Raw genomic sequence first — 275,943 nt, 5'->3', positions numbered from 1 at the left:
GTGCTCCGGGATGAGCGTGGCTTTTGGAAGAAGCCATGTGCAGGCCGGTGCTGATGGGCCCTGCTTAGGCCTGGCCCCCACCTCAGCCCTAGCCAGGGCCTCTTCCCCTTAAAGGCCCTCCCCACATGAAGACATTCACTGGGGAGACTTCACTGTGCCCTGGCTGCGAGGAACCTGTCTATTTTGGTAAGTAACAATGGAAAGCTTGGGGAGGAGGGAAGAGGATGGGCATCAAAGTGTAGGGAGGTGGTGCAAAGCAGGTAGGTCTCATTGCCCTGCCCTAGAATTACCAGTTCTCTCCACCACCAGCTGAGAAGGTGATGTCTTTGGGTAGAAACTGGCACCGACCCTGTCTGAGGTGCCAGCGCTGCCGGAAGACCCTGACTGCTGGGAGTCATGCTGAGGTGAACGGGGCAGGGATGGGTACTTATGTCGGGAGGAGGTAGGCTGGAGATGGGAAGAGAGCCAAGCTGAGATGGCTCTCTTTTCTCTCTATGTCCCAGCATGACGGCGTCCCCTACTGCCACATCCCCTGCTACGGCTACCTGTTTGGCCCCAAAGGTGGGCAGCCCCACCCCAGACAGCAGGCCTAAAGTATGGCATATGGGGATGTGTGGACAACTTCCCCTGTAGTCAAACACACCCAGGCCCCTCCCAATCCCCTTCATCCCTCAGCCCAACAACCCCACCCCCAAGGCCCTTGGTGACGGGGCTCTCTCCCTCAGGTGTGAACATTGGTGATGTGGGCTGCTACATCTATGACCCCGTGGAGATAAAATCCAAATGAGACGCTCACAGGAGAGGTCACTCTAACTCGGGCCACATACCATCCCCTCCATGGTTGAGTGGGAGCTACAGAATTCTTCAGTCCCACGGTGGGGAATATGGTCTTCCAGTGGCCTGGGCCTAGGCTCCATGGTAGACCAGGGAGCCTAGACCTAGCTGATTCCTCACTTCCCGTTCCCATCTGGCCAGGTGGACATAGACCACCACATTTTAAAGGGTGTCCTCCCGGCCTTCCCAGTCCCTTTCCCTAGCAAATTCTGTAATTTCAAGGTACTTAAGAAACGTGTTTATTCTGGCTTCTCCAATAAAACGTTGGCTCCCATGCCTTCAACTCTTCTTTGGGCATGAGGCTTAAACAATGGGGTGGAAGATGGGAGGTGTGGGGTGGGGGATGCATCACCCTGCAAAGTGCCTGGGAGGTATAGGGCCAATCATGGGAACAAAGAGCTCTGTTCTCCTGGTTACCCTCGACCCGGGAAGCTCCCAGTACCACACAGTGGACAGCATGCCCACAAGCCTATTGGTGCCAGAAATCATAGGGCAGTCCCTTCTTCATCACCATCTCTAGAGGAAGCACGTTATTCGGCATCTCATTTGAGCCTGACAAAAGATAGATCCTGTGGTGAGGTCTACTAAGAGCCTTCATTATCCATTCAAGAGATGAACAGACTGAAGCCTTGAGAGGGAAAGCCACATGCCGAAGGTCACACAGCAAATCAGTGGCAAAGTTGGGATCAGATCGCAGGGGCAGACTGACTTCCCATCCAGGGCTCGTCCGTGCTGCCCCAAACCCTTGGGGCACCTTCGTTTCTAGAACTCCCCCCAGCCATGACAAGGGTACCAGAATTATTCAGCCACCGACTGCATTCTAGGAAGTCACCCAGCTGCTGGAGGCCCAATAGTTGAGGCTGAATGAGCACAGAGAGGGGGCACTGTTGGCCACCCCAGCCCTGGGGATGGGGCTTGATGGCCCCAGCCCCAGCCACAGGGCCTGCCCTTCTGGTCTTCCAGCCCCTGCTGCAGAACTTCTGTGGAGAGCCTGCCCCGATACCACTCAGTCCTGGACCTGCTTCATGGGCATCTCTTCCTCCTGAAGGCTGGATGGGGCACTGTGGAGGAAGGAGTCATGAGCAGTGGTGGGGTTTAGGCCCTGGGCCTCCCACCCGAGCCTGCCCCATCAGGGCTGGCCTACACCTCCCCCCATCTGCTAGTATAAAAACATGGGTACTCCCTCGGGTGACTCCCACACATGCTTGCACACTTCCCTGATAGACGGGCATACCTGAGTGTGCACACATCCACCTCTTCCTGGACAATCTTGGATATCCATGTACACACACATATGGACTCATGTACTTTTACATACCTCAAGTCATATGCCCATGCACACTTGCATAGAAGCACCAGATACACAACATGCAGACACGTCCTCTCTGCATCCTACCTAAGGCGTCAGGTACTTGAGCACTCATTCCCACATGCATGTGCTCACACAAACAGTCATTCTGTGCACACCTCCTCTCCACGTCCTGGATGGTCTCTGGCAGCTGTGCTTGCCTCGTCTCTGGTAGCAGGAGGGCAGTGCAGGCAGCCAGCAGGGCGATCCCCCCATAAGCGAGCTTGGGCAGTGGCAGCCATACTCCATCCAGCAAAGCTGCCAGTGGGGCCAGAGAGCCCCCCAGCCGGCCCACCAGTGAAGTCAGCCCCATCCCTGTCTGTCTGTTTGGAGAGAGGATGGGGGAACAGGTGGGTGTTCACATCTACTTAGGGTCATGCCTCAGAGGGCTCCCATCCTGGGCTGGCATGTCCTGAGCCCCCTTTTCCCTAGATGGCTAAGAAAGCTGAGGCTTCTTCCAGGTGGTCTTCCCATCTGTCCCCAGGCCAGGGACCCCAAGCCAGTATTCACCAGAGGATGGGACCCCCATTCTGACAGAATCAATCAGGTACTGCTGAAGTAAAAGAAAAGTCATCAGAAAGGGGGTAGGGAAAGTGTAGTGTGGAAAGAAGAAGGTCCCAGCTCCTAGAGACCCTGCCATGTTGGTAGAGGAGGAACAAGGCTTTCTAAATTTACCCAGTCCCTACCTGCCAATAGCTAGTTGAAAGAATACCAGGGAGTGCCTGGATGGCTAAATTGGTTGGGCATGGCCACTCTGGATTTTGGTTCAGGTCATGATCTGGGGGTCGAGGGATAAAGCCCCGCCTCAGCTCGGTGGGAGTCTGCTTGAGATTCTCTCCCTTTCCCTCTCCCTGTTTGCCCCTCTCCCCACTTCATGTTCTCTCTCTCTCTCCAATGAATACAGTCTTTAAAAAGGTAAAAAAAAAAAAAAAAGGGGGGGGGGGGTGGGCAGGTCTTAAGTCTGGAGACAACCCCTAGGCAGCACTGCGTGGGGCTGTAGTGAATGGGAAGGGAAGGACTGATAGTGCTTTTTGTGACTTTTCTTTTAAAGAGGCCTAGAGAAGTGTGACCTCGCTCAGGGTCACTTAGTAACAATAAAATGCTCTACCTTCTACCAGATTTAAGCAAGCACAGACAGCTCTGATTAGCTCTTGTATTCTGGGTTCGGTTTAAGGAACGGGTAGGAGGAACTGGGCTGCAGTGTGTGTGGTGTTGGTAAAAAGATGTGACAACAAGCCCTCTGGGTGGCAGTGTGAGTGTGTGTGTTGGGGGCGGGGGTTGCTGGTAAAAAGATGTGACTACAAGCCCTCCCCCAGGTGGGTTGCCTGGAACCCAGGCTCCCCTCACCTGAGCACAGTAGGGTACAACTCCGACGTGAACAGGTAGGCAGTGGTGAAGGCACCTTCAGAAAAACCTTTCCCTATCACAGCCACGGCGATGCTCCATGCGCCCATCTCTGGAGGAAAAGGAGTTCGGGTAGTGAGCGGGCCTTGCGGGAGACCCAGAGTTCCCGCGATGGGAGGTTCCCCGAGTGCTGGACTTTGAGCAGACGCTTCCGGGAAAGGGCGGGCCTTCTTGGGCAGGAGGCGGGGCCTCCGGGCAGTGGGTGGGGCTCACCAGAGGGCACCAGCAGACTGATACCCAAAGCAAGGGCTGTGCCCAGGAGCATTCCTGCTTGCGTTAGACGGCGTCCCACGTGGCGCACCAACAGGTAGACCAGCAGCTTGGAGGGCACCTCAACAGCCCCGAACAGCAGCTGCGTTTGGTACACGTTCAGCCCCAGCCCCGACAGGTCCAGGCTCAGGCCATAATAGGAGAAATTCACTCCAAACCTGAAAGGGGTCAGGATGCCCCTCAGGGTGCCACCCTCCTTTTCACGCCCGACTCCTTGTCTTCTCTTTTTAGGAAACCTTGGCTTTTTAGAAGGACCATCTCCCCCACCTCCAGAGCCCACTGCCCACCACCTTCCCTGTCCCCATAACCCCCTGGGAGTGTGCAACATGTGCCAATGGCCAAAGCGTCTTTACCTAATCTTCACAGCAAGCCTTGAGGTAGGAACTAACAGTGTCCTGTTTTGCAGAAGGGGCTCTGAGGCCCGGTGTTGTGACCTGTCCAAGGTCTCACAGCAAGGAAGTGGCAGAGCCTGCATCTGAGCCCCGCTTCTGATGGCTGCTCCATCTTGTGACTTTCCAGAACCCCATGCCCGCAGGGGCTGGTGGTCCTGCTCCGCACAGTCACAGTTCACTTGTCCATCTTCCTCTCACACTCAGCACCATCCCGGAGTCTGCCGTCCCTCTGTCCACCTATGCCCACCCTGCCAGGCCCAGGCCAGGCCCCCTCCTTACCACATCACCATGCAGCACAGTGAGATGTATCGGAGCCGTCGGGTCCGGAACAGGTCTAAGTAGGAGGGTCTTTGAACCACTCGCTCCCGAGTGGCCACTTTGTTCAGGGCCTGGTGGGAGAGAAGGAGAGTTTGTGACATCAGAGTTGGCTTAGGCGCATGGCTTAGCTAGGCACATTGATCTTCCTGGGTCTCTACTCTTCCTTCTTCAGCAGCGGGCATGGGGATGCACTTGTAAGCTGAGTAGGGTGGGCCCTGAGTCAAGGATGTGGCCCACTAGAGCCAGGCAGGACATTTTGAAGAGTTTGGAACTCTCCATCGGAGGCCAGAAACTTTTCCTGCACACACACACTGGGCCCCAGGAAGGGGGCGCTCGACATAGGCCTCACACACACACACACATGCACGTCCCTCTCATGCACGCGCGTGCACTCACACACACACATTCTCCCTCACCTCCCGGCTCAGGCCGTCTTCACCCACGAGCTGCCCATTGAGCCTGGCACAGCGGAGCAAGTACCTGTGGGCCTCCTCCACACGGCCCTGGGTCAGAAGCCAGCGTGCAGACTCGGGCACCCACCTGGGGGACAGACAGCAGGAGGCCCTTCAGGCAAAGTCAGCACCCACAGCCACATCTCCCTCCTGCACATACCACAGCCTGTCAACCTCCAGACTCTTGCCCATGCAGTCTCTCAACATGGCCCAGACCCTCCTCCCCTGACGGACTTTAATTCATCCTTTAAGGCCCAACTTAAAAGCCACCTTCTCCCACACTTCCTTGCCCAGGCCTGGATCCGCCACAGCCTAGGATTCCCTTCTCTCCAGCTGGATTGGTTTGATTCCTGAGACCACAACCCCCAGCATCAGCCGCCCACTTCTCCCACAGGTGATAGGGTGAAGGAGAGAGAGACACACAGAAATCCCCAAGGGGCATCAAAAGCCAGTTCATTTTGGGGAGGCAATGAAATGGCCACCCTACCTGGCTTCCTACCCTCCTACTTGGACTCCCTATCCCTGTGCTGGCCCTATCTCTCTGTCCCTGTCTCTCTTGTCGCTCCTCCGACCATCTCTATCTGTCCCTCTGAATCTGCCTTTCCGGTCTGGCCTCTGACACTTTCTCTCACTGATTCTGTTTCTGTCCCTCCACCATCTCTCTATATGTTGTCCTGTGTTTCTCTGCTTCTCATGTCCAGTGCCATCTTCTTTGTACTGGTCGGTTTCTCTTTCCTCCTTTCCATTTCTCGGTCACTGACTTTCTCTTCATCTCTCAGTCATTCTATATTCGAATCTCAGCCTCTGATTAGTTCTATCTCGGGGGGCGCCTGGGTGGCTCAGTCGGTTAAGCAACTGCCTTAGGCTCAGGTCATGATCCCGGCGTCCTGGGATCGAGTCCCACATCAGGCTCCCAGCTCCATGGGGAGTCTGCTTCTCCGTCTAACCTCCCCTCTCATGCTCGCTCACTCTGTCTCTCTCTCTCTCAAATAAATAAATAAAATCTTTAAAAAATAATAATAGTAATTCTATCTCAGACTTCCTCTATCTCCCACTCCCAAGCTGCCCACAGTCCTCACCAGAGGCTGAGGATGCCTGGGGCACAAGGCAGAGTGACAGCCAGCAGAAGCCATCGCCAGTCCCGTATCAGGTACCCGACCAGCGCCAAGAGCATCACGCCCACTGTCCAGAAGGTGCCACTCAGGACACCTGCCACGGTGCGGTGCCCCACGTCCAGCCATTCCATTTCTGGGCCCAGGGCAGGGGCCAGAGACAGGAAGAAAATTAGCAAGGACCAGATGGGTTTAGTCTCACCCTTGACAACTGCCTCCCTCCAATCTCCTAGGCCCTGCCCGTCCTTTGCCTGCCTTACCCAGTGGCATCACGATGATGGTGAAGCCAGCCAGAGCTGCGCCAGTGAGGGTGCGGGTGATGACGAACATGATGTAGCTGACCGAGGCTGCAGACGCCAGGCCTAGCACCAGGGAACTCACATAGGCCACCAGCAGCAGACGGCGTCGCCCGAACCTGCACAGGGGTCACGCGGCCTCAGCTCCCCCTGAAGAGGGGAGGTCTCACGACAGAGGTAGAACAGGCCCATAACCCCAGCTTGTGGGAGAGGGTTCCCCACCCGCTCCCCTGCCCACCCCCCACTCCACCCCACCTGTCAGACAGGTATCCGAAGGCCACAGCCCCCACCAGCACACCAGCAAAAAAGAAAGTGGAAGTGGCTTTGTTCAGGCCTTTCTGCTCGCACACGAGGTCCCACTGCAGGGACAAACAGGGAGGGGCCTCCCATGGGTACAGACCCTCTCCAGCTAGCACCGACCCTTCCTCTCTAGACTCTGGGGCCTTCCAAGGTCAACAGTCCCATCCTGGCACCTCCATGTCAGATAAGAAACCCTCAACTCTTCACCCCAACTTGAGGGGTAAGAGACTTTGCACCCCCCAATCCTGCAGCGTCAGTTTCTTTCCATGGAGGGCATTCTCTTTGACAACAGGTCTGCTCCTCTCCAGACAGAATGCCCCCGTCTGCGTTCGCCTCTAGATGGATTATATAAATCCCAGACCTGGGACCAAAAAGAAGAAGAGAAAGAAGGAGGCCTGTATTGTTTCTTCACCTCCTACTGTAGAAACGCCTTTCCCAACTCTCTCTCCCAGCTCCCTGGAGCCGTCTTAGCCCTTCCCTGCCTTAATCACCTCCCAGCTGACACTAGCAGCTCCCCATAAGGGCTACTTACTACAGGCCAGGAACGAAGCTCACTGCTTTAAATTCATAGATCCCATCTACAGATAGGTAAACTGAGACTCTAAAAAGTAAGGTAATGTGTCTCCTGCCCACGCAGTAATCACCCAAGGCAGTGGCAGGCCCATCCCACTCTCGTGTCCCCCAGTCTCACACACGGGTACCTCGGTTGCAATGGTGGAGGAGAACTCGGAGCGGTCGTAGTCCCAGCCCTGAGGGCAGGGTGCTGTGGAGGGCTCACCCTCCAGCTGCCCAGGGCTCTGATCCGCTCCCCAAAACGTGGTGTTGGGGAGGGCCTGGGAGTGGGTGAAGTAGAGGCAGGAGCTGAGGGTGCCGTCAGGCTCCCGGGGCAGGTGGGCCTCCAGCCACGCGTCCTGGTGGCTGAAGTTGGCGGGGGCACCAGGCAGCGCACAGCGGTGGGCAGGTACGGCTGCCAGGAAGACGGGCAGGAGGAAGTGCATGGGCAGCAGCACTCGTGGAAGGGCCAGCAGGGCCACATTGCACAGCTGGAAGGGCCCAAAGCCGCCCACCTGCTCTAGCAGCTCCTCGAATCTCATGGCGCCCACCCACCAACGGGTATCAGTGCCACCTTCCTCTGTAGTACTCAGGACAGCCTGGCCCACCCACCACTTGGACCCTTGGACTCTGGAGGCGGGACCAGTTAGTCTGAAGAGCAGAGAGCCTACAGTTGGAATCCAGCCCAGGGGCTGGGCCAGCACTGGGCCCTCCCTGGTCATCAGGTCTTCAGGGATCATGGCTGGTTTGGCCCAGAGCCTGGGGGAGGGGCTGCCATCCATTGGGAGGCCACTGACTCTGTGGCTCTGGGACTTACAGATCGTTGCTCAGGGACCAAGTGGGCTAGCCTCAGGTTGCCATGATGGGGTAGCTGGGATGTGTAGGAATTGAGCCCCTGACCCCTTGATCCACAGAGCTCCAAGAGTCCCTAAGAGGAGGAGTCCTCCAGGGCATGGTGACAACTCTCCTGGGATGCCCTTTGTTCCATGGGAGATTTAGGTCAGCCTTACCTAATGAAGCGACAGCTCTGCTGGGCCCCCAAGATTCAAGACTGAGGGCCAGGGGCTACCTGTGTGGTTCAGCTGGTAAAGCATCCAACAGGTGATTTCGGCTCAGGTCATGATCTCATCGGTTGTTCAGCAGGGAGTCTGCTTCTCTCCCTCTGCCACTCCCCTTGCTCACTCCCTCTCTATATATATCTCAAATAAATAAATAAATCTTTTTTAAAAGGAGGGAGGGAGGCTGCCTTCGGCTTGGGTCATGATCCAGGACCCTGGGATTGGGCTCTGACTTGGACTCCCAGCTCAGTGGGGAGCCCGCTTGCTTCTTCCTCTCCCTCTGCCTGCTGCCCCCCTGCTTGTGCTCTCTCTCAAATAAATTTTAAAAAGGAAGGAAGAAGGGAAGGAGAAAAGAAAGAAAGAAATTTTAAAAAAAGACTGAAGGCCGGTCCGTAACCAGGTGAAGAGTTCTTTTTGCTGAGCCACAAACCCTCTGTAAACCCTTAGACCCCCACCTGGAACTGACTGGGCAGTCTGGCCACTCTGGGGACCCCAGACCCATCACTCTCCCACTTGCCATACACGCAGTGCCTCCTGCCTGCCCCCTACACCTATTTTCAGAGCTTCCCCTCGGGGGATTGGCTAGGTAGGGAAAGAGAGGGCTTGCCAAGGTCCTGCCATGCCCATCAGCAATGCCTAAGACTCAGGATCTGTCTAGCCTCCCACATTCAGTTCTCATTCACGACCTCTGCAGCAAAAGCACAGCACAGACCAGCACTACCGGCTTCACTCTGATCTGCTTCTCCAAACTCTGGGTTGGCAGAGGTGGGAGGTCATCAGATTTTTTCCAAAAGCTCCAGGTTTTTTTCTTTTTTAAGATTTTTATTTATTTCTTTGTCAGAGAGAGAGCACAAGCAGGGGGAGGGGCAGAGGCAGAGGAAGAAGCAGACTCCCCACTGAGCAAGGAGCCTGCTGCGGGGAATCCATCCCAGGACCCTGAGGTCATGACCTGAATCAAAAGCAGACACCCAATCGACCAGGCCACCCACGGGTCCTAAGGACTCCAGATTTCTAAGCAAACTGACTTGTAAACCTAAAAAAAAAAGTTTAAAAACCACTAGTCTAATCTAACCCTCACTTTGAATAGCTAAGGAAATGGGGCGGAGGGGGTGTGCTGGCTAGGGCCACTCTGGGACTCAGCAGCATAACTGGAGAGAGGACCAGGACCCCTGCCTCTGGCCCCGGCCTTTGACCTAAGCTGCTGGGTTCCCTGAGATGGCTCTGGAAGGGAACTTAGTCAGTGACATGGTGTGTGGTACAGGTGGTGCTAATAACTTGGGGGCAAGGGCAGTGACAAGTGATAATAGAAAGATGACACAAGCGTTCTGCAGAGTGCCCAGATGGCTCAGACACAGCTCCCGCCCTCGGTGAGCACGCCGTCTAGCAGGAGGATCAGGACCAGGTGAACACACCTCCTAGCCTCCGGTCTCACTCCTGTCAGCCCATTCGCCACACACCTGCCACAGAGGACTTTTTTTTTTTTTTTAAGATTTATTTATTTATTTGACAAGAGCGAGGGATCACAAGTAGGCAGAGAGGCAGGCAGGGGCGGGGGAAGCAGGCGCCCTGCTGAGCAGAGAGGCCAATGTGGGGCTCCATCCCAGGACCCTGAGATCATGACCTGAGCCCAAAGCAGAGGCTTTAACCCACTGAGCCACCCAGGTGCCCACAGAGGACATTTTTAAAACACAAAGCTGACATGGCAGTGACTCAGGGCAAAGCCTTCCCACTGCTGGAGGGTGAAAGTCCAGCTCCTTCCCTCAGCCCACATGATTCCCCCCAAGCTTGGCGCCTCTCTCTAATTCCTCCTGGCCCTTCCCTGACATCCCCTGTCCCTCCATGTCCCCAAATACACCAGCCCTGCCGACTCCTCCCACCCTGGTACAGTCCCCCAGTCAGCACTGGCCTCTCCCTCTTGTTTACCTGAAGGACACCCAAGCTGCCCCTCTTGCTCTCACCGACATGTGACCTCTACACTGGGTTCTTCCCTCATTTAATACTATATAATCATATTATTTATGTAGGAATATAAAATACCAGGGCACCTGGTTGGCTCCATTGGTAGAACATGCAACTCTTGATCTTAGGGTCTGGAGTTCAAGCCCCATGCTAGGCATGGAGCCTACTTAAAAAACTAATAAATAAATAAGTATGAACAAGCAAACAAATAAAATACCACAACCCTTCGCATCTTGGAGAACTAACTTTTGCTGACATCTTACCTCTGTGGTCCATCCAGTAGCTCACTCTGAAGTTTTCACAGCCAGGGGAAACCGCCAATGAGGCCAAGTCTGGGCATTGGCTGTGGTGCCTTCCTCCTGCCACCAGCACATGTCTCTCCCACCTTAACATGAGAAAGAGCTGACAGGGGCGCCTGGGTGGCTCAGTCGGTTAAAGCCACTGCCTTCAGCTCAGGTCATGATCTTAGGGCCCTGGGATCGAGCCCCGCATGGCATCGGGCTCTCTGCTCAGTAGGGAGCCTACTTCCTCCTCTCTCTCTCTCTCTGCCTGCTGCTCTGCCTGCTTGTGATCTCTGTCTGTCAAATAAATAAATAAAATCTTTAATTTAAAAAAAAAAGAAAGAAAGAGCTGATAGTCAGATGGTGGTTACCTCTCCCCTTATGCATTGACTCCTAAGAAACTCAGATCTGAATCTTAGCCCCTTTCTGCAGAGAATGATTTGGTATTAACTGTACTCCTGGCTATAGGTATAGGTCCCCAGCCTATATGGCCTCTCTCTTCTCTCATGTCATCAAGGAGTAGGGATGACAGTGGCCATGATGTCTGGAGACAGATGATAGAACTAGGCAGACAAGGTTTGAAACCTAGGGTCTAACCAGAGGGAAGATCAGCTCTAAATCACCAGTTAAGAGCTGATTTTGATTAAATATTTAACCATCCTCATTCCTCTCCAACCTGGGAATCCAAACCTGAGCATCCAAACCTGAGCTCAGAGGCCAAGCTGGGGGAAGCATTCATTTATACCCGACTACAGGAGAAGGAGAGACTTGTGCACTGGAAAAAAATAGCAACTCCTTAGTTGAAATTATTGCTGAAACTGTTGGAGGGTTTGGGGAAGAATAAGTTCTTAGGATAAACATTTCCCTATATGGGATTGCTTCCAATATGGAAGGAATCACTTACACTTCAGGACTTCTTACCCTTTTGTCCCTCTCTACATTGAGTGACCTCAAATGACCTCCCCATCTTAGCTGGGACTTCACTGACCATTAACTATTGCTACAACCCATGTACTTATTTCCTGCAATGATGATGGTGGCAATGATGGTGGAATTAATTCCAACTGATGATTTCGGTTGTAGTGAAAAGTATGGTGATGAGATGATGTAATTGTGATCAAATGAGAATACTGATGATAAACGGATGGTAATGGGAGTGATTGGAGTAGGGATAAGGGGTATGGGTCTAGGATAGTGGTAATAGTGATCTGGTTCTAAGGCAGTGGTGGTGACAAGGATCATGTGGTAGATGATAATGACGGTGGTGGTGCTCGTAGACCACCATGTTCTACCAGTGGACGAAGATGTGTAAGTTCCTTGAGAGCAAGAATCTTCTCTCTCTTGTTAAACATTATGTTATCAGAGGCTAGTAGTGTTGATGGTGGTGGTGGTGGTGGTAATGGAGCCTAGTTTGGGAGAAGAGGACCTGTGATTTGAGTAATGATGGTGCCAGTAATAGAGTTAGAGTTGGGTAATGGACATAGAGGTAGCGAATGTTGATGGTGGCCGTATATCATGCCACTTTGGGTTTAAGGGTACATGGATGAGAAGAAATGCAGAAGATGCCACCTGGAGTTGGTGAAAAGGGGCTTGTATCATGTGTCCCTCTGACCTATGGCCACTTTCCCATGACCATGCGGCCTCCCCTCCCCCATCACCTCATCACCATGATCTGCTAGGGACTTAGAAGATCATCCTGACCATTCTTCTATCTTGGGTTAGTCTCAGCTCTTGTTCTGGCCTCGACTCCTGATTAGCCAGTGGGAAAATCTCAGCAGGCCCCCGTGTCTGAAGATTAGAGGCACGTTCTCCACACTTCCACCCTGTCTCTCTTCTCCAGGGTAATCCCCAAGGGTCTCTCTCTACTAACAAAGCCCCCTCCAATGTCCTTGATCTTGTGGCTCCTCTCTGGCCCCTGACTCAGAAACCTTGATGAAGTCACTTATTTCTCTGGGTCCCTGTCCTTAGAGCTCTCTGGGCCATAGGACAGAAAAGAGAACTCTCTTTCTCGGGAAGTAGAGAGAAGGTTGGCCAGGACCTGGGCAGGTCCTCACCCATGGAGCATCAGGGAGGCTCATATATTTTATGAAATCCATTTCACATAATATATGAAATGTCCAAAAAAGCAAATCTGTACAGAAACAGAAAGTAGATTAGTGGCTGCCTAGGGTTAGGGTTGACTGCTGATGGATAAGGAGTTTCTTTTGGGCGTTCTAAAATTGATTGCGGTGACGGTTGCACAACTCTATGAATATACCACAAACTGTATTTTAGGACATATTGTTGGGCATCAAAATTATGTTTCGGAATAGCAAGTGTAACATGCTCTTCTATTTATGGGGAGGACAGGGCAAGAGGGAGGGAGAGAGCTATGATTATTTTTTCAAGATTGTATTATTTATTTGATAGAGAGAGAGAGAGAGAGCATGCACAAGCAGGGGCAGTGGCAGGCAGAGGGAAAGGGAAAAGCAGGTTACCTGCTGAGCAGGAAGTCCAATGTGGAGCTCAATTCCAGGACCCCGAGATCATGACCAGAGCTGAAGGCAGACGCTTAACTGACTGAGCCACCCAGGCACCCTGGGAGAGAGGTATTATAAACATAAGAAAGAAGTCATTGAGGCGTCTGGCTGGCTCAGCTGGTAGAGCATGTGACGCGATCTTGGGATTATGAGTCGGAGCCCCACGTTGGGTATAGAGATTACTTAAAAAATAAAATCTTTCAGGGGCGTGTGGGTGACTCAGTCACTTGGACATCCGACGCTCGGTTTCCATCCCAGTCATGATCTCTTTGTTGGTGGGATCAACTGAGCCCCATGTTGAGTTCCCTATTCCCCACCCCAGCTCCATAATCAGCAGGGCACCCACTTGAGGATTCTCTCCCTCTGTCCCTCCCTCCACTTGCACACACGCTCGAGAGCACTTTCTGTCTCTCTCTCAAATAAATAAACAATTCTCAAAATAAAACAAAATAAAATCTTAAAAAAAGAGAAAGAAGAAGAAGCCATTCATAGGAGTTACCTCTAGATGATCAGATTCATGGATGGGGGGACTTTACTATTTTATTTTATATGCTGTTTACATTTGCCTTTATACTCTAAATAGGATCTGTTTTTTACTTTCTTCTTTTTTTTTTTTTAAGATTTTATTCATTCACTTGACAGAGAGCACAGGCAAGGGGAGCAGCAGGCAGATGGAGAGGGAGAAGCAGGCTCCCACCAAGCAGGGAGCCTGAGGCAGGGCTCAATTCCAGGACCCTGGGATCAAAACCTGAGCTGAAGGCAGACGCTTAACAATGACTGAGCCACCCAGGCGCCCCTTGACTATATTTTTTAAAGATTTATTTATTTGCTTGAGAGAGAGAGAAAGCCCATGCACATGTGTAGGGGGATAAAAGGGGTAGAGGGAGAGAGAGTCTTAAGCAGACCCCCCCCCGCGAGCACAGAGTCTGACTTGGAGCTTGATCCCAAAACCCTGAGATCAAGGCCCTGAGCTCACCAGCTGCATGGAAACCAAGAGTCAACCACTTAATTGACTGAGCCACCCAGGGGCCTCTGCTTTTGACATTTTTTTTTAAAAGATTTTTATTTATTTGACAGACAGACCACAAGTAGGCAGAGAGGCAGGCAGAGAGAGAGGAGGAGGAGGCAGGCTCCCCGCTGAGCAGAGAGCCCCACGAGCCCGACGTGAGGCTCGATCCCGGGACCTTGGGATCATGATCTGAGCCGAAGGCAGAGGCTTTAACCACTGAGCCACCCAGGCGCCCCTGCTTTTGACATTTTTAAACAAGAAGGAAGCTGAAAGCATGTGGCGATCTCTCTGAAGTCTGGCAAGTTAGGACCTAGAGCCCCCAGCACGTGTGTCAGAAGCAATGGAACCCCAGGGGCAAGGGCAAGAACAGGAGACAGTCACACATGTTCTGTAACGTCAGAGCTAGAGCTACATGTGCGTGGTTTTCTTGGAGGGAAAGCAGAACTTCCGAGCTAGGCCCCTTTCCCTCGGACCCCAGGCACAGCCAGGAGTGTGTCCTGGGATGGAAACTATCTGTGTATGGCCTTGGTGAAAATTTCACACCCACTGAAATAGGGTCCAAAAGGCAAAAGGTACAGCAAGTACCCTGCAGGAAAGCCTCCCATCCCCCGCCCCAGCCCCTCTCCCTAAAGCGAACCAGACTCCTCTCACTCGTGCAAATAGCTGCACAGCATACACTCCTCTCTCCCGTGTACTCTCATTCTCCGAGGCCAGTCCTTAGGTGTGTACAAAGCACATACATCCCCTTCACCGTGGAGCCTCACAGTACCACAGTACTGGAGGCCACACTGTACGGATCAGCCCCAATCAGGGGACGTTTAGACTGCTTCTGAACGTTTTTAAAAGAAGGCTTCACGCCCAGCATAGGGCCTGATCCCACGACACCAAGATCAAGATAGCAGATGAGTCTGTGCCATTTTAACGAGAAAGTTCCCATTTGCAGACATTTTGAGTATGAGATCACGGCTGAGGCTCTGTGGAGTTCCGTGCAGTATACTGCAGTGAGTAACTTTGCACACATGGAATTTGGAAAGTCTACCCACCCTCTACAGGACGTGTGTCTAGAAATGGAGATGCTAGGTCACAAGCTACATTCATTTATAATTTCTACGGATGTTGCTAGAATAATGGCCATGGTTTCTCTTTGCCTGGGAGCTGCTTAGCTTTGTGGTTTTCTTTTCTTTTTTTTTAAAGATTTTATTTATTGGGACGCCTGGGTGGCGCAGTTGGTTGGACGACTGCCTCCGGCTCAGGGCGTGATCCTGGAGTCCCGGGATCGAGTCCCACATCAGGCTCCCAGCTCCATGGGGAGTCTGCTTCGCTCTCTGACCTTCTCCTCGCTCATTCTCTCTCTCACTGTCTCTCTCTCTCAAATAAATAAAAAATAAAATAAAAAAAAAATAAATAAAAAGATTTTATTTATTTATTTGACAGACAGAGATCACAAGTAGGCAGAGAGGCAGGCAGAGATAGAGGAGGAAGCAGGCTCCCTGCTGAGCAGGGAGCCCGATGCGGGACTCGATCCCAGGACCCTGAGATCATGACCTGAGCCGAAGGCAGCGGCTTAACCCACTGAGCCACCCACGCGCCCAGGCGCCCCAGCTTTGTGGTTTTCCAAACACTCCCTTGTGTCTGTTAACTTCGGGGCAATGAAAATTCCTCCTCCCTCCCTCTCAGCTGGCTGGCACAAAGCTGGACTCAGTCTCCCGCCCTTGGAGAGAGAGCCAGGGGAGCTGAGCATGGCAGGCTCTGCAGTCAGAGACAGAGGGCGGCCCAGTGTGACCCTGTATCTGTCCTGTCCTCAGCTTCTGTTTCCAGCTCTATAGAGACAATCTGCTTCCCACGATGGTTCCTCCCTACTTGTCCACCAATCTGCACTCTTCCCCACTGCCCACCCCTAGCCCCAGGACCTGGGCTTTGCCCTCCTCCCCAAAGAAAGAAGAGTCCAGGCCAACAAAACGAAAGGTCCACAGGCTTTTTAATGGTGTGATGGCTACTTCCCTTCCAAGACCCGATCTAATCATGACAGCGGCTTCCAGGGTGTCGGGGTGGGGGTGGGGGTGGGCTGGTGCAGGGCGGGCAGAGGCCATGCAGTGACTGGGAAGAGATGGGGAAGGGTGTTACATTCTGTTTGGCGTGTAAACATTCTTCAGTGGCTTCCCTGGGGGAGGGGGAGGGCATCTCCCTGCCCCCTCAACTCCATGCCCGCCAGGGCTGATCCCCAGAGCTGAGAAGACTGAGCCAGGCCCCAGTAAGGGGCTGGGAAAGGGGGAGCCCATGTGCCTGGGGCACGGCCCTTCTCCTGCACCTGCTTCATACACAGTGTGGCTTGGGAGGGGAGGCATGTTCTGGGGTGAGGAGACCTGCATCTGAGCCAATGACACAGGTTGTGGCAATGGGGAAGTGCTGGAGGGGTGAGGTGATGGTGGGGGTGGGGTGTGACACTCTTTTACCAGGAAGGGGTTCAGGACCAGGACAGCTCGGTGGAGGGGATGGGTGCTCGGTGGAGGGGATGGGTGCTCGAGGGGAAAGAGGCTGCTGCTGGGGGTGGGGACACGGGGAGGTGTGGTTTCCTCTGCCCTGGATCCTTCCTGGGGAGAGGAGCAGAGACAGTCCCCTGGTCCCCTCCACATCGCCCCTTCCCCTCCTTCCCTCAGTGACATTCAATGACGCGGAGGCCCGAGGATAGATGGGAGCCCTAGGGAGATCTGGAATCCCAAGAGCAGACAGGGTTTTGCGTCTCTGCCCAGCTCCAGTGCTGGGTGAAGCTGGGGGTGAGATGGGTCTGGGGCTCTCTCAGGCCGCCCCCTTTTCCTCCCAACACCAAACCAGGGTGTTGTTGGTCCTGGGGCAGGGTTGAAGCTGGGGGCCCTACATTCACGGTTCGGTTGGTGGCAAGGAGCAGGCCCAGGACCTGGGCACTGGGGGTCATGCCCTGGTCCCCACCTGGCACGAGCTGATTGTCATTCAGAGAAGCTCTAGGTGGGAGGGAGTGGCCCCTCTTCCACCCCCTCTGCTGGACCCAGAGGGCAGTGAGGCCTTGGGAGGGTCTCGGGTTGACAAAGAGGGCTCTGTCCGGAGAGGTTTCCTGAGTGTTCTGGGAGCTTCTGCGTCAGCATGAGATGGACCTTGTCCAACCTGGAGTCCTCCCCTGGGCTCGTTTGCAGAGAAGCCACCACCTTGGTGTGGGAAGAGCTGCCCGAGCCTGCTGACTCTCCAAGAGAGGCTTCAGCAGCCACCACACTGCTTCCAGAGCCAACTTCCTCAAGGGCGTCCTTCTAAGTGATGGTGGCTGGATGCTGCCAGACAGCTGGGGCATGTCAGGGTCTTTCTTCCTCTTCCCCTGGTTGCCTTGCCTTGCTTCTGGGACCCAGAGAAGAACAGAGGGGCCAGGCCAGGGGACAAAGGCTGAGGGTGTTGAGGACTGAGGAGGCCGGCAGGGGACCTAACCCAGATAGACAGTTTGGCTGTCCCTTCTATAGCCAGGGTGCTGCTTGGCCCGACGGAGGCAGTTGAGGCTCATGATGAGGTGGGATGAGCTATGCAGGAGCCAGACCCAGAAGGAAGCCCCATATCCATTCATGGAGCACCACAGCCCTCACCCTCTGCAGGGACAGCTCAGCTGCATGGGCTGGGGTTAGTACAAGAAGGGACAGTCTGAAGGGTTAGCTGGGGGCGAAAGGGACTTGGGCCGGACCCATCACACAAACACACAATCTGGAAGTTAGAAAGGCCTTTCCACCTTGAGTCCAGGGGCCAGCTGTCTACCTGCCTGTTTCTGCTTTCTCTGCCCACTGGGGAAGATGATGGTCTGATCCAGCCCCCTCCCCATCCCCAGGAGGACAGAAAGTGTGACCCGGCCAGAACTGAGTCCCTGAATCTCTAAATAGCCAGTGCAGAGAAGATGAAAACCAGCCTCCACCTCCACTGAACTCAAGAGAGAGGGAGGTTGGCTGAAACTGCAGCAGGCAGGGTTGAGGTTAGATGGCAAGAAGGAATTCCTGATGGTGAGGGGTCCTGAGCACTAGATCAGGAGGCCAAGGGAGAGGGTGAAACCTTTTTTAAAGCCCCCCCCCTCCAACTTCCCATTGGGAAACATGTGACCAGGAAGGCAGCCCCCACACACACTCTATGGTTCCCACTGAGGACCCACCCAAATTTATGGGGAGGAGAACTTTGCACCCTGGGGGTGCAGGAGAGCAGCCCCCCAATCACCTGCCCACTACCTCCCACAGGGGTGTCCAGAATGGAGCTGAATTTGGGCTGGTCAGACCTGCCCTCTCACACCTGAGTAGACCAGTGGTCCCTAGGTCCCAGCTCCCCAACCCCAGGCTGGTAGCTAAGGGGACCACCACAGCTCCCAGGAGATTGTGGGGTTGGCTGGAACTTCCACTTCCGGAATTTGAGGCTGCCTTTCCGTGCAGGTGGGCTTGGGCTGGAAGAAGGCCGGGAAGAGGGGAAGGCGCCGCAGGAGGTGTTAGCAGAGGTCCCTGGAGGAGCACGGAGAGCAGCAGAGGCCTGGCGGGTGGGCGAAGGGGTGGGGGAGGGCGTCCCCATTACTGGAGTCCTCGGTGAAAAAGTGGCTGAGCCTTCCCCGGGGCCAAGGGTGAGCCTGCCCCACCCGAAGGGCGGCAGGGGGAGGGCAGGGGTCACGGAGATGGGACAGAGGACGGGGGGGGGCGGGCCCTTCCCCCGCGGCGCGGCACCCCGCTCCGGCCCGGCCGGGGGGCGGGCGCGGCGAGTGCTGGCGCGCGTCCTCGCGGGTGCAGGCGGGAAGCTGGGGCCGCGGGTGGCGCGCGTCAGGCGCGTAAGGCTGTGCTGGGAGCTGTTTCAGTGTGGCCGGCTGCGGGTGGGGGGCCGGGGTGAGGGTGGGGGGCCGCGGAGAGCCGCGCGCGTCATTATCTGGCCCCGGCCCGGCCCTCCGCGACCCCCGCCCGGCCTTTGGTTGCTGCGCGCTGAGTCTGGAGTTTCCCCCTGGGTCCTTTCTTGGGCCCGCCCGGGGAGGGGGTGCCATCAGGCTGGGCCCGGGCCTGCGGGGCGCCCCGAGGCGGGGGCCCAGTGGGCCGGGCCTGGTGCGAGGGGGAGGAGCTCTCCTTGCGGGACAGGGACTGGCTCCGGGGGGACGCGCTGGGGTGGCGCGGCGCGGCAGAGGCAGAGGGGCCTGGACTGCGCGGGGCAGGGGGCCTGGTGCCGGCTGGGGTTCTCCCGGGCCCCGGGCCCCGGCCGGGGGGCTGTTTGGGACGGAGATCAGCAGCGACGGCCGACCCTGGAGGCTTCTGCAACTGGAGCCTGCGGGACGAGGGGAGGGGGCAGAAGGCAAGAGAAAAGAGAAGGGCAAAGAAACAAAAAGGGAGAGACATTTTCAGAATGGCTGAACACTCAGCGGGGAGCCTGCTTCTCCCTCTCCCTCTGATTGCTGCTCTGCCTACTTGTGCTCTGTCTCTGTCAAAATAAAGAAATAAAATCTTTTTTTTTTTTTTTTAAGTCGCTGAGCACTGAGCCCTGGAGGCCTGCGGCTTCAGACCTGGGTGAGGCTGTGGAGACCAGGCACAGGTAGATAAACTAGGGCTGGTGCTCCGTCCTCCTGGGCAGGCTCTCTAGGGGCCACAGGCTCCTGGGACTGCTACCCGGCCTCTGTTTCATCTTTAAAATTCTCATGGATTTTACATTCTACTCTACCACCTACCCGTGTTTACATCGGTATGAATAATGTTTTCTCCCAACTACTTCTGGTCTTTAACCTTTGGCTTCAAATGCCTCATGGCACACCAGAAGATGTGTGTGAGCCCCACTGGCCCCCATTCACCTTCCTCAAGCTTGGCGTCCCTGACGACCCCTCTAGACATGTTCACTGTAGCCACTCCCTTGAGCCCAGTGACAGGGCTGGAACCTGAGAGGGAGGAGACACTTAGTTGGGGAGGAGACACTTAGTTGGGGAGAACAGGAAGCATCCTTCTCTGCATCCTTGCTAGGCCCTGACCTTGGCTCTGGGGAAGCTCCTGAGGTTGGAGGCCTTCTGCAGTCACCACCTGGCCACCGTAGGGCCAGCTGTGGTTTCTCACCTGCTGGTGATGGCTGTGTCGGAGGCGGGGCCAGAGCCATGAGGTCTGCTGGCAGCAGAAGGCTGCTGGGCTGCAGCAGGCGTGGGCATGCGGATGCTGATGGGGCGGGGAATCCGGCTCCGGGTGGCGGCTACCCGCCCAGCCTTCCTGGGGGCAGCAGGCTCCGAGGCAGGCGTGTCCTCCTCCGAGCCAGTGCCGGAGAGCGTCTCTGAAGCCCGGCGCTGCTCCTCACTGGAGGAGGACGAGGCCCCGGAGGCCAGCCGCAAGAGCAGGCGGCCCTGCCTCTTTTCCATCACCAGCCGCGCCAGGTCCTGCTGTGGCCGGACCCTCTTGCCCCACCGCTCTTTGGCCGACAGGGAGCCTGAGGGCTCCGAACCTGTGTCCTCCTCAGACAGCAGGACGGGGATCCGGCTCCTGGGGCGAGCGCCTGCCATGGCATGGCGGCTGGGGGAAATGGTGGCCAGTTTCTCGGGGCCTGGCTCCAGCTGGGACACTGGAGTCGGCCCGTTGGCAAGGGCTGGGCCATTGGGCAGTGAGTCTGTGGCCACCTCCGGGGGGTTGTCCCCGGGAGGGCCAGCCAGAGCACCGCTCTCCAGCCCTGACTGGGCAATGCCATTCTCTAGGGGCAGGGAGGCCCCCTCCTCCACAGCCCTCCCATCAGAGGGCGCCTCCAGGCCTAGTTCACCCCCAGCGCCCAGCTCCTCAGGCCGGGACACTTGTCCGCCGGAAGACATGACGTTGAGGTGGGTTTTCTCCGCAATGTGCACAAAGGTCCTCTCAACTTTGGTGAAGGGTGAAGAGGTGACGGCCACCCCTCCCGCCCCTGTGGTCACTGCCCCAGCCCCCGGCCCCGTCCCAGGTCCAGGGGGCTTGGGCTCAGACTTGAGGACAGAGGACAGGGTGCCCGGCTCAGACACGTCCAGCTGGCTGCCGGTGGGCTGGGGCCGCTCTTGCTGAGGAGTGAGGGCAGCCAGAGTGCCCAGGTCAGGGTCAGGGGCCAGGTCGGCAGTGACGGGCGACTTCTTCATGTCACCAGGGGAGACGAGCACCAGCGTTTTGGAGCCCTCCTCGGGCTCCAGGTCCCCGTCAGCCATGGAGGCCCGGCCCCTGGACTCTTTCTGGTCGTCAGCCAGCAGCGTGGATGGGGCACCCTCCTGACTCCGGTCCGTGCTCCTTTCACTCCCCTCACTGCTAGAGCCACTTTGAGGCCCCAACACCTCCCCTAGAGCCACTGCTTCCTCCTCCTCCTCCTCCTCTTCCTCCTCCTCCTCGTCTTCCTCCTCCTCCTCCTCGTCTTCCTCCTCCTCTTCTTCCTCCTCCTCTTCCTCCTCTTCCTCCTCTTCTTCCTCCTCCTCTTCCTCTTCGTTCTTCCCATTAGCTTGAGGCTGAACAGGAGCCAGTGGTACCTGGGGGGTGGTGAGCAGCATGTGGGAGAAGCCCACCCGCCGGACCCTGTTGAGCAACCGAGCCCGTTCTCGGTAATCAGAGAGATCTTTCTTGAAGTCCTGGTAGGGCAGGCTCAGAGGCACAGCTCGAGGGAGACCATTGACCTCAAACGGGGGTGCCACGGAGAACACCTGCAAGGGGCACACACAGGGATTCGCTGATGTCACCTGCCCTGCAGGGCCCGATGACACCAGCACTGCACCCACAAGCTGGGAGGCCCACATGCCCAGGTGCATGCGCCAGAAAGTGTGCTCCCTGAGGCTGAGCACTGGGCCTGTCTTGTTCATTGCTCTATCCCCCAAGGCCTAGAAGGGTCCCTGGCACCTAGTGAGGGCTCAGAAAGTCTCTGAGGAAGAATTGTGTACACTCTCCAGCTCCTCCTGAGGCCCCTGGCCCCGAAGCTGGCAGTTCCTCTGTCTCCCATCTCCCACCTCCTTCACTCTCCTCCCTGCCTCTGAAACCCAGAGCCAGCTTTAGTTCAATCAATAGAAGACAATGACAGCGGCAAGGCATCAGAGGCACGGTGTGGATCTCCCTTTGACAGAGGACGAAACCAGGTCCGGAGAGGAGTGGCAAGCGTCTGGGTCAGCCCTTGCTGCCTCCTTACAGGACAGGGTTTCTCTGCAGCCAAGGAACTGGCGACCAGGGCCATCAGAGCCTGTGCAGGAGCAGGGCAAAGTTCAGCTGTCCTCCACACCCCAAAATGCAGGTTGGGTGCCCTTGGAGCTCCAGTGCCCTCTTTCCTCCTGCCCTTTCCTGGCCTGTTGCTCAGGAATTCTCCAGCCCTCCCCAGCTGTGTGTTGAGTCCACAGTTCCTCCGGGAATTTGCAGCTAGCTTACAAAAGGCAGTTTCTTTCCACTTGATTTAGTTTTCCCTTTTGAAGCTTTGGGCAGAGCCCTTGGCAATGTGATGGCCTATGTTCTTGGTTTTCTGGACTTCTGCCACATCTCCCCTTAGTCTTCCAGACTAAGGATCTTTTCAGACTAGAAAGGCCTGATCACCCTGTCAGGACCTCAGCCCTTGCATCTTCTCCAGCTCTGACCAAGTCAACACACGCACATGCACACGCACACTCAAGCACGCATTTCCGGCACCCCTAGTGCACCAGGCCCCACCCGGGGCTGACATAGCTTCGTTTCAGGTGGGGATGGGGCTGACAGCGTCCAGTGCTTTGTCAGCCTTTTTGAACATGCTGTGCCCTGTCTTCGTAAACACAGCCCCTCCAGATCAGAAGCTCCAGAGATCGGACACCTCCAACACCTCCAGGTGCCATCCAGACTTGCAGGGAGTCCTGCTAAATATTCTTCAACCTCTGCGCCTGCTGTCTCAGCTGTAGCCCTATCAGGCCAGGGGGTGGGGGGGGGCGGGGGGATGGATTCCCCAATCACTGGCTTGTTCTCTCCTGCCCACCTAACCATTCTCCCTACAGCTGCTAGAGGGATCTTCCTGAAACTGAAATCTGACCCTATCTCTCTGCTTCCAACTTGCAGAAACCTACAATAGCCCCCACAGTCCTCAGGGGACAGTTCCAATTCTAGGCTGGGCACTTGGCCACGCTGCCCCGCCCCCATGACCTGGCTCCTCCCCTTCTGCTCTGAGCTCACCCTGAGCTGCGCCCTGGGATCCTTGCCCTGTGCCCTTGCCTGCTGATGCAGCCAGCAGTTCCCTAAGGGCTAGTCGCTTCTCACACAGCTGTCTTTCCCTCTGGTGGTCCCGCTGCCTGGGGATCCTGTCATTCCCTCTACTCACATGACAAATACCTGTCCTTCCTCCAGGACTGAACTCAACCAATCTTTAAGAAAACCTTCCTGTCCACCCACCAAGCAGGCATCATCACCCCCGTTTCTACTTGTTTTCTCACACCCCGATAGAGACACTTCGCTGCGCCCCTTGAGGGCCTGACCTGGCCTTTCTTTCTAGAAGTCCTGGAATGTCTATTGTCCTGGCCAAGATGGTAGAGGCCGTGAATCCGTGGATCACATACTGAACGAGACAGATGTGGCCCTTGTTTTCACAGAGTGCACCGTCTCTCTATTAGGAAATAATATGGGTTTGCAATGAGGTGGATGGAACTTGAGGGTGTTAGGCTAAGTGAAATTAGTCAATTAGAGAAAGACAACTATCACATGATCTCACTGCTATGTGGAATTTAAGAAACAAAACAGAGGATCATAGGAGAAGGGAGAGAAAGATAAAATAAGACGAAATCAGAGAGGGAGACAAATCAACCATAAGAGACTCAATCATGGGAAACAAACTGAGGGTTGCTGGAAGGAAGGGGGGTGGAGGATGGGGTAACTGGGTGATGGGCATTAAGGAGGGCATGGGATGGAATAAGCACTGGGTGTTCCTTAAGACTGATGAATCACTAACCTCTACCTCTGAAACCAAAAATAAACTATATGTTAATTAATTTAATTTAAATTTTTTTTAAAAACTACATTTGACCAAAAAAGGGGGGGGGATGAAATTGGGATTATGCACCCTCCACAGAGACTGTGATCATAAATGAGGTGAGATAAGCAATGGGTCTGGCATGTAGCTCAATACTCAGATACTCAATAAATGTCCGCTCCCTCCCAGCCTGCCTCCTGCCCTCTGCCCTGCTCCCTGGTCTGGAGATCACTGTCTCCCTCTCCAACCCCAGCAATGCCCCGATGCCACACCCATGGGAGAGAGAGTGGTGAGAAAAGGAGGGGCTCTCCCAGCTGAGGCCAACTAGCAAGCAGCCAGAAGGCAGGTGGAGGGCAAGGGGAGAATCCCCCAAGCTGAGGCTCTACCCAAGGCTGTGACTTCTCCCTTCCTCAACTGCCATAATCTTTCTCATGGTCAGACCATCTATGAGGACTGATTATGGTGGGGAGAGGGGTGCAAGATGGGGTAGCATCAGACCCCAGGCAGGACACTTGCCCACCCTGTCTGAGCCAGGCAGGGGACTTCCTTAGAGCTTAGTCTTCTTCACATCCAGGCTGAAAGTCCCTGGTAATTGTTTTCTTTTTCTACACCATTCCCATTATTCATTCATACATTCATTCATTCATTCAACAAACATTAAGCCCTGTTTCTGTGCTAGGCCATGTGCTGCAGCCCTCTGCCATGCTCAGTTACCAACAGTGAGGCTAAAGATGACTGGGCAGAGGTGGAGGGGTGCTGTGAGATCCTGGGTGTGTCGTGACTGTGGTGTAGGTGCCAAGGACCTATAGAGAGACACAGCTCTGATCATGTCTCCCCCCTGTCCAGCTCAGAACTCACCCACCCAACACCAGATGCGTCCCACCCAACGTCTCTGCCTGTTTTCTCTGTCCCGTCTCTGACACTTTGAGCAACCTTCTGGCCAGGCCCTGGATCTCTTTAGAAAATCCCATCTGTAGGACAGACCCTCCACTCACAGTGTCTGTGTTAGATCATCATAGCTCGAACCTTCTCCCTTCCATCTCAAAGCCCTCCCCTTCCACTTCACGGGAAGGAGGGGCAATAAGAACTGAAATCAGGCTTCAGTGACAAGGGCAGAATAGGACACAGGCCTAGAAAGAGCCACTGGCACACCCACTTCACAAAGCACATCAACCGAGGTGGCTCAGAACCCCAAACTCTTTCCATTGCCTCTCTGGCCTCCCACCCTCCCATGCAGGGAAACCTGGTATCCTGTGCCCTTTATCAGGAAGAGCCATGAATCTCAGAGTGGGGACAGCTTTGCCCTAAGGATCACTGACAAGCCCACCGGCCAGCTGGCATCTGGACCTGCTGTGTTTCCCAATTCAGGCTCCCTCCACACCTCCCCATGTGGCTCCTTGTTGGGGAGGACAGACCTGGGCTCAATTCCGCCCTCCTCAGAGAGGGGGAAGTCCTCCTTCACCCCCCCACAGCCTCTCCTGAATGCCCATGCCCAGTGACTATTCATGCATTTGCCCATGCTATCCTGTGCTCATTCATTCAGCCTCGATCCTTAGCCAGCCTCTGTGTGCTTGGTCCAGAAGTCTGGCAGATACCATGGGAGGGGGATACCAGTGACACTCTCCCATTCCAGTTCAGGGGCCAGCAAGCCTACTGCATTTCAGCAAGGGAAAATCAGGGCCTAGGGGAACTCATGTCTTCCTACTCCCTCTCCAGAGCAGCGATCCTTTATGATTCCAATTATATTTGTGGTTCTCCAGCTTGGCTTGGTACACCACTATCTAGGGGAGCTTTTTAAACCTACAGAGCCCTGAGTCCCACTCCCCTTGCCCCCAGATTCAAGTCCAAGATGAGGCCCAGAAATCTTTTAAAGCTTCCTGGTGGTTCTGAGGGAATGGCGGATGCGGTAAGGGTGAGTCATGGAGGAGGGGAGGCAGGCTGCTGAAGCTGAGACCCTCAGAGAGAATGAAAGCCCTAGCCCTCCCCTTGCCTCCATGGAGTCCAGACCCAAAGACTTCGGCTTCACCAACTTCAGAACCCAGCCAAGTCCATGTTTAACTCCAGTCAGCAGGAAAAGTGGAAGGAGGTGGATGGACCCGCCTCTGATCTTTTCCTGCCACCAAAACTGGTCTCTCCTCAGCCTTGAATTGCCTGACACTAGCGACACCCCCAGGGGTGGGTTTGTCCACATACCCCCATTCCAGACAGAGTACAGAGAGCGGCTCTCCTGTTTGGACCCTGGCCAAGACCAGACACAGCACACTGCACTTCAGCCCACAGTCCCAAGGTCAAAGAAGGGGGACTGTTGAGTGACCAAAGCCGGAGGATGGACCATGACCCTTTCCTCCTCCCCAGCAAGCCTCTCACGGCAGTGCTCCCCTTCCTTCTCCCTCAGCAGCCACTCCCGGCATCCTTCCCATCTCTCCTCCCCAGAGGAGCCCCCAATTGCCATAATTTCCCCACCTGAAAACCAGAGACATTGGCAGTGCGGTTCCCTTTGCCCACCACCAGCTTCCCCAGATTTCTCACCTGTCTGTCTGGGTCTGCGGACTCAAACCACATCTGCCAAGCCAGGAGCCCTCCAGCCCTCCCTCTGCTCTTCCACCCACACCCAGGGGTGCCACCCACACTGGCACACTGGCCATTGACAGTCATCTGGGTGGAAGGGCTAAGATGACCCGAGCTGACAGCGTGGGAACATTCTGGCTCAAGAAATGCAGCCGTAGCTTGCCCTTCTTCTGCCCCCATACTTGCTTTAGGCCCCAAGGAGTAAAGTGTGGCCTGGTGAGAGCACCCCACCCCCAGGCTCTGCACAATCCACTCTCTCACTGACTCCCCTGGACAGATCATTCTCCCCCACGCCAGAGCTGTCTCAGTTCCCCCATCAGAGCAGAGGGGCAGGGAAAGACTCCCAGGGTCCCTTCACAGGGCTCTCTGGCTTCCTCCTTACACACACACACACACACACACACACACACACACACACACGGCTTCAGTAGATTGATCCACAGAGAACAGATCTAGGTACCCACCCCTCTACTTCCCATCCATCCTCCAGCAAGTTAGCAATTAGGAGTCCAACCCCAGAGACCAGGGTCCATCCCTAACACCTTCCTGCGGATGAAAGGAGACTGCCAGCAGGGCAAGGGCTCCTGGAGTCCACCCCCTGGAAGACCTCTCAGGATTCCCCCTTCCCTTCCCCATCCTTGTCTTGGGGGCTGTGGGGCTGGATCCATTTATCTGGAATTTGCCGCCCCCCCGACCGGATCCCAGAATCAGCAAGACTAGCCCCTGCCCTCTGCCCGTTGGGTGGTGGGTTAGGAAGGAGAAGGATGAAAAGAAAGAAGGCGAGTCGCAGGTTCCTGGAAGGCGTCTTTAATCAGGATTTGGTAGTACACAAGCTCTCCGGATTGTCTGCATTAACATACAGGGACTAAAAAAGGCACAAGATCCCTCGCACAACGACGCGAGACGGCGGGGCGACCCCCACCCCCGCCCGTGCGCGGCCGTGTGCGCATGGGTGCGTGTCCGTGTCCCACCCCCCGTGGCGGCGCCGCGCGTGTGCATGTCGGTTTCAAGTGTTGGATTTGTACAGTACTCGCAGTCTAGGGGTGGGGGCTCAGTGCATGCTTTTCCACCCGGGCCCAGGCTCCCCCACCCCCGACGCCGCTATGTACACTGAGGACGCACCCCGGAGAGAAAGAAGAAGAAAAAAAAAAAAAGCGTCCCGTGTGTGTGTGTGTGTGTGTGTGTGTGTGTGTGTGTGTTTGAGTTTTTCGTGCATGCTTACGCTGGCCGGGTTGGGGAATAGTGCAAGCTTATAATACAGTATTATTGCAATACAAAAAGGGGTGGGGGGTATGATGGGAGGGGGAGACTTAGGAATAAACTGGCTGGAATTCGGGACTTCCGGAAGGGTCCTCTCCCCAACCCCTTCCCATCCCTCGCTCCCCTCCCCACCACGATTAGGAAGCGTCTCCCCATGCTGGAAGGGAATCCTGGGGTCCCTGGAAGAGGCTCAGCTGGGCCCGGGGCTGAGCTTCCCTCCTTCTCACCAGTCCTACCTCTCAGGGGGCAGGGGCCAGCCCTCTCCTTGCGAAATACTGTCAGACCTTAGGGCCCCCAACCCCGCCTGCTCCCCCACGGAAGCCCCTCCAGTGGGGGGGGGGTCGACGGAGCAAGTGCAAAGGAAGCGGATGTTGGTCCCTGAGTTTTATTTTCGGGGGTGGGGAGGGAGAAGAGCTGGAAGTGGGGGCGTGTTTGGGGACCCCCAGGGCCCTCAGTCGTGGAGTGGGGTCGGGCAGGAGAGACAGACGAAGAGGCGTGGGCAAAAAGGGAGTGTTGGGTGGCTCTGAGAAAACTAGGCTCAAAGCTTGGCTCCCCCTCAACTCTGGGCTCTTTGGCATCCAATTGCAAGGCCAATTATGGGAGCAGGGGGAGGCTGTGGTCGGCGAGGTAACAGGGATAGGGGTGGGGTGACGGGGGCCCTTCGAGCCCGGAGAACTGGCCAGCTCCCCCGCCCAGCCCCTCGTCTGCACCCCGGCCCTGAAAGCACTGAGGGGCGAGCCCGCGCCCCGGGGTCGGGGAGCCCAGCGGCCGCGAACCCGGGGAGGGGGAAAGCAAACACAAAGTTGGCGCGAGGGCGGGGCGGCAAGGGGGCTCACCCGGGAACTGGGGACTTTAGCAGCAGGCAGCTCGGCTGGGGCGCGCGCAGGGGCGGGGCGGGGCGGGGGCGGGGCTCGGAGGCCGGCCGGTACCCTGGTCGCGCGCGTAGCAGCTAGTTAAGACGACCGACCGTACATTCGTGGCGCGCGGGCCGCGGGGGCAGGAGTGTGGGGGCGGGTCCCGGGGGCGGGAAGTGGTGGTTGGGGTCCTGTTACAGTAGAGTTAGAAACCTGCGAGAGGTGCCCGGAAACGCGGCCTTTGTGCTCTCCCAGCCAGGGGCTGCTAATTTGCTGTCCGGAGAGTGGATGAAATGTGCGCGCAGCTATGGAGTGTGCGTGTGCGTGTGTATGTGTGAGGGCCAGTTAGTCGTGGCAAGGTGAACCCCACCCCCCTGCACCCGCAAAGACTGTGCAGGTAGAAGGGAGGATAAAGTGGTGGGACTGACGGCGGAGCCAAATGGAAGGAGGGTCTAGAAAAGTTCCCACAGGCCTTTGGGCTTCATTGCTCCTCCTCCCCCACTGCTTCTCAACTCTTTACTTGGGGGAAGGGGCCCACTCAGGCTCCGGGACGCCCTGAGCTTGGGAGCCCACTGGCTGCTATGGGGGAACCATCGGGGATATTTGAGGGATGTGGTCCTCAGGCTGGGAGCCTCTCCCTTAGGGAGAAGGATGCTTTAAATTTTTCAGAGACTGACCCACTAGTCCTAGGGGGCACCTCTGGCCCTAATGGGAATAATGCAAGCTTTGGGGACATGCCCCCCAACTTAAGGAGAGTGATTTGCCACACTCCTTGTTATCAAGGACTGCCTCTGGGGTGGGCTGATTCCTGCCCTTTGGGTTGGAATCTCAGTGGGGTTTGGGGTAGGGTGGGGTGACATTCAGGCCTTCCTTAGGGGTCATGCTTCCTTCCTCAGGTACCAAAGCAACCCAAAGACAGCAGAGAATATTCCATCCTCCCACAGCCAGAGGTCCCCACACACTCCTAAGCATGGTCTCCCCGGCCACTCAGTACAGACACATTTGCCATAGCTCCCCGGCCGTCCAGTGGTCCAAGCTCCCCCCACCACTGCCTGGGCAGACAGCACCACCCCTCCCCAGAAAAAGGAACCTAGGCAGGGCAGAGGAGAGAAAAGGAGGGTCCTGGGACCCTCTTCAGAGAGGACCCCTACTTCCCTGGGATTGAAGGGGTCTGTCCACCCCTCTTGGCTGGGGAAGCAAGGATGAATATGCCAGCATGGCTCAAAGGTGCCATCATTCCCCCATGTGCTGGGCAAGGCTGTGCCCATTTTCCCTAAAACTGGAAATGCAGAGGGAGATTGATGGGTTCAGGATGCTAGTCGTTGGGATGAGTGTTGAGTGGTTATTGCTGTGACCCAAGCTGCCTTGAGTGCGTAGGGATGTCTATTCATTACTGAGAATTCATTAGAGCATTTTTCACTGACCCAGGGTCCTGTGCCATCAGAGAAAATACTGGTCCTACCATGAGGACCCCATTTACCACAAACAAGTCCACTGGGTCCACTGGCCCACACGCATTCAGGCACACAAACCACGAGGTCACTGACATATGCACACAGCATACACCAACACCACACATCTCCACTGGCTGTGAGCTGCCTCCTCAAAGAAGCCCACCTGACTTGAGGTCCCAGGAAGAACATCATCCTCCTTGAAGTGCCGCAGTCTTGGACAGAAAGGAGTGGGGAGTCCTCAGGCTCACAGAGATTGCAAACTGAGTTCAGAGTCTCTGCCCTTAAACCAGTTTTGTTTGGCTCACAGTGATTTTTCTTTAAAAAGTTGTGTTTTTAAAAAATTTGATGCCAATAATTAAAAATCAGGAGATTTCACATAAAAATTGGAAGATAGTGGCAACAGTTGGCTGAGCTCACACCAGGGGGGGTGCATCTCCCACTTACCACAGTCCCCAAACCTGCCACTGTTTGACACGGCTTAGCCCCTGTTGAGGTGTGAGTTGGTGACCCTTGGCTCACCAATGCCAGTACCTGCCCTATCTGTGAGCCTGAAGCCCAGGACCCCCCACCCCAGTACCTCAAGGTCATGGTTCTGAGCACTGCCTTCTCACTGTGAATCTCCAGAGCTGCTTGGGGTGTGGGATGGAGAGGGCGGGGTCTCTGGAGAGATAGGGTGGGTCTTTTCAACCCACCCTCGTACTCTGGAGTGACCCCCTCTGCCCTACACCGTCCCACACCCCCCACACCCCCGGAGACACCATCAGGTGGAAATGGAGAAGGAAGGAGAGTCTGGCTTGGAGACAACCCCTTCCTTTTAGATAGAGTGAGGAGGGGCCAAGCAGGAAGGACAGTAAATAGATCACTACACAGAAAAACACTCTAAAACTTCTATCCAACAAGACCTCAATTATCCGGCATTGGCGGGTGTTTTTATGTTTTTGTAAGTTAAATAATCTGATTAATCCATTAAATGCAAATAATACTGGGATCAACCTCATAAAGTATTATGAGGATTAAATGAGTTAATTTTGTAAAGTGCTTAGATCACTGCCTGGCACGTAATAAGCACTGCTGCCAGTGACTGTTTAATAAAATAAAAAATTAATAATTGGAAGCCACCACTATACACAGAGTGTGACTATAAAGTACAAAAACACCATTTCCAAGTACAGCAAAGAGTGCTACCTCTTTTCACAACTGACTCTGAGAAGGCCGTGCATTTTTCCCCAGCAGGGAGTCATTTCTTGAAACATTCTGACCTCTTCCTTGGGAAACCCTTCTGGAGAAAAAGAGCCTGACAACACTGCAGACTCACAACTTCCCTACCCAGCCTGGGCCCTAGAACAAGGAACTCAAGTCCAAACCATGCATGGCTCTGCCGAGCTGCACATGAACTTGACCCAATTCATGTGGCTTCACATGGCCTGCGCGAATTCCAGAAATCGGAGCCACCCTCAAAGGATAATCATATTATCAAGATGCTCTCTTGTTGGCTTAGAGCTTTATGGCCAACAAGATGCTCTCCCACTACCAACGAAGGTATGCAAAAGGATGTCCCTCAAAGGACAAAATATTTGAATCATGATCTTACTTTAAAGGACACATCCTCTCCCACAGGTATCAGTTTTGGGATGTGTGTCTGTGTCTATGTCTGTGTCTGTGTGAAAATTCAGCCGCCTTTGGAATGCTTAACAGGATTCCCTACCTCCAATGGCTTTGGAAACAGAAATATGTACTAAATGCTAAAATGAGGCTGAAGCTAGTGCCATCATCTTTGATAAGTCACAAGGCACTTTGGGATCTTAGAGTACCTCAGGGTTCTGGTCACTGAGTGGGAGCCGTGCTCAGGTAGTGGAACCCTCTGGAAGGGAATGCCGGATAACTGAGTGCTTGGTCTCATCTAACCTCAGATAGCATGGGCCCTGCCCCCCACCCCATGGCTGCTGACTTTTGGAGCTGCTGGTGGACAGACTCCCCTTCACTTCACCCCCTGCCACTCTCTGGGGTGGATGGAAAGAGGGCCAATGAGGAAGGGAGTAGCCAAGGGGGCAGTGGTGGAATGTGGAAGGCGGGAGTGGGGTTACTGTTCATCCCACCCCCTAACCTTTGTGCTTTGTGTTTTCTGTCCTTTCTTTTTAAAGGGTCTACTCTGACCTCTCCTCTACCCTCTGCCAGAGCCGGAGTCTGGCAGAGCCACCCAAGACAGCACCACCCAAGACAGACTGGAGAGCAACAGAGGCTTGACCTTGGGGACATTCAGAAGCAAGCAGTTAGGATAAGGTGGGGGTGGGGCACCAGTACTAGGGCACGAATCTGGCTTTCATTCCTAGATGAGGACGGTGCTCTTGGCCTAGACATCCTCCAAAAGAACAGATTTTGAAGAAAAGAATGTAGTGAGTGTGGGCATAGCTAATGTGAGTGAGCTATACACAGCGCCAACCAGCCATGAGGACATTTTAGCCAAACAGCACTGCCCACCTTCCTCTGATATCCCCAAGCTGGGGCAAGGATCCTGAGGCCTCTACTCCAACCAGAGATAGCTGGGGAGTTGAAGGGAGTTGAGTTGGGAAGGAAGAGTCAAAGGGAGAAGGCAGGAGAGAGAGGAGCCAAGATGAGAGTAGGTACATAGGAAACTACCAAGGACTGCACAAATATTTTTCTGACTCCCTGACGCACACAACTACACCTTCACACACACCCATATACATAGGACTGCGGCACTGCAAATTCAGTGGTGTCATTCACACTGTAGTCAAATGTAAACGGTACTCCCTGGAATTGTGCAGTGCACAGCCTGAGCATCTATCCATGGCAGGCCTGCCTCATGCACATATGCTCATGTATAAGAACACTCATACTCACAAGTATTCATGCATGCACACAAGCATATACACAGATACGGTCTCACTGTAATAAATATTTTGCAAACCTTCAGGTCTCAACTTTTCCTTCCCTTTCTGTGTAGGCACTATCCTTCCTGGCACCCCTCTTCACCACTACTCCATTGCCTAGGGAAACAGAGGTGCTGGCTGACAGGGGCAGGAATGAGGAAAAGGAACCTTAGAGGTCCCTGCAGTGACAGGTTGGGGGCTGAGAAATGATCAGAAAGGGCATAGTAATCTGGCATCCTGACCCGCCCCACCCCCTGCATCTGCATATCCCCGGCAGATCTGCCTACCCTATTCTCTGTCTTCACCAAGGCCCCTGGGGACTGGCTCGGCTGAGCACCTACAGGAAGGAGTCACTCATTGAGAGGGACAATGGTGGGGCTGCTGCTGCCTGGGATTTGTCCTGAACTCACAGGGGCTACCTCATCCTTAATAACCTAGCTTCTCTGCCAATGCTTCTAGGATGGGTGCCCTCACCCCAAGGCTCCAGCTTCCTCTGAAAGGCAGATGCCAAGCCCCCAGTCATCCATCCTCAGATCCTAAGGGGCTGGGCTAAACCACCAAATTCATCAGGGGCTGATGGCATATATCCCTTGGGTAAAGGGCAGCCTAGAGTGGACTGAGCTCCAGGCCTCCTGGGTCAGATGAGGGAGGCAGGAGCTCTGTCCTCTGTGACAGTGGCATGTGGTAGGCCCATTGGGCCACAGGGCTGCCCCCCACATCCTGACTGTGGAGGCCCTTCCTACCAAACCCCAAATCTGGCTGACTAGGCCCACGTCTCATATACAGGGCACATGCCTTGCCCCATGCAGACAGACAGACACACCCCAGGTGTGTGTCCGTCTTCTGCCACCCCCTTTGGGGGCAAACCAGACCCTAATGCCAGGAAATCACAGATTAAACAGAATCACCTCCACGCCAGACTGACTCTGACCCAGCATGCCTTGTCTCCCTGATACCTTGCTTTCCACCGGACTCTGGACCCCACTGGTGGCTCCAGCCCAGTGTCTCTGTCCTGTTCCTGAAGCTGCACCGACAGCCCCACCTCCCCCTGCACCATTTGGCTGGCACCAAGCAAAGGGAGACGTGGGGGAGGGGGGTTGGTCACTACAGTACCTTGGGCCAACATTACAGGGGGCTGTATTGCATGATGGGGTGGGATGGGGTGTGTGAGTGTGTGATTATTGCGTCCTGGGAAGGAACCATGGTCTCTGCCTGCTCCCCACCCCCCCCACCTGCCCCCTCCAGGAGGGGGGGGAGCCCAGCCTAGGTCTTGTGGGTGAAGCGGGCCCACACCTGCTGCAGCTGGGACCGCGAGATGCGGAGCACCGAGGGCACGAGTCTGTGGTTGCCGGCGGCGAGGGGCGCGTGGCGCCGGTGGGGCGCCCGCACGGGGCTGCTCTCCGCCGAGCGGCTGCGCTGAATGAGGGAACCGGAGGAGCCGCCGCCGCCAGGGTGAGGGTAATGCTCGGTCTCCAGCGTGGAGGAGGAGAACACGGAGGACGCCAGTCGTCGCAGAGGGCTGTACCGCGGGAGGGAGTGCCCCGAGAGTCTGTCCTCCTCCAACTGAAAGAGACCAAGAGAGTGGAGGGAAAAGAGGTGTCAGGCACAGACTCGACAGCTCCGTCTCGGGGGCCGCCCACCGCTCACAGCCCCTGCGGCGCTGGCGTCCCGGGCAGGGGGAGGGTTGGGCAGGCGGAGGGCGTGCACGCCGCCCCATTCTGCCCGAGCACCTAAACTCTGGCCGCCAAATCCCTTCCCAGTCTTCCTCCTCTTTGGCACTCCTCACACCGTGGTCTCCTTGCAGAGACCTTGGTCACTTGCCTACCCCCCCCCCCTCCGGGCAGCCTTCCTGCCTTAGCCCTTCCTAGTTCAGAGTTCCCTCTGGGCTGAGGAATCCTCCCCCACAGGAAGACCCTTCTGCAACTGCTACCTGCCATCTCTCTCCTCAGCTGTTTTCCTGACTCCTTAGGAGGCCGGAAGAACATTCCTTGCACGCCCTCTGCCCCTATCACGGCGTGGGGGTGGGGGATGGCAAAGACTCCACAGGAAAATGTAGCGGACGGGTAGGACTCTAGAGTCCAGCTACTCATGTTTGCACGCCAGCTCCACTGCTTACTACCTCATGAACACAAGCAAGTCACTTCTCATGCCTCAGCTTCCTCATCTGTAAAATGGGGCTGATCATGTTTCCCAGCCTATAGGCTTAGGATTGCCCTGGCGTAAATGCTGTGTCGTGTGAGTTGTCTGATTACCCTTTACGTCACTCTTAAGAATGAAGAGAGGAATAGAGAGGGTGAGAGGGAGGAGCAGACTGAAACCATATCTCCAAAGTGGCTTTTCCCTGTCCTCTCCCAGCCCAGCCACAAGGCAGCTGCTGGGAGGGCCTTGGCCACAACACAGACATCAGGAAGAATCCTGTCTGTGTTCTCCTGCCCTCGTACCCTCAGAGGGAAAAGGGAAAGCGGACCTGTGTGTTCCAGGCCTGTGGAGATGGAAATGGTGGCTTGGGTGTTGCCAGAACTGTCCCACCCTGACCCCTAGCTCTTCCTGTGACTGAAGCCAGTATAAATAGCTTTTTGGGGGGGACTGAGGATGGCTTGGGCCAGCTGCCAGAGAGCTGAAGAGGAGGGGGCCCAGGACACTCAGTGTTCCCTTGTGGATGTCAAATGGGGGCAGAGGGACCCAATGTGAGACCTCCAAGTGGAGAGGAGGAGAGAGAAGATCGTGATAGGACTGTCACTGCCCTCACCCTGCTTTCCCTTGGCCTTCTTTTTAGCCAAGCATAGGATCCTGGTCCCAGCTGCGCTGAGGGTTAGGGGCCTAAGGCCCTCTGTCCAAAAGAAAGGCTCGTTACGAGTGTCCTCCCACAGCTCCTCCCACAGCACATGTGCGTGGCTTGAGCATAACACCCCAGTCAGAGTTTGGTCAGCTTGGGGTGGGGGGGACTCAATCCTAGCATGCTCCTGCCCTTTCACTCACCCCCCACGCCCAGCTGAAGTACCGCCTTCAAGAGACCACCCTGCTTCCTAGGCAGGCTCCCTATTCTAGCAAAGAAGCATTCTCTGTTATCTACCTTATGGCCCTTGCCGATAAACCTTCACGTCCACACCTTGGCATCCTCACCCCACCTCTCTAGACCATGAACTCCAAAAAGGCAGGACTGTGGAGCCTTGTTCATCTGTGTCCCCCTGCCCCCAGCACACCGCCTGGCACGTGGCAGAGAAATGCTCTCGTGGCTGCCAGGCGGAAGTCCACCTGCTCAGAGAACGCTGACCTGTGGTGTTATCAGCCAGAGACAGCCGGCAAAGGACGGCAAACATCCCTCCCCCAAATCACACCCTCTGTCCGCTGCCTTCCCCTCTGCCTAGCTCTCTAGCCCCTTCTGATCTGCACCTTCAGTTTCCTGGGAGAGAAGGTGAGGTGCATGTAAAGAAAAAGTTGAAGAAGGCATCATGGTTTCACACCAAAGACCAACAGATGCCTGGTTCCACATTATCTTGGTCGGGGGTGCGGCGTGGAGGGGGTGGGGTGGAGACAACAGCAGTGCAAGGTCTCTTATCTTTAAGGATCACTGTTATGAGGAAGTTCACACATCAGACACTGGGCAGAAAGAGCAAGATCTAGGAGGGGGCCCCTGCAGAAAAGTGGCAGGGTGGGGAGTCTGCAAAGGGTGATTCTAAGGCCGGCCAAGCTTGGGAGCCCCTATGTAGCCTGAGATCTGAGATCAGGACTCCCTCCAGACCAAAGAAAGAAGGAACAAATGCGCCAGTCCCCGCCCCACCCCCACCCCCCATCCTCCTCTGCCCTTGACAAGGAAGGTCTCTGCTTCACCAGTACTGGGCTGTACCGAAATGCTCAGTAAACCATGTCACCCGCCCCTCAATGTGCTCACACATACACACACACAGGCTGCCTTGCACACTGCTGTGCCTAAGGCACACCTGCTGACAAGGGCCCCCCACCCCCACCCCGCACTCTGGCTCTCTCTGGCCTGTGTTTGCTCCTCTCCTAAACACACAAGCCTCAGACAGCACTCATGCAGCTCTACCTCTGCCCACAGCAACCCCCACACCCACCACCCGGTGACCCAGCATCCTGCCAGCCTCGGTTTCCTTATCTTTTAAAGGGCGGGTGTGCCTTATCACGTCACTTTTGGAAGGAAGACACAAGTGCCCTAGGGAGGCACTGAGAGAGTGCAGCTCTGGTTACCGTCAGTGGAATTACTGCTCTGATGGTTCCCAGCCCTTCAAGCTTTGCCATCCCCAGCCTGGCCTCCGGGGTTCTCTGCGCTCCTGCAGACCCGGGGCAAGCTGCACAGACACACCGCTGTGTGCGCAGACCCACAGCCATGTGCCCTCCTGAGCTACACGAACACGGAAGCGCATGCGATCACAGCGGCAGAAGGCTAACCAACTTCACTGCAGTGCGCTGCAGGGAAACCGAGGCCCACAAACACCGAACACACCCTCCAGACACATACAGCTCATGGCGGGCCCACAGCACCAGCAGGACCTGAACCCAACACTGAGACTGTACAAGAGGCCCGTGCCCACGTCCCCAACTCTCTCCCCTTACCTGCTTGGCTGCTTTTCCCCCCTGCAAGGATTGTTCCCCACACCCAGGAGGAAATGGAAGGTGAAGAAAACCTCCCAGATAGCTTACCTCCCTCTCTGAGAGCCACCTGGCCTGCAATCACCAGGAGGGGACAAACAGAGGGCCCAGGTCCAGAGCCTCGGCGTCCTGACTTTGATTCTGGACTGTCTCTCTACCCTACACCACCCCTGTCAGTCTCCCCTCCTTGACTCTGAACTTCCTGTGCGTGCGTTTGACCTCTGATGCCTCTGGTGCCCAGCATAGGCGAGGTACTCAGGAAGACTATCGCTGCTGAATGGATGAATGAACACAGGAGAAAATAAGAGGGGAGCCAGACAGATCTTGCTCTCTCTCCAGTTCTGGTCTTGGTGGGAACAAGGTCCCCAACCCAGTCATGCTGGCCCACACCCTGCCCTGCCTGAGCCTCCAACTCAGGTAGGCTAGGAGCACTCTGGGTAGGGGCCCAGAGTTTCCACTTTCTGAGCCCCAGATTCCCAGAGTCCAAGGCACGGTGAGGATGCACACCCCCCGAAGATCTCAGCTCAGAGGCCCTCTTTTCTAGACAAGGGGGTGGGCCCTGAACGCAGTCCTGCCTGGGGCTGCCCTTCTCCCAGGCTCCCACATGTTCCCAGGCCAGGCCTCCCAATCGGCGCATGCAATGGATTGATCTGACTCTGGCCCTGAACCCTGGCACTTTCCAGAGCCACCTGGTGCAGGGCCCTGACATGGGGTGATTGACTGGAACATAGAACAGCCCTGGAGCCCTCCAGTATCACCTCCTTGGCTCTCCCTAGACCCTCTGAGGAGTCATGCTCCCTTCAAAACCACTCAGTGATGGCACTACTGTCCACACAGAACTCTGGGCACCAGCCAAGAACCTCCTCCCTCCCCCAGTTCACAGCCCCTCAGTTCTTTCCCCAACACCTCTTGGTTCCATCCACCCTGCCCCACATCCAGAGCCCTGGTCCTGGTCCAAGTCACCAGGCTGCTCTCCTGCTGGCGCCTGCCGTGGGGCCTTCCTGCTTGTAGTTCTGGGCCCTTTCATCTGTTTCACCCAGCAACCAGAAGGCTCATTCAAGAGCACTAAGGGGATCATGGCACACTTCTGTTTAAAAGCCTTGGGTGGCTCACCGAGCCTTCAGAACCAAACCCTAACCCTTTAGCTTCACCCTGAGGCCCTCGGGGCCAGGACTGGGGGACCTACATCGCAGCCTCACCTGTTCTGCCACAAGCCATCAAGGCAGCGCTTTCTGACTGCCACCCCCGGGCCTTTGCACACACGGTCCCCTTGACCTCAGAGGCCTTTCTCCTGCTTTGTCACCTGGCTGAGGCTGCTCATCACGCAAGACTCAACTCAGAACATGGAGGGCACTTTCTCTGGGAAGCTCTGACCGTCCCCCAAGCATGGTTTTGGACCCTTAAACCTATGTACCTTCATCACAGCCTGCAACTGGTGGATGCTAGTCAGCAGTCCCCAAGGAGCCCATGGGGAGCCCACAGGGAACACTCCAGGCAAAAACCGTGGGCATTCAGGGGCAGGGAGTGGGGTGCAAGCCCAACCTTACCTGTCTCTGCGGGCCCGTGGGATCCGACTCTCTCCGTCGAGGGCGGGGTCCCGAGTGCAGTGGCGAGTGGGAAGGGCTGCCGGGCGTGGGAGGCTGCGACGTCTCTGACCGGCCTTCCGCCTGGCTCAGCTGGGGTGGTGGGGGCTGGAATGGAGTCTGCCGAGGGTCCTCCTCAGCCAGGGTGTGCACACCTCGGCCCCGGGGCCTGACGGTTGGCTCTGTCCCTGGCCGCCGCCGCTCCTCGCCCTCCTCAGGCAGTGGCCGCAGCTCCTCAGGCTCCTCGTCCGTGGTACCCGATGTGCTGGGCTCGGCCCCCGGGGGGAAGTCCTTGAGCTCCGTCTCCTTGTCAATGATGACCCACTCCTTGCTGTCAAAGTCCTCCTCCTCGGCCAGTGGCACAGAGCGGAAGGCGTTGCTGAGGGCCTCCTGTTCCACAGAGGCCGACACGTCCATGCGGCCGCTGGCCTGCCGGTCGGGGTGGCCCGTGTCCACTGACAGCATCTGGGCCGGCTGCGAGGAGCAGGCCTGGCGCGAGGGGGAGCCAGGCAGATCCATCCGTGACCTGCAAAGCCACCCTGAGTGAGGCTCAGTGCCCAGCCTCTCCATCTCTCCAAGGGACTCGAGAAGGTGGCCTGGTGGACCGTGCCTCCTGGAACCCACTGGCCAGAGCAGCTCTGTCACCCGGGGCCAGGCCTGGTCACCACCTGGCTTACCAACCCCCTCCCACCTTACTCCCCATAGAGATCCCATTCATTCATTCATTCATTCACTCAACACATGGATTTGGATGCTTACTGCCTTCCAGGAATACAAACAAGCAGAAAATGAAACCTCGCTCCCGTGCCCAAGGAACGCTGTCTTCTGGACCACCCAGGAAACCTAATCTCCCGAAAGCCAACCCTATGTTCCCCGTCTGGTGCTCATACCCTGTTGGAGGTTCCCTCCCACTGCCGTCAAGGCAAACGCACCCACCTGGCCCTCGAGGGGGCAGATGATTTTTCTAGCTTCTTCTACCACCACCCTCCAGGCCTGCCTGGCTGGTGTCACCACCCCCAACAAACTCCAGTGGCTCCCAGCCTGGAGAACAAAGTCCATATTACTTAGTTGGGCACTCAGGTGGCCAGGCCAAGGCCCAGGTTCACCATTCTCTGAGGCAGACCCATCTATGTCACTGGCTTTTCCCCGAACTGTCCACGTGCTCTTACTTGGGTGCCATTGCGCCTGTCACTTTCTGCACGCCCTTTGCTGTCCCACCTGCACGGATGTCACCTCCTTGGGGACACTTTCCATCCTGCTCTGCTGGGGGCGGGCAAGTTTGCCTTCCAGCGCTGTGTTCCCCTCTCACCACAGAATGGAGCACGTGTGTTTACATATCGGTCTTCCCCAGAGGCTGTGAGCTCCCCTGGCAGGGCCTGGGCCCCACCTGACTTTTCATGCTGGGCCAGTGACCCTGCCGGAGAACATCTCTTCCACTGTACTGGGAACCTCGCATTACCTCCAGAGGCTCCCAGCCTGGGAGGGGGCTGGGTACCAGCCCTGAGGTGAAGGTGTTGCTGGTTATAGGAAGAGCGCCCCCTCACTGAGAACCGGGGAGGCTTAGCTGCCTCAGGCTGTGTACACCCTCCCACTCGGGCTGTGGGCAGGGGGCTAACTTTCATTCTCCCCCAGCCTCGAGCCTGTGACAGAAACGGGTGCAGCTCGGAGCCACTGTGGGGCTTTCTCAACGTCCTTCCACCCTGGTCTGTAGGACTTACCTCCTTCCTCTCCATGAGATTGTTACTGATTTAATAAGGCTTAAAATACACACATCCCTGAGAGAGGAGATTCAGGGCCTGCCATGAAAATGGCTGATGTGGCTTCCTTTCTTGAGTGCATGGTTTGTTTTGATGGACATAAAGGAGAGAGGGCGCCCAAGGAAGAGAGGGGCTGAAGGTGGGGGAAAGGGAGGTGAAGGAAAGGGGGAAGGTGGGCATCCAATCCCAGCGGCTTCATACTTTTTCCTGCTCCCAAGAGCCCCAGAAGCCACCCAAAACCTTGGCCCTGCCCTACAAGATCCTGAACCTTCCCTTCCAGAAAGTCTCTCTTCAGCCGTCTCCTCTTCCCATTAGCCCTGAAACAAGAGTTCACACTGGGTCAAGCCAGTCTGCTCTTCAGGACTGTCTGTTTGGGGCCTTCCCACCTCTCTTCTCCACTGACACCCCGTCCACACTGCTGTTCCTTGGCTCTCCTTGTTTCCTCGACCCTCTGGGCTGGGCTACCATGGATGCAGACGTGGTCTTCAGTCCCAGGGAGGCCAACCCATGTGAGTGTGACTGTGAGTGTGAGGGCTGGTGGCAACCTGGGCACTGGGCCCTTGTCCCCCTGTCCTGGGGTTGCCGCAGGGACTGACACAGGCCTCTTCTGTCTTGAGCACTGCCGTACTGCAAAGGGCACTGTGTCCCACCCCAAAGTCAGAGTGCAGTTTGGAGCAGAATCCAGAGGAGGGGCCGTGGGTGGGGAAGAGGAGGCACGTGGCATGGATGGGAAGAAGCAACCCAGCCTCCTGAGCTGGGCCTTGGGAAAAGGCTCCTTTTCTGGTGCAGAGAAGACAGCAGCCCTGCTGTGGGGTGAAGGCCCACTCAGAGCCACACGAGGGTGGGGGCATCTCTCAGAGGCCTCAGGGAGGTTCTGACTCTGGTCTCTGATGGCCATGGGCCACCCTCACATTTTGGCTCTAAATTCTCTGTCCCACCAACCAGATAACCCCGTGACATTCAGATCCCTGCACCCTGACCCCCAAAACTTGATCCACCCCCTCTTGGAGCGGAGCATTTCCTGGTCTCTCCTCCCAGGCCCCTCCCCCAAAGCTGAAGAGAGCCTAGTCAGCTGCTCCAAGGCATCTGTAATTAGTCTCTAAGGAGAGGTTCTAGAAGAACACCCACCTACCAGCTCACCCCTTGCCTCCTCCTGGGCTCAGGGACTCAGCCTACCCCTCCAAAAACCCACCTACCTACCCCCCGGGGGCACCCCCGGTACCCCCTACCCCCTCTCCAGGCCTTGTCACTGACTAACCAAGGTCGACCCCAGGCCCAAGGACAACCCCCTCAACACTCCCAGGGTCCCTGCCCACCTCCACGCTGCATCTGCTCTTTCCTTCAGAGCAGCCATGTGAAGGCTGAAGTGACCAGGGGACCCCTGGCCATGCACCCAGCCCCAAACCTACCTTCTCTCATGCAGTTCCACCCGCCCGTCGGCTGTGGAAAGCCTCTCAGACTCAGGGCTGTTGACCCTCCGGTAGCGAAGAGAACGGACTGGGGTTGTCGGTGAGTCTGGAGGGGCACGCACCGGGGAGCTAGGGACCCCCACACCTCGGCTCTGCTCCTCTTCCACCACACAAGGGGTCTGCAGGAGAGGGGAGTCCCATGAACGGGGGCCGACAGGGTGGCTGTGGGCCAAGTGCTTTTCCCAGGGTGAAGGAGACAGAGGGAGGTCGACGCTGGTGATCCAGACATGGGGCGAGGCCACGGAGGCAGGGCCCGAGGGCGGATGGCTGGGGAGAGGGCACACAGGAGGAAGGGGAAGGGGGCCGTGGGCTGGGAACCAGGGTGGGAGCGGGGGAAGGCCACCCACGTCCTTCTCTCTGGCTGCAGTTACTTTGCCGATGTTGATCCGGAGTTTGTTCCGGTTGACATCCGTCTCCTCCCAGACTTCAGCCTCAGGACCCCCAGGGTGGGGGGCCAGGTGGGGGCTGGGACCTAGCCCCTCAGAGGGCCGGCCAGGCAAGATTGGAGGTGCGTTCTCTTGATCGCTCAGGTGCTCGCCCTGCAGCACGTCCTCAGTGTTCTCCCGGAGCAGGTCCCCAGGCACTGGTGTCACGTTGACCACCCTGGAGAGGCCGGAAGGGGCCGGGGCTGGCAGGGGTGCTCTCTCCTCCCAGTTCAGGCCCCGCAGGTCACTGCCACCCCAGGGAGCAGGCACAGGAAAGGCCTCGGCAGGAGTGGGGGCGTCCGTGAGCCCCTCACCATCCCCAGTTCACCAAGCCTGCCCCGGGGCCATCCTCAAGCTGGCACAGGGCCACAGGGAGATGTGGCTGCCCAACATGGCCGCCATGTCACCCTATCGCTTTAGGAGACTGTTACTTTCCCGGCCCCACCAGATTTCCAGTGCAATTTGCTGGCTGGCCTCGTTTAGAACAAGAAGGGGGTCTAAAGAAAAGAATCACTTGGGAACTCCTTGAGCGGTATCTTTGCAGAACGAGGCACCATGATGTGCCATCAGTCCCTTCAGAGTCTCTTTCCCGGAGCCCCTGCCCTGTCTCCCTGGGTCCTCCCCGGGGTAGGGTGAGGGTCCCTGCCTCACACTGGCCCCTCCCCAGGTGCCTCTGTCTTTGTGCTGGTCACCCGGCGCGGATATCACAGAACGGTCCATGACAAATACCCCAGACCCATGACAAATACCCCAGACCCAAGAGCACTCTGAGGGCAGGGCTTCAAGCCTTTTCTCTGAGCCCCACCAGCCCTGGACACAGGCTCAGGACATGCTGCCTAAAGGAATGTGTGTGAACAACAGAAACAAAGTGTGGGGCTCAGGCAATTTCCCTCAGGGCTTTCCACTCCCCAGTTAGGTCAAAAACTCCAAAGGAGAACACCCGCTGTGTCCCCCCATTGAAGGCAGAGAGGTGGCAGAACTGCCTGGAGCTCGAGAACCCCACGGTTGAGCACCAAGAATAGGAAAGACAGGTGTGTCCCCGTAGGAAGAGGAGGAGAGGGCTGACTTTCTGGGTGACAGTCCTGGCCCCCCACTGGCCCATCATCCCTCCCGAGACTCACCCAAACATGGCTGCCGTCTGCCGGGTGTTCTGCTGGGGTGGAGTGGAGGTGCTCGTGGACAGGAGGGCATCGGTGCCCGCCTTCTCCCAGTCAAAGGCCTCATTCTCAGCGATGCCCCGTTCCTTCATGCTATTCTCAAACACCGACATGATCAGCTGCAGGGGTGGGGGTGGTGGGAGGACAGAGAGGTGACCCTGGGGCTAGCCAGGAGAATGGGGCAGTTGCTGGGATTGCAGGGGGAAGAGAGGGACCTTCCAGGACAGGGATGGGCTGAGAGGGGGCACTGGAAGGAGAAGGGCACATTGATTTTAAATGAAAACATGCACATGATATGCAAATAAGCATGCAAATCACCATCTTGGTTTGAGCCCCACTGGCTGGACACCAAACCCTCTGGGATCCGTCCCCTGCTTACCATCCCCACCCAGCCTGTTCTGCCATTCCCACCATCTCAGCAGCCCCGGAGCTCCGGTAGTTTCCCAAAGCCACCACCTGGGGTCACGCTCTGCATAGACTGCTGCCTCTAGCGGCGCTGCCTAACCCACCAGTCCTCTCCTCTGCGAAGCCTTCCCTGATTCCCCCGCCCACATACTCCCTGATCCGCCACTCTCTGTTTCTAGCATAGCACACTGTATGCTCACTTGCTTGCAGTTCTCTGGTCTGGAGAGCCCCAGGAGGAGAACTGGGGGGAAGAGCCTTCTATCACTCAAGTGAGGCATCTGTGGCAACCACAGGGCTCCAGGCTCAGGATGTGGTGGACACCCGTAGCCCATCAGAGGCCCGCAGACCATTCCAGCTCTGACTTAGCTCTCTTCAGAATGCAGGGCAGGGTCTCTCTGTTGGCAGGACCCACTTCACTGAGGGCCCCCTGTGTGCCTGTCGCTGTGCTCTGGGGTGTGGAGACTTGTGCCTGGCACATTGTGGGTCCGGGGCAGCACACTGCTAATGCATCCCCCCTCTCCTGTCAGGATTTAAGTGAGTCCCCTAGGGGTGTGATGGTGGCACCTTGGAAAAAGCTCTGGATTTGGGAGTCAGGAGATGTGCCTGGGCCCAGCCCTGCACCCTGCCATGCTATCCAGTCTTAGTTTTCGTCATCTGTGAAATGGGGGCAACACAGAATTCTGGTGTGAAATATTTGAAAGCATTTGGCTTCATTAATTGTTGAGTGTTAGAATAATCACATAAGGAACACACATTATCACCAAAGGCTTGTTTTGAAGTTTAAATGAGTTAATGCACGAAAAGTACCGAGAAGAGGGTCAGCTGTTGATAACTCATAGCTATAAATACCGTTTACAAGAGCACAGTACAGTGTCATGCAGTTGGAAGACCGGGGAAGATGCCCAGGGCTCAGCCAGCAGGGGAGTGGGGTCCCGGCAGTGTGGGTGCCACCGGGGATGGTCGTCCCCATGGAGACGTCCAGGGATGCGGGGGCCAGGTGGCAGGCTCCCACCTGGTAATCAGGCTTGGTGAAGTAGTCGAGGCTGGCGATGTGGTCCAGGAAGAGGTGGAACTCGGAGGGCATGTGCTTCAGCAGCATTCGGTGCTCATACTTCTCCTTGATCATCCCTACCTGCTCCTGGAGGCAAGAGGGCACAGGGTGACGGAGCCCCTGTGCCCCCACGCCCCCTCCACCTCCTCAGACCCAGCCCCACAGGGCTTACCTTGTCCTTGATCTTCCTCCAGGGCAACTGGCCCACTGCAAACTCCACCAGCATGTAGAAAAGTGACCACAGGTCATCATGGCGGCCCATCTCCTGGGGGGGTAGGGGGGCAGTGAGGGGAGTCACCCACAGCTCTCGGGTCTTTCCCTGGGACTGACCCTTCCTGAGAGGGTCTGGCCTCAGGGAGGTTGGACACCCAAATTCCCGTGAGCAGAGCTGAGGTCTCCCTGAAACCATGGTTTTCTCCCTGACCTTCAAAGACACACAGAATCCTAACATCAAAACTTCCATCCATGCTTCTTCCCCCTACGTGGATGGTGTGAGCAGAGAAGGGAATCTCCAAAAACAAGGATGAAGGTGAAGTCACGGGGAGATGGCAGCGGAGCCTTCTTCCAGCCGTGGTCTCTGGTGTGGCAGCTCCCAGCCCCTGCCCCATACTGCTGTCCCCACCGCAATGGCTGCCCGTCCATTCCTCTTCCTGAGCTGCACACTCTGCCCCTGACCTGGGCCGCACTACCCCCACCTCCTCAGGCCCGGCTCTGCCACTCACCCGGTTCTTGTGGGCATTGACTGAGGCATAACGAACAGTCCCTCGAAACCCGGCCACATTCCGGGGCTGCAAAAGGGAGAACACACAGCAGGGCCCTCACCCGCCGCCCCTGACTTTGGCCGCATCTCCATCCTGCTTACTGAGCCTAACTCTGCCTACTTTAACCGGGACTGCCTCCCTCCACCCCCAAGACTGACACACCAACCCCAGTGCTACCCCCACCTCCTGACCCTGCTCACTGCCCCTGTGTCTGTCCCCGACCCAGGTGGGCAGCCAGATCACAGGTGAGGCTAATGCAACTACAAGAGCTCCAGGAGTGGTGGGGGGGACGGGCCGAGTGTAGACCGAGCGATGTGCTGCTCCTACTGAATCCCAGGCCGGGCCCGCTTAGGCAGCTGCAGGAAGAATTGGCGAAGGGTGCCCGGGTCAGGGAGCCAGGCGGGGCGGCCAGGGGTCCCCGCGAGCGGCGGTACTCACGGGCCGGACGTCCCCCGTGGTGTTGGTGTACTGCCGCGCCAGCCCGAAGTCCAACATGTAGCACTTTCTGTAGGTGGAGGGCAGCCTGCCCATGGCAAAGTTTGACTGGGGAAGACAGTAGCTGTGACCACAGGGCTCCAACCCCACCCGGCTCGCCTCAAGGGGCGCCAAGAACCATGGTTAAGTGTAAACACCACCTTGGACCGCAGGTCATCACATCCCATCTGAGAGACAGGTGGGATCCCCCTTATCTGAGAGCTGAGCATTCCCAAGGTCAAAGAGATTATGGGGCTTCTCCAGGATCACACAGCCGTGATGACCCAGCTGGGGGTTGAACCGAGGTATGCATCCAGTCCCCAATCCTTGGGACGCCCCAGCAGGGCTGAGTGGCTTAGTGACCCTGTCCTGTTCTGAGGCAGGAGTAGTCCTGCATTGTTCTTACTGTGTGACCTTGGGCCATTCAGCCAATCTTTCTGGACCTCAGTTGTCAGTCCTTATTTGAATTGGAGATTCTTCCAACACCGGATCCAAGACACAATCAGCTTCTGGGAATTCCTTACCAAGCCCAGCCCCTTGATCCCTTTCGTCCTAGATTCCTCTGTGCTTCCCCAGCCCCAGCACCTTTCAAAGTTCAAGAACTACTCAGGGCAGGGGTAAGGGAGAAGGGAAGAATAGAGGAGAGAAGTGGGCCAGGGGAAGGCAGGGGTGTGTGCTCTTGGCAGGCAGGGGAGAGGAGGAGGAGGGCTTGGGGCAGAGAGCAGGAGGAAGGGGCAGGTAGAAGAAGCTATTCCTGCCCCAACCACAGCTCTGGAGGAGAAACCAGGGGACCTGGAGAAGGAGAAGTGGTGGGGGTGCTCTTTGGAGGAGGGGCCAGGGAGGGCAACCCTCACCGGCTTGATGTCCCGATGCAGGAAGCCCACGGAGTGGATGGCCTCGATGGACTCCAAGATCTGCTTGCCCAGCCGCAGCGTGGTGCTCAGTGTGAAGGTGCCTCGAGGCTGGCTTCGGCGCAGGTCGGCCAGGTTCCGGCCCTGGGGATGGCGGCGGGGGCTGGCTAGGCTCGGCTGCCCTGCCCCCTTCCCCGTGGCACCACTTAACATTCCACCCAGCCTCATCCCCAAAGGTTTGTGCCCACTCCCCACACCCATGGTCACATCCCAAGCTTTTGTGGGAGAAGAGGGAGGACCCCAAGGGGACTCACCTGGAGCTGCATCACTACGTAATTAAACTTCTCATTCCGGCCACAGCCAATGAACCTGCACACGTGGCTTTTCCCTGGGGGGGCACAGACAGGGGTCTCCCAACTCCCACCCCTTCTTCCTCCCTTCCAGTCCTCAGGGGTCTCCAGTGAGTTCTTGATTCCTGGACCCATGACTTCTCCCACTCCCTCCATCTGCCCCTCTCCCCACCACTGCCCTTAGACTCCGCCCTGTCTCAGCATCCCCCATCAGCTCTCCCTTAGCCCCAGACCCCAGATCCCAACCTTCACCTCTCTGCCCATCCTCCTGCCCTTGACCCGCACCTTGGAGCTTTTTGAGCACAGCCACCTCCATCTTGAGAACCTGCTTGGGCTGCTGGGCTGACTCCACCTTGAGGGCCACATTCTCCCTGGTCAGCAGGTCCATGGCCTCGTAGATCTCACCAAAGCCCCCGCCTCCGATCTTTTTCAGCTACATAGATGGAAGAAGAGGATAGGAAACATAGGGATCAGGCTCAGCGGCTCTGCGTCCCATCCATTCCTAGCCCTTCCTTGGTGGGGGTATGGCTACCCTTGAAGAGGAGGACCCTGTGTCTGTCTTCCTTGCCCCACCCGCCAGGGCCCCTACCTCCTTTCCTAGTGCCAGAGACAGCTCAGCCCATGGGCGTGCATGCACGTATGCGCACGCACAAACACACACACACACGCACGCACACGCACACACACACACACAGAGCGCTAGATGTCAGAGCGGGAAGTAGGAAAGGGTATGAGACCTCTGACTCCATACAGATATGGAGACGAGCCTTGTAGGGTTCTAAAGAGATCATGGGCCATCGTGAAATTTTTCTTCTCTGGAAGGACAACAAATATCACCGTTCCCCTACTCCTCAACTAGATTAAACCACCACCATCCAGAAGGAAAACGAATTTCCAGAACCTCCCAGCTTCAAAGTGGATCTTCCAGAGAAGCAGGCCCTTCCTCAGGTGGGCAGTCTCCTGACAGGTGTTATTAAAGGGAGAGAGTGATGGGGGGAGGGGGTATTTGGGGAGGACTCTCACCAAAGGATATTCACTGCCCATGCCTGCTGCTGAAGCTCACGGCACTTCCTAGACCCCTAGTCAGATGCCCCAAACCAGGGTGAGCCTCCTCTGGGGGCCAGGGGCGGGTGCGGGGACCCTGGTGGGAATGCAGGTTTGAAGAGTCCATCTATTCCCCCCCCAGGGAGTGAGGCAGTACAGACCTGACCCTCTAGGCCCTCCTCCTCCAGCGTCCCAGGGCAGGCAGTGAGAAAAGGCAGAGGGGAGAACTGAGTTGGAGAAAGAGCCAGCCAGGGGAGATGAGCAAAGCTGAGTGATGGGGAGGGATTAAAATCATTTCAAGTCAGAGGCGTCGGGGTTCCTGGAGAGTGAGTGTGCTGCTGGCAATGATGAGGGACAAGGAAAAGATGCTGAGTTCTAAGCCGGGACTCAGTTGGTTAAAAAAGATGTACGGCTCACCTCACAGGTGGCCTGCCCTCGCTGAACAGCTTCCAGAAGGCTCACTGGCCTCCCGTTGGCTTGTTAACTCACCAGCACAGCTGGGCGGGCTGGCGATTGGGCGGAGGCTGCTCTGATCAGCCAGCCTGTAAAGGGACTCTGAGCCCCATGCATCTCTAAGCCCGCCCCTTAGCACTTCTTCAGCACTCAGGTCCCATTAAATGTTTAATGGTGGCTGAAGCATGGGGATGGACGGGGGGGGGGGGGGGGGGGGGGGGGGGGGGGGGGGGCAGGCCAGAGCCCAGGGTTGGGAGCTCCCAGCGGGTGACAGCTGACACCACTCCAGGAAGAGACAGGATGAAAGGAAGATTTAGACAGAAGAGCACCTCTGGCTGCGTCCTGAAGGCTCTTGTGCCCAGGAAGGAGACAGGGAAAGAGAAAGGAGGAAAAACAGTGTGAAACCAGAGTCTCTCTGTACTTCAGACAAAAGTTAAGTCAGACTCCTAGAAGAATTTCATTAAAAAAAAACTTTTTAAAGACTTATTTATTTATTTATTTGACAGAGAAAGAAGGAGAGAGCACAAGCTGGGGGAGCTGGAGAGCTAGAAGCAGGCCCCCCGCTGAGCAAGGAGCCTGATTTGGGGGGGTGGGCATGATGCCAGGGCCCTGGGATCATGACCTAAGCCAAAGGCAGACACTTAACCAACAGAACCACCCAGGTGCCCCTCCTAGAAGAATTTCAGAATCCGGAGGGGATAGACGCAAACTCAAGGGAAGAAGCAGCATGTCCCCCTCTGGGGAAGTTTAAACTCAGGGGAGAGTCTAGTATCTTCTAGAATCCTTTATGGTTTGTTGTGTGCCAGCAAAAAAGAAAGGGGGCCAGGGAGAGAACAAAAGCCCCATCTCGGGTTCTGTGCTCCAGACACACAGACATCATCTCAGCTCTTCCCCTAAGGTTCCTGACAACACAGGTGCGGAAGGTCGTAAGAGTCACCATTTTGCACAGAAGGAAAACTAAGGGGCAGGGAATTAAGTACTATGCCCCAGGTCACACTTGCTAGTAAGCAGCAATGCCAAGTTTCCCTTAAACCGAGGCACTCTGATTCAGAGCCCACACTCTTAACCATGATCTCACAGCAACTGGTGACAGCACAGGGCTTAAAGGTGTGAGTGCTGAGATTCAAGCCAGAATCTGCCAAGCTCCGAAACCCTCCTAACAAATGGCAAGGGGGGCTCAGGGCACCAAGATATTTCCAATACCTGCTCCCCAATTTCCGAGGGTGGCCAATGGTATTTCTCTGCCATCTTCACTTCCAAACAGAAGCTGTTTCTCCTTCCCTAACCCCCTCCATACCCTGCCACACCCACTACCAAACCTCCCTGAGGCAGCAAGCTGGGGGGTCTGCATGCACCCACTCACCTAACACCCCTCCTCCCCAGGCCCTACAGACACCACTCACCCATCGGGGATAGCAGACACAGTGGCCCATAATACTTTTAGGGGGCCATAAAAATGTTTCAATATTTTTAAATCACAAGGAAAACAAATGACCTCTTGGGTCAAAACATTTTAGTATGTAATGTTAATTCGTTCCTCTTTATACCAATGTAGTCATAAAATATAGCTTTTAGTACTTTATTAGAGAGAAAGGGTTCCATGAAGGCAAAAGCGCCCAGGGCCCATGAAAGTCATAATGCAGCCCTGTCCAAGCCAGGTAACCAGCATATTCTCTCAACCTCTTTTTGTCAGACCCTATTCCTTCCCTCCTAATTTTTTTCAGGATCCCCTCCCCTGTCAAAGGTGGGCTACTGAAGGGCAAATATGATACAATAAGACCATCTTTCACTTAGGAAAAGGGAAAACTGGTTTCTTGGCTCAGCTCTGGGTCACCTGGAGTGAGTTTCTTAAGTTTTTTCCTCCACGTTTCCTCCTCTGTAAAATGAAAAAGTTATTCTAGAATTGGTCACAAAGACTCCTTCATCTCTGTGCTCTTGATTCTTGGGTGGGCTAATGCTTGGGAAGCAGTACTGCTTAATGGCCGGTGACCCGGCCATCAGATAGACCTTGTTCCACCCAGGCGTCCTGAGAACGTGGGAGGTGAGTCAGTCGCTGTACCTGTTTCCACACCTGTGAAAAGGGGGTAATAATATCTATTCCATTGTTTGGTGAAATAATGCAGGTAAGGCATTTTGCACAGTGTCTGGAAACAATAAGTGCTCAAAACAAATGCTGTTTTTATTAGTGGTGGTGGTGTTTGCTATTCTGATTCTGAGAAGCACCCCTCAAGAAGGGTCAAATGTTCTTATCTGTAAATACTCCACCTAGTGCCACCACCCCTCCCTTCATCCTGGTCGGCTCATTTTCTCTTCCATTCCTGAGCTCTGCCTCCTGTCTCTGCCTGAGCTCTGCCTCCTGTCTCTGTCCCCCACCCCTCACAGGGAGATGGCTGAGGGGAGGCATCTGGTACTATTTCTCCAGGAGCCAGGGAGGGAGTGATGGTTAAGAGATGTCAGCCTGGCAGAGATTAAACACTTTTCCCTTCCCCAACAACCCCTCCCCCACCGCCATTTCTCTCCCTACTCATCTTCCACCCGCTCCATCAAAAAGCAGTGAAAAGTTCTAATCCAAATCCAGTATGGTGTGAACACCATCTCTTTCTCACCTCTTCAGGGCAAATGTCCTTCTGCCTCCAATCTGTCAGAAACTAAGCTCTCGTGTCAGGGGACCCAGAGTGTTTTTGAAGGAACAATCCTCATTTTGCCAGACCCTCATTCCCTTGATCACTGCCCTGGCTCCTCCTCCCCAATTTCTGTCCTGTCACTCTCCCTCTCAGGAAGTCCTCTCTGGGACTTAAATGGCTCCTTCCCTCCCTTCCCTCAGCTCTCTGGCCCTCCAAGTGCCACCACCTCTCCCAGTCCCTGAGACATCTCAGACAACACTGCCACCTTTGCCCCTATCCCTGGGCCTTTAGGGAACCTGCTGGAGGCGTGGTTGTTACCATGGATACCAGCTAGCACCCAGGTCTCACTCTCTCTTCAACCTTGCAGCCCAGGTGAGCTGAGCCTCTCCCCTCAACTCCCACACACCCCCACACAGAGCCTCACTGTAGGCCTGCTCTCTTCTCCCTCCGCTCCTCCAGGCTCCCCACAAGCTCACACAACATCATCCTGCAATCCGCCCTACACCATCCTGCCCCCACAATAATAAGAGGACAACAGAGAGCTCTTAAGCGACGAGAGGAAAAGGGGGTGGACAGGGATTGATTTACATCTGGTCCCACTCCCCAGACACTGCCTTTCCCCCAACCCCTCACAGGTCCCCCTCCCGTCCAGGCCTGAACCCCGAGGAGGCTCGGACTACAACTCCCAGCAGGCCGAATAGCCCGAAGTCCTGGGCTGGACGAGCAAGGCACGCTGGGACATGGAGTCTCGGCGTCTTGCACCTGCCGCAGGAACCAGCGAAGGGAGGAGGGTGGAAGGAGAAGATGGAGTGCGGCTGCGGTGGAAGCAGCCCGCAGGGCCTCTTTCCCCGAAGCCAGGCCTTTCCGTCCTCTGCGGAAGCGGAGGGACACATGCTCACTCACTGCCCTTCTCCAAGGTCCGGCAACGAAAGAGCCCCCTCCCCCACCCCGCCCGCCTCCCCCACAGAGCTCTGCAGCTCCCGCTCCGACGTCCAACCAGGAGTTGTTCCAGGCTGGGCCCGAGCAACGTGACCCAGCAGGGAAAGGAGTGAGAGAGGGCGCTGGGAGAAAGCGATTGTCCACAAGTGTACGCCAAAATAGTGACCTCAAGCAGTATGCAGACGAACTTGGGGGCACCTCCCTCTTAGGGGAGAGGAGTTGGGGGCAACTGTTTTAACAGGTCTCTGGTCCTCTCTGCTCTTCTCCTCCCCTCCTCTTCCCACCCCTCCCTTGGCCCCGCCGGGTCACTCACCACCTTCCAGCGATCCTTGACCACGTAGTTGGCCGGCAGTATGTCGGCCTGCTCCCCTCCCCCACTCATGTTGGTTTCGTCCTTAAGAGCAGCCGCTAGGCACTGCATTCGCCAGCCGGAGGGAGGGGTGTCCGCAGGGCCTGCCCTGGGGGGGCCATCTACCTGGGGGGGTGGGGAGGGGCCGTGAGTGGGGCAGGCAAAGGACCCGGGACCCTCCTGCAGATACGGAGGATGGGAGAGCCATTCTCCTGGCAGGCATCCTCCCCGGGCCCTCTGGGCAGATGCTCCAGGGGTTACTGTGGGAAGCACTGTGTAAACGCCCCGGTGGAGGTCACAAGAGAAGACAGAAATACTATCCACGGGAAGGGAGACACAAACTAGGAACTGGGGATGGGAAACGCAGCAACAGGACACACATGTTGAAAAAAAGAGAGGAAAATGCTGTGTGAGCAGGCTAGGGGGTGGGGGGGACAGCATTTCCCAAAGAGAGAGATGCTAAGGTGGAGGACACTTGCTACCCCCACCCATGTTTGTGTGGGGGACACTTGGGCTGAGAAGGATCCGTCTGAGTGACTTGATGGGAGCCCCCCCCCTGCACCCACACATTCCTATGCAGAGGTGACACCAAATGTCCATGGAGCTGAGCATCTGAAGCTTACTAAAATAGGGAGTCCTGCTGACCGAGGGGTGACCCGTGGGAGAGCCGCTGAGTGATGCAGACCTGCTCCTCCACCACAGGGGGTGGGATAATCAAGGAGAGGAGTTGCACAGCAGCCCCTTGGGGATGGTGCCAAGTGAGGAGGCTGCTGTTGTGTGAGGCACACACCATTCTCAGGGGTGAGTCCAACTCACTGACAGCCATGGTGTTCAGAAGCAAAGATGCGATCCATGGGATGAACAGAGGTGATGAACTCAGCACATGGATTTCAGAGGGACCATAGACCTGCAGCCACTCCCACGGAGAGAGACAGGCCGAACTGGGCGGATGGGGGGTGGTGGTCTTGGGGACAACAGGGTATGGGATAGGTGTGAGAGGCCGGAGGAGCAGCAAGTCGCAGTGGGCGTACACTGAGAGCTCTGACCACCCCTTTCTGTCTGCTCCGGAACAGGAAGGCCACAGAGGTAGAAGTTGGATGTCGAAGAGAGTGTCCTGAGTGAGAGGCTTGGGAAAGCCCACCAGTGTTATCCAGGGAAACAAATGTGTGTGCACATGTATGTGTCTGGGTGTGTATCTGCACATGTGTCCTTCCGTGAGTATGTGTATGTCTTTGTGTGTCCGTCTGTCTTTGTGTCTGCTCCTGTCCATCTGTCCATGGGTGCTTATGCATGTTGTTGCGTCTGTCTGTGATGTGCATGTGTACAGACAGCAGGCCACTTTTTGAGATTTCTGTCAACCCCGTGCAGGATTTGAACTAAGGCCATTTCCTCTCTTTCTTCCCCCTTCCCCCTACACTTTGGATAAGCACACTACTCTGCCCTCGTAGTGACCCTGGAGAGTCACAGTGGGAAAGCAGTCGCTCTAGCTGGGGACGAGGTGGGGTGGAATGGAGATGGGGAGGAAGATAGTGACCAAGGTATGCATGGATGGAGCAAAAACTCCATAAACCTGTCTTTCCTTGGGGTGGGGATAGCTCCCCCAGGCTCCTGTTTCTAGTCATCCTCATACAGGGAGGAGTATGGGGTAGTAAAGGCATTAAAAACCACCTTCAACAGGTCATAGAGGGCCATGAGGGACATGTGGAGAAGAGGTCTTCATACAGAGGGACACTGTCGCTCTTGTCCTATCTTTCTTCAAGTGACTCAGCTGACTCTTTCTCCAAGCCACCCAACTTCAGAGATTCAGAACCAAGGGGATGTCAATCAAATGGGCCCCTGCCCACCTTCTGCCAAAGTGGCATGTGGGGCATGAGGTATCCAGAGGGCAGTGAGGGCAATGGCAAGGTAAAGGGAGAGGCAGGGGGTGTGGGGTTCTGGACTAAAGGTGGAAACAGGTTGAGGACTAGACCGAAGAAGACATTGAACCAGTTGGGAGAGAGCCTGGAGCAGCTGGTGACCCCTGGTGGGCCTTCCAGTCCTGTGATGGTAGATTCTATAGGTTGGTGTAGAAATTTGGGATGTAGCAACCAGTTTCAAGATGGACAAGCCTAGAAGGAACAGGTGGGGTGGGAAAAGAGAGTGGCGGCCAAAGGCTAAATGTGGGTTCCCAGCCTCTTCCTGTCCACCATCCTCACTCTCTGCCTCCGAGGACTGCCCTCAGCTTAGACTAGGCTGGACGACAGACCACAAGGAACTTAGCTGTCCCATTACTGCCTCCTCAGGACCCTTTGGGTATGTGGAGGCATGGGTGTGCCATGGGAGGGGGTTTGTGGAAGAGGTTTTTATAAGTGTCTGTCAAACAGTGTGGGGCCAATTGTGGGGGGGGTGGGGAGACAGGGAGACACAGCGAAGGAGGGAGCTCATCATGGTGTGTGAGTAGAGGTGTTGATGTGTAACTATGCAAGGTGTGAGCCAGGTGTCTGGGAGCGCAGGTAAGGAGAGGTGAAGGAACCCAGTGAGGGGTAGTGGGAACAGGTGTAAAGAGCCAAGGAAGAAGGCAGAGGCGAAGGGAAGGGATTGGGGGGGGGAGGTGGTGACAGGATCCGTGGAGGGGGTTGGGTAAGGGGGAAGCAGGCGATGAGCAGCGATCCTGATGACAGGTGAGGGAGTGGCAGGTCCCCGGGAGGGGCTTCTGGGCACTGCTCAAGGGGTGAGGAAGTAGGTAAGGCAACCGGCCTCAGGGACAGAGGGAGTGAGGACGAGGGAGAGAGGTTATGGAGGCAGCTGGGAAGGCTTGTCAGGGTGACAGCAGGGTGAAGCCGTGGGGACAGGGGCAGCGGTGAGAAGCGAGGGGCAGAGGCCCAGGGGGGCTGGCTGGCGAGGGCGAGTGTGTGTGCTGGGGCTGGGGGGGCAGGGAGCCGTTCCAGGCCTCGGGATGCGGCCCAGGCTGTAGGCCAGCGGCGGGCGTCCCGGCTCGGGCGGACACGGCCCAGGGAGGGGGAGCTGGGGAAGGCTGCGCTGGGAGGCGAGCCGGGCCCGAGGCCCACGGAGCCCGCAGGGAAGCCCCCGCCCCGACCCCGCCGGCCCGCCGCCGGCCCCGCCCCGCTCACCTGCTCTGTGCCCGCTGCGGCTGCGGCTGCGGCGGCGGAGGCAGCGGCTCGGGGCGGCGCATCCCCCGGGGCCGGGGCGGGGCGGGGGCGGGGGCGGCTCAGTGCGGCGCGGGGCTGCCCGCTCCCTCCGGCGGCGGTGGCGGCGGCGGCGGCGGCCTCCCGCCCGGGATCATCCCCGCCCGGCCCGGCCCGGCCCCGATTCTCCTCGGGCGACGGCGGAGGCAGCGGCGGAGCGGGGAGCTGCCCACAATGCACTGCGCCGCCAGCATCAGCACCAACCCTGACATCACCGCCCCACCGCCTGGCTCTTACATCACCGCCCTTTCTCTGACATCACATTTCACTCCGCTCCTCTCTCCACTCCTGCAGCCTTGGGGTTCTCCTTCAGATGGTCCCACTCCAGCTCTTTGGTTCTCCTCGCTGGTTTCGCCATTCACTTGACCGCCACCTCTCACTCCGGCAGGACCCCATCCCTCCTTATCTGTCCCCACAAACCTCATCTGTCTTGATCATCCCTTATCTTCTTCCCTCCCAGCATGTCCCTGTCACTCCTTACCTGTCTCTGTCAGACTGAAATGGTTGCCCCACTGCACCTTCCATATGCTCATACTACTTTCCTGTAAACTCCTTTCCCCTCACCTAGGGAAAGGAGGGTTTTGTTGTTGTTGTTGTTGTTTGTTTGTTTGTTTTTGTTTTTTTTTTTTTAAAGATTTCGTTTATTTAGTTGACAGAGACACAGCGAGAGAAGGAACACAAGCAGGGGGAGTGGGAGAGGGAGAAGCAGGCTTCTCACGGTACAGGGAGCCCAATGTGGGACTCCATCCCAAGACCCTGAGGTTCATGTCCTGAGCCGAGACTGACGCTTAACGTCTGGGCCACCCAGGCGTCTCTCCATCCCCTATTTCTTCTCACACATCCCTTGCCTAGAACTCACCTGCCCACATATAGGCCTTACCTCCTGGTTCAACCTGTTCCTGTCTTTGGCCCTTCTTTCCATTTATGGGCAAATTTTGTCATTGTTTCTTACTGATTACAAGTAAGATGTACTCTTTTTATTTTTATTTTTTACAAGATTTTATTTATTTATTTATTTATTTTAGCGCGCGCGCGCGCGCGCGAGAGAGAGAGAGAGAGAGAGAGAGCATGCGCTTGCACACAGGAACAGGGGGAAAGGCAGCAGAGGGAGGGGCAGAGGGACAGGCTGAATGCCCACTGAGCAGGGAGGGAGACATGGGGCTTGATCCCAGAATCTGGAGATCATGACCTGATCCAAAGGCAGATGCCTAACTAAGTGAGCCACCCAGGCGTCCCAAGATGCACTCTTTTTAAAAAAGATTTTATTTATGTATTTGAGATAGCATGAGAGGAAGCAGAGAGTACAAGTAGGGGTGGGGTGGGGAGGAGGGGCAGAGGGAGAGGGGGATGCAGACTGCCCACTGAGCAGGGAGCCTGACGCAGGACTCCATACCAGGACCCTGGGATCATGACCTGAACTGAAGGCAGATGCTTAACCAACTGAACTACCCAGGCGCCCAAAATGCACACTGTTTACTGTAACATTAAAAATTCTTCCGAACATGGTAATAATACCATATAAAGACTATTACCACCCTTTTGACCAGTTTAATTACTCAACATTCTCTGAATGCACTTTACACTTTGTCTCTCTCATCCTTTGTGCCTTCCACAAATGCATAGAGGCCTCCATTAGCAATGACAAATGGCAACCATTTATTCTTGCCAGACACTGTTCTAACTTTATACCTATTAACTCATTTAATCCTCATACCAACCTTAGGGTGCAGCAGTACTAATATTACACCCATTTTATAGAGGAGGAAACTGAGGTACAGAAAGGTTGAGTAATTTGCCTTGGGTTACACAGCTAGCAAGAGGCAGAACTGGGGTTCGAACTCTGGCTTCACAGTCCACGCTCCTAACCACAATGCTGGGAGGAAGGACCACTGAGTCAGCAAGACCACTCAGAGGAGGTGAATTCCACCGTAAGTTGAAGGATTAGAAGTTTTGCAACAGACAAGAGGGGCCAGGCCAGAGGGTGGGAGAGACTTCCAAGCTGAGAAGAGGGCATGAGGTAAGCTGGGGATAGGCATACTCAAGATTACATAGGGTCCTGTGAGCCATGCTAAGAAGACTGGATTTTCTACATTTGGTTTTTGGAAGTGTAATGGAAAATGTCATGAGCCATCCAGATCCCCCTCCAGAATTGAGATACTTATTCCTTTAGCTGCCTTGGGTGCTAAAGTCTGAGTGCTCTGAGCTGACCCCCTCTCTGGAAATTGCCCCTGGCCAAGAATGCTGCCCCTCAACATCATGAGCCCTTTCTGGCACGATCCATATCCAACCAATGATCATCAGCCTGTGAGGACAAAGGTCTGGCCCCCTCACCCCATCTCGGGATACTTCTGAAGGGACATCCATTTTCAAAACTCCTGCTATGGTCAGCCAGGACTTGTATTGTCCTGCTTTCTTCACTCCTCTACTGATGTTGATCTTCAGAATACTTCCCAGTCAATTTCTTGTATGATCCTCTCCATCTCAGAGTCAATGTCAGGGGAACTAGACCTTCAGACAGGAAATCACTGAAGAACACAGTCTAATCTGAGTACTGAGTTGGGATACTAGGTTGACAATTTTGTCCCCAGAACTATAAGATTGTCACTCTAGCTTGTATTGTTTCTGATGAGAAATCAGCAATTATCCTTACCTTTGTTTCTCTCTATGTAATATCCATTGCTCCTGTGGCTACTTTAAAGATTTTCTCTCTATCCCAGTTTTAAAGCTATTTGGGTATGAGGTGAGTTGACATAGTTTTTATTTGTTTGGTTGGTTGTTGGGTTTTTTTTTTAAGACTTTATTTATTTATCTGACACAGAGAGAAAGATCACAAGTAGGCAGAGCAGCAGGCAAAGAGAGAGGGAGAAGCAGGCTCCCTGCTGAGCAGAGAGCCTGAGCGACCGATCGAGTGGGGCTTGATCCCAGGATCCTGAGATCATGACCTGAGCTAGGCAGAGGCTTAACCCACTGAGACACTCAGGCTCCTGAATGTAGTGTTGCTGTTGTTGTTTTCCATGTTTCTTGTGCTTAGGGTTTGTAGCTCTTGTAGCTGTGAAATTATATGTCATCGAGTTTGGAAAAATCTCAGGCATTATTTTCTCAAATATTTTTTCTGCCTTCCCTTTCCTTCAGGACTCCAATTACCCACTTGAAGTTTTCCACAGCTCACCGATGCTTTGTTCCTTTTCTCCCCAGTCTTTTTTTCTTACTGTGTTTTGTTTTACATAGTGTCTACTGATAAGAATTCAAGTTCATTAATTTTATCTTTTAGAGCCACTGAGCTGGTATTAATCCCATCTGATGTATTTTTCATTCTAGTTTACACCTCTAGAAATTTAATCAGTGTCTTTTTTTTTTTTAAGATTGATTTATCTTTGAGAGAGAGAGTGTGTGTATATGATCCAGGGGAGGGGCAGTGGAAGAAAGGGAAAGTCACAGGCAGACCCCATACTGGGTGTGGAGCCCAATATAGGGCTCGATCTCACAGCCCTGAGATCATGACCTAAGCCAAAACCAAGAGTCAGATGCTTAACTGACTACACCATCCTGGCGCCCCACAATCTGGGTCTTTTGAAAATCTTTCATGTTCAATTTTTCTTCTAACTTCTTAAGCATACGGAATACTTATAATAACCATGTTAATGTACCTGCCTACAAATTTTATTATCTGAATACTTTCTAGACCACTTTCAATTGATCTTTCTTCTCACTCTGGGTCATATTTTTCTGCTTCTTTCCATACCATAATTTTTTTTTTTTTACTGGATGCCAAATAGTGCGAATTTTACTTTGTTGGGTTTGTGTTTTTGTTTGTATACAATATTTTTGTATTTTAGCAAATATTCTTAGGCTTTGTTCTAGAATGCAACTAATTTACTCAGAAACAGTTTGATCCATTAAGGCTTACTCGTTAAGCTTTATTAGGTGAAACCTAATAGCTTCTAATCTAGGGATAATTTTCCCCACCCCTGAGGCAAAAGGCTTCAGCATATTTTACCTCATGCCCCGTGAATTATGAGGTTTTCCTACATTGACTGGAGGGAACATGCACTTTTTGCATTGCTGTGTGAGCTGTGGAAATTGATCACTTTGCTGCTTTCAGGTAGCTCTTTTCCTGCTACAGCAAGTTTCCTCACACACCTGTGATGATCAGTCCGCAGCCGACCCTCACAGAGATCACTCTGAAGATTCCAAAGCTCTCTCTTCTGTCCTGTGCTCTGTTCCACACACCAGCTACCTTGGCCTCCGTGGACTCCAGGAGACAGCTGGGCTCAACCTGGAAACCCAGAAAACCTGCAGGTAATATGTGGGCACGGTAAACAAAAGCTCACCTGGCTGTTTTTAGTCTGGGGGGTGGGGGGATCGCTGTCCTACACCACCTGATGGCCAATGTTCAAACATCATTGTTTCATATTTCCTGCCCAGGTTTCTGCTTGTTAAACAGGTGAGTCTCAACAACAAAGGAAACCAGTAAAATGAGAAGGCAAGTTATGGAATGGGAGAAAAATGCTTGCAAGTCATAAATCTGTTAAAGGGTTAATATCTGAAATACATAAAGGACTCATACAATTCAATGGCGGGGGGGAAGTACAGTCCACTTTAAAAATGGGCAGAAGGGAGCGCCTGGGTGGCTCAGTGGGTTAAGCCTCTGCCTTCGGCTCAGGTCATGATCCCAGGGTCCTGGGATCGAGTTCCGCATCAGGCTCTCTGCTCAGCAGGGAGCTTGCTTCCTCCTCTCTCTCTCTGCCTGCCTCTCTGCCTACTTGTGATCTCTGTCTGTCAAATAGATAAATAAATTCTTTTTAAAATAAATAAATAAAAATGGGCAGAGGATCTAAATAGACATTTTTCCAAAAAAGACATACAAATAGCCAACAGGTACAAGAAAATGTACCATAGTACCCAAAGCCATCTATAGATTCAATGAAATCCTTATCAAGATTCCAATGACATTTTTTACAGAAGTAGGAAAAAAAACCCTAAAATTTATATAGAACCACAAAGACCCTGAATAACTAAAGCAATTCTGAGAAGGAAGAAGAAAGTGGGAAGCATCACACCTTCTGATTTCAAGCTATGTTATAAAGCTAGAGTATCAAAACAGTATGGTACCAGCATAAAAACAGACATATAACCAGTGAAACAGAACCAAGAGCACAAAAACCCATGCATATAAGTCCTACTAATATTTGACAAGGGGGCCAAGGATATTCAGTGAAGAAAAGACAATTTCTTCCATAAAGATGACCGATGGATACATGAAAAGATACTTAACATCACTAATCATCAGGGAAATGCAAATCAAAACCACAATGAGATATCACCCCATACCTATCAGAATGACTAGTCTCAAAAAGACAAAAAATAGCAAGTCTTGGCAAGGATGTGGAGAAAAGAGAACCTTCTCACACTGTTGGTGGGAATGTAAATTGGTGCAAACAGTGTGGAGGCTCCTTTAAAAAATAAAAATAAAAAAATAGGGGCACCTGGCTAGTTTAGTCACTAGAGCATGCAGACTCTTGATCTGGGGGTTATAAGTTCAAGTCCCACGCTGGGTGTAGAGATTACTTAAAAATCAAATGTTTAAAAAGAATGAAATCTTGCCATTTGCAACAATGTGGAAGGAGCTAGAGAGTATTATGCTAAGAAAAATAAGTCAGTCAGGGGCGCCGGGGTGGCTCAGCCACTTGTGTGTCTAACTCATGGTTTCAGCTCAGGTCATGATCTCTGGGTCATGAAATTGAGCCCCTCATCTGGCTCCAAGCTAAGCTCAGAGGCTGCTTGGGATTCTTTCTCCCTCCCATCCCCGTCTCCTCTGCTCCTCCCTCTGCTTGTGCACTCCCCCACTCTCTCTCAAATAAATAAATAAAATCTTAAAAAACCACAAACCCTAAAAATAGAGGTATCATATGATCCAGTAATTCCATTTCTGGGTATTTACCTGAAGAAAATGAAAACACTAATTTAGAAAGACAGAAGCACCCCTGTAGTTCACTGCAGCTTTATTCACAATAGCCAAGATATGGAAGCAACCCAAGTGTCCATTGATACAAGAATGGATAAAGAAGATGTGGTGTATAGAGACAGTGGGCTCTTACTCAGCCACAAAAAAGAATGAGATCTTGCCACTCGTGACCATATGGATGGACCTAGAGGGCATTATGCTAAGTAGAATAAGTCAGACAGAGAAAGATTTCTTTTATATGTGATTTCATTTATATGTGAAATCTAAAACAAACAAATACAAAAAAAAATCCACAATAAAAGAGAAACAGACTCCTAAATAAGATAGTAAACATGGTTGCTGAGAGGAGGTAGGAGGAGGTGGTAGGAGGGGACAAAATGGGTGAAGGGGAGTGGGAGATGCAGTCTTCTAGTTATGGAGAAAGTCATGGGGATGAAAGGAAGAGCATAGGGAGTACAGTCAATGGTACTGTAGCAGCGCTGTGTGGTGACAGAGGGAGGCTACACTTCCGAACATACATCTAGACTCGTCCAATCACTATGTGGTATGCCTGACACTAATGTAACAGTGTGGGTCAACTATACTTCAATTCAAAAAATTTTGAGGGGTTCCTGAGTGGCTGGGTCGTTAAATGTCTGCCTTCGGCTCAGGTCACAGTCCCAGGGTCCTGGGATCCAACCCTGCATTGGGATCCCTGCTCTGCGGGAAGCCTGCTTCTCCCTCTCCCACTCCCCTTGCTAGTGTTCCCTCTCTCACCGTCTCTCTCTCTGTCAAATAAATAAATAAAATCTTTAAAAAGTAATAAAATAACAATTTTTTTAAAAGACAGTGTCTTCAATAAACAGTTCTGAGAAAACTGGATATTCACATGTAAAAGAAAAAAAAAACTAAATCCCTATTTTATACCACTCACAAAAATTAACTCGAATTGGATTAATTTTTTTTTAGTTTTCTGTCTGTTTTATTTTTTTAAGATTTTATTTATTTATTTGTCAGAATGAGAGAGAGAGCACAAGTAGGGCGAGCGGCAGGCAGAAGGAGAAGCAGGCTCCCCACTGAGCAGGGAGCCTGATGTGGGACTCGATTCCAGAACCCTGGGATCATGACCTGAGCCAAAGGCAGATGCTTAACGGACTGAGCCACCCAGGTATCCCTCTTTTCTACTTTTTTTTTTTTTTAAGATTTATTTATATGAGAGGGACGCCTGGGTGGCTCAGTTGGTTAAGCGGCTACCTTCGGCTCAGGTCATGATCCCAGCGGCCTCGGATCGAGTCCCACATCGGGCTCTCTGCTCGGCAGGGAGCCTGCTTCTCCCTCTGCCTCTGCCTACCAGTCTGCCTGCCTGTTCTTGTGCTCTCTCTCTCTCCCTTTCTCTAACAAATAAATAAAATCTTTAAAAAAAAAGATTTATTTATATGAGAGAGTGAGAGAGAGTGTGCATGCAAGCAGGGGGAGGGGTAGAGGAAGAGAGAGAAAGAAAGTCTCCAGCAGACTCCGTGCTGCACAAGGAGCCCAACATGGGACTCAATTCCATGACCCTGGCATCACAACCTGAGCCAAAACTATGAGTGGGATGTTTAACCAACTGAGCCACACAGGTGCTCCTCTAACTGGAGGACCCGTAAGCATGTCAGACCCGAATGTCAGACCTGAAACCATGAAACTCCTAGAAGAAAACATAGGGGAAAAGCTCCTTTGCATGGTTATTGGCAATGATTTTTTTTAATATGACACATAAAATACAGTCAACAACAAGAATAAATAAACAAGTGGGACTACATCAAACTAAAAAGCTTCTGCACAGCAAAAAACAAAAACAAAAACAAAAAACCCAACCCCCAACCCCCAACCCCCAGTCAGAAAAATGAAAAGACAGCCTATGGCATGGGGAAAAATAATTTGTAAATCATATATCTGATAAGGGGTTAATACCCAAAATATATAAAGAACTCATATAACTCAATAGCACACACACAAAAAAAACACAAATAATCCAACTAAAAACAGGCAAAGGCCCTGAACAGATATGTTTCCAAAGAAGACATACAAATGGCCAACAGGAATGTGAAAAGGTGCTCAATGTTACTAATCATTAGGAAAATGCAAATCAGAACCACAGTGATAGGGGCACCTGGCTGGTTCAGTCAGTGGAGCATACAACTCTCCATCTCAGGGTTGTAAGTTTGAGCCCCACATTGGGTATAGAGCTCACTTAAAAATAAAATCTTTGGGGTGCCTGGCAGTCTATCAGTAGGTAGAGTGTGCAACTCTTGATCTCCGGTTGTAGTTTCAAGGCCCATGCTGGGTGTAGAGATTACTTTAAAAAAAAAATCTTTATGGGAGGGAGACAAACCATAAGTGACTCTTAATCTCACAAAACAAACTGAGGGTTGCTGGGGGGAGGGGGGTTGGGAGAGGGGGGTGGGGTTATGGACATTGGGGAGGGTATGTGCTATGGTGAGTGCTGTGAAGTGTGTAAACCTGGCGATTCACAGACCTGTACCCCTGGGGATAAAAATATATTATATGTTTATAAAAAGTTTAAAAAAAAGTGGAAAAAATCTTTAAAAAACTCACAATGATATGTCACCTCGTGCTTCTTAGAATGTCTATGTTCAATCTTAAGAAAAAAAAAAAACAACAAAAAGAAGCTCATAAATACAGAGGCCAGATTGGGAGTTACCAGAGTCAAGGTAGGAGGGACATTGTGCAAAGTGGAAGAATGTGGTCAAGAGGTACAAATTTCCAGTTATAAGATAAACAAGTCCTGGGGATGTAACATACAGCATAGTGACTATAGTTAATAATACTTACTTCACTGTATATTTGAAAGATGCTAAGAGAGTAAATCATAAAACTTTTCATCACAAGAAAAAATATTTGTAATTGTGTGGTGATGAGTGTTAACTAAACTTACTGTGGCAATCATTTCACAACACACACTTATATCAAGTCATTATATTGTACACCTAACACTAATGCAATGCCAAAGAAAAAAATTTTTAAACCACAGGGGGGAAAAAGCATGACAAACAACAGAAAGAGCAAGGAAAAGCATGGCAAATATAAAGCACGAAAGAGGATAATAGGAAAATATCCAAATATGTTAGTAATCACAATAAATATAAATAGAAGAAATTCATTGATAGAGTATCAGGTTTGTTAAAATGCAGGTATAAGTTGCTTAAGAGACAAAAATGTTAAAACTGAAGATGTAAAAACATGTAAGTCTAAAAGGATTTATTGGGGGAAAAGTGGATCACATCATGAGGACAAAAAGTATACAACTAAGGACATATAAAAATTCTAAACTTGTACACACATAATAATAGTCTCAGAATACAAAATGAAAATAGGTAAAATTACAAGGAAAAAATTTAAATACACTGTCAAAGGGAGATTTCAAAAAAATTACCTCGGTAATTAACAAGTGGGTAAAAAATAAAGATAAAGATCTGAAAACTACAAATATAACCAACCAGTTTGATCTAGTGTATACGTGTATAGACAATTATATATAAGTAATCTATTATCTATTATATTTATTTTAGATATGGTATCTGCTGGATACATGGATATCTATTATAGATAGATTTTATATACATATATATCTATTATTAAAATAACAGATATCAGGGTGCCTGGGTGGCTCAGTGTGTTAAAGTCTCTTCCTTCGGCTCGGGTCGTGATCCTGGGGTCCTGGAATTGAGCCCCGCATCAGGCTCTCTGCTCAGTGGGGAGCCTGCTTCCTCCTCTCTCTATGCCTGCCTCTCTGCCACTTGTGATTTCTGTCAAATAACTAAATAAAAATCTTTAAAAAAAAAAATGGGGCGCCTGGGTGGCTCAGTGGGTTAGGGCCTCTGCCTTAGGCTTGGGTCATGATCTCAAGGTCCTGGGGTCGAGCCCCACATTGGGCTCTCTGCTCAGCGGGGATCCTCCTTCCCCCCTCTATCTCTGCCTGCCTCTTTGCCTACTTGTGATCTCTCTCTCTATCACATAAAATGGATGGGATCTTTAAAAAGAGAAAAAAAAACTTAAAAAAAAATAACAGATATTTACAATAGATATTATGATATATAGAATGTATAGATAGATCTGAAATACATATAACAAGATTTTAAGATTTGATAACCCTGAGTAGTGGACACAAGGATATATGATATACCATTCTCCAAACTTTACTCATACTTGCTAAATTTTATAAAGTTTTTAAATTAATAATTATTCACAAAAAAATCTGAACTTGAACACTAAGACTGAACTCCCCATTTTGGCCTCTCGCAGATGCCTGACACTGAACAGCAGATGAAGAGTTCAGATGCTCCCTCCCTGCACAAAATCCCCATCGTAAGAAAACATCATAGCAACTAGGATGGTGAGGAAACAAGAGTCAGAGGGCCCTACCTGGCTGACTCTGTGGGCAGAGCATGTGACTCTTAATCTCAAGGTCATGAGTTCAGGCCCCACTGGGCAGAGAGCTTGCTGGAAGGAAGGGAGGAAAGGAGGAAAGAGGGGAGGGAGGAAGAGGACTGAGAACATATTCAGGTAAGGTGGATACAGTATATATTAGAGCAAAGATTCTCAACCCTGCTTTCTCAACAACATATCTGAGAAAGCAGGATCACATTTGAAAAATAAATGAACACAAAACATGGGAGGGTAAATCTGGTCCCTACTATTCCCTCTTGGTGAAGAAGCAGGTGTTTGTTTGATCTGGGTATTAACCAGTACCAGTGTGAAGATAAACGGGAAGGCATGCCCCACAGGCCTATTTCTGCTTTCTTTGAATTGCTCAACACTTCGTACGTATGTCGCTGCTTGGCATTAAATTGACCTCGACTCTAGAGCCAAGGCTGGCCCTTCCCCAGACCGGTATAAAGACTCAGGCTTTATTCCTTTTTGTAGTTCCTCCAGTGTCCACTGAGTGTCTCACACAAAACAAATGCTTCAAAAAAAAAAATACTTCCTCAAAGCTGGATATTAAAAGAGACTTTTGAAAATACTAAAAAAATGAATCTGTTTAAACTGTAGGACTAGGAATGCACATTTGGGTGATAAAACCATAAAGAAACATAAAGAAGTTTATTTATGCCCAATTTTTGTCATTTCTATAAATGTATGGGCAGTGTGTACTTTTGGAGGAAAATAAGGAGGCTGTGACTGGGATGGAGCACATGGAAACTTCTCGGTGGCTGAAGATCTGTTTCCCTTCCTTTTTTTTCTTTTAAAGATTTTTATTTCTTTATTTATTTGACGGAGAGAGAAAGAGCACAAGCAGGGGGAGAGCAGAGGGAGAAGCAGATTCCCCACCAAGCAGGGAGAACTGGGATCATGACCCAAGCCCAAGGCAGACAGTTAATTGACTGAGCCACCTATAGGTGCACCATGGCTTCTTCTCTTAAACAAATGAACTGTAAACAAACACAACATTTTTAAGATAATCAGAGATTTGAACCATAGTTGAATACTTGTTGACGTTAAAAAATCTTATTAAGTATTTTAGCTGGGATAATGGTATTTTGGTTACTTTTTTATTTTTTTTTTAAGATTTTATTTATTTATTTGACAGACCGAGATCACAAGTAGGCAGAGAGGCAGGCAGGCTCCCCGCCAAACCGGACCCGGATGCGGGGCTCAACCCCAGGACTCTGGGATCAAAGACAGAGGCCTTAACCCACTGAGCCAACCAGGTGCCTCTTTATTTTAAGTGTATCTTGGGGCAGCTGGGTGGCTCAGTCAGTTAAGTGTGTGACTCTTGGTTTCAGCTCAGGTCATGATCTCAGCGTTCAGAGATCCAGCCCCTCTCAGGCTCAGTGGAGAGTTTGCTTTGCATTCTCTCTTCCTCTCCTTCCTGCTCACTCTCTCTCTCTCAAATAAATAAATAAAACCTTTAAAAAATAATAAAATAAAAATAAGAGTATCTTTTAAAGGCACATATTAAAATATTTACCAAGAAAATTCAATCTTGAATTTGTATCAAAACAGCAGAGCAAGGCAATTGGATATGGATACATAGATGAAATTAGATTGGTCATAAATGGATAATTGTTGAGTCTCATTACATTACATTATCTCCTATTTCCCCTGCTTTAGTTTTACTTTTTAAAAAACAGCTTTGTGGGGTACCTGGGTAGCTCAGTCGTTAAGCATTTGCCTTGGCTCAGGTCATGATCCCAGGGTCCTGGGTTTGAGTGCTGGAGCCCTACAACGGCCTGTTTGCTCAGCGGGGAATCTGCTTCTCCCTCTCCCTCTGCCCCTTCCCCTGCTTGTGTTCCCTCTCTCACTTTCTCTGTCAAAAATAAAATCTTTTTAAAAAGTAAAATAAAAATAAAAAACAGCTTTATGAAGTATAACACATATTAATACATTCTGTCAATTGTACATGTAAAATTTAATAATATTTTGTGAAAATTGAAGTTAAATGATCCCATTTTTTAAAAGATTGTATTGATTGATTGATTGATTGATTGATTAAAGATTTTATTTATTTTAAAGAGAGAGAGAGAGAGAGATCACAAGTAGGCAGAGAGGCAGGCAGAGAGAGAGAGGAAGGGAAGCAGGCTCCCGGCTAAGCAGAAAGCCTGATGCAGGGCTGGATCCTAAGACCCTGAGATCATGACCTGAGCAGAAGGCAGAGGCCTTACCCACTGAGCCACCGAGACACCCCTAAATGATTCCATTTAAGTGAAATGTCCAGAAAAGTCCTATTTGGAGGACAGAAAGCAGATCATTTAAATGGAATTGTCGGGGGCGCCTGGGTGGCTCAGGTCACGATCCCAGGGTCCTGGGATCTCTGCTCGGCAAGGAGCCTGCTTCCTCCCTCTCTCTCTGCCTGTCTCTCTGCTACTTGTGATCTCTCTCTCTCTCTGTCTGTCAAATAAATAAATAAAATCTTAAAAAAAAAAAAATGGAATTGTGGGTAGGGCACCTGGGTGGCCCAGTCGGTTAAGCTACAGGCGCTTGATTTTGGCTCAGGTCATGATCTCAGGGTTTGAAATGGAGCTGCAAGTCAGGCCAAGGGCTGGGCATGGAGCCTGCTTAAGATTCTCTCTCTTCCTCTCCCTCTGCCCCCCCACCCCCCACCTAAGATAAATAAATAAATATTTTATTTTTTACTTTTTCTTAAAGATTTTTACTTATTTGAAAGAGTGAGCAAGGGGGTGAGGGTGCCTGGGGCACTAGCCAATGGCTCTGCACATATTTGCCCCACGGTCTATGTACCTGTGGCTGGGCCCACCAGAGGACAGAGATAGCATAAAAATCTCTGCTTTCTCTTTGTGTCTTTGCATTTTTTTTTTTTTAGGTTTACTTATTTATTTAGGTAACCTCTACACCCAACATGGGGCTCGAACTCACAACCTGAGATCAAGAGTCGAATGCTCTTCCAACTGAGTCCTCCAGGCCCCCCTGTGCCTTTGTATTATTTTTTATTTTTATATTTTAAGATTTATTTATTTATTTGAGAGAGAGAGTGCTCGAACAAGCGAGGCCCGATCCCACGACCTGGAGATCATGACCTGAGCCAAAAGTCACTGCATCTTTAAAAATTACTGTGTCAGCCCTGTAACCCCATTCCTTGGTATTTTATAGTTGTCATTCAGGAAGAATTCGGAAGTCAGCACGACAGAGCTTTCTTCTAGCGAACGGGATTGGGGTGTCATGACTCAGTTTCCACCCAGTACTCTCTTGCTCCATTTGATTTTTTTGTCCTAAGTTTGTGTTTTTCCATTACCTAATGAGCGGGAAATCATCATTATGACCAGCGAACAATGGTGTGTCCGCCAACCTCCCTGAAGAGCCTGCTTCTATCAGCCTACTATAGAGCTGAGCAGATGACAAAGGGCTGGCAAATAGAACTTCTCATCTGAACTCACTCATTCATTCAACAAATATTTGATAACTAGTCCCAGTGTGTCCAGCACAGTTCCAGAAGCTAGGGATCTAGCCGTGAACAAAACGGAGAAAAGCCCCTGCCCTCCTGGGAACTCACATTCTACTGGGTATAGAAAGACAACCAACAAAATTAATCAGTGTGTCAGGAAGAAGGATAAAAGGTAAGGCGGAGGAGGGCAACAGGGAGGACTGTGAACAGGAGGCTGCCGTGTTGAACAGGATGGTCAGGGACGGTGACCTGTGAAGACGGGAGAGGTGAGGGAGTGCTCCAGGGGGCTACCTGGAAAAGACGGTTCCAGGCTACAGCAAAGGTAAAGGGCACAGCCAGCATGCTCGAGGACAGCCAGCGTGACTGCGTAAAGGGAGAGGAGGAGGAGCTGGAGTCACCACAGGATGTCCCCGCGTCTAGCTGAGATGGGGGACGCCGGGCCGGGGGCGCAGGAGCGGGTAGGCTGTGGGCGACCAGCCGCAGGGACGAAGCCGGGGAGCCGGTGGGTTTCCAGTCGCGCCGTCGTCAGCTTCCGGAGGCTAACGCCGTGCTTCCCACCTCGCCCGCCACTCGCTGGAGCAGCCTCTGAGGACCCAAAGCGGAGTCCCGGGGCCGGGCGGGTCACGTGGCCGCGAGCGGGCGCCCCCTGGCGCGAAGAGGGGAGCGGCGGCGGCGGCAGCGGCGGCGGGATGGCGGCGGCGGCGGCCGGAGCGCGGGAAAGCGGGGAGCCGGGCCAGCGGGGCCAGCCCGGCCGCCGGGCCCTGTACTTCTGCGGAAGCGTCCGCGGCGGACGCGAGGACCGGGCGCTGTACGGCCGAATCGTGTCGCGGTTGCGGCGCTTCGGGGCGGTGCTCACGGAGCACGTGGCGGCCGCCGAACTGGGAGCGCGCGGTGAGGCGGGCGGCGGGGCGCGGTGAGGCGGGCGGCGGGGCGCGGTGAGGCGGGCCGGTTCCGCCCGGGTACCGAGATTACACTCCCCCCTCCCCACCCCCGCCCAGCCGGGAAAGGGAGCCGGGACTCGGACAGCGGGGGTCCCCGTGAGCTTGCGGGCGGGAGCCCGGTTTCCGCATTCAGTTCTCTTGACTTGAGTCATTCCTGGAGAACTTTCTCCCCCTCTTTCCAGGGACCGAGCAGGGTGGAGCAGAATGGGCATGAACGGGGCTGAGGCAGTTCCCGCTTCACCTGCCCGTACCTGCTCCCCCACCTAAGACAAAGCTTATCCTCCTGCTTCCACCTTGGCGGTCAAGGTATCCGCCCTCTCTTGGACCTCACGGACCCGACCACCATCTCTCTCACGCCCTCTCATCAGGCTGTTAACTTCCTGGCTGCTGGGTCTTAAAGCGTGGTTTTGATCATTTTTGGTCTGGAATCTCCGCGACTCTTCTGGTTTGGAAAGTTGTGCCTAGAACTCTTGCGCTTCTGCTCGGAAAACCTTGGAAGTGCTTTCCCCTCGGCAGACCGAGGAGCGGATCCAAGATTTGTAGAATCTAAGGCAATTTTGGAGAACTGTTTAAAAAGGTGTGATGTAGTTTTTGGAATGTTGGTGAGGTTGGAGTCCAGAGCCCGCAGCCAAGAAAGAATTCTTGAAATGTCTCTGGTGCAAAAAGGTGACTTTATCAGAGTGCAGGGACAGAACCGGTGGACAGAAGGAGCTGCTGCCCTGGGGTTGTGAGGAATGGCCGACTATAGACTTGAGAGTTGGAGAAGATAAGGAAAAAGGAAGGTGTCCAAGAGGACTTTGACATGCTGAGGAAGATACCGAAGCCGTTGTCAGCCTAAGGTGGTTTTCCCCTGTAGCAGAGCATTGAGACTGTTGGGAGCTTCCTGGAGGAACATTATACTCTGCTTGCCTCAAGTACTTGCCAGTGGGCTGCAGATTATAAGGACATTTAATTTTTACCAACATTTCCTTTACCTTTGTCTCCCACATGGCTATGGAGGGGAGGGTGCTGCTCGGGCTCCAGAAAATTGAGTTATGGGTCTCCGGAAGTTAAGTTACTGATTTGAATGCTTTTTTCTTGTAAATCACTAAGACATTGGTAAATGGGAGGGGAGACTCCTGCCCCGCAGGACCGGGGTCCCTATTAGTTCACCATTTGTGTTTCCTTCCCTTAGTTTAGGACAGTCGGGAGTGCCTGAGGAAGGCCACACCTATCCCACCTGGGAGTGGGGTGCGCAGGAGTTGGCCCGTGTCAGCTTGTGCTCTGTCCTCTGCCTGCCTTCTGCTCCCTCATCGGGTGAAATCACCGAACAAAATTGCTAGGGCACTGGAAGGGGCCTGTGCGAGTGCCGGGCCCTGAGGCTTAAGATTCTTTGGTTTCAGGGCATGTCCCTTCCACACACACCCCACCCACTGGTTCTGGAACTTCAGTGTGCTCCAGTGTAGTCTGAGGGAACTTGTTCAAAATGCTGGCTCACAGCAGTCTGGGGTGAAGGCTTCCGATGTATTTTTAACAAGCTCTCCAGGGACTTTCTTCTGATTCAGGCAATAACATTTCACCAAGCCAGGACTGAGAGCACCTCTGACCCCAGTAAGAGCACCTCTTCTCTACCCTCCTTCCCAACCCCTCCTATTGGTCGTGCATTGTATCAAAGTTTGGTGGGGCTCACCATTGCCTGGAGAGCTGATAGAGCAGCCAGGAGTCCTATCAAGCTCTCAGCCTATGCTGATGCCGGCACCCGCTGAAGCCAGAGTTAGGCTGTGGTTGTTCAGCCTTTGTTTGCCCGGCCAGTCTCTTGCTTCTGCCTGCCATTTCCACCCTGCACCCCAGGAGGCTAGTCCTCCTCCTCTCCATCTCTGATCCCTGACCCACAGTGAGGTATAGTCCTTCCCGTAGTCTCCTCCGTATCCCTCATCCGACCCTAATCACATCCCTCCTGGAAGTTTTCTTGTGGCTATTCCATTTCATCTTTTCCCTGGAGCCTTAGTTTTGGGTGGGTCCTCAGAGGTCACTTAGCATGCCTTCCCCCCTACCCCACCTGTGCTGGGCAGATATGGGGGCGGCAAGGGTAGAGGAGAGGTACTGAGTGCTGAGGACCAGGCAGGCAGGGACTTGGCCTTGACCAGCCTTTCCTACTCCACAGGGGAAGAGGCTGCTGGGGGTGACAGGCTCATCCATGAGCGGGACCTGGCCTGGCTGCAGCAGGCAGATGGTGAGCACTTCCCCCTCCTGCGCACAAATTCCTGTTAGGTCCTCTGGACAGGCCTGTGGTCCACACCAGGAAGGGAGTTCCCTCCTCACCACACCCAGACTCTGTCATCCATCCCTTAACAAGCCCCAGATACCAAGCCCCAGTCTCATGTTTCTTCCTAGTGGTGGTGGCCGAAGTGACCCAGCCATCGTTGGGTGTGGGCTATGAGCTGGGCCGGGCTGTAGCCCTCAACAAGCGGATCCTGTGCCTCTTCCGTCCGCAGTCTGGCCGAGGTGAGCGCTCCAAGCCCTGGGTGGGCCCTCCTCCCCCGCAGCTTTCTGCACACTGAGCCCTAGGGGGCTCTGAGGACAGTGCCTACCCTGGAAACAGGACAGGGACAGGGAGGGGAGCAGAGACGGGGAGCTTCACCTCCCTCCGCCCTTCCTTCCCAGTGCTTTCAGCCATGATCCGGGGAGCGGCAGACGGCTCGAGGTTCCAGGTGTTGGACTACGAGGAGGGCCAGGTGGAGGCCATGCTGGATCGCTACTTTGAGGGTGACCTTCCCTAGCAGATGGCTGCCTCCCCTGACCCAGCTGCTTGACTTAACTCCACTTTGTTAATTCTTCTCTGCCCTCATACCCCTCCTACCTCTTAGCCCCAGTACCAAATTAAAAGTTATGTTTAAAATTCTACCTCTGTCTATAGGAGTGATGGGGCAGGACAGGTCCTCAGGATCATCCTTTTCTTTCCTGTTTCACTTCAAAATGTAGAGAGATCCATTAACATTCTGCAGTCAAATGCTCTACCCCTGGGACGCCTGGGTGGCGCAGTTGGTTGGACGACTGCCTTCGGCTCAGGGCGTGATCCTGGAGTCCCGGGATCAAGTCCCACATCAGGCTCCCAGCTCCACGGGGAGTCTGCTTCGCTCTCTGACCTTCTCCCCTCTCATGCTCTCTCTCACTGTCTCTCTCTCTCAAATAAATAAATAAAAAATCTTTAAAAAAAAAAAAAAATGCTCTACCCCTGAGCTATACCCCCCTTCCATTAACATTCTGTAGGCCCCAAGAGAGAGTACTTCCTAATGCCCTCAGACTCCTGCCAAGAACGTTCAAGAGTTTGGAGGAAGGCTGGCCCGGGATGTTTCTCGGCCTCCTCTACCACTGGACAGGGTCTGGGGCAAGTGGGCAGGCCTGCACCTGGCCCTGGGCCATGGAAACCTTCATTTCCCCTTGTCAGCTTAGGTCAAATGGGTCTGCTTTGGGCCTTCCTGAGAACACAAACGTCTGGAGGTCCAAAAGAAAAGTGAAGGATGAAGGTTGGGGGTATGTAGAGGGAGCGGGGAGCTGTCACTAGCCTTTGGGGATGCAGCTGCACAGCCTGCTTCCAGAGAAATATGTGGAAAAAAAGTTTATTCAGTAAACAGAAGGTACTGCAGACACTGGGAATCGCCTCCCCCAACGATGGCAGGAAGGGGCGACCTCACCCCTCAGCCCCCAGGACTCTGGGGTGGCTCCAGGTGTTCCCTGTGTCCTGCCCCTCAGTCATAGGCCTCATAATCCTCTTCCTCATCACCAAAGAAGAAAGTGTCTCGGTCCAGGTTCTCAGACTCTTCGTCATAGGAAAAGCTGTCGTTGTCCAGCTCCTCATCAAACTCGTCCTGCTGCCACTCAGGGACATCATCCTCATCATCGTCGTCCTCCTCCTCCTCATCCACCTCCAGCCCTGGGGACCCCTGAGGCCTGGGGAGAGGGAGCCACACTCAGCCCTGTGAAGCCACACCTCTCCCAGGCCCCTGTGGCCGCTCCACCCACCCTACTCACTGACTGCCAGGCACGTTGGATCCTTTTGCCTCTCGGGCCTCTAACGATGGGCTCTGCAGACCAACCCGGAAGTCCTGGCGAGGAGCCGGGGAGATGTGGGAAGTCAGAGAGTAGAGGAGGACCTGGACCTCTGCCCAGCATTCCTTCACCCACCGTTCTCTGCCGGCCCAGTTGCAGGTCTCTTGCTCAGGTGCTCCCACCTCTTCTCCCCCGCTCATCCAGAGACTTCATGGCCCCAAGTCTGCGTGTCACAGAACTTGGGCAGTCTCCGAGGACACAGGTCATGCCAGCGAGGCACCCCACCTCCGTGCTTTAGGACCTAACAGTGTCTATTCCTGTCCTGTCTGCCCAAGTTATTTACTCCTCTGTGAGCTCCCCGAGAGCAGGACTCCTCGTTTAGACTAACATCAGTGTATTAGAGCCAGGAAGAACCTCAGTGGATCCCCATTCCAACATCCCACTTGGTAAGTACTGAAAAGTTCCCAGGGGTTCTGATGAGCGAGCATCACAGCAGATATCCTTGCTGTGGGCTATTGGGTAGCACTCGCGAGGCGGACGGAGCCCCAGCCGCATCCAGCAGACAGGCCTAGGAGCTGGGTGCGTGCCCAGGTCTCCAAACAGCTGGCTTTCCTTTTGGATCCCCTCCCCCCCAGGGCAGGGGCTGTGCCGGGCACAGGAGGCCCCAGGCCGGCCTCTCACCTGGGCAGAATGCTGCAGGATAGCCAGCTGCCTCTCCTGGATCCTCCGGAGCAGCTCCAGGCCCGTGCTGAGGCAGTCCGAGCGCAGCAGACGCAGGGACGAGCCCAGGTCTCCACACCGCAGCAGAGTCTCCTCTGTAGAGGGGGCAAGCCACAGGGGCTCCCTCCCTCCTTTGCTTCCTTCAACTCCTTCCTTCTACCACCTAAGTCCTACCCGCACCTACCAGGCAGGGCTCTAGACTAGATACTCCTCCTTGTGGGGCCTCCATCCCAGTGCAGGGAGCGATGGTAATCTAGAGGGCAGGTGAAGGCCTGTGCCCTTAGGCACCTTATGCCAAGCACCCCATGCCTTCATACCTGAAGTATCGCTGGTAGTGATCAGGCTGGGATGAATGAGGAGGTGGAGGACCGCCCAATGGGTAGCTGGGCTGGGGGGCTGTTTTGCCACTGTTTGCTGGGAGGGGATGCTGGGGTGGGGGTGGGGGTGGGAAGTGGGGGTGGGGAAGGAGTCGTGGGGTGCGGGCGCACCAAGGAGTATCTGCAGGGCGTTGGTATGCAGCTCCAGGTTCTCCGTCTGCTGCTCCACCACGTCCATGTGCTCCGTGTCCTGGTTGTAGAAGCTGTACACACAGGCATAGGCCAGCACCTGTGGGAGCCCAAGTCAGCCCTTTCCTTGCTGAACCTCAGCCTTGCCTCCCTCCCTGCCCCATTCCCTCCATTCCCGCCAGAGCCCCTGGCCCCATCCCCTGTCCCCATCCCCTGTCCCCACCTTGCGGGCCTGCTCCAATCCCCGGCAGGCGTCACTGAGGAAGGTGAAGGATCTGGGGGGCGGCACCTCGTGGATGGCAGACAGGCGGTTCCGCAGGCTCAGGGCGAACTCCTGTGCAGGGGTGAGGTAGATCAGCACCACAGGCAGCCCTCCCCGCCCGCTCAAAACAACTCGGCACCCACAGGATTGGGATCTGGAGCCCCTGCCCCGCCCTCCACCCCAGCCCTCTGACCTTCTCACCCACGCAACTGTTCCCTCCCTGCTCACCCGTGCCTGGTGATGGAAAGTACATCTCTCGTTATAGTCCTGAAACCGCTTCTCCTGGCGAGCTGCTCTGCTAACCTGGGAAGGACGGGTTGAGAGGGAGGACTCTTGGGCGCTTTGATGGGCAGGGCGGGGTGAAGGCACCTTGCGTACAGACCTTCAGGCACTTCACCCAGACTTTTCCATCTAATCCTAACTCTGAGAAGTAGGTCTCATTATTCTCCCCCTCTGCAGGGGAGGATGCCAAGGTGTGGGCAAGGAAACCAGCCCAAAGCCACCTACTAAGCAGGGGTGCCGGGCTCTGACACAAGGCATGGGCTCTGCTTGGCTCTGGCCTGGTGCCTCCAGGAATGCACAGCCCTCCCAGGACAGAACTCCCAGCACGTGTCGGCCCAGATGGCTTCAGTCTTCACACAGAGCCTCCATCCCAACAGTTGTTCAGCTGCCCAGGACACAGAGCCATCTCTGCCCAGGGCCAGCAGCCACATCCCATCCTGGCTGCGCTGGGACCCCCTGGCCCCGGCCTCGGCCCCTTACCATGGCAGAGCAATTGTAGTAGTCTTTGTGATTTGGCTTCCAGGACTTGAGGCAGCGCCAGCAAAATCCATGGTTGCATTTGGCACAGGTCATGCTATGGAGGAAGCTGGCTGGTCAGAGGGCTTCTGCCCCGGGTCAGAGCCACACCGGGAGCCCCCGGATGAGACCTGGAGGCCCCACGGAACCTGCCCTGGCCCCTCTGTGCCCTGACAGTCTCTAACCTCACCAAGCCCTAGTGAGCGTACCCGAGCTTCCCAGCCCCATGCGGTGCAGACTTAAAACTAGGGGAAGGAGTGTTAAGGAGCAAGAGTCACTGGAGGGCACCAGGACCAGGCTGAGTAACTGCTGTCCTCTGCTCAGCTCTCTGGTGAACCCCATGGGCCCCCTGCCCCCATACCACCAGGCCTCCCACCTTGTCCCATGCCCTCTGACCCTCCTCAATGCCCGCAGTACCCCCTCTTACTGCAGACACCCTTCGTTCTTCTCAATGGGAGCCTGGCAGCTGGGACAGCGCTTGGAGATGAGCTTGGCCAGGTGCTTGCTCTGGGCCTCCACGCTCATGCCGTCATAGTAGCCTCCATCATCGACCCACTGGGACATGTGGCTGCAGCTGGCAGGGTAGTGTGCCTAGAGCAGGAGGGGGCAGGTAGGACATGGCTGAGCCCTGAGCCAGGGCCCAGGGTGGTGCTGCAGGTGTGCAAGGGAAGGGGGGGTCACATATGGAGGCCTGCAGGAGGAGGAACAGAGCTCGAGCTGGTGGCAAAGTGTGATGACAAGGCGTAGCCTGTGATTGTATGTATGTATGTGTGTGTGTGATGGAGAGGAGTGCTGGCAGGGGAGGGGTGCAGGCCGTGCTCAGGGGCATGGCTGGGCAGGCACCTACCTCAGGGAAACTACAGCTGAAGCAGGAGGCCCAGCCACACTTGGAGCAGGTGGTCCCACAACCCAGGCCCTGGCGGCACAGGATGCGGTCGCAGCCCTGGGGGTTGGTGCACCAGGTCAGGTTGGAGCAGCTCTCCACGTAGCCGCGCAGGAGGGCCTTCTCGTACTGTGGGGACACAGACGCCACCCGGTGAGGGCCCAGCTCTCCAGGACGCCATACATCCATAACCACCACCCCTCCCCATCCCACCCCATGCACGTCAGTCCACTCCCTGGGGCCCATCGCTCTGGCTGTGCAGCACAGCCTTCCACAGAAGAGGGGCTACCTTGGAGATGACGTCCGGTGAGGAGACAATGGCCCGGATGAAGGCTCCAGTGGGCTGCGCGGGGCAGTCAGCAATGGGGCAGGTGCAATTCAACACAAGGTTCTGCTCAATCCGAGTTGTCAGATACTCATTCCAGCAAGACTGGCAGGGGAGGGAGGAGCTGCTCAGGGACAGCAGGGGAGCAGCAGAGGACACTGGTGTCCTGGTAAATCACCTAGCACTCATCCCTGACAATGCGGAAGGCCAGGGACGACCCTGCTCCAGAGGGACCTCACAACGGACCCTAACCTTTCTGGCTTCTGTGGGCTTTCCTGGGATTGGCCCAAATCACAGCTGCCTTTGAGAATGTGTGGGTCAAGATAGTGGCCTCATTTTCATTATTGCTGGGATGCACATGGAGGGAATGGGTAAGAGAACCAAGAAACAGGAGATGATTCAAGTGCTAAGGATTTGGAGAAAGCAAGAAGGTTGGAAAGGAAGGAGGCCTAGGGGCCACAGGGTGCCTTTCCCCCACCAGGTGGCTGGCCTTGGACACTATGAACATTGCTGTGGCCTCTCCTCCCGGCTCCATCTGCTCGCCTGGCTCCTCAGTGCTCCCATCTCCCCAGACTCAGCCTCTTCACAAATAGCCTCGCCCACCGCGTCCCCTCAGTCCCAGTAACCCATGTCAGAAGCCTCAAGTCTCTCGGATCTTTTTCTAGCTCCAACGTCACTGTACCACCCTAAACCAGGCCCTTATCTCCTTACCCCTAAACTGCAGCAGAAGCTTGTCCCCATAAATGCTCTTCCTACCCCGACCCTCCTCCATGTAATCCCTGCTTGGTTCAGGCGTGATCAGTAGCCTGCACCTCCTAAAATACCCCATTAATGACGCCCTTCCTTCACACTGCCGAGTGTGCAGAGTTTTCCAAGATGGTGCATCTAGACTCCGAGGAGACCCCCCTGGTACCAAAGCTCCAGGGTAAATGGAAAGTGACTTACCTGACTATTTCTACTCAAAGCAAAGTACTAAACAGAATAAAACAAAACAAAACCCTTTTTATAGTGAAAGAAACCCAGATAAACTAGGCAGTTGAATGCAGAATTCCTGCATTTTTGAGCTAAAACAGGAAAATGCTCCAAGTTCAGACCACACACTTGCAGGCACACAGGGTCCCTTAGGGCATAGAGGCCTAAGACTGGCCTCTCAGTTTGGAGCCCATCCCACTTCCCTAAAGAGCCTCTGCTGTAGGCTTGCTCTAGTTTCTGCTGTCCTCCCTGTCCAGCCCACCTGGAATGCAGTCTCTAGCCCGTATCCCCCTCCTGCCTCGGCCAACCCCCTGCCTGTCACTCAAGGCTCACACGCAAAAGCCTCCTCAGATAGCCCCAAGCCCTAGGATTTCCCTTCTCTTGAGTTCTCTTGCATTTCAAGGTGCTGCTCAGCTATAACTTACTCACCGGCTCCTCCTTGACTGGGACTTCTCCAATGAGCCTGTTTTCCCCAGGCTCCCGGTCTCTACAACTCTGTAGGGGGGTCTGTGTGGCCTGGCACCCTGGGCCAGCTTCTGTTTCCCTGTGGGATGCTAGCCAGGCCACTTAATTCCAAATTCCCCTGTCCAGGCCCAGACAGGTGTCCAACAAAAAGCTCAAATTTCACATGGCCAGAACAGACTGAATTTCCCTTCAAAAACCTGCCCTCCACACCAAGCCCCACCCCAGCTTCTTGCTCAACTCAGTGGAGAACACATCTCGGCCACCCAGATGCTCCAGTCAGAACCAAAGAAGCACTCTTGATTCCCTTGTCCTAAGTCCCATGTTGGCTCAGCCGAGTCCTGTCGGCTCTGCCGCCTGATGTACCCTAACCCGTCCACTTCTCTCTTCACTGCTGACCCTGGGCTGAACTCCCATCACCTCCTGGCTCTTGGTACAACAGTCTCCCAATGGGTGCCCTGCTTCCGCATCTGATCTGTCCAAGCCTTTCTTCCACACGCAGTGATCTTTTCAAAAATATAAATCACATCCTTCCTATCACTATCCTGCTTAACCCACTGTGGCCTCTGTAAAGTCAAGCCCACTGTCTGCCGATCCCAACACAACTGGGCCCCGTCTCCCTCCGAAATCTCCCCTTTGGCTGTCCCACCACATCACTGTGCTTTAGTCACCAGGCTCAGCTTCTTTGCATTGGCTGTCCCCTCTGTCTGCCATATTCTTCCCTTAGATAGTCCCCTCCTCAGAATGGCCTTCCTTGACATCCCCAAACTGAAGTCCCTGACTGGCCCCTCCCCCACTCCTCACCTCAGTCACTTCCTGTGACATGACCCAGTTGTATTTCCTTCCTGCACTTGTCATGAAAGTGAGAGGGAGGGCCCTGGAGCAAGACCACCCAAGTCCGAATCCTGACCTTGGGCAGATAACCTCTTTTCCAGGCGCCTCCATCTGTCTCCAGCAAAAATACCTACCTCACACAACTACCATGGAAATTAAGCAAGATAATGCATGTATCACACTGGAATGGCCCAGAACATGTCCCCCGTAAGTATTAGCTGCTTGTATTATTAGCTCTTGGGTCATTTCTTGCTTGGATTTCCCCACCCTCTCACACAGCACCCAGTGCTGTGCATACAGTGAGTTCATGACAAATATTAGTTGAACAATAAAGTGAAAGCAGAAAGGAAATAATTAAGAACCTGGAGAAAGGGTGCATAGGCAAAGGCGTGAGAAGAATAATGAAGCCGAGAAAAAGGGAGGACGAAAAAGTACCCGTATACACGCCTGCCAACTCATGTCCCAGATCACCCACCCCTGCGGGGATGCTGGTGGCAGAGGCAGCTAGATTCATGGCAACAAGCATCCTCATCCTGTTAATCTGAGGTATTTGGGCTTAGCATCAGTTCTAAGAGCTGTGAGGCAGGGAGCATATGACACTCAGCACCCCGACTCCCTTCACCTCGACCCCTCTTCCCCAGCACCAAGCACCACTCACTCCCCATCACAGCCTTCTCTGCTCTGCTTCACAGTGGCAACACCTGGCTTCCAGTAATTCCCTCTACTTCCTTGCTGTTCTCTGGTTTACACCATTTCCTTTCATTTTTATGTTCAATGAGAATATACGGTAAGCGCTGATGTTCTGTGATAAACAAACTTGGTGATCCGGAAACCATAAACCTACGGTCATCACCAATTTACTAACACGTCTCATTTATGAAGCACCTTGATGTACAGTTTACATGTGTTGCATCATCTATCTACCTATTGTTCTCAAACTCTGCTGAACACTGGAATCACCTGCGTTTTTCAAAACTCGAATATGTGGGGCGCCTGGGTGGCTCAGCGGGTTAAGCCTCTGCCTTTGACTCAGGTCATGATCCCAGGGTCCTGGGATGGAGCCCCCACATCAGGCTCCCTGCTCAACAGGGAGCCTGCTTCCCCTTCTCTCTCTGCCTACTTGTGATCTCTGTCAAATAAATAAATAAAATCTTAAAAACAACAAAAAAACCTCAAGATGTCTAGGGACACCTGCGTGGTTCAGTTGGTTAAGCATCCAATTCTTGATGTCAGCTCAGATCATGATCTCAGGGTCACGGGATTGAGCCCTGTGCTGAGCTCTGTGGTCAGCACAGAGTCGGCTTGGTCCCTGACCCCCACTGTCTCAAATAAATAAATAAATAAATTCTTTAAAAGAATAAAGTAAAAAATAAAAAAATGTAAAAAAGTAAAATAAAATAGAACTCCAGATGCTTGGGTTTCACCTCAAGATTCTGATTTAACTGGTCTGGGTTATAGTCTGAGCATGAGGATTCTTTTTTTTTTTTAAGGGTCAAGGGAAAAGGGCAGGGAGAGAATCCCAAGCAGGCTCCATGCACAGCATGGAGCCCAATGCGGGGCTCGATCTCACAACCCTGAGATCATGATCTGAGCCAAAATCAAGAGTCGGATGCTCAACCCACTGAGTCACCCAGGCGCCCCAAGCATGAGGATTTGTAAAAGCTCCCAGTGATTCTAATACACAGCACATCTTTACAGCCACGGATCCCTATCGCTGGACCCCGACAACCACCCTTCCTCTTCAGAGTGTCGAGGCTGAGGCACCACTTACAGATGACAAAACCAGTTTGAGAGGGACTAAGCGGGCTGTCCAACACTGCCCCAGCTAGGAGATGGCAGTGCTGGGGCGGAACACCGGAGCTGCCTAGGAACTGTGCTGGATGTGGAAAGCCAGGGGCCGCCGAGAAGCAGGTGGGGCCTCACCTTACAGCAGTAGTGCCTGCAGCACAGGGAGGGCAAGTCGTCATCAGGTTCCAGTGGGCTGACACACACAGGGCAGTGGTCAGGGCGTGCAGGGGCGCCCTGGGCCTGGGGTACGCACAGCCCAGCCGCCAGCAACAGGGGCTCGGGGTTATCACTGTAGCTCTGCAGCAGCTGTTCAGCACCCCAGTGGGAATGAGCCAAAAGGTGCTGAGCCACATCTGGCTCTAGGTTCAGTGTCTCTTGCACCTGCCGTACGGTCTGCTCCATCAACCCTTCGACCTCCTGGGGGCTCATGGTGCGGCCTGCAGGCAGCTGGAGAGATGCCAGCGCAGCTACGGCTTCTGGGCTTGAGGGGAGAGAAGAGGCAGCCATCAGTCTCCCTGCCCTGCTCATCTACTAAATGAAACCCACCCGCCCCCAGCCCTCAGCTCCTCACTTGTGCACCCCTGCTTGTGCGTGCTTAACCAGCCTCAGGACGACCACCCAGACCCACTGTCAGAGCGTGGCTCTCCACAGAAGCATCTGTAAGTGAGGCCTGAGGCTGGCTGTCACAGTGATTCGGGCATTCCAGGAATGTGGCGGGCAGGCATCAGGATGCTAGGTGTGGACGGGATCCCCACAGTGGATGGGATGATCCCACTGTAAACCCCACCCCAAACACCAGCAATCCATCTGGTGAGAAACCAGTGTCTACAGCCTTACTTCTCCAAGTATGGGCCAAGGACCAGCAGCCTGCATGTCATAGGGAGCTCTACTGAATCGGGATCTGCCTTTTAATGGGATCCCCCGTGATGTGTATGCAAGTGACTCCTCTAGAAAACTCACTTTACACACAGTGCAGAGGACAGGCATAAAAGCAGTGCCGAAACAACCCGTGGTGAACAGGATATGATGGGACAAGCCTTAGGAGTGCCAGCTTATTAGGGGGATCCGACGGCAAACTCCTCTTGGAACGGGCTTCTTGAAAACTAGTTTGTACATTTCACGGAGCTGAGTGAGTCATCAGCACTCAATACGTATCTGTATGATATTCCACTTTTGCTTAGAATGAGAGACATCCATACAGGAGCTGGTGTTTGGGTCCCTTGCCTAAGGGCTGGCTCCTGGGGGACGGGAACAGCAAGGCCCCAGATCAGGAAGGAGATGACAGTGCTGACAAGGAAATGAGGACTGGCAAAGTGGAGAAACAACAGAGGCAGGAAAAACGGGGTAAGACAAAGAAATCAAGCATCTCTCCACCAAAGAGCCTGATTTTGGCACTAAACCTCCTCTGGACAGCACCACCTGTCCTGGGAGGCCATCCCTCCCTACTGGCTTGGAGCCCTTGCAGCTTGGGAACGGGACTGAGAACAGCTACCTAGGCTTGGAGGTCTTGGTGGTCTGGCTGCCACAGAAGGGGACCTCTGCCTGACCCCGGCAAGGCCCCATAGGCTCTGGCTTGGCATACGTCAGGATCTGGGGCCGGTCGTCACGCCGTTCCACATAGCCCTGGCCCAGGAGATGCAGGATGCAAGAAAGGACATCTGTACTAGTACAGGCCACGCCTCCTGCAACGGTGCGGCCCAGGCTTCCGGGGGGGTTTGGACCCTTCTGCCAGGCTTCCAGCACCTGGATGGGACAAGAGGATACAGGCAGGCTATTTTTACCTAGAGGAGCCAGCCTGCCTGGGTTTGATGCTCAGCTCTTCCACTTACTAGATGCGTGACTACGGATGTGTTACTAACTCTCAGGCCTCACTTTTCTTCTCTGTCAAATGGGAATAATAGTAAATAATAAAACTAATACCACCACCATCACCTATCCCGTAAGACTGCTGTGCAGATTAAATGACTTAATCACGCAAAATCTTGGAAGAGGGCCTGGCACATGGTGAACACTCATGTCTCCTCTCTATCTTTTGTCTCCCTAAGTGCTCTGTCAGGAAGAGAAAACCCAGATGCAAATGTCACCCTAGAGTTCTCATACTGAGAGAGTTTACCTTCCCTTGTGATGATCCCTGGCTCTAAGCCTCCACCCTGAGCCTGACTCCATCCCCTAACTTCACGGTCCCCTCTGCCTACCAGACAAACCAGCTGATCAATATGGAGGCCCTTTTCCCCATGGGCTTTGAGAATACGGACAAGAAGACAGCTCAAGAGGTTCCTCTTCTGTTCCAGAGTTCGGCCCTCATCCTTCTCGACGTTCAAGTACTTCTGGGACGGTATCAACCACAGGGCCTCCCCACAGCGCTGGGGCCCAGGCGTCCGAAGCCGCAGCACACCTGGAACTCACTCCCAGTCAGCACCGGAGGCGGGGAAGGGAGAGGTGAGTGGCAGCAAAGGGGACCCCGGTTCTTTCCCTACCACACGCCCACCATGAGTGCCCCATCCCCTAGGACCAGTGGCAAAGCCCAGCCCCTGTTGACCTACCCCTGGGTGGAAAGCCCTGACCCTCGTGCAGGGTCAAAGGGCCATTGTCTGAGGTGAGCGGCAGAAGTGCCTGGAGCAGCAGCTCTGGGGTGAGGTCAGAATTCTTCAGCAGGGTCTCTACAGACACCTCCTGGTGAGGAGAAATGGGTGGTCAGGAGTAGAGAGTCAGGGGAAAGGAAAATAAGAGGGGGAAGGCGGGAAAAAGGGACAGAGTTTAGAACAGTGGCAGACAGGGGGAAGAGAAGACAAAGGCTGAGAAGCTGAGGCACCTCTGTCTGATTGAAATACAACAGCAGCCACATCTGCACGGTGGACACATGCAGGGTCTGGTCCCCAAACTGCAGCTCGGCCCTCCCCAGCCACGTCCACTGCAGCCGCCGATGTGGTCCCATGTCCAGGACTGGATGATTCTGACCTGGGAAAGCACGGAAGAGTAGAGACAAAGAGCAGGAGAAACGAGGGGGTTAGAGGCTGAGGCCAGGGTGTACCATTAGTCAAGCTTCACTCCTGCTGATCTCTGTGGGGAGGAGGGCCCCCAACAGAAGTAACCTGTCAAGCTTCCAGAGCTCAGACTCCTCTGTGCCTGCCTCCCTGGCGAGCCACACGTGATCTGGGAGCCCACCCTGTGCTTTGCCCCACACCAGGCAGGCTCCACGAAAGAAACACCAGAGAGAAGAGACCTGGGTTTTGCCCTCAAGGAGCTGACAGCTTATAAAGACCCACTAGGCTACGTCTCTTCCTCCTGCTGTGTTACAACTCAGGTGAGATGAGCCTGGATATCCACTCTTACTAGAAAGCAAGGATGCTGTCAAAGCCGGACAGTATCAAAAAGAACGAGTCTGAGAGGTGCTCTCTGGCCAAAGATGGGGCAGTGTGAGCATCAAGAAAATAACACCTGTGCTGGATTGAAACATATGAAATATTTTAAAATTCATGAGTTCATCATGACATTTTTTTTTTTTTAAATCACACTGGCTATCTCTTCGGAGGATGCTAGAGGAACCAACACATTATTTTGAAAACCGGTTCAGAGTAAGGGGGAGGAGAAGAGAATCAAGCCTTTCCTATATAAACCATAACCAGAAAGTTGAGAGAAAACGTTTAACCTAATACAACAAAATCAGAATGGTACAATCCGTACACCCTAATGAAATGACAGCTGAGCAATGGCAACGAGTGACCACCTTGTGAGAAGCTGACAGGAAACTATACATAATGTGCAGATCAGACTTGCAACACTGAAACCCACTGATCCATCTTAAAACATCCCAGAGACAGGTAGAAGGACACGCTACCACCTATGAAATGCTCTTGCCCCAGAAATCACACCCAAATTGGCATTAACGTCTATATCTAAATATCTGTTTTCCAGAAATGAAAGAGACAGAGGAACAGGACAGGGGACACCACGTGGATACGGTCAGCAAAATCCACCCTGTGGATGACTCTGTGTGGCAAACAATCTAGTTTCCTCTATAGACAATTGCAAGGGAGCAAAAAAGGAAGGCAGGATCTATAGATTACTGGAGATGAAAGGTAGAGCTCAATCAAATGAAAGTGGGGGCTTGGTATAGATCCCCAATTAATAAAAAACTAATTTGAAAACTTGAAGCAAAGGGGGAAAATATGGACACTTTACTGTCTGAAATTAGGAACTGTTATTAATTTCTCAAAGTTTGATCACTGCAGTGCCCTTGTTTTTAAAAACAGAATCCTTGGGGCACCTGGGTGGCTCAGTGGGTTAAGCCTCTGTCTTTGGCTCAGGTCACGATCTCAGGGTCCTGGGATAGAGCCCCACATCAGGCCCTCTGCTTAGCAGGGAGCCTGCTTCCCCCCAACTTCCAGCCTCTCTGCCTACTTGTGATCTCTGTCTCTGTTAAATAAAATATTAAAAAAAAAAAAAAACAGAATCCTTAATCTTTTAAATTTGAGAACTGGGGAAAGTGGGTGGGGGGAACAGAAAAAATGAGATTGGCCGTGAATTGACCCACGTGTACACTGGAATTTATTCTCTCTACTTTTTAAAAAAGGATTTATTTATTTATTTGAGAGAGAGAGGGAGAGAGAGCACATACACAGAAGGAAACGGAGAGACAGACTCCCAGTGCGCAGGGAGCCCGATGGAGGGCTCGACACCAGAACCCAGGGATCATGACCTGAGCCGAAGACAGATGCTCAGTTGACTGAGCTACCCAAGTGCCCCACGTTCTGTCTACTTTTGCGTATGTCTGAAATTTACCATAATAAAAAAAAATTTTAATGAGGGTGAAGGTAAGACATTCTAAAAAACTGATAACGTTTTTCACCCATACTCCCTCAATGAAGAGACTTCTAAAGGATATACTTAGAGGGGGATGCCTGGGTGGCTCGATTGGTTAAGCATCTGCCTTCAGCTCAGGTCATGATCCTAGGGTCCCAGGATCGAGTCCGCATCAGGCTCCTTGCTCAGTGGGGAGCCTGCTTCTCCCTCTGCCTCTGCCGGCCACTCTGCCTGCTTGTGCACACACTCTCTCTCTCTGACAAATAAGTAAATAAAATCCTTAAAAAATAAAAAGAAATTTTAAAAAGAAAAGGATATACTTAGGGAAGGAGACGGAACTCAGAAAGAAGGATCAAGATGCAAGAGGATTAGTGATGGAAGCAACTAGTATAATAGCAAATCTAAACACCAACCAAATAAGACAGTGATAATAATGACTCTTTGGGAGGTAGGAAAAAAAAAGATTGCCCTATAATATCAAACAACAGTAACAATTAAGATTGGGAGTGAGAGTTGCAGTTAAGATTTTCTATGGCCCTGGGGTGCCTGGGTGGCTCAGTTGGTTAAACGTCTTCCTCTGGCTCAGGGCATGATCCCAGGGTGCTGGGATCAAATCCCACATCTGGCTTTCTGCTCAGCGGGGGTCTGCTTCTTCCTCTCACTCTCCCTCTGTATTCTCCCTCTCTCTCTCTCTCAAACAAATAACTAAATCTTTATTTTATTTATTTATTTTAGTAAGAGGAGTTTATTATTTATTTACTTTTAAGATTTTATTTATTTATTTGACAGAGATCACAAGTAGGCAGAGAGGCAGGCAGACAGAGAGGAAGGGAAGCAGGCTCCCCGCTGAGCAAAGAGCCCAATGCGGGGCTCTATCCCAGGACCCTGGGATCACGATCTGAGCCGAAGGCAGAGGCTTTAACCCACTGAGCCACCCAGGTGCCCCATAACTAAATCTTTAAAAAAAGATTTTCTATGGTCCTTTTATTGCTTGGGAAGTTTGGGGAGTGATGTTAACAAGTCAAACATACAGGTTACAAACATAAGGGTAATCAACTACAGAAACAGAATGTGTGACTTCCAAAACTGGTAGAGACCAAAAAAAAAAAAAAAAGAGGAATTTTTAAAAATGCACAAAAATCCAAGGTAGAAATGTATCTATAAATGGTGTTCAATTTATTATTCTTCTTTTACCTATATTCTTTTGTATATATAAAATATCTATAATTTAAAATTATAAGAAAGGTGGGCGCCTGGGTGGCTCAGTGGGTTAAGCCGCTGCCTTCGGCTCAGGTCATGATCTCAGGGTCCTGGGATCGAGTCCCGCATCGGGCTCTCTGCTCAGCGGGGAGCCTGCTTCCTCCTCTCTCTCTCTGCTTGCCTCTCTGCCTACTTGTGATCTCTCTCTGTCAAATAAATAAATAAATAATAAATAAATAAAATCTTTAAAATTATAAGAAAGGTAAACTAAAATGTAAGAGCTTAGAGGCGCCTGGGTGGCTCAGTGGGTTGGTTGGGCCTCTGTCTTCAGCTCAGGTCATGATCCCAGGGTCCTCAGCAGGGAGCCTGCTTCCCCTCCGCTCTCTACCTGTCTCTCTGCCTATTTGTGATCTCTCTCTCCCTGTGTCAAATAAATAAATAAGATCTTTTAAAAAGATCTTATTTTTTATTTAAAAAAAATAAAAATAAATAAAATGTACGAGCTTAGCAACAGAAGCCAAATATATCATTACTCACAAAAATTATAAACAGACTAAAATTGACAGCTCAAAGGAGAGCGTGTTGAATAAAAAACAAATTCTAGGTATTTACAAGACACCTGCCTAAAATAAGATTATGGCAAACTTAAAAGTAAATGATACTGGGAGATATTCTGATGAGTGCAGAATATAGCCATGGTTTTGGAAGTATCTCGCCAACAGATTGCTTATTAGTAGTGGCAAGGGGAAAATATTAACTATACAGTGGGGAGTCAACCCACCTCTTGATCAGGTTGTCAAATTCACATTACAAAAAGCAGCAGATGGAAATTGCATGCTTCCAAATGAAACACACAGAGGACATAATGTCACTTACTTAGGATTCTGGCCCGGAATGCATCACCTGATCTAATTATGAGGAAATATACAAATTTAAAATGAAAAACATTTAGAGGGGTGCCTGGGTGGCTCAGTGGGTTAAAGCCTCTGCCTTCAGCTCAGGTCATCATCCCAGGGTCCTGGGATCAAGCCCCACATCTGCTCTCTGCTCAGCAGGGAGCCTGCTTCCTCCTCTCTCTCTGCCTGCCTTTCTGCCTACTTGTGATCTCTGTCTGTCAAATAAGTAAATAAAATCTTAAAAAAAAAATTTTTTTTAATTTAGAAAAATCTAAATGGCTACACTTCCAAGGGTGTCAATGTTGTAAAAGACCAAAAAAAAAAAGCTAAGGTATTGTTTCATGTTACAAACACTAAAGTCATGACAACTAAACATAATAGATGGTTCCAGACTGGACGCTGTCCTGGACTAAAAAATAATTAAATAAAAAATTCTGACAAAATTAGAATGTGGAAAATAAAGTATTACACCAATGTTAAATTTTAAATTTTTGAAACTGAGAAGTTAACTATTATGTAAGAGAGCACCATGATTCTTAGGAAATCTTTATTCAAGTATTTAGAGGCAAAGGGCCAGTATATATGCAATTTACTGTCAATGGTTTGGGGAGAAAATGTGTGTGTGTTTGTGTGTGTGTATAAATACACATTTTACAAATGTATATACACAGAAAGAGCAAATGATAAAAGCAAATGGGGCAAAATGTTAGCAAAAGGTAAACTTGGATAAAGAGTATGTGAGTGTTCTCACGTGATGGGTGGCTCAGTCAGTTAAGTGTCTGCCTCCGGCTCAGGTCACCATCTCAGGCTCCCTGCTCAGCGGGGCGTCAGCTCCTCCCTCTCCCTCTACCTCCCTCTGCCCCCACCCATCTCATGCTCTCTCTCTCTCTCAAATAAAGTCTTATTTTTTTAAAAAAAAGAGTGCGTATTCTTTGTATTATTCTTACCATTTTTCTGTAAATTTGAAATTATTTCCAAATTAAAAAATTTTATGCAAAAGGATAACTGAATTGTTCACCTAAAATGGTAAAATGGAGGGGGCACCTGGCAGGCTCAGCCAGTGGAGCATATGACTCTTGAACTCAAGCTCCACACTGGGTGTAGAGATTACTTAAAAATAAAACCTTTAAAAATCGGTTCAAATGGCAAATTTTATGTTATTCATCTTTCACCACATAAAAGAAACATAATTACCATTCTCCCCTGACACGGTAAAAGGATAGAAAGATATTCTGGAAAAACCCTAACCAAAGAAAGCTGGTATATTATTAACACCAGATAAAAATAGACTTTGAGAGAAAAACCTTTACTAGAAAGAAAGAAGGTCATTTCATAATAATAAAGTTTAATTAACTTAAGATTTTAAACCTGCAGGGGCACCTGGGTGGCTCAGTGGGTTAAAGCCTCTGCCTTCAGCTTGGGATGTGATCCCAGGGTCCTGGGATGGAGCCCTGCATGGGGCTCTCTGCTCAGAGGGGAGACTGCTTTCTCCCCACCCCCGCCACCGCCTGCCTCTCTGCCTACTTGTGATCTCTGTCAAATAAATAAATAAAATCTTTAATAAAAAAAAAAAAAAAAGCTTTTAAACCTGCATAGTCCATTATGGTAGTCACATGTGGCTATTTAAACGGGTTAAAGTAAATAAAATTAAACACTCAATTCCTCAGCCAAACTAGTCACATTTCAGTAGCTACAAATGGCCATCATAACTGAAGAGTGCAGAAAATAACTTTCCCATCACTGTAGGAAATTCTACTGGACAGCACTGTTAAATGATTTTAAACTTTATTTTATTTCTTAAAAAGATTTTATTTATTTACTTGAGAGACAGAGAGTGGGTTGGGGGGGAGGAGCTGAAGGAGAGGGACAAGCAGACTGCCCCATGAGCATGAAGCCCAACACAGGGCTTGATCCCATGACCCCAAGATCATGACTTAAGCCAAAACCAAGAGTTGGATGCCTAACTGACTGAGCCATGCAGGCGCCTCTATCTAAACTTTAATTTTTAGAAAGAGAGAGAGAGTGCAGGGGATGAGGGGCAGAGGGAGAGAGAGAATCTTTAGCAGACTCTGTGCCCAGCACAGAGCCCAAGGAGTGGCTTGATCTCATGACCCTGAGAACATGATCTAAGCCAAAAATCAAGAGTTTGGACCTTTAACCAACTGAGCCACCCACCAGGCACTCCTAAACCTTTATCTAATAACATAGTCAAAATATATATAAAGCAAAGCTGACCTGATAAAAAGTGTAAAAATGCACTATTGGGGCGCCTGAGTGGCTCAGTTGGTTAAGCAACTGCCTTTGGCTCAGGTCATGATCTTAGAGTCCTAGGATCGAGTCCCGCATCAGGCTCCCTGCTCCACAGGGAGTCCGCTTCTCCCTCAGACCCCTCCCCCATGCTCTCTCTCTCTCAACTAATAAATAAAATCTTCAAAAAAAAATAAAAATTCACTACCATAATGACAGATCTTAATACACCTCTCCCAGTAATCGATCAAGCAGACAAAAATGAGTAAGGTGACAGCAGATTTGAAAAATACAATGAACAAAGTCAGTATGGTGGAATATGTAGAAGCCTTTAACTGGCAGCTGAAGAATACACATTCTTCCTAATCACACATGGAACACTTAGAATATCTGACCTTCTGCTAGGCCATAAAGGAAGTCTCAAGACACTGCAAAGAATCAGAATCAAAGAAACCATGTTCTTTAGCTACAATGGAACCAGGGTTGAAATCTAAAACAAAAAGACAACTAAACGAAGAAAAACTGGCTTGGGAATTTTAAAATATACTTCTAAAAAAGTAATAGATCAAAGTAGAACTAAAAAAAATACTAAATACTCATACACAGCATAATAAAAACTTAGGCAACATCCCAAATGTCCATCAACAGCAGAAAGGGTAAATATATTCATACAATGGAAAGGAATCCACAGTACGAAAAAACAGAGTAATGATACAACAACCTGGGTAGCGCCCACAGACATTACACCCACTAGAAGAAACTAGACACAGCAGAATACACACCTTATTATTCTGTTCATATGATGTTCAAATACAGGCAAGAATCCTTGGTGATAAAAGGGAGAAGAATGGTTTCTCTTGGAAGAACATACTAACTATAAAGGGACATGAAGCAGGACGTCGTCTGGGGTGCTGGAAATGTTCTGGGGGTGGTTATGGGAGTATATGTGTATATAAAATTCATTAAGTCATAATGAAGACTTGTGTACTTTACTGAAAACTATTCCACAAGAAAAACAAATCTAAGCAAAATGAAACAAATTGAAACTGAATGCAGCTAAAGCAATGTTGAGAAGAAAATGAATAGCCTTAAACATTTTTACTTGGATAGAAGACTCCAAGGATAAAAATTAAGTAAGCATGCAACTTGAAGTTAGGAAAAGAAAAATGGAACAAATTCATACAAAAGTGTAGGCAATGATGAGAGACACCAAGAAAGATCTAACCCACCTTTTCCCCCTTTCCTAGGAGACTGCTGTCTCAAGAGACCACTTTTCTTCATATCTACATACTCCTGTCCACAGCATCTCTCCTCTTTCTCTCCTGCCACCCCAAATCTCACCCCAATTGCCTGTCCCTATCTCCTCACTCTGGCTGTAGAAATTGGAGAAGCGGTCAAGGGCATCACAGAATTCAGTGGGAAGGCACTTTCTGGGATGGTACAGGTAGCAGAGTGGGGAGACCGGCCAGCAGCGTGGTGACAGGACCAGTATGGAAACTGTTGGACTTGAATCTTCGATAAATAGTTCTTTCTCAGCCTCCTCTTCCTCTGCTTCCTCCTGAGAGACAGAAGGATTTCAAGGGCTCTTGGGCTCCCTTCTTTGGTCTAGTCTTTTGCTCTCCTATTTTCCCACTCGTTTCCCTTGCTCTTACCTCCTCTTCTTCCAGGCCCTGTTCCTCCTCATTCTCCTGCTCCAAGAGCTGCTGATCGAGCCGCTGGAGCTGGAAGAGGTGGAACTGGCGCTGCAGCTCCTCGGACGTGCTCAGGCTGCGCAGCATCTGCTGGGGGAGGCGGTTGGGGAAGCAGAGGCCAATCTGCTCCAGCACGGCCCCCTCCAGCCAGCTCGAGCCCACGCTGAGGAGACGGTCGGCCATGTAGTGCCTGCAGCACATGCAGAGTGGGCCGAGCCTCAGTGCAGCTGCTCACTAGGCCAGGGGTCCTGCCATCCCATCCAGAACGTAGGTTCCTCTTTGCAGCAGGCCTGGGTCACAGACCCTGCCTCCCCCGTCACTCCCTGCTTCCTTTCCACTCCTGTCCCACTCATCTCTGTATCTTAATCTCTCCTCTCCACTGCCTCCTCCCACCAAGCCTCAAATCTTCACCCTCTCTAGACTTTACTCCTCTCCTCCCCTACCTCTTAGACCTGCACTCACTGGTAGAAGTGCTCAAAAGTAGTAGCCAGCTCCAGGCCAGAAAGGACCATGATGGGCTCCAGGTGCCGCTGAAGCTGCCCCAGCATTTCCACTCCAGGGGCTCCGCCAACCAGGCCGCCCTGGATCTGCTGGTCGATGTGCCTGGCAAACTGCTCACTTATCTGGGGGCAATGGAAAGGGCACCGGCCAAGCATGAAGAGGGCATGGAGCAGGAGAGGGGGTGGTGAGAGGAGTGAGAGGCAGAGAAAGAGGCGAGCGTGCACCGGCTGACCTGGCGACTGGGAGGCTGGGGGTACTCACGTGGGCAGCGGTGAGAAAGGACTGCTGGAGCAAGGCGCCCGAGAAGCCACTGCGCAGAGCCACCGTGAAGGCTGCCCGAGGCCCAAAGAGCTCTGAGCCTGCTCTCTGCAAATGCTCATAGAGCTTACAGTATCGAGGCACGAAGTCGGGGGCCCTCCAGGATGCAGCCAGGAACCTGCTGACCTGAGAAGGGAGGAGAAGGACCAGCAGATGCCGCAGGCTGGCTGTGGCCCCGTCTCGGACCGCAGCTTCCTTGCTCTCACCTGTCCCTGCACCACGCTCAGCCAGCACTGCGTTATGTTCCTCAGGCTGCTGCTGGGAAGGGCTGCTGAGGGCCCAGGGCTCCGGTCCCGGGTCTTACTGTTCTTGCTGACTGTGGAGACAGAGGGCAAGAGAAGCGGCTCTGTTTCAGCCCTGGAGTGAATCAGGGATCTAGGGTACCGACCCCTGGAAAGGCTCAGAGCAGAGCACTCGGGGAGAGCAAGATCCAAGATGGGGAGGAGCCAGGCACCACCACTGCCCAGTTTCTTAGCTCAAAAGGCCATTGCTGGGACTTACTGGGTCGAGTGGATGGCTCAGGAGAAGGCTCGGGCGGAGGCTCCACATGTACCAGCAAGTGACAAAGGCGACGAACTCGAGAGGCAAAGGGTGCTGCTCGACTCAGGGGGTCCTGAGAGCTCTGCCTTTGCTCTAAGTACTGATCCAGCAGCCAGCCTAGGGAGCTCACACCCTCTGCATCTAAAAGAAGACAGGTCAGAAAGAGGTGTTGGGAAATAGGGGGACAGAGAGCCCAGGAAAAGGAGAGAGAAGGCCCAATTACACAAAAAAGTCAGAGGTGGCCGGGCCCGGGCTTACTTCAGCTGGAGTCTGGGTGGGTGCTAAGCAGGTGGGGGTGGGGTGGAGGAGAAGATTCAAATACCAGAGTCTCAGGGAGCAGTCCCTGGGGCAGGAAGGAGAGGAACACTGAGGTGACAGGCCTTCAGGGATAAAGACAGGGACCAAGAGAGCCAAGAGCGTTAACTCAGGTGATCCCTGGGAATCATTATGAGGGGCTGGTTAGTGGGGCCAGGGGTCGGGGTGGTTACCGGGGGAGGTGATGTTCTGCACCAGGGGGCTGACCAGGGCCTCCCAGCAGGTCTTGCCCAGTGCTTGGGCGGCCTCGTCATCAGGCAGGAAGCGATCGGCAAAATTCTGCTCATGGCGCAGAACCCTGTTAAGTCTGGGGATAAGGAGTGTGGTCAAGGCACAGGTTTTTCTGCGGCCTCTACTCAAGTGCGGTCAGCTCCCACTCTGGTTGTGCTCGGTCCCCTAACCAGCCTGCTGCCACCAGCACACACTTGCCACCTGTGTTTCCCTTTCCCTCATGTCCTAGCTGCTGCTTTACCTGCAGAAGTCTTCCATCACCTACTTTTTTTTAAAAGGATTTATTTATTTGAGAGAAACAGTGAGTGGAAGAGAGAGGGAGAAAGAATCTGAAGCAGACTCCATTCTGAATGCACAGCCCAATGTGGGGCTCAATCCTATGCCTGTGAGTTCAGGACCTGAAGCAAAACCAAGAGTCCAATGCGACTGAGCCACCCAGGCACCCCTCCCACCACCTCCTTCTTAACAGTGTCCTCCCAGTGTATTACCCTCTCTTCCCCCCAACCCAGCCCCCTGCCTGCGCCACCCACCGGGGACAGAGCTGGAGGAGGCGCTTGCGGTCCTCTGCTATGTCCCGGCTCCAGGCTTGTGCCCGAATGGTATAGAAGAGACATGTCCGGCGACACAGCTGCTCCCGGAAAAGTGGCCAGAAAGTGGGCTTGGGGCCCAGAACCTCCACACCTCGAACCCGGGTGTCGATGCCGCCCTGTAACATGCAGACTCATCTACCACCTAAGCCACCCAGCCACCAAGTGCTACCAAAAGAAAGCCAGGTCTCGTGCCCTGAGTTCCCCGGAGGCCCATGAGACATTCCCACATCTCTGGAACTCAAGAGGCTCCTGGGCCATCCCCCAGCAGATGCGTGGCCTGAGCCTGGCCCCCGCACGCTGGGGGACGCAATCACTGTGAACATCCTGTGCTACCCCTGTGCTAACATGGTCCCCAGCCCAGCCTCCTCCCTCACCCCACCTGCTGGCAGCGCTTTATGCGGATCTGGATGATAGGCCAGAAGCGGTTCAGGTTCTCCAGGAGGACCACCCGGCTGGCAGAAGGCATCACATTGACCTGATGGGGAGGGGAAAAGGAGAGAGGACTGTCCATCTCCGGCAGTGGGGTTGGAGGGACTACTGTGATGGTGTGTGCGCTTTACTTATGCATTGAGTCCACAAACCCGTGCCAGTCTGCTTGGTCCCCTAACCAGCTTGCTGCCAAGCACAAGCACTTGTCACACACACTTGTTACCTGTCTTCCCCTCCCCTCCATGAACCCTGCTCTCACTGCTTAGGAGGCAAAGCCTGACTGGGAGAAAGAACATGGGAATCCTCCAGGGATTCTCTTCCAAAGAGGTCCTGGGACAGAAGGATGGGGAGCAAGATCAAGGTGGGGGGCACCAGGGTCCCCACCGTGTTGAGCTCAGTGCTGATGGAGCTGGCACTATCGCCCCCAAACACCACCACCCTGGCCGGCATGTAGCTTGAGTCCTCACTGGCCACGAGCAAAGTCAGCTGCCTGGGAGAGGAGAAAACAGTCAGTTAAAACTGGAGCCCTGCTTTTCGAAATGACTTCAACCCACCACTTCCTTCTCAGACTCCTGTCCTTCTGCTGCCTCCTTAAGTGTCAGTCTTCCCAAAGCCTCTACTCTCCTCTTACCTTCCCTTAACTATTTAAAACCATAGTTTCAACCCAAAACTAATATCCTTATGACTCCAAATCCACATCTCTACCCTAGACAGCTCCTCTCAGCTCTCACACTATGTACCCAACACACACGTCCATGTCAGACTCCCCAGGCCCCTCACAGTCAACAGGCGTAAATGGAACCATCAATCCGGCCACAGAAGCCTGTCCCTCTTCCTACATGCCTCTCGGGAAGAAAACTGCCATCTCCCTAGAGCGCTCTGTCACTGTGACTTCCCCCATTTACGGCTTTCCTATCAATGGCTCATCTGGGAGACTCTGGCCCTTGAGATCTGTCAGTCCGCCACCCTGTCGCAATGCTCATTCCCTCTGCCTAACTGAAGACATTCATTACTCAATGAGACCACACATAAACCTTCCAGCTCTCTGGCCTCCAACCCAAACTCCCATAACTGCCAGGGTGACTTCTCTTTTTTTATTTTTTATTTTTTTTTACAGCTTTTACTTATTTATTTGACAGAGAGAACACAAGCAGGAGGAGAGGCAGAGGGAGAAGCAGACTCCTCACTAGGCAGAAAGCCCGACGCAGGGCTTAATCCCAGGACTCTGGGACCATGACCTGAGCTGAAGGCAGACATTGAACCGACTGAGTCACCCAGGTGCCCCAAGGGTGACTTTTCTAAATACTACTAATAAAAAAATCTAGGGGCACCTGAGTGGCTCAGTGGGTTAAGCCTCTGCCTTCAGCTCAGGTCATGATCCCAGGGTCCTGGAATCAAGGCCCGCATTGGGCTCTCAGCTCAGCAGGGAGCCTGCTTCCCCACCCCCCACCCTGCCTGCCTCTCTGCCTACTTGTGATCTCTGTCTGTCAAATAAATAAATAAATAAATCTTTTTTAAAAAAAAAATCTAGTTTTGTCTCTTCTCTTCTCTTTTTTTTTTTTTTTTTTTTAAAGATTTTATTTATTTATTTGACAGACAGATCACAAGTAGGCAGAAAGGCAGGCAGGGAGTCTTCTCTTCTTTAAATCCTTCAGTGGCTCCCCCAGTTTCAGAACAAAGCTCAAACTTCTTAGCTCACAACACTCTCTGTGATCTGGCTCTGCCTAGTTTTCTGGCTTTGTCTCCTGCCATTTCATGACATACACCCTACATTCCAGCCAAACACAGTCACTTAAACTTCCACCAAACATGTCGTTGTGCTTCTTACTTCCATTTTGCACATATGCTGTCCCTCTGCCTGGACTAGCCAATGTCCTCTCTTTATACATCTTTATATAGCTTGTTTCAAAGCTCAGTTCATTTAACCCCTCCTTGTGGAAGCCTTCTCTCACCTCAGGGTCTATGTTACTTTTTCTTACTCTTAACTGATTTTCCAGCTAGCTCCCCTACAAGATCACAAGTTCCCTGAAGATGGGTACCATATCTTACTGTGCTCAGAGCCCCAGACTGGCCTAGTGCCTGACACAGAGTGTACATTAAACAAGTACCCATGGAAACAGTAAATAGGAAAGTTCTCAATATCCCTCAACACCAGGCACGGCAGTGACATCTGTTCCTGGCAGGAGGAGTCATGTATATGGGTGCTTGGAGAAGGTATACTGGGGTGTCTCAAAATATCCACGCATACGTGTGTGTGCAAGGACATGCGTGTGTGGGCATGTTCCTACCTGACAAGAACGCCCCGGTGCATGTGCAAGGTGATGTAGTGGGAGCCAGTACTACCATTGGACTCCCAGTAGGTCTTGGGGTTGCGGTCCGTCAGCTTGCTGGCCCGATGGGGGTTGGAAGACACCTCGACCTTCTCCCAGCACTTGTCCTCCTTCACCTCCACACTGGAGCCTGGGGGTGGGGGGCAGGGGTGGCTGTCACAGCCTGGTTAGTTGAGAGGGAAGATAGGCAAGGGACGGGGAGAACAAATACTGGGGTTCAGGCCAGGGAAAGCAGATGGGGGCACAGACCCTGGCAGAGATGCCTGAGGAACACGTCAAAGAATGGGATGTTGATGGGCTGATGGGTCCGTCTGTGGTCTTCGATCTGGCCCAGCACCATCTGCAGCCAGAAGAGCAGAGAGAAGGGGCATAGGGAGGAGGGAAGAATATGAAGAACACAGAGAAACATGTATGGAGAACAAGCCAAGGGGCAAAAAACACTCAACCCTCTTCTTCACACATTTGGGCAGAACAGGACGATCGTTGGGTAACAGCTGAGAAACACGCGGCCAGATTTGCCGCCACTTGTGCCAAACAGGGACCCACAATGAATCCCCTTCCCCTACTTCTGGCTTATGTTCTCCCTCAGCTCTGGTCCCCCCGAGTCTCCTCACCTGAATGCAGCCAGCCAGGATGCTGGAGGTGAGGTTGCTGTAGAGCTGGGCATGTTTCTCACATTCTGTCACCAGGTCCCGGAGCTCACAGGCCAGCAGCAGCTGAGCCGAGTGTTTGTCCAGGACTTTGGAGAGGGCCTCCTTGGCTCCCAGGCAGCAGAGAACCACAGCGTAGTCCTTATGCATTGAGGCCAGGCGATGCAGAAAGCAGAGCAGCTCCTGGACGATCTGAGCCCAGAGCCACAGGGATTAACGTATGGGAAACAAAGGGTAGGCCCCGGAAGGGACGGGGGGAGGCGGGGGGGGGGGCTTTAGAAAAGAGAACATGGTAGATGAGATTTGGGAGAAAGTTGAAAGCACAGGGAAAGGAGAGTAACCAAGAAGGTTGGGACAGAGCAGTAGGGTGCTGGGACCCCCCGAGCTGGCAGAGCCTGGGCACAGCTTCCAACGCTTCTTCCTGCCGGGCCGAAGCTCTCTCAACAAGCCACCTCGGTGCCTGAGCCTCGGTCCACAACGCACAAACCCAGAAGTGTGGAGAAACATTTGGACTGGTGAGTGTGGGCTTCTCCTAAACCCAGAATCTAAAATCCAGCTGCACCCAAAAGGTTTATACTTCAAAGGCCCCAGTTCTGAGGATTCTTAGAGGACAGTCCTTCTCTCCGCCCCTCTCCCTGTTCAGACCCACCTAGAAAGGCTGCACTTGGCCATCCAAAGCCTCAAAAGGTAGCTGGTGCCCCAGAAGCTACCTTTCCCTCCCCCACCCTCACCAGGGCTCTGGTACCTCAGAGTCACTGCTAGGGCCACTGAGACAGTTGAGGCAGGGCTCCAAGACCTCGTGCCAGGGGAGGACCATTGCCTCAGGGTGATCTAGCAGCCGGGTCATGATCCTGGTGAGGGGAGAGAAACAAGCAAAGTCCCTGCGGTCTGTCGGCTCCCCCCACCTCTGATGCATGGGTGCCCCAAAAGGCCCCCTCACCTCAGTGCGGTCAGCAGCAGCGTTTTGTTGGGCCCCGGGGCATCCAGAGTCCTCAGCAACAGGAGGAAGGGCTGGTTCTCCTGCTGGAGGCGCTTGAGGAGGGGCCTCACGGCGCCCCCTGGGCCACCCTCGCGGCACAGCACCCGCTCCAAGCCCAGCAGGAGCTCTGCGGACGGGCCCCCCACCAGGGATCGGATCAGGCGCTCAGGGGACCCATCCTGGCCCTGGGCACCAGGGGTTTCCAGTGCTGCTGCCCGGACACATGCGAGGAAAAAAAACGAGCATGAAAAGGAGGCATGCAAATTGGTCAAACCGAGAACTAGGCAGGTCCAAAAAATCACCCTTCAGTTTTCCTCCTGTCGGGAGGATGTATGTAGTTCGTACCAAACTGTGGGGGATTTTCTTCTCTGGCCCCAGATCTATAGCTAGGTGCCATCTGGGAAAAAGCTGAGTATGGCGAACACTGTCACGTTCAACACAAGACATTTTTAAACTCATACAGTCATACAATGACCTGTTATTATTAAATAGTAGGTATGCTGTTACATCAGCCAGTAAGTATAAAGTGTTATAATCACATCCCCCTACTATCTAGCCTGGTGGCATCACAGATTTGATTTTTAAGTAATTTCTACACCCAACGTGGGGCTGGAACTTACAACTCCAAGATCAAGAGTCACCGGGTCTACTGACTGCGCCAGCCAGGCACCCTGCATGCTGGCTTTAGACACATAATTTTCCTTTCCTATTCTAGAATCTCCTCCTTTTGGCCAGGAAGTTCTACTTAAGATTTAACCTGAACGCCAGAACCCTGATTCATTTCCTGGAGGTTCATCGCATCTTTCCAGGAAGGGGCTAGTACATAAGCCTTAGCCCTCCTGGCCACAGGCTGGCACCGCCTGGTTCCTTGAAGAATTGACCCCCCCACAATGGTACCTGTGCGCTCAGGACTGCCTGGTGGCTCTGAGTAGCGATTGAGAAGCATCATGAGGATGGTGCGTGTGGTAGGCATGGGCTCAGTCCCTGGTGCTATCCCAGAGTGCCTGAACAAGGTGTCTCTCAGCTCTCGGGTTATGATCTGGTCCCCCAGAGTATGGTGGTTGCACAGAAGCAGGTTGAGCAGGAGCAGACCGTTTCTCACTGCAGAGGAGCACCTGGGAGGAGGGAAGCAACCCGGGGAGAAATGGAAAGGGAGTGAACAGAAAGTGAGCAGAAAGACAGCACAAAGGGGAAGAGACTGTGGCTGGGGAGGGAGGAGAAGGGCTCCAGGGCTCCCTCTGAGGCCAGGACATCCGGTTCCCTGACCTCAGGTCACTCCTCCCAACCCCAGGAAGGAAGGTCAGCATGCCCTGCTCTCTCTGGGGCTCTCTCTCCTCCCCTTCACTTGGTCCCTCTTCCAACAACAGTCAGAGGGGGCCACCACCGTTTCATCCAGATGTGACAACATAAAGGGAATTTCTGTGAAGCCCGTGAGATGTGGGCGGGGTAGCAGAGGGGCCTGGGGCTTAGCGGGAGTTTGGAGGGTGATGCCCTGACCCCTCTGTGTTCAGCATCAGGATCACGGCTGCAGGGACAGTAAGGAGCAGGCTCTCAGAGCCTGGGCGGGTGGCTGAGTCAATGCTGGCGAAGATCTCTCTGGTCATCTGGGCATCAAACAAAGGATGGATAGAATCTCGGCCAGAAACAAAAGTGGGGATCTCCGAGGAGCTGGCAATGGCCAGCATCTTCAGTGCCTGCAATGGGGATGTGGAAGCAGAGTTAGCTGTGGGCAGGGCCACCACGCAGAGAAAGAGGAGAGCCAGGTCCTCATTCTCAACTCCAGACTTGGGGGTGGCTGAGCTGTTTGCAAATAGGTCAAGTAGGAGATAGAAAGGGAAGAGGTGATGATGGGATATCAAATGCTACAAACAAAAAGAGAGAGATCAGGAAAGAAAGCAAAGGGAAAAAAACGAGGCTCAATGGTAAAATCAGCCCACACTTGGCTCTGCTGGCACCAATGCCAAGTGGCATGGCCGCCCCCTCCCAAAGCTTCCTGGGCAGGGCAGTGGGGGCAGGGAGGGGAATGTCACTGCATACAGTTGTCTTTGAAGGCTTTCCTTGACATTGTCTTCCATCTCCCTGGACCACCCCTGCCCTTGCAAAACCTCCCTTCTCTTGAATTCCAGGACTCCACAGCCTCCTGGCTGGCCTGCCTCTGGAGTTCCTCTTCTTAATCCTTGACCATGGAAGCTCCTGTCCCATTCTCACTCTGCACTCCCTTCCTGGGCAACCTCATCTGCTCCCACAGCTTCAATTACCACCAAAAGGCTGACAGTCCCAAACCTACATTGCTTGGCCACAAAGCCAGTAGCCAACCCTCCTCAACAAGACGACCTGGGACTTCCTGAGACAATTACAGGAAGAGTGGTTGGAATTATAGGGGAAAATATTTGGAATCGGTGAACTTGCTTGCTGGTACTGTAAAGAAAATTCAGTTAAGATGAATGCCATGCCATTTAGAGTGGAGGCTACCTTCCCTGGGGAAAGTGTTGACCCCTGAGAAGAAACCCACCAGGGATGGAGATTAGAACAAATTCTCAGGATACTCTTCCTTAGAAGGCCTGAACTCTCCATGCATATGCTACCTCATAATGAGGCTTTCTCCCTTTCGTTACCCCCCACTCCTCAATTAGCTGAATTCTGTAAACCTGAAGTTATAAACAGGATGATACAATTCTGCTACAGGGCAAGAGTTTGAATTTAGGGGTAAAGGTTGTATTTCGGTCATGCAGTCTGAGAGGGTTAGGGAATTCTTTGAGCAAACATGGCCTAGACATGAAAGCCTGGCTGCTCTTCAGATGAGGAGCACCTAGCTGGCCCGTGACAGGAAAGAGCCTCCCAACCTCGCCCTGGACTAGCCTGCTCTCAGGGGACCTGTGCACCTGTCCGCACTGTTGCCATTATACTGTCGAAACCCACCATCAGCACCGATATGGACAAAGCCTACCCGCCCTCAGGGACGCCAGTCTATACAGAGCACATCCTGCCCACACCTCCTATCAGCCAGCACTTGTGTCTGGAGTAGTCAGGAAGCCAATTCTTCTGTGAGCTCCCCTGAATGGGGGCCCCCCTTCCCCATCTTCTGGGCCCTGGGGGTGGGGGCAAAGCACTACATCAGGCAAGGGGATATTTTCTACGTAAGGGTACCACTCGGATCAAAGTGTAAAAAATTACTTCGTCGCATGCAGAAAATCAGTCTCTAACCAAATACTTCACTGTAACCCAAAAGACACAGGAAATTCAACATACCGAAAAACTCAACACGGGATCTTCTCTCCATACTTATTCCTCCTCCCACATGCCCCCATGCATGGAGTAAATGGCCTCCTCCTCCCCTCTGCGGCTCGTTTTAAACCTGAGAGTCGTTCTTAAAAGTACGTTTCTCCCTTTCTCCCAAACATGCACTCAGTCTCCATGACTGGACAGCTGGAACCTTCAACACACCCCCTGCATCTCTCATCCCCAGGTCTCTTCCCTGTTTTTCCTGGTCTAAATCATCACAGCACCTCCCTGCTCCTCTTTTTTTTTAATTTAAGATTTTTATTTATGACAGAAAGAGCACAAGCAGAAAAAGAAGCAGGCAAAGAGGCAGACTTCCCGCTGAGCAGGGAGGAGCCCGACTTGGGGCTCCATTCCAGGACCCTGGGATCAGGACCTGAGCCAAAAGCAGACGCCCAACCAACTGAGCCACCCAGGACCGCACCGCCCCCAACCACCTGTCCCTCTCGCCCATCATTCTCTCCCGCCAAGCCCAGTCCACTCACCGCCAGCCCAGCCTGCTGCACCAGGACGGAAGTCTTATATTCTTGCATGCAAACCAGCACAGCATAGATGCCGCCCTCCCTGGCAAACAGTGGGCGCCACTCGTGCTTGGTCATGAGCAGGTAGAGGAGGCGCAGGGCCAGCACCACCACCATCTTCTCTCCCACCTGGTTGGTCAGCAGCTCCACCAGCGTCTTCACAAGCTTCTCTCTTAGAAGAGACATTGGAGTTCCTCATCCCAAAAGTCACATCTGACTCCCTGCACAGTCCTCTCCACCCCTCTCCAGCCTGCTCTTCTCCTCGGGCCCTTTCCTCTCCAGGCTAACTGACTGCCTCTGACTCCTCACCGTGTGAAGGAGGCCGTGGGGCAATGTGGTCCCAAACTCTGGCTCACCTGTTCACATAAATCCATAAACTCAATGGAATTCTAATCACAATACCATAGGAAATAAGAACAGTCGAGAAATGTGTAGAAAGAGCAGCAGACCTGTGGGCTAGTTGTCAAAATATGAACTCGTGAAAATTAAACCTCTAAGAAACGATGCAGGGTAGATACAGGTCGCTAGATAAGGAAGGCATCCCAGTCAGTGAGAACTGCAAGAGCCACGCGACCCATAAGGTGGGGACACTCAAAACAGTTACAGCAGGGACTCTGCCTCACTCTGTCAGCACAAGGATACTGCAAAAAGATTTTAAAATATTTAGAAAATAAAGGGAAATATTTTTTATAATCCTGGAGTAGGACAGACCCATTTAAAACCTAGAAGCCATTCAAAAGTTTAAAAATATTCTGCCCTAAAATCCTAAAACTGTCTGCAAAGTTAAAAGAGAAGCAATGTGAGGGAGAGACAGTCCTTCGGAAATGTTGATCTTAGGGGAAAAAGCATCACTCCAGAGTGCCTAGATTACACTGTGCATCGCAAGAAGGAAAAAACTGGAATTATCTTTCTCCACAGTGAGAGAGATGCATCTTGAGGAGGTGGCCTGGGAAAGTTCTGTCTTTATTTGTCTTTTCTCAAAAGCTTTATGATGACAACAACATGAATCAAATGGACTTCCTACATAAATCCCCTTCTGTAGCCAGGATTTACTATAAACAAGTTAATACCCATCAGTCATACATATGAATGGATATAGAAATGTAAATAAGAATGTTTACCGAAATGTTAACAGTGACTCTCTCTCGAAAGGGTTTTCAGATGGCTTTTACCTTCATAATTTTCTAACTTTTTTATAGGTGGCATATATTATTTCACATTCAGAAAAGAGTTAGTAAGATTTGGGGGAAAAAAGCAAGATATACGAAATATAAATAACAGATTAATATCCAGATTGCCTACAAATCAGTAAGAAGAAAACAAAGATCCAGTAAGAAAACGGGCAAAGGAAAAGAACAGATTATTTATACAAGAAGAAACACAATAAATACATACAAATATGCCTAACTTCACTAAAACTAAGAAATTAAAATAAAGATACCAATCGTTTAAAATTCTGCCAATCTGATAAGCAAGCAAACAAACAAAAAGATAATATCCAGTGCTGGCAGACGTGAGGAAAACAGATCCAGTAGAACACTGTATTTGAACTTGGAGATAATGCTATTTCAGAGTCCGGTGCAGCAGTGAGAGTAATGAGGCAGCTCTGTGTGGACAGGCATAGAGAGCCCTCTCAGACAGACTGAGTGTTGGGGGGAAAGTTGTAGAAAAATGTAGCATGATTACATAGATTTATTTTTTTTTAAGATTTTATTTATTTATTTGACAGACAGAGATCACAAGTAGGCAGAGAGGCAGGCAGAGAGAGAAGAGGAAGCAGGCTCCCTGTGGAGCAGACAGCCAGATGTGGGGCTCAATCCCAGGACCCTGGGATCATGACCTGAGCCAAAGGCAAAGGCTTTAACCCACTGAGCCACCCAGGCGCCCTGATTACATAGATTTAAACACAAACTCAGACAATGTTCTATTTCCAAACACACTGACAGATGTAAACCTGGGGAAGGTCTGAAGAATCCCCAGCAGACTGACGGAAAGGGACTCTGTCTTTTCCCTCTATGCTCTTTTACATTCTTCAGATCTTTTAAAATGAGAACATATTTGTGTATAAGTAAGAAGCGGCTTAAAAACAAAAGGACATTTGAAAATAGAAAATAGGAAGGCATAAAAAAGAAAAAAGGAAAAGAATTCAGGGGCACCTGTCTGGCTCAGATGGAAAAGTGTGCGACTCTTGATCTTGGAGTCATGAGTTTGAACCCCACGTTGGGTGTAGAGATTACTTAAATAAAGAAGAAAAAAGAAAGAAAGAGGCGGGGGAAGGGAGGAAGGAAGAGAGAGAGAAAAAGAGAGGAAGGAAAGAAGGGAAGAACCCAAGCTCCAGGGCCCAAAAGAGCTAGGTTTGAATTCTGGCTCTGCTATCTATCCAGTTAAATTGCTATCTATCGAGTTAAATTTTCTAAAGTCCCGTTTTCCCACCAATGGCATAAGCAGAGCATCAACTCTTCCTCAGGAAGGACAACAGAGAGGAGGATTTAATGAGAGAATGCAAACAAGACTTTAAGCACAGAGCCTGGCACAGAGTAAGTCCTCCAAGGATATCCCGCATCCTCTGCTGGGCTGCTGGCTGCTCTCGGGCTGACCCTTCTTTCACCCTCAGCCTTTCAAATTCCCCTAGAGCTCCTTCTGTCCCTACCACCATCCTCCCCCAGTGGCAGCTTAACCCAAAACACCTTCCCTCCCCACATTCTAACTAACCTCAGGGTTCTGTCAGGACGGACCAGAGGGTGGTCCCGCTCAGTGACCTCCTCCATGGCCTGAGAGAGGGCACAGAGCCCTGAAAGCTGCAGGTTTGTGTCCAAGCTGGACATCTGCACGGTGGCCACGACTGCTGCCACGTGCTGATCCAGGGAGCTGCGTGGACCAGGACCCCGCAAGCCTCTAGCCATTTCTGAAATTGGTGAGAAAAAGGTAGTGGCTTAAACAAACAAACAAACAAACAAACTGAGTCTCCTCCAAGTTGGAAGTCTTTAAAGGTCAAGCTGAGTTATCCTACTGATATTGTAATACATTATTCATTTCCGTAGCTTGCATTCAGAGCTTTTCCAATGCTGCATGAGGGATTTAATAGCCAAACACTGAAGATGAAGATATTCTAGAAAATGGAGCCTCCTTTTCCACAGATACTGAGGGGGGCAGCAATTGGTTGGTTAGATATACTCAAGGTCAAAGGAAGGAAGATGGAAGGCATGCTTCCAGAGCACTCTCCCATGCAACAGCAACCATAGTCCACAGCTCTACCCGAACTATTTCTGTGGGGACTACCCAGGACTCGTTCCAACTTCTTTGCCCTCCCCTCCCAGCACCTGACTCACCACTGGCTGCCTCCTTCATCTCAGGGGGCAGAGCCATCCCCTCCATCACCAGAAGCTGGTTGAACAGCTGTGAGTCACTCTGTGCCATGGGGGGCTCAGTTTTTCCCTTGGCAGGTTCTGCATCTGCCCTTGGGGGCTCAGCTTTTGCTTTGGGTGACTCGGTCTCCTCCTCGGAGAAGGTGGCCTCCGACTTGGACTCCTCTTCTGCATCTAAGTTGCAGGAGTGACTTCGTGATGAAGACGAGATGCTAAGTTCATCGGGCAGCAGCCCATACTTGGTGTAGATTTGGGAGCTGAGCAGGTCCCTGAGGGTGCTGCCCTCAAACCGACTGCTGAGTACCTGCAGCAGACCCTCAGCCATCTCCACGGGCACAGAGAGGTCACCCAGGGCCTTGTCACCCAGGGTCTGTCAACAGAAGAAGGTACGCACATCAGGAACAAGCAGACACAAAGGTCCTGGGGACAGGAACAGAGAGGGTGGCTGGTTCCCACCATGCCTTGCATACCAGACCTCACAGCACTTGTCTCCTTCTCCAGAAGACCTCCCTCATACTCTCTAATCTCTAGTTCCAGCCTCCCCCTGAGCACCCCCTTAACTAGAACTCCCTTAGAGAATCCCACCTCCAAACCCACTACAAACCCAAGTATCTCAGGCCTATGATACCTCATCCAGGTTCTCCCGAAGATTCTGGAAAATTGGCTGCTGCTCACATATGTCCAGCTTCTTGATGAAGAAGAGCAACTCCCACCACTCGGCCTGGGTCAGGTATCCCAACTGCTCATTCTTCTGAGGCTCAGGCTGGAGGTACGGCAAAGAGTAGAGCCCATCCAGAGGTTTCCAGTCCCAGGAGGGAAGTGCTGAGGATACAGGAACGGGAGTGTCATCATTCAGCAGGAACAGAGGGCATTTCTCAATCTCTGGGACAGCTCCTGGTCAGGAGTGGCTACATCCCATTCCTACTCCCCTGTTAGAAGACATGCTATCCACTTCCCTCAAAGGCTCACCTGTGCCCAACAGAGGAGCCCCTGACCCCTTCTCCACAGCTCCTGAAGCAGCGTCCTCGGCAGCTTCCTCAGGGCCCAGGATCTCTAGCATGTGCCAGTGCACCCAGTAGGTGCGGCCGGTTGACTGCCAGAAGACCTGGTATGGAGGAAGCAAGAAAGAGGCAAAGAAGAGGCTTCTAAGCCCTGGGTGGTGTAGGCTTGGGAGGACAAGGCTGGGCCCAGAGCGGGGACACATGGTCCTCAGATGCATAGCTGGCTAGCTTCAAAAACCCTCGGTAGAGCAAAAGGCTCCCTTCTGCTATGGGATGGGCCCTGCCACTCATCTCCTAACCCTGATGGCCAATGCTCTAACACTCCCTCCCAGCCAACTCCCTGGGTGGCGGAGCAGGGAATGTCTCCAGGCACCAGCTCTGCTTCCTGGGTGCAAGTCTCTGCTTGGCCCCACAGCCCACCGCATTTTCTCAGCTCTCCAAATTTTCCCAAGCCCTTCTCAATTGCTGACCCCCTTTAATCATTCCAATCTGCACAGGAGTTTTCTCGGGGGGGGGGTGGCCTGCGAGGGACCCCTGTTTGGAAGCCCCAGTTATGATCCCCCCAGCTAGTTTCCCATGCACCCTCGCTCACCTGCACGGGGGGCACGCCATTGTTGCTCTGGCGGAACTCGCCCTCGTCCCCAGCGCTGACCTCCTCGTAGTCATCCAGCATGCGCACTCGCATTCCCGCCTGCAGCGTCTCTCGCACGTACTCACCATAGCCACAGCGGCTCGAGAATTCAGAGCGTTGGCGGAAGATCCGCTCTTGCCTTCTGTGGGCAGCAACCATGGTGGGGAGCAAAAGGCTAGGGCCTGAAAGGCAGGGCTGAAAGATGGACCGGGTGGGCCGCGGCAGCAACGTGCTCTGTTCGCTGAGGTTCCGGGCCCAGCCCATGCTCCGCACCAGCTCAGAGATGAGGTTACCCACAGCCATACTGAACTCCAGCTCCCGCTGCCCCCGGCTTTTCTCCCGGCCGAACTCCCTGGAGGACAGGGAGCCTCGGTCGCCAGCCCCAGGCTCTGGGCTGTTATTCAGCTGATCCAGCAGGGAGGTGACACACAGGTAGCGTTTTACCAGGGAGAAGAGCAGCTTTCCTGGGATCTGTAGGACACAGTCTGTGGTGTAGGTTCATCTTCTCCCAGCTTCAGTCCCTCTCCTTTCCCCATAATATCATCCTCTACAGAGAAATACGAATGCCTATCCCCACACTTTGAGAAGGTCTCAAAATGTGATTTATAGGACGCACAAGGAGTGTCTTCAAAGAGAGATTCCTGGGTTCTAATCTGAGAAATTCTGAGTGGGGAAGCAAGCATGACCCTTCATTTTAACAAACTCCCCAAGTGGCCCTGGGGCGGATGCATGATCCCGAACCACGTTTTGAGAAGCGATGCCCTTGGCCTTGTACATGGCATTTCCCCCACAGCTGCCGGAGTACCTGAGGCAGATGAATGCCCTCAAAGGCCATGCAGTGCTCCTCAGAGGAGGTGGTCTCTGCAAACAGCTCCAGCAAAGTATAGCGGCTGTCAAAATCCATGTGCTGCTCGATGCCATCTTGTTGGCTCAGTGACAGAAGGACGTGAGCCCGACTCCCTGTAATCCACACCCAATCTTATCTTCTCCTCAATCCCCAAGACTTTCCCCTGCCTTTCCTAGACTATCTAACCCCTACCCTAGAGGTTTCCAAACTTGTGACGAAGGCTCACAGTAAGGCATATAATTTCCATGGTAACCCGATACAAACATACACGCATACGACCAAAACGTATATTTTATGCCACAAAACTTACCTTACCAAGTGCTACCTGCTAGTTATTTTACATTAAAAAACATGTTGGTTGTAATCCACCAAACTGATGCCACAATCAATGAATAAATCTCAACTGACCGTTTAAAAATATAAACTTATTCTCTTTTCTGCCACTGCACTGAGAATGGACAGATAAACAGGATACTATTATTTTATTCTATTTCTATACCTGTAATAGCTTATTAAGCTTTTTTTTTTTGGTGGGGGGGGGCAATGAATTGGTATTCACCAAATATTAGGTGTTCTTCCAGAGTTGGAAAATCCCTCTTCTTTCTGTTCTTACTCCTTGTGGCCCCATTCTCTCCAGTGCTTTCCTTCTTCCCCTGGCTGTCTCTTACCAGCATCGTGGGCTGCCAGAGCCTGTAGCATCTTGCCCGCACTCCGACGGATCTGAGGCTCAGGGTTGCATAACATGTGCATGAGCAGGTCCAGGGCTCCCGTCTCCCTGAAGACCCCAGTGAGGGGCCCGATGCTGGCATAGGCACTGAGCACATGGATGGTGTGAAGCACAGCAGCTGTGAGGCTCGAGGTCCCACCTTCTGCCAGCTGCCTGGCAGCCCTGCGCACCAGCGCCCGCACATCAGCCTCCATCTCTCCCATCGCTGTGTCATCCAGACCTCCTGGATCTCGGGGAAAGCTTCCTGAACCCCCAGCTGGTTCATGCTGAGGTCCCTTAGATAGTGCCCGCTCACCTAACAGCATGGGGCAGTTGGCGTAGACTTCGGGGGCTGACAGCCACATGAGGATGTGTTCTGTCTTGCCCTCTTCCACACCCACTCTGCCCACTTCCCCACACTTCAGAACACTCCATCGGATCAGGTATTCAGGATGCCCATCGTGCCCAGGCCGCTGTCGAATAAGCTCTTCAGGATAGGCCTGCAGCCGGGGCCCCAAGGGCACCATGAGGTCCCCGGTGCGCCGTTCCCCCACCATCCTGACCTCCTGGGACACACAAGGAGAAAGATAAAGGCAATGAGGGCAAGGGAAAAGACTACATGGAGGGGACAGAACCTTGAGACAAAGATAGGGTGCAGGGTGACTGGTAAGCTGCCTGGTGGAACTTACAGACCAAAGAGAAAAACCCCAGAATGGGATGGAATACATAACTTGGAAATAGCAAGAGGATGAAATGAAGGGGTTAAAGAAATGGAAGAGGTTATGAAACAGGGTAAGAACAAAAAGGTCACAAAAAGAGTGACAGCTAAGTAGGACAGTCTGGGCAAAAAAGCAGGGTGGCCATGGGATACAGATCAAGACTTCGAAAGAAAACAGGGCTGAGCAGGCAGGACAGCAGCAAGGAAGACAGTGGAGCCAGAGCAAATGAGGAAAGTGAAGGTAGAGGAGAGGCAGGGCAAGGAGTAAAAATGACAGCATAAAGCTAGAATATGGATATAAAGGAGTGGGCCATGGCAGATAAAATAGAGACAAAAGAAGGGTGGGAGATGGGCCCCCACATCCAGATGGCTGGATGGAGAAAGCGTTTCAGGGTATTGTGAGCAGGAGAGGGGCCAAGGAGGCCAAATAAAATTATGGGAAAAAAAGACCAGGTTCCACCTGGCACGTAAGTTGTATGTCCGGCAGGGGTCTAAGGTAAATAGATACAGAGGTGGTAATCATGGAGCTGAAGGGTAAGAAATGAGGTCAGGAGATGGTGAAGATGTTAGAGAAGCAATATAGCACAGGTGAGACTCAGGTGTGAGTCTGAATTCTGGCTCTTTCATTTATTCCGTGAATACTTTTAGACAAGTCCCTTCACCTCTGAACCTCAGTTCCCTCCTCTGCAACATGGTGATCGTATTGTAATGTTGTAGAAACTGAGTAAGATCATGTAGGTGGATCACCTAGAACAGCTGCTAGCACACAGTGAGAGCTCCCTAAACACAACCTAATATTATTCTTAGCTGGAGAAGGAAGGGGCAGGCCTCAGAAAAATTGTTATTAAGCCAGAAGATGATAAATGGGAATAGGAAGACAGCTCTGCTGGCGATCAGTTAAAGGTACCTGTGGTATGTAGCAGTATGGGGTTAACTGGGGAGTGGTAAGAGTAGGAATACGGGGCATAAAAGATGACAGAAGAAAGGCGTGAAACGGAAGGGAAACATGGGATGTGGACCTCGATAGGGGCAGGGGTCCGGGTGGTATGGGGAGGGGGAGAAAGACCGGAAAGTAATCGATGTGGCGATAGAAAAATGATGAGCAGGGTGAAGTAAAACAACTGATAGGCCTAAATTTGGGGTAGGGAGGGGAGAAGAGGGAAATTGTCATGGGCCCAGGATAGGAGCAGAAAACTAAGGTGTGGAGGTGAGGTCTGGACCTGGAGATGAGACAGCAGGTAGACGCAGGTAGCAAGGTCAGGCCCAAGCTTGCAGACCATCAGGGGTGCGGGAGGCCACTAGGGCAGCGGAACGGCTTTGGGGGGCGGGGTGAGGAGGGGCGCGGTCCGAGGAGGCTGACAGGACCGGGCGAATCTCGGAGAGCAAGCCCTGATTCTCGTCATCAGCCCCAGGAGAGCGGGTCAGGGAGGGGGAAGGGGACGCGTCAGGGACCAGGTCGCCGCAGGACTCTCCTCTCACCTCCCACCGCCCGGCTTGGCCCTCGCTGGGAGCCAGCGGCCGGTCCCGCCGTCCTGGCCCCGCCTCCTCAGCTGCTCCCTTCCGGGTCACACGGCCAGGGCGGGCGCGGCCCGGCTTCTACGGGGGCCCCAGCAGCCCACACCCGAGCGTGGCGGAAGGGCGCGCGAGTGGAGCATGCGTAGTGGCCGCGCCGCTGCGTGCGGGGCGCGCTTCAGGCGGGGCTCACGCTCACAGTCACAGCCCGCGCTCACAGTCACGTTGCTCCTCGCCGCATTAGTACGCAGCCCTTCCCATCACCTTGGAAGCCCCCGTCGCATCCCGTGGGTTGGCCTTCCCGGTCCCCCTGAAAGCTACACTCCCAACCCTGGAGCTGTTCTGTGAGTTTTCACTAGGTCACTTGGCCATGAGTTTCCCAAACCCTTGTGCAGTGCTTCGGATTGGTGGAGTCACTTTTCCTATTAATTAAAATCGCTCATCTCTGTGTTGGCCTAAAAACCTAACAAAGCCATGCAGAAAGACAAAGGCTGCAGCTCCCCGGGATATTCCTTCAATTAAGTGACGGAGTTCCACAGCCCAAAGCACCCCTTAGCTTTGCTGTTCTCATCAGGCAGCTAGGCTTGCTTCTCAGAGCAACCTTTGGGGTTTGATTCGTGTTCATACTTCCCTCCTTCCCTATGCGGAAAAACAGAGGCAAAGACCCCACAGTCTGTGCACAAAAATGATACATTTATTGAAAGAGTATTTTTTTTTAATACAAAAGAAAGCTCTGTACATAGGACTGTGACCATGTCCACTATTCCTGGGTCAACATCCCAGGGGAAGTAGAAACCACACTGACATACTCCACATTCGCGCATACACACACACACTCAGGCACACGCACGCAAGCACACTCATGCGCGCGCGTGCACACATTCATGCACGCACATACACACTCCAGAGCCACCAAGGAAGGGAAACACCAAGGGTTGCTGCACATATAAATGCCACCTCATCCCTGACGCACACATGTTCTCCCAAGGCCACGCTCACACAACACACATTATAAGCACTTTGCCTGATTCACTCACTGGGTCTGTCTTTTGTGGGAAAGAGAGGAGGAATTCATCAGTCTCCTCCCCTGGGTGGGGGAGTGGGGAGTGAGTGAGTGATCGTGGAGTGAAACAAGAGCAGAGAAAGGGGGCTGGGCAGTTACAGACCTGAGTCCCAAGCTCCCCCACTCTCTGACCCCTGATTTGCCATGCCCCAGCCTTGTAAGCCACCCATAAGCCCCAGCTATCTCCAGGAGAAAGCCCAGAATGGTGACTTCCATCTTGGCACCCCAAACCGGGGCAAGACAGCAATGGGGGTTAGAGGTTACAGGGGGTTCTCAAATGCGTCGGCAAATCATCCCCTTGATAACTAGGCTGTGCGCAAAAACTTCCCCCACCCCTTCACCTAATCACAGAAGCAGGATTGTTTCTCCTGAAGGCAGTCACGGGGGTTAATAAAACTCCACCCCAACTGCTGCCCTGTTCTGAAAAAGCTCCCTTTCTGGATAAAGGGGGTGAAGGTAGGCTCTGACACAGGGTGAAAGACCCTCCCCCTATGCTGGCCCATCCTCAAGGTCTACCCCAAAGGGGGCAGAGAGGGGTAGGGCACGGCCCCTGTACAAATTACATAAATACTGAGGTTACACTTAGAAAAATAAAGTCATTTTCTTCAAGGCTTTTTGTCTTAATTTAAAAAAGTTACAGTAGCTGCTCACTCCCTGGGAGAGCTGCCCCTTTCTGGCTCCCCTATCCCTATACTCAGCCCAAGAGCTGCTCCCATTTCTTCTGACCCCCATTCCTGCCTCTTACCCCCTCCCAGACCCCACCCTGCTCACTGCAACTTGGGCCCCAGGCAGCTGCAGGCCTGGGGAAGCACAAGGCTGCAATGCCCATGCGTGTGGCACAAATGAAGTCAGTTGCCTCTACCTGACACCCTCCCACCCCCACCCCCACATTTGGTCTCCCTCTTCCCTCTCCCTTGCAACAGCCTTAAAGGGCAAAAAGAGACCCAGGGCTGTGGGTCACCCTCCCCACCCCGTTGGGGCATGGCCTGAGGGCCCCTCCCCCGGTTTTCTCCTGGAAACAACCCAGGACCGGGCAATCCCAGAATCTCCCCTACACACTGGTGGGCCCCGAGCTCGTGGGGTGGCTCTGTCCCCAGAGGCCCAGCCAGTTCCGGGGAGCCCCAGGGCTCCCCAGGGAAGGGGAGCTTGGGCAGGGAGGGGGACGAGAAAAACGCCATAAAAAAAAGTTTAAATATTTTAAAAATATATATTTATAGATTTGTTTTCACTTCGTCTCCTCAAATAAAAAGTTCAAAATCAACTTTAAGTAAAGCAGCTGGGAGGAAGGGGGCGGGAGACAGGGTGAGAGGGAACTCTGATGGTTCCCTCCAACCCAGGAGTCCCTGGAGTTCCGAGGGGATCAGCAAGGCAGGGCAGGGCAGCTGGCCCTGGGAACCTGCTCTGTGCACAGGTCCAGCTCTCAGAAGCTGCAGGGACAACGGGGCAGTGGCGTGATGGAAGAAGCCCCACCTCCCCAGGCAGCTCCCTGAGGGGCAGGGGTAGGGCTCTTCTTACCCAGCCTGTGACAAACACAATGCTGACATGGGGTCAGCAGTGAGGCTGGGAGAGGACCCCAACTGCTTCCTCAGGGGGAACACGGTGCCTAGTCCCACAGAGGCCTGTGTGTGGGAAGGTGGGGCACGGTCCCATTGAATAAGCTAATACTCATGGCAAACATGGAGCCAAGCTGGCGAGGGGAGTCTGAGGAGGGAGGACAGCCCCACCGTCAACAGAAAAGGGGAGGTGGAGCTAGAAGGAGGGGAGGGTGAGGGAGGATGGGGTGGAGGGCAGGCTGGCCCATTTCTTTGGCTGGAGTGAGAGGGCTCAGTCCTGTGGCTGCCCACTCCTCCTCCCTGCCTCCCTCCTGCGGCCCGTCAACGTGTGTGTAAAGAAAACGTGAAAAGGCAACAATAAATAAGTGGTGCCATCCCGTGGGCCATCTGTCCAGGGTGGCAGGGCGGATCAGTCACTCTTGGCGCTGTGGGCGGCGTCCAGGTTCACCACCTGTAACTCGGTGAGGTTGCTGCTGCTCCCAGCCTGCTGCCCTATCACAGCCATCTGGAGGGAAGGGATGCATCAGGAAGAGGGAGCAGGAACTGACCAGACAGCTCAAGCTCCCCCCTGCTTGCCTGCCTGGGAAAACTGGCCTCCTGGCTGGGGGTCTTGGCTTTGACCAACGGGTTAATGGAACTCCCGAAGTGAAGATAAAGAGCTGGCTGGCTGGGGGGTGGTGAAGGGTGCCCCCCACCCCACCTACCTGGTGAAGCTGAACTGCAGAAACAGGGATCTGCACTGTCCCAGACGGCGCTGTGAGGAACACCTGGGGAACGCCACCTGCATCAGGAACCCATAGGAGACACTCAAACTGTTGGCTCAAGAGAAACTTCCAGATACTGGAGAAATGGTGATAATTGTACAAGTGACCCGGTAAGTCTCAGACGCAAGTACCCAAGGGTGAATGTCCAAATGTGTCCATGTGTGCATGTGTCTGTGGATTTTCAAGTGTGCAGGAGTACCCTAGTGGACACCCAGGGGTGTCGGGATACATGTGCAGGCATCCGTGTGTGTGTGTAGGGGTATGTGTGGGCAGCTTATGTGTATTCTGTGTATGTGGATGTGAGTGTGTCCATCTAGGTGGGCATGTGGGGGCCCATTCGAGCGTGTGCCTGTGTAAGGGAGGAAACAGTCCTCCTTTCCTGAGCCCCACTGCACAACTCACCTTGCTCCTGGACCTGGCTGTGAGACACCTGCATGGTGGATGGCGCCTGGGAGAAGGCATTGAGCACGGTGAGGCTGCCATCAGCCAAGCCCGAGGTGGGTGCGTACATCACCGCATGGGGACTAGGGTACATCATGTGGCCGCCCACAGTTGTGGGCACAGATGACGTCATGATGGTGGCAGGCAATGTCACTGGCAAACACAGACACACGTTAGGGAGGTTGGCCCTGGTCCCTACTGATAGACCCCATCCCACCTCCAGGAGTTCCAGGGCTCCGGACTCCTCATGCCATTGCCCAGCTCAGCAGCTCAACAAGACTCGTTCCTCTGGTCCCTGTGTCATCAACTAAGAAAAGCCTTATTTTTTCTTGAACACAGGAGCACCAACCTTTAATTATATCCCATCATGTTATACCATTCCATTGTCTATCTGCTGAATTCTTCATTCTAAGACCATAAGGCCCTGGGAGAAACAAGGATTGCAATGACTGATCTACTCTAGGGAAACTCAGATACTCCCCTTTTATTTATCTTTTTCAGATACTCCCCTGTTAGGGGGCTCCATCACCCCAATTTTTTTTTTTAATTTTTCCTCCCTCTTCCTCAATGTGTGGCTAACAAACTCATCTTTTAAACAACCAAGGTTAATGTGCCTAAGGTCACTTGGGATCTTGTTAAAATGCGGATTCTGATTCCACAGGTTTGGGGTAAGGCTTAAGAGTTTACGTTTCTGGGGCACCTGGGTGGCTCAGTGGGTTAAGCCTCTGCCTTCAGCTCAGGTCATCTCAGGGTCCTGGGATTGAGCCCCACATTGGGCTCTCGGCTCAACGGGGAGCCTGCTTCCCTTCCTCTCTCTCTGCAGGCCTCTCTGCCTACTTGTGATCTCTGTCAAATAAATAAATAAAATCTTTAAAAAAAAATGGTATATGTTTCTATCAAGTTCCCACGTGATGCTGGTCTGTCCATAGACCACATCACATATAACAAGGTTGTTAAGGGCAAAAACTTAAAAGTAATTTTATTTTGGGGTGCCTGGGTGGCTCAGTGGGTTAAGCTTCTGCCTTCGGCTCAGGTCATGATCTCAGGGTCCTGGGATCAAGCACCACATCGGGCTCTCTGCTCAGTGGGGAGCCTACTTCCCCCCGACCTCTCTGCCTGCCTCTCTGCCTACTTGTGATCTCTGACTGTCAAATAAATAAATAAATAAAATCTAAAAAAAAAAATAAAAAAGGTAATTTTAGTTTGAAAGCGTTTCATCATTTCTGAAATGACTAGAGACACCAAGGGGAATTATGGCTACTCAAAACTTAGGATGCCCTCCCACAAGAAGACAACTGCTCTATAAATCTTTCCTGGTAATTAAGCAAACACGTGTCCTTGGGCAAGTAACTTCTCCTTTCTAGGCCCCCAACCTCTCATCGGAATGAGAAGAGTGGCTCCAATGGTCCCTCATTCCTTCCTGAAATCCACAGCCCTAATGCAACACAGGATTCCAAACCCTGCCATCCTCACCTGACCTTCCCATTAGGATTAGGGTAACGGTTGAGCCAAAAGCCTCCATGCCCATCTTAAGAAACTGTCTGACCGGGGCACATGGGCGGCTTAGTGGGTTAAGCCGCTGCCTTCGGCTCAGGTCATGATCTCAGGGTCCTGGGATCGAGTCCCGCATCGGGCTCTCTGCTTAGCAGGGAGTCTGCTACCCTCTCTCTCTCTCTGCCTGCCTCTCTGCCTACTTGTGATCTCTCTCTGTCAAATAAATAAAATCTTAAAAAAAAAGAAAAGAAAAGAAACTGTCTGACCTTAGTTACAGGAGGGGTACTGCTAGGTCCCTGCGGCTAGACCTCATAAAGGAGGTGGGGCAGGGAGGAGAGAGCTTCGAGCTATACCTGTCCCGCTGGAGGAGGTCTGCGTGAGGTCTGTGCTGCTGTCGCGAGAGGGAGACGCTTGCTGCGGGGCCTGGTGCACCTGAATGGCCTGCACTGGGACCTGCTGGGCCACTGCCCCACCTAGGAGACACAGAGACTTACTCATGCTCTGTCCTACCTGGTTACCATCTGCACCAAGCACCCATGAACACCCCCGGCCCCAGGGTCTGGCACACTGCTCCCCGACTCCCATAGCTATCTTTCCCAGGAGCTAATGAGGCCTTTCATGTCCTGAATCTTGTCTCCAGGGGTTTCTGCACTCTGCTCTTGTCCCTCCCCACTCCTCCCACCCAGGACTTGCTTCTGCCTCCTTGGGTGATAGAGGAGCTAGCACTGAACCAACGAGAACATGCCCTACTCAAGGTAGGGAGGTGGTGAAATGTCTACTGTCCCTCTGGCAGTGGAGGCACAGAGCTGGGCTGGCTAGACAAGGCCAGAGGGCATAGTTGAAACTTACTGACAAGGAGAGTAGGGGTCCCAGGAGGAAGGGCATGCCTGCCAGTGGGAGGTAAGAGGCTTCCCTCGAGCTCTGGCTGTCCACCCTCCTTCTGAGCAAGGAAAGAGGTCCCCCTTGTGCCAGCCCTCAGCCCACTCTTGGCATGCTCAGTTTGCCCCTTGTGACTCACCAGGCATGAGGGTGAAACTGGTAGGCAGCTGCATGAGGCCCCCAGAGGAGACGGGGCCACTGCCTGTACTCTTCAGCACAGTCCCGTTGGCACTGCTGACAGCGCTGGGGCTGACGCTAGCAGACACTGGTGCCAGGTAGTTCGTGATGGGGAAGGAGGGGCCGCTGCTGACTTGCATGGTGGTAGAGGTGCTGGGTGCTGTTTGGATGGTGGAGGTGGTACCCGGCAGGTTGGTGACCGTGAACGCCTGTTTCAGTGTGTCCTACACCCAGAGTAAAGATACAGCAGTGAGCCTCTGCCAGACCCTGCCCCTGCAGAAGCTTTGTGTGGAGTGCCAGCCCAAGACCAGAATCAGTGTGCTTGGGTTCAAACCCCAGCTCTGCCATTTACCTGCTGTCTGACCCCTGGGCAAGTTACTGAGCTGCTGAGCTTCAGTTTCCTGTCCGTAAAGGAACACTTAGCCCATAGGCGTGATGAAGACTAATAAGTGAACATAGATAAAGTTCCTAACACCTAAAAGAAGCAATAAGTATTTGCTGTGCTTATGATGAGAGTGATGTCATCATCATAAGTCCCAGAATCCTCTGCCCCAATGGACGATGGTAATCACTCTGGCTGTGGAATCAAGCATGGAGATCCATTCCCAGCTCTGGCAATGACCATCTATGTGATCCTGGGAAAATCATTTCTTCTTTCCAAGCCTCAGTTCTCCTGGTATATAAACACGAGAGGGCTGGGCTACTATGTCCTCTTTAAAAATGTCCTTCCTGCTCTGATTTGCCAGGCTTCTGAGATAGGGACGAGAGTTTTTCAGGGAACTTAGGGTTTCAGAGAGATCTTGGGTGTCTGGCAATTAAGCACTCATGCCAAATACTTAAGATTTAGACTACCAAAGGAATTTATTCCTTTGATCTAAATACTTAAGATTTAGACTACCAAAGGAATTTATTCCTCCAGCAAAATTCCCTGGGAATAAATGAGCCCTACTGCTTCAAGAGTTTGCAACTACAGATGACACGCCTGTAAGAGGGGGGAATCTGGAGCACTGACTCTCCCCTCCACGAGCCTTTGTTCTTAGAAGGGGAAGAAGGAAGCCACGATCTGAGAACCAAGCCCAGAGAACTGAGGGGGTTCAAATCCTGGGGGTGGGTCAACGCGGGATGTTTGCTAGGCAGCCGAGCTCAAAGCCCCCGATTGGTGAAGGCGTTGCTAAGGCAAACAGTGCTGCTTCTTCTGATTGGCCAGTTAGTGAAGGGCCACCCGGAAGGAGGAGCTCCCGAGAGAGGCAAGGGAGGAAGCCCTGCCCCCTCTCCTTACCGGGAAAAGGAAGGGGGAGGCGTAACTAGGGCCGGCATCCCTAGCAGCCGCGAATACACTCCCTAAACGTGTCCAGGCCCGGACATCCTGAAGAGGTAGGCGGCTGGCTAGTTAGGTAGTCTCCAGCCCAGTCAACCAGCCCGCCTGCCGACAGTGCTGGGTTCCCAGGACCCTGGAGCCCACGGGTGCTTCCTTCCTACTCCCTGGCAACCCAGCCTGCCGCGAGGGCAGGGCTAAGCTACGCCCCCGCCCCCAGCAGGGAGACAGCTGGCGGGAGGAATGCGAGGGCCCTGCCAGGCGGGCGGGCTGCAGGCGGGAGGCCGGCCTGGAGCCGGAGCCGGCCTTATAAGGGCACGGAGGCCGCCCGCTTATCTAGGGGGCCGGCCTCCTGTCAGGATGGCGAGGATGGACACCTGTCCCCTAGGATGAGGGGTACTAACCCAGCTCCGTTCCACGTCAGTGGGCACCTATCCTGAGTGAGGGAGAGAGAGAGGCACCCACCCCCACCCCTCTCTGCCGGTGAAGTCCCTCCTTTTCTTTCCCCTTAGGCGACCCAAACACACCTTGGTCTCCCCACTGCTGTCGGACTCCGACACCTGGTAGGTGAGGTCTGTTTCTTCAAAGCCCGTGGCACTCATTCTCTGGTCTGTGGTGGGGTCTGAGCGGGGTGGAGAGTCTGGCGAGTTGAGGCAGGTCTGAATCAGTGCCTTGCCAGTCTCACTGGTGATCATGGGCTGCAGTTTGCGGGTGGCAAAGGTATACACATGGCCTGTTTCACTGGCCACCAGCAACAGCACCTGCGTCCCTGTCAGCGTGGACAGCTCATAGGCCTGGGGGGGTGGGGAAGATGGGTAAGTCAGCCAAACTTTTTCTCTCTACCTTCCTTGGGAAGTAGGGAATACACAGTGATCTCAAGCCCCTGCCCCATCCCACCCCACCCCCAGTGACCTTCCTCTCCGGTGACTGGGGCTGGGGGAGGGTCCTATCAAAATATCTGAAAGAGAGCTGGAGAGCAGAAAAACTACCCATGCTCCTCCTTTGAGAAGCAGCCACTGACCTGCAGTTAGCCCAAGCAAGCAGTCACGGCCCCCTAGTGACAGAATGTATAACCTCAGGGGACACAGAGGGCCCCAGGTAGCTGCTCCTGAATACAGCTTGGTGCCAGGAGCCTCAGAGAAAGGGCTCCCACCCACCTACTCTTCGCTGTCATAGGAAACAGAATAAAGCTGCGATCTCACCAGAAGTCCCAGAAGACATTAGGGATGGGGGGGGTCACATAAGTTCTAAACTGTCCCATGTTTCTTCCCAGAAACTGCACAGGTCCTAACCTTATGCCCTATAATACTGTGCTACCAGCTTTTTTCTTTCTTTGTCTTGATGCAACGGGGTTTGGAGTGATGGGAGATAGGGTTAGATTAGCGGCTACTACCCTGCCACGAGCTCAGGGAGGGGACTTTCAAGAATGGCCTCAGAGATGGCCTCCTTACTCCCAAGAAAGTTCCACAACCCACCTTGGAAGCAGCTCTGGTTTTTATATGGGACAGAAATAAACACCAGCCCATGTCCCCAGGGTTCTAGCTTCTTGTTTCCCAGTTCATCTGCTTCCATCCTTTCCCATATCTCCTACACCTCAAGACACTGTTTCCTCACCCCTTTTCACTGGATAGCTGGCTAGAAGAGGAACAATTTCTAGGTACCTCTGCAAACCTCCCTGCCTTCCCCCAAACTCCATGCACAGATTCTCTCTAGGGCTGGAAATCCCACTTGTCCCAAAGGCAGATGGTCCTGAAGGTTGTCCTGCAGGGAGTGCACCGGTGTCCAGTGGATGCAAGAGAAGACACAAGGCCATCGTGGGACTCAGTCCCTGCTGCTCAAGGCAGCATCAGTTGTCCTGCCCTGCTCCCTCACCTAGGGCTCTTGAGCCCCATTGGGTCATCAGCCCTGCTTGTCCTTCCAGCCAGCACTACTCTTGTGGTGCCCACCTTCCTCCCACACATGCTGGCTCATTGTTTTTACAGAGCTCTAGCCTATTGAACTCCACACCTTCCCCCTCGGCTCCCTGCTTTTCCGGCACCCTCCCCGAACACCTGAAGGCACTGGATCTAGTGACCCCCGCGTCTCATTAACCACCTCCCGAGCAGCCTCCCATTACCACTCTTCACCCCTTCACTTCACAAGGGCCCTGTTCCTCTCCCGCGCCAGTCACTCCCACCTCGGCGCCTTTCCCGTCTTCTCTGGACGTTCCCAGCATCTCCCCTCTCCCCACTTTTCCCCGGCGGCCCCTCCCCTTTCGCCCTCCCGGGGTAACAGCCATCCCTCCCACACACCTCCTGCGGACTCGCCGCCTCTCACCTCCGCCTCGGCTCTGCCTTCCTCTCAGGCTCCCCTTGCGTGTCCCCACCCTCCCGGTCCCCCGTGGCCGGCCAGCCTCCGGGCCCGGTACCTTTTTCATGATGCCTGTCTTCCTCTTGCTGAAGGTCGTGTAGCGCCGCAGTTTGTTGTCGATGAACTCCATCTTGATCTTCACGCGGCCCCGAGTCTTCTTACCCGGCTTGGCCCCGCTCACCGCGCCACTCACCGGCCCATAGCCTCCGGTGGCCGCCGCCGCCGCCTCGGGCCCACCGACGAGCTCCATCTCGCTCAGGCTCCGCTTGAGGCCGCGCCGCTCCGCGCCCAGCTCCTCCTCCTCGCCCGACTCCGAGTCGCCCTCGCTGCCGCTGTAGACTAGGGCCCCCGCGGTGGGCGCCGGGGTGGTTGTCGCTGCCGCTGCAGCCTCCCGCTCGAGGCGGCCCGGCCCGAGCCCCGCGCCGTTCCCGGGAACCCGGCCCCCGTTAGCCCCGCGCGTCCCGCCGCCGCCGCCACCTCCCGGCCGCCCCGTCGGGGTCCGGTTCAGGCTGCCTCCCAGGGCCGAGCCCCGGCCCAGCGCCGCGGCGGCCCCAGCTTGGCTCGGTAACATGGCGCTCAATGCAGGAGGGCGAACGGGCAGTCAGCGAGGAATCGGAGCTGCCGCCGCCGCCGCCATCGGCTTCCCGGCTCAACCCGGCACTCCCGCTGCTGCTAGAGCCGCTATAGCTGCCGCCGTCGCCGCTGCGAACCCGGGGCCCCTGCACGCCCGGGCCGACCTGGGCCCTCACTTTCTTGCCCCTGTGGCCCGGGTTGCCCCAGGCCGCGCGGAGCGCCCCCTGTCCGTATGCTAGGGCGGCGCGCCCGGCGGCCGTCAGCGTCCCCCGGGGGGCAGGGGCTGCTGGCCGCGGCCGAGACGGCGGGTGGAGGGGGCCGGGACCACGCGCTGGCGGCGGAGGGATCCCCCGACCCTTCCCCCCATATAAAGAGATACAATGTTTCCTTTTATGGCGAGGCCGTTCCTTATATGGTGAGCCCCTGCGCCCCCTCCGCATTGGTCCGCGGTTCCGGCACCTCCGCTTTCCATTGGCCCACAGGGAGCTCTTATTTGCATAGACATACCGAACTCGCTGCTGTCATCCCGCGTCAGACGGCGACTCCGAAAGGGGAGGAGCCGAAGCCTCTTAAAGGAACAGGAGAGGCGGTACGACTCCGCCCCCCAGACCAGAGAATGGTAGAATTGGGAGGGACCTGAGGAGAGGAAGCCTGGGAGGGGACCCGAGCGCAGTCCCGCGGCGGAATGGGAGCAGCACTGGGAATCCGGCTCTGCGAGGGCTGGAAGCAAACATTAGGGTAGTCCCTGAGCGGATTGGGCGGGTTGCGGTAAATGATAGAATACAGCCCAAATTCCAAGGGAATGAAGGGATTGGACCACTTCCCCCACGCCTTGCTGAGGGAGGTAAATTTACGGGCTGCGCAGAGGAGACTTGGGTCCCCGGTGTCCAGACTCGCTTCCCCGCCGTTCGGCTCCAACCTTTCCCCTCCCCCCCGACTTCCTTTCCCTTTCCCTCTCTTTTCAAGGCGACGACACTTTCCCACCAGGCCGGCTCCCCGGTCCTCATTCATCATCCTCTATACTAGAGGGATCTTTGGCAGACGGACATCTGGAAAAGACCGAGGGAGACAGTCGGCTTCCTGGTCCCCGAAGGGGGCAGGGAGACGAGATGAAGATCAGTGAAAACTTCCAGCTGCGGTCTGGGCTGGGGGAGGGGATGGTCCCGAGGATAAAGCCCACCCCATCGCCTGTGCAAAAGCCTGGGAAAAAGCAGAGCCAGGCAGAAAGTTTCAGCAACTAAGCTAGCCAGCCAGCCAGCGCAGCGCGTACACACACACACACACACACACACACACACCCTTCTGTGGATAACCCACGGTGGGGGTGGGGGTAGTTAGAACAGGAGCAGGACAAAGCCCATGTTCAAGGTGTGGGTCGGGATCTCAGCTCCAAAGCCGTGAAAATAGGTTGGGCTTTGCTGTTACAGAAAATTTTCAAATCTGGAATCAGCCTCTTTGTATCCCTGTGGCTGGAAACAAGTATTGAGCCTCTCCAAATTCCATCATATTCCTCATTGTTGTACCCATCCCAACATGGGATCTTAATGCAGATTAAATGAGATAAAGGCTAAAGCATAGAGTAAGTGGTCAGTGGATAGTTAACAGAAGCTCCTGGGATAATAACCTCATCGCTGGGATAAACATCTGGTTGCCTTTAAGGGGATGGGGGAATGATGATTCCTGCCTTAAAAGTTTTTGTGAAGATTAAATAAAGCAGTTTGTTGTGACCCATTAGTGGTGACGATAATGAAGTGACTTCAGTGTACTGCAATGAGCATTTAAAATAATAAATTAATGAGTATTACAAAACACTAGGGCAAATATTTTTGCCTAGAACTTTTGTTTGCATTATTTTTACATTGAACCATATAAAATGGCCATTTTACAGGTCAAGAGGGTAGTATATTGTCGATTTCATATGGCTCAATGTGCCAACCAGATAACAATGTCAATTGCATTTCCTACTGTAAGTCGTGTTCAAGGACTTTGAGAAATACTGAAACAAGGTATGTTCAAGTGATTTGTGAGAACTAATGTGTATATTAGTAGTAGTATCAAACCCTTACCTATGGGAATTAAGAGTCCTACTCTTCCCCAATTCCCAATAGCTTCAAAGAGGTGGGGATCCCCCCCCCACTTTTCCTAATTTACTTTACATCACAGGTAGTTTAACATATGGAATGTGTTAGCTCAAGAGGAAGAACAGGTCAAATACATAAATAGGTTCCAGAAGAGCCCCAAGAAGGGGCCACTAATGGTGCTTGGGACTGTGATCTGTCTGAGCAGGGCAATCTTAAAACCACATCCCTGGGCTGATTCCTTCCTCCCTTCTTCTTCTTTTTTTTTTTTTTTTTTTTGTTAAAGATTTTATTTATTTTAGAGAGAGAGAGGGATCACAAGTAGGCAGAGAGGCAGGCAGAGAGAGAAGGGGAAGCAGGCTCCCTGCTGAACAGAGATCCCGATGCGGGACTTGATCCCAACACCCTGAGATCATGACCTTAGCTGAAGGCAGAGGCTTAACCAATGAGCCACCCAGGCACCCCGTCCTTCCTCACTTCTAAAGACAATTTTTTGAGACCCTCCCCTAATTTAGACAAGCCTTAGCATTGGTACCCCCAGAGGACAGCTACTGTCTGCCACATTCACCAGGCATGGTGTGTGGAATGAGCACAGTTCTTAAGTTTCCCTTCAAATAGATTGACCTCTCCCATTTCACCCAATCCCTGGGCCACTGCCCACAAGCGTTAGTGCCCCAGCTCTTTGGGCTGGGATGGCTTCATTTTCACAATCCTTTGTCACCATGGGGTGGGCGGGGCACCACAGCCATATGGGACTGGATTACTGTAGGCTCAGGAGCCAAAACTGTCCATATGAATAAAGGCAAAAATCAAGAAATGGCTCACAGATATGTCTTGTTGGTGTTGTAGAGTATTTTGAAATCAGAAGTTTTTACATAAAAGTCTGGAATCTCTCAGTACTCTAACTCCGGGTCCTCCCCAAGAGCACTAGAGCCTTGACCTGAACTGAGCAGGGGCCATAGCAGACGCCTCTGCTCTCAGGTTCACTATAGGCTCCACACAGCTCACTGAGCTCAGATAAGTGCCTGGCCTGGCCTCTCTGGAATGTGAGTTTGGTACTTCTCCGATAAGGCCTGTATCACAGTAGCCCCCGTGGAAGATGGGAGCTCATGTCCACCCCAGACATGAAGGACCTCCAGAAGGGCATCAGAATGCCAGCCAGATGCCGCAGATACTACACCATTCTCACCTTGACCTTTCTTTCTCCAGATTTTTATCACCCAAGTTATACCAGAACAAAAATTAAGGATTGCTTTAAAAAATGACTTATCACACACACAAGAAAAAAAGAAAGAAAAGAAAACCAAAAACTACCACTCTAAGTGTTGGCATTTGGAATTAAGCTTTACACAAGGACTCTTTGTGGAGAAGAGATCTTGTGGCGATGGTAGCTTTAGAGAGAATAAGGAAAAGAGGTTGTTGACTCAGTGCACCCAGGGAAAGTCTGCAAAGCCACACAGTGCTTCCCACTGGAGAGTACAGTTGGAGAGAGAGGAGTGTGTGTTTTGCTTTCTACAAGTCTGTACCATTTTACTTCTTCCATGATCATTATTTTTTTAATTTTTCTTTTTTAAAAAAATATTTTATTTATTTATATGAGAGAGAAGTCACAAGTAGGCAGAGAGGCAGGCAGAGAGAGAGGGGGAAGCAGACTCCCTGCTGAGCAGACAGCCCGATGTGGGGCTCGATCCCAGGACCCTGAGATCATGACCTGAGCCGAAGGCAGAGGGTTAACCCACTGAGCCACCCAGGCGCCCTTGTTTTTTTTCTCTTAAAATTAAACAAAGATAGAAACAGGGTAGGGGGGCGCCTGGATGGCTCAGTGGGTTAAAGCCTCTGCCTTCAGCTCAGATCATGATCCCAGGGTCCTGGGATCGAGCCCCACATCGGGCTGTCTGCTCAGCAAGGAGCCTGCTTCCCTTCCCCTCTCTCTCTCTGCCTGCCTCTCTGTCAACTTGTGATCTCTGTCAAATAAATAAATAAAATCTTAAAAAAAAAAAAAGAAAAGAAAAGAAAAAAGAAACAGGGTAGGGGTAGAATAAGTGGATTCTGATGATCGGCTACACAGGGGAAGGGGTGCACAGAGAGGAGGACTCACAATGGATGGAAGTAAGGGTGACCATCACCCCCAAATCAGTACCATTGACAGAAAAAGAGGCCCTGGCTGGAGAAGCAAGGTTGTGAGAGAGTTCAGTGAGGGCCCTGGGAAGCAGGCAGTGCGAAATGACCTGCAGGAAATGGGGAGTGTGTGTCTGCAGCTTGAGGGTGAGGCTAGAATCTGAGCTAATGCTCTGGGAATTATGCACACCGAAGGGCCTTTTAAAGCCCCAGGAGATGAGACAAGATTCCTGAGGGTGAGCACATGGAGAGACAAAGCCAAGGAGAGAATCCAGAACAGCTGGCTCTGGGACAGGCAGGCAGAAGGTAGAGACAGTGTACCAATGCCAAAGTCAAGAGAGGAGAGTCTGAAAAGGTAGATGCGATGAGCAGTGTTAGCGGTGGCCGAGCCATTAAGGAAGACCAGGAGTGAGAGGAGGGTTAGTGCTTGGCCTTCTAGAGTACTTGTATCTTCCTAGTACTTCCGAGCACAACCCACACTTAAGAACTCATTTTACATCACGACTTATGGTGAATTAGATGGCTGCTCCCAATTCTTCACACTTTGAGTGGAATTACACATCCAACATCTTTGCCATATGACTCTATATTATCTCTTCCTGGTTTTGATGTTGGGTTTCAACATGTGACCTGCTTTGGCCGATGAAACGTTAATAGACTCATGGTTACATATGTCCATGTGGGATTCGGCAGGACCCCTTACGTTACTGCCCTGCAGAAGAGCATGCTCTGGGGCCCACAGAGGAGACCCAGGCCAGACCTACAGCCTGGAGCCAAGCCCAGCTCAACTCCACCAGGTCCGGCCAAAATCAGCTGAACCTCGCCAACCTGCAGATTCATACGTGACAAAAATAAATTGTAAGAACTGAAATTTAGGGGCTTACTATACAGCATCGCCACCCCAAGAGCTGACATAATCCAAGACACACAAACGTATTCAATATCACATTTTGTAAAAGAACACTTACCCTTAAGGTATCCAATGTACTCTGATAGTTTCTATCATTCCATTCTTTTTATTTTATTTTATTTTATTTTTTAAGATATTTGTGTATTTCCTTGAGAGAGAGAGAGAGCACAGAGAGGAAAAAGCAGACCCCTGCTGAGCAGGGAGCCCAACATGGCACTGGATCCCAGGACCCCGGGATCATGACCTGAACTGAAGGCAGACGCTTAACTGACTGAACCACCCAGGTGCCCCGTTTCATTCTTTTTTGAATGCCAGCTGCAACCCACACTTTGTAAAACAATGTTCTAAATAATTGTTCTTAAATTTTTTTTTCACTCCAACACATCTGTGGGCTATAACACACTGTATATCAACAAGTAAGCGGCTCACTTACTGGCTGTGCGACCTTGGGGAAACTAACCAACCACTCTGAGTTTCAGTTTCCTAATCTGAGAAATGAGAACAATAATATCTGGCTCTAGACTAGTTGCAGAGATTCAACGGGATAACGCACGTTAAGTGCTTAGCAAAGTCACTGGCATAACACAGGTATCCAATACATATTAGATGTTATTTTCATTCATGAGAAGTGTGATGAGGAATTGAAGGAACCAGAGAAATTTCAGAGTTAAGACTGAGTTATGGACTTTCTCTTGGATGGGGAACCAGGCTGAAGTTACTGGAATAAGGCAGAGTATGACTGATGACACTAAGTCTAACTAATTAACTAACAAAGGGTTGGGAATCAAACCAGTTGAGTGCCCTCAGCAAGGGCATCCATGAGGCATCAGGCACTATCCCTCTGCTCTGTTCTACCTGCTTGCTCTCTCTCCAAGAGTCGTACAGGGATTCAGAGACCTGAATCCATCATTAACTCCTTCTCCAATCCAACTCTAACTTGCTCCCAGACTCCCCACCTTCTACCCTCCCCACCTGAGCAGGAGGATTAAGCCAACCAGCAAAGAATAAGTAGTTGGCAGTCAGAGAGCAACAGAGGGTCACAGGGACAAGAAGTGGCTTTGCATCCTCCAGGCCCATATTCTCAACGCCCCGTGAACCAGAGAGAAAGGCCAGTGTCTACTTGTCATTCCCGTCCAAACCCCACAAGACTTCATGACAGCACATGGACACTTCTGATAAGTGAGGGACAAAGGGACACCATCCATGGACAAGGGCAGGGAATGAGCATCAGAAGCAGGCTGTAAAAAAGGCTTCTTTATTGAGAGCAGCGAGTGTTTAAAAAAAAAAAACACAAACAAACAACAACAACAACAATAAAGGTGTGAGGCAGGGGTGGCCCACCCCTCCCTCCCATGCCCCCCACCCCACGCTGCAAGTACATACAAAAGCCGCCCACGGTGCATACAAAAAGGGCGGGTTATATAGTGTGAAAAGCTCCTGAAAACTCCTTCATCTGCCAGGCACTTAGGATGAGGAAAGGAGAGAAGGGTGAGGAGGAGGCATGGGTCTGGGTCAGTGTGCACAAGTCCACGGTTTGGAGGATTCACTGGCGCATCCTCCGTAATCCTGGTGCAGAGCCCAGGGTGGGCCCCAGGGACCAGAACTACCCAGAAACTTGAGTATATTAAGGAACTCCCCTCAGACCCGGCTCATCTACAGCCTAGCCCTCCCTGGGCCAACTTGGCAGGTGAGTGGCAGAACTGGACCTGGTCAATGGGAGGAGACCCAGGCCAGAAACTGGGGTTACCTGAGGTACCCACACTGTCCCTGATGGGGGAAGGGGTGGCAGAGAAGGCTGCCCAGCTCAAGGCCCTAGTCACTCAGTCTGGGTCTGAATCAGCCTCCCCAGGGCTGAGGATGAGGGAGAAGAGGAAAGTCCAGGCCCTGCCCAGACCTTAATAGTGCCTGTGGTCCCAGGGCAGGGCTCCTGGGGCCAAGGAGGACAGGGATCTTGCCCATCATGCTGTGGGAAGAAAACCTCCCCTGCCCATGCCATCCTGAGGCACAGCCTGCTTGGGCTCCTTCCTCACGGCTTGCTGTCTGCAGGGTTGTCTCCCAAGGTGTTGGCGATCTCACTGAAGGATGGCCGGTCCTTGGGGCTGAGGGCCCAGCAGCGTTGCATCAGGCGGTAGAGCTTGGAAGGGCAGCCCTCAGGCTGTGGGAGTCTAGCCTTTCCAGCCTGCAAGTCTGCAGGGAAGATGGATGGAGTCTTGGTCAAAACATTTCAACACCTGTCCCACCCAGTGGAGCCCATAGTTCCCCAAGCAGCCACACGAGGGCGACTCGGGGTCAGGGGCACTGGCCAGTGAGTGGTACATGGGCACTGACTCCAGCAAGGGGCATACGGGAAGTATCTTGTAATCAAAGGTGATGGCTCCCGTGATCCTGGCCCCAGCTCTCTCTGGCTGGTGAGGGCAGGGTCCACAGGAGGCACCCAATGCATGAGGACTGAAGTGGGGTCAACGGGCAGGCGTCAGAGTAGCTGGACTGGGCACTGGGATCAAGGACTATTTACCAACCGGTATCAAAGTATTACTTAATCAGTAGTTCAGCTGGGGCAGCCATCTCTGGACACCTACTAACACGAGCCCTGGGAAGTGAGGCAGGCTTGGTGGGCCCCGGAACCAAGCAGACCCTGCACCTGGCGATTATCTGGAATCATCCTTCAGAAACACAAACTGCCTACCGGCCAGCACTTCATCGTCCGCCTGCCCACCGTGGGGCATCTCTCCGTGGGTGAACACTTCCCACATCAGCACGCCAAAGGCCCAAACATCCGACTTGGTGGAGAAATCACCCTCCAGGATGGCCTCGGGGGACATCCAGCGCAGTGGCACCCAGGCCTGGCGGAAGTGGTAGTACTCGCTACAGGAGAGAAACATGCACAGGCATGGGGCGGGGCCTCCATGGCCCACGGAGTACCAGGGGGTACAATGGGGCACACGGCCTGGGATCCCAACCTCATCCCAGACCTGGCTCTCATACCCAGGCTAGAACCCAGCTTTTCTCCAGCAAGGCATTCAGAGAAATTGGTAGCATTTAGGCTGAGCATGGGGGTATGCTGGATGAAAATTTAGAGGCATCCATGTGGTGTCTGGTGCCTAAAAATTCCATTAAGAATCAAAACCTAAAGCTTAAAAAAAAAGGCGGGGGGGGTTGTGTCTGGGTGGCTCAGTCGCTTAAGCATCTGCCTTCAGCTCAGGTCATGATTTCAGGGTCCTAGGATCGAGCCCCGCATCGGGCTCCCTGCTCAGCAGGGAGCCTGCTTCTCCCTCTCCCACTCTCCCTCCTCATGCTCTCTCTCCCTCTCTAATGAACAAATAAAATTTTTTAAAAAGAATCAAAATTTGCCTCAACATTAGTAGTTTTAAAAGCTAACAATCATATATATTTTTCTGTTTAAAACAAAATGTAAAAAAACAAGAACACGTTAAATGGAGAAAAAACTTCAAAAGCTTTACTAGCGATAAACCAATTAGGATTCAAGCTAACAGCCAGACGCGCTGTGGTGGTGCAGAGCCGGAGTGACCCTCAGGGAGGTCCCCAAGAGGCTGTGCGGTGTTTCCTGGCACCCCAGGGCAGTCCCTGGCCACAGCTGCTGAGCTCGAAGCACTGGGCTTCAATACAGTGATTACCGAATTCAGGAAGTTGCAGAGGGAACCGTATGAATGGCTAAATTATACATGAACTGTTATAAAGTTTGATTAGTTATTTTAAAAATGGTTAACAGAGATAATGTCTAAGCGTCAGGGCCCACTGGCTAGGAAGGCTGCGGCACCTTTGAAGAAAGGATAGGGAGGCTCTGTCCCCTCCCAAGCCCTTCAGCCTTAGGTCAAGTGGATGCTAAGCCCTTTCCCACATACCCCCAAGCCCCACCCGCCGTCTGCCCCTCGCCATACCCAACTGGGGCCCTTCTACCTGTTGTACACGTCCTTGCTGAGCCCCAGGGCCGACACCTTCACCTGTCTCTGGGCGCTGACCAGGCAGTTCCGAGCGGCCAGGTCCTTGTGCACAAAACGATTGTTGGACAAGTGCTCCATGCCCAGGGCCACCTGGGTGCACAGTGCCACCTGCAGCAAGAAAGGGGCCTGTCAGAGCAGCCCAGGACTAGAGATCAAGATGACTGTCTTTGGCACAACCCTTGGTGAGGTCTCAATGCCATCAGCGTGATGCATAGGAAGCTCCAAAGCAAAGATACAACAGCCTTGCTTTCCTTCTCTGTAAAATGCGGCTACTAACAGCACCTGTCTCACTGGCTTGTTAGAAGAACTGAGCTAAAATGAAATTATGCTCTTGGAACCACTCTGGCACACAGCAGGTGTTAGATGAGGTAAATGGCACATGGGGCAGGGAGACCAAACAGTGACCCCTTGTTGGGTGAAAAATAACTGGGCAGGTGGCGCCTGGGGGGCTCAGTCGGTCAAGCGACAGACTCTTGGTTTCAGCTCAGGTTAAGATCTCAGGGCTGGGAGATTGAGTCCCATGTCAAGCCCTGCTTTGGGCTCAGCTCAGCGGGGAATCTGCTTGAAATTCTCTCCCCAATGGTCACACACACTCTCTCTCTGAAATAAATAAATCTTTTTAAGGCATTTTTAAAAGATTTTATTGATTTGAGAGAGAGCGAGAAAGATTGTAAGAGAGAGCATGAGAAGGGAGAAGAGGAAGAGGCAGGCTCCCCGCTGAACAGGGAGCCCAATGCAAGGCTCAATCCCAGGACCCTGGGATCACGACCCCAGCCAAAAGCAGAGGCTTAACAGACTGAGCCACCCAGACACCCCAAATAAATCTTTTTAAAAGGGGAGAGGGGAAGAAAAGAACTGGGCAGTAATCATAGTTTACATGTTTATGGGTTGTTCCTTTTTACCTCAAAATCATGAATTTTCCTCTAGTGGTGTAGAGAACAAACAAAACAACAACAAAATGTGTGTGTGTGTGTGTGTACATACATGTATAACTGGTTGCCCCCAAGGAAAGGAATTGGGGACTATGGAGTAGAAAAAAGTAGGGAAATGAGATGCCTGAGTGGCTCAGTTGGCTAAGCATCTGCCTTCCGCTCAGGTCATGATCCCAGGGTCCTGGGATCAAGGCCCGAGTCAGGCTTCCTGTTCAGCAGGAAGCTTGCTTCTCTCTCTCTCCCACTTGCCTGGTTGTGTTCCCTCTCTTGCTGTCTGTCAAGTAAATAATATCTTAAAAAAAAATTTTTTTAATAAAGATTTTATTTATTTATCTAAGATAGAGCAAGAGAGAGAACACACAGATTGCGGGGGTGGAGAGGGAGAAGCAGGCTCCCCATTGAGCAGGGAGCCCGATGTGGAACTTGATCCTAGGACCCTGATCATGACCTGAGTCAAAGGTAGACACTCAACTGACTGAGCCACCCAGGTGCCCCTTATTACTATTTAAATTCTGAATTGCATATAGAAGAATCCGTAAAATATATATACACTTTCAGAAATAATTATAATGCTCACACCCAGGCAACTCTCACTAAGTAAACAAATAGAAACAAAACCTAATGACACCAGAATCACCGAAGCCAGAAAGCCTCCTTCCTTATCATACACTCTCCCGCTCAGAGGTAACCTCTATCCCAACTTCTATAATTGTTTCTTGGCCGTTCTTTATAGTTTTACCACTGACACATACATTCCTAAACAACAGAACTTAGTATTGCTGTTCTGGAACCGGACAAAGCTGGAAGCATACAGAATGCCTACATTTTTGTGCCTTGACCCTTTCATACAACACTGTGAGATTCAGCTTTTTTTTTGCAGGGACCACTGTACTCTGTCCCTTTTCAGCAGGAATAGGCCACAACTCATTTATTCCAATACCAATGGATATTTGTGTTTGTTTTATTTTTTCCAGTTCTTCTAAGAACAGGGCTGCTATGACTGTTCTGATGGGTACACATGCATGAGGGTTTTGTGTTTTTTTTAAGATTTTATTTTATTTGACAGAGAGAGAGAGAGAGATCACAAGTAGGCAGAGAGGCAGGCAGAGAGAGAGGAGGAAGCAGGAACCATGCTGAGCAGAGAGTCTGATGTGGGGCTCAATCCCAGAACCCTGGGATCATGACCTGAGCCGAAGGCAGAGGCTTTAACCCACTGAGCCACCCAGGTGCCCCTACATGCACAAGTTCTTTAAGATGCTAAGGCAAGTGTCATGGACTAAGAGTATCTCTAGCTCTACAAAATAGTGCGAAATTCTTTTCCAAAGTGTAAGACAGTGGGGGATATTTTTCACTGATATCCTTTTTAAAACATCAAGCCATTGGGGCACCTGGGTGGCTTAGCTGTTAAGCGTCTGCCTTTGGCTCAGGTCATGATCCCCGGGTCCTGGGATCCAGCCCCACATCGGGTTCCCCGCTCAGCAGAAGGCCTGCTTCTCCCTCTCCCACTCCACCTGTTTGTGTTCCCTCTCTCGCTGTATCTCTCCCCGTCAAATAAATAAATAAAATCTTAAAAAAAAAAAAAAAGTTGAGCCATCTGTATGATGTCATATATATGATGTAACATATTAAATGGAATTACAGTTCAGTTATAGTAACATTTTCAAAATATGTATCAATGCACTGAACAAATATTGAGCACCTACTGTGTACCACACCCTACTGGGCGCCGGTGGAATATAGTAGGCACAGGAGGACGGGGTTCTCGGCAAGACGGCAGTCTGGAGGGGAGATAACTGTATCTGCAGAGGGTTGCCACCACCAGGAAGAAGGTGGTCCATGCCCACAGGGAAAAGCAGAAGGCCAGAAGAGTACTTGAAAGATCCACGGCCCCTCTGTCGCCTTATATGCAAACCTCAGGAGCAACCACTGGGGACGCATATGATCTGAAGCATTTCCTCGTATATAAAAACAAAGCAAATTTGGGGCACCTGGGTGGCTCACATGGTTAATTGTCTGCCTTCACCTCAGGTCATGATCCTGGGGTCCTGGGATCAAGTCTCACATTGGGCTCCCTGCTCAGTGGGGAACCTGCTTCTTCTTCTGCTTCTCTCTCTCATGAATAAATAAAATTAAACAAACAAACAAAAAAAACAAAGCAAACAAATGAAAAACAGTCCCTGGAAAAGATTATTCAACAAGTCACTGGCCAGCTGTGCGTTTCTCCTGGCATATGGGTCCATACAGGACCCATAAGGGAGAAGTCAGCCTCCAAGGAATGCCATCATAGAGAGGTGAAGATCAGAATGTGGCCAGCAACTGATGTCAGCACAGAAATCATAATCAAGGTCCTGTGATATCATTCTACATATACCTGATTGTGAAAGGTCAAAAGTCTGCCTCCAATTTATCTCAGGTGGTTCAGGGAAAAAATAAATGCATGAAACTAATATCCATGTACCCATGGAGAGAAAAAGATAAAGTCAATGGGGCGAAATGCAAACGACAGAATCTGGGTAAATGGTTTGTACAAGTTCCTTGAATTATTCCTACACTCCTTGAAGCTTGAAATATCAAAATAAAACTTACTAAACACACACACACACACAAATTGTCACAATAAACACAAAAAATAACACTAAGTGGGTACCTGGATGGCTTAGTTGTTAAGCGTCTGCCTTTGGCTCAGGTCATGATCCCAGGGTCCTGGGATCGAAACCCGCACTGGACTCCCTGCTTAGCAGGAAGCCTGCTTCTCCCTCCCTGACTCCCCCTGCTTGTGTTCTCTCTCTTAAACTGTGTCTCTCTCTCTCTCTGTTAAATAAATAAATAAAATATTTTAAATAAATAAGTAAGTAAATAAAAATTTTAAAATAACACTAAGTAAAAGCAGCCCATGTGTGGGCCAATAATGACAGTAGCTCATAGGGACGCCTGGGTGGCTCAGTTGGTTATGCATCTGCCTTTGGCTCCGGTCATAATCTCAGGGTCTGGGGATCGAGCCCTGAGTCAGGCTCCCTGCTCGGTGGGGGAGTGTGCTTCTCTCTCGCTCCCCCCGTACCTCCCGCTACCTTGCTCATTTTCTCTTTCTCTCTCAAATAAATGAAAATCTTTAAAAAGGAAAAAAGCTACAAAGATTATGGTTAATCTGCTTTTTCTTCTTAAGATTTTATTTCTTTATTTGTCAGAGACAGAACACAAGCAGGGGGAGTGGTGGGCACGGGGAGATGCAGACTCCCCACTGAGCAAGGAGCTAGATGCAGAACTCTATCCCGGAGCCTGGGATCATGACCTGAGCCAAGGGTAGACGCTTAGCTGACTGAGCCCCCCAGGCATCCTGGGCAATCTCCTTCTATGCTCTTGATGTTGCGAAGGGCAAACTAGTGCATGGGAGTGGCAGATGGGCTGCTGCAAGGAGGAGAGCACCCAATCAGAGAAAAGGGCACAGGAACGTGTCGAGTCCCTACTGTGTGCCGAGCCCTGAGCGAGGCTGGCTGCCTCTCCTGCTTGCACTCTGTAGGGTGGGGGCCATCCTCAGTTTACCCACAGTCCCATGCCAGGCTTTGTACCCCCCCACCCAATGCCAGAGCCTAGCTCTTTCCTCAATACCACAGCTGCCTCTCCTGCATCACATCTCTCCCTCCCAGGTGATGGTGACGGAGGCACAGGAAGGGATGTCTGCTCATCGGCAAGCCCCAGGGTGAGGTGCTGGCTACAGACAGACCCTACAGACCCTACAGCATCCCTGGCTGCCTCTGAGCCGCTTCACTGGCCTGGCTTCCAGGGTCACGGAAAAGCCGGCAGAAGAGCCAAACCCGCACACCAAGGATGGGGGTCGCTCCAAAGACAGATCTCAGTCTGTGTGCACTGGCCAGTGACATCCCTGTGGACGCCCCTGCCTCCACGGGTGGCTTGCGAACTTGTGGTCACAACCTGTTAGTATGTCATGAAACCAATTCAGTCCATCTTAACTAGCAATAAAACTTTTAAATGGAATAAAAAATATCAGAGTACCTAATAGTAAGGGTAAATGTCATTCATAAAACTTTCATTAAAATATGTACATACACATGCATGTGATGGCTTGTGATACAAAATGTGGTTTTTTGGCAACTGGGTCTCAGTCAAGAAAAGTTTTAAAAATAGGTCTAGGGGTGTCTGGGTGGCTCAGTTGGTTAAGCAACTGCCTTCGGCTAAGGTCATGATCCCGGAGACCCAAGATTGAGTCCCGCATCGGGCTCCCTGCTCAGCGGGGAGTCTGCTTCTCCCTCTGACCTTCTCCCTTCTCATGCTCTCGCTCTCAAATAAATAAAATCTTTTAAAAAATAAAATAAAAATAATGGTCTACATCCAGATGGCCAACAGACACATAAGAAGGTGTTCAACATCACTCATCATCAAGGAAACGCAAATCAAAACCACAGTGAGATACCACCTTACACCTGTCAGAATGGCTAGTATCAAAAAGACAAGAAGTAAGAAATGTTGGCAAGAGTGTGGAGAAAGAGGAACTCTTGTGCACTGTTGATGAGAATGTAAATTGGTGCAGCCATTCTGGAAAATAGTATGGAGGCTCCTCAAAAACCTGAAAATAGGGGCCCCTGGCTGGCTCAGGTAGAGCATGTGACTCTTTTAAAACTATTTTTTTTTCTTTTTTTAAGATTTATTTATTTATTTGACAGACAGAGATCACAAGTAGGCAGAGAGGCAGGCAGAGAGAGAGGGAGGAAGCAGGCTCCCTGCTGAGCAGAGAGCCCAATGCGGGGTTCAATCCCAGGACCCTGAGATCATGATCTGAGCCGAAGGCAGAGGCTTAACCCACTGAGCCACCCAGGTGCCCCTTAAAACTATTTTTTAAAATATTTTTTACATATTTTATTTGGGGGGAGGGTAAGGGTAGCGGGGAGCAGCAGAGGGAGAGGGAGAAGCAGACTCCCCGCTGAGCAGGAGCCTGACACCGGGGCTCTTGAGTTTGAGAAATGGTTCAGGAAAAAGCAAACTGAATGCAGAACATGTTAAAAAGTTACATAAAACTATACTTCGTTAACATCAGGGGGAAAAAAAAGTGAAACAATGGTCTAAACCCTTGTTGTCCAAAACAGTAGCCCCTTGCCCTGTGTGGCTCCTTAAGTGAATTAAAACTTAATGAAATTAAGAATTCAGTTCCTTGGGGCGCCTGGGTGGCTTAGTGGGTTAGAGCCTCTGACTTTGGCTCAGGTCATGATCCCAGGGTCCTGGTATCAAGCCCCACATAGGGCTCTCTGCTTGGCAGAAAGCCTGTTTCCTCGTCTCTCTCTGCCTGCCTCTCTGCCTACTTGTGATCTCTGTCAAATAAATGGGTAAAGTCTTTAAAAAAAAAAAAAAGAATTCAGTTCCTCAGTAGCTCTAGCCACATTCTAAATGCTCAGTAGCCCCATGAGGCTAGTGACTACCACACTGGACAGCAGCAGCTATAAACTATTTCCATCATGGTCAGAAATTCTTCAGAACCACTGACCCAAGCCACCACCACACAGGACCTATCTACACAACCAACATGCCAGCCTCAGGGCTTGCCCACGTTCTGTCTAACCCCTGCAGCATCTGACTGCACACACCGCTGTCCTCGAGGCGTGCTAAGCTGAGCCTGCTCCTGGTCCTGTCCTTAGCTTGCCAGGACCCACAGATGAGTCACAGGTTATGGCCCTCAGATTTCAAAATCTCCATCACCTCATTAGCAACTCAAACATGCATTATCTCTAATTTTGCCAACACCCAGGGCCTATGTCTGATTTCCAGCGCTATCCCGCTGCGGTCCTAAAATTCTCCCGGGGCTTCCTGCAGCCCATCCATGCCAGCTAGGCACTCTCCTTCCAATTCCACGCGACCGGGGGATACCCCGCCTACCATCCCACCACCCCTTACAAACTAACTCTTCCTCCTTCTATTCCCCTAGAATCCTAAGACTAGAAAGTGGTGTAACAGCTCACTAGATTATTAGTACAAGAAAGTATCTATGATTTTAGTAGATCCTTCCTACTAAGTTACATTTTCATGGAATCTCCCATTTGGGGGGATTTTTCAAGTATTTTTCAAGTTACTAATGAAGATCCACATGGGTATCAGAATCAATTTAGTAGGTTAAAAAAAATAAGATAAGAAATACCAAGTGTATCAAATACAGTATTTTGAAAGTGTGACTTTAGGGGCGCCTGGGTGGCTCAGATGGTAAAGTGTCTGTCTTCAGCTCAGGTCATAGTCCCGGGGCCCTGTGATAGAGCCCTGCATTGGGCTCCCTGCTCAGTGTGGAGCCTGCTTCTTCCTCTCCCTCTGCTGCTCCCCCTGCTTGTGTTTTTTTGCTCTCTCTCAAATCAATCAATCAATGAATCAATCTTTAAAAAAAAAAAAGAATCAGCTGGAGAGCCTGTTTGAAAAATATAGGTCCTCAGACCCCACCCTAAGACATTTCTATCCCCTCGGTCTAGAACCTGCATTTTTTATTTTACGCAAACCCCACTTCCCATTTGATGCTGAATATTGTCCTGAGACTGTGCGGAACACGACTTATGAAAGCTCCCTTCAGATTTACGATGCTAGGGGTGAAAAATGGAGGACAGATCTTTAGCATAGGTGGTAAAGACTTTCAGCCAAAGAGAGTCCTTTAGGTCATGAGACAGAGGTAATTGATTTCCTGTTCTGCCTGCCTATGTCCTGGTCCCCAAGAAAACTACCTGACTCCCCTCTATCCTGAAGCCATCCCCTTCCTGCCATTCAACTACTTCCTCTCCTTGAGAACTGAACTCAAACTGCTTTTTCGACCAGGAAACCTTCTTTTTTTTTTTCAAGATTTTACTTATTTATTTGAGAGAGACACAGCGAGAGAGAGGACACAAGCAGGGGGAATTGGAGAGGGAGAAGCAGACTCCTGGTTGAGCAGAGAGCCCAACATGGGGCTTGATTCCAGGACCCCGGGATCATGACCTGAGCTGAAGGCAGACCCTTTACAACTGAGCCACCCAGGTGCCCCAGGAAAACCTCTTTGTTAACCACACCATGTGTCCACCTAAAGGATGTGGAGGTCTTCAGTGTTTCTTAATTTCTGTCTCTCACTCACTTTCTGTGTCGTCCCTGAAGTCTGTAAGGCACTCGCCATATTCATTTTCCCAAGCTCCCCCACTAGATCTTAGATGCCCTAAGGATGCCTGGCAGTTTCCGTTCTGCAACCCTGCTAGGAGCCGGGACTGGTTCAGTAGAGACTCACTGGCTCCTTGCATGCCCTGACACACTCCTTAGTGGGAGGGGCACACCCTGTCCCCCAGCTTTCCATCTACAGCCACTGCAGACAGTCCCCTGTCCTGTGTGGGCCTCACTAAATTCATCTACAACTATGACGAAGTTAGCCTGGTGCAGAGCAACTTTCCCAGAGAGAACCAGGGTGACGGGTCCCATTTCCCTAACTTATCGAACAGCCATGCCTGTCTGCCCTGCCCCCAGAATCTGTGAGCTTGGTGGGCCTACAAGGCAAGGAACCATCACCTGGGAGGGAGGGCCCTAGCTGTTGCTACCTACCTGCCCTGAGCTGTGACTCATCTCTGAGGTGACTCTGCTGTCAGCTTGGTAGTGGGATGCCCAGTCCCAGAGAAGGAGGCAGCCCCATTTCAGAGGGGAGGGAAGGAGGCTGTGGGCAGAAAGAGCTGGGCCACAGAAGGAATCGTCTGAGGTGGGCAGAGGGTTTACTATGGGGCCCCCGGCCAGGTATCTGGGCCCAGAAGGCAGGAGAAGTGGAAGGAAAGGCGGGCAGCCCACAGCCTGAGTGAAAGTGTAAAAACCACAGTGGGCAAAACATGAGTAGCCCTTTCACGGAAGTCATCCACGCTCAGAGGCTGATGAAACACTCTGGGAGGCCACAGCCTGCCCTGCCCAGCCCTCACCGCTCCCCCAGCTCAGCGCTCACTACAGGAGCCGATGTCCTCCTAGTCGGCAAGGGTGAAGAGCAGCCCTTCCAAACGAAGGCACCGTGCGGCAACACAAAGGCATTTCGGAGTTACATGATCTGCGACAAGTCCCTTAACCTCTCAAAGCCTGGGTTTCTTTATCTGCAAAATGTGGCTAAGGACATTTGTTTCCGAGGACTATTGCTATGGTTAAGATAACGTACGTAAAGTCCTGCCTTGTCCGCAGGGAACATTCCATCAGCGGCACCTCTGTCACCAAGATGGCCCTTGATCCTGACCCACCCTTAAGGACCTCTCCCGCCCTGTCCTTACCTTCTGCTTGGTGCTGAGGGGCTGTGGCTTCAGTTTTTCATCCTTGCTCTGGGAAATCCTCAGGAACTGTTTGAGGTCTCCCTAAGGGAAAAGCCAAGCACTTCTGTCAGGTCAGAGGCCAACTGTTCTCTCCAAAGCATTAAACCCATCAGGGGCTCCCAGAGCACCCAGCTGAGCAGGAGAGAACCCCTGGCCCTGTACACCCACCCCAGCCAGCTTCCCCTCCACTGGGGGAAGTCCAGTGGGAATTTTAAAAATATATGAGATGGCTTCTAGAAGCTCTCTCAGTCATAGAGACAGCAGGACTGCCATTCCTACCCTCGGCAGAGCCCAGACAGGCAGGTGACAAGACTCCTGCCTTCAGGGAATCAAGTGGAAAACACAGCTCCTAACCATCACAGACCCCTGAGAGGACACCTCTGTCCTCCGGGGGTTTATCACCTAAGAAATATACTGAGGGAGCAGTAGCGGCGGAAACATATATAAAATACTCATAAGGGCTTGCCAGTGGCAAGGAGGAGGACTGCTCCTCCTCTCTCCAGCCGACCTGAGGATGTAACGAGCAGCAGCCTGAGGACCAAGGGAGTAAAGGTTAGGGGACCAAGGAGTTGGGGAATTCAGAGTATGGGGCAGCTCCAGGCGTGACAGGTGAGATGGAAAGAGAAGGCTGGCAACGGGGCTAACACTGGTGGCCCAGAGGGGAGAGGATGCCAGGAAGGAGTTCCAAGAAGGAAAGCAGGGTCTGCTAAGTTTTATTCTCAGTGGGGTGATGAGCCTGGCAGAGAAGGAAAAATGACAAACGGAAGAAAACGTGAGTCCAGGAAGGAGACCTGGGATGCACCTGGGTGGCGTGCAGAGCGAGAAGCTGGGGACCAGCCCCACACATGGGGGCTGGCAGACAGGAAGGAGGGAGCACCAGTCAAGGTGCCGTTCAGTCAAGGAACGGCAGGTGTCGGAGAGCTAGCGGGGACAGGCGGCTGAGTGTCCCCGGGGGGCAAGCGTCTCCCAGCAAGCTGACATAACATGAGATGAGGCTCCATGGTGCGCACCCCCAAACCAGCAGGGCCCCCCCAGCATACCAGGTCCACGTACTCCAGCACCATGTAATGGGGCTCGGCTTCCCGGCACAGCCCCAAGAGCCGCACCACGTTGGCATGGTTCAGCTTCCCGAACATCTCGAACTCCCTCCGGAAGTCCAGCTGCTGTTGCTCGTCTCGGCTCTGGAGGCTCTTCACAAGCACCAGGGTCTCTGCCACCCCCTCCTCCACGCCCTGCGCCTTCGCCAGGAACACCTCCCCAAACTCACTTTTCCCTGTGGGTACAGGTCTGGGTCAGCCAGCTGCTCTCACCCCAGCAGGGAAGCTCCTCGGGGGGGGGGCGGGACTGCCTTGCCCCTCTGTCACCAGAGGGGAGTCTTGGCTGCACCCCACCCATCCACCTGAGGGGCGACCCTAAGCAAACCACTCCCCGCCCTGCCCTGGGCTTCATGGTCTCCAACAGTACCAGCATTTTCCAAAGGATGGCTGGCGTGAGAATTTTAGGGGGCTCTTAATAAACATGTTAATAGCTCCATGTTTTAATGTATCCTCAGAAAAAATTTAACTGCCACAAATCTGTAATTTCTCACATTTTTTCCTAGAACAACACTAACTTGCATTAATTTTGTTTTTTTCTGTTTTTAAAGGCAGCCCGTCTGAAGGAAACACCAAGTAAATAAGGCACAGGGAGTGACTACAGCCAGGGAGGTGAGCCGTGTACAGGTATGGGGACACACTGGGATTATCTCCCCTCTGCTTCCTGCCCCAGGCTCCCAGGCTCTGGGTTTTAGGGACCTTGGAGCCAGCAGCCCTAACCTAGCCTCCAGACAGGCCTGTCATTATGCTGTGACCGCTGCAGCCAAGGCGACATACCCAGTGTGGTGATGGGCTGCAGGCTGGTCCTCGGGAAATGCATCTTATCAGTTGTGCTGTGGCGTTTGTTGGTGGCCGCAGGGCCGGAGCCCAAGCTGGTCAGGGCCACTTCCTCTTGGATCTCCGCGGAGGGCTGCCCGTTCTGCAAAGGCCCACCTGGGAAGAAGAGGCATGGTTGGGAGGCAGCAACATAAGACTAGACACTCTGGCCACCATGGGCACCTCACTTCTCTCCTCCAAACCTCTCCTTCTATCAAGTGGGTCCAATCATGGTGTTCCACACAAAAAAGGCCAGTCCAACTGGTGAACTGATGGGGTGGGGTACAGGCATCCCTTAGAGTAAAAGCACTGATGGACACAGCTGACTACTACCTCTGAGATGGAACCAGGTACACAGGCCTCATCTGGCCCACCAGCCCCTCAACACTGCATCAGTCTAAGGGGTTTTGCTTTCGTGGGGCCTCCACTGCACAAAGCCCTAACCGGGCACAAAGGGGAAGTACAATGAGGGAGACCCAGGCCCTGCTTTGGAATGCCTAGATGGATAGGTGCAACCCAGCAATGCCTCTGAGAGAAGGGCAGGAGCTGGGGAACCAGCAGGATGTCCCTGGGGGAAATGAATGGGCAGGACACAAGTGTTACCACTGAAATAGTTTCGTATTGTATTAATTGTGCTTGTGGTTTAGCGGCACAGAGAGAAACAGGCCCAGCAAGGTAGAAGCTGGCCCTGAGCCTCCCATGAGGAGGTCATGAACCAGGCTGCTCAGCTCCCCAGGCGGGGGAAATGGGCCAACTCCAGGCTTCCAGCTGGGGTTGGGGCCGGATCGCCTAGAGCCCCCGCAGGCAAGCACCACAGCTCTCTCTGTGGCCACCAGGGGGCGCTCAGTACCCGCACACCGCCCCGCCGCCACAGGCCCTCACCGTTGAGACACTCCATCTCGGGCTCCTCGCCCTCTGGCTGCTTCTGTAGGCGCTTGGCCTTGCAGCGCTTCTTGCAGTAGAACATGAGGCCCAGGACGGCAATGATGTAGGCCACAGCAGCACCCACAGACAGCCCGATAGTCTGGATCATCTTGTAGGGGGGAGGGCTGCCTGGGCCCTCGGACTCCTCCAGCACTGGCTTGTCTGAGAGACACAGAGAGGGGTCTGGGCAGGGCCCATTGAGGCCAACCCAGCCCTCCTTCGCTCCCAGCCCCTCCCCATCCTACAGAGGCGACCACCTTCCCACCACCTCCTAGTCGACGACCACCTCCCAGACACCCAATGGCCTGACCAAACCAGAGAACCAGGGCGGGTCACCACCGTCTCTGGCTTTAACAAGGGGTGGGTCCTAGGGCCCCACTGAAGTCACAGAAGTTCTGAAGGATCTGAGGCCAGTGATTCCCAAGCTGGGGTGCATCTGAGATGTGAGGCCAGGGACACACATAAAAAGAAACACACCTGTCAGGATGCTAACACAAACCCACGCTATTGCTGACAAGCTTCCTGAGTGGACTTGGTATCTTGAACCAGTCCCTTAAGAGCAGCATTTGGGAATTCCTGATTTAGGATCCCAGATGGCCGGACACAGAACACACGTTCAAGAACGTGTTTGCGGAAAGGATCTTCCAGACTAGGGGCTCTCAATGGCCTAGGGTCCCATGGTGAAAGAGGAGCCAGGAATCATCAGGGAAACAGGGAGAGAGGCCCACTAGGGACACCACTAGGACTTTCCAACTCCCACCTACACCAAACACTTCAACCAAGAGGTCTTATCATTTCACTATTATCCATTCAATGTTCCACAGAATATTTTGTCTAGAAAAACAGTTCTGCTGCTAAACCACAAGTTTAAGAACTTCTCATTGAAACCACTCTCATCTTACAGATGTAGAACCAAGACCCTGGAGCGGAAATAACACCTCCAAGGGCATAGAGCTGGTGAGGAGAGACCAGACCCAAACCCGGAGTCCCTGACTCCTGGCAGAGCCTTTTAGCAGATGGATCTTTCTCTCTGGGCCTCTGGGGCATAGTAACACTTTCCCACGGCACCCTGGGCTGCTCTCCTCCCGGCCTCCCCACTCCCCCAGAGATATGTGCAGCCACGGCAGGACACCTGGCAAGAAGCATTTTAGGACAAGAGGACCACCCCTACACCCCCACACACACACCCCTCCCAACACACACACACACACACACACACCAGCTGTGGAATGTTAAATCAGTAACAGCTCAGCAAGGAACCCAACATTATGCCACAGCATGGTGGGAGCAGAGCCAGCTGAATCCCAGCCCCTAACATAAAAAAGGATTTCAGGGTTCTCCGTATACAGGGGTCCGACGAAAACAATGATGAGAAAGAAGTGTGGCCCCAGCACTTCCTCTACAGGACACCGCTCCCCAGCACATACCCACAACATAGAGGGGGGCCTCCGTGTGCTTGATGTTACAGCTGTTGCCCGCGATGCAGGTGTAGCGGCCCGAGTCCTCGGGGGCCACGTCATGGATCACCAGGGAGCCATTCTGGAAGATCTGCATCCTGCCAGGAAAGAAGCCACAGCGCTACCCACCTCTCTAGCTCCTGGGGAAGACCGGCTGCAGGAGAGGTGCGATGGGCTAGGGAAACAGATGGGCCCTACCTAGGTCCCAGCTTGGTTGGGTCCAGGATGCGGTCTTTGCCCTTCCACTGAATGAGCGGCTTAGGGTCTCCCTGGGCCTCACAGCGCAGCAGGGCCGTGTGGCCCTGGTACACGGTCGTGCGCTCTGGCTCCACCTTGAAGGTGATGAAAACTGGATGGGAAGAGCCCAACAAGGGGCGAGGAGCAGTGAGCCGTGGGACTGGCCGGCTGTGGGCTGCCCTCCCGTCCCAGGGCTCTGCCACGGTCGCACCTGCCACAGTGAGCTGGACGTGGGCACGGATCTGGCCCTGCAGCCCATTGGAGGCGATGCAAGTGTAGTTGCCGGCGTCATCACGAGTCACCCTGGAGAAGTGCAGGGTCCCGGCGTTGTCTGTCACCCACTCGGGGAGGCTGCTCCCATCTGTGGTGGCGACAAAGGGAAATTACAGGCTTGACCCAAGTCACTCGGGACCACAGTGCGCTCAGTCACCTACCTCTACTCAAAAGCGTGTCTGTCATCTGTTGCTCCTGATGACTCCAAGTCCCAACTCCTGAGCCAGGCACTGGGAACCCCCCGTTACTTGTTCCTTTTCCAATTTTTTAGTCTCATCTCCTTCCACTGCCCTTACAACATCTCCCTCCTGCAAAACTGAACTTCCGATGGGGCCCCGACTTCACCTTGACCTCATCCTCACGGCCCGTCACATCTCACTTCCAGAATCCCTTCCCGCTCTTAGCCGTCCAGGTTTCAGATCCCTTTGCTGCTCCAGCTCTTTTTTTTTTTTTTTTAAAGATTTTATTTATTTATTTGACAGAGAGAGAGATCACAAGCAGGCGGAGAGTCAGGCAGAGAGAGAGAGAGAGAAGCAGGCTCCCGCCAAGCAAAGAGCCCGATGCGGGGCTCGATCCCAGGACACTGAGATCATGACCTGAGCCGAAGGCAGTGGCTTAATCCACTGAGCCACCCAGGCGCCCCTGCTGCTCCAGCTCTTAACAGAAAGCTGACTCTGACCACCCGAGCAGAGAGCGCCCACCTCTTCCCCGAAACCTGCAGTCCTACTCTCCCACTCATACTACTCATGGAAATGTAAAAACTGGTCTAGCCCCTTGACAGACAACTTGGCAATTTACAGCAAGGGTTGCAAAAACGTGTGTATACCCTTTCATACGTAATTATTCCATTTCTGGGAATCTCTCCCAAAGGAAATAAACCCAAATCCAGAAAAAACTTTGGCTTAAAGATGTTTATTGCAGCAATAAAAAGAGAGAGCGAGAAAGGCAGAGAGGGAGAGAGGGAGGATGGTTAACAACTCAAATCTCCAACATTTAGGGAATATTTAAGTAAATTACAGTGACTCCAATCATCAGAGTGTTATTGCAATCATCAAAACCAATGTTTATGTATAAAAGCATGTGAAAATGCTTGATAACGTTAAGTAAAAAAGGATATAAAATTACATAATTAACTGTATCTTCTTTTTCTATAGTAAGCATGACTTACTCAATGTAAGTTTAATAAGTGAAAATTACATGTTCAATAAAATTGCTATGTGCAAAGAGAAAGATATACATAGAAAAAGAAGAGGGCACAAACCCAAAAATGATGGTATAGCAGGATTATGCATCCTCCCCCCAAATTTTCTTAGTTTTTTTTCAAGTTGTTTTTTTCTTCCCCTTTTCTTTTTCTTTTTTAAGAGAGTGAAAGAGTGTACATGCCAAGTGGGGGGGTGAGGGAAAGCGGGAGAGAGAATCCCAAGCAGGCTCCACAACCAGCTCAGAGCCTGATAACACCACCCCAAGATCATGACACAAGCTGAGACCAAGAGTTGGACGTCCGACCAACTGAGCCACCCAGGTGCTCCTGAAGGTTTGATTTCTAAGTCAATTCTACCCCCAACACAGGACTCAAACTCACAACCCCAAGATCAAGAGTACCATGCTCTACCGACTGAGCGCACTAGTCGCTCCCACCCCACAAACTTTCTAAAGGAGCCCGCATTATCTTTCTGTCTAAATATGATTATTTTGAAGGGAGAGGGAGGACTTCACAGCACCATCTGGATCAAGCCAGTCACTTGCGGCCTCAGTCATTGTCTGTGACCTCTAATGCCATAACCTGACCTCCCTGGTATCTGGCTCCTTTCTTCCTACCTGGACTGTAGGTCGGCCCCACATTCCTTGTCTTTCCCACAGTTCCTGGCACGGTGCTGGGCCCTCCTCCGCTAGTTCTCAGACACGCACACATCTGACCAGTGGATTGTGCTACCTGCCCCCACTCCATGCACCCCCGGTACCCACCTGCCCGAATCCACTTAATTGTGGGCTTTTCTCGGCCTGTGGCTGAGCAGGGTACTGTGGCCTCCTTGTCAAACTCCATGCACTGCTGCGGCCGGGGCGGTGGTGTGAACTTGAGCTTTTCTGTTTTAGCAGAGGGAGGGTAGGTGAGCACCAAGAGGAGGAAGCAAGGCAGCTCAGTTGGCCTCAGCTGGGGCAGGCCTGAAGATCGGGGTCCCCTGCTGCTCCTTCCCCTTTGCTCTCCCCACGCTTGCTCGGGCGCTCACCCAGCACTTGGACACGGGCCTGGGCCTCGATGCTGCCGGCTGGGGTGCTGCTCACACAGCGGTACCATGTGCCATCATACACTTCCACACTGTTGATACGCAAGGTCCCATTCTTGGAGACTTCAAACCGCGAGTCCTGTGGCACACATTATGGGACCATGGGAGGTCTCAGCCCCACCAGCATCTTCAGGGGAAGGAGGGCAAGGAGAACCGATCCCAGAGGAGAGCCCCAGAAGGGGATTCTGGCCCCCTCCAGGAGCCAGCCTCACTCTCACCTCTGAGATGAGCATCTGGTTTCTGTACCAGATGACTGTGGGTTTGGGGGTGGCCTGGGTCAGGCAATGCAAGTAGCCTGGCTTGCCCTCCTCCAGCTGGCTGTCCTGGGGCTTCCTCAGCCACGTGGGCACAGCTAGAGGGACAGGGAGGGAAGAGAAGATGGAGGAACACATCTCCAAGACCAAAGGATCCAAACCCTCGAAATTCCAACCCCACACCCGAGTTCAGAAGCTCCTGTCTGCTCCCCCAAAAGGTGCAACAAGGACCCCTTAGTGAAGACAACCTTTGGAATATGATCTTAGTTAACGGTCACAATAAACCCCATACGTGTATATTCCTATACCCATTTTACAGCTGAGAAGACAGAGATTTATAGTAATGGTGATGTGCTAATACCCAATAGATAGGATTCCAATCCCTAGTCATGTGCCCCGCAAACCCTTGCTCTTTTTATTACACTAAAACACCCCAAGGCTCAGTCCTCAGATCCCTGCTCTGGTTTAGCCAACTTTGTTCCCTGAATTATCTCAGCCAGTCTGTGGCCTTCCACGCCATAGGAGTGTGTGATTCCCAAACCTACACCCTGTCTCCTGACCTCCTCACCATGAGCTTCAGACTGGCAAGCCCAACTGCCTACTGGCATCTCCAACAGGCCTCTTGAGCTGTATGTGTATGAAAGAGAACTGACTTGCCCTGGAGCCTGTTCATCCCAGCTTTTCCCGTCTCAGTAAATACCGCCCCTATAGAGCCAATGGCAAGAGCCCAAACGTACCCCTGACTTCCCTCTCTATAGCCCCTCCCATCACATCCATTCTACACAAACCCCATCTCCTTGAGCTCCCCAAAATCCCGAGTCTGACCACCACTCTCATCTCCACAACTACTGCTCTGTTCCAGGCCCTCCAAGACCTGCCCCGGAGAATTACAGTCATCTACTAACTGGGCTCCCCATCCAGACTCCTGCTCCTAACGTTCTGGTCTTCTCAGAACCGTGGGAAGTGATCTTTCAAGAATGTCACTCTCCGACTCAAAACCCTACAAGGACTTCCTGTCTGACCTGGGGTGGCAGACTGTTTGCAAAGACGGTCGTGAACAGCTCTCCCGTCCCTTGTTCCTCTGCACTCGTGTTGCTGTCACTTTCTCCATCAAGAGACAGTCGACTTTTCTCGTGCCTCAAATCTGGGGGGCCCGCGACTGGCCTGGCCCAACACAGAACCCAGTGGAAGTCATGCTGGGCAGCTGCTGAGCGGCTGCCTTGAGAAGCCTTGCGACTTCCAGTCCTGGCTGAGGAGGCCCCAGGCCTGCTGTAGCAGCCACGACAGGGGGTAAGGAGGACAACACCTGAGGCACCCCAGTAGATGCAATCTCCATCAACCACGAGACATCTGAATGAGGCTGTCAGGGAACAGCCAACCACCAGCTGACCTCCCAGCTGACTGCAAGCATATCTGATCTTTCTGACCACCCTGTAGGGTAAGTACTGGGTCAGGAGCTCCATTTTATGGATGTGGAGACTGACCCCTGGCAAAACAGGAGCTTGCCACACCTTGTCCCTCCATGCGCAGGGGAAAGAGTAGGACCTGGGTCTCTGGAATCCCAGGCCCTCACCCTTGCTCTGCCGTCAAAGAACTGTTTTTCCATGTGGGCTATCACCCCAACTTCTGTGCCTGGCTTTTCGGGGTCAACCCCAACATCACCTTCCAACAGCTGACTGAGTCCCAAGCGTGCAGAACACAGAGCTGAGGGGGCATCAGGTGAGCATCCGGGAAGCCTTTGCACATGGCCCCCCAAGACCAAGGCCTCGTCATGGCACCCGGGCTCCCCTCCAACCTCGCCTCATCCCACGGGGCCAAGGTGCTCACTGGCTACAGTGATGTTGACATCCTGTCGCCGCTGACCGGCCAGGTTGGCTGCATGGCAAGTGTAGACGCCAGCGTCACTCTCGATGGTTCCAGCAAACACCAGGTCATGGCCCTTCTGGAAGACTCTGCCGTGGGTGGGCAGCCGGACTCCCGCATGCTCCCACCACACACGGGGCTCCGGCAGGCCCTGGGGGGGCAAGCAGGCCACGCGCTCCACGCGGCCAGCTGTGAACACCCGTGGCTCAAATGGCAGCATGTCTTCAATCTCTGCAAGGAGGGGAGCAGGAGGCAAACCACCCGATTACCGTGGGTCTTGGTACCTCACACTCTCCCACAGCAAGCTCCGGCCCTTGGTAACACAAACCCCTGGAACACTGCCTCTCCTCTTCCTGGACCCAGCATCCTCTTCCTCTCTTTGTTCTCCGAGCTGCTTTCTGAGTGGAATCAGGAGCCTAACTCTCCACGTGCCTACAGTGTTGAAGGCAGCCCCCGCTTCAGCACCCCAGATCCAGGGACCCACCTGCCAGGTGAAGTGTGGCCTCAAGGATGACGGGAGGGCCCCTCTGCCCGTGGCCTATGCAGCGGTAGACCCCTGCGTTGCGCGGCCGGACCTGGGTCAGCAGCAGGGACCCATTGGCAAACACAGTGGCTCTGCGGAGGTGCGGGGGGCTGTGAAAAGGAGAGAGTGCTATTTGGAAGAAGAGGCCCACAGACCTCCTTCTGGAAGGGAAGGAGATGGAACCCCATGCTGCAAAGGTCAGAGGTACTGGAGGAATTGGCCAGGAACAGGACAGAGAAAAGGAAGTCCACATGCCACATTTGTGTGTGTGTGTGTGTGTGTGTGTGTACACATGCACATGTGTACTCATTCATGAGTGTGTACAGGTGTGTTCCACCTACAGGAGACTCAGCTTTTGGGACAATGGGGAGAGCCACAGTGTCAGTGAGAGTCAGTGAGCCAGCAACGCGTGCAACTGTGGAGACAGAGGGCCACTTCCCACAGGGTTAAGGCCAGCCTGCCAGTAAGGCCCCAGCCCCAGCAGCCAGAAGCCCATTGGCCACACCAGACAAACTACTGATGATATATATCTTCAGGGCTGAAGCCCAGTAGGATTCAAGCCCCTAGCCTACACAGCCACACCACCAAGGATCAAGGACATGCTTGGTGCCACCAACATGCCCTCTGCTCTCATACGGCCCAGGGAAGGACAAGAGTCCCGATAAAGGAGCTGGCACCCCCCCAGAACCTTCGGGAAGTGTTTGCTTCCTCCAAAAAGTGTGAGTGTGTGTATGTATGCGTGTGTGCAAGGTAACCTTACCATCCATCCAGACTACAGTCACCAGGTCCCCTGTGTCCCTCCAGACTGAATCGCTACTCCCCATCCCAGAAGACCCACACAGGCAGGAGGGGAGTGGGAAGAGAACAGAGCCACCACTAGCTCATACAGTGCCTTTGTGTGAACTGGAAAAAGATGCCCTTCCTGGAGGCTTCCCTTTGTGGAACTCATTCCTTAACAGTAAGACATTCTACCGCCATCTGCTGGAAACTTGAAGTAATACATGTACAGCCCTAGGACGTCTGCAATACTGATCCCATGCATTTAGAGAATGCACCTGGGCAATACACGACCCATACCGCTGTACTTGGAACATCCCTTGCCAGATGCCTTACCGGCTGCGGTTAGTGATGGGAGTCTCATCTTCAAAGACCCACTGCAGGCTCGGGGGTGGCTGGGCTGAGAACTGACAGTGGAACATGGCCTCCTCATTCCTTGCCACCACAATGTCCTGAGGCGCCAGCACTACCCTAGCAAAGCTCTCATCTGGGGAGGAAGAAGCACAGGTATGTGAGCAGGCAGCATGGGGAGGCCCCTTCCATCCCTGCTGCACTTTCATCCCCACCCCGGGCTCACCAGCAATGCTCAAGGTGAAGTTCTGGCTGCTGCAGGTCTGCCCAAAGGCGTTTTGGGCACAGCAGGAGTAGAGGCCACTGTGCTCTGGGCTGGCCGGCCGGAGGGTCAGGTTTCGCTCCTTGCTGCTGACCGTGTGATTGCTCTGGCCATCAGAGAGGGGGTTCCCATCTCGGAACCACTGATAGGTGGGCCTGCAATGCCGAGAGCATCAGCAGCAGGGAGGCACAGGGTACTCAGACAGGCAGCAGACAGGGTACAGAATCGGAGGGTCAGGGCTAGACTCCTCAGTTTACAAATGGGTCAGGCTAGACCCCTCAGTTTACAAATGGGGCTTGGGAGGGGATGTGACTTGCACAGGAACACACAACAATTCAGGGGCATCATCAGGCTGAGCTGCTACAACTCTCAGCATCCAGAATTCAGGATCATTCCGCAGCACAAGGCTGCCCTCCTCCGGTCACTCAAGGGTAGCCTGGAGCAGCCTCTGGACAGGGGTGGTTACAGAATGAAGCGAGGTGCCTCTGAAGAGAGTCCAGGTTTGGGGACTTGTCTAGTCCCTACTTGCCTAGAATGACCCTCTCCATTCCCACCCTCCAACTCAGCTCCTTACCGAGGGTGCCCATCAATATGACAGCGCAGTGTAACCTGGGTCTGAGGCTGGATCTCGGCTTCTGAGGCTGGGTGCTTCAGAACCACAGGGCCGGTCTCAATCCCTGCAGCAGAGGCCACAGTTGTTGAGGAGCAGAGCAGAGCAGGGGGCGAGGAGGAAGGGGAGGACAGAGGGGAAGGAAAAGCAGCAAAGGACACGGCCTGCAGGTTCTGGAGCCAAGAGACAGTACAGGGAAGCCCTGCAGGGCTGAGGCCGGGGCTACACACAGGGGGTGGGTTTGGGGGGGCCAGAAACAGAGCGTCTGCTCGGTCTGTGGCAGGTCAACCCTGACGCTTGGCCACGCTGCTACACTGCCCTTGCCATCTGCTAAAGCATGCAGCAGGTCAAGGGTCCTATACTTGAAGGGGAAAGAAAATCTTAAGGCGCGGGGGGACTTCTCTTCCCCCCACACACAGAAAGAACAGACTGTAAGTGCATTCAATTGGAAATGAGAGAAGCTGAGGGAAAGGAGGGGTCCCACAGGGTTCAGTAAAAGAGGACTTGCAGTGAGCGAGCACAGCCTCCCAGCTCTCACATTTGATGTTGAAGGAGGCGTTGGCACTGCGGGCCTCCTCTCCCGTGGTGTTGTCCCGCGCTACGCACTGGAAGGCTCCAGAGTCCTGCAGCCGATCCACAGCAGCAAAACTTAGGCTGCTGCCCTGGGCGAAACGCCTCTCGGTGTCCCGGACGGGGGCCCCATCCAGCAGCCAGTACACATGCACCGGGCCTGGGGCCTCGACCTCACAGCGGAGCAGCGCCCGGCGCCCCTGCAGTGCATCCTGGGAGGATGGCTCCTTGATGAAGACAAGGGCTGCCTGGGCACCTGCAGATGGGGACAGGGGAGAGGCACCGTCAGGAAGAGCTAGAGCCACTGTCCTCACGCAGTTCACCCGCCACCCCGTGCGCAGGAGGAAGGGGGCTCCACACATAGGAGGTGTCCGGGAAGTGTGGGAGAGAAGGATCTGGAGCCCACAAGTGCCAAGTGTCCACTGAGAAACTCTGAAACTGTGCTGGCCACCCTGAAGGACACAAAGACACAGTGCACACCAGTCGGCAGGGGGTACAGAGCAGTTACACAGAACACGGTGGGTGTGTGCCCACTGAACAGTGCAGGCAGGCAGTGCACAGAAAAGAGGGTGTTCCAAGGGTGGGGAAGGGGCGGGGACACCAGGGAGGCTCCCCAAAGGAAGTTTCTGACCTGTGGGTCCTGATGCTGGGCTGAGGAGCAGAGGACGTTAGCAGGTGGCCCTCCCCCATCAATCTTCAGAAACCAGGATGCCGAGCACAGAGCATCTTGGAAGGATTATTCACACTCACAGCCCCGCTAAGGGTCTACCCACAGATGCCTTGCAGCCCAGCATCCCCCAAGGACTTCTCTGGGGTAAGCCACCCCATCACAGGAGAAGCCAGTATTCTCTAGATTTGGGGCTGTTTCCAAAGGCAGGCCAACACTGCCCGCCACGTCCTACCCCTAAGAATATGTCTGGCCAAGATATGGCTTTTCTGGGTGAAGTTGAGAGGTGAGCATTCCCCTCTCCTGCACCAGAACAGTTTGGCGCTGGCTGGGGCCGGAGGGGCACCTACAGAGAAGGGGGGGGCCTGCAACCGGGGGTGGAAGTATAGCCAGTGGGAACAAAGGGGAAGTGAGAAACCTGTATTAAGTGGCAGATGGGCTGAGGAGGCGGAGGGCAGGGCTGGGCAGGTGGCATGGTGACAGCAGAAGTAACACACTGGGCTTTGTTCCGGGCCCACGTGGGCGTCCTGCAGAGGCCCTGAGCTGCTGGGCTAGAACACCGGCCTGCCTGCCAGAGGTGGGTGATGGCACAGAAGAGGACTTGCAGCCCCTCCAGGAAGAAGAAATAGGCCTCCTGGGGCTGCTATGTGAAGAAGCAGGCTCTGCCTCTGACCAAAGCGGGATGGTAAGGGCAAGAGGAGACTGAGGAGGTCTTGCTATGCCCTTCCACACCTACAGAGGCTAATCACGGCTGCTCCAAGCCCCTGACAGTGAAGTTTGGTTCTTTAGGGCCCAAGAACCAGTCTCTCCATAAAGTCAGCAGCAAGACAAGTGCAGGCTCTGTCAGAGTGAGGTCCAGATGAGGGGCTGCCCATGGTGTCGGTCCATCTCCCAACATTCTCAGAGGTGCTAGCCCGCAAGACAGTCATGAAGTCAAAAGGGGCCCAGAGCCACCTCCATCTCTGCTCAGCGGGCACTGCTCTTTGGGTGGGAGCATTGCTGGGCTATCCCACCCACTGTGCAAGTTAACAAACCTGTCTTCGGGGTGCTGCCAAGCACACCCCCAGTCACCGTGACATCCCAAACACCCCACTCACTTCCAGTCACCACACAGGAATGGGACCCTGCCCCTGCCCCCGCAGAGCAACTCAGCACAACCCCTTTGTCGAGCAGAAAGGTAAACGAAGGTCCTCGGAAAATGAAGGGATCTGCCCAGAATCAAACAGCTCATCTGACCATGACCCAAGGAAGCCAACTCCTAGCCCCATGCTCTTCCCAGCTCCGCCCACGAACTCAAAACCAACCTGGAAATGGCTGATCCCACAATGGGGCTCAGTCCCCGTGGCCAGGGAGAGAGGCAGACCTCCTACAGACAACACCAGACACACAAAGGTGCTCAGCTCACTGTCTGACTGAGGTCACCTTAAGGGAGTGTGGGGCAAGAGCTGGAGAATGTGGAGGCGTCTGGCACACCTCCCGACTACCTCTCACGAGGCACATGGGCAGACTCAGGCTGATGCCCCAGTGGTCCCCTGCAAATGGGACTCACCGAATTCTTGGGGGCCTTGACCCTGAACTCCAGGACACTTGTGAAAGGCCAGAAAGATCATCTGCCGTCAGAGAGTAGGTGAACCACCCCACTTCCCCGCTCAGCTTCTCCAGACCCAGGGAGCCCAGAGGCTCGCCTATGCAGAGAAACCTTAGTAAGGCATGCGGAATCACAGCTTGGGCTCAACCCCTACCCCCATGCTCGGTGTGTGACCTTGGGCAAGGCAGGCAGATGGTCTCTGCCTTGGCTCCCTCGGCCTCTCTCGTGAGCTCGTCATGAGTCACACACACAGAAACTCGTGTCAAGACACCCGGACAAAGCTGACCCAGTGAATGGCAGCTACCGTTCCTATCTCCACCGGCACGGCACGGGTCTTGCCCAATGACCCTCGTTTCTAAGAACGTTAGGAAACTCCCCCTCCAGAGGCGGAGGACCACTCCCAGACCCAGATGGGGAGGAGCCTCTGCAACAGAGAAGTCTGAGGGGAATGATCAGGTCGGGGTGGGAGGCAGGGAAAGGGGCTGTGGGCTTGCAGGAACCGCAGACCACGGGCCACAGAAACCGGAGCTGGAAGAAGAGATGGTGTGACTCAGAGGGACCCCAGCTCAGCCTCCGACATCCCCTCCTGGGGCAAGCACTGCTCTGGGGCTGTGTGGTGAGAGATGCTGCATTCCCAGACTGCAGCTCAGAGCCTCCTGCACCCCCACGACAGGGCCTGGGAAACATCAAAGCTGGCCCTGCGGGGCCCTCTGTCCTGACGTCAGCTCACAGCAGGTCCTAGTTAGTGCTTGGCTGGGGTAGACTTCAGATGTTATAAAAGGCAGGGAGAACAGCCACCAGGCCTTCTCCAAGCCCCCAGCCCCTGCTCCAAGCCACCATCGAGAGGCTGGCCCAGGGCCGTGGCCCCACATTGGCCAAGAAGGTGACCAGAGGCCTTTCTGGTGTGTAGGGCTTGCCAGAGAGCTCACTCTGTCGTGTAGCTTGGCGGGAACAGGCAGAAGGTTCAGAGGCGGATGGGGGAGTCCCTCACAGAAATCCCAGACTCCAGGAAAGGAGGAGCTGAGCAGTGAGGACCTCCTCAGAAGCTTCGGCCGGTCCCAATGACGAGATGTGGAGGACAGCAATGACAGAGAGACAGAAGGCTTCTGGGCACCGAGGCTTCTGGGCACCACCCCAAGGTGGTGCAGTCACCAGCACATTCCTGACCCTGCACCACTGATGATTTGACGATATCCCCCAGGGCTAAGGTCTGGGGATGGCCTTCTCTGGTGGCACACTGGTCTTGGGCTTCCCAAAGCCACCCCCTCGATCACAGTCTGACCACACCATGCATGGTGCCTCCTACACCCAGGCCCCTTCAGAGCAGGAGGCTGGCCTGGCAGCTCTGCATCCCTGCCCTCGCCATGCAATGGGGACCCCACCCCTTGCCCTGAGGCTGAGTGGGTTCGCAGAGACCGAGCCCCCAGCACAGCACAGCACGGAGGACACGGAGGGTCCGAGGCTTCCCTGCCAGGCACACAGGGTTCAAGCAGTCCCCCTGCAACAGCAGGCAGCCAGAGCCATCTGCCCCCACACCGGGCGCCAACCTCAACAAAGCTGGAGCTGCAAATACCCAATAAGGGCATTTTCCGAGCCATTTCCTCAGCTCCCCCAACAGCCATCTATATGCAGACACTCTGCCTGCGCCTTGGCCCCAGAGCCCAGAGCGAGGCTGTTCGGGCAGCGGACCAACTCCACTCCCCACCCCCCCATAAGCGGCTGGTCCGCTGCCCGCCCTCCTTGCTGCTCTCTGGGCTCCGGGCCCAGCAGACCCATGTGTGTCTACGTGTGCATGTGTGCACACACATGTGTAAACATGATTTTATGGAGAGCAGAAAGCAGCAGGAAGTTTTTCTGCTCTGAAGTAATTTCAGCTACTCCGGTCCAAGCATCCATATGGGCCACTTAACTACCTGTCTCACAGTGGGGGCTGCTCCTCCTGCTTGAGGAAAAACACCCCAGGACCTGTGCAGGCCCAGAACCTGCCAAACCTGACCAACTGATTGTATCTATGTGCTCTCCCTTTTCCTAAAGAAAATGCCATCTTTGGGACACATGCCTCAGGACCAGGCTGAGCTACCAAGACGCTGGCCGGCTAGCCCTGATGGGGGCATTTCACACAGCAGTGTGTGACCATGTGAGGGACCACCCCCAAGCCCAACCAGCCACACCGAAGTAGCCGACTCCTCCACACCTAAGACTCCATCTCTGGCTCCAGAGCCTGGGTCCCCATGGGGGACATTCTGACTCCTGGGTGGCCCCAAGGGCCCAGGCTGAGGTGGCTCCCGTCAAGGCACACAAACCCCCGAGGAAGAGGTTTGCCAACACCCTGTGCCTTGTCTGGGCAATGGCCATCAGGACACAAACCAGGAGAGGCAGCTCTCAACCCAAGCGGCACACTAACATGCGCCGTCCAGGAAACACAGCAGTTCCCGGGACCCCACCCAGACGAGGACAGCCCTCCTCACAAGTACTCTCCATCCAGAAACTCTAAGGGTGCTGAGCAAGAGGCCCCAGGGGTACCAGGGTCCCTGCACCACAAGTCCTCCCCAAGGGGTGACACACTGTACATACAGACCCTCAGCCTTCTGGGATTCAACTGGCATAACTTTCTCCTACCCCTGAACCACCCCAAAGGTCCAGGGCTCACACACATATGTCATTTGGTTGAGGAACAAACGTCAACCACTGCAGGAATAAGTCAAGTGGATGAACAGCAGGCTGAGCTAGCCCACCCCTCACCGACCCACCCAGGTCAGCAGAAACACTAACGCCCCAGTGGTGTCTGTGAATCTGGGAACTGCAATGTCCCTCTCTACCACCAGCATGTACCAGCAAGATACTGTATGCGGTATAGACCCTCTGACGATAAGTCCAGACCATAAGGATGCAGGGGGTCCCAGAAAATCGACCACAGCAAACTGTGAGACCCAGAGGCAGAGCACAAAGTTTCTAGCCCCCTCTGCCTCTCCAGGGTCTAAGAAAGGCCCCAGGTTCACAGACAGGAGGGCCACAGCCCTCTGCAAGCCGTCGCAGTCCTTGTTCTGAGGGGCACAGGAGGGAGCAGAGACAGAGCCAGGGAAAACAGGACAGTCTTCCCATCCTGGGATCTAGCTGCAAATGTCTGGAGAGGCTCCCACATCCGGATTAGAGGAGCAGAACAAAATAACCAGAGATTAGGGCAGAAACAAAATCTAGCAGGCCAGCTGGTCTACCTTAAATGAAAACCACAACTCAAACCTGTCCTGCCCACTCCTGGGAGGCCCCAGAGGGAGAAGATCAACCTCTGATGGCAGGAGCAGGTCCCTGTGTCCAGCATCACGTGGCATCCAAGCCAGAAGGACAAATACGCCCGCAAATGAGGCTTAAGATGCTCCCGAGCCAGTGGCCACACTGCTGGTCCCGAGAACCAGCCCATCTTCTGCTGGGGCTGGGAGGGCCGTACTTGGGACGCATCTCTCACCCTTGGTAACCTTTACATGGCTGTGATGTCTTCAAGGAAGCAGCAATGAATTAAACACCCAGCCACGTGTGATCAGGCCGAAGGAACACGGCACGGGGAGACCCAGGTTCTAGTCTCCACACAACTGCTAACAAGCAGAGTGACCCGAGCCAATCACCACCCCTTCCCAGGCAGACTTACTAACTATAAAATTACATCAAAGAGAGAATAGAATGGGACCGTTCCCAGGACCCAGCACTCAAGCTGCAAAGTGCTTCAAAGGGAGCTACAGAAACAAAGGGCTCAGGCCCCAGAGTCCTCTCCCAAACCCACCCCAGCCCCCAAAGCCCAAAGGGAAAGGCAGGGCAGGGCCCAGGATGATTCAGGAGATGCTGTTAATGGCAGGTGTGCAGGTTGGAGGTAGCTGGGGGTTGCAAACAGGGACCCGGCACCACTTTCTGACAAGCTGTTCCCATTCCAATGGCTGAGCTCATATCCTGCCTCGCCAGATCTCCCCTCTGCCTTAGCCACACACTTGCACTGAGAGCTCACTGCCTGTGACACCCCTGATAGTCCCATCTGTGCTATGACTGAGAACAGCACCCCCAAGCTAGGCTGCAAGCCTGAGAAGAGGGCAGACATTCGTGCTCAAGAGGATACAGCTGTGCCCCTCAGAGGGCCAGGGCACACCGTAAATACCCCACCAGCGTCTGGGGGGAATGAAGTCACCGAGAGCCTGCCTGACCTGAAATCTTGTCCTAGGGCTACCTTTATCCCATCTTGGCCAATTTAATTTCCTTCTCTGGGTCCTCAGTTTCCTCTTCTGGAAAATGGCAGCCTTGGAAACAATTTTAATGATTCTCCTTTGGATTCCTAGGGGAGTGAGCAATATTCAAAGGAAATTCACATTAGGTACAGACTCACAAAATCTGCGTATTTTTCAGGAAAATTTTTAAAAAAAGAAAAACAAAACAGAAGTCTAGGTAGGGAACCATGGACCGCAGATTAAAATATCCTTGGATAAGGTGATCCCTGGGGAGTCCAAGGGCTTGGTGGATGGGGCCGGGAGGGGGGTTGCTGGACCAGAACTGCCAGGAAGAACCAGGAGTTCGTTCCACCCTCTGTGCCTGGGGACAGATCCATTCTCAGTACAAAGGAGAGAGAAGTCTCCTAAAGACACCGGTCCGGGTGCCTGGGTGGCTCAGTGGGTTAAGCCTCTGCCTTCGGCTCAGGTCATGATCTCAGGGTCCTGGGATCGAGTCCTACATCGGGATCTCTGCTCTGCGGGGAGCCTGTTCCTCTTCTCTCTCTGCCTGCCTCTCTGCCTACTTGTGATCTCTCCGTCAAATAAATAAATAAAAATCTGTTAAAAAAAAAAAAAAAAAAAAGACACCGGTCAGAGGCCTGCGAAAATAATACACACATGTGAGCAAGGCGACAGAACTGCTGGACCAGGGTGCTGAGAAATGAGCCAGGGCTCAGTCCCAGGAAGACCTCAGGGCTGCTCAGTCAGTGTCCTCGGGGCTCCAGAGGGGACAGAGAGCCCAGCTCCTGGCTGCAGGCTCCACAACCACTCATTAGACTCCCAAGTGCAGAGGTGAGGGCTCCCGGGAACCACAGTGAGAACCGCTCCAGGTGAGCCTGGGGTGGTGCATCCTGTGGTCTTTCCTGGGGAGGAGGGAAGCAGACTAAATGACATCCCGGGGACCACCACCTTGCAACTGGGGAGACCTAGCCTGGTTTTATTAACTTTCAAGGCAGGCTCAGAAAACTCTGTGACACTCTTTCTACCCATCTGCCTCCTCCCTGGGAGGCTGATAAGGTAGTGAGCATAGATCTCAGCCCTAACCAGAGGGGCCACCACAATTCAGCCCAAATTCCCTATGGAAGGGGACACAATTACCTGCCTTTTAGCTGGAGCAGCCTGTACTTCAGTGAAGAAAATCCTGGGGTGCCTGGGGGCTCAGTCTGTTAAGTGTCTGTCTTTGGGTCAGGTCCTAATCCCAGGGTCCTAGGATTGACCTGCACAGCAGGCTTCTTGCTCAGCAGGAAGCTTGCTTCTATCTCTGCAGCTCCCCCTGCTTGAGCTCTCTCTCTCTCTCAAATAAATAAATAATAAAATCGTTTAAAAAAAAGGAAATCCTTCCTGACTCATAAATAAATTGAACTGTCCCTTAGACCTGCTCTGTCCAATATTAGCCACTAGCCACGAGGGGCTCCTGAAATGTAACTGAATTAAAATGAAACAAAACTGAAAATGAATCTTCCTCCTTAGTGTGAGGCACATTTTAAGGGCTCAGGAGCTACACCTCGCTTGAGGCCATGGTATCCCACAGTGCAGATCTGTCCCCACAAATAGCTCCATTAGATGGCACTGCCTTCGTCCCTCTAACTACCGGCTTCTTACACGGCCCCAAGCACAGGCACATTATTTCTAACCTAAAGAACCCTCAACACGGGGGTCAGCCTCATTTTCCCGAGGAGGAAAGTGGAGTCCAGACTGTCCCACGAAATGGCAGTCCGTCTGCAAGTACCCTCTGGCTCTGTCCTGCCCTGAAGTCTATCTGTCTGGGTTGGGTCTGCGTTCCTTCCATGATGTTCCTTCCATGATGCTGTGCTGGCTGCTTCTCTCCTTTCACTTATTTCCTTTGATCCACACCCACCCCCAACCCTTCTGCCGTGTTTAATGTAAATCCTTTTCTCTGTGAGCCCTGGGGAAATGGGACTGCGGGTCCCAGGGCAGGTCCTTTTAAGTTCTGCGAGTGGTCTCCGTTCTTGCTCACTCCACACCTTACTTTGTTCCACCTTACTTTGTTCCACTTAGCGCTGTGTTTGAAGATCTTTCCCTGTGGCTATGTCCTACCTCCTGCTGTTCTCCCAGGAAATGAATCAAGCTGCTAGGTTTGGGGAGGGAAGACGGAAGTGGATTTTTTTTTTTTTTTTTCAACAAGTAAGTGGCCGAACACAGCTGCCCACAATTTGAAGACTGGTCTTTAAGCCCGCACCTACCTCCCTGGGTGCCCCCAGAACCCTGGCCTCTATTGCCGCAGGTGGTCCCCGCTGCCTACTGGGTATCCTTGGAGCCTGTTTCTCCTGCCTCCCTCCCTTTCTCCCCGGTAAACCCAAAAAGTCCCTGAAGAGGCTGGACTTTAGCTGGTTTCAAAGGGATAAGAGGAAGAGCCGGTCTCAGGCTTTTATATTTAGAAGCGCTCTGCAAACCACTTCCCGGGGCAGACAGGAGTGGGGAATGTGAGGAAATCACTTCGCTATGTGGGATGTGGAAAGCACGAGCCACTCCAGGCTTGCGGCAGCGGGCTGCATTTGCCACACAGCCCGTGACACACAGCGATGTCTCACACATGGGCAGGAGACAAATGTGCCCTTGGGTGGCTGGCAGGAGACCCCGTGGGACAACATGCACCATGGACTGGCTGTGCCCTCCAGGCCAGGGCACAAGGCAGGGCCCAGGAGTCAGAAGCAGACCGCCATCCACAAAGTGCCCCTCCCCCAGCCTTCTTTTCTTTCCTTTCCTTCTCCACCTGTCTGACCCAACAGCTGTTTCTGGAAAGCAACCCTTCTCTCCAGGGAGGGGAGAGTCTTAGAAAGGGATGCTGCCTGCTTTGGGCCTCAACCGAGGACACAAAGGATCCGGACTGAGGGAGGAGGGTTGGAACCACCAACGGCTGGAGGAGACACGAGTGCCCTCCTGGACTCCAGGCTGCTGGACAGGCTGGGGACAGGTGTGGGGCAGGGCTGTCCAGAGTGCCCACTGTCTCCTTGTGAAGACAGATCTGCTCCCGCCATCAAAAGTTCTCTTAGCCACCTCTGTTAGCATGCGTTGCTGGAAACAACGTTGGAGGGGAGGACGATCTTGGAGTGGAGACCCAATCCAGCAGCCACGAACATATTGCTCAAATATGACTCAGATGTGATGGGGTCTGGCCTGGTGTGACAAGGTGAGGGGAGCCACAGGCAGAGGGGGATGTGGAAGGCAGGCCAGCTACTGAGTTAAATCAAACCACAGATACTTGCTAGGCTCCTTATAACCTCATTTTCTTGCTTAAAATATAAACTTTCTAACAGGGCAATCATATTCTTTTATTTAACCTCCTAACTGCAAATCACCACTAGTTATTTGCTCCTTTGTTTTTTAAGGAAAATAACCAAAGAAGAGTCATTTGTTTAAAATCAGCTGTTTAGAGAAAGCATTCTGGCTAAAGATGGCAAAATGAGTATTTCAATCCACAAATCAATAACAACAGATGAAAAAAATACAAGCGGATGAATAATAGAAACAATTCCTTGTAAGTTATTTTTAAAAGCAGCCAAAACTTGCAACTCATCACCAGATGCTTCAAGCCTAGGGATAATTGACTTTGGGGGAGAAAACATTATAAAACATAAAACACACACAAACAGCTGGAGGAAAAAAAAATTTTTTTAAGCCCCTAAGAGTGGCTGATGCAATAAGTGAATTGAATAGCCAAAAAAATGACAAAGACCTAAAGTTTCTTTCATGCCTACTCTGTTGATCTTTGAGTCAGGGTCTGGAAGGCACCAAGATCTGGCTTCACTTAAGTCTGGAACTGACTGTCCCTCCATTCCAGGAGGTGCTTCTTAAAGACCTCTAAAGTCACGGAGGGAGAGAGGGGGGAGAGGGAGGTGGGGAGGAAGAGGAAGAGAGGGAGGCGGGTGGCAGGAGAGAGGGAAGGGGGCGGAGAGCAGACACTGATAGAAAGAGACCGGGAGATGAGATGAAGGGAGCTGGAGGGAAACTGACAGAGACAGATAAAGAGGAGACAGAGGGAGGCTAACTGACAGACAGAGGGAGATGAGCTGACTTAGAGAGGAAGAGACACAGGCAGAGAGGAGAGAGAGGGACCCAGGTCCTGACAGAAGAGAAGGTGAGAGGCAAACAGGTAAAGAGACATGGACAGAGACACAAGGAGAGACAAGAGTCATGCAGACCCAGAAAAAGCGGCAAGAAAAACAAAGATTCATAGCGGACGAATTCACACACATGTAGGCATGCATAGGGCTCCTCACGCCTGTAGAGCAGGGCCCAGCCCCACACTGACCCCAAGTTCAAGTTCCCCTGGCAGGTCTATCCTTGGGTCTCCAGGTCCTCTCCCCCCACCCAACAGTGTCAGAAACTCTAAACTCAGTCCCCAGCTTGGGTCACAGGGCTACTTACTCTATCACTAGACACGAAGGTTACAGCTCGCCTGTGCACAGGAGACCTAGGGGAGGTAGCGAAGGGGGAGGGGCTCTCTAGATACCAGATTCAGACCATTTATAATGGAGATCCCTCAAATTAGAGGCTCCTGGTAAATAATTCACCAGGAAAAGTACAGTACCTTCCCAGGGCTCATCCATTATTCACCAAGATAAATGTACTATATTGTTATACTTCCTGACATCTAAAAATTGCCTGAGCCATTAGGCCAGGGGCAAGATGACAGCGGGGCAATTTCCACCGTACCCTTCCAGAACCCTTGACCCAGCAGTCCTGGCGCTTCTGGAACTCAGTCTGCGGCTCTTCATACAAGGGCAAACCATTCAACTTCCACAAAGGGCGAACCCAGCTTCCGACCACGAGATCTCAAGAGCAGGCCTCCAAACGGCCCTCAAGAGCCCGCTGCCAGGGGCACCTGGATGGCTCAGTCTTTAGTCATCTGCCTTCGGCTCAGGTCATCATCCCAGGATCCTGGGATGGAGATCCGTATCAGGCTCCTTGCACCGTGGGGAATCCACTTCTCCCTCTCCCACTCCCCCTGCTTGTGTTCCCTCTGTCACTGTGTCTCTCTTTGTCAAATAAATAAATAAAATCTTTAAAAAAAAAAAAAAAAGAGCCCACTACCAGGTCAGAAGGAAGCCCAGAAAGAGTGTGGACCAAAACTCCCATGTTCACCAGACCCTGAAGGTTTTGGCGCTCCTCAAAGGGAAAAAGCAATCCCTTTGCTTGTATCGAAGGATAATTCTGTTCCTAGACGTTCAAAGGGTTTTTGACTTAGGTGGCAGAGGAGTGTCAGCTACCAGGTGCACAAAACCCAGCACCCTAGCCTTGGAGCTGAGCAAGTCATTCTCCTGGAGGCCCTCGAATCCCCGTTTGTAAGGTCACCAGGCTCCGCTTTACCACGCAGGGCCCTCACAAGACCACACTGCCCTCCGAGAAAGCTGAAGAGCTGCACATTGTTAAGGCCCCGGACTCCAAAATACAGGCAGGATGGAGATAGACAAGAGCCCAGAGTCTGGGTTCGAGAGCTGCCCGTACTCCATTCCCACTCTCTCTCTCACCAAGTATATGTCCTCGGGCAAGCTGTCTATCCATGCGGAGCTCCCACTTTTGCACAAAATGGTGCTAATAACATTATCTGCCTCACAGACTTGTGAAAAGTAAATTCACGTGTTAATAAATGTAGCATGTTTGGAACAGTGCCTGGCATGTGTTCAGTTAAAGACTATGTGAGTCCTTTATTCTCCTTATTATGTTCAAGATTTTTTTTTAAATATTTTATTTATTTGATGGGGGGAGGGAGAGAGAGAGAGCCAGCATAAGGAGCAGAGCAGCAGGCAGAGGAGGAGGGCGAAGCAGACTCCCTGCTCACCAGGGAGCCCAATGTGGGGCTCGATCCCAGGACCCTAATCATGACCTGAGCCAAAGGCAGATGCTTAATGGCTGAGCCTCCCTTGTGCCCCTCGAGATTTTTTATCTCTTAGGAACTACATGCCAGCACAAACATCCCTCGCCTGGCGTAGGCCTTTGCTGGCATCCCTCCCATGCAGACCGATAAGCGGCAAAGTGCCCTGTTTGATCTGTCACTCACCCCGTTTCTGCCACCTGAGCATGGTGGTTCTCTGAACAGACCCTGTGAGCCCCCTCATCCCAGGATACACACCCGTGGGGCGCTGCAGTTTGAGTGGGGGTTGCCCCCTGTGGGTGAAGCCCCACAGCGGAGCTGCCAATCGCTGGTAGCCTGGCATTCTGCTGCCTGCTGTCCTAGGGGCCTGCAGGCCGTGTGCAGATGAGAGGTGGCTCAGAGCGTCCTTCACTGGCCACCAAACATGCTCAAATTAAGAGGCACCCTCACCACGAATGAGCAATCAGAGCAAGACTGTCAGGGTGAGAAAGGATCCAGACCCTCATGGGACAAGGCAGGTCTCTGGCCTCAAGGAATACACCTGCTGGCAGGTGAGGCGAGCACCGTCAATGTCTGTGTGCTAATTCCTGGCGGTAACCACTGCAGAAAGCTGCAGCTTTCTGACCTCGTGAGGCCCTCACAGGAGACACCTGGAAAATTCTATGCTTTATAAAGGAAAGGACTACATAAAATAGGAGTTGTAAACAACTCCCAAAGGCAAACAATAAATTAGGAAAAGTATTTCCAGCAATGGACAGAAGATGGGTTGCTGGTCTTGGTATATAGATACAAATCAATCACAAAAGTAGTAAAATTCTCACAGTAACATGGTCAAAACATACGCAGAGTTCTCAAAGCAAATATTAATATAAGAAAACATTCTAGGAGTGCCTAGGTGGCTCAGGCGGTTAAGGGTCTGATTTCAGCTCGGGTCATGATCTCAGAGTCCTGGGATCGAGCCCGGCATCATCCTCAGGCTTCCTGTTCAGTGGGGAGTCTGTTTCTCCCTCTCCCTCTGCCCCATACCCCAGCTCATCCTGTCTCTCTCTCAAATAAATAAAATCTTTTTAAAAAATCCAAAACACTAGGAATCTAAGAAATGCAAATTAGAATAAGTTACTCCGCCCATCAAATGAACATCAAAATTTTTAAGATAGCACTCAACACTGGTGAGTATATGGAGAAAATGGTCCTCTTGCTTTGCTGATGGGAGTATAAATTATCATTCCCTCCTGCAAAGTGGTTCAGAAACTGGACGAATATCTTAAAAAATTCATGCCCTTCCTCACTGGAGAAGTGCCTGATTCCACGTCTGGGGCAGGAAATGCACAAGACAAGCCTGGAACATCATCACATACAAGGGAACAAGCAAAGACCAGTAAGGTCACATCCAGTGGTTCCGGGCCAGCTTGAAGAGGCTCCCACAGACCAGAGATGGACTAAGCATCCAAAAGGATAAGAACCATGTGGACTTACACACACTGACTAAGTTAAAATCCATGACTTCATAATGATGTTCTTAAAAAGCCCCAAATGGGGCACCTGGCTGGCTCAGTCAGTAGAGCATGCAACTCTTGATCTCAATGTTTTAAGTTCAAGTCCCATGTTAGAGATTAGGAACTACATGCCAACACATACATTGGTATAGAGTTTACTTCAAAAAAAAGTGTAGAGGAAAAAAAAAAGTGTAGAGATTACTTTAAAAAAAAAAAAAGAATTTTTTTTAAAGCCTACTGCAAGGGCGCCTGAGTTGGTCAGTCCATTAAACTGCTGTCTTTGGGACGCCTGGGTGGCTCAGTGGGTTAAGCCTCTGCCTTCGGCTCAGGTCATGATCTCAGCGTCCTCGGATCAAGCACCGCATTGGGCTCTCTGCTCAGCAGGGAGCCTGCTTCCCCCTCTCTCTCTGCCTGCCTCTCTGCCTACTTGTGATCTCTTTGTGTGTCAAATAAATAAATAAAATCTTTTTTTAAAAAAAGCTGCTGCCTTCGGCTTGGGTCATGATCCCAGGGTCCTGGGATCGAGTCCTGCATCGGGCTCCCTACTCAGAGGGAAGCCTGCTTCTCTCTCTCCCACTCCCCTGCTTGTGTTCCCTCTCTCACTATGTCTCTCTGCCAAATAAATAAATAAAATCTTAAAAAAAAAAAAAAAGTAAAAAGCCTAATGCCTTCCACTGGTCACCCCGAAGGATGCTAGAAAACCAACACATTATGTTAAAAACTGGTTAAGCCCCAAGCTTTATATATCCCCTTTCTGAATAGCTATACTTCAGGATAACCAGCCAGGGTTTGTCTTTACAGAAGTCTCCAGATGATAAATACCGTATCACCACTTTACAACCCCTAATGAAATCATGGCTCTAGCAATGATTATTGATGGCTGCTAATTCCAGAGACACAACCAGATGTTACGGGTCTGCTGAGGGAAGCACACCTGAAAAAAAAAAATCAACTTGAATCTGGTGAAGCTTGCAGACCAAGTTTCCTTATTAAAAAGTTTAAGGAGGGGCACCTGGGTGGCTCAGTGGGTTAAGCTGCTGCCTTCAGCTCAGGTCATGATCTCAGGGTCCTGGGATGGAGTCCTGCATCGGGCTCTCTGCTCAGCGGGGAGCCTGCTTCCCTCTCTCTCTCTGCCTGCCTCTCTGTCTACTTGTGAGCTCTGTCTGTCAAATAAATAAATAAAATCTTTTTAAAAAAAAAAAAAGTTTAAGAAACTTTCTAGAATAAGCTTGGAAAACAAGGAAGACCTTAGATAACAATGTGCCACCCACTAAAGTAATAAATGTGAATGTACCTCCTGGGTCTTCTACCCCTCTCACAAATGGTTATTAAACCCTCATACTATTAACAAAACATTTCCTGTGCACACCACCTGCCTTCCCCACCAGATTCTAAGCTCCCTGAGCACAAGGGTTGGCCACGCACTTGTCCATCCCCTCCCGTGCAGGGGGCTGGCCCATCCGAGGTGCTCAGGAAACACCAGCTGATCTATGGTGGTTTGACGGAGCCATATTTAGCTCCATTATCCCTGCGTGGTGTGGAATAAGCAGAGGGTCAAAGCCCAATATGGGATCCTCGTAGGCAATTATGTTAATTATCATTATTAATTCAACAAACATTTATCTAGAGCCTACCATGTGCCAAGTACTCTGCAAGACACTGGGGATGAGAAGGAAAAACACACAATTACTGTCTTTAAGTATCTCAGTTGGGTGGGGGAGTCAGACAAGTAAACATATAATTACAATAATAGCTAACACTTACTGACCGCTTACTATGTGCCAGGCACCGTTCCAAGCATTTTAACTATACTGGCTTGTTAATGCTTACAACCACCCGGTAAAGTAGATACTGCAATCCCCATTGTACAGATAAGGAAACTGAGGCACAGAGAAGTAAACAGCTTGCTCAAGGTCACACGGCTAGGAAGTACCAAATGCAGGATTCAGATCTCAGGTCATCTGGCTGCAGAGGCCACTGGATCATCACAGAGGGATTATCACGTTATCATACAAGCCGGGGGGGTGGATGCACAACACAACTCAAAGTGGGGGAACGGGGGAGCAGAGAAGAATCCTAGAGAAAGGCTCTTCAAGACAAGCTTTTCACAAGGAATGGGGCTTGGCATATACAAGACTGAAGCACAAAGACAAAGCATGGTCAGAGCACATCAGGGAATTTGGGGTGCTCAGAGTTTAAGAGGTGATGAGGGGGACCACAGCAAGAGGCCACTAGGCAGGAGTGTGGGAGAAGGAGGCAAAGGAAGCAGGATAGAAATTTACTGTGCTCAGGCTGTACCAACAAAAAACAAAACAAAAATCACTACACCAGTGGGTCCCTGCCTGCGACGAGGTGACTGTTAGCGCAGAAGGCAGACTGAAGTGGCTCCATCACACGGAGAGCAGCAGGGGTACCCACAGAAGGCACGATTATGGGATAATGCCTTTTCTGTCCTACTCATTTCCTAGGGCCGCTGCGACACTCCCACAACTGGGTGGCTTAAAACAACGGTTTATTCTCTCACAGTTTAGGAGGCTGAGGTGTGAACTCAAGGTGCTGGCAAGATTAGTTCCTTCTGGGGTGGCAGGGGCTCAGTCGGTTGGGCATCTGCCTTGGGCTCAAGTCATGGTCCCAGGGTCCTGGCATCAAGCCCCAAATCAGGCTCCCTGCTTAGCAGGGAATCTGCTTCTCCCTCTCCCTGCTGCAACCCCAGCTTGTGCGTGCACGCACGCTGTCAAATAAATAAATGAAATCTAAAAAAAAAAAAAAGAAAAAGAAAAAGAAAAAAAGATTAGCTCCTTCTGGAGGCTCTAAGGAAAGTCTACCCCATGCCTCCCTCCTAGCTTCTGGTGTTGCCCATAATCCTTGGCTTTGAGATGCATCACTCCAAGCTCTGCCTCCTTCATGGGGCCATCTTTCCTCCCTGAGTGTGTCTCTCTGGGTCTCCTCTCTCCTTGTAAGGATACCTCTAGTCATAGAGGATTAGAACTTACCTTAATGACATCCCCTTAACTTGATTACATCTGCAAAGTTCCTATTTCCAAGTAAGGTCACACTCACAGATACTGGAGCTTAGGACTTGGCCATTAACTTCTGGGAGAACACAGTGCAACCCTGAACACGTGCTACTCTACAACTTGCTTTTCTCGCTATACAGTTAATTACAGATATCTTCCCATGTCTGTCCCCATGGTTCTAGCTCACTCACTTCGACTGCTGTGTGTTATTTCCCTGCGTAAATGACCCATAATCTATTTGTCTAGCATCCTAGAGAAAGACTAGGACAGATTGGGGTGCCTGGGTGGCTCAGTGGGTTAAGCCTCTGCCTTCGGCTCAGGTCATGGTCTCAGGGTCCTGGGATCGAGCCCTGCATCGGGCTCTCTGCTCAGCGGGGAGCCTGCTTCCTCCTCTCTCTCTGCCTGCCTCTCTGCCTACTTGTGATCTCTGTCTGTCAAATAAATAAGATCTTTAAAAAAAAAAAAAAAAGACTAGGACAGATAATCATCCCCATTAGGAACACTTGGATGCCTTAATATTTTGCCATTACAAACAATGCTTCAACTAAACCTCTCTGTACAGGCACCCAAGCACACTGATGAGAGTGCTTCTGTAGGATGACTTCCGAGAAACAGAAACCCCCCTGGACCGAAGAGAATACAAGTTCAAGTTTTTGATAAATGACTAATGGCTCTAAAGTTTGTGCCAACTTGTGCATCCTTACCATACCAACACTTACTGAAATAATGCTTTGTTGCAATTTACAATTCATTCAACACATTTAGTTTCTCCTTAACAAGATAAAGCAATCTTTCACATATGCATCATTAGCTGAATTTCTTATTGTCCATTTTTTAAAATTTTTATTTACATTCTTGCTAGTTAATATGTAGTGCAATATGGGTCTCAGGAGTAGAATTTAGTGATTCATCACTTACATATAACATCATAACAACAGTGCTCATCATAACAAGTGCCCATCACCCAGTAAGCCCACCCCCCACCCACCTCCCTCCATCAACCCTTATTGTCCACTTCCTATTCAATTTTGTTGTCTACTTTTTTAATTTTATTTTATTTTTTAAAATAAAATTAAATTTTAAATAAAAAAATTTTATTTTATTTTATTTTAAATTAAAAAAATTTATTTATTTTTTAATTTTATTTTATTTTTAAGATTTTATTTATTTATTTGAATCAAGGGAGAGAGCACAAGTAGGGAGAGTGGCAGGGAGAGGGAGAGGGAGAAGCAGGCTCCCTGCTGAGCAGAAAGCCAGATGTGGGGCTCCATCCCAGGACCCCAAGATCATGACCTGAGCCGAAGGTAGATACTTAACTGACTAAGCCACCCAGGCACCCCTATTTTTTTTTTTTTAGATTTTTTTTACTTTTAAGTAATCTCTATACCAAGTGTGGGGCTTAAATGCACAACCCTGAGATCAAGAGTTACACGCTCTACCAACTGAGCCAGCCTGGTGCCGCATGTCTTTTTTCTTTATTAGCTTGTAATTAATAAGATCAAGACTATAAGGCTTCTTCTGCATTACATGTTATACTTCTCCCTCCTGAGAACGGTCATTAAGTCACTGAATGCCTCCCACGTGTCAGGCCTTGCTCTAAGTGCTGGGGATACGTAATGAACAAAGCATTGGAGGTTCTTGTTCTCAATTGTTACACTTCTCCTAAGAAAAGGTGTTTGCACATGATTTGGGCTGGGAAATAGACAGGAAGTGAATTTTCACCCCTGGGTATAGAGTTCCTTTGATCCATTTAAATACCATCCTGTTACATCCACTTGAGAGCCTTCTGGAGAGAAATCTACCCCTGCTCTCCAGGGGTCCTAGAAGGATCCGCCAAGGAGCAGGGCGGATAGTGGAAGCAAGAATAGCTAAGGGATAGCTTTGCCCCCTCCCTGGAAGAGCCACACTGCCAGGTGCCCAGCCCCACCCACCCCCCAGGCATCTAGGGACAGGGCCTTTAAGCCCAGTGAGTTCTGAGAGCAAAGGGAGGAGTCTGAAGAAGGAAACTCCTCTCCAACACAGTGAAGAGGGTGCCAATAGATCCCCATACCTATGAACCCCAGGGAGGGATGATGTCGGATTGGGCTCTGACCCTTCCTCCCCAACCCACTTATAGGATCCACCCCCTTGCATAGGTAGCCTACACACACACACACACACACACACACAACCATATTCAGGGATGAATCAGACAAGCTTATCCTCTTCAGATTTAAACCTTATTCTTCAACCTAGTCTTCATCAATAATAAAGATGATACACTGATGTCCATCTGTCCAATTCCTGTATCTGTTTTTCCTTCCTCCCCCCTGCCCTCCACTGTTTCCAAATTCAGAGAGGAGAAGGATGATATTTACTGACTCCTGCAACATACAGTTTCCGTAACTGCCTGATGCCTGAGTATTTTGATCTTTGATTTTGTGAATGTGATAAATGTTTTCTTTGTATTTTCTGAAAGGTTATTTACTGATAAGTAGCAAACCATGGTTTTGTGTAGTTTTGTATTTGGCCAAAGGAGTCAACTATCTCACTTACTCTAGTGGTTTTCAGTTGCTAGTTGAGTTTCACATGTAAAAATCAGGAAGCCTGACTGGCTCAGTGGGTACAGCATGTGACTCTTGGGTCTCTGGGTTATATGTCTGAGCCCCATTTTGGGCGCAGAGCCTTCTTTAAAAAAAAAAAAAAAAAGGATGCCATCTACAAAAAACACGAACTTTATTTTTACTTTCATTTTTCTTACAATATTATTTCAACTAGAATTTCCAGGAGAATGTTAAAATAGTAGTGATATTACATTAGTGTAATAATACCTTCTTTATTTTAATGAGAATAACATTCTAGTTTCTTTTTTTTTTTTTTTTAGATTTACTTATTTCCTTGACAGAGAGCGAGCAAGAGTGCAGGGGGAGAAAGAGAAAAGGAGGGAGAGAGTGGATCTCAAGCAGACTCCCCACTGAGCGAGGAAACCCACATGGGCCTCAATCTACCACTCTGAGATCATAACCTGAGCCAAAATCAAGAATTGGATGCCCAACTGACTAAGCCACCCAGGTGCCCCTATAATTTCATTTTTAAGTATAAGGTGGGCTGTGGTTTAAATTTTTTTTTTTCTAAGATTTTATTTATTTGACAGACAGAGAGCACAAGCAGGCTCCCCGCAGAGCAGAGAGCCAGATGCGGGACTCGATCCCAGGACCCTGGGATCACGACACGAGCCGAAGGTAGCGGCTCAACCCACTGAGCAGCCCAGCTGCCTGGTTTAAAATTTTTTTCTTAAAAATAAATAAAGAAAGAAAGAAAGAATGGATGTTCATTTGACACAGTGACTGTGTCTTCCTATACTAATGAATTCTATTTGATTAAACTACCTTGTGCATCTTTGGAATAAATCCTTTAGTTGTTTATGGTTTATTACCCTTTAACATATTATTAGATAGAACTTGACAGAATTTTATATTAGAGGGCGCCTGGGTGGCTCAGTGGGTTAAGCCGCTGCCTTCGGCTCAGGTCATGATCTCAGCGTCCTGGGATCGAGTCCCGCATCGGGCTCTCTGCTCAGCAGGGAGCCTGCTTCCCTCTCTCTCTCTCTCTGCCTGCCTCTCTGTCTACTGGTGATCTCTGTCTATCAAATAAACAAATAAAATCTTTAAAAAAACAAAAAAAAAGAATTTTATATTAGACTTTGACTCCACTCTCTCTCTAAGCAGTGTGCTTCTCTCTTCTGCACAGTCAGTCAGCATTCGGAAACAAGGCTGTAACAACGTTGTGACAGGTGTTGGAGTGGACATCCATCTGTTCTTGGGCTCAGAGACAGTCTTTTTGCATCAGAAAGCTCTATTTCCTCAGGCATTTTGTCAAGGCATTTTGTCAGTGCCTTCAGATGTAACAGCTCTGGGTTTTATTTAGTTGTTTTTACTTTCTTCCAATTGTTTCCAATAGACACTGGTCACTCACTTAGTCCTTCTAATGGTTCTTGAATAAACTTTGGTAATTTATGTTTTCCTTGCATAGACTGCTTAGCATGGCACTGAACACAGTAAACTGCGATAAACTTTTTAAATCTTTCTATTGCAATAACAGCTCTGATTATTAGTAGATATTTCTGAATGCCCTCCTCATTGAACAGTGAGCTCTGTCTCACTCCCTGCTACATGTCCCAAGTATCTCCCAGGTGCCCCGTATGTGCTAAAAAATATTGTGGTAAAGCCAAGAATGAGATTAAAGCCTCTTTTTCTCAGATGCCTGGGTGGCTCAGTCAGTTAAGTGACTGCCTTTGGCTCGGGTCGTGATCCCAGGTTCCTGGGACTGAGCCCCAAATCAGGGTCCTGCTCTGCGGGAGAGCCTGCTTCTCCCTCTCCCTCTGCTTGCTGCTCCCCCTCCTTAGGCTCTGACAAATAAGTAAATAAAATTTAAACAAATAGGGGCTCGCTCCTGGGTGGCTCAGTGGGTTAAACCTCTGCCTTCAGCTCAGGTCATTATCCTGGGGTCCTGGAATTGAACCCCGCATTGGGCTATCTGCTCAACAGGGAGCCTGCTTTCCCCTCTCTCTCTCTGCCTGCCTCTCTGCCTACTTGTGATCTCTATCAAATGAATAAAAAAAATCTTTAAAAAAAATTTAAACAAATAAAGCCTCTTTTTCCTTTCCTGTTTTGCCCAATATTGACCTCTTCTTTTTCTTGATTGGACTTGCCAAAGTTTCATTTCTTTTATTACTCTCTTTCTCAAGTTACCAATTCTAGATGTTTTCATTTCAAATTAATTTCAAAGCTGTATTTGGAAGAAAATTAATAATCTGAAATGATTTCCTAGATAATGAAATAAATTAAACTATTTGACTAAAGGTAGAAAAAGAACAATCAAACAAACTTTGTCGCTATCTTGGGTTTTTCCCAAGTAAAGAGCATGAAACTTTTATTTTTTTAAGATTTTATTCATTTGTTTGACAGAGAGAGGAGACAGAGCAAGAGAGGGAACACAAGCATGAGGAGTGGAGGAGAGGGAGAGGGAGAAGCAGGCTCCCCACTGAGCAAGGAGCCTGATTTGGGGCTCCATCCCAGAACCCTGGGATCACGACCTGAGCCAAAGGCAGATGCCTAATGAATGAGCGTCCCGAAACTTTTTTCCTTTTTAAAGATTTTATTTATTTATTTGACAGAGAGAGAGAGAGAGAGAGAGAGAGATCACAAGTAGGCAGAGAGGCAGGCAGAGAGAGGGGGAAGCAGGCTCACCACCGAGTAGAGAGCCTAATGCGGGGCTCGATCCCAGGACCCTGAGATCATGACCTGAGCTGAAGGCAGAGTCTTAACACGAGTCACCCAGGCGCCCCATCGAAACTTTTTAATTCAATCTTCATTTTGTCTTGATTCAGTGGGAAACTTATTCCACTGAAATTTACCATCACAGCTGACATACTTCTTTCTGCTTTTATCTATTTTACCTTCTAATACTGCAATGCTTCTCCCTTTGTTGTACGTATTGTGTTTTGTTTGCCTTCACTGCCTCCGAGCATCTACAAGATACACTTCCTGCTTTTTAATTGGACTAGTATACCCTTTGTTCATTACTTTCTTTAAAAAAAATATATATATATATTTATTTGAGGGGCACCTGGGTGGCTAAGTGGGTTAAAGCCTCTGCCTTCGGCTCAGGTCTTGATCTCAGAATCTTAGGATCGAGCCCCGCATCGGGCTCTCTGCTCAGAGGGGAACCTGCTTCCTCTTCTCTATCTGCCTGCCTCTCTGCCTAATTGCGATCTCTGTCTGTCAAATAAATAAATAAAATCTTTTTAAAAAAAGAAATATTTATTTGAGAGAGACAGAAAGAATGGGGGGGTGTGGTGGGGGAGGAGGAGAGAATCTCCAGCAGACTAACCCCCTGAGGGCAGAGCCCATAGTGGGGCTGAATCTCATGATCCCGGGGTTCACAACCTAAGCTGAAACCAAGAGTCTGACACGTAACCGACTGAGTCACCCAGGTGCCCCTATTCATTGCTTTTTAAACTCTTTAATCTATTTCTCTAATTATCACATTTTTTTCATCATTTTCACCTCACCGTACATTTTCCTCTGGATTCGGAGAGCTCTACTACTACATGGCATTGATTAGGTTAATCGTAGAGTCCATTAGGCCCTTTAAAGATTATGCTGGAAACTTAATTCTGCTATTGCATTTGTTTCCTTATACCTATTTGTTACCTCAGCCAGTCCCATATTTATCTCCTCCCCCTTCTTGGTCAGCTTCCTTTTGATCTTGGTCTATTGCTTCTCATCTGATTTTTTTCTTTCCATCTCAGGTTTCATAAAATACATATCTTCTTGATTTGGGGGTGGGGGGATGGGGGGAGATGCTGCCTTTAAAAAAAAAAAAAAAAGAATCACTTCTTTTTTCCAGCAGTATTCCAAGGAAGAAATGACAAGAACTGAACTAAGCCACGAGCAATAGGATGGAAGGGAAGGGAGAAGCTAGGAGAGCGATTAAGGGACAGCAATAAATGAAGAAGCAGAAAAAAACAAATCCAGACAGCCAGCAGAGCCTACAGACTCCAAGCATATGTCCATGAGGAGTTTTAAGTGTCCCCGAAGCTCACCTGCCACAAAACAAGGGCAACACCACAACAGCCCCCACCCCTCACTCCACACACACACCTTCCTGCAAAGACCCTCACCAGAGCCTCTGAGCTGGCCATTATCATGTTCATCCTACAGATAAAGAACGGAGTTCAGAAAAGTTAAACTGCTTCCAGAGCTAGAATTCTGGTCTGTGGAATCCAGGTTCCGGAGCAACCATGGAACACTGAGGACAGGGTTACCCAGCCTGTGAGAAGACAGATGACAGGAACTCAAGCCACCCTGCTATGTCCATCATCAAGTTGGGGGCGACAACAAGAATACATCTGACAGAATGGAAAATGAAGAGGAGCAGGTCATTTAAAGCTACATGGTGTAGAACAGAAAACACACATGGCCTCAAAAATGAGGGAATGAGAACCTTGGTGGCCACTGGGCTATCACACTCCCAAGTTTCCCGGAACATCCCTGACAGGTACTGGCTATCTTGGCATAATTATTAATAATGTCCCCGTCTGGACGATAAATTCTCTGGTCCCTCTAGCAATGCTACACATGTGAACCATGCTCACCTGTTTTCACACGTTATTCTGGGTGATTTTCCACAGGCCTACTGAACAGCGCTGTTTCAGAAATTTGATGAAAGGGGCACCTGGGTGGCTCCCTCGGTTAAGTGGCTGCCTTCAACGCAGGTTATGATCTCAAGGTCCTGGGATCAGTGCCGCATGGGGCTGCCTGGTCAGCGGGAAGTCTGCTTCTCCCTCTGCCCCTCCCCTTGCTCCTGTGTGCGCACTCTCTCTCGAATAAATAAAATCTTTAAAGGGGCACCTGGGTGGCTCAGATGGTTAAGAATCTCCCTTCAGCTTGGGTCATGATCTTCAGATCATGGGATGACCCCCACTGGGTTCCCTGGTCAGTGGGGAGTCTGCTTCTCCCTCTGCCTCTCCCTCCTACCCCCTCCCACACAAACACACTCTCTCTCTCTTTCTCTCAAATGAATAATGAATAAAATCTTTAAAAATAAATAAATCTTTTTTAAAAAGAAAAGAAATTTGATGAAAGCTAAAAACTCCCACTTCAGAAAAATTACGTAAGTGTAGAACGTTGGACACAAATTTGATTATGTTCATTCCTTTTAACAGAGCAGCTCCATCTCTGGGAATTTATCCTACAGACAGGCAAGCACAAGGGCAAAGGTAGGTACAAGGACATTTCTGATGGCACTGTTTTAAATAGCAAATCCTCAGAAACACCCTAAAATCCATCAGTAGGGAATGAGTCAAATAACCTGGGGGAGGGGGGTGGGGATCTGCCTCTTTTTTTTTTTTTCCTAAGATTTTATTTATTTATTTGACAGAGAGATCACAAGTAGGCAGAGAGGCAGTCAGAGAGAGAGGAGGAAGTAGGTTCCCCGCCAAGCAGAGAGCCCGATGTGGGGCTTGATCCCAGGACCCCAAGATCATGACCTGAGCCGAAGGCAGAGGCTTAACCCACTGAGCCACCGAAGCACCCCTGCACCAAGCTTCCTCTTAAAATAGGCAGGAGTCTTCCTGCGCCGCCTCTGTGGGCCCCCCCAATCCCCTGTCCTGTGCCCCCAACTCAGCAAGGTCCCAGGGGAGGAAGAGACACGAGCTTGCTCACAGGAGGAGGCTAAATAATGAATTGTAAGTGTGTGTTTTCTTTGGCCAGGGCAGTCTGGCCAAGCACTGGGGGCTGCTGGGCAAACATTTTTCATATTTTAGTAGCTGGCCTATGCCCAAAACAGTCAGAAGTTAAGTAAGCTTTGAATGAGCTGCGCCTATCCTCTCCCCCTGCCCCAAGAATTCTTAATGAGGTTCTAAGGCAGCGGCCTCCAGCAAACCGGTCCTGTTGCCTTAAATATCACTGGCCCTTTACTACTTTTAATGAATGCAAATGATTCAGCAACAAAACACTTAGCCTGGAGTGAAATCCGTCTTTGTGTGGCTGGTTTCACCGGCTTACAGCCCAGCTCAGGCAGGGCCCTACCGGGCAGCGGCCCAGCAGAACCTGAGGTGCCCAGGCTAGCCCAGGCAGACCCCCGCACACCAAGGGCAGCAGGCGCCGAAGGCAGGAAGTGCTCAGCAGGAGAGAAGACCCCTCCCTCACCGCCCCCCTCCACTCACCACCCGGGCCACCATATGCAGACCCTCACAACTCCACCTCTTTACAACTCTGACTGCAGGGCAGAGGAAAGTGTGAGCGGAAAAACAAAAGGTATCTCTTTGATCTAATCAAAGGGGTTGGTCCCGGGCACCTCAAAGGCCTGTCCGGTCACCAAACATCCTGCATTCAAGGCCATTACACTCTGACACGCCCACCCCCACCGCCTCCTCACCTGATGCCAGGTACCCGAGAAACAGAGCAACCAAGATCCTGAAAAGCTCACTTGGACCCATGCCCTCCTTCACCAACTTCATGGCAGCAACAAAAACAGAGGGAGTGTAAATAACCCAATTTACACCCTGTTTTCAGAGTTCTCTTTTTGGCCGCAGGAACTGAAAGCAATTTGTCAGGAGTCTAAGAGCAACCTTCCGCTAATTCACTTCCAACATGGGCTCAGGGGGATTTGCCATTCCCATCGGCCTGATCACATGCCCCATCAACACCTCTCCCTGGGGCTGGGGCAGCAGCCTGGACCAGAACAAGCAGCTGTTAACGCCACAGCCATCACCCCTGAGGCCAGCAGCTGGCAAGAGACCCCCAGAGTCCATCCAAGTCCTCTCTAGGTTGTTCTGGTCGTGGATGTAAATAAGGAATAGGGGATGTTAGACCCAAACTGACCAAAATCAGGAGCACTGAGGGTCCACAGGTATCTCTCTGGGTGCCCGAGATATAAAAAGGGCTTCAAAGTCTTTGCTGACTTGGTTTGAAAAGCATCACTCCCTCTTTTCAATCCTCACAGGACAGAGAATCCGACAAGACTGGCTTCCCCAGAAGAACACTTCACACTGGGCTTTAGAGGGCCTCCCAAATAATTTCTATATTCTCAAAAAATGCCCTTTTTGAGGATTTAAATACCACTACATCAAAGGCTTTGAGGAGAAGAGCAATGGAATTTCCTTAACCTCAAAACCATTCTTCCTGATTGTTCAAGACACATCTGCCATAATACCTTATTCTTCTTCAAGACACTGCCAAGGAAGCCAAAGGAAGCCAACGGAAGCAAAAAAGGGCATTCACTTGATACAGGAGCTGCGTCTCCTAGACCCTGGGCCTTCTAAGTTCTTGCCTTCCAAAAGTGATCCATTAATCAGACCCTTTCCTAGCTGGGCACACCTATCGAGGGTTAAAATTCTGGACAACACAGAAAGAATGTATTTTGAAACCCCTATGAGGTAGAAGTAAACATCTGGAAGGCTTACATAGCAATCCATTTTTAAAAAAAGGAAATCAAAAAGTTTTGCTCTTCACTTTCACTAATGCATATGAAAGAGATCTCTTCCTCTGTCTACAATCTAAACCCCAACTCTGCAGTTAATCCACCCTACCATCAGATAAACCAGAACTCAAGCAAATGATGAACTCCCCAGGCTTTGGGCCACTCTAGTCCTGGGGGTGGGGGAGGAAGGTGCTCTCAAGCAAACGCCTAGATAGCACAAAGCAGAAAGAATGGCACCAGTTGTCTCCACAAAGCTTGGCTCCAACCCACACCACTGCACAGCCTGGGAGGGGAAGGAAATGCTACCAGCTCCTGTCTGTCTCCTGCCTGCCCCCACTCACGGTTCCATCCTCCGAGTGCCTGGCATTTTCTGGGTCTCCCTTCTTTGGTGCTTCTCTGCATCCTTGCCTTGTTAATTACTCTCTTCTGGTTCTGTTTTGATGTGCCTCCCAGACAATCCATTCCTGGAATGAGTCTCTAGCCTCCCCCAGGAATAGCGCAGCTTTTCAAAGTGGAGACTCTACCATTAGAAAGGGATTTTCTTTCCATAATTGTCTGTCTGCCCTCCTAGGGACATCCGCCTCCTTTTCTAGACATCTCTTGCCTTCTGAAGACTTACAGTGCCTCCCCCCACCCTCTCACATACTCAACCTAGCATGATGCCTGCCTGGTGCCTTAAGCATCATTTGTTATTTATGTGCCAGACTAAAAAGGAAACAGTTTCTACTGAAAGTTACTGGTGGATGGCAAACAAAAGCAGACCTGTAAATAAATCACCCTCGTATGATAACTATCTTTTATGATTCACTCTAGGACAGTCTAAGTCCTTCTCATACACTGAATTTCAAAGGTGTCACTAATTTTAAGATGCACTGTTACCTGTGTTCCGCTAAAAGGAGATGGTCCCTGTTAAACTAAGACACAATACGACATAATTGATTATGTTACCACCAGGCTTAAAAGGTGTGAAACTGGGGGAAAAAAAAAAAAAAGAAAGAGCACCTTAGAGATGATGAAAGACAGACAGTACTGTCTCACGGAATCCTTACAAGCACCCTAATGGGGTTGGTATTATGACCCTCACCTTACAAAAGGGAAACTGAGGCTCAGTGAGGTGAACTTTCTAGGGTCTCTCGGTGAACAAGTTGTGAAGCCAGAACTCCATTCCTAAACAGATTTCTTTCTTTCTTCCTTTCTTCCTTCCTTTCTTTCTTTCTTTCTTTCTTTCTTTCTTTCTTTTTTTGACAGAGACACAGCAAGAGCAGGAGGAGGCAGGGGGAGTGGGAGAGGGAGAAGCAGGCTCCTCGCTGAGCAGGGCTCTTTCCCAGAACCAGGGGATCATGACCTGAGCCAAAGGCTGATGCTCAAGGACTGAGCCACCCAGGCGCCCCATCCTAAACAGATTTCTGAATTTCCCTGGCCCAGGCAGGTGGCACCCCCAGGCCTAGGGCAGATCAACCCCAGCTAAGCTGCCCCATCAAAGGCATATAACCCTTGCTTGGCTGATTGCTAAAATCAGGGTCTTTCTGCAATTGCTCCTTACAGATCTACTTCCAGAAACAACAACAAAAGGAAAACAGGTTTTCCTAGCTCCTTCCTCACAAAACTGGCTGGAAGTGAAGGGGGATCTCGCAGCCAACTTGTTATATATAAAGCACATTTAATGAGCCTTTCAAGCTGCGGGGGTGGGAAAGGCAGGGTTCACTGGAAATCTGATACTTTGGCAGCCAAACGAGAGGGACAAGGCCCTTAGCATCAGCCCCAGGGGGATAAACACCATCTCAAACCTCTTTGTCTGCCAGAAGGAGATACTTCCTGGGGGGGGCAGGAGGCGGCAAAGCTTTTTATGACAAAGCCCACCTAACAACAACCCTCTACCAGAGACCTGGCTGGGGTCTTTGTACAACCCACCTAACCATAAACCCTCTGTCCTTTCCCAAACCTGCTGGGGTCCCTCTACCCGCAAATACCTGTGACGGCCATAAACGCCCTTAAACAGCCCCCGTTTACTGCCCAGCCTGCCTGCTGCTAAATGAGGGCATTTGTTTCAAATTTGCAAATACCGAAAGCAGTGGAAACCTAAGTCCACTCCTAAAATGAAATGTTCTGCATTCCTCCCGGCCTGAAGCACCGCGCTTCAAAAGCTGCAAGGGGCTCTGGCTGTTTACTCACTGGTGGGGATGTTGGGAGAAGTATTTCCCTGCTCCCGGAGGAGGTTCCTTTGATCTGGGCTGGGTGGGAAGGGGACAGAGAGGTGCCACCCAGGCTCAGGCCCGGCTGGCCCACGCTTGCTGGACTCCTTTTTGGATCTGCCCGCAGCAGCCTTGGGGGGCCTGGGAAAGTGAGTCTCACCGTCTCACTGGGAGGCTCAAGGAGAGACAGAGCAGGCCAGCTCAGCAGGACCTCTCAGACCAGGTTCAAGAGGCCCTGGAAACAAAGAAAAGTTAAGAGTTGAAAAAGGCACACAAGGCCAGAAAAGCACCCCAGCCCCTTACCCAGAAACGAAGTGGCCCACTCGCCACCCCCTTTCCCTGCACCCCACCAACAAACTCAGGACACTACTTCCAAGCAGGGTGAGATGTTTACTAAATAAAAGCCCTTTGTTTCAAGGAGTCTTCAGAAGGGGGGGGAGTGGTGGGAGGTGGTGGTAAAGAGAAGACAGAGATCCTCCTCCAGGCCCCCTGGGGCTGTTCCCCGGCTCAGCCACCCCTCCTCCCCGGGAAGCTCCTCCTGCAGGAGGCCCGGACCCCTGCGGTGGAGGAGGAGCCCGGATCACAGGCCAGATCACAGGCCGACCACAGGCACAAAGCTGCTAGCAAGCTGGGCATTTTTTAAATTGGTCAGTTTAACAACTGGGTAATCTGCTAAATTAACCAAATAGATAGAATAGTTTGGTCTTTGTAGCTGGAGCTATAAGACCAACAACAAATCTTCTCCGCCCGCCCACCCACCCCCCTTTCCCAGGGCTGCAAGACAACCATTTTCTTTGTTTGTGATTTGTTTTGTTTTTCGGGTAGCTGGAAATGAACTTGGGATCTCAAACTCGATCCTTGCACATCTCCTCTGTAAGGACCTGCTGACCTGAAGGATCCTTCTCTCTCTCTCTCTTTTTTTTTCCCCCTTTTAAACAGATGAGCTATAAGAGAATCAGAACACCAAAGTATCACTTTGTACCCTTCAGCAATGGGACTCAGGTTCCCAACTGGAACCTGAGAGCTTTGGAAGCGGAAGAACAAAATTCGGCAGGACAGCCAAGAGGGGTTAGCAGCTCCCGCCAAAGGGAGATCTAGCCGGCACCCAAACACGGACGTGTCCCAGAACATCAGAGGTCACTGTCCAAGCAATTCTGAAACCTCTTGGGAGTTAAAAGACTTGCCTCCAAAATCAGAAACAGAAGGGAAACCTATGTCCATCATGTCCCTCCAAGTGTGGGCACACCCATCACCACAACAGCAGTTAGAGGCAGCACCTCTGTTAACCACGGCAGCGACAACTCTCTTTACCACCTACGTGGTCTCCAGCACAGCATCGCCGGGTGTACACCTCCCTGCAGGCACACGGGTCTGGTATGAGGCAGCACCCCTGCAAGCCAGGGCCTGCAATTGCCCTCGACCTTCCAGAAGCACCAGGAGGGAGAAACCGAGGCCTCGGCTCAAATCGTGTTCTGGACTTCTAGATTACACAGTTTGACCGTGACTCTAAAAACTCTAGGATGGACACAGACCTCTGAACGGGCCACTGAAAACCTTAACCGTGCTGTTTTGTAACGACAAATTCTTAAAAAAGAGGGAGAAAATCTGGCAATCTTGAACACAATGGGGCAAAAGGTCTCTCCATGCGAAGTTACTGAACTGCTCACTCCTTAGGTAGAAAGAGCGAAGGCTCCTCCACCCTCTAACAGGACTGCCCCTAAACCCACACAGTGGTCGCGTCTGCCAAGCCCACTCCCCGGAATGCACCGCACTCCGGGGCCCGTGTGTGTGGCACTTCACAGCCCCTAGACAGACAAGAACACAGAATCAGCTCTCCCACCTACCAGCCCTGCAGTCCTGACAGGATCTTACTCCATACCTCAGGTGCTCTACTTGCCAAATACCTCCCCTCCCTTCACCTTCCCCCCACCCGGAAACCACCCATCTTCCTCCTGCCTGCCTCTGAGCCACACTACAGGATCAAATGTCAGTGTGAGTGAAAGCGTTCTGTCAACTGCCACTGGGGGTACACTTGGGGTTACAGAGGAGGCCCTCCCAAAGCACCCCCAGCCCCTTCTCCCCGCTTGAAGCCTCTCTTCAGTTGCTCCTGCTTCTGTGCAAAGGAAGAGGTGATCCTTGCCAAAGCACTAATTCCTTGAGTACTTGAGGAATAACCAGGTAAGTTTCTGTCTTCTTCTTCTTTTTTTTTTTTTTTTTTTTAAGATTTTATTTATTCATTTGTCAGAGGGAGAGCGAGCAGCAGCACAAGCAGGGGGAGCGGCAGAGGAGAAGCAAACTCCCCACTGAGTTTGGGAGCCCTACTCAGAGCTCTATCTCAGGACCCTGGGATAGGACCTGAGCCAAAGGCAGATGCTTAGTGACTGAGCCACCCAGGCGCCCCATCTGCCTTCTTTGACTCAGATAAAATCTTCTTTTTGGAGGACACTTGGGTGGCTCAGTCGGTTAAGCGTCTGCCTTTGGCTCAGGTCATGGTCCCAGGGTCCTGGGATCAAGTCCCAAGTAGGGCTCCCTGCTCAGTGAGGAGTTTGTTTCTCCCTCTGCTCCTCTCCCCAGCTTCTGCACTCAAGCTCCCTCATGCTCACTCTACTCTCTCAAATGAATAAATAAAATCTAAAAACACACACACACAAACTTTTTCCCCCTCGTAAGATTCTCTCCCAAACCTTTCTAGAATTTACTCGAACTTCTCCATTCCCCCTTGCACCTAAGGAATAAAACCCTAATACCCACATCACCAGTTGATCGAGTCTAAACACATCTATGCCCACGCACTAGACACTCCAGAACAAAATACGGCCCTTAAAGTCCTCTCCCCAAAACTACAGGTGAGGAAAAGGGCCTATAAGATGTGACAGAAACAAAGCTGGAGGTTGTGAATGGCAATACTGGGTCAGTCCCCAAAGGTCACCACATTCAAGGTCTTCCAAGGTCTTGAGATCTCAGGTTGAGGCCCAAGTGGCAGGTGGGACTTGTCCAATGTCATATGAGCAGTCTGGGGCAAATGTGGGAGCAGGGCCCGTGCCTCCTTCCCAGTGCCTCCAGACGAGGGACACACACCCCCAGGGTACCCAGAACTAGAGCCCACCAAAACCCATCTTTGCTACTGAAGAGACTCTACCATCACGGCAGCATTTTTCTAAAACAGGAAAGCCTACACACTTTACCTGGGGCCACTGGAGGACCCAGGTGTCCAGGGAAAAAGGCAAGCCTGGTACTTCTTAATGAGATGTGGAAGAAACTCTGAGCAGCCCCGCTTCCCTGAAGTCTCAGCCAGGCTTCCTTATTAATTATTACATAAGGCTTTAGAAGCCTGCATGTGCAAGGCAGTAAAATCCTCCGGTGGGGAGAGGAGCCCAGAAACAGACCAAGATCCCAGCAGCTACAGACATATATACCAAGCAGATACAGCACTGAGGCCTCAGCCTCTCGGGTTTCTCCTACAGTATGAGATGAACAGCAATGCTCCAGGCCACCACCACAGGAGGCAGGTGAATAGTAGAGAAAATGACTCATCTAAAACATAATATTAGACTAGAGTTCACCAAAAATCATCTTGGCCCATTAGCTGAGAAGCAAAGAGCCACTCATTCCAATGGGATCGCCACATATGATTGTATAGGTTATGCACTACTCAAGATACCCAGCCAAGGTGTAAATACTGAAATATTTCCCTGTGTCCTGATGCAGGGTTGCATTCACTTGGAGGAAGGGCACCCATTTCTAATTTGCACAAAGGTACTCTATGAGCTAGCTGCTGGGACACCTCAGCCATCCCCCAAACAGACCCATCATTCTCCTCACTGCCTCACCAACGGCACCCCAGAAGGGGCAAAAAGGAGCCAGTGTATCTCCCAGAGCAGAGGCAGTGCATGCTACTGCCCGCTCGGTCCTTCTTAACCACCCAAGGAGCCATCCATCCCTGACCATGCCACACCTCGGGAACCTCCCTACAGTATTGACAGAAGGTCACACAAACTACCCAGAGTGACCGGGGAAACCCCACAGCCATCCCATGATCACAGAATCTCCTCCTCCCCTGGATATTCTAAGTCAGCCAAGGCTGCACAAAACACAGCTTACCACCCACTCCCTAGAAGAACATCGGCACGCCCAGGGAGACGGTGGCCCCGAACCAGCAGTGATCACTCTGGGAGAATCTGCTAGGACAGAGGGAGAAGAGTTCTCACCAGGAAATGCAAAGAGCTTGTGCCCACCTTTCCAAGATGCTATTGGAATACTGAGACCCATTTAGAACATCTGTGCTCTCAAATGAGGAAACCATTTCTAAAGCTGCCAGTCCAAAATAACTCTGGCAAGCTCTTACAAACCATTCTAGAGACTGAGGACTGGAAAGAAAGGTTGATGCCCTAAAAGGAGACAAAGGGTCCGGGTAGCCTCTGGCCAGAGAGGCTACACCCCTGGGTCAACCATCTCCAGGGGGAACACAACCTTGAACTTTCCGGGGGTGGACAAGGGAGTAATCAGCGGCACTCGTACCTTGCAGATGAGGAAACTGAGGTTCAAAAGGTTAACTAACCAGCTCAGGGTCATAAGGCTAAGCAGCAATTAAGCCAGGTCCAGGATACAGAAAAGCAGGTGTCACAGGACCACAAACGTCTTCTCCTCCTCTATCATGCACTGGTGCGTGTGATGTTAGACAAGAGCCAGCCACGTTTTCAGACTCCTGGTCCAATGCCTTTATGTCATTCTGATCCACCACCACAGCCTACCTCTATGAGCAATTCAATTCTCTCTTCCCTCTGAAGCCCTTCCCCTCCCTGTTTGCTCCTGTGTCATGGACTTACTGTCCTACACATTCTAGAATGGTCTATTTAGCATTTTACCAAGTGGCGTCTTTTACTACACTTCATGTGATCCCCATCTCTCTGTCGTGTCTCCTTCCTACCTCCTGCCCCAACTGAGACACTTCCCCCACAGACGACACTCGAGGACGCTTTGGACTGATCCCATCCTAAACCCCTCCAGACCAACACCAACCTTTCTCAACACCACACCTCCACTTTAACGGACACAGCTCTTATGGAAACCCAGTGGTTCTCAAACCTGAACATCAGTAAGAATCTCCCGGGAAGCAATTTTGTTTTGTTCTACTTTTCCTGGGAAACCATTTTAAAACTCAGTTTCCTTCTGAGCTTGAACTGCGACGGGACTGACTAACAAAATCTGAGATAGAGAGGTGCCTGCATGGCTCAGTGGGTTAAAGCCACTGCCTTCAGCTCAGGTCATGATCCCAGGGTCCTGGGATCTAGTCCCGCATCGGGTTCTCTGCTCAGCAGGGAGCCTAGTGCCTCCTCTCTCTCTCTGCCTGCTGCTCTGCCTGCTTGTGATCTCTGTCTGTCAAATAAATAAATAAAGTCTTAAAAAAAAATCTGAGGGCACTGGGGTGGCTCAGCGGGTTAAGCCACTGCCTTCGGCTCAGGTCATGATCTCGGGGTCCTGGGATCGAGTCCCGCATCTGGCTCTCTGCTCAGCAGGGAGCCTGCTTCTTTCCCTCTCTCTCTCTCTCTCTGCCTGCCTCTCCATCTACTTGTGATCTCTCTGTCAAATAAATAAATAAAATCTTAAAAAAAAAAAAATCTGAGATAAAGTGAAATACCTTTTCTGCCTCCTTCCCTGAGGATTCTGATGGGCAGGTCTGCAGCCAGGCCCAGACAACTCCAATTTTAAATAGGTCCTCCGGTTACCAGCCTTTCCACAGATTACCTGATGGTCTGGTAATGTAGTCTGTGGACTACAGATCCACATCTTCCTAACACGTGACTCACAATCCCTACCCCACAACTCAGGACCTCATTCTTAGAAATTAAAGACCCATCCAAACCAGCAAATGCATATCCTTGCTCATCAGGGTCTAAGCTGACAGGAGCTTGGGATTGGCAGGACACCCAGTCGACTGTGTTTCACTCACCTGTGTATCCTTTCCCCGGAGTCTGGTGACCCCAACCTCAGCTGCAAGAGGGGAAAGGCGCCTGCATGTGTCTGGCCTTCCAACAAAGCTTCCTCCCTGCCCCACTGCTACTTGGGCGGCTTTACTGGGAGGGAAACAGCCTAAACACAGAGAAGAGGATGGAAAAAGTGACATACTACAGAGGGCTTCCTCAAACCACGGATTAGCTGTAGCCGCTCCCATGCCAGCTCCCCACGAAGCGCCGGGGGCTCGGCAGGGCCCCGTGTGCACTCTGTGGTGACCTCGGAGAACCCCAAGACGGCACTCTCAGCTGGCCACAATGACAAAACTTCCGCAGCAGCAGCAGCAGCAGCAGCGTCAGCGACTAGAGGACCAGGCGATTGGGGGGGAGGGGGGCGGTTGCAGGGCAGAGCAAGAATCCAAGAGGGAGGCAGGCAGGGAGCTCGAAGGCAAGGTGAGCGCTAGCAAGCGTGGCCCTGAGCCTGTAACCCCACCGTGTGTCTCTGCCAAGGGCAGCACCAGGGGCACATGCTACTGAGGTTAGGGACAGTAGAGAAAGTCTCAGGGAACAGACCTAGGGCACCCAGCCATGCTCAATGACCCTTTCTTCCATCAAGAAAACACCCAAGACTGAATCCCTGGCCCCAAACTGCTCTTGGCTCAAATATTAGAGTCTGAACCAGCCAACATCCATCCCAGCTGAGTCTCACAGAAGTTCCTCCGGCTTAAACACAAACGCACACAAACACACCCTCGCTCCGAAATATAAAGTCTTCCAAAGATTTAACACCGGTACAGCCGCTGGAGCCCAGCAGAGACATTATGAGTCAAATGTATTCCTGAAAAGTCCTCTGCTGACCAAATTTCTGCCTCACAAATCCAATTTCTCCACTGCCCTTCATTATAAAACGAGCACAGGGGCCTCGAGGAAAACCAGAGGCTCCAAGATGAAGTGAACAAGTCACCAAAGGCTACGTACCTTTTAGAGTCCCACGTTTTTGTTTTTGTTTTTTAAGATTTTATTTCTTTATTTGACAGAGATCACAAGTAGGCAGACAGGCAGGCAGAGAGAGAGAGAGGAGGAAGCAGGATCCCTGCCGAGCAGAGAGCCCGATTCGAGCCTCGAGCCTCGATCCCAGGACCCTGAGATCATGACCTGAGCTGAATGCAGAGGCTTAACCCACTGAGCCACCCAGGTGCCCTAGAGTCCCACGTTTAATGGACAAGTTTCCTAACAAAATCTAAATCAAGTTCAACCCAAAAGGAGGTGATTTTTTTTTTTGACATGGTGAGGCAATTTTTACATGCAGACATCACACAAGAGTATATACATGAATTAAAAGTTAGTTAAGGTAAATCTTCAAATACTGTGCAAGATCTAGGGCCCCTAACTTGAAAGCTCTACCCCTCAAGTTTCTGTATAAGGAGACTAGGATTTTGGGCACCTGGGTGACTCAGATGGTTAAGTATCTGCCTTTGGCTCAGGTCATGCTCTCCGGGTCCTGGGATGGAGCCCTGAATCAGGCTTCCTGCTCAGTGGGAGAGCCTGCTTCCCCTGCCCCTCCCTACTGCTCATTCTTTTTCAAATAAATAAATAAATAAATAAAGTCTTTTAAAGAGAGAGAGAGGGAGAGCGCATGTGCCCAGGACTCCTGGAACTCTGAGGTGTAGTCACCTGGGTAGTTTATTCAATGCAGACTAGGTTTCTCCTTGTGCTCCCAGGGAATGTTGATGCCACTTTTCTGTGGACCTTATTTTGAGTGGCCCCTACACAGCTCACCATTTTCGAAGTGTGGCCCTCCAAGACAGGTCAGCTTCTTAGGTACATGGGGTTGCCAGGCCCAGAACTCTTGGAGAAGGCCGGAAGCCCTGCCACATCAAACTCAGAAAACCACCACAATGAACAGGCAGCCCAGAAACAGGGAAGAAGGTCTGGTCCCTTGCTACAGTCACAGTAGAGCAGGCACAAGGAGGAACAACAGGCAGCCCCAACCCAGAGGAGCTGAAAGGGACACAAAAGACCCCTGACAGCTAGGAGGCAAAGGGAATGTTTACCTTTGCCCTTGATTACTCTGCCCAGTACCCAAAAATTTCACTCACCTTTTCAATAAACCTAGAGAAGGACCCATCATAAATGATACTGTAAGGAATTACGCAAGAGGGGAGCGCTTTAGTTAAAACTCAAATAGGACAAAAATAGGTTAGTGTCCTAAGAATGACAGAATCCGAAAGTCCTACAGGCATCTTTCTGGCAGGAGAACAGGACAGCTTTGGGGAGGGAGTGGGGCTGAGCGAGAGATGGGCCAGGCAACATATACCAAGGACTGGCTGGAGAGGAAAGAAAGGGCTGAGAAACCACGCCTATCTCAGGGGATGGTAAATTGACTCGTTGGGTAGCAATGGAAGGCTCCAGTAGGTGGAAAATATTTCCTGTTGGAGGTGACTGTAAGGCTGGAAACATATGTGGGAAGCCCATCCCAGGAGATGGAAGAACAAGAAAAGGGCCCTGTATAGACTTTATTACATTTAATTCTTCGCACAACTCTGGGAAGTCTCTTCACAGAGGAGGCAAACTGGGAGGTCATGAAATTTGCCCAGGGCCACGGCGTCTGTCAAAGGTTGAGTTGCTCTTCTCCACAGCCTGAGTCTTTCCACCACTCAGCCCTGCTGTGAACTCCAGGAGCGTGACTAGATCCTTCAGCAAGCCAAGTACAGAGATTATCCGTGCCCTCCCTTGCACCGACTAAGGAAACCCATCACTGATAAAAAGCAACTCCCAGGTCTTAATGACAGGCTGCAGAGCCTTGAGGAATCTGCAGGACAGCGTAGCTCTTACTGTGACAAGTCAATCTCCCCAAAGACACAAGAGCCTGGAAGGAAGAACCCAGAGAGGGGGGATGGGAAGAGGAATGGGTAGTGACCACAACCAACCATGCAAACAGCTGGGGCTAAGAATCCCAGATTTCCAAAGTCAAGCCCTCTCTTCCGCCTCCACTGTATTTATGTCGACAGGAATCTCAAAGTTTGGAAAGCTACACAGCCATTTACAGCATAATTATCCAAACTTCAAAATGGTCTAATCCACAAACCAAGCTAGCCTCGGTCCCTCACTCTGGCCTTATTAACAGCAGGTCTCACTAAAACTCCAGTTAATTACACAGTTAAACAATGAGATGGAAAAATCCACTGTAATCTATTAAAAAATTGTTGCCCCCTGAAGTCATGCCGTCCAGGGATGCGTTGAGTCCCAGATTTCACCAGAAGACAGCAGGCGCTACGGCCTCGGCTGAAATTGCTTATAGCACAGGGACAGGTTCCACACCAGGACACACCTGGTGGAACTGATTTAAGGCTCTCATTCAAATGTTCCTTTGTTGAACACAAGACATCTCCCCACCCCCAGCAGAGATTGCAGACTTCCAGTCCCAAACCGACAGCCTGCCCTAACCACCCCCCCCACATATACAGGACGCCCCCTCTCTCTCCACTTAAACACCCGTCATCGGATTAACATCGATTAACATCAGAGTTGTCTTCTCACGGAAGGAATTTAGGAATTTAGTATTTGTTGACTAACAAGGACCCAGTCTCCACCAGAATTTCCCCTTGACTCCAGAGCTCTAAACATCAGCAACGAAGATAGCCGTCTCAGGCGACCCACTCACCCAAAGCCCAACAGCCACAAATCCAGGAAGCCTGTGAGCTGGGGCTGCTCATCCATATGGCTGCCCCCACCCCATCCTGGCTGCACAAAAAAACTTTCAGACTTCCTCTGGGAGCAGATGTGGGTCCTGCCACAAGCAAGAACCACCCTACACATTACCAGGAACACAGGGCAGCTCCAGAAACACCTCCTACGACTCCTGGGAACTTGTTCTTACCTCTCCTTTTAAACTAGGGCTGGGGGAGATGTTGATTCCATCACCACCAAAATCCCTCAACAGCTGCCAGCCAGGGAGATGTCAGAAAAGGCAATTCTCTACTCCCACCGGTCCTATAGACACTCTTCCAAGAAAGAGGAAAAGTGCTAAGCTAGAACCAGGAGTCCTGAGCAGATTTCTCAAAAAAGGGCTGCTGCCAGGATCATCACCAAAGATTTTGTGTTGTGGGGGTTTTTTTTTTGTTTTTTTTTTCTTTTTCTTTTTCTTTGGGGAGGGGGGTGTTGCATATTTCCAGTCCAGGCCATTTGTGGTGTGCAGGTAGCTTGGTGCTTTCCTGTAAAGCACTTCAACACCTCAGTGGTGACTCTCAGGTGTGACCAAGCCAGGAAATAAAGGCGGGGGACGGCGGGGCGGGGGGCGGGGGGCGGGTCCTGTCTGCCCCGTAGATACAAGCCACACCCTCATCAAAACGCCAAGGCCCTCCAATAAAGCGCAGAATGAACTCTTTTTCCTTTCTGCCCGCAGAATGAGAGATTTTCCTTCCTCCGTGAGGAGAGACAGGATGGAAATCCAGGAAGGAGCAAAACCAACCCCGTCCGCACCTTTGCAGGCCGGCCATGCCCGATTTTGGCAGCGGCCTTCACACATTAGTCACCACGACAGCCTCGGACTCCCTGCTCCCCAGATTCGACCCGGCTGGGAGTGGGCTCCGGGCTTGGGGCTCCGGGCTCAGGCCCAAGAGTTGGAGGAGACGGGGCGGGCCCTATTTTTTCCTTTCTCCTGTCCGCACTAGCAGGGTCATCAGGGTCCCAGCCTGGCTCGGGAACTTGGAGAAGGGAAGCCGGGAGCGTCTGGCCGGCGTAGGTAACAAAGCTCCGCGCTCCGCGCGGCGCAGGTCGATCCCGCATCCGGCCCCAGGCCGGCTTCCTTCACCTAGGCTGAGACTGCTGGAGGGACTCCGTCCCCCCACCAGCCACCGCATCGCGCTCCCCTAAAGTAGGAACAGAGTCGTTTCCCTCCCGAAAAGAAACTCCCCAGCGGAGCCCGGGAGCCAGCAACTCCCGGCAGTTCCCGAGCAAACTCTCCGCTCCGACAGGGAAAACTCCGTGGCGGGTGGAAACGCGTCCTCGCTAGCGCCAAGGGAGAGGGGCCCGCGCGAATCCAAGGGGGCGAGTCCGCGGGAGCTTCGCCACCCCGGGCGCCGGGACTTCGCGCCTGCCGCCAGCCTCTCCACCACTCCAGGGTGTCTCGCCCGGCCCAGCTGCCCAAAGCCACCTCCTCGTGCCCCCTTTTGCCCGCGGGGCTCCCGCGCTCCCCGAGCCCCGTCCCCGCAGCTCGCCGCGACTCACCGCCCAGCAGCGGCAACAGCAGGACGCTGAGCAGGGGCAGCCGGCGGAGATTGCTCGGGATTCCCGGCGCAGCTGCCATCGCGGCAGGCTCGGGAGGAGGACCCGGCCGGCGCTCGGCGGGCGTTCGAACTGCGCTCCGCGGCGGACCCGGGAGGCCGAGCGCACCGGAGGGCGGGCGCCGCTGCAGCAGCCGCAGCCAGAGCCCGAGCCCGAGGCGTCCCGAGCCAGACCCGCGCGCCGCTGGTACCTCCAAGCCCTGGCGCGCCGCCGCCACCGCCGCTGCTGCTGCGCCGTAGCCGCCGCCGCCAGGCCCCGCCCCGCGACGCCCCCTCCCCGCCGGCCGCCGCGCGGCGCCCCGCCCCTTCGACGCCCCCTCCCCGTCGTGGCGGGGAGGAGCTCGCAGTAGGGGGAGGGGTCTGGAGATGGATAGGGGACAGAGGGAGGGAGGCTCTGGGGAGTGCGGGGACCTGAGCAAGGTAGGGCAGCATAGGCTGTGCCTACCGTCCATTCTGTAGGGACTTGGGGAACCAAAGTGACTTTAGTGGCCCCTGCGGAGGATGGTTCTGGGCCTTCCCGGGGGCTCTGGGCAACTGTTCCCCCCAAATTCTCTGGTAGAAAGGGGGAAAGGTGGGCTCTGGCTCACTTCTCAACGACCTAAAATCCTGAGGGAGACCTAGAACAGAAGGGTGTCCTTAATGTCCCCCAAGCAAGTAACCTGGAGTTACTGAAGTACCCCAGGAGAGATACAGCCTGGAGAAGTGAGGGACCGGTGCATGGCTGGGGTCTGGTTTGGCTCTGGACCAATCTGAACCCAAAGGTAGAAACAGACTGGGCTCTGAATGCCTGGCTGAAGGCTGTTAAACTGACAAATTTATCCCAAGTCCATCTCCAGGCAGTCTGGGCTGCAGGGCATGGCCAAGTCTCCAGCTGTGGGGAGGCCCTGCCTAGCCCTTGTTCCAGGCACCCCCCCTACCCCCAGCGCCACCACCCCCACATTCTTTCTTTGTTGTGAAAGCAGCAAGGGGTGTAGGAGGCGGGTCAGGAGGAGTCAAGCTTTAGAAGATGGGCCCCAGCTGCTGCTCAGGCCTCCAGGATATGCTGAGAGGGGATGGATAGTGAGTGCCTCATCCCCCTCTGGCTCTGGAGGGCCCCCCAGGCCCGCTTAGACCTCCCTTCCCCCAAGCAGCTGGGAGGAGGAGGGGCAGCCACAGAGGGCCTCACAGGCCGGGAGCGGTGGCGCCAGGACTCCAGGGTCCTGCCACATGGCCACCACATGTCCCTGACAACCCAGTCCATAGCACCTTCTCCTTGGGGTTGTGGGCCTCCTCCCCCATCCCCCAGATGCCTTCCTGCAGGCCCTGCTACAGAGGAAGAAAGAGAGGAGAGATCCAAGAATCAACACTTCTCTTGTTGCCCCATCCATCACTGTCCCTTGCCCTTCTGCGAAGGGCCCCAACACAACCCTTGCTCCCTACCCTCTTTGATTAGACTCAAGTGGCAAAATGGTTACCTGATTCTTTTATTTAAGAAAAGTGAAATACATGGACCTGAAGTGAGGCAGCAGAGGGAACAAGAGAGGCCAGAGCAAGGCAACTTGGCTGGCCAGCTCCAAACCCTCTGACCGAAAAGCCAGCAGCAGGCTCCATCTCTGAGATGTGTGCCTGCTCCTTAAGCATCTTGGGGGCCTCAGAGCTAGCTACTCTGAAGGACTATGAGGAGAGGGTGTCCTGAGGGTCCTTCCTGAGGGGAATTCCTGAGGAGGGAGCCAAGACCCTAAGGGCAGCAGCAATCTTCTGGTCAACTGCTCTCCCTTCCCTGTCCCACCTTGGGATTGGAAGAGCCAGGAAGCAATAGGGAATGCTGAGAGGGCTGTGGGGGGAGACCCAGCAGACCTGGGGGGGTGGGTTGAATGTCAGCTGCTTGAAGAGAGATCCGTAGTGCTGGCACTGAGGCCCCGGGAGACCTGAAACAGACAACACCATGCCATCAGACCAGGGACCTCGGCTTCCCAAAGACTGTCCCCTGGAGTCTAGCCATTATGTGACTGTGACTGCAGTCTGTCTCTAGAGCTAGGATAGAGCCTAGAACTTGATTCTCAAGCTCTGGGGCTCTGTGTAGTTTTGGCCTTTGCTAGGATGTTCAAGAAGGTCATGATCTAAGGGCACGTGGGTGGCTCAGTCCTTAAGCATCTGCCTTCAGCTTAGGTCATGATCCCAGCATTCTGAGATCCAGCCCCACAGTGAGCTCCCTGCTCAGCAGGAAGCCTGCTTCTCCATCTGCCCCTCCCCATGCTTGCAGTCCCTCTCTCTCTGTGTCTCTCTGTGAAATAAATAAAATCTTAAAAAAAAAAAAAAAAAAGAAGGGATGCCCGGGTGGCTCAATCAGTTAAGCTGCTGCCTTCGGCTCAGGCCATGATCCCAGGGTCCCCGGATTGAGTCCCAAATCGGGCTCCTTGCTCCACAGGGAGCCTGCTTCTCTCTCCATCTCTGCCAGCCACTCTGCCTGCTTGTGTGTGTGAGCTCTCTCTCTCTCTCTGAAATATAAATTCTTAAAAAATAATAATAAAATTTTAAATTTTAAATTTAAAAAAGAAGGGGCTGGATGGCTCAGTGGGTTGAAGCCTCTGCCTTTGGTTCAGGTCATGATCCCAAAGTCCTGGGATCGAGCCCTGCATAGAGCTCTCTGCTCAGCAGGGAGCCTGCTTCCTCCTCTCTCTCTGCCTGCCTCTCTGCCTACTTGTGATCTGTCAAATAAATAAATAAAATCTTTAAAAAAAATTTTTTTTTAAAAAGAAGAAGGGGTGCCTGGGTGGCTCAGTGGGTTAAGCCGCTGCCTTCAGCTCAGGTCATGATCTCAGGGTCCTGGGATAGAGTCCCGCATCGGGCTCTCTGCTCAGCAGGGAGCCTGCTTCCTCCTCTCTCTCTCTCTGCCTGCATCTCTGCCTACTTGTGATCTCTCTCTGTCAAATAAATAAATAAAATCTTTAAAAAAAAAAAAAAAAAAGAAGAAGAAGAAGAAGAAAGCCATGATCTGGTGGAGAGAGTGCTTGAAAGACCAACATGAATATCAGCCTATATCCTATACTCTGAATGTGTTGACACAAATGGCCAGTTGCCATTAACATGTCGTTACTGCTGTCTCAGATATAGATGACTTAATACTGTTTTTTTTTCTTTTTCCCTTCTCATCTGCCACTGAGTCCCCAAGGTGGAGAATATGGTGGCTGAAGGAGGAAGAACAGTTGGTATCCCCAAATGATTCTTGAATTATCCATAATTCCAAAGTACCAGTTCAGAGAACATCAACTCCTGTTACCTTCCTGATTCATTTATTCACTTCCATCTCTGGCCCAAAACCGTCCCGTAGTGGTCACCACCCCAACAAGGTGTCTGCGCCATTCTCTTCTACCCAACTCCAGTTCCCTGGCTGAGTCTTCACCCCAGAAGACTCTCTCCTCTTCCCTAGCTCCTGCGGCACCGGCCCCATGGCTCCCCTTTTTTGCTCACCCACCCATATGCTCTTCTCTCACCTGGAGGGGTGCTGCACTGGGTTGATTCAGATAGTTTAAGGAGGCTGCCCGCTTCATGTTGCTGCTGCAGTGCAAAAAGAAAAAACTGAGGCCTCCTCTCTTCCCTGTTAGAGGTCCTAACACTGTGGGCCCCTCGTGCATTGCTGTACGCATCAAATCACAGCCTCCTCACCATCTGACAACCACCCCCCCAACACACACACATGCACACTCTCTTAACTTCATCAGTAACCGGCATCTCCTCGGCACCTCTCCCAAACCCTGAGGCACCCATCTTTCCCAAACTCTTTCCCCAGGGCCATCCCATCAACCTCCTCCAGGTTCTCTCCAAGACACTTCTCCAGAGATGAAGGGCCAAGAGGAGTTGGGAGGCAAGGGCTTACTGATCTGCTTTACCATCTCTCAGTCTCACTGTGTACCTGGAGGGCCGAGGCTCAGTCCCCTGGAGTTTCCTCACCAGGAGTTCGCTGCTTCTACGAAGCACATCCCGGATCTTGCCCAGAGAACCACTCCTCTGCAGGGTCCCACTGCCATCCTGGCAGAGAGGGATGGGGCACAGAAGCTAAGGGGAGCCCATGCAGACAGGCTTCCAAGTCTACTGTTCCCATTTATCCTGCACACATCCCACCTCCCTCAAAAGCCTCATGATTGAAATCAAGAGCCCTAGGCATGCCTGGGTGTCTCAGTTGGTTAAGTGTCTGCTTTTGGCTCAGGTCATGATCCCACTGTCCTGGGATCAAGTCCAGCACTGAGCTTCTTGCTCGTCAGGGAGCCTGCCTCTCCCCCTGCTCATGCTGACAAGTAAATAAATAAAATTTAAAAAAAGAGAAAGTAAACAAGAGCCTTACCAAGGGGGCAAGCTACCCCCTTGCGAGGGTAGGACAAACTGAACTGGAGTGTGGACTACATGCTCTCATGTCCTACCTGGGCAGGCCCAGAGCCTCTCCTCATCACACCAGCAGGAGGGAGCCCAAGAGATCAAGGGGCAATAATGAGACTCACCCCTGACCATTCCACGGCCACAGAAGCGTCTTCACCTCCCTCAAACTTCACGCTGCCCCCAGGGCCCTCCTGAGAGGTCCTTCCACTGTCACCTTCCCCAAGCAGCTCAGCCACCTTGGTTTGGCTGATAGGGTCAGTGCCCTGGAAGGAAAAGATAGGCACTGGGAATTTGCACTCCTTATCTCCTCAGGCTGGAGCTTTCAAACTTTTTTTTTACCATTAGCCCCAACAGGGGAGACATTTTTCCTTGTGATGTCCTAGTACACACATACTGGAAAGTACTCGCCTCTTCTCTTTGCAATGCATTCCTACTTACAAACAGGTATCCATTTTCACTATGGTCACACTGAATTGATTTCAAGACCCACTAATGAGGGGCACATGGGTGGCTCAGTCATTAAGCATCTGCCTTTGGCTCAGGTCATGATCCCAGGGTTCCGGGATCAAGCCCCGCATCAGGCTCCCTGCTCAGCGGGGAGCATGCTTCTCCCTCTCCCACTCCCCCTGCTTATGTTGCCTCTCTCTCTGTCAAATAAATTTTTAAAATCTTTAAAAAAAAAAAGACCCACTAATGAGTCATGACCCACAATTTGAGAGACTGACTTCAGGCTCCCCTCAACCTCAACCCCCTCACCCACACCACCCATGACCCTCCTCAGTAACTTCTTCAAACTGTGAAAGGGCATGGCTTTCCTTTCAATAGTCCTGTTCAGTGATGTGAATCTTGAACTTGGAGTCCTGACCATAAAGGGCATGGGTAAAAACACACTTAAAAACAACCACGACTGGGGCACCTGGGTGGCTCAGTGGGTTAAAGCCTCTGCCTTCCACTCAGGTCATGATCCCAGGGTCCTAGGATCGAGCCCCAAGTCGGGCTCTCTGCTCCGCGGGGAGCCTGCTTCTTCCCCTCTCTCTCTCTCTGCCTGCCTCTCTGCCTACTTGTGATTTCTTTCTCTCTGTCAAATAAATAAAATCTTAAAAAAAAAAAAAAAGAAAAAAAAGAAAAGAAAAACCACAACCACGACTACAAGAGACTCTCACCTCCCTTTCCCTGCTTTCTCCTCAGCCTCTCATTCTTCTGAGACTCTAAAGAAGCCTCGGTGATCCCCCATTCCCAGGACCTACCTTCCAGCCCTCCTTCCCCTCCTGGTCACTGACCTGTTTCTGGGAGCGTAGGGCACATTCTTCTAGGGTCTCAGCTGCCTCCAGCTTTCCCTGGCGCCTGTACAGAGCTCCGAGGTTTCTCAGAGTAGTGTTCACTGTGGGGCTGTGGGAAGAAAGTGAGGATGGGTTCAGAAGAGAAACAGGAGTGAGAGGGAGCAGAGCCAAGGGAAGGTCAAAGGGCTGAGGGGAAAAGGTCTCAGAGGCCAGGCTCAGGGTTTGAATGGAGGGCATGGGAGGCCAAGCCAGCATCTCACTGGCTGCTCACCTGCTCACTTTGCAGGCCTTGTACCAGCCTCCGTACTCTGTGTAGGGTGTGCCACCCTCTCGGTGTCGGCTCTGCAGAACAGAGGGGGTAAGCCAGAGCGGAAAACACAGAGATGCCTAGGGGCTATGGTGTGGGCTGGGCTAGGGAAGGCACTGGACATCTGGAACTGGTGGTCAGGTGGGAAAGAGTTAAGGAGCTGGACTCATGCAAGGAGAAAGCCAGAGACCCTGGTGGCCTGGGACTCCCCAGGCTGGACACCACACTCACTTTGCTCATTTCCTCCCGCTCCTCTGCATGCATCCAGATGGGCTTGTGGTCATCTAGGAGTGATACACGGATGGGGTGGTAAGGTTAGTACAGAGGGGAGCCAGGAGACAGAGGCCCATGGAGCTGAACTAAAGGGGTCTGGCTCTGCCTGGGAACCATTAGGGCGTAACCCCTCACCTTTGGTCCACAGGTGGAGCCCAATGTAGGGCTTGAACTCATGACCCTGAGATCAAGACCAGAGACGAGATCAAGAGTCTGCCACTCCATGATCCCAGGGTCCTAGGATTGAGTCCCGCATCAGGCTCCCTGCGGAGCAAGGAGCCTGCTTCTCCCTCTGCCACTCTGTCTGCCTGTGCTCACTCTCTCTCTCTTCTCTGACAAATAAATAAATAAAATCTTTAAAAAAAAAAAAAAAAAAGGGAGTCTGACACTCAACTGACTGAGCCACCACCCAGGCGCCCCAGGTCTGCATCTCTTCACCACCCTGTAGCTCCCTCCCCAGGCCCACCCCACTCACCATCCACAGACCCAAACTCCTGCACATGCGCACGGGTCAGAATCTCTTTGTAGAGCGTCTCAGCCTCAGCATATTTGCCCTGTTTCAGGTAACAGGAAGCCTGCGGGCAGAAAGGCAAATACACGGGACAGAGATAAGGTCTCAGCAGGGCTCAGGGACTTCCACCTCTTGGTCTCTTTGTGACTTTTCCTAGAGATCCTCCTCAGACTTTCTTTTCTAGCTGCAGGGTCAAGGGTGTTCATTCTGCTCCCAGGAGGCTATGGGACTTCACCTTGCCACTGGAATGAGGCAGAGCCCTCAGCCCCAAAGGCAGCCCCCCAGAGGCACAAAGGTGATGAGGTCAGCGTACCACAGTAGGGTGCTTTCCCTTCCCCTCCCTCCATGCCCTTCCAGGTGGTTGTTCTTCCCTTCTGCCCTTACCAGGTTGTTCTTGGTCCGGGCTACGTTAGGGTTGTCCGGTCCCAGCTGCCCCTCATAGATAGCCAGGGCCCGCCTGTAATAGCGCTCCACAGCCTCATACTTGCCCTGGTTTTGGCACAACAGGGCCAGGTTGTTCAGTTGCTTTGCCACATCTGGGTGGTCAGTGCCCAGGACCTGGAAGGGAGTAAAGGAGTGACAGATGGCTACGGCTGTGTGTGTAACCCATGTGGGGAGCAAGGGAAGGGAATGACAAGAGAGGGAACAAGGCAAAGAAAGAGGGTGGAGTAGTCGGGCCTGGTTAGTACTTGGATAGGAGGAAGAGGGTGGAGTAAAAACATGAGGGAAGAGGGTAGCCTGGAAGAGAGATGGTGGAGGAAGGGTCACAGCATCAGAGAATGAGAGAACACAGGCACCTTTTCTCGAATCTCCAGTGCACGCTGGCACAGTGGTTCGGCCTCCTTGTACTTGCCCCTTTTGCCATAGAGCACAGCCAGATTGTTGAGTGTAGCAGCCACCTGGGAAGAAAGGCCCATCCCCCCAGCATCGGTGCCTTGAGATCCAGGAGTTCTCCCCCTGCACAACAGGGCCCCACGCTGCAGGACTCCCAAGGGAAAAGGACTGGGGCCAGCCTAACCAGAGGCGAGGGACGTTCTGAAGGTTCTCTCTGGGGGTGGTACCGCCCTCTAGGGGGATTTGTAGATATTTCTGGAGGTGGGATTTGGTGTGGTTTTTGGTGGCCATGAAGGCTGGGGGCACTATCACCTTTGGAAAGGTAAGGATGGTACAGATGTTCTGCATGTGTGGGATAACTCTGTTAACTTTGGAGTGTCCGGCCAGACGTCTGAATACCGTGAGCCTTGACCCTTAGTGGGATAGCAAGAGGGGAGCTGTTTTCTCAGCTACATCACCCCTGCCTACCACATAATGCAACATAAGAAATTATGTTCATAATTTTGCAAAATACCTTTTTTGCAAAAATACCTTTTTTCTCACTTTCTCCACTGTGACAAACCATCATTGCTCATTTTCTCATCATATATGAATAAATCTGGCCTGTTGTTACTGAGTCTGACATGGGTTTTTAATCTTGTATCCACCAATTCTTCTGCTCTGTCATTTTTTTTTTTAAGTTTACTTATTTATTTTTTTAGTAATCTCCGTGCCCAATGTGGGGCATAGACCCCGACATCAAGAGTCACACACTCTTCTTTTTTTTTTTTTAATCTTTTTTTTTTTTTTTAAAGATTTTATTTATTTATTTGACAGAGCGAGATCACAAGCAGGCAGAGAGGCAGGCAGAGAGAGAGGAGGAAGCAGGCTCCCCGCTGAGCAGAGAGCCTGATGTGGGGCTCAATCCCAGGACCCTGAGATCATGACCTGAGCCGAAGGCAGCGGCTTAACCCACTGAGCCACCCAGGCGCCCGTCACACACTCTTCTGACTAAGTCAGCCATGTGCCCCTGCCCTGTCATTTTTTCTTAGTACTTCTTACATCTAGTGTCTTACTGCTCTCAATGTTCTAAATCTAAAGTTGTATTATATCATGTTATATGTAAGTTATGTGCTGTATTATGTCTTTTACTGTAGTTGGAGTTAATAGAACTGTTAGCACGTCATGTTTTCATTACATTATAACACATCCTATGTGTTATTTTATTCTGTTACTTTCCTCATTTTTCTATGATAAGGTGCCATTCAACATTTTTTGGAATTGTATGCGTAGGTCAGTTACAGTGTCTATGAATCATGCTTCAGGAAAATACTCATTATAAGAAGGACTCATTGTGGGGCGCCTGGGTGGCTCAGTGGGTTAAAGCCTCTGCCTTCGGCTCAGGTCATGATCCTGAGGTCCTGGGATCGAGCCCTGCATCGGGCTCTCTGCTCAGCGGGAAGCCTGCTTCTCCCTCTCTCTCTGCCTACTTGTGATCTGTGTCTGTCATATAAATAAATAAAATCTTAAAAAAAAAAAAAAAAAGAAGGACTCATTGTGCCTCAGAGAGCTGAGAACCCCTGGGCTTAGCAAACAGGGCCTGGAAGAAAGAAGCCCTCACAGCTTCTCCCTGAACAGTGAGTGGGCTGAGGGCAGTGGATAAACAAACTAAGAGAAGCCAAAAGAGCAGGAGGTGAGGAGGGCATGGAGTACTGACAGCAGGGTGGTCCCGGCCCAGGGTGCTCTCCCGGATGTTGAGGGCGTCATTCAACAGGTGGGCAGCTTCCTTATACTTATTCTGGTCCCTGGAAGAGGAGAGAAGTGACAGGAGTTATCCTGAACTCTGCCCCCAAGTCATCTCTTTCCTTCCTTCCCTTCAGTATGACTGAGGTACATTTAAGGGTTAGGACCCCCCGTGAGGAGACAGGAAGCCTAGAGGAGAGCAGTGAGAGTTCCCCAACACGCCTCTACGTGGATCCAGAACACTACCATGCAAAGAGGAGACCAGCTATGGGATGCAAGAGATGGAAACAGAGAGGGAAAGAGACCCTCTCAAAGGAGGGAATGGAGAAGCGAAGAGCCTGAGAGGTGACCGGCTCTGAGGTCAAGGGGTGACGTATGAAAAGAACGAGAGTGCTGGTGCAGAGGAAGGCCCCGAGTGGGGTCACTTGGGAGGCCCAGCAGGGAGAAGAGGTACCCTCTGGAGAGGAGAAATGAGAGCCGAAGGTGGATCAAGGTGGGAACCTGGAGGCAGAGCTGGGAGACGAGGAGGCCAGGACTCACCGATACACCAGAGCAAGGATGTTGAGCATGGTTGCGACATCAGGGTGGCCACGGCCAGACGTGCGCTCCAGGTCCTCCAGTGCCTGCTTACACAGTGGCACGGCCACCTCATAGCGACCCTGGGCTGCGTACTGGATCACCAAGTTGTGCAGGGTCCGCAGCCTTGCTGGGATCTCATATCCACTGTGCTGGGCGCCCTGGCCACGGGACACTATCCATCCCGGAAAATGAACAAGAGACTTCCTCAGGGCACTTCCTCTCCCCTTTGCTGTCTGCCCTCCCCACCCCAACCCTGCCTGTGCACACCCCCTGCCACGGCCTCCCACCCACCAGACCCACCTCTACTGCTATTCCTTCACCCACTCCCTGGTACCTGTGTCCCTTACAACCCCACTTGTTCACCCAATCACTCATTCATTCAACAAACTTTACTCAGTAAGCATGAGCCAGGGGCTGTGTCAGGGATGTGAAAATAAGAAAGACCTGCTTCTTTCCCTAGAGGATTTCATGTTCTTTCACTCCAGGGTCATCACTCCATTTGACTTTGAGCTCCTTACAGGCAAGAACTCTGTCATTCTCAACTCAGTCTCCCTATTGCCTACCATAGGGCTCAAGACACATTAACTACGCAATAAATATTGGTCAATAATGGGGAGGCTGTGGAAATGGAACCAGAAGCCCAGACTCTACCCTATCTCCAGGGGAAGTGAAGAACATATTTCTGGATGGTGAGCATCCCATATGCAAGGGGGGGCCATATCTGGGACCAGCCCTCTGCTGCCCCTCTTTACCCTCCAACTCCAAAGACAAACTCACAGCCATTGCTGGAGTCTTCTTCCTCCTCATTGGGGAAGAGATCATCCAGGGAATCCTTGGTGGCATCACCCTCCTTCTCCTCCTGGAAGGCGAGAAGCAGCATGGCTACGCATAGATATCCCCAGTAGCCTCTTCAGGGCCTCTCTAAAGCATGAAATCACTGACAGGTGGCGGAAGACTCTTGTTCATGTCCCTGCCACTGGGAAGACTAGCATCTGTCCACCAATCTCAGCCCGCTCTTGTTTGTAAATATCCTTCTTTCACATTGAGAACTTCCTAAGCACCCTCATTCTCTAGCCTCCACACCTCCCCACCCCGCTCAGTTCTTGTAATTATAGCCCAGTGCTGATCCCTGTGTGTTTACACTGATTATATGTCTGTCTTATCTTTCCTGAGGGCAGGGAGTGTCTGATCTTATTGACACGTACCCAAAGAGTACCCAAAGCGTCTAGCTCAGCCTCCTCCCCATGATCTGCCACCACTCCCTCTCGACTCAGTGCCCAGCCCTCACTGTCTCACCTACTTCCACATGGGGAAATTTGCTTTGTGCCACAAGCACATCAACCTTGCAGAAACACCTCCAAGCCTCCCACCCAGCCTTGTCAATGCGTCCAGTGCAAATCATCCCACTTTTCCTGGGAGAGATCAGCTCTCCAGCCCTGGAGCCTTATCTATTGACACATTGCCACCCCCAGCCTAGAAAGCTCCTCCTTTCCCCCTTCATCATCCATCAAAATCCAGCCCAACTCCTAACCTGTACAATGAAAAAAATCCAGCCCAAATCTTACCCCACCCCTGTGTACGACCTCATCTGCAAATCCTTCTCAGGCCATTCCAGTCCCCCCAAATCGATCCTGGATTCCTCCCATTACTGAACCACTCATCCAGCCCTGAGCATCTGAAGTGTCACATCGTGTTGACGACATTGTGTCATCACACACGTGTCCTCATGTGTAAGCCTTGGCCCTGCAGCTCCATTAGGAGCTTGAGAGGACAGGAACTCTCTCTTGTAGTTCTTTACATCTCCCCCACACACAGCCTCTCGCACTGCCTATAGCAGAGAGATAAACACCTGACTGTTGAGTGAGGTTTACACTTCATACATCTTGAGAGCAAATTTTAGGAGGGTCTTGGTCGACTGTGCTATGCTTTCCCGCGTTGGAGCATGTAGGATTCTGGGCTGGAATTGCCCGGGTGCTTATGTGTCTCCCCCAACCCCAAAACCTCTAACTGGGGAAACAGGAACTCTGTCTGCCTCGGTCACTGCTGCACCCCCCAGCAGAGTGCGCAGTGCCCAACATACACAGCTGTCACGGAACTACGTGCAGACCGAAGGAGTTAAGACTGTTTCAGCCGTGCTCCTCTCTGGAGTTGGTGTCAGGACCTGCATTCGGCCAGGTGGGGGCAGGTCATGCAGCAAGGCCGGTCCCTGCTGCTCATGACCAGTTGCCCCCATGTCTCTGGTGACTCCTAGCTGTCCCCCCACGACTGGCGACTCCCAGCTACCCCCATAGTCAGCCTTGCTGGCGCACGCTTACCGCAGTGTGCCCATCCTCATCATACTGGCGCAGCTGGCCCAGGAACTCCAGGTGCTTCTTTTCCTCCTCCAGCTGGGCCACAGCCTGTTCGCTGCGCTGGAGCCGCTGCTGGGTGCCTGCCAGCTCATCCCGGAGCCACTGGTTCTCCTGACACAGCCTCCGTACCTGGGCCCGCAGCTTCTGTTTCTCCGACTCCACTGTGCTCAGGTGGCTGGCCAAAGCCAGCATCACCTAGGTGGGCACATCCCATGAGCGCCTGACTCTGGACTAGAGTGTTCCGGGATTAAGTGGGAGCGGAGCCTACGGGGAGGCAGCAAGACTGGCAGGGGCCAGGAGGCGGGGTTGGGCAGCAAGAGTGCTACCTTCAAAATACACCCTGAATCCAATTTTTCACCACCTTCAGAGCCACCACCCTAGGCCAGTTCACCATCACTTCCCACCTGGGTGACTACTACCACCTCCTCACTGGCCTCTGTTTTGGTCCTTTTTCCTTAGAGTCTGTTCTCAACCCAGCAGCCAGCTAGTCCTTGTAACATGTTAAGACAGACCACATCACTCCTCTGCTCCAGGTATTCCAATAACTTTCATCTCATTCAAAGTAAAAGCAACATCCTTGTGATGAACCACGAGTTCCACATGATCTGTCCCCTTGGCTCTTAACCTTGCTACACCTTACACTTCATTTTCTCTCTTTCTCCTTCTTTTTTCTTTTCCTTCATTCTTTCTCTTCCTTCCTTTCTTTTAAGATTTTTGATTTTTAAGTAATCCCTCTCCCCGATGTGGGGCTCGAACTCACAACCCCAAGATCAAAAGTCTCACACTCCATGACAGAGCCCGCCTGGCGCCCTTGCACTTCATTTCCTATTTTGCTTCACCTCACCCGTTCTTACTGCAGCCATACTGGTCCCTCACTGGCCTCACCGGGAATGCTCCAGTTCCGGGCCTTTGTAGGTACTACCCACTCTGCTGTAGATGCTCGTCCCCCATTTAGTGTAGGACTCACTCCCTCATCTTCAAATCTTGGCTCAAATGTCACCTTTCAGTAAGACTTTTTTTGACCATCATATCTAAAGTTGTATCCTCTTTCTGTACCCACTAGTCACCTTCTGTTATATTTTTATCCCTTTTCCTTCACAAGTATCACTCTTTGACATACAGAGTCCTTTCCTCATTTGTGTATTGTTTGCCTCCTGCAGCTAGAATGCAAGCTCTGAGATGGCAAAGATTTTTGATTATTGCATTCAGTGATATTTCTCCAGTGCCCAGAAGACTTGTGCCTGGCACAAAGCAGGGGCTTAATACATATTTACTACATGAATGAATGCATCTAGGACCAGGCAATCCTAAATGACCCCAAAACTCCAATCGGACAAATGCTCCTCGAAGGGCCACTTGGTATCACTTCCTTCCTCTCACCTGGGCCTCACTCAGTCCCAGCTCGATGTTTTCCATGGAACGTCGCAGCTGCCGGGCCTTCTCATGCACCAGTCCTTCTTCATGGCCTCCCTGCTGCAGACACTCAATGGTATGGGATAGACTCTGCAGGACAGCCTGATGTTCACTGTGTAGGGCCTCCAGCCCTTGGCTCACCAGCCGAGTGCTTCCCAGAATCTCCTCCTGACTGAGCCGGTGCCCTGCAGGCTCATCCCGCTGCCCCAACACCAGGCCTGACATCTTGGCCAGGGGGACCTTGCCTGGGCTGAGGAGAAACAACAGAGTTCAGCGGGGGTAAAGATAAGAAAGAGAGGCTCAGCACCTTGGTTAAAGGGTGGTAAGGACCCAAGGGAAGGGACAAGAGAGAGTATGGATGACCTTCTGGTTTAACTAGAGAGAGAGGGAACCAGTGGGGAGGGAACCTACGACACTAAATGCAAAGCTAAGGTTGTGGGAAAGAGAGAGGGAGAGGAATTGACTTGAACAAAAAAAAGATTATTGAAGGAACAAAAGTGCTGAGATCTAGCAATCGGATTTAGAACACAGGACGAAAACAGAAAAGTTGTTGGAGGGGCGCCTGGGTGGCTCAGTGGGTTAAAGTGTATACCTTCGGCTCAGGTCATGATCCCAGGGTCCTGGGATTGAGCCCCGCGTCGGGCTCTCTGCTCAGCGGGGAACCTTCTTTCCCTACATCTCTCTGCCTACCTCTCTGCCTACTTGTGATCTCTCTCTCTCTGTCAAATAAATAAAATCTTTTTTTTTAAGATTATTTATTTATTTATTTGACAGAGAGAGAGATCACAAGTAGGCAGAGAGACAGGCAGAGAGAGAGAGGAGGAAGCAGGCTCCCCACCGAGCAGAGAGCCCTATGCGTAACTCGATCTCAGGACCCTGAGATCATGACCTGAGCCGAAAGCAGCAGCTTAACCCACTGAGCTACCCAGGCTCCCAAATAAATAAAATCTTAAAAAAAAAAGTTGTTGGAAAGAGAGCGTGGGTCAGGAATAGGAAAAGCAATCAGAGGAGAGACAGCACTACAGGGAACATAGAGGTTGTCTGGAAAACACTGAAAAAGAAACAGGGTTGGGGCGCCTGGGTGGCTCAATGGGTTAAGCCACTGCCTTCGGCTCAGGTCATGATCTCAGGGTCCTGGGATCGAGCCCCGCATCGGGCTCTCTGCTTGGCGGGGAGCCTGCTTCCCTTCCTCTCTCTCTGCCTGCCTCTCTGCCTACTTGTGATCTCTCTCTGTCAAATAAATAAATAAAATCTTAAAAAAAAAAAAAAAAAAAACAGGGTTAAAGCAGACAGGAGATAAAAAGAAAACGGTGCAGAGGTTTCAGAAAATAGGAAAGGTACAGGATTCAAAGTTATGGGGAAGAGGGGAAGAAGAAAGGAGCCTTCATTGCAGGACCCAGATGAGAGGGCCCCAGAAAGCTCAAGGTGTTCAGAATGCGTCAGCCTCGGAGCCAAGGCCAGCATCTCCCAACCTAGGAAACTCTGCTTCTTTCCCCACTAGGCCTTCAACCTATACTTCCCCAGATGTCAGGCTCTCTTCCTACTCCCTCCAAAGAGCCTCGTTTCTCACCTTTCCAGTATTCTTACCGGTATATGGAGCACAATCCTCACCTGTGGCACTCAGGCCAAAGCCCGGAAGAAACTCTTTCAGTAGCCAGGTACTCGCAAGGAACTGCCCTGCCCAAAGTCCAGAAGTTCAGCCCTCCCACCCCTTCTCTCACCACTTCACAGCCACCCAGAGGACCTGGCACAGAGCCCTACTCAGGACAAACACCCTCCCTCTCTCTACTTCAGGCCTTCAAAGGCGACCAGTGTCCCTCTTCCTTCAGGAAGCCAACCTCCCATCCCAGGCCACAGGGAGCTCTTTTCTCCCCAAGAAGGGAATGAGACTTGATCTGAGATCTGCGGCAAGGGGCGTGTCTGAGAAAGGGTGAGGAGGCAGACCTGGTCACTCCTGACCCATTCACTTTCATGGCTTTGTCTCTGTCATGACCACCTACTAACAGGCTCTGAGAGGAGTCACCTTAGGGTGCCTCTCAGACGCCTGATGATGCAGGAAAGAACAGCACGTCTTCTGAGCGGCTGTAGGGTCACAGGGAAACGCGGTCTCCCAGCTTGGGCATGCGATCGAGGACTGTTCCCGGCTGTCGACCTGCCCTGGGGCCCAGGGTGGGGACAGAGTGAGACGGGCGGGAGCGATGGGGGGAGGTGCGGGGGCACCGCTGAGCTCCGCGTCTCGGGCGAGTACCCAGGAGCCGGAGAACGCCGAGGTCAATGAGTCGGTCGGTAGCGCAGGGGGCGGGGCAGGCCGTCTGTCTGTCCTTCTGGACGCCGAGGGGCGGGAAGACTCGCGGGGGGCGGGGTTTTTCGGCTTGTCTGGAGTTGAGTGAAGTCGGCAGGTGGGGCTTTGTCCATCTGTCCCGGAATGCGGAAAAGAGGTAGTGGGACCTCAACGCTAAGCCCCAAAGTACCCTCAAAGACTCACCCGCAGTCTGTCGCTCTGGCTGCCTCCCTTGCCGGTACTGCCCCTTTAAATCCATCATGGCTGCCGCTCGAGGCAATTGTTTTGACGGCTCCGAGGGGCGGGGCCAGCTCCCCAGTCACGCGACCTAAGGGCTGCAGGAGGATTGGCTTTGACCACGCGCAAGGAGGAAAGGAGGTCTGCGTCCACCTTGGTCTGGAGTTCTCTGCCCACCTCCTTACGTCAGGAGAAAGCGACGGCACCGGGATTTGTTAGCGTCATCTAGAGACGCCCGTCGGCGTGGCTCAGAGTAATGGTGCTGTGCTAACTCCGGCGGAGCTTGGGTACCCTCATGGCTCTGAGGGTACTGACTCGCGCTCTGGGCTCCTTGAGCCTGACGCCCCCAGCCGTCGCTGCCCTCGGGCCCAGCCTGCTCCCGGCCGCCCAGGTAATGCACCCTATCTGGAAATGAGGCTGTTTGTGTTCGGGCCGCCGGAGAGGGCATCCTGGGATGGGAGGCGGAGGAAGTGAGTCTGATCAGGACTGGGTCTCTCAGCCTCAGCTTTCTCTTCTGCAAGTGTTGCTGTCCCACAGGGTCGCTGGTTTCCTCAGACGAGATACTGGAAGTGAAAGTATTTTACGGGTCACTGTACAGGTTTCAGTAATAACCGACATTGAGTCCCAGTCATACGCCAATCATAAGTAATTGACATTTTAAGTAAATCAGCTCCTTTTTTTAAAGACAACTATCATGACATTTTATTTATTTTTAAGGTTTTATTTATTTCAGAGAGAGCGAAAGCAGTCACAGAGGAAGAGGGATCACAGAGGCAGAGGGAGATGCAGACTCACCACTGCGCGGAGAGCCCAATGCGGGGCTCGATTCTGGGACCGGGATCATGACCTGAGCTGAAGGCAGACATTTAACCAACTGAGCCCTCCAGGCGCCCCCGCCCCTCCTTTTTTTTCCCACTTCTTTCAGGTGATGTTATGTACAGTTTCATTGCCAGTATATGCACAACAGTAAGCATAGAACTATAAATACACAATATAATTAACAGTAGAAAACAAAATGTTACAGGTAAAGCGGAGGGAATATAGAAAAACTCTTTTCCTGCTGCTCGAAGAGAAATGAAGGGAAAAGCCTATGACAAATCATCCAGTACTCTTGTCTTAAATTCTTTGCATACATTTCTACAGTTTTTTCGATTAAACAAAGAAAGTACAGATAACTCTGTAACAATAGCAAATTGCTTCCTTGATAGCTATTTGCCTTCCAAGTCAAATTCACTTCATATTAGGATTTTTTAAAAAGTCAAGATGAGAAATCATTAGTAGGAACGCCTGGGTGGCTCAGTTGGTTAAGCAGCTACCTTCGGCTCGGGTCATGATCCCAGCGTCCTTGGATCGAGTCCCACATCCGGCTCTTTGCTCGGCAGGTAGCCTGCTTCTACCTCTGCCTCTGTCTGCCATTCTGTCTGAGTCTCCCCCCCCCCTCTGATAAATAAAAAAAAAAAAGAGAGAAATCACTAGTATTCTGGTTCCTGATGATCTAATCTGCCTTTCACCAAACTGGTAATTTTTGAAAGTTGGCTGCACATGGAAAGAATAGGTGTAGCAAAAGGTGATTTTAAAATTTTGTTAAAATGTAACAAAATCACCCTTGAAGTAGTTTTCCAGAAGACACTACAGGCAGCAGCTGAGTTATAAGGATTAGCCCTGAAGCCAAGCATAAGTAATTGACATTTTAAATGTCAATTTAGGGGCGCTGGGTGGCTCAGTGGGTTAAAGCCTTTGCCTTCCGCTCAGGTCATGATCCCAGGGTCCTGGGATCGAGCCCCTTCTGCTCAGCAGGGAGCCCGCTTCCTCTTCTCTGTCTCCCTCTCTGCCTACTTGTGATCTCTGTCTGTCAAATAAATAAATAAAATATTTTTTTTAATGTCAATTTAACCCCTTTCAATGTCCTTTCAACCCCTATATAAGATTACCATTACCATTTTACATGAGAAAACTCATCAGCAGTCCAAGGTCATACACCCAAGTTTGTTTGTTTGTTTTTTAATAATTTCTTTTTTTTTAAGATTTATTTATTTATTTATTTGACAGACAGAGATCACAAGTAGACAGAGAGGCAGGCAGAGAGAGAGAGAGAGAGGAAGAAGTAGGCTCCCCGCTCAGCAGAGAGCCCGACATGGGGCTCAATCCCTGGAACCTGGGATCATGACCTGAGCCAAAGGCAGAGGCTTTAACCCACTGAGCCACCCAGGCACCCCTAAATAATTTCTTGTTTTGTTTTAAGATTTTTTAATTCGAGGCAGCACAAGTGGGAAGGAGGATCAGAGAAAGAGGGAGAAGCTGGCTTCTTGCTCAGCAGAGAGCCCAACATGGGGCTGAATCTCAGGACCCTGGGATCATGACTGAAGCCAAAGGCAGACGCTCAACCGACTGAGCCACCCAGGTGCCCCATATACCTGGTATTGAAGCTATAAACAGTCTGGCTTCAAAACCTGAGCTGTTGGGGTGCTTGGGTGGCTCAGTTGGTTAAGTGTCTGCCTTCAGCTCCCATCATGATCCCAGGGTCCTGAGATCCAGGCCCCCTGTTGGGCTCTCTGCTCAGCGGGAAGCCAGCTTCTCCCTCTCACTCTGCCTGCTATTCCCCCTGCTTGTGCTCTTTCTCTCTCTAATAAATAAATACAATCTTAAAAAAAAAAAAAAAAAAAGCCTGGGCTCTTAATTAACTACTGAAGATGAGTCATTGCTGAGATTAGAGAATGCAGCCCAAAATAACAAGATTAGTAGCCTAAGGTAAAGGTGTCCTTCAGTGTCCCTAGGGGGTGATTGGTGAGTCACAGAAAAAAAGTGTAAGTCTTGTTCCTCTGGACCTTTCTGGATGATGGTAGAGTTTGGCAGATGCATACTTAAAATTCAAAATGAAAGCAACCTCCTCTAAAATGCTGTGAATACAGCAAGGAACAAGACAGAAATGATCCCTCCCCTACATTCACACCTGGAAAACTCCCAGAAACATAATGCAGAGGGGCACAGGCATGGGTGCTGATGGCATACAAATGTGTGAAAGTTAGCAGCTCTGGAAAAGGAAGTTGTTTAAAGAAGGAAGAGTTACCCAGAGAAGGAGAGTTTTGAGCGAAATTTGGAAGGTGCCCCAAGGAAAGAACATTCCATTGAAGAAATACTTCAGAGGTTAGAGGATCAAATGAGGAGAGGTAATCAACACACATATACCTAGATAAACATTCCAGCCTTGTATGTGTGCAAGCAGTGAAGGGTGGAGTTTTTGGATAGCGGGTCTGGGACATTCCTAGAAGGAAGTAGGCTGCTGGGTTTTTACCTTCACCCTTGGTTCTCTGGTGCTTCTCCTTCGGTTACCTTTCAAGTCATAGAGATTTCTGTTTATCTCTAGGTGACAAGGTCTACCCTTCTCCAGCTGCCCTCTTCCTCAGTGTTGCTCCCTGGCCGCCCACTGCTTACCTCCGTGGCCCTTAGTGCGAATATTGTGTCCTGGAAGAGTCGTACCAAGTACACCATTACACCAGTGAAGATGAGGAAGTCTGGGGGCCGAAACCACACAGGTGAGAGCAAGAGCGAGAGGATTTACGCATTAAAGGGGAAAAACATGTTAGGATCCCAGATCTATTTCTTGACAGGTAGAGGAATGTAATTAAAAAGCATTTATTGGGGGACGCCTGGGTGGCTCAGTTGGTTAAGCAGCTGCCTTCGGCTCAGGTCATGATCAGGTCCCACATCGGGCTCCTTGCTCGGCAGGGAGCCGCCTTCTCCCTCTGCCTCTGCCTCTGCCTGCCTCTCTGTCTGCCTGTGCTCACTCTCTCTCCCTCTCTCTGACAAATAAATAAAATCTTTAAAAAAAAAAAAAAAGAATTTATTGGACTCCTTCTGCATGTAGTGTGTGTGTAAGAACCAGAGAGTAGAATACAAAGCAACAGAAAGGTATTCTGTGCTCCTAAAGACCATTTAGATAGTTGAAGAAAACCAGATATACACATGAAGTGTACATTCCTCACATCCTTCAGAAATTTCAACAGCTGAGCACTATTTCCATCATTCTCAGTAAACTTACTGAATTCAGTAATTTGTAGAGATTTTGTCTGGAGGTTTTATATAACTTCAATATCCTATAATTAAGTTTTTACCAAACTCTGTGTAGGTATTTCCCCACCCCCCTTTACCAAGTGTGTTGTGCAAATATATTATTTTCCACTTGTGTCATAATGTTAGGCAGTACTGCTTTCTGCACAGGATGGGCCTATTCTTATTGCTGGGAGCTGATTCATCTGACTTGAGTCATGTCTCTGCACTTTCCTGACCACAGGCCGAATCCAAGTGCATGGTATTGGTGGGGGCCACAAGCAGCGTTATCGCATGATTGACTTTCTGCGCTTCCGGCCTGAGTTGGAAACGAAGCCAGGACCGTTTGAGGAGAAGGTCATCGTGGTCCGCTATGATCCCTGTAGGCAAGTTTGGGATGTAAGATGATGGTGGTATAGCTGTATGACTGTTCTATGGGTTTTCAGATGTAGGTCTGCCTAGATGGTCTGCTCATATGTCCCTCACCCCAAACAGATCAGCAGACATAGCTCTGGTTGCTGGGGGCAGCCGGAAACGCTGGATCGTTGCCACAGAAAACATGCAGGCTGGAGATGTCATCCTGAACTCTGACCACATAGGCCGAATGGCAGGTGAGAGACGGCTGCCAGATGTGTATGGGCTTGGAGGCTGCAAGGGGTCTGGGGCTGATGAAATTTTGTCTTTTAGTTGCTGCTCGGGAAGGGGACGCACATCCTCTTGGGGCCTTGCCTGTGGGGACCCTTGTCAACAACGTGGAGAGTGAGCCAGGCCGGGGGGCCCAGTATATCCGAGCCGCAGGTATGAGGAAAGGAGCTACTTGGGGGTCCTAGGATACCTGAGACCAAAGGGTACCTGAGGTCCCAATTCTCTGAACCTCTGGGGCCACCTGTGGTCCGCAGGCAGAGAAAAGGAGGGGAAAATCCACGGAAAACGAGGGTGGAGAGGTGCTGGTGTTTTTAACCTCAAACATTGCACGGTTCCTGCTGCGGTGTATCTGCTCCTAAGGGCAAAGAAAGGGCGGGGTATGCAGTATGTCCCCTTATGAATTTGTCCCCACCTCCTCCCTGTGGAGTGTGGCAAAGCTGTTTCTGCCTTCCCCAGGGACGTGTGGTGTGCTGCTACGGAAAGTGAATGGGACGGCCATCATCCAGCTGCCCTCTAAGAGGCAGATGCAGGTGTGCGTGGATACCGGTGGGAGGGATCAACAAAGGAGGAATCTTTGGAATGTACCTTTCTGGCCTGGGATAGTTCCCAGGTGTTCCATGTGAGGAACCACCATGAGTTAGGTGTGTCCCTTCCTGCCCTGTGACTAGGCATGCCCTGTCAGGCTGACACTGTAATGGGAGAAGAACAGTGCCTTTTGTTTTCTACCAACCATAGCACCTGCACTCAGGTTCAGTTATGCTGTGGTTTTCTCCTGTCTTCTCCCTTCTTTCAGTGAGGGTAAGAAGCCTGCCGAGAGTCACGCAGGCAACAAAAACAGGTTCTTCCCCTGTGATGCATTCTTTTCCAACTGCTTTTTTGGTCAGGTTCTGGAAACGTGCATCGCAACAGTAGGCCGGGTATCTAACGTCGATCACAACAAACGTGTCATCGGCAAGGCTGGGCGGAACCGCTGGCTGGGCAAGAGGCCTTCCAGTGGACTATGGCACCGCAAGGGGGGCTGGGCTGGCCGCAAGATTCGGCCACTGCCCCCCATGAAGAGTTACGTGAAGCTGCCCTCCGCAGCTGCCCAAAGCTGATATCCCTGGATTCTAATAAAATCGCCCCCCATTTTTATCTATTACTGTTTTTGGGAGTGAGGATGGTACATTCTAGACCGGGGAAGAAACACAGGCGCAAAAAGGGTGGGAGAGGAGAAAGGAAAGGACGATATGCGGTGAAGACTGGAGCTGCGCGCCTCCCCCACCCCTCGCATTTCAAGCCGTCCCCCCACCCCTTGTTTGGAGGAGGGGGTTAGAAATGACCTCCAAGATCTAATCCAGCTCTGACTACACGAATTGAGGAGAGCACTTCCGGTGGGAGGAGGGAAGACGAAAAGGAAGAGGAAAGGGCGGCGTGGAGGAGGAGGTGCCGCGCGTCGCCGAGGTGGCATCGGCGACTCCGCCCCGGCGCTCTCCCAGGGCCCCCAGCTTTCCGCTAGGCCCGGCGGAAATGAGCGGCAGCTCCGGGCGGGTGTCGGAGTTCCCGCCGCTGGGCGGGTGGTGCGGCTGTCTGGGCCGGGTCCCATCTCGCCCTGCCCCGCCCCGCCGGAGCGGCTGCTGACCTGTGCGGGCTGGTGGTGACAGTGGCCGCCCCAAGGTGCTCTTCCCTGCGTGCCACGCCCCCTGCCCGCCCGCCTGTCCTTCAGAGACACGCCCCCTCCCGCCTCTCCGCTTCGACCCCGCTCGGGGGCCCAGGCGGGGCCCAAATCTCCGCCAGCATCGCCGCCATCGTCTTCACCGCGTCCCTAGCTCAGCGAAGGACAGGCCGCGCGCCGGGACCCCCATCGACTTCTGAGGTGGCCAGAGCCCCGCCGCGGCCCCTGCCCCTACCCTGGGTTTTCCTCCACACACTCGCCCAGCGGCCGCGTGCCCACCCGATCTCGCGCTCCCCCACCCCAGTTGCAGTGCCTTGGGATTGCACTTGGGATCCAGTGCCTAGTTCATCTGGCCTAGCCCCCTCCCCCGTACCTTGCTGCGCACCCCGGCCCCTCGGGTCTACCTGCCTCCCGCCGCTCACCCACCGGGTCTCCCGCGACCCTGTCCTGGGTGTTGCATCGCCCCCACCGACCTTGCTCCTCCCGCGCCTCCAGTCCTCCGTCCTCTCCTCCCAGCCCGTCGCGCCTTGCCCTCCCCCCACCCCACTCCACCAACAATTCTCCGGATTTCTTGTGCCTGTTACACACTCCTGGGCTTCAGCCCATTGGACGTGGCATCCCTTCCAGACACATTACCCAACAACACCCACACCCCACACACACCCCTCTGGGGCAACATGTATCTCCTCAGAGGTGCTGCCTGTCCCAGGGCCTTGGGATTCACTTGTAACACCAAGGCCTGCCCCTGCTGTCCCCTTCCCACTGCTCCAAACCAACCCACTCCAGGCTGCAGGCTCTTGGACCCTCCTTGCAACCAAATACTGTACTCTTAGAACAAACACCCCAGTGTTCCCTGTGAGGCCTGGCCCCACCCAGCCTGTAGCAGGCAGCTCCTGGGCCCTGCTTTTACCCCAGACAACCGGACAGCTGTGACGACATTTGCTTCTCCAACTCCTGGACGACCTTGATTTTCTCAACTCCCACTCTCATTTTAGCTTGCTGTTTTCTCCTGCTTGTGTGTCTCAGGTGCCGGCATGGTGGGGGAGCTCCGCTACAGGGAATTCAGAGTGCCCCTGGGGCCGGGCTTGCACGCCTATCCAGATGAGCTGATCCGCCAGCGTGTGGGCCACGATGGGCATCCTGAGTACCAGATTCGCTGGCTCATCCTCCGGCGTGGGGATGACGGGGACGGGGGCTCTAGCCAAGTGGACTGCAAGGCCGAACACATCTTGCTGTGGATGTCCAATGACGAGATCTACGCCAACTGCCACAAGATGCTGGGCGAGGATGGCCAGGTCATCGGGCCCTCTCAGGAGATTGCAGGGGAGGCTGGGGCCCTGGACAAGTCTGTGCTGGGGGAAATGGAAACCGATGTGAAGGCTTTGATTCAGAGGGCCCTCCGGCAGCTGGAGGAGTGTGTGGGCACCATCCCTCCTGCTCCTCTCCTTCATACTGTGCACGTACTCAGCGCCTACGCCAGCATCGAACCTCTGACTGGGGTGTTCAAAGACCCAAGGGTCCTGGACCTGCTCATGCACATGTTGAGTAGTCCTGATTATCAGATCCGCTGGAGTGCCGGCCGGATGATCCAAGCCCTGGCCTCCCATGATGCTGGTGAGGAACAGTGTGGGGGGAAAGGAAACTAGGTCAGCTTGGGGCCTCACAGGACACTGTGGCAGGAGCCCCTGCCTCATCAGTGACTGGGTGATTCTGCTGAGGTGGAAGAAAGGAGGTAGGAAGGGAGGTGGGGACATCTCCCTAGGAAGAGGAAAGCTGGCTCTGTCAGGCGGGCATGCAACTCTTCATCTCAGGGTCATGAGTTCAAGCCCCATTTTGGGCATAGAGTTTACTTAAAAAAAAAAAAATACTAAAAGAGGAAGGGCTGAATCCTCAAAAACCTCATATTAATTGGATTTCTATGCAAAGGAAGAGTTACGATATTAGACTACTGTAAGATATGTATCTATGCAAAATATGTATATAGAAAAGAAGTTATTGTTTTTCTTTTAAATGTTTTATTTATTTATTTATTTGACACAGAGAGAGAGAGCGTGAGAGAGCACAAGCAGGGGGAGTGGCAGGCTGGCAAGCAGAGGGAGAGGGAGAAACAGGCTCCCTGCTGAGCAAGGAGCCTGACCTGGGGCTTGATCCCAGGACCCTGGGATCATGACCTGAGCCCAAGGCAGACACTTAACTGAGTCACTCAGGTGCCCCAGTTATTGTTTTTTTTAAAGATTTTATTTATTTATTTGACAGAGAAAGACAGCGACAGAGGGAACACAAGCAGGGGGAGCGGGAGAGAAAAGCAGACTCCCCCCGATCAGGAACCCCAAGGTGGGGCTCGATCCCAGGTCCTGGGTTCATGACCTGAGTCGAAGGCAGATGGCTAACCAGCTGAGCCACCCAGGCGCCCCAAGTTGTTGATTTTGAAGCAAATCAGATCAGGTCATCCCTAATGTGTGATGACAAAGGGATTGTACTGAGAGAGTAGAGGGTCTAGGAGGGATGCCTGGGAAGGGCAATGTGAGGGAGCTGTTCCTGACTGGGGTGTGGGTTTCAGGGACCCGGACTCAGATTCTTCTATCGCTGAGCCAGCAAGAGGCCATTGAGAAACACCTGGATTTTGACAGCCGCTGTGCTCTGCTGGCTCTGTTCGCACAGGCCACGCTCTCTGAACATCCCATGTCTTTTGAGGGCATTCAGCTGCCACAGGTATTCTGTGGGGAGGTATTGGGGTGGGTGCTATAAACAGGAACGAGGGACCAGGTAAAGGATGGAGTGGAAAGAGGAGCTGAAGCTGGGACAAGGTGGTTATAGGCCAAAGGTTTCATCCCACAGGTCCCAGGAAGGCTGCTCTTCTCCCTGGTAAAGCGCTATTTACATGTCACTTCCCTTCTGGACCAGCTGAATGACAGCATTGCAGAACCAGGGGCCCAGAACAACTCTTCTCCTGAGGAGTTGAGTGGGGAAAGGGATCGACTGGAGCTGGAGTTCAGCATGGCCATGGGCACCTTGATCTCAGAGCTGGTGCAGGCCATGCGCTGGGACTGGGCCTCGAGCAGACAGGGGCCCTTGGCTCGGTCTTCCTGCTCCATCTTCCAGCCCCAGCTGGCGGAGACTGGCCTGGGGCTGCCACCCACCCGGGCCCAGCCCTCCATTAGGAGGTCAAGGAGGTTCCGCCCTCGCTCTGAGTTTGCAAGTGGCAACACTTATGCCTTGTACGTGCGAGAGACACTGCAGCCTGGGATGCGAGTGCGCATGCTGGATGACTACGAGGAGGTCAGCGCTGGGGACGAGGGCGAGTTCCGCCAGAGCAACAACGGTGTGCCCCCTGTGCAGGTGAGCAAGGGTGCATGGGGAATGCTGTTGGGGATTTGGCTGGGGGAGCATACCTGGAGCTTCCATGCAGGGGCTCTGGCAGGCCACCTCCGGAGAAAACCCCGTGGGGATTGGAATGGTTAAAGGGGGTCAGCAAGTGAGAGGTGGGCCATTTGGAAGGCTAAGAAAATCGGGGTTGGGGAGGCCATGAGGTCAGGAAGATTCACTCCCAGGAAGAAATGGATAGAGCAAGATTTTCCCAAAGGTCAGGGTCAAGGAGAGAGTAGCTGAGGCCAGGAGGCTCCTTGGGGTGGGGGGCATAAGGCGTCTAGGATGGGTGGGAGGAGAAACAGCTTATTCCCATGAGAAGGTGGCCTTTATGTACATGTTCGTGTCCTCCATATACCAGCGTTGTGTTGTTTGGAGATTGTTCCAAACCTGGCCAGGTGGTCAGCCAGAGCGCTGTGTGTCATCATTGGGCCACCACCAGCCAGTAAGTGAGCCGTCTCTTCCCCTTCCCTCTCTTTTCTCCCCATCTTCCAGGTGTTGTGGGAGTCGACGGGCCGCACCTACTGGGTACACTGGCACATGCTGGAAATTCTGGGCTTTGAGGAAGACATTGAGGATGTGGTTGAGGCTGAGGACTACCACAGGGCAGTGGTCAGTGGAGCCCTGGGTATAGGTGAGCCTGGAGAGGAAGCAGGGTCAGCACTGAGCCCACGAGTGGTAGTCTGGCTGGGTAGGCAACAACATCCCTGGGCCCTCGGACTCGTTTCCACAGCTGTGCCCTCCTGGCGGTGGAAACCCATGACAGAGCTCTATGCGGTGCCCTATGTGCTGCCTGAGGATGAGGATGCTGAGGAGAGTGAACACCTGTCCCAGGCGGAGTGGTGGGAGCTCCTCTTCTTCATCAAGAAGCTGGACGGCCCCGACCATCAGGAGGTTCTCCAGATTCTGCAGGAGAACCTGGATGGGGAGGTAGAGTCAGCCTGGAGACAACCAGTAGTTGGAGGGTTCATGGCAGGGGCTGGGCTGATAGAGCATTTGGAAGGCTTAGGACGGGGAGCAGGGGTCCGCAGTGTCGGGGGCTGCAGCGGAGGGTATCTAGAATGTTCAGAGGCATTGCCAGCTGTGTGGGAGGAGGCAGCTGCCAGCCAGGAGAGGTTCAGGGTAGAGAAGGTGTGTGCTGAGATCCCCCACCCCTGTCAAGTACTCCCAGAGCGTCTGTGCCGGTCGGGGCTACCGCAGTGAGACCTTCTCCCCAGCGACAGGTTCTGGATGACGAGATCCTGGCTGAGCTGGCCGTGCCTATAGAGTTGGCCCAGGACCTGCTGCTGGCTCTGCCACAGCGACTCGATGACAGCGCTCTCAGGGACCTGCTCAACTGCCGTGTCTACAGGAAATATGGGCCCGAGGCTCTGGCAGGGCAGCCAGCTTACCCAACCCTGCTGGAAGCCCAGGCTCAGCCTCAGGAATCAGCAGGTGCAGCCAGAGAGGAAGGTGGGGCACCGGGATGACTTTGCAGCAGCTCTGCAGGCTGGCCTCTAGGGGGCCTTCCTCCCAGGACAGGTGTCCTCCTATCTGGAAGAGTTGGCACCCGCATAGAGCAGCTCCCTCCAGTGAGCGGGGGAGGATGGAAAGTCAGAACATTGAAAGAGATCTGAAGCCTCATAAACCCCCACACCGAACTTTTTCTGGTGTGGAGAAAGCCAAATTATTGCATGCTTTTAGATAGAAGGAAACGCTCTGCAATTTGCAGACAGGAGGCTCCTTTGCTATTTTAAGAGTATGAAACATAAGATTTGCCACAGAGTAGTCTTATAAATACAGTTAGAGATGCCCTAAGATCCCCAAACTAATTTTCGGGGAACCCCTGCCCCCCAAAAAACATTTTTAGGAGAAATTAGGAATTATGAATGTGTCTGTCCTTTTCTGATGCTAACCTCACCGACCACAGCCAACTCTTGTGACATCCACCTTCCTGTAGGAAAAGAACCCCCAACACAGTATCCTGACACTCCTCTGCGGCGACTGATGGAGGGTTGCGGTCCGCCTGGGAGGACCTTCCTGGACCTGGAGCACGCCCTCAGCTCAGGGGGGCCCCAGGAGACAGAGATCAAGCCTTTCTTGCTCCAGCTGCAGCGGCAGCCCCAGCCCTTCCTTACACTGATGCGGAGCCTTGCCACCCCGGCAGCCAACAAGCCCCTGCACTTGACGGTTCTGAGGTGAGGGGGTGGGGCGGGGCATGGGACCAAGGGGTCCCTGAGGCTAGCTGCATATCTCTCTCCTCCTGCCTCCCCACCCCCACTCCCCAGAATCCTGATGCAGCTGGTGGACTTCCCCGAGGCGCCGCTGCTCCCCTGGCACGAGGCCATGGACGCCTGCATGGCCTGCCTGCGGTCACCAGACACTGACCGAGAGGTACCCTCACCCTGCTCTGGGGAGATGATGCTGGAGGGAGAGGCCACAAGGCAGCCTCTGAGAGGGCAACCCCCCTGGGCAAGGCTCCAGAGGGCACAGTGGAGCCTCTGTGCTCCTGGTCTGGGATTTGTTTTAAAAATCGATTTTTTTTTTTTTTTTCAAATAGGTAGTACATTCATATAGGTTATAAATCAAAATGGAGGAACAAGGTCTACACTGAGAATTCTCATTTCCACCTGTTCTCACTTCCATCCAGTTTTACCAGTGCCTCTCCCCATGTCCCTTGTTAGTCACCACTCATTTTAACTTATGTGTCCTTCCTGTGTGTCCTTATGCAAATATAAATAAGCCCAAGCATATAATCTTATTTGCCATCTTCTTTCTTACACAGAAGGTTACATCTCTGTTACATGCGAAGCTTCAGTGGCTCCTGCTTGGCTAGGCCTGTCGGAGCAGGGGGATGAAGGAGGCAGAGGGGACCTCACATCTCAAGGTCCCCCGCCACAGAGAGGTCCTGGGCTTGGAAGGCTTGGCAGTGGGTGTCTGCAGTGCACACCTTTGGCGGTTACCCAGATTTTCATTTCGGAGCTGGACTCACTGAGCATCCCTCCCCACCCCCTCCCTACCATCAGGTATGGTGCTTAGGGCCTGAGCATCTCAGAATGCAGCCCCACACCTGGTTTTGGGACAGGGCCTAAAAAGGAACCACCTGGGAAGCTCTCTGCACCTGTTGCCAACGTCCTCAGTCGTCAAGCATCCCAGGATGGAGAGCACCTCTTAGCTTTTTCCGTGTCTGTTTGCGTTGGGTTCTCCGAGTCCACCCAGCCCTTGTGTCTCCCTGCTTTCTGCTGTCTGTTTACTGCGATAGCTCCAGCACCTATATACCATAGTGGGTGCATAGGAAATACTCCTGAAGATGTTCCGGGCCTTGTGCCCTTTAGTCTCCAGCCCTATCCCCACCGCAGGTGCTCCAGGAGCTGATCTTCTTCCTGCACCGCCTGGCCTCCGTGAGCAGGGACTATGCCGTGGTCCTGAATCAGCTGGGAGCCCGAGATGCCATCTCCAAGGCCCTGGAAAAGCACCTGGGAAAACTGGAGCTGGCTCAGGAGCTGCGGGACATGGTGTTCAAGTGTGAGAAGCATGCCCACCTCTACCGGAAACTCACCACCAACATCCTGGGAGGCTGTATCCAGGTCAGGAGGGAGGGCAGGCGGAGGCTTGTGGGTTCACCACGGGGTGAGAACATGAACCCTGAGCAGTGGCGGGGGAGGAGGCAGTGTTCCTGCATCTGGGAAGGGCAGGCAAGGCCAGTGAACCCAAGGGCATTTGTTCTCTGCAACCCATCCCCCAGGACCCCCTGGTCCTGCTGCACCAGGGTTCTGGAGGAAGTCCCATTGCTGCCAAATCTTTCCTCCACACACGTTTGCACGTGCTCTCCATGTGTGCTCTTCTCCTCCCCACACTCTTCTTTCTGCCCTTCCGGCTGCAGATGGTGCTGGGCCAGATCGAAGACCACAGACGGACCCACCGACCCATCAACATCCCGTTCTTTGATGTGTTCCTCAGATACCTGTGCCAGGGTCTGTGCTTGTCCCCAGCTTCCACCCCACCCCCACGCCTGTGTCTGTTTTCCCTCCATACCTACCAGGCTGTGACGGCCACCCCTAACCCCCACCCCCAGGCTCCAGTATGGAGGTGAAGGAGGACAAGTGCTGGGAGAAGGTAGAGGTGTCCTCCAACCCTCACCGGGCCAGCAAGCTGACAGACCGCAACCCCAAGACCTACTGGGAGTCCAACGGCAGTGCGGGCTCCCACTACATCACCTTGCACATGCACCGGGGCGTTCTTATCCGGTAACTTGCCCCACAACATACGCGCTTTGTAGTGACTGCCTTGTGTTTGTCTTGGGGGATGCACAACCGCCCCCTCGAGCCCAAACATGACCACAGAGGCCCCTTGGCTGTGTCTGTGAGGCCATGCCTTGTTCTGCTTCTGATGGTTTCCTCGCCCCCGCTCCCAGGCAGCTGACTCTGCTGGTGGCTGGTGAAGACTCGAGCTACATGCCGGCGAGGGTGGTGGTGTTTGGGGGCGACAGCCCCAACTCTCTTAACACAGAACTCAACTCGGTAGGGACCGTCATGCCAGCAGATCACCCTTTGCAGGGTCCACCCTCCTGCCCAGACTCATGAACTCCTAAGTTCTTCCCCGTCCGGAGCCCCAGAGAAAGTAGAGTCCTTTCTCCCTGTGCCGTTATGATGGCATCAGGCCCCGAGCTGTGAGGGCGGCGTTGGGACCCCTTGGTCAGGTTGCCACACCTGCTGGGCTGAGGGGAGGAAGAGGGAGTTGGAGCAGGCGTGGGTGCTGTCAGCACTGCCGTCCACACGCAGGGAGCTGACAGCCCCCTGCACCCCATCCCAGGTCAACGTGATGCCGTCCGCCAGCCGGGTGGTCCTCCTGGAGAACCTGAACCGCTTCTGGCCTGTCATCCAGATCCGCATAAAGCGCTGCCAGCAGGTTTGGCGGGGGCTGGGCTGTGGTCTGGAGCTCCGATGCTCCAGGTTCTATAGCTGTTCCAGATCTTGGGCCAGAGCTCCAACCCCTGGCCAGGGCAGCTCCAGGAGGAAGGCACGAAGGTGTGCCCAACCCCGGCGCACTCCGAGGGGGATGTGGGTCGGCTGAAGACAGGCCTGTGTCCCTTGCAGGGCGGCATTGACACACGCATCCGGGGCTTAGAGGTCCTGGGCCCCAAGCCCACCTTCTGGCCGGTGTTCCGGGAGCAGCTGTGCCGTCACACACGCCTCTTCTACATGGTTCGGGCACAGGCCTGGAGTCAGGACATAGCAGAGGACCGCAGGAGCCTCCTGCACCTGAGTTCTAGGTGTGTGCTAGCGTGTGTGTGTGGCTGAGTGTGCATGAAAGGTAAGAGCGGTACCCTGGGTAGGGCTCTTTGGAGGGCTAATGTGCTTGGGGAGGCATCTGGAGGGTTCTCCAGTTTGGGGAAGAAAAGAAACAATGAAGAGAAGAGATTTTTCTGGTGGGCTGGGGGTGGGGTGTGCCAGTTAACACAGGAGAGCTTCGAAGTACTGGGTAGAGATTGGGTCTGGTTGCTAGGGGCTAGCCGGGCAGTCATAGACCACGCGGATGCTGGGGTAACTTATGCCTCAAGCCCCTGACACCTGCCTCCCTCATCCCCACCCTCAGACTCAATGGGGCTCTGCGGCAGGAGCAGAATTTTGCTGATCGCTTCCTGCCTGATGACGAGGCCGCCCAAGCACTGGGCAAGACCTGCTGGGAGGCCCTGGTCAGCCCCCTGGTGCAGAACATCACCTCCCCCGGTAACCACTCCGACCCCTGGCCCCACTAACCAGCCCCTTCTTGCTCTGCCCTAGAGCCACCTGCCTTATCTTCTTGGCCCTTTTGGTACCTGTGTTGGTTTGGTACCCCAGTGCTTCTCTTCTACCAGCCCAGGGCCCATCTCCTTTCCCATGTCTCCCAGGTGCCAGCTGATACCATAAAGATGGGGGGCCTTGCTACCTGACCCCATCCCCCACCACCCAGTACCTTCTGTCCAATCCCTGCTTCTGTCCAGCCCAGCCTCTCCCTTTGCCCTGGAGAGACGGCCTGCCTTGGCTTGTTTTTCCCCACCTCCAGACGAGGATGGCATCAGCCCCCTGGGCTGGCTGCTGGACCAGTACCTGGAGTGTCGGGAGGCTGCCCACAACCCCCAGAGCCGTGCGGCTGCTTTCTCCTCGAGGGTGCGCCGTCTCACCCACTTGCTGGTGCACGTTGAGCCCTGTGAGGCGCCGCCTCCAGCCGTGGCTGCTCCCCGCCCCAGTGAGTACCTGGGATTCAGGTGGGAGCTCAGTGAGAAGCATTTCTTTGTGCCCTCATGCACTCGCACCCTAGAGGCTTCTGTCCCTCCTCCTGCTTTCCCTCCCCGCCGCACTCAGACTGTTCCTCTTCCCAGTTTGCGTCACCCCCAGCCAGGAGCATCATGGGGGGGAAAGGCCCCAGGGTTCACCCTGGTCTGGGGACCCCTGAGCTGAGGGGCTGCCCCTGTCTCTTGCCCTTTCCCCTGTCTCCACAGAGGGCAGAAACCGAAGCCACGACTGGAGCTCCCTGGCCACCCGGGGGCTCCCCAGCAGCATCGTGAGAAACCTGACCCGCTGCTGGGGGGCAGTGGTGGAGGAGCAGGTATAGGGAGGGGAGTTGGGGCGGAGGGCTGGACCAGAGGCTGGCCTGCCCAGCCATCCCCTCACCCAGGGCCGCTTCCCTGCAGGTGAACAACTTCCTGACTTCGCACTGGCGGGATGACGACTTCGTGCCACGCTACTGCGAACACTTTCACAACCTGCAGAAGTCAAGCTCCGAGCTGTTTGGGCCCAGGGCGGCCTTCCTGCTGGCCCTGCACAACGGCTGTGCTGGCGGATTATTGAAGCTCCCATTCCTCAAAGCCGCCCACGTGAGCCTCTTGTCCTCCCTTCTGCCCCAGGCCCCTCCCTGCAAATGGCCCTGTCCCCCGGCCTCCATTGCTCCTCCTGTTCAGCCAGGAGCGGGGCTTGTACAGAGCCCTGTGTTTGAAAATTCAAATGCAAAAGAAACACATAGTGACCTGCAACGTGCCGTCCAGTATTATTATCTTGATAGCTTTTTGTTTCTGTTCCTGTGCATGGTTTAACAGTTTACTCACAAGTAGCTAAAGTGCTTTATCCTGTTGTCTTTTGACCATTATACAAAGATATTTTTAAGATTTTATTTATTTGAGAAAGAAAGAGCATGCTCGTGTAAGTTGGGGAAAGGGGAGCCAGAGAGGGAGAAGCAGACTCCCCACTGAGCAAGGAGCCTGAGGCAGGGCTTGATTCCAAGACCCTGAGACCATGACCTGAGCTAAAGGCAGACACTCAATGACTAAGCTACCCAGGAGCCCCTGATTGATTAATTTTAGAGAGACAGAATGAGAGAGCAACAGCGAGAGCAAGAGTGAGAGAGAGAGAAAAAGAGAACAGGGGGAGAGGCAGAGAGTCTTAAGCAGAGGCCATGCTGAGCATGGACACCGGCCCAGGACACCATCTCCTGACCCTGAGATCATGACCTGAGCTGAAACCAAGTGTCAGACACTCAACTGAGCCACCCAAATGCCCACCCCCCTCCGTTAGATTTTTTTTAAAGATTTTATTTATTTATTGGTCAGAGAGAGAGAGCACACAAGTAGGGGGAACAGCAGGCAGAGGGAGAGGCAGGCTGTCCACTGAGCAGGGAGCCCAACGTGGGTTTCCATACTAGGACCCTGGGATCATAACCTGAGCCAAAGGCAGACACTTAACCGACGGAGCCACCCAAGCGCCCTTGACCATTATATTAAAAGCCTTTTTCAGTGTTGCTCCTTGTCCTTATTTTCAATTTTTGTATAAATTCCATCTAAGGGATGTACTAGAATTTCCTTTGCCCTTTCCACATTCTATAAATATGTAATAAGTGCTTCGGCTGTGTCCAGTGCTGTGGTAAGAGCTGAAGATAGACAAAGTCCCTCTTTTCAGTTTTTAAGGCATAAGGCTGGGCAGGTGATGAAGTCAGCCGGGCTGATCGCTGCAGGGCAGGGGGCTGAACAGTAGCTGCTCAAGCTGCCTCCAGCCCTTCTGTCTGATCAGTGACACTGCAGTTTGACCATCCCTGTGTGTGTAAGTCATTTCCTCACATTAAATTATTGGGGTTAGTCTAATTTTTAGACACATTCCATGTGGAAAAAAAAAAAAACTAAAACACCTCCTTGTTGTCAATTTGCACAACTGGTGACAATTTTATAAAAGAGTTTTGTAGGGGGAGCCTGGGTGGCTCAGAGGGTTAAGCCTCTGTCTTAGGCTCAGGTCATGGTCTCAGGATCCTGGGATCAAGCCCCGAATTGGGCTCTCTGCTCTTGAGGGAGCCTGCTTCCTCCTCTCTCTTTGCCTGCCTCTCTGCCTTCTTATGATCTCTCTCTGTCAAATAAATAAATGAAGTCTTTTTAAAAAATTTAAAAAGAGTTTTGTAAAAGCGTTACCCACCTTAGGAAGCAGCTCAGCGCTCCTGTCCACTTCTCAGACCTTCCCCTGTGCCCCTGCTTGCCTCCTCTGGCTGCCGGTCCATGGTTTCCCTGCACCCTTCTCCCTGCTCAGGTGAGCGAGCAGTTCGCCCGGCACATCGACCAGCGGATCCAGGGCAGCAGGATTGGCGGAGCCCGCGGGATGGAGATGCTGGCGCAGTTGCAGCGCTGCCTGGAGACGGTCCTCATTTTCTCTGGCCTGGAGATAGCCACCACCTTTGAGCATTACTACCAGTGAGCGTGGAGCAGGGTGGGGGGAGCGGATGGTGGGGGTGTCGGGTGGCCGGAGTCCCAGAGCAGGCCGTGGGGCCACCCTGAGGCTCGGCCCACTCTGCGTGTGCTACAGGCACTACATGGCCGACCGTCTCCTCAGCGTGGGCTCGAGCTGGCTGGAGGGGGCCGTGCTGGAGCAGATCGGTCCCTGCTTCCCCAACCGCCTCCCCCAGCAGATGCTGCGCAGCCTGAGCACGTCCGAGGAGCTGCAGCGCCAGTTCCACGTCTATCAGCTCCAGCGGCTCGATCAGCAGCTCCTGAAGCTGGACGACACCGAAAAGAAGATACAGGTAGGCGCCAGCCCAGGGAGGGAGGCAGGGAACCAAACAGAGGAGGCCTGGCAGCTGTCGGGAACCCTGTATCTCTCCTTCAGGGAGGCCACGAGGCCAGCGACAAGGAGCACAAGGGAGAGAAAGCAGACGGACCTGGGGTTGCAGCGGCTACGGGGGAGGAGGACGAGGAAGAAGAGGAAGATGAGGATCTCTACTATGAGGGGGCAATGCCGGAAGTGTCTGTACTGGTCCTGTCACCTCGCTGCTGGCCCATTGCCTCCATCCGCCACACGCTCAACCCCAGAACTTGCCTGCCCTCCTACCTCAGGGGCACCGTGAACCAGTACTCCAACTTCTACAGCAAGAGTGAGGAGCCAGGAGGAGGATGGGATTCGGAAAGGAGTCTGGGATGGGGGTAGGAGTGGGCCCTGGGGTAGGAGCCTCAGTGGAGTGGATTTGAGAACAAAGGGCAGGAGCTCAGGTTTGGAGTGAGGGGTGGGGCTATGAAGCACCAGGTCCCCAGGCTGTTGCCTTTTCTGTCCTTAAAACAAACACAGGACTCTCTTTAGAGAGTGGGAGGTGGGGAGGATGGGGAGAGGCACCTGAGGCCACCTGCTCCTTGTCAGTCATCATTGCCTGAGTTCCCCGATGGTGTCTGGTTCTGGGCTGGGCAGCAACACAGAAAGGGGAAGAGACTCAGACCCTGCCCTTTGGCGGGGAGGGGGTTCCCAGACTAAGCAGGGAGACCTCATTCCCTCTCTCATGGATATTCCAGTTTGATGAGAGCCCCAGGCCTTCCTCACTTCATGGCTTTGTCTCCCTAAAAAAAAAAAAAAAAAAATGGGGAACTTCTGGAAGGTACTGATCAAAGCCCCTGGTACAAAGCAAGGCACAGGGTGGGCTCCCAGATACATGAGGCTTACTCGAGGCAGGCACAGCAGAGGCTGAGCTCCGGAAGTTCAGACCAGGAGGCATAGTATCCATAAACACTGGGGCACATGCTCGGCAGATGTGCCTTAGCAGAGGCAAGGCTCAACCAGGAGTCCCCCCTCACCAGCCCTGACTCCATCCTCTCCCTGCTCTGTCTCAGGTCAGAGCTACCCGGCCCTGGAGCGGGGCCCGCAGAGGCGGCTGCAGTGGACATGGCTGGGCCGGGCTGAGCTGCAGTTTGGGGACCAGACCCTGCATGTGTCCACCGTGCAGATGTGGCTGCTGTTGTATCTCAACGACCTGAAGGTGGCCCGCCCCAGCTAGGCAGCCTGGCTCGCTGTACCTTGTCCCTCGCCCCTCTTCCCTAAACCTCAACTCCCTGTTCTCCCTCCTTCTCCCTTCTCTGCTCCACTGTTCAGGGAAGCCCTAAATATCTCCTTCGTCTTCTCTAAGGCTGTCTCCGTGGAGAGTCTGCTGGCGCTCTCTGGGCTCTCTCCAGACATGCTCGATCAGGCGATTGGGCCTCTTACCTCTTCGAGAGGTCCCCTGGACCTTGAAGAGCAAAAGGATGTCCCAGGAAGTATGTACTTGGGGCAGAGGGGCCTCTGCTCTCAGCCTCCGCATGGTCCTCCTGCTGATGACTAGCGCTCATTTCAGGGGTGCTCAAGATTCGGGATGCCAGTGAGGAGCCCAGGCCAAGGAGGGGCAATGTGTGGCTCATCCCACCTCAGACGTACCTGAAAGCTGAGGATGAAGAGGGTCGGAATCTGGAGAAGAGACGGAACCTTCTGAACTGCCTCATTGTCCGAATCCTCAAGGCGCATGGAGATGAGGGGCTGCACATTGACCAGCTTGTCTGTCGGGTAGGCGGGGTTGGGCTGTGGGTGAGGGAGGTTCGGGTGGGGTGCAGCCCGTAGGAGGAGGCTTGTCAACACTTGAAGCATCTGGTTCGCCGTAGAACCTGTAGGTGTCTTGGTAGGGGGGAGGCTAGGGCTCACTGTCCCAAAGCCTGTGCCTGGAGTGGAGGCTTGAGGTGGAGTCAGCTGGGCGTCTCCCACCTGCTGTGTTCCCTTGCCTCTCCTTCCCAGGTCCTGGACGCCTGGCAGAAGGGCCCGTGCCCTCCCAGAGGTTTGGTCAGTAGCCTCGGTAAGGGGTCTGCCTGTGGCAGTACCGATGTCCTCTCCTGTGTCCTGCACCTCCTGGGCAAGGGCACCGTGAGGCGCCATGATGATCGACCCCACACACTGTCCTATGCGGTCCCTGTGACGGTGATGGAGCCTCACACTGAGTCCCTGAACCCAGGCTCTTCTGGCCCCAACCCACCCCTCACCTTCCACACCCTGCAGATCCGCTCTCGGGGCGTGCCCTATGCCTCCTGCACCGGCACCCACAGCTTCTCTACCTTCCGGTAGCCCTGGAGATGGGACCAGGGCTTTCCATGGAAATAAAATGCGGGAGTTTGGTTACATGGCCTGTGTGGTGACTGCTAAGGATCTGACAGGGGCAGTGGAGACTCTCCTGGCTGAAGAGGGAGAGGAGCCCTCTGGCTCTGAGGTCGTGTCATCCCACGCCAGGCGTCACTGCTAGGGTGAAGATGGCAGCCTGGGGAGAGCGGTGGAGGGGGTGGGGTAACTTGGTGTCCCCCTCTTGGGAGGGGGAGTAAGTGGACAGGGATGGACCTCCAGCCCTTCTCAGAGTTTGTGCTCTGAAGTGCTTTCATCTGGTAGGCTGGAGACCCAAGGCTCGTGACTTGCGCAGATTGTTAAGCAGGGCTGCATTGTTTTCATTTGTGGAATGGACCAGAATCCCTCTGGGTTCTGACGAGCACCAGGTATGGGAGCATTTGACATGCTGTGAATTCCTCTTTCAGCCACCATACCCAGCAGTGAGGGTAATGCACGGTAAAGGACCCTTGGGCCACTGCGGGCGCCCAGGAGCCTGAAAGTATGTTCCATCTGAAAGCTTTAGGATCTGGGTTGGAAGGAGACTAGAAGGAACTGCAGCTCCCTTAAGCCCCTCCTTGCTACCCCCTCTTCTGGTCATGCAGAGCTGCACTTGCCAAAACCAGACCCCCACTAGCACCAGAGGCGGGCCACTGTCCCAGAGGCTTCCTGTGTGCTGCTGATGGAATCCTCTGGCCCTGCCCATATGGAGGCAGGGGGTGGGCGAGGGGACCTGGTGGGCGAGGGGACCTGGTGCCAGGGGAGGAGCACTGCATCTTGGCAGGGCCCATTACAGGAGTCAGGAAGGAGTGACCCAGATATCCCGAATCCAAGATTCTTGTAGCCAAGAGATGATGAGGAGAGGCTACAGAGGAAAAGGGCAGGGGAGGAGAGGGAGCCATGAGGTAAGAGAGGGCCCAGAGGCCAGACACAGGGAACTGGGTGCCACCCAAGACTGAGGTTTGGAATAGAGTATGTAAGGGAGAAAGGCCAGGGCTTGGGAGAGTCATGATGCCCAGGGCAAGACAACAAAACAGAGGGCAAACAGGGTAGCCACAGAGGGCCCATGCTTGCTTTACTTTGCAGTTTGGTGGCCCCTGGTGCTGAGGACAGTTCTCAGAGCAGAACCATCTTGTCTGCCCATGTTAGTCCATGACACTGAAGACTGGCAGCAGACCAGGGCAGCACTGGGCCTAACAGCTGTCACTTGGGTGCCTCTCCAACCTTTACGCCAGACATCATGGCCTAGCTCTTTTATTGGCCCAGGCCATGTCCTTCTTGAGCTAGCTCTCAGAAGCCAGAACTTTTTGCCCTTTTCTGGGTTCTCATGCTCTTTCTGAGCCATCCTTCTCCATCAGAAACCCAGAGAGGGAGTGGCTCCAGGCTCCAGTAACCAGATCAAAATGCACCACATCCAGGGGACAGGATGGGACTTTCTCTCGCATGGGCCACATGGGTCAAGCTGTAGGCTCAGCCCTTCATTCATCCCATTCAGCCTCCCTGGCCCTCAGGCTTACAGAGTGCCTACCTGTTTATCTGCAATGGTCTCTTGCAAATTTGTATGGGAAGCCTTGGGCCCAACAGCTTGCATGTTTCTGCCTGCAGTCCAGCTCCTGTGCTGCCCACTGTCTTCAGACACACACAGTGGCTGTGGCCTGATTTGTCAAAACCCGGTCCCCTGGGGTGAACAGTCCTGACTGCCCCCACACCAGCACCAGTGAAGACGAGCCTCCTCCCCTGCCCTTAGGACTTGCCATCCATACAGGTCACAGGCTTCCTGTCTGACACAGAAGTTTGCTCCCCTGCCCCCCTTGTAAGACCCTCCTCAGAGCCTCAGTTCTTTATACCCCAGACAGCTGGCTATACATGAACAATATTGATCCCACTCAGACAAGATGTTTCAGAATAAGTAAATCCAGAGACAAAGTGGTTTAGTGGCTGCCTAGAGCTGGGGAGATTGGGAAGAAATGGGGAGGGGCGCCTGGGTGGCTCAGTTGTTAAGCATTTGCTTTCAGCTCAAGTCATGGTCCCACGGTCCTGGGATTGAGACCCCCCCGCATCGGTGGGGAAGCCTGCTTCTCCCTCTTCCTCTCCCACTCCTTGTGATCCCTTTCTTGCTGTCTCTCTCCATCAGATAAATATCTTTAAAAAAGAAAAAAAATGGGGGGTATCTGCTAGAAGGTATTGGGGTTTCTTCTCAGGGTGTCAAAAATGTTACAAAATTGTGATCGTTGCACAACTCTGTGAATAAACTAAAAACCACTGAATTGTACAATTTAAATGGGTAAACTGAATTATGTCTCAATATGTTGCCAACAAAAATAAAAAAACAAGCAGACCAACTAACCAGAAGCTGAAGCTCCAAGCTCTGATGTCTCCTGTGGGTCCCTGATGAAAGGGAAAAGCAACATCTGAAGGTCTGGCCGCGGGGGTGGCAATCCAGCCCCAGGGGGGACGTGCAGTGTGGTTTGACCACTGTTCATCGGAAGCCCCTTCTTATGCTTGGGAACTCCACACAAATCACGAAAGGAGACAGAACCCACCTCCCACCACATAGAAGACCAGATACTTGGCTTTCCCAGCTATCTCCTTGTAGTCCTATAACCAAGGCTTAGCTTATCAAATGCCTCTGCCAGGAATTTCTCAGTGAACAGCAAAGCAGGAAGGAAAGCCCACTACCTCTGGTGGCAGCTGGGACAGCTTCAGCATACTCTGGTTCCTAGATAGGATTTAAGGTGCTCTTAATGGCTCAGACTTATCTGCCAACGACTGTTCCTCTTTTTTTTTTTTTTTTTTTTAAGATTTTATTTATTTATTTGACAGAGATGAGAGGCAGGCAGAGAGGGGGAAGCAGGCTCCCTGCAGAGCAGAGAACCCGATGTGGGGCTGGATCCCAGGACCTTGGGATCATGACCTGAGCTGAAGGCAGAGGCTTAACCTGCTGAGCCACCCAGGCGCCCTCCTCTTGTTTTCTAACTTGTGTTTCTGTGAGCCCAAGAGTTCAAGAGTCTTTCTGCTTTTATCAGCCAGAATCTGCTCTTTGGCTCTAACGGAGGATTGGCACATGTGACATCAGGGACCCTGTAGCACTGGATCCCTCTGGACAAGGGAAACTATCCTAGTAGCTTCACTCCTGAGCTTACAGTCACAGGGAGACAAGCACCGTATGTGCATCTCACATTTCAGTCATCAGTTACAGCTTTTCCCCCATTCGAGAAGCATCAAACCTTAGATGTCCTAGCTTCTAATTCTTTCTTTTCCTGATAGCTGCTTTTTAGATGTCTTTCAAACATCCTTTAATTTCTTATGATTTATCAATTTAAAAAAAAATCTGTGCCCAATATGGGGCTCAAGTTCATGACCCTGAGATCAAGAGTCACTTGGTCTACCGACTGAGCCCACCATCAAACCCAGTTAGAATTAACTGGGCTTTCTGAGGCTTAGGGTTTATGAATTTCAATGCTACAAAATTCCCAGCGTCTTTAAAATATTCTCTCCTCTGGAATTCTGACTGTATGGATCACATTAGTCTATCTCCCAAGTTTGTTTTCTCCATGTTTTTTACCTCTTTTCCTCTGTTTCCATTTCTCTACATCCCTGTGTTCCATCTATGTACCTTCAGATCTACTTCCAGTTTAGGTATGTCTCATCTGTTGTTTAACCATAAGGTTTCTAACTGCAAATGGTATACTGTTAATTTTTAAAAGCTTTACTTTTTTATCAAACCAATTTGGTCCCTTTATTTATTTATTTATTTATTTTTTAAAAGATTTTTTAAAAAATTTGACAAACAGATCACAAGTAGGCAGAGAGGCAGGCTCCCTGCTGAGCAGAGAGCCCGATGTGAGGCTCGATCCCAGGACTCTGGGATCATGACCTGAGCCAAAGGCAGAGGCCTTAACCACTGAGCCACCCAGGCGCCCCCCAATTTGGTCCTTTTAAATGTTCTTTTCTTTAGTCATACTTTTTCTTTAAATACGAGCAAGATATTTTGTATTTTGTACTTTTAAAAGTTTACTTATTTTATAGAGAAAGAGAGAAGGGGCAGAGGGAGAGGGAGAGATTCTCCAGCAGACTCCCTGCTGAATGAGGAGCAGGACACAGGGTTCGATCCCACAACCCTGAGATCATGACCTGAGCCAAAATCAAGAGTTGGACGTTTAACATCCTGAGCCAAATGTTCCTATGTTTTGTATTTCATATTTCTAACAGGTTTTTGCTGGTCTGATTCTGTTGTGTATTTTTTCTAATGACTCTTTGTCATGGTGATTTCTTTCCTTGTGTGGCTTTGTATTTTCACTGAAAGCACACATTTCTTCAAATTTTATCTTAAGAAACTCCCTGAGGTTTGGGTTTAAAATACAAATCTCAAGAGAAGATTATACTTGCTTCTGCTAGGTGCCTGGGAGCACTACCAACCTGAGACCACTCCAACCTGAGACCACTTCAAACTAAACTATTAGCTTGAGGATTTTCCAGTCTACACAGGTAGTCTGAACTCTAGACCCAAACAGTACTAAGAGCCGGCTGTGGTTACACATTACTGGAGAAAACTCTGTGCTCACCCCCTACCTCTCCTTATAGCCAAAACCAAAGCTAAGAAGGTGAGTTGTGGGAGTGGTTTGCTCTTTCAATGACTATGTTTTCTGAGGTTTAAGTAGGAGAGATTTCTGGTCTGACTTCCTTCTTTGTGGGAGCCTTCTTTGTTCCCTGCCAGCTGCACTAGTGGCCCACTGAAACAATTGTTCTAGGCCACTCACAGACCCCACCAAAAAAGCAGAAAAAAAAGAAGAGAGACAGGAATGTTTATGAATTCGCTCTTAAATAAAGTCCCAGCTCTAGGAACCATCCACAGACTTCATGACCTTCACCAGCCTTAAGATCACTCACTAGCCTGTTCTCTTCTATACCACAATCATTGGTCTAAAGCAAGGATGGGAGGACATGAGGACATGAGGAACCAGATCCAAACAGAGAAGTGTGGCATAGCACAAGGCTGAGTTGCTCTTCTTTTTGTCCAACCCTGGAGCAGTCCAAGAGCTCTCTAGTCGTCGTCTTTGAGCCAACCTAGCTTAAGGGCTAAGATTCTTGCCCTTGGATGGAAAAGAACCAGAACAGGCCAAGCCAAAGTCTGTCCCCACAGATCCATTTCTCACTGGGCTCACAGTGGCAGAGCTCAGGACAGTTCCTTATTACTCTTTGCTCAAGGGGAGATGTCTCCGGTCCTTGCCTGCGTTTCGGCGCCTCTTTCGACTTAAAAAACTCTCTAGCTTCTTGCTGCGTTTCAGCTCCTTGAACTTCTCAGCTAGTACCAACTGGCGCTGCTCAGCTAGAGGACAGGGAGAAAGAAGGCTGGTAAGCAAAGGAGGAGGCACCCTTCCCCTTCCCCAGGTCTATACCTCTCAACCACTATGCTGGCATGCATGACTTGCTTGGAGTTCACAGGCGTGTGCAGCACGTGAACTTGTTCTAGGATCCTCTGCTTTATCTATTACACCAACTGTGAGTTCCTTCTCTATGCCTGGCGTAGCATATGGAGGGGAGGCAGGAGAGAGATAAAAGCAACCCTCCTTGCTTGTAATCTATACTTAGGGGTATGAGAATAGTTACAAATAACTCCTGCCTACCACCTCTGCTTTCCTCCAACTTCCCATGACATCCTGCCTTCTGGCCTCCCTCAGGGAGCTCACAGACCTCCAACACAGCATGCTGCCTCTATGGCTGCCCAAGCCCATCCTTGCAACCAGCCTGAGATAGCTGTGCTCCACTCACATTTCTTCAGGAAGTATGGCCGCTGGCCCTGCTGGGCCCGAGCCCTCTGCTCCTGCTTCAGGGCCAGGCGCAGCTCCTGTTGCCGCTTGCGTTCCTGCTGTGCCCGTTCTTGCTGCTCCTGAGAAGCAAAGAGGAGGTGGGTGAGATAGGTGGGCAGGAGGGCCCGGTAGCCACCCCCACTGCCTCGAGCTGCTCTCACCGCCCACCTGCAGTCTGAACCACTCACCATCCTCTGAAGCAGCTGCTGCAGTTTCTCCTGCTCCTGCCCAGAACGGTGTTTCTTCAACTGCTTTTTCACCAGCTCCACAGGGCAAAAGGAACACGATGGTTAGCAGTCTGTACGTGTCAACTGAAATTCTGTGCCAAGCATTATTCTGAGAGGTTCACATATGCTAATGCAAATGACACACTGAGATACGCATTATTATTACCTCTTCTTATGATCAGAAAACTGTGAAGTAAAGGAACCTGCCAATGGTCACACAGCTAGTCAACTAATGAGCCAGGATTTGAAAACAGAAAGCAAATTAGGGAAGTTAATCAGTTAAGGAGAAATAAATCTTCCCACCCCTATGCTCCCTGTTCCCCTCTGCCTGACTCTCTAACCTGTCCCTTAGTTTCCTACCCTTCGGAATCCCCATGAGCCTGTCTCATGTTCCAAACCTCTTTTTCTTTGGCTCGGATGTCATTCAGGAATTCGTAGGTTTTGTCAAACACCTCAGGATTATATTCTCCTGAAAGATCGTCAAAGCGGGGATCCCGGGCTACCTTTGAAGAAAACAAGAGTATAAAAAAACTGTTCCTTCTCCCCTGAAACACTTCTTCCTGCTTCTTCCTCACCTTCTTACTGATGGGGACAACTTGACGCAAAAATGGCACCCGGACCTTGGCTGACATTTCCAGAGGCCTACGGAGAAATTAAAGGACAAATCTAGGGTCTCCAGTCTTTTTTTTTTTTTTTTTTTAAGATTTTATTTTCTGATTTTTTTATTTTTTGAGAAAGAGACAGAGAGAGAGAGAATGTGTGTGAGGAGAGGGCAGAGGGAGAGGAAATGGATCTTAAGCAGGCTCTATGACCAGTGTGAGAGCCTGATGCAGGGCTCAATCTCATGACCCTGAGACCATGACCTGGGCCAAAATCAAGAGTTGGGCGCTTAACTGACTGAGCCACCCAGGTGCCCCAGATTTTATTTTATTTATTTATTTATTTATTTAAAAGATTTTATTTATTTATTTGTCAGAGAGAGAGGGAGAGAGAGCGAGCACAGGCAGACAGAGAGGCAGGCAGAGGCAGGGGGAGAAGCAGGCTCCCCGCCGAGCAAGGAGCCCGATGTGGGACTCGATCCCAGGACGCTGGGATCATGACCTGAGCCGAAGGCAGCTGCTTAACCAACTGAGCCACCCAGGTGTCCCAGATTTTATTTTTTTGTTTAGATTTTATTTAAGTATTTGGGAGAGAGAGAGTGAGTGAGAGAGCACAAGCAGGGGAGAGGGAGAAGGAAGCTCCCCACCAAGCAGAGAGCCCAATGTGAGGCTAGATCCCAAGGCAATGGGATCATGACCTTAGCCGAAGGCAGACACTTAACTGACTGGGCCACCCAGTCACACCCCCTAGATTTTATTTTTAAGTAATCTCCACACCCAATGTGGGGCTCGAACTCACAACCCTGAGATCAAGAGACACATGCTCTTGTGGAGATCAAGAGTCACAAGGCTCCCCAGCATTTCCAATTGTGATCAAAGGCCTCCCACCTAAGAATTCAGTCACCTACTCAAGGTCCCAGGTATGCTCCAGTTCCTGGAGCAGGCCTTGCTCCTCACCTGTGCTTATCTGCAACACATGCATTTTGGACACGTGGTCTAGAACCTTGCTTCTTAGAACTGTTTCCAGTTGCCAACTGTTTGTATGTCTCAGTCCCCACTTGGCTCTGCAATTCCAACAGCTCTTCAAATGACATGTTAGATGTGTCTGTGGAAGGAGAGGTGAGGACATGACTCAGCACAGCCTCTCCCAGCTGCAGGGACCTCATCCCACCCTCTTTCCTTAGGTAGCTAACCGTTTCCAACATCCCCATCAGACCAATCACTACAGGCCCCAAGCAGCACAGATCGTAATGGTGCTACCTCAACACCTAACTTCCCAAACACTCCAGCCACCTGGGGCCTCACCTGGCTAAGAACTGTAAGGCCGGAGGTGGGTCAAGCCACAGTCCCTTCTTTTTCATCTCTTTTGAATCATGCCTCCACAGGCTTCCCCATAGGGCGTGTCTCCCTTGCTCAGTGACCACTGCCAGGGCTTGGCTTCATATTCTCAGCACCTCTTACCTTAGCTAGTGCTCTCATCTTCTAATTGGTCTCCCAGCCTCTGTCTCCTCCCAAAGCTAGGTTTTCCAGTTCAGGTTTGACAGGGGCATCTAAAATGCAAAGCTGATCTCATCACTCCCACCTCTTTGACACACATATACCCTATGGATCACACCAGTCCAGAACTCAAAACTCCTTAATGGGTTCCTCTTGATCAGAGTAAAAGCTACAGGCCTTGTAATAGTTTGAAAGCCCCCCGCTGTGATCTCTAATCTCATGTCCTAGTAATCTCTTTCCCACTCCTCTCCAGTCACTGGTCTAGCAGTTCCTGAGCAAAAAGGTCTACGTTCCTGCCTCAGTTCCTCTGCATTTGATATTGCCTCTGCTTGGGAGATTTCTTCAAATATATTTAGTGTTTGCTCCCTTAGTTCCTTCAAACCATTGCTCAAACGTCCCCGACTCAGTGAGACCTTCTCTATCTCCAAAACCCTTATAAACCTTTTTAAAAACTGAGATATACTTCACATATCATAGATTCACCCTTAAAAACACACAGTCCCATGCTCTGTTGCTTTTAACGTTATTTACTTTTTTTTTTTTTTTTTTTGGTCACCCTTTCTAAAAGGTAAGTTCCAAGAGAACGGGATTTCTTTTTAAAATTTTAAGTAATTTCTATACCCAGTGCGGAGCTTGAACTGACAACTCCAAGATCTTGCTCTACCCATTGAGCCAGCCAGGCGCCCCAGAACAGTTTGTTTGCTTTATTCACCGATGTAACTACAGCAGCTAGAACGGCATTTGGAACAGGTCCACAGGGTGGATGTTCACCAAATGTTTTTGAAATTGGTGAAACTGACCTACTGACCCCTCCCCAGCAACCCATGCGTCTCCTGATCGTACTTTTACACACGCGTCTTCTCCCTGCGGAAAACCCGCATCCTCCTTTTCAGAAACTGCCCGGGATCTGCTAACCCAGGAAGCGCCCCCTCACTTCCCAAAGCGTCGGCGGCGATCCCTACAGCGGCTCCTTCAGAGAACTTCGCAGTCTCACGGTGACTGCACCGCCCCCTGGCCTTCTCCCCGTCCCCGGCGCCCCGCTGTCCCTCGGCCCCCGCACCCGGCCCTCACCCTTCCGCAGGCCCCCGGCGTCCTCCCCGCCGCCCCGGCCACCGCGAGGAGGCCCGGCGGCCGCCGCCACGCTGACACGGTCCCTCGGCATCGGCTCGCGGGACACGCCGGCTCCGAACTGGACTACTTCCGCCCCAACGGCTCCCACCCCACCTCTTCCGGCCTCACCCGGAGGCCGCGTCTGCGCAACTCGTTGGTTGAAAAGGGCCGACCTTCGGGCGGGTGGGCGCCGCTCGAGATAATGTTGCGGCATTTTTGTCGCGTGGCGCTGAACTCCGCGCTCAAGAGGCACAAGGTCTGGGCCTTGGTGGTTTTTTGTTTCCTTTTGCGCCTGGCGGAGAAGCTAGAACCTCAGCGCCCTACCCCTTTGCAAGCTTTTGTCATCCACCCCCACCCAACGCACTTAACAAAACAGATCACACGTTTGGAGATTTTTAATTCATTTTTATAAAATCTGAGCTGGCTGGGAGCGTCAGGGAACAGCAACAGCTCAGGGAAGGTGGGATTATCTGCTGGTCCTCTCCTCCCCAGGTCAGGGAGAAGGAGGTTTCATGGCAACAGTTGCAACTCCTCTCAGCTCCCAATGGATGCTCATGGCTCAAGCGGGGGAGGGGGTGGAAACAAGGGTGTGGGGGAAGCTCCTGAGGCTCAGACACTGCTTGCTTCTCCCTTATCCCCATTTCCTTCGCTTCCCAGCAGAGCCTGGCTGGCCTGGGGCAGAGCAGAGGCCCAGGAGCAGTTGGAAGGAGGTGTATGGGACAGAGCACCAAGGGGAAGGGGCCCTCGGCCCAAGGGGGGAGGGATCTCGCCCTCCCCCCTACAGCTCCCCACTGAGTTCACAGCACAGGAAACACCTCTAGTCCAACAACTCCACGCAGAGGTATACCGAGTCCAGGGTCCAAAGGGGCAGGCAGGTGAGGGATGGGAAGGGGCAGTGAAGACAATAGCAGGCTCAGGAAGGGAGGCGGCAGCAACTTTCTCCTACCCATGGGAGGAGACGATGGGGCGACTGATATTGCTGTTGGTGGTCATGGCATTCAGCTCCCACCTGGAAGGCCAACAATGACAGGCAGAAAGGACAGCTGGGAGAGCCTCCACCCCCAAGGCCAGAATTGCTCAAAGCTATGAACACATCATCAGTCCCTTCAACATCCTAAAGCTCAACCACCCACAGCCACCTACCTTCTTAGGACCTTACTAAGAAGTTCAACAATCGGGCCCCACCCACCACCAAATCCAGTATCACCCACTCCTCCACCTGCAAGTTCATGTAGACTTCCTCTCTATGTTTATTTAAGTGCATTTGTGCCCAACACCTGGAAAAAAACATCTGTGTACACAGCTCAGTAAATTTCCCAACCTACCTTTCATCCTCTGCTCAGACCCAACCAGGAATGCCTGTTTTTGCTCTCCACTCCTATCCTTTTTAAGGGCCTGACTCAGCTCTCCTGGGCTTCTAGAAGCCTTCCCCGCCCCTCTCACCACATAAAAATCCCTTCTTCCCCCTTTTTTGACAATTCTATCACTCTACAAAGATGTACCAAGTTCCTCCTTATGCCTTGCACACTGTGTCACTAAATGCTGAACACACACCCTCTCAGCTTAAACTTAACTGATATAAGGAGAGGGAAGTGTCCAGAATGACCCAGAAAAAAACACAATATAGCCAAATAACTTTTGGTGCTTGATTTGGACCTAAGAATGGGATTCAAAGGTAAGTACCTAGGAAGGACCACCCTTAACTCTGTAACTAGTGTGATCCAGAGATTCCTAAACTTGTTGGTACTTTGCAGCTAACTTTGAAGACTGAATCAAACTTTCTCAGCATGTTAAAAAAAAAAAAAAAAAAAAAACACCAAATAGGCTCGAGACTCAAGAAGTGATGCTGCTGAGCTTGGTTTGAAACACCTGATTTTTTTCCCCCTATTATTTACCCACCTGATAATTTTCAATCTCCTTCCCTCTCACTCTCCACAAGTACACTACATCTCCAGCAGAACAGAAACCTCTCTCCCTTCCACACTGAGGCCAAGCTCACCACATCATGCCTGTGCTGCCTGCTCACCCTCAACCAAGCCCTCCTCCCCCAACCACTCACTGTACCTGATGTCATGGGGCAAACAGGACTGGTCCAGGTTATACTGAATCACGGCCAGTTTACAAAGAGTCTTCAGACTAGGGCCTTTAAAGAAGTCAGGGAGATGGAGATGGTCAGAGCCAAGGAAAGGGTTCGTTCCTTAATGTCACCACCCAAAGCCAGGGACCTGAAGCAGCAGCACTCTGGGAATACGTGTACTTACTAAAATCCAAAATGTGTAAGTCAGAATGATCTATGAGGTCAAATTCATCTCCCAGACCTTCCTCAGGAGATGGACTGTGGGGATCAAAAAGAAATGAAGAAAGGAAGAGAGACTATCTATGAGACCCTGTCGCTCAAATGCCTCCCATGCAGTCACAGACTTGGGCCCTTCCCTGAGGCCTCCCTGCTTTCCTCCTAACCTGGTACCCCCAAAGAGAACAATCTTGTCACCAACGATACAGCAGCACTGGCGCCGGCGGGGACATGGCCCCTTCCCCTTCGGTTCAATCTTCTTCCAGGTAAAGGACACTGAAGAGAAGTTGATATGGAGGTTGAATACCTACCCAGTCTAGATATCCTCTCCACTCCGACTCTCGCAGGATTTCCTCCCTCCCCCATCAATTGCTCCTCATTTTCTCCCTAAAGGCAGTGCTCTGTACCAGGGTTAAACTTCCAGAGGTCATGGAAGTGCCGGTTCAGCCTCGCATTATAGCCACCAAAGATGTACAGCTCCCCATTGTAGCCAACTGGAAGGAGAGAAAAATGTGGAGTGTGAGGACAGAGGGTGGGAAGGGGGACCCCACAGGAACCAACAGACACTCACAGGCTGAGTGGCTCCGACGGCCCTCAGGCAGCACCGGAGTTGGGGGACAGTCCAGCCAGGCCTCAGTCCTGGTGTCAAAGACACGGATGCGGTTGCAGTAAATCTCGTTGTTGGAATGGAATGGCCCAAAGCGGTCGGCACGTCCCCCGAAGACATACATGTGACTGCCCAGCATTGTGGCTGAGTGGAAATCCCTCCAGCGCGCAGGGTTGCCCTGGGTAGGAGCAGAGAGATGAGAGGGAGGGGGTCAACATGGAGCCTAGGAGGGGATCTGTTCTCACTGAGCTTCCTATGATTTCTTCAACTGAGGGTAAGGATCTGGGAGAAAGAAGAAAGGGCAGACCTTTGTACAGATAAGGGTCCATGTCATGGTGCTGGTATCCAGCTTGTGAATGTCATTGGAAAAGCAGTCCGCCTGAATGGGAAGAGAAAGGAAGTGAAGAAAGGAATAAAATATGGGATCAGTGGTCACTCTGACCACTCTGATCAGGTCGGGAGTGGCCCCATCAGGAGGGGACCCTCCACCTGTCCCCCTCAAAACCTTCGAAGAAGTCAAAGCCTCCTATCCCGCCACCCTCAATTTCCCTTTCTCCTTCTCATTCCCACACTAAACCTCTACTTTCCTGCCAGACGTACCAGCTGCTCATAGCCCCCGAAAATGTACATGGTCTTGCCCAGGACACAAGCTGAATGTCCATCCCGGGCTCCAGGAACTGTTCCCGACACTCGGGGTGTGGACCACTTGTGAGTATCTGAAAGAGAGGAGAGGCGCCAGGTAAGTAACCTGACACCTCCTCCTAGACTCTGGGGTGCCCTATTCCCAGCCGCCCCAGCCCACCTCTGTCCCCACCCACTTCCCGGAGGCATCATTTGGCAAAACACAGCCTCTCTGAGACCCATACTCACTGACATCAAAGGCATAAAGCACATTGCAGGCTCCTTCGGTGTCATTCCGCCCGCCCCAAAGGAAGACCATGTCGTCGATGAGGACGGTTGAGTGTCCATACCGCATGTAGGGTACCACAGGAGCCTGCCCACGGATGGCAGGCCTCACTGGGGGCAGCTTTGTCCAACGCAAGGACACTGTGGGCACAGTTCTGCTCAGCCCTGGAAAGCTCCCTCCCAGGCTGTCCACCTTTTCCCAAACCAGATATTCTTTCCCCTGTCCCCTTTGGCCATAGGTACCACCACCAAACCTGATTCAGCGACCTGTTCCCCTCCCCGATGTGGGTACCCAGGGATGGTCCCAGCATCAGCTTACCTGCATTGAAAATGTGCACATCAATCTGACGCAGTGTTTCATAGTCTTCACCAGAGCAGTAACCCCCGAAGGAGTATACCCGGTGCCCAACAGCCACTGCAGCATGGTTCACCCTGCGGGGCCCGCCCTCCAGGTGCACTGTCCACCGTAACATCCCCTGGGTCACTGGTTACAGCAACATGCCCCCCCGGCACGGCCTGCTGCCTCTGCTACCTGCACACAAGTTAGGGCCACAGGCTCCTCAGGCAGGGCCTTTGTCTGGCTCACTGACTCTGCCCAGGACCAGCCCTTCACTCCAAGTGTCACCCTGATGGCCCTCCCACACCACCCGTCCAAAGCTCAGGTGGCTGGCCCTAGCCCAGGGGAGCGGCAGAGGTCAGGGAGTTTGCCCTGGCCCTGTGTTCTCCAACAGGGAAGGATGGGGCCACTCCCGACCTGACTGACAGCTCAGAATCTGCTGATCAAGGGCTCGGCACGGTCATCCTCATTTACTCATGGAGGCCCCATTGCGTCCCTGGCCTGGCACAACCTCCAAGTACCCCCCAACTCCCCCAACCCCCAACCCTCCTTCCCAAGGCAGTGCATTCTCTTGTCTCTCTGGCTCTGCTCCGCTTACTGCCACCTCTCTAAGAATCTCTGCTCTTTAAGGTGGGGAAAGGGATCTCAAAATACTCAGGACTATTAATAGCCCAGCCAATCCCAATCAGTCCACTGAAAGCTGACATTGGTGCTTCAAAGCAGAAAAGCTTTTAGGCCTTTAGAGTGAAAATAGTCCCCCTATCCAGGACAGGGTGGGATTGATCCAGGGCAGGGACCTCCAGGGATGGTTAGTCCTTCATAGGGAACTCCTGCCAAGCTGAGCTGTTGTCATCAGGGTCATCCAGGGCCCCTCACAGGAACTCCAAGTTCCTTTGACAGCTGTGCCTGGTATCCTGCCAAAACTAGGAACTTAAGCCAGAAAGGTATGTGTCTGCTGGGGACTGAGGGGGTGGGGGAGAAGAGGAGGTGTTTTCCCCTCTTGCTACTTCCCCAACCCTGCTATTGTAAGGATACACAAGCTATTTTAGCAGCTCTTTTCCCACTTGAATCCCTGAAATGGGGGTGGGGTAGGGTTGCATTAGAAAAGAGAAAGGAGGGGTGCCTGGGTGGCTCAGTCAGTTAAGCATCTGCCTTTGGCTCAGGTCACGATCTCCAGGTCCTGAGATACCCAGAGATAGAGTCCCACAGCTGGCTCCCTACTGCCTACTCAGCGGGGAGTCTGTTTCTTTCTCTCCCTCTGCCCCTCTCCCAGATCATGCTCACACACACTCTCTCATAAATAAATAAAATCTCTTAAAAAGAGAGACAGAGACAGAAAGGAAACAAACAAAAAATGTCCTTGGGCAGGACAATAAATAGACCCAGGCATGACCTGCCAACCTAGTGATAATGGGTACATTTGAAGGCTCTGTCAAACAAATGCTCCTCCAACTGGTATTGCCTTCGCTGGCAGGCACCTGCTGTGTTTGAGTGGATCATCTGCTCCCTGTTCAGGAAGTCCTGGCAGAGGAAAGAGCCTGACAGAACCTCAGACACAGAGAAAGCAAGTAAGGGAGGCCCCTTGAAAGAAAGACACACAGCTTTCAGTTGGCTTGCCTGCCCCCTCCCGCTTCAACCTCCCTCAACCCCCCATCCCTTGCTTTAAATAGCCAGCCTGCCAAACCTGAAATAGCCCCAGCAGGAAACCACTCTCACTTCATTATTCCTGTCCTCAATCCAACAGATCTTGGATCTGGGCTTTCGGGAGATAGAAGGTTGAAGGTTTTATGAATTTGAGTCTTTCATTTTCCCTCATAGTTTCTACTTCCCCTTCAGCTATGTCAAGGTAAAGTAAGGAATTCACAGAAGAGAGAAGCAATTCCATCCAAAGGTGGACAGAATCGTAGCTTCTTCAAAGGAAAACTCAAACTCATGGAGAAAAGCCCCCACCATCTCAGGGGCCCCGCTTATCTCTGGGTCTCCTGGATCCTTCATCACTGCTGCATTCTCCAGCTTCTTCCATTCTCTTCACGTACATACCCCCCCTCTCTGGTCTCTTGCCATGTTCACTCCCCGTTTCTGGCCTTTCTTGATCTCCTGAGAGCTTTGCAGTTTTCTCCTTTTTCCTTCTCCCACCGCACCAAGCTCCACCCCGACAGCCCTCCATTTTCCCTGAGCCACCAAGGGAGAAAAAGCTAATATTCACTGACCTCTTTCGGCCAGGGATATTCCCACTCTACTTGACGCTATCCCTGTCTCCTTCCAGTCATCCCAACCTCTCCTCCCCAGAATACTAGACCCTCCCCCCGCTTTTCTTTCATTATCCTCAGCTTCTCCTTCTCCTCATAGCCCAGTGTTTCTTCCAATTCCCTTCAGTGCCTCCGCCAGTCACCAGGTCTCCTCCATCGGTTTCCTCACCATCCTCCCCCAGCCCTTCTTTCCCCATTAACACCCTCCTTTCCCATCATCCTCCTAGTTCCCTCCCCACCCCCACCTCATTACTCTTAGGCCCCTCCCCCACGACTCCAGCTCCAGGAATGGGCGACCCCAGCCCCTCTAATTTTCCTTGTCCCTTAACCCATCCCGGGCTACCTGCCAGGCCGGGCCGGGGCGGGGCCGCGGGTCCTCGCGCTGCCTGCAGTCTAGAACCCGTTGCGCGCCAACCGACACCTCGGTCCCCAACTAGATAAACACAGCCAGCCTCCGTCCTTCCGGCGGGCGGCCGTGTGCGCACGTGCAGTCAGAGCTATGTACCTGAAGCCTACCGGGACTTGTAGTCCACGGGTTTCCGGAGGGTCGTGAGGGGCCGAGGAGTGGGCAGGAGCCGAAGGAGATTGTGCGCATGTACGTATATGTGTCAAATCCCCTATAGGGTCACTGGGTAATGTAGTCCTTTGTTGTCTGGGCTGGGGATGACGGAGGCGGAGCAAGGGGCGTACTCCTCGTCCTCGATCGCGTCAATCATGAGCACGGGGCGGGGCGGGAGGACCAAGCGCCCAAGTACGTCCTGCCCCGCCGGAAGTGAAGGTGCGGGTTCAGCCGCGGGCTCCGAGCGGGTGAGGCGCGCGGAAAGACCGGCGCCTAGAATCGGTGGGGGCGGGTGGCGGACGCCGCAGCTGGGGCCTTTTGAGGGGAGCCCCTGGGGCCTGAAGGGCGTTTGTCAGGCGGTACAGAAGGGAACCCGTTGGAGAGGGGAGAAGGGGGCGGGTACGCCCTGTCTAGGGGAGCATGTTTGGCGACCCGGAGTTCCCAAGTCGAGGGGGTAGGGGAGGGCGGGGTTCTGGACGGAGTGTCTTTTGGGAGGTGGCGTGGTCGGGCTGTTATTTAAGAATTGGCAGAGCAAGTGGGGTGGGCCTCGGTTCAAGATAGGAGTCGATTTAGAAGGTAGAGGGCCCAGGAGAGGGTGGGGTGCAGGAAGCTTGGGAGCGTTTGAATGTTTTGCGGGCCCAGGAGACCTCAAGGAACTGGATGAGGGGCCGACTTCGGACCCAATTTCATCCGATCCCTATCCTCCTGCCTCCCTGTTTCTGCAGCCCCTGCCCGGATGGCAGCAGTAGTTCTAGGGGGAGACACCATGGGCCCCGAGCGTATCTTCCCCAACCAGACTGAGGAACTAGGGCCACATCAGGGCCCTACGGAAGGCACTGGGGATTGGAGCAGCGAGGAGCCTGAGGAAGAGCAGGAGGAAACGGGGCCTGGCCCAGCTGGCTACTCCTATCAGCCCCTGAACCAAGAGCCTGAACAAGAGGAGGTGGAGCTGGCACCGGTGGGGGATGGAGAAGATGTAGTTGCTGATATTCAGGATCGGATCCAGGTACGGTGGAGGAGGCCCTGTTCTGGCCAGGTGAAGCTGGGATCCCTGAAGAGCTGGCCCTGAGCTGTCTTCTCTGGCTCTGCAGGCCCTGGGGCTTCATTTGCCAGACCCACCACTAGAGAGCGAGGATGAAGAGGAGGAGGGAGCTACAGGATTGAGCAACCACAGCTCTATTCCCATGGACCCGGGTAAAGAGAACATTTTTTCATTCTATATAATGATGGAGAAAAGGGACTGGTCAGACCCAGTAAAGGGAAGTCACAGAGGAACACCCTGATCCTGAAGTGATAGTTTGTAATCTAAGATTTTACAGACTTCGGAATCCAGGTGAAACGCTATTGTGCTAGACTTGGGTGGTGGGCAGGCTTGCCTTGAAATAACAAGATAGATTTGGTCGCCCTCCGAGCCCAAGGGTTATGGGTTAATTCAAGGAATGGGGAACAGAGCTGGTCCCATAGTTTCTATCCCCTGACTGTTCTCTGTGATTTCAGAACACGTGGAGCTAGTGAAAAGGACGATGGCTGGAGTAAGCCTGCCTGCGCCAGGGGTTCCGGCCTGGGCTCGGGAGATATCAGATGCCCAGTGGGAAGATGTGGTACAGAAGGCCCTCCAAGCCCGGCAGGGGGCCCCAGCCTGGAAGTGACTAGCCTGAGAGCTGCATTATCCCCTTGCATTCCAGGCCAGAACCAGCACAGGACTGAACACATCCCTGGTTGTAACGTCCATCTCCATCTTTCCCATCTCCCTTTCCACATCAAGGCAAATCAGACTTCTTCTCAGAGACCCACTTTATTCAGTTCTGTACATATGGGGACATCGGCCCAAGCCCAACCCATCTTAGCATGTATCACTCTGTGGAGAATAAAGCACCCTATGTACACAGCCAAAAGCTGCACTGCCTGTGCCCCTGGGACCTGGATCCGGCCCTCCTCAGCCCCTCACCCTTCCAAGGTGTCCAGCAGGGCAGGTGGGGGCCTGCCCATCATCAGCACCAACCAGGAAATAAACAGGTGCTGAGGGAGCCATGCTTGGGGCACTGTGCCCTGCTGCCTCCTGGCTTTGGGAGCCAACAGCCAGGGAAAACAGTCAGCCCCAGGGTGGTCCCTTCCATGTCTGTGATCCCAGGGCTGCTGCTCATCAAAGAGGGGGCACAGGGTAGGGTGTTTGTTCACCCCCTTCTCTTGGTCCGTCTGGGCCCTATATTCATCACCTGTGGTCCACAGCCTATGCTTTTCTCCTTTTGACCTCCCATGTGGTCTTGGTCAGGCAGGGGTTAAAGAAAATAATTCAGCCCCATCAGCCTGCACACTGCTGGGGCTGGGGACCTATTTGTGCCTGTTGGGGGTTGGCTCCCCTCCAGCTACTCCAGGGGCCAATGGGGCCTGACCTAACTTTGGTGAGAGTAATCTCCTGCTGCTCCCTATGTGCTTCAGGGGAGGGAGCGAAGGAAAGACACCTGGAGTTCAAAAGAGGATGAAGGGAAGGGGAGAGGAGCGTTATGTATTCCTGTGTGTATTTCTCAGAGCAGCCTCAGGTAGCTGTGGGGTTAGGAGCAGGAGGGGGACAGGCATCCCCAAGTTGTCTGAGTGCTGAGGATCTCAGTGCTCAGCCTGTCTGTACTAGCCACAGGGAGGCATGAACACATCTGGGGGAGAAGAGGGACCACTGTGTAAGGGTCCCCGCTTCAAGTGCTGCATCCCCTCCCTAGAGTAGCTAGAGAGGCACTGCCTTGCCCCAAGTCAGCCAGTGGGGAGCAGAGGGTGAAGGGCTAGGGCAGCGTCCCAGGGCTGAGTGGGCTGTGGCCCTGTGGAAAGACGGTGAGGGGGTCAGAGAGCCTCCTGGCTGGCAGTTAGGAATTCTTCCGCCCGCTTGTGTGCCTCCAGCGCCTTGATGGTGTACACATCCTGGGGCAGCTCTGACTTCCGCCGAAGCAGCACCTTCTCCTTCTTGATGTCCTTGAGCATCTGCGTGTGGGTACCGAGACAGTGAGGGATGCTAGTCAATTCCCAAGAGATTCTATGGTTTCCTTCCCTTATTCCTGGGCTCTGCTGCTCCCATCTCCTCTCGCTTCCAGAGCTTTTATTTCTGCTCCCTACTCCCTCTGTGCCTTCCCACCTGCACGGCCTCTGTCTCCACTGTCCTCTTCAGAAGCTGGATGTCCTCTGCCGTGGGGGTCTCTGTCTCCATTGAGTACACAGGAGGCAGTGGTGGAGGCGCTCGAAACATGGGATACTGAGTAAGGAAAGGAGAGGCACAAGCAGATGGTGAGAGCCACTTCAGAAGTTGGTGGACCTGTCTGCTTCGTGTTCCTCCTCAAACAAACCCTCCCTCGGCCAAACTGGGCCCTGGAGTTCGGGGCAGTGGCAGCAAAATCTCACCTGGGGATTAAGTCGGGCCAGCTCCTCAATCTTTTGCCACATCTCTTCCCTTTCCTTCATTCGGAACCGGCCCCTAAGGGAGCAAGGACAGGATTGGAGGAGGGGAGTGGGCTTGAGAGAGAACCAGAGGGACCCCAGGGGTGAAGATGGAAGCCCCCAGGTAGAGAGACACTCACTTCTGTTTCTCTGCCTTGTACTGTTGTGTGCAGTCATCAAACAGCTTCTGGTTCATCTCCATAAACAGCTTCAGGGCGTTGTAGATCAGTCCATGGATTGTCCTGCCGCCAGGAAGAAGGATCGGGTAAAGGAGGTCTTACCAACGCTGAGGGTGGTGCCAGGACCCCAGTCTGCTCTCTCCCAGGAGGAGTCTCTGCTAAGAGTTTTTGGAGACCTCTGCAGCGTAAACTGCTTTCTCTAGCCAAATCATGCGACTGGACTGGTATTTCAGGGGTTTTTTGTTTTTTTTTTTTTAAGATTTTATTTGTTATTTATTTGACAGACGAGATCACAAGTAGGTAGAGAGGCAGGCAGAGAGAGAGGAAGGGAAGCAGGCTCTCTGCCGAGCAGAGAGCCCGCTGCGGGGCTTGATCCCAGGACCCTGGAATCATGACCTGAGCCGAAGGCAGAGGCTTTAACCCACTGAGCCACCCAGGCACCCCAGCATTTCAGGGTCTTTATAGCTATTGGTCCGCCTGTCCGTCCTTCACCTCATCCCATACTCCAAGACCTACCTTCTTCCCAATGCTTCCTACCCTCTGGCCTACACTAATGGTCTCCCCGCAGCAGGGTGGACGGTATCGGCACCACAGTGCACTTGTGTTCAGCAGGAAAACCTCTACAACGCTGGATTCAGCACAGGCTACAAAGATCACATGGGGGGGGGCGCCTGGGTGGCTCAGTGGGTTAAGCCGCTGCCTTGGGCTCAGGTCATGATCTCGGAGTCCTGGGATCGAGTCCCGCATCGGGCTCTCTGCTCAGCAGGGAGCCTGCTTCCCTCTCTCTCTCTCTCTGCCTGCCTCTCTGCCTACTTGTGATTTCTCTCTGTCAAATAAATAAATAAAATCTTTAAAAAAAGATCACATGGGCTTCTCAGAGCACGCCATGAGGTCTCCAAAGCCGCCCACTATCTGGCCATAGAAAGGACACGAGCCTTGCTCTGCTGTATGGTATTACAGCCCTCTCACAGAGCTGTCCCCTCCCTGGGCAGGTCCTCAAGGGCCTATCAGTGTGCGGTGGGCACCAGCCCCCCTGCTCAGTGGCCAGATGAGGCCTGCTGGCTCTTTGGTTCTTCCCCACCCTTACGGGGTCCCAAACCAGAGCCCCACCACCCAGCCCTGCCCCAGCCCCGTACTTGTTCCAGTGGCTCTTGGAGTTCCTGTAGAGGGCAGGGAACATGATGGGGAGGACTCGGGCAGCATTGTCACTTATCAGGCTCATGATGTACTCATTGTTCCAGTAATAGAGGGCGCGCTCTGCCACCTGGTGGGGACAGGTGGGACTCAGCGGGGACACGGATAGCTCTGCTTAAAACCCTCCCCAATTTCTGGGAGGCAGGGGACGGGGATGTGCAGGTCAGTCTCACCTGGAAATGGGGGCTGGAGACACACTTGGCAAGCTGGCGGAAGAGTGGTTCCATCACTTTGCTGAACTCCGAAGGTTCAATGACATCCAGAATCTCCTCTAGCTCATTCAGGAACATGACTTCCTTGGGGCTATGGGTCTTGGGCCAGAACTTGAGAAGTCCTACAATCACCTGTGAGGAGGGCACAGGGATAAAATTCTCCCTCAACACCTGCCTGCCTCTGCCAGAAGTCTTCCAGCCCCCTCCCCCGACTTGGGTGGGCACTGCTTGGGTGGCCTCCCCTAACTGCTCACGTTTCTCTGACCGGGACCTGTTTCCTACGTATACATAGGCTCTACTCTTCCTTCAGAGAGGAAAGCGTGTCACCTCTTGGGTCACATCCCTCTTGAGCCCCTGCTTATGGCATTACTTAATAGGCAGACTGGCAAGTCTAACTGACAAGAAGAGGTGTCCTGGGGCTGGGAAGGGGAATTACCGGCTCCGTGAGACTGCTTTCCTTCTCCAGGAACTGTACCACGCAGTAAGCCAGCTGCAAAAGGTTGAAGCAGGAAGGAGGTGAGGTGCAGGGCCCAGGTCTCAGAGAGGTCAGGGACAGAAGCAAGAGCCCAGAATGGAAGAAGAGATGTACCGAGGAATTACCCACCCACTCCTGCCACCCCCATCCCAGCTGGAATATCTTCCCCTCCCTCTCTTTTCTCTGCTGCCAGAGTCAGGAATCATCAGGAGGAAGGCAGCTCACCTGAGGGTGGTAGACACTCAGGGACTTGACCTTGTGAAGGGGAAGCAGGACACGGATGAGGAACATCTTGTGCTCTTCCTTAAGGGGCAAGGCAAAGCCGTTGATGATGCTAGGAGTTATGGGAGGCTTGTTAGGACCAAAGGACCGGGTCAAGTTCAGCGCTCCAATCCCTCTAGCCTCCCATAGGCATGCGACCCCCACCCCACCTCTCACCTGCCAAGAATCTCTAGGAGCTCAGCAATTCCGTTGTGATGTTCTGTCTCATAGATGAACCTGAGGGAAGAAAGAAAGGCTCTCCTGATAATCCCTGATGTCCCTCCAGCACTCTGCAGAGTCCTCCTACCTCCCTGCTCCCACCCCCACTTAGCAGGGCTTGCTTTGCTCCTAAGCCTGACTTCTGGCCTCACCTGTAGAAGATGTGGTTGATCTGCCGACGGATATAAGCCCGGAGCCCCAAAAACTTGCCATAGATGCGATGCAAGATGGTCTTGAGGAAGTCCCGCTCTCGAGGATCCTCACTGTCAAACAGGTCCAAGAGCTGGGAGCCACCGAGGGGAAAGGCAGTTGAGTGAAGCAGGAGCCAGGGAGAGCTAGGGTGACATGGGGTCCTAGCCAGGGGACAGCTAGAGATTCTCTGGATGGGGGGCGTGGGGACAAGTCTCTGGCAAGCAGAGATATAGCTCTCCCCAGGGCAATGTCTGGATACGCACATTTACGTGCCCCACTGCCGGGGAAGAGGTAACTGTTGCTTGTTTCCTTCAGTTATGCTGGAAGCTTCCTGAGAGCGGAGAGGTTTGTTTATCCCTCCCACCACCACCTGTCCCTTTGTACCAGACCCAGCTGAAAGCCCATCTATTCAACATATGGAGAAGGAGCAGGGCTGCCTCAAGGGGGCGCAGGGCTAGAGTTCATGGACTAGAAGGAGGGCAGGACAGGGACTTCAGCAACTCACAGCAAGGACAAACTTCTGGTCGATATACTTCTTTGCTATGTTTGGCTGGAAATCAGGAGACTCAAGGAAACGTAAGAAGAACTCATACACGAGCTGTTGGGGGCAATGAGCATCCATTTAGGGGGAGTTCCCCAAGGTCCGGGAGATCCCCCCCAAGCTGCAGGTCCCCGAGCACCCCACCCCCTGTAGCCAGGCCAGACTGCCCCCTCCCTCTGATACCTGCAGGTGCGGCCAGGCGGCTTCCAGGGTGGGCTCATCCTCTTCTGGGTCAAACTCAGCCCCGGTGGGGTTTGATGAAGGTGGCAGCGTCCGGAAGAGGTTCACTGAAAACTGAGCAGTAGGACCCAGGTGAGCGCTCCTGTTGGGCTTCTCCACAGCCTCGGTCCCTCCCCACTCGCCCCATTGCCCCTTGCCCACCATGGTGACTGCCTCAGGGTAGATGGCCTCAGTGACAACATCGCGGCTATGGGTGATGTACTCCACCATCTCGTTGAGTCCTGCCCGCTTCACCTCCTTGAATTTGAGGTCACTGAGCGGATCTGACACAAAGTCAAAGAGGACGCAGCACTGGCGCAGCTTCTGGATAAAGAGCTCCTCCCGCTCCTGGGTAGGCGAATCTGGGGGTGGGGAGGCAAGAGTCACACTTTCTTCCCCGGCCCTTCACTGCCCTGTGCTACTCGCCTTACAGGGTTTTCCCCTACCCTGACCTGCCCCCCCACAATCCAGCCCCGGTGGAACTCCCTCTCATATTCTCTAGAATTTCCATCCCTCCAAAATACCCCAAAAGCCTCCATCTGCCAGTGCCCCCGGGACCCCCTAGGCCTGGTGTACCAGCACCCTTGACCTTTTCCAAGTACCTTTCAGGGCAGGAAGCTTCTGCAACTCCCGGTTTTTGCTGAGATTGAAGCGGGATGAGCTTTGCCGTCGCTCCTTCTTGACAATCTGGGGCCCTCCAGAGTACTTGATTTTGCTGAGCTGCGTCGGGGGTGGCGTGCTGTTGCTGGGACGCTTGTTGGATGATGGGGGCTGGGGCTGGGGCTGCGGCTGGGGCTGCGGCTGGGACTGGGCCTAGTCAAACAAGTGGCTGGTTGGAGTCGGCTCCCCAAGGTATGCCTCCCACCCTGGGCCACTGCCCATTCCACCCCCCCAACTTCCCCCCTCATCCATCTTTGCCTGTGCAGGCCTGGGCAGCCACCTAGCTGTCTCCCTCCCTGGAGCAGCTCCAGTCAGCATCAGAGATAGCTAAGGTCTATTATCCCTAGAAGAGAGGGATCGAGAAGCCTTGTCTTCCAAAATGATGCCTACTGCCTAGGCATCAAGAGCCTTCAAAATGCTTGTTCTGGTTCACGAACAGGCAAATCTAACTGATGAACTGATGGTACCAGAAGGCAGAAAAGTGGCTGTCTCTCCAGAGGAGGGCTGGCGGGGGTGTGGGCTTAACTAAGAAGGGCCCTGAGGAACATTCTGAATAATGGAAATATTCTCTTAACTGGATCTGGGAGGTGGGTCTTAGCGGAAACACAGGTGAAAAGTCATTAAGCAGCACATGTGAGATTAGTGTACTTTACTGCTTCACTGAGTCACATTCTTCAGTTCAAGGTTAAAAGAAACACCGCCCCCAATAAAAAAGTTCAAAGAAATTTATTCTTATGTCTCAGTAGTTTTAACTATGAAAAATATATCTTAAGAAAAATCCGGGGAGCCTGGGTGGCTCAGTGGGTTAAGCCACTGCCTTCGGCTCAGGTCATGATCTCGGGGTCCTGGGATCGAGTCCTGCATCGGGCTCTCTGCTCAGCGGGGAGCCTGCTTCCCTCTCTCTCTCTCTGCCTGCCTCTCCATCTACTTGTAATTTCTCTCTGTCAAATAAATAAATAAAATCTTTAAAAAAAAAAAAGAAAAGAAAAATCCTACAGGGGTGCCTGGGTGGCTCAGTTGGTTGAGTGTCTGGCTTTTGGTTTCAGCTCAGGTCGTCCTCTCAGGGTCCTGGGATGGAGCACTCAGTCGGGAGTCTGCTTGAAATTCTCTCCCTCCGCCCCCCATCCCACAAGCACATATGCACACTCTCTCTCACAAATAAATAAGTAAAACTTAAAAAAAAAAAAAAAAAAAAAGAGGGGTGCCTGGGTAGCTCAGTCAGTTAAGCATCTGCCTTTGGTTCAGGTCATGATTGCAGCGCCCGGGATCAAGTCCTGCACCAGGCTCTCTCCTCAGCAGGGAGCCTGTTTTTCCCTCTGCCTGATGCTCCCCTTCTTACCCTCTATCTCTCTGACAATAACAAAATCTTTAAAAAAAAAAAAAAGAAAGAAAGAAAGAAAAATCTTACATACAAAAGAAGGCTTTTGTGTACTTTCTTTACAGTGCTATTTATAAAAGCAAATAAATAAATGGATGGATGGATAGAAGCAAAATCATGGAGTTAAAATTATGTTTATAAAAACTATGTACTAAATGTAATCATACATGGTTCAGCTGTGGAAAACATTTACATAGTCATAGTAATTTGCCCCAAATTGGTGATAAGTATTTTGGGAGCATGGGAAATGTCTGTGTTAGAGATATAAGATGCTGAGGCCTTAATTTTCCATAGTAGAAAGTCAAGAGATAATATCTAACACTCGAAAATTAAAGAGGGGTGCTTGGATGGCTCGGTGGGTTAAGCCTCTGCCTTCAGCTCAGGTCATGATCTCAGGGTCCTGGGATGGAGCCGAGTATAAGGCTCTCTGCTCAGCAGGGAGCCTGCTTCCCCCCACTCCCTCTGCCTGCTGCTCTGCCGACTTGTGATCTCTCTCTCTGTCAAATAAATAAGTAAAATCTTAAAAAAAAAAGAAAGAAAGAAAGAAAAGAAAAATTAAATAACAAAAAGCAGTAAAAGAATCTTATTTGGAAGCACAGAAGTCAATTTCCAAGGAAAGGGGAGTCCAAAGGGGTCTCCAGAGAGCAATAGGAGAGCGGGGGGCTAGGCAGGCGCTGCTCTGTTCATTACAAGGCCAAGGGTACTACCTGACTTTCCTGACAATGTACATGTTGTCATGTTGATAAAAACTTTAAGATAGGGCGCCTGGGTGGCTCAGTGGGTTAGGCCGTGCCTTCGGCTCAGGTCATGATCTCAGGGTCCTGGGATCCAGGCCCGCATCCGGCTCTCTGCTCAGCAGGGAGCCTGCTTCCTCCTCGCTCTCTCTGCCTGCCTCTCTGCCTGCTTGTGATCTCTCTCTGTCAAGTGGATAAATAAAATCTTTAAAAAAAAAAAAAAAAACAACTTTAAGATAAAACAAAGCTGAAAACTATGTAATGACAGAAAATTGCTTCCTATGCTAAGGTAAATAAGGATAATGCAAAACTGTACAAGCAGAATGAGCTCACCCACATTGTACCACATGCACAAAACCAAAACCCAGTGCAGAAAGAAAAAACAAAAGCAAGTCCGCCACGGTGTTCATGACTATCTCCCATTGTAGCACAATGATACAGGACTTTTCGTCTTTCCTAAATGTTCTGCCAGCTGACCCTTACATATAATTGGAGAAAAACTGCTGATTTTTTAAGGCTGTCTCTCTACTTCCTCCCAGACACAGGTGTGGGAGCCCCACAAAGCCCATCTTCAGACGGCTACACACAGGTGTGTGGCTGTCCGCCCCCAGGTCCTGCCAGGTAACCACCTGCGGGGAGAGGGCAGAGGCGAAGCCACAGGACAACTTGCCCCCAGAGACTGCAACAGGACCAGAGGACTGAGGCCATGCCCAGCTGGGTACCCACAGGAGAAGCTGTGACCTTCTGTCCTCATACCTGCCATCCCCACTGGCCCTCCAGTCTCCTCCCCAAACTCTTGACTTCCTACCACAGGAATGGGAGAATGCGAAATCCTCTGGAGTAGGGGGAAGGGGAGGAGGACAGAAATGCTATGCTTTGCAGGCTCTGAATTTTTTTATAGAAACAATTATGTCAAGCTTGTGACCTATCTGGGGATCAGAGGAGAAGAGAGACATGCACTGGATCCAGCCTGGGGCAGGCCTGTGGGTCCAGGGTAGCTCATTACCTTTTTGGCCATCTGGCCTTCTCCTCCACCTGAAACGACCGCTCCACACACTAACCTGACTAGGGAAGTGCAAGGAAATGGGGCAAGAGCAGCCGCCATACTGTCTTCTGCTGTGACCAGCGTGCGGCCAGCGTGATTTGGGGCAGACTGTGCAAGGCGCCCTGGCGTCTGGGGTCTCTCTTCTGGCATATGGCGGATGGGTCATACCTCAGTGAGGGATAGGAGAGAGAGGCAGAAGGGTGGGAGACCAGAGCCTGGTGTGTGTCAGACACATCCCTGCTTCCGGCCTTAATTTCCCTGTTGTAAGAATAACCAAACCCGGGACGCCTGGGTGGCTCAGTTGGTTAAGCAGCTGCCTTCGGCTCAGGTCATGATCCCAGCGTCCTGGGATCGAGTCCCACATCGGGCTCCTTGCTCGGCAGGGAGCCTGCTTCTCCTTCTGCCTCTGCCTGCCATTCTGTCTGCCTGTGCTTACTCTCTCGCCCTCTCTCTCTGATAAATAAATAAAATCTTTAGAAAAAAAAAAAAAAAAAAAAAAGAATAACCAAACCCTTATCTGTGGAGCTTAGTGGTTGAGAATACAGATTCATGCTAAGACTGCCTGGGTTTGACTCCTGCTCTGTCATTTATTAGCCCAGTAACCTCCAGAAAGTCACACAGTCTGCCTGCCTCAGTCTCCTCATCTGTAAAGTGGGGATGACAATAGTACCTACCTCATAAGGTTGTAATAAGGATTTAAGGGAACATTATATGACTCACAGTTTTTATAAGAAGTGTCTTCTACTATTATCACGATTAATTATTTCCTATCCCTCGATTTTAGGAACGCAATCTGGAAATTCCTCAAACTAGCACACCTCAAAAGTTCCTATGGGCCCACTGTCTTCCCTGGTCTAAAATGGGGGAAACTGAGTGCACCTGGGTGGTTCAGTCAGTTAAGCATCTGACTCTTGATTTTGGCTCATGATCTCAGGGTTGTGAGATTGAGCCCCGCGTTGGGCTCCATGCTGGGCTTGGAACCTACTTAAGATTCTTTCCCTCTGCCCCTCCCTGCCTTTTCTCTCCCTCTCTAAAAAAAATAAATACCATGGGGGCACCCAAGAAAGCATTTCATCTTTCAAGACACATTTAAGTTCTACCCTCTTCCAAAAAGCCTTCTCAACTCCAACCCTGCAGTGTCCAGTCCCTTGCCCTTGACCTCTTGACACTACTTGTCTGTTTCACTGGTTCTGGGATCATCCCCAGTGATGTCTCTTGCTTGGTGTGTTCACATGTCCAACTAGGTAAGTTCCCTGAAAGCCAGGACCCTGGTTTGCACTCCTCTGCGTCCCCTCAGCACTGGCACCTAACAGTCACTCCATGAAGGTCTGGACGGTTGACTGACAGGGGGCCAAGCCCAGACCTTTCCTGTCCCAAGTTGGGACCTATCAGAACAGAACACTGTGTGGTGTCAGGAGCAGAGGAGAAGGGAAGAACATTAGTGATACCAGGGCCAAGGGCTCAGAAGAACAAAATTCTAAGGAAGGACAAATCTCTCTCTGTCCTCCCAGATTAAGACAGACTGCCAGCACCTCCATAAGCCTCACGCAGAGGAGAGGTCCAGGGAAAGGAGGCACTGGACCCAGAAAGGGAGAAGCAAAGCCTCAATCTTCTCTGTTAACAGAGAAATGAACTAATCTCCAAGTAAGGTTAAGAGAACAGAGGGCTGCATGGCTAAAAATCAAAGTTTAAAAAAAAAAACAGATTGATGCCTAAGGTCTCTTCCCTACTAGGATTGCATCACTGAAGGTGGGGGAGGCCTGAGAGCCGCTGAGCTCAGCCTGCCCCACCACAGCCCATCCCACCGGGCCACCCTGGTTTTGTAAGGACCCTTGGCTCCCAGGCCCCAGACACAAAAAGCATCTGACAGACAGCTGGTCCAGCCAGCAGCACCGGGCTGCCAAACGCCAGTGAGGCATTCCCTGGTCTTTTCACTCTTCCCTGGGAAACATACTTGTCAGAAGGGATGTAAGGGGCTGTGCCAGCGACCCACTTCATGTTCAACTCTTTCTCCTAAAAGCTTCAGATTTTTTTTTTAACACGTTTTTTAAAGATTTTATTTTTTAGTAATCTCTATACCTAACCATGGAGCTTGAACTTACAACCCCAAGATTAAGAGCAGCAGGCTTTCCTGACGGAGCCAGCCAGGCGCTTAGTTAAAGCTTCAGTTTTTTGTTTTTTTTTTTTAAGATTTTATTTATTTGAGAGAGAGAGAGAGAGAGTACACTAGATGGGGAGGAGCAGAGGGACAGGGACAAGCAGACTCTGTGCTGAGCTCAGAGCCTGAGGTGGGGCTCGATCCCATGACCCTGATATCGTGCCCTGAGCCAAAATCCGGAGTCAGACACCTAACTGGCTGAGCCACTCAGGTGCCCCAAAGCTTCAGCTTTTGACTCCTCTACTGACCCAGGCTGGAGGTGGGAAGCAGGTGAGTCCCCTGGAGAACCTTCTGCAACCCTCCCATCATGGGTGGACACTGACCAGAGGCAAGCCAGCCAACCCACTCCCTACCCCTTACTGGTTCCACCTGGTCCCTTCTGAGACTATGTCATGGCCAACTCCTCTGCCTGAGCTCCCTCTCCTCCCACCTCCAAGAAGCATTCCCAGATTCAGGCCTCCAGCAGTCAAGTGGGACTTCAAATTTAGGCACCAAGCTCACTTTTAATAAGAGACTGCAACTAAACCTGCCCACTCTGAACCAATCCCAGTCCAAACTGATCTTAACACAGCCACCATTAATAACCAAACTCAAATATTTAAACCTGAAGCAGGAGACAGAAATACAAATTAAGCACTACAGAAAGTATTATGGCATGGGGTGTCTGGGTGGCTCAGTCATTGTTAAGCGTCTGCCTTCAGCTCAGGTCATGATCCCAGGGTTCTGGGATTGAGCCCCAGTTCGGGCTCCCTGCTCCACAGGAAGTCTGCTTCTCCCTCTCTCTATCAAATACGTAAATAAAATCTTCAAAAGAAAAAGAAAGTAAGAAAGAGAAACGCAAAGATTAACATCACTGCTTTTTTTTTTTTTTTTAATTTTATTTTATTTATTTATCAGAGAGAGAGAGGGGGAGAGAGCAAGCACAGGCAGACAGAATGGCAGGCAGGCAGAGGCAGAGGGAGAAGCAGGCTCCCTGCCGAGCAAGGAGCCCGATGTGGGACTCGATCCCAGGACGCTGGGATCATGACCTGAGCCGAAGGCAGCTGCTTAACCAACTGAGCCACCCAGGCGTCCCAACATCACTGCTTTTGCTTAACAAATTAACTAGTCAAATAAAGATCATTTTCGTATAAAAGCCCCAAGACCGCAGGGGCATTCTCTCCTCTCCAGAGCTCCATCTAGCTGCGCTTCATTATTTTCTCCCTTCATTTATTGACTAAAGTCATGCTAAGCCTTAGAGATTAAAAGGTGGCCCCTGTCCTCAGAGAGCTCACAGTCCAGTGGGCGAGACCAACACGCCAGCAGCTCTCAGGGGAATGAAAAAGCAGAGAGGGCCACCATGGATCTGGGAACACAGGCTCTGGCTGAACAATTAGCAAAGACACTCCTGCAGGCGTGACTTCTGACTTGGCTCTCAAAGGACACACGAGTTCAGCAGGCAAAGAAAGAGCACAGGAAAATAAAGTCGTCCACGCCAGCGGAATCTCATCAGTAAGGGCCCAGAGTCATAAAAGGGCTTGTATTGGAGGATGGGAAGTCCAGTGGGGCTGAGAAACCAGGAGGGGAGCAGGAAGAATGGGGTGGGGCCAGCTCACAGGGGTCCAGAGTGTGAATCTGAACTGTAACCCCTAAGCAGTGAGATGCCAAGAGAGCTTTTTTTTTTTAAGATTTTATTTATTTATTTGACAGAGAGCACATGCACACAAGCAGGGGGAGCGGCAGCAGAGGGAGAGGGAGAAGCAGGCTCCCCATTGAGCAGGGAGCCTGATTTGGGACTCAACTCCAGGGTCCTGGGACCATGACCTGAGCCTAAGGCAGACACTTAACCAACGGAATCACGCAGGTGCCCCAACAGAGCCTTTTTTTTTTTTTTTTTTAAAGATTTTATTTATTTATTTGAGAGAGAGACAGTGAGAGAGAACATGAGCGAGGAGAAGGTCAGAAAGAGAAGCAGACTCCCCGTGGAGCTGGGAGCCTGATGCGGGACTCGATCCCGGGACTCCAAGGATCATGACCTGAGCCGAAGGCAGTCGTCCAACCAACTGAGCCACCCAGGCGTCCCCCAACAGAGCCTTTTAAATTCAGGATTGATAAGATAAAAAAATGTTTTTAGGGTAACAACTCTGGGTACTGGGAGGACAGGCTGAAGTGGGTAAGATTGGGATAGTGTCTTCCTCCCTCTGTCCCCACTCCCAGAACTCAGGATGGGGCACAGGATATAAAAGGGTCCAGGGCAGTGAGCTGTTCTCTCCATAGACAGACCAGGAAGGACTGCTGCCTTTAGCAGTGGGTCAAACGGGAGCCTGACCCCATCTCTCAAGCTCCTTTCCACTCGAAGACTCTTCAATAACCTCAGAACCAGCCTATCATGTCAGTAAGAACCCGGGAGAATTGGCTCCTGGGCCACACCACACCAAGTTGCATTCTAGCTCAACTGTTTACTAGCTGAGTTAACCTCACTAAGTCTCAGTTCCATCTGTGAAATGGGATGATGATGATAATGGAATGACCTCAGGGGAGTGTTGTCTAGATTAAGTGAGATTAAAAGATTAAATGCAGGACACCTGGGTGGCTCAGTGGGTTAGCTGGGGTCATGACCCCGGGGTCCTGGGATCAAGCCCCGAATCGGGCTCTCTGTTCCCCACGGAGCCTGCTTCCTCCTCTCTCTCTCTTTGCCTGCCTCTCTGCCTGCTTGTGATCTCTGTCTGTCAAATAAATTTAAAAAAAATTTTTTAAATAAATAAATAAAGTAAAAGATTAAATGCAAGCAAAGGTCTGAGGACAGAGCCTGGGAAATTGAACAGTGTGTGTCCTCAAATTCAAGTCAACCCAACACCTGTGACCACGACCTTATTTGGAAACAGGGTCTTCGCAGACATAATCAAGTTGGGGTGGGCCTTAAGTCCCATACAGCTGGTGTCCTCATAAGAAGAGGGCAATGCAGGGGCGCCTGGATGGCTCAATCAGTTGAGCCTCCGACTCTTGATTTCGGCTCAGGTCATGCTTTCAGGGTCCTGGGATCAAGCCTGGTGTTGGACTTCCCACTCAGAGTCGAGTCTGCTTATCTCCCTCTCCCTCTGCCACTCCCCCTGATTGCATGTCCTCTCCCTCACAAATGAATAAATAAATCTTTAAAAAAAAAAAAGAAGAAGAAGAAGAAGGAGGAGGAAAGGTGAACAGAGAGACATAGAAAAACAGGGAAGAACCCTATGTGAAGACTGAGGAGGAGATTGGAATGATCTATCCATAAGCCAAGGAACAGCAAGGACTGTTGAAAACCACCACAAGCTAGGGAAAGAGGCATGGGAGAGACTCTTCCCTGGAACTTCAGAAGAACACGGACTGCTGACATGTCAATTTCAGATTTCTGGCCTCCAGAACCATGAGAGGATCAATCTCTGTCTTTTTTTTTTTTTTAAGATTTTGTTTATTTATTTGACAGACAGAGATCACAAGTAGGCCGAGCAGAGAGCCTGATGTGGGATTGTAACCTGAGCCAAAGGTAGAGGCTTAACCCACTGAGCCACCCAGGCGCCCCAATCTCTGTTATTTTAAGCCATCTCGTCTATGGGCATGTGTAATGGCTGCCCTGGGACCCTGACACACAAGTAACTACTCAATAAAATAAATGGTGGCTGCTATCATTATTAGGATCAATTGAAAAGGCTCTGGCAAATGCATGACCCAGGGTAAAAGAGCCCCAAACTCTGCACTAGAAAAAGCAAGGGAAGGACTGTGCCAAACGGCTTTGGAGGACCTGAGCCTGGCAGCCCGGCCCCCAACTCTTCCACCATCCCTCTGCCCAGGGCCCCATGGGGACAAGCCTGGAAAATCATGCACAGTTCCCGCCGCTGCCTCCTACAGGGGAGCCCTGGGCAACGTTTCACAGAACAGAGCCCAAGGCGAACTCAGCACTCTCCTCTTTCAGAAAGGCCTTGTTCATATCGACCCCACTGCCTTTAACCCATGTTTCCAGAAAGGCAGTGGAGAGAGATCCCCACAGTTGGTCTCAGCATCTTTCTTAGCCTGTTTGAGCTTTCATTTTCCTACCTATGAAAGGAGCTGGTTAGACTCTAAGGTCGCCTCCAGCACTTTTCTGAAGTTGACTGGTTTGCTTATTGGTCACTAATGCATTCAAATACAGGTACTTCTGGTGTGCCAGGCCCTTCAGCATGGGAGGGGAGCCTCACAGAGCTCACTGCTGACACGAGGGTTCAAACTGATGAATAATGAATTTACATCAAATTGTTTAACTACAGCTGTGGTTCATCGCTGCCCTGACCACGTCCTGTCCGGGAGGGATAGGGGGAGGTGGTCAAGGAAGGCTGCTTTTAGGACAAGACATCCAGTCTACCCAGTAACCAAACAAGTGGGAGTTAGGCAAGAGATGAGAACGGCCCTCTAACTATTCCTTTCTGTCCCTTTAAATCCTGTCTCTAAGTCCCTCTTGCTGCTTTGAATGTCAGTTGCCAGCTCCCAGCCACCTTCCCTGTGGGTCCCACAGATGTCACCATTCCTAAAGGGGAGACTGAGCCCAGAGGAGTGTTGCCCAGGAGCGCTGACTGATTATTTATTAAGAACCAAGTGCATGAGGACACCTGGCTGGGTCAGTCAGTAGAAGCATGTGACGCCTGATCTTGAGGTCGTGAGTTCAAGCCCCACATTAAGTGTAGAGATTACTTCTTTTTCTTTCTTTTTTTTTTTTTTTAAGATTTTATTTATGTATTTGACAGAGAGAGAGAGAGAGAGCACACGTGCGTGCACAAGCAGAGGGAGTGGCAGGCAGAGGGAGAAGCAGGCACCCCGCTGAGCAAGGAGCCCAGTGTGGGACTCAATCCCAGGACCCTGAGATCATGACCTGAGCCAAAAGCAGATGCTTTACTGACTGAGCCACCCAGGCATCTCTAGAGGTTACTTTAAAAAAAAGTTAATAAATACAAATAAAAACACCCCCAACCTCCAAAAAAAGAACCAATGCATGAACATAGAGGTACGTGGAAAAAGCAATGCACCAGCTCCAGCACACCCAGCTCCTCCCCTCAGAGTCCACAGTCTGGTGGAGAGAAACACATGTTGGACAAATAGTTACAACATCAAGTGATAAGGCCTATCCTAGAGACACGCTCAGATTACTGCATAAGTGCAGAGGAAGGAGGAATTCATATTTTGTGGTCCCCACCTCCCTTGTTTGTAAAATGGGAAAAACCCACCCTGCTTCTTCTGATGACTTAAGTGAGACTTAAAATGATGGTCAGCAGTGTGAAAAGTGCTTGGATCTCTTTAGAGGTGATAGGGACCAGAAGTACCCAGAAAAAGCCAAAACCAGGGTTAACCCCAAATACTTGCTAATCGATGTCTTCTTCCCAAAAAACTCACAAGCTGTACCTATAACTGGAGAGCTATTTCCTGTTGTCCTCCAACCCTCTGAACAGTTCAGAACAGGACAGAACAAGCAGAGAAAGCAAGGATCACCAATTTCTGAGTAACACAGGTACTTGCTCAACGTGTCCCAGGGCCTGGCCACCATCTTGAGCATCTCACTTTGCACACTCCTGAACTTTCCTGGACATACTCTGGACTTAAGTCTCTCCACCCTCCAGTGCTCTTTCGGCTTGCCATTTATGGCTTTACAGCCCTAGACTGCCAAGCTGTGCTGACCTCTGCTCATGTCCATCCTTTAGCAGCTCCTCTACAATCAGAACCAAGGGCAGTGGGCCCAGCCCTGTCTGCAGTGTGGGGAAACCAGCCTCTCCCCACCCCCCTGCCCTACCCTGAGCCTTGCTGAAGCCACTCGTCCCCCACTGAGCACCCGCGTACTTTTTCCCCTTCTCCCCAGCCCCTGATACCCTTAGCTTGCTGCCTAAGGAGAAGGGAATTCTCATCACTCACAGTTGGTAGACAGAGAAACGACTTGCATGGGAGCTAATGGGGAGTCTGAAATCCTGCAGACTCTCTCTGCTCTACACTAGCCACAGGGAAAGGCTCCCAAGGGCAGCTACCTGGCTGGACTGTCCAAGTCCCTCCCAGGCTGCGGAAATCCTGTCCCTTCTGCTGGGATAACTCCCAGCCCCTGAGATCCCTCACCCACTGGGCATCAAGCACATGGAGCTGGTGCCCGCCCCGTAACTAGGGCCCTATTCGTGATCATTACCTCGTCGGTGCTCTCGCCTCCACCATCCTTGCTTGAGCTGCTGGGCTTGGCGGTGCCTTTGGCAAGCTTGGGGGGCTCCTGAAGGGGGAAGATGGAGGTAGTCAGCAGGTGCAAGGGGGAGAGAGTGGCCTCATCTGGACCCCTTAAGTCTGTGCTGTAATTATCTTCTGTCCAACTGAATCAGTTAATCAATTGGAACCACGGAGCATGTACCCTGTACCCAGGCCAGTGGAGGAGGGCTGGGGATACACAGAGGGAGAGTCAGTCCCTCCACACAGTCTGGAATCTGGTCAGGAAGACACTGTGAAGACAGGATAATTAAGTAAGATAGTGTTCTGTCACCTCACATGGCTGGTGTAGGAGTTGGGGCCTGGGAGGGCCTCTGTCTAGGAAGAACCAGGGGGAGGGGCTTGAAGGAGAAGCACCATAGAACAAGATACTCAGCCTGGCTTCTGGCTATATTGGGAAGGAGGAGCCAAGGCTCTCACGCTGGAGGGGAGGGAAACACCACCCCCCCCCCACCACCAAGGCCATCTGCAAAGACCTGGAAGCCTTTTTTTGGGAAATTACAAATCACACCCAGACTAGAGGGTGCTACTGGCCTAATCAGGTTTAGGAACTCTCCCAAGAACTCCCCGGAGGACAAGCACAGAGACAGAGGGACCAGGGTAAAACCCTGACCTGCCACAAAGACCAGCGCTAGTCTGAAGTCTCCCTCGGGAACTGGGCCGCTGGCTCAGAGCTCTGGCCTGCCCGGCGTCTCTTCCTATGCTTTGGGCCAAAAAAAGCAACTGCACAGGGACAGGACGGGGAAAATGTGAAAAAGACTTGGGGATTTAGGTCTGATTGCAAGCTCAACACAAATCATCCAAGTGCCAGGGCTGTACCCCCTGACCTTCCATCCAATTAACAGACAGAGTGTGGAGTGCTTGGCATGGGGGAGGGGGGAGAGCGGGAAAGGGCCCCTGTACTTGGCACTTCACGGGGCTGTTTGGCAAGATCTGGTTCACTCGTGAGCATCAGACTTTGAGAGGGACAACGACAAATCCTAGGTTTTCTTCTGGCGAAATACAACCCATACTGGGAGTGGGTTCAAAAGCCTGTCCTGAGAGCAACAGCTGCAAGGCTGGGATGGCTCAAAATGGGAGGAGTCCCGGCGGTGGGTGAGCAAAGAGGGGGTTTGACGAATAAATGAAGAGCTGCATGCGAACTAAAGCAGCGACTTGTTCTATGTGGGTCCGGGAGCCCAAGAGCCATGGGATGAAGTGGCAGGAAGACAGGCTGAGGTTCTGAACGAGAAAGAATTTTCTCCTAGAGCAGCAGCACAGAAACTGGCTGCCTCATGGGGCTGCAAGCTCCCGGGTCCCGAGAGCCTTCCAGCAAAGGAGCATTCCTGACTCCTCTAAACCATGGGCAGAAGGGATGGGAGCCCTAAATGCAGACTCAGTCAGAGGAAGTCACTTCCAGCTCCGAGATTCTGCCGCTCGAAGGTGCCTGAGCCCCTTCAGTGACAAATGTTAAGTCATAGGGACTATGGGGGCACAGGGATTTCTGCGAGAACAGAGCTCTGTGTGGGCTGGAGGAGGGGGCAGGGAGGAAGAGAGCCCTTCCCAGGTGTGGAGCAGCTCAACGTGTCACAGGGCGCGCCTCCTTGGGGCTAAGCACCCTCTCCTCTGACCACCGATCAGGCTGGGCACACTGACCCCTCGCCAAGGGGCCAGGGAGTATGGCTCAGAGCATGGGGTATGGCGCAACAGGACGAGGGGGTGCAGGCACAAGTCACTGAGGTGCCTGCACGTTCCCCAGACATGGGCCACATGGACAAAGCTGACCCATCTTTGCATGGGTTTCATCTCTCTGCTCCACCGCAAGCTCCTTCTCCTTTTAGCACCCCTCCACCAGCCCGACTGCTCAAACCTATCAGGGAGTGCTCCTTAGAGAGATCCCAGCTGCCTGCCTGCGTGGGCGAGTGTGGGGGCATGGGGAAGCCACGCCCACCACCCGTGCTCCCTGGCTCCTGCAGAACAGGGGGAGTGTGCACACGGCGGAGCACCCCAGCGCACCCCAGAGCGCCCTACAACAGTCCAGTGTCAAGTGCCACCTGCACGGTGGTTCGGACCCCACACTATGTTTCGGGCCCAAATCTTACTAGCTCTATAATCATAAGCAGGTGAACCACGGTCTCTGAGCCTCAGTCCTCAGCTTTTAAGTGACAGCAATCAAATGATCTAATCCCCTGGAGCAGTGTCCATGCGGCACGTGAATATCCCAATGTTAGCCAATGGTATGACTATTATCAAAATCGAGAAGGTAGAAAGGAGCAGGGGCACACGACCTTGGAACCTAAGAGGTATGTTCCCAGATCAGAACCTGAGGGAAGAGAAGGGAAGCAAATCACCTTGAGGGATTGACTCGGTACCCATCTACTGAGTGCCTACTGTGTGCAAGGAAGCTGGCCAGCCAAAATGGAGCTTAGTTATTATCTCAAGGGGGAAGTAAAGATTTGTTCACAATTAATTGTAGTCCACAGGAACACAAAAAGACCACAAGGGACCTATCAAGTGTTCTGCAAACCCAGGGGAGGAGGGAGAGCTCCCTCCTAACTGAGGGCTCAGTCAGGAAAGGCTTCAGGGAGGAGGCTGTGAAGGATGACCAACACTGGGCCCAGCAGAGATGAAGAACGAGGAAAGGGGAGGGACCCAAACTATAGATCCCCACACACCCCTCCTCTCTGTTCCCACCCCATCCAGGCAAACCTCAGTCACACTGTCCCTCCACCCCCTCCGGACTTGTTAACACTGAAGGAGGCCAAATGCAACTGGAAATCAAGAACAGAAAGTTAAACCTTAAAGGGAATCAAAAATGCCTGGCTTTGTGCACCCCAATTCCGCCAATACTCTTTCTCAGCCAAGTACTATGGTCAAATATCTATGGTCCTAGCAAGTCTAAGAATCTTCTCAATCATCTAGTAGAAGGCTTTTTGTAGATGGGACAGTATCTGTTCCAACAAGACTAAAAAATAAAGATGGGTGGGGACCTCACCAGCTTCCTCTGAATTCCACACCCCTCCACACTCCTTGACGGAGCCCCTTAGTCTCAGGCGCGGCTATGTGTCATTCACAGCTCCACTGCCCAAACCACCTCAGCAGGCCCACTCCCCAAGGACACAGGGCCTAAGTGCAGCACACTAACCTGCCAAGCCCAGGACCCCAGAAGCTTCAGTGCCTAGTACACCATCACCAGCCCTCCATTCAGAACCTCTGTCCCTTGAGGTTATCGGGACAACCCAGAATCACACTTGCCTGCCAAATCTCTGAAAGCCCCAAGATAAAGAGTTGAACTGATAAGGTCAGGGACGGCAACCCAGCAACCCAGCCCACTGGCGGGCAAATGAAAGCAAGACACCTCTGGGGTCATAAAGTGGCTGAGCAGAGCACCAGACTAGAGCCAGCCCCCCCCCCACGAGGGGCCAACCCCAGGAGAGGAGAAGCTGGGGGAGGCTGGAACTGGTATCCTAGCATCCTCTGTGTGAGTCTGTACCTCAAAGGAACCACACCTCTGAGTCAGACCTCAGCAACAGCAGGAAATAGAAGGTAGAGAAAGGCAGGGATGAAGAACAGGGGAAGGCAGTATGGAGGTAGAAGAGGAAGGTAAAGAAGGCTACATCAAGAAACAGTCTGTATCAGGACACCATGAGAAAGTCAAGGGTGTCCAGGGGCGGCTATCTGGCCTTTGGGGTAAGACGGAAAACTAATCCAATAGTAAGGGCAGATTCCCAATTTGAGGGTACTGTAGCTCAGGAAGGCAGGAATCCACCACTGGTGCAAAATTGGAAAAATGCAAAGGTTATCCTAAGATCAGGAATAAAAGGAGGAGCTTGCTCAGAGTAGGAAGGGTAACTGACTTAGGATGAACCTGCAAGTCGGTTGACGCCTGATAGGGAGGCTTTGGTACAAAGGAGGCCTTTAAATCAAGAGACCTCCTATTGCAGCTGGGCCTCCAAGCAGGCTGTGTGACCTTGGCCAAGTCCCTTCCCTTATCGGGGCCTCAGTCTCCTCATCTGTATCACTAAGGATTGCACTGAATGCACTCAGAGGTCCCTTCCAGCATTGACGTTCTGAGGTTCCATCAACAGAAGGAAGGGCTCAGTTCTGGCTTACAAGTTTGTGTGTGAAGGAAGAACTAGAGGGAGGGGCCTAGGCCAGATTTGGTGGAGGAGAGAGAAAGCAGAGCAGTTCTAGGTCAAGGAGCTTCGCGGGGAGGGAGAAGGGGCTGTAGGGGACGGTGGAGAAGGCCGGCCCAGGCCCAGGCCCAGGCATGTAAGAAGAGAAGGGGCTGCGCGCAATGGGGGGCGGGGGGAGGGAGGTAGGCTGGAGGGAGGTGCAGTCTCAGATGAGGGGCTGTCCCAGACGGGTAAACGGGTGGGAAGGGGGGGAGGCGCTGGTGGAGAAAAAGCAGGGGAGTGACCTGGGAGTGGGGCAGATCTGGAGGGAGGTGGTTACCCAGGGCCGGGGGTAGGGGAAGGGAGGAATGGATGGAGGTGTACGCGTGGGACTCCATCCCAGGCAAGGTGAGGGAGGCTTCCCAGCTGCGGCACAGGCTGGGGGTGCGGCCAGCAGCGGGGGTGGAGAGCTAGCCCCGGGAGTCCTGCGGGGGCCGGACGGGAGGGTCAGTCTGGGGCTGTCCCGGGCCTGGCTCGGCCTCTCCCAGAGCTCCGCGCAGGCCCGGAGGCGGAGGCGCGAGGAAAAGGGCCCACTCACCTTCTCCTTCTTCAGTTTATAGGGCATCTCGGCCCGTCCGGACCCAGCCCGGCTCCTGCGGCCCCGCTCCGGCTCCGGCTTTACTCGGCCGCACTCGGCCCGCTCGGCGTCTCTTCGCCACCGCCTGCGCGCTGCGCCCGGGTCGAGCGGTGATTGCGCCTCCAATTGGCCCGAACTCTTACAAACCTGCCTGACAACCAGGCGCCGCCTCCTCGGATTGGTTACTGGGGCCAAGCAGCTTCCTTTTTTTCTCATTGGAAAGGAAGAGTACAAACCGCCAGGGTTCGTCTCCCAGAATTGGTTGAAGCGGGAGGTCCCGCCCTAAAGTGGGTCGAGCTTAACAAAGGAGGCGGGGATAAGGGGAAGCCCTAGCATAGCCCCTAGTGCCGCACTCCGGCGTCTGGTGTGTGTCGGCCTCGGCCATTCTTCGCAGCCCGGTCCCTTCCAAAGTAGCTTTTACTCTTTCCCTGCTCTGCTCCTTGCTCAGTCCGAATGGAAGGAAAGAAGCCGTAAAATGAAGGGTACCTTTCTTCATCAAGATTACTTAGCACTAATTGCATATGCAAAATTGGTGGAGAGAGCTCCCGATTGTCCTCCAGGGAATCCGTTTCCTAGACGGGACTTGCAGGAATGAAAGGAGAAGGCTGGCTCGCAGGGACCTTGGTGAAATTAAATGAAAATTCTGGGTTTGTTACAATTTTGAAAAGCGGGTCCCCGTTCCTATTGCCAAGTGTCCTGTGACTGGGGAACCAACTAGATTGGAATACTTGGGAATACAGTGGAAAAGCTATCACGTTGTTGAGTGTCTTAGGATAGACATCCCTTACTTCCACCTTGCCCAAGCCCAAAGCTAATGAATGAGTATTTCCTGCCTTTAGGGGGTTTACTGACTGAAGTTCACAGACTTGTATGAACAGATGCTTAAGATACAATGTAATAATTACACAAATCTAGAAGTGGCTGGAGGAATATATTTCAGAAAGTCAACTCCAAGGGCACCTGGGTAGTTCAGTCAATTAAGCTTCTGCCTTTGGTTCAGGTCAAGATCCCAGTGTCCTGGGATGGAGCCCAGCCTCTGGCTGGCTCCCTGCTCAGGGGGGAGCCTGCTTCCCCTTCTGCCTCTGCCCCTCCCCTAACTGGTTCTCAAGGGCAACACATGCTCTCAAATAAATAATTAAAATCTTAAAAAAAAAAAAAAGTCAAGGGGTGCCTCGGTGGCTCAGTCTGCCTTTGGTTCAGGTCATGATCCCAGGGTCCTAGCTGGGCTCTGTGCTAGGTGGAGAGCCTGCCTCTCCCTCTGCCTGCTGTTCCCCCTTCTTTTGCTCTCTCTTTGACAAATAAATAAAATCTTTAAAAAAAAAAAATCTAACGCTGGGGTGGTGGCATTTGGGTGGCTCAGTTGAGCGTCTGACACTTGGTTTCAGCTCAGGTCATGATCTCAGGGATGGAAGCCCTGGGCCAGGGTCCATGCTCAGCATGGCCTCTGCTTAAGACTCTCTCCCTCTTCCCCTGTTCTTTCTTTCTCTCTCTCTCTCTCTCACTCTCACTTTTGCTCTCTCATTCTGTCTCTCTACAATAAATAAATCAGGGTATTTATTTATTGGGTAGCTCGGTCATTGAGCATCTGACTTCTGCTCAGGTCATGATCCTAGGGTCTTGGGATTGAGCCCGCATCCGGCTCCCTGCTGGGCAGGAAGCCCGATTTTCCCTGTCCCACTCCCCCTGCTCATGTCCCCTCTCTCGCTGTGTCTCTCTGTGTCAAATAAATAAAATCCTTTAGAAAATAAAATAAAGGGGCACTTTGGTGGCTCAGATGGTTAAGCATCTGCCTTCAGCTCTCCAGACCATGCTGTCAGGTCCTGGGATCAAGTCCCACATCAGGCTCCCAGCTCAGCAGGGAGTCTGCTTCTCCCTCTCCCTTTGCCTCTCCCCCTGCTCATGCAAAAAGTCGGCTCCATTAGACTATTGACTATATGAAGAAACTGGAGAAGGCTCAAGAAAAAGCCTGTGACCCTTGACCTGTACAGCAATGTTATAAGACAAAGGCCATGGCAGGGAGAAGACAAGACAGAATTGGGAAATATGTAGAATCAACAGGATCTGGTGATTCACTGGACTGTGCAGAAGATGGTAAGGGAAAGGGAGGAGTTGAAGATGACTTCTGGAGCCATCAGAGGTGTAGGTGGAAAACCGGTGTTGCAATGGCAAAGGAAGTAAAAGAGGATTGGTCAATAGTGACACATTCCAAGGAATGACTGAGTAAGATAATGATCAAAGAACACTACCTTGATTCTGTAGTTGTAGATGATCTTTGAGGGAAAGTTGTTTTTTTTTTTTAAGATTTTATTTATTTGACAGAGATCACAAATAGGCAGAGCAGGGCACCTGGGTGGCTCTGTCTTTAAGCGTCTGCCTTCGACTCAGGTCAAGATCCTGGGGTTCTGGGATTGAGTCCCATGTCAGGCTCCCTGCTGAGCAGGGAGCCTGCTTCTCCCTCTCCAGCTCCTCCTGCTTGTGTTCCCTCTTTCCCTATCTCTTTCTGTCAAATAAATAAATAAAAATCTTAAACAACAACAACAACAACAACAAACAAGTAGGCGGAGCAGCAGGCAGAGGGAGAGAGGGAAGCAGGCTCCCCGCTGAGCAGAGAGCCCGATGCGGGGCCCAATCCTAAGACCCTGGGATCATGACCTGTGCCGAAGGCAGAGGCTTTAACCCACTGAACCACCCAGGCGCCCCGGAAAGTTTTATAGAAATGGAAGGAAGGTTATAATGAGTTGAAGAGTGAATGAGAGGTAAGGAAGTAAAGGCAACAAATGTAGGTTCCTATCTTATGGAAATATTTTGGCCCTACTGATTAATGACAATTTCAAAGTAACAAAGCAGACTGCATGCCAACCATTATTTGCTGGGGGAAAAGCCTGGGAAGAAAGGATATTTGTAGGGGCGCCTGGGTGGCTCAGTTGGTTAAGCCAGTGCCTTTGCTCAGGTCATGATCCCAGAGTCCTGGAGTCGGGTCCTGCCTTGGGGCAGCTCTGCAGGGAGTCTGCTTCTCCCTCTGACCTTCTCCTCTCTCATTCTCTCTCTCACTCTCTCTCAAATAAACAAATAAAATCTTAAAAAAAAAAAAAGAAGAAGAAGAAAGAAAGGATATTTGTGGATGGGTATTTGTGTCTATATGGCTGCTGAACCAGACAGGAAACCAGATTTATTTACCCATTCCTAAGCTCTCAAGGAGCACTGTAGTCCTGAGGCCCAGAACTTGCCTATGTAAAGCAGGCATATCCTTTTTGGACTCACCCCACCATCCTCCCAGTCCTTGGTCCCTATGGGAAGCAAGGGACAGAGCCACATTATACAGTTCAGAACTACCAAATGGGAACTTTCACCCATATGAATTCAGGTCTCTAGTACATTCTTACATGCTCTTTTAAAGATGTGGAACTAGAGGAGGAGCGTGGCTGACTCAGTCAGTGGAACATGTGACTCTTGATCTCGGGTTGTGAGTTCCAGGCCATGTTGAGCACAGAGATTACTTAAAAAAAGAAAAGAAAAGAAAAAAGTGGAGGGCTTCCTCAGTTGCTCAGTTGGTTAAATGTCCAGCTCTTGATTTTGGCTCAGTTCAGGTCATAATCTGAGGGTTAGAAGATGGAGCCACACACTGGGATCCAAGCTCAGTATGGAGTCTGCTTAATAGATTGTCTCCCTCTGCTTCTTTCCCTACCTCAAGCATGCCTGCTCTCTCTCCCTCTCTCTCAAACAAAACAAAACAAGACAAAATAAAACAGAAGAGGAATTAGGCAATTTGAAGTTTAAGACTAGAAGCACCTCCAGGAACTATAATCAGACTTTTAAAAAAATATTTTCTTGGAGGGCTGGGTCGGCATCCGACTCTTGATTTCAACTCAGGTCTTGATCTCTGGGTCATGAGTTCAAGCCCTAGTGTGAAGCCCATTAACAAATAAAAAATAGGGGCACCTGGGTGGCTCAGTGGGTTAAAGCCTCTGCCTTCAGCTCAGGTCATGATCCCAGGGTCCTGGGATCCAGCCCGGCAAGGGGCGGGTGTGTGTCTCTGCTCGGCAGGGAGCCTGCTTCCCTTCCTCTCTCTG

General features: G+C 52.3%; 13 protein-coding genes across 31 annotated transcripts in view; 5 read left to right on the top strand and 8 right to left on the bottom strand.

Annotated features, from left to right (window-relative positions):
• The window catches only part of CRIP3 (cysteine rich protein 3), a 2,886-nt gene extending 1,778 nt beyond the window's left edge, over positions 1-1,108 (top strand). Inside the window, exons 5-8 of one of the 2 annotated variants that reach the window (XM_044251333.1) lie at positions 115-186; positions 310-404; positions 504-561; positions 726-1,108. In XM_044251333.1, the coding sequence (XP_044107268.1) occupies positions 115-186; positions 310-404; positions 504-561; positions 726-787 (287 nt within the window). In that variant the 3' untranslated portion in view covers positions 788-1,108. The remainder of the gene's footprint in view (positions 1-114; positions 187-309; positions 405-503; positions 562-725) is intronic. The other variant, XM_044251343.1, reaches the window with a different exon arrangement.
• On the bottom strand, positions 1,058-7,895 carry SLC22A7 (solute carrier family 22 member 7). 3 transcript variants are annotated; one of them, XM_044251305.1, is made up of 10 exons: positions 7,428-7,895; positions 6,682-6,785; positions 6,391-6,545; positions 6,098-6,266; positions 4,983-5,106; positions 4,528-4,637; positions 3,800-4,014; positions 3,530-3,638; positions 2,302-2,505; positions 1,058-1,895 (listed from the first exon to the last, which is right to left on the bottom strand). In XM_044251305.1, exons 1-10 carry the CDS (start codon positions 7,818-7,820, stop codon positions 1,841-1,843), a joined length of 1,638 nt encoding a protein of 545 aa, XP_044107240.1. In that variant the 5' UTR covers positions 7,821-7,895; the 3' UTR covers positions 1,058-1,840. The 3 variants fall into 3 exon arrangements, with proteins under 3 accessions (XP_044107240.1, XP_044107245.1, XP_044107253.1); XM_044251310.1 differs by having other exon boundaries at positions 3,824-4,014; XM_044251318.1 differs by lacking the exon at positions 6,682-6,785 and having other exon boundaries at positions 5,047-5,106.
• Positions 7,896-19,002: 11,107 nt separating this feature from the next.
• Positions 19,003-53,409, bottom strand: TTBK1 (tau tubulin kinase 1). Of its 2 annotated transcripts, none has more exons than XM_044251287.1 (14): positions 53,302-53,409; positions 48,214-48,361; positions 47,893-47,966; positions 47,582-47,722; positions 46,692-46,796; positions 46,215-46,280; positions 45,665-45,757; positions 45,454-45,579; positions 44,001-44,155; positions 42,802-43,057; positions 42,395-42,573; positions 39,193-39,754; positions 20,167-21,743; positions 19,003-19,393 (listed from the first exon to the last, which is right to left on the bottom strand). In XM_044251287.1, the coding sequence occupies exons 1-14, from the start codon at positions 53,407-53,409 to the stop codon at positions 19,003-19,005; spliced, it is 3,981 nt and encodes a 1,326-aa protein (XP_044107222.1). The 2 variants fall into 2 exon arrangements, with proteins under 2 accessions (XP_044107222.1, XP_044107232.1); XM_044251297.1 differs by having other exon boundaries at positions 42,826-43,057.
• Positions 53,410-71,058: 17,649 nt separating this feature from the next.
• On the top strand, positions 71,059-74,193 carry DNPH1 (2'-deoxynucleoside 5'-phosphate N-hydrolase 1). The gene is made up of 4 exons (XM_044237379.1): positions 71,059-71,260; positions 73,454-73,522; positions 73,684-73,794; positions 73,954-74,193. The coding sequence occupies exons 1-4, from the start codon at positions 71,059-71,061 to the stop codon at positions 74,067-74,069; spliced, it is 498 nt and encodes a 165-aa protein (XP_044093314.1). The 3' UTR covers positions 74,070-74,193.
• Positions 74,194-74,893: 700 nt separating this feature from the next.
• On the bottom strand, positions 74,894-113,214 carry CUL9 (cullin 9). Of its 3 annotated transcripts, XM_044251273.1 has the most exons (41): positions 113,157-113,212; positions 110,922-111,525; positions 110,212-110,366; positions 109,368-109,877; positions 108,744-108,879; positions 108,403-108,596; positions 107,739-108,144; positions 107,122-107,314; positions 104,374-104,581; positions 102,107-102,303; positions 101,507-101,724; positions 100,571-100,820; positions 100,376-100,481; positions 99,595-99,822; positions 99,230-99,320; positions 98,939-99,110; positions 97,035-97,140; positions 96,601-96,696; positions 96,162-96,337; positions 95,574-95,707; positions 95,047-95,226; positions 94,752-94,861; positions 94,489-94,671; positions 94,189-94,349; positions 93,688-93,916; positions 93,404-93,593; positions 85,702-85,847; positions 85,433-85,562; positions 85,085-85,284; positions 84,382-84,632; positions 83,025-83,370; positions 78,798-78,938; positions 78,473-78,637; positions 78,053-78,216; positions 77,590-77,683; positions 77,056-77,130; positions 76,789-76,899; positions 76,548-76,665; positions 76,021-76,154; positions 75,322-75,395; positions 74,894-75,240 (listed from the first exon to the last, which is right to left on the bottom strand). In XM_044251273.1, exons 2-41 carry the CDS (start codon positions 111,514-111,516, stop codon positions 75,039-75,041), a joined length of 7,575 nt encoding a protein of 2,524 aa, XP_044107208.1. In that variant the 5' UTR covers positions 111,517-111,525; positions 113,157-113,212; the 3' UTR covers positions 74,894-75,038. The 3 variants fall into 3 exon arrangements, with proteins under 3 accessions (XP_044107208.1, XP_044107190.1, XP_044107199.1); XM_044251255.1 differs by having other exon boundaries at positions 110,922-113,214; XM_044251264.1 differs by having other exon boundaries at positions 100,571-100,817; positions 110,922-113,214.
• Positions 113,215-113,861: 647 nt separating this feature from the next.
• Positions 113,862-124,106, bottom strand: SRF (serum response factor). The gene is made up of 7 exons (XM_044251239.1): positions 123,283-124,106; positions 121,403-121,669; positions 119,523-119,784; positions 118,858-118,977; positions 116,972-117,163; positions 116,510-116,586; positions 113,862-116,310 (listed from the first exon to the last, which is right to left on the bottom strand). The coding sequence occupies exons 1-7, from the start codon at positions 123,793-123,795 to the stop codon at positions 116,215-116,217; spliced, it is 1,527 nt and encodes a 508-aa protein (XP_044107174.1). The 5' UTR covers positions 123,796-124,106; the 3' UTR covers positions 113,862-116,214.
• Positions 124,107-130,142: 6,036 nt separating this feature from the next.
• On the bottom strand, positions 130,143-194,808 carry PTK7 (protein tyrosine kinase 7 (inactive)). Its single transcript, XM_044251224.1, has 20 exons — positions 194,565-194,808; positions 154,344-154,631; positions 153,770-153,872; positions 153,160-153,350; positions 152,919-153,069; positions 151,767-151,915; positions 151,247-151,513; positions 149,384-149,517; positions 149,109-149,244; positions 148,846-148,965; positions 146,819-146,968; positions 146,569-146,719; positions 146,341-146,468; positions 144,872-145,075; positions 143,951-144,106; positions 143,120-143,352; positions 142,041-142,121; positions 132,822-132,973; positions 131,590-131,768; positions 130,143-131,090 (listed from the first exon to the last, which is right to left on the bottom strand). The coding sequence occupies exons 1-20, from the start codon at positions 194,641-194,643 to the stop codon at positions 130,930-130,932; spliced, it is 3,213 nt and encodes a 1,070-aa protein (XP_044107159.1). The 5' UTR covers positions 194,644-194,808; the 3' UTR covers positions 130,143-130,929.
• A 1,259-nt stretch (positions 194,809-196,067) lies between these two features.
• Positions 196,068-210,814, bottom strand: KLC4 (kinesin light chain 4). 4 transcript variants are annotated; one of them, XM_044251193.1, is made up of 16 exons: positions 210,729-210,814; positions 208,211-208,493; positions 206,795-207,025; positions 205,257-205,338; positions 204,441-204,651; positions 203,875-203,962; positions 202,142-202,243; positions 201,729-201,902; positions 201,309-201,408; positions 200,792-200,844; positions 200,525-200,595; positions 200,254-200,362; positions 199,096-199,236; positions 198,513-198,628; positions 198,094-198,157; positions 196,068-196,527 (listed from the first exon to the last, which is right to left on the bottom strand). In XM_044251193.1, the coding sequence occupies exons 2-16, from the start codon at positions 208,466-208,468 to the stop codon at positions 196,477-196,479; spliced, it is 1,851 nt and encodes a 616-aa protein (XP_044107128.1). In that variant the 5' UTR covers positions 208,469-208,493; positions 210,729-210,814; the 3' UTR covers positions 196,068-196,476. The 4 variants fall into 4 exon arrangements, with proteins under 4 accessions (XP_044107128.1, XP_044107134.1, XP_044107115.1 ...); XM_044251199.1 differs by lacking the exon at positions 210,729-210,814 and adding an exon at positions 210,267-210,500; XM_044251180.1 differs by lacking the exon at positions 210,729-210,814 and adding an exon at positions 209,855-210,248.
• Positions 210,815-210,887: 73 nt separating this feature from the next.
• MRPL2 (mitochondrial ribosomal protein L2) lies at positions 210,888-216,591 on the top strand. The gene is made up of 7 exons (XM_044251212.1): positions 210,888-211,152; positions 214,126-214,294; positions 215,053-215,194; positions 215,304-215,419; positions 215,496-215,606; positions 215,910-215,983; positions 216,338-216,591. The coding sequence occupies exons 1-7, from the start codon at positions 211,057-211,059 to the stop codon at positions 216,548-216,550; spliced, it is 921 nt and encodes a 306-aa protein (XP_044107147.1). The 5' UTR covers positions 210,888-211,056; the 3' UTR covers positions 216,551-216,591.
• Positions 216,592-217,158: 567 nt separating this feature from the next.
• Positions 217,159-231,868, top strand: CUL7 (cullin 7). Of its 3 annotated transcripts, none has more exons than XM_044251170.1 (26): positions 217,159-217,308; positions 218,134-218,721; positions 219,668-219,819; positions 220,012-220,446; positions 220,969-221,107; positions 221,207-221,403; positions 221,691-221,925; positions 222,413-222,650; positions 222,741-222,846; positions 223,812-224,039; positions 224,336-224,426; positions 224,528-224,699; positions 224,867-224,972; positions 225,265-225,360; positions 225,549-225,724; positions 226,048-226,181; positions 226,498-226,680; positions 226,934-227,040; positions 227,126-227,308; positions 228,999-229,159; positions 229,272-229,488; positions 229,572-229,836; positions 230,561-230,706; positions 230,854-230,980; positions 231,058-231,263; positions 231,489-231,868. In XM_044251170.1, exons 2-26 carry the CDS (start codon positions 218,142-218,144, stop codon positions 231,810-231,812), a joined length of 5,004 nt encoding a protein of 1,667 aa, XP_044107105.1. In that variant the 5' UTR covers positions 217,159-217,308; positions 218,134-218,141; the 3' UTR covers positions 231,813-231,868. The 3 variants fall into 3 exon arrangements, with proteins under 3 accessions (XP_044107105.1, XP_044107101.1, XP_044107093.1); XM_044251166.1 differs by having other exon boundaries at positions 219,946-220,446; positions 221,697-221,925; XM_044251158.1 differs by having other exon boundaries at positions 219,946-220,446.
• Positions 231,869-236,630: 4,762 nt separating this feature from the next.
• On the bottom strand, positions 236,631-247,939 carry KLHDC3 (kelch domain containing 3). 5 transcript variants are annotated; one of them, XM_044251111.1, is made up of 15 exons: positions 246,913-247,728; positions 245,211-245,423; positions 244,856-245,032; positions 244,586-244,701; positions 244,293-244,364; positions 243,950-244,163; positions 243,786-243,872; positions 243,546-243,654; positions 243,347-243,420; positions 239,436-239,583; positions 238,455-238,521; positions 238,278-238,382; positions 237,841-237,915; positions 237,615-237,732; positions 236,631-237,171 (listed from the first exon to the last, which is right to left on the bottom strand). In XM_044251111.1, the coding sequence occupies exons 2-15, from the start codon at positions 245,362-245,364 to the stop codon at positions 237,035-237,037; spliced, it is 1,653 nt and encodes a 550-aa protein (XP_044107046.1). In that variant the 5' UTR covers positions 245,365-245,423; positions 246,913-247,728; the 3' UTR covers positions 236,631-237,034. The 5 variants fall into 5 exon arrangements, with proteins under 5 accessions (XP_044107046.1, XP_044107040.1, XP_044107035.1 ...); XM_044251100.1 differs by lacking the exons at positions 236,631-237,171; positions 237,615-237,732; positions 237,841-237,915; ... (1 more) ...; positions 238,455-238,521; positions 239,436-239,583 and adding exons at positions 241,476-242,094; positions 243,150-243,228 and having other exon boundaries at positions 246,913-246,986; positions 247,439-247,707; XM_044251092.1 differs by lacking the exons at positions 236,631-237,171; positions 237,615-237,732; positions 237,841-237,915; ... (2 more) ...; positions 239,436-239,583; positions 246,913-247,728 and adding exons at positions 241,476-242,094; positions 243,150-243,228; positions 247,821-247,939.
• Positions 247,940-248,198: 259 nt separating this feature from the next.
• MEA1 (male-enhanced antigen 1) lies at positions 248,199-249,931 on the top strand. Of its 4 annotated transcripts, none has more exons than XM_044251125.1 (4): positions 248,199-248,255; positions 248,762-249,042; positions 249,128-249,230; positions 249,534-249,931. In XM_044251125.1, the coding sequence occupies exons 2-4, from the start codon at positions 248,773-248,775 to the stop codon at positions 249,683-249,685; spliced, it is 525 nt and encodes a 174-aa protein (XP_044107060.1). In that variant the 5' UTR covers positions 248,199-248,255; positions 248,762-248,772; the 3' UTR covers positions 249,686-249,931. The 4 variants fall into 4 exon arrangements, with proteins under 4 accessions (XP_044107060.1, XP_044107071.1, XP_044107078.1 ...); XM_044251136.1 differs by having other exon boundaries at positions 248,205-248,284; XM_044251143.1 differs by lacking the exon at positions 248,199-248,255 and adding an exon at positions 248,261-248,318.
• On the bottom strand, positions 249,816-271,969 carry PPP2R5D (protein phosphatase 2 regulatory subunit B'delta). The gene is made up of 16 exons (XM_044251071.1): positions 271,835-271,969; positions 267,075-267,152; positions 255,551-255,761; positions 255,111-255,310; positions 254,913-255,023; positions 254,694-254,786; positions 254,149-254,279; positions 253,955-254,014; positions 253,742-253,850; positions 253,478-253,531; positions 253,003-253,173; positions 252,772-252,899; positions 251,597-251,698; positions 251,421-251,493; positions 251,158-251,274; positions 249,816-251,006 (listed from the first exon to the last, which is right to left on the bottom strand). Exons 1-16 carry the CDS (start codon positions 271,859-271,861, stop codon positions 250,869-250,871), a joined length of 1,803 nt encoding a protein of 600 aa, XP_044107006.1. The 5' UTR covers positions 271,862-271,969; the 3' UTR covers positions 249,816-250,868.
• Positions 271,970-275,943: the final 3,974 nt, after the last annotated feature.

This window comes from Neovison vison, chromosome 1 (assembly GCF_020171115.1).
Source record: "Neovison vison isolate M4711 chromosome 1, ASM_NN_V1, whole genome shotgun sequence".
Lineage (NCBI taxonomy): Eukaryota > Metazoa > Chordata > Mammalia > Carnivora > Mustelidae > Neogale > Neogale vison.
This window is presented reverse-complemented; position numbering and strand designations above follow the sequence as displayed.

Coding starts and splice junctions, on each gene's coding strand:
- SLC22A7 (XM_044251305.1), bottom strand. CDS start 7,820: ATGAGATTCGAGGAGCTGCTAGAGCAGGTGGGCGGCTTTGGGCCCTTC. Junction 4,638..4,982: donor AAGACGGCCTGAGCCGGGAG/GTGAGGGAGAAT, acceptor CTCTCCCACCAG/GCCCTGAACAAAGTGGCCAC. Junction 4,015..4,527: donor CTGTGCTGCATGGTGATGTG/GTAAGGAGGGGG, acceptor GACCCCTTTCAG/GTTTGGAGTGAATTTCTCCT.
- TTBK1 (XM_044251287.1), bottom strand. CDS start 53,409: ATGCAGTGCCTAGCGGCTGCTCTTAAGGACGAAACCAACATGAGTGGG. Junction 44,156..45,453: donor TCACCAAGCCTGATTACCAG/GTGGGAGCCTGC, acceptor CCACCCCTGCAG/CTGATCATGTCGGTGTTTGA. Junction 39,755..42,394: donor GTGGAACTGCATGAGAGAAG/GTAGGTTTGGGG, acceptor GTGGCTTTGCAG/GTCACGGATGGATCTGCCTG.
- DNPH1 (XM_044237379.1), top strand. CDS start 71,059: ATGGCGGCGGCGGCGGCCGGAGCGCGGGAAAGCGGGGAGCCGGGCCAG. Junction 73,523..73,683: donor CTGGCTGCAGCAGGCAGATG/GTGAGCACTTCC, acceptor GTTTCTTCCTAG/TGGTGGTGGCCGAAGTGACC. Junction 73,795..73,953: donor CCGTCCGCAGTCTGGCCGAG/GTGAGCGCTCCA, acceptor CTTCCTTCCCAG/TGCTTTCAGCCATGATCCGG.
- CUL9 (XM_044251255.1), bottom strand. CDS start 111,957: ATGCTGTCATTTTTACTCCTTGCCCTGCCTCTCCTCTACCTTCACTTT. Junction 102,304..104,373: donor TGCAGCAGGCTGGGCTGGCG/GTGAGTGGACTG, acceptor TCCCCATTGCAG/GCACTGAAGATGCTGGCCAT. Junction 85,285..85,432: donor TCAGGGCTTTCCACCCAGGG/GTAGGTCAACAG, acceptor AGTGAGTTCCAG/GTGTGCTGCGGCTTCGGACG.
- SRF (XM_044251239.1), bottom strand. CDS start 123,795: ATGTTACCGAGCCAAGCTGGGGCCGCCGCGGCGCTGGGCCGGGGCTCG. Junction 121,670..123,282: donor AGACAGGCATCATGAAAAAG/GTACCGGGCCCG, acceptor CCACCCCCCCAG/GCCTATGAGCTGTCCACGCT. Junction 117,164..118,857: donor GACCTCCTCCAGCGGGACAG/GTATAGCTCGAA, acceptor TGTGTTTGCCAG/TGACATTGCCTGCCACCATC.
- PTK7 (XM_044251224.1), bottom strand. CDS start 194,643: ATGGCAGCTGCGCCGGGAATCCCGAGCAATCTCCGCCGGCTGCCCCTG. Junction 151,916..152,918: donor CCCATCACTAACCGCAGCCG/GTAAGGCATCTG, acceptor TCCTTTTCACAG/CCCCCCGCACCTCCGCAGAG. Junction 146,720..146,818: donor CGTCCAGCTCACTGTGGCAG/GTGCGACCGTGG, acceptor CTTCCCATCCAG/TTTTCATCACCTTCAAGGTG.
- KLC4 (XM_044251193.1), bottom strand. CDS start 208,468: ATGTCAGGCCTGGTGTTGGGGCAGCGGGATGAGCCTGCAGGGCACCGG. Junction 199,237..200,253: donor CCCTACGCTCCCAGAAACAG/GTCAGTGACCAG, acceptor TTTTCCTTCCAG/GGCACTGACCCTATCAGCCA. Junction 198,629..199,095: donor TGGCCGTGGAATGGTCAGGG/GTGAGTCTCATT, acceptor CCTCTCTGCCAG/GATGGCAGTGGGACCCTGCA.
- MRPL2 (XM_044251212.1), top strand. CDS start 211,057: ATGGCTCTGAGGGTACTGACTCGCGCTCTGGGCTCCTTGAGCCTGACG. Junction 215,607..215,909: donor CCAGTATATCCGAGCCGCAG/GTATGAGGAAAG, acceptor TGCCTTCCCCAG/GGACGTGTGGTGTGCTGCTA. Junction 215,984..216,337: donor CCTCTAAGAGGCAGATGCAG/GTGTGCGTGGAT, acceptor TTTTTTGGTCAG/GTTCTGGAAACGTGCATCGC.
- CUL7 (XM_044251158.1), top strand. CDS start 218,142: ATGGTGGGGGAGCTCCGCTACAGGGAATTCAGAGTGCCCCTGGGGCCG. Junction 226,182..226,497: donor GCAGAACATCACCTCCCCCG/GTAACCACTCCG, acceptor CCCCACCTCCAG/ACGAGGATGGCATCAGCCCC. Junction 229,489..229,571: donor ACACCGAAAAGAAGATACAG/GTAGGCGCCAGC, acceptor TCTCTCCTTCAG/GGAGGCCACGAGGCCAGCGA.
- KLHDC3 (XM_044251111.1), bottom strand. CDS start 245,364: ATGTTACGGTGGACAGTGCACCTGGAGGGCGGGCCCCGCAGGGTGAAC. Junction 244,365..244,585: donor TCGGGGGCTATGAGCAGCTG/GTACGTCTGGCA, acceptor CTTCCCATTCAG/GCGGACTGCTTTTCCAATGA. Junction 238,522..239,435: donor TGTGTTGCAGATAAGCACAG/GTGAGGAGCAAG, acceptor ATTTCTCCGTAG/GCCTCTGGAAATGTCAGCCA.
- MEA1 (XM_044251125.1), top strand. CDS start 248,773: ATGGCAGCAGTAGTTCTAGGGGGAGACACCATGGGCCCCGAGCGTATC. Junction 249,043..249,127: donor ATATTCAGGATCGGATCCAG/GTACGGTGGAGG, acceptor CTGGCTCTGCAG/GCCCTGGGGCTTCATTTGCC. Junction 249,231..249,533: donor CTCTATTCCCATGGACCCGG/GTAAAGAGAACA, acceptor CTGTGATTTCAG/AACACGTGGAGCTAGTGAAA.
- PPP2R5D (XM_044251071.1), bottom strand. CDS start 271,861: ATGCCCTATAAACTGAAGAAGGAGAAG. Junction 251,699..252,771: donor TCCAAGAGCCACTGGAACAA/GTACGGGGCTGG, acceptor TCCTGGCGGCAG/GACAATCCATGGACTGATCT. Junction 251,494..251,596: donor TACAAGGCAGAGAAACAGAA/GTGAGTGTCTCT, acceptor TTGCTCCCTTAG/GGGCCGGTTCCGAATGAAGG.